The sequence below is a fragment of the Ptychodera flava genome, chromosome 21 (genome assembly GCF_041260155.1).
Source record: "Ptychodera flava strain L36383 chromosome 21, AS_Pfla_20210202, whole genome shotgun sequence".
Lineage (NCBI taxonomy): Eukaryota > Metazoa > Hemichordata > Enteropneusta > Ptychoderidae > Ptychodera > Ptychodera flava.
In genome coordinates, this window is record NC_091948.1 from 33,261,384 (window position 1) to 33,536,790 (window position 275,407).

The 275,407-nt window shown below is 37.9% G+C and overlaps 7 protein-coding genes across 8 annotated transcripts; 5 read left to right on the forward strand and 2 right to left on the reverse strand.

The window, feature by feature from the left end:
• Positions 1-39,648: 39,648 nt before the first annotated feature.
• LOC139120967 (uncharacterized) lies at positions 39,649-40,650 on the reverse strand. The gene has a single exon (XM_070685555.1). The coding sequence runs from the start codon at positions 40,648-40,650 to the stop codon at positions 39,649-39,651; it is 1,002 nt and encodes a 333-aa protein (XP_070541656.1).
• A 1,435-nt stretch (positions 40,651-42,085) lies between these two features.
• Positions 42,086-42,970, reverse strand: LOC139120968 (uncharacterized). The gene has a single exon (XM_070685556.1). The coding sequence runs from the start codon at positions 42,968-42,970 to the stop codon at positions 42,086-42,088; it is 885 nt and encodes a 294-aa protein (XP_070541657.1).
• A 6,012-nt stretch (positions 42,971-48,982) lies between these two features.
• LOC139120969 (plasminogen-like) lies at positions 48,983-53,174 on the forward strand. Its single transcript, XM_070685557.1, has 2 exons — positions 48,983-49,190; positions 52,909-53,174. The coding sequence occupies exons 1-2, from the start codon at positions 48,983-48,985 to the stop codon at positions 53,172-53,174; spliced, it is 474 nt and encodes a 157-aa protein (XP_070541658.1).
• An 8,927-nt stretch (positions 53,175-62,101) lies between these two features.
• LOC139122059 (apolipoprotein(a)-like) lies at positions 62,102-88,849 on the forward strand. The gene is made up of 19 exons (XM_070687437.1): positions 62,102-62,312; positions 64,815-65,075; positions 68,468-68,734; positions 69,266-69,325; positions 70,023-70,289; positions 70,822-70,881; positions 71,581-71,847; positions 73,931-73,990; positions 74,690-74,956; positions 75,487-75,546; positions 76,245-76,511; positions 77,044-77,103; positions 77,801-78,067; positions 78,599-78,658; positions 79,356-79,621; positions 80,154-80,213; positions 83,496-83,552; positions 86,612-86,863; positions 88,412-88,849. The coding sequence occupies exons 3-16, from the start codon at positions 68,527-68,529 to the stop codon at positions 80,157-80,159; spliced, it is 2,175 nt and encodes a 724-aa protein (XP_070543538.1). The 5' UTR covers positions 62,102-62,312; positions 64,815-65,075; positions 68,468-68,526; the 3' UTR covers positions 80,160-80,213; positions 83,496-83,552; positions 86,612-86,863; positions 88,412-88,849.
• Positions 88,850-114,855: 26,006 nt separating this feature from the next.
• Positions 114,856-212,772, forward strand: LOC139122061 (apolipoprotein(a)-like). 2 transcript variants are annotated; one of them, XM_070687439.1, is made up of 9 exons: positions 114,856-114,976; positions 148,795-149,055; positions 152,507-152,557; positions 154,250-154,510; positions 155,055-155,315; positions 156,597-156,863; positions 209,999-210,022; positions 210,730-210,981; positions 212,335-212,772. In XM_070687439.1, the coding sequence occupies exons 1-9, from the start codon at positions 114,916-114,918 to the stop codon at positions 212,553-212,555; spliced, it is 1,659 nt and encodes a 552-aa protein (XP_070543540.1). In that variant the 5' UTR covers positions 114,856-114,915; the 3' UTR covers positions 212,556-212,772. The 2 variants fall into 2 exon arrangements, with proteins under 2 accessions (XP_070543540.1, XP_070543541.1); XM_070687440.1 differs by lacking the exons at positions 209,999-210,022; positions 210,730-210,981; positions 212,335-212,772 and adding exons at positions 165,519-165,770; positions 167,263-167,697.
• On the forward strand, positions 198,465-205,454 carry LOC139122160 (apolipoprotein(a)-like). Its single transcript, XM_070687578.1, has 8 exons — positions 198,465-198,672; positions 199,996-200,262; positions 200,857-201,054; positions 201,596-201,862; positions 202,392-202,661; positions 203,601-203,867; positions 204,489-204,548; positions 205,384-205,454. Exons 1-8 carry the CDS (start codon positions 198,465-198,467, stop codon positions 205,437-205,439), a joined length of 1,593 nt encoding a protein of 530 aa, XP_070543679.1. The 3' UTR covers positions 205,440-205,454.
• Positions 212,773-264,291: 51,519 nt separating the features above from the next.
• Positions 264,292-272,520, forward strand: LOC139122062 (apolipoprotein(a)-like). The gene is made up of 6 exons (XM_070687441.1): positions 264,292-264,385; positions 264,868-265,128; positions 266,982-267,242; positions 267,614-267,880; positions 270,396-270,662; positions 272,295-272,520. The coding sequence occupies exons 1-6, from the start codon at positions 264,331-264,333 to the stop codon at positions 272,309-272,311; spliced, it is 1,128 nt and encodes a 375-aa protein (XP_070543542.1). The 5' UTR covers positions 264,292-264,330; the 3' UTR covers positions 272,312-272,520.
• Positions 272,521-275,407: the final 2,887 nt, after the last annotated feature.

Sequence of the window (275,407 nt, forward strand, 5' to 3'; positions counted from 1 at the left end):
TTCAAAGTAAGCATTTGTATGTGTTCACAAGTATGTGAATGTTGTCACCCTTGCGATGGGCAGGCGTGACATGTCACACAGTGTGTTTATTAATTCTCGAAGCACTATCGCCAGTACACTACTTTGTCCCTGTATGCTTAAGTGGCCAGAAATATTCATACTCTTATCACATGAACTGGCCCGAATTCCCACCTGTGTGACGTAGAACAGGACAGATAAGAAATCCGAATTACCCCTGTTGTACGTCATCAACCGGAACTTTTTTCGTGCATGGTACCGTTCACACATGCAGGCGTCGCGACGTGAGCATAGGCCGATTTGTCGTGATCGATGCCGTGCTCTCATGACACTTTTTTTCAAAAAAGGTGACCCGATAAATCCACACATGGAAACATAGAAGGCATGTCCAGCGAAATTTCGAGTCGCTTAAACTATAGCTGTTCCCGAGAATCGAATGGGGATACCGCCGATCCAGTCGAGTCGCTTCGTAAGGCTCAATGTGGACGTCGTACCTGGCGATCCCGGTTTGGCGATAAACCTGAAATCTTCACCTCAACGGAAGTTCAACTGAATAAATGAGTACAGTATAGTCTTCGGGAAAGCAACATACAAGCACAAGCATAAAGTCATTCGACTAAAAATGATAAATTTCCTTCATCATACAAAAAAATTCGTAAATTCTTGCTCGGAAACAAACCTGTATAGCGGCGTAAGGCTGTAGCGCTAGCGAAGACATCAGCTGTTGAGCTTTATATGCATTGCAGCGCTGTGGAATCCGATGTACTTCGAAAGTTGACTCAGACAACACTCAAAACAGAGTTTACGAAAGTAAAATTAGGATGTATCTACGGGTGAGATATATGTCACTGCAAACACCAAAGCCTCTAAGATGAAAACATTGACGACCGAGATCGGGACTAACGAGTTTGACACCGGCATGGCAGAGACCGGTGACGGCAGCGTTATGGGCATAAACAACATGCAATAAGGTACACCCTGTGTGTCATCGAACGGAATCTTTCGCGCTCGCCACGGTCGTAAACTTGTGTGATATTTTGAAAAGCCACGGAATCTCTGAGAATGAGAATTACTATTTCGATCGTGTCGTTGCATTTACTTCATAAATCTATTTTTCAATATTCTGAATAACTCTGAATACTATGGCTATCCGTCGCTAGCACGATGAAAGTTATGTCCACCGTACCTATGGCCGACTTGCCTTGGCATCGGTACAGCGCGAGACAATGATTGACACGTTCACGTGACAGAATCCGTATGTCTGGTTGGTGGAGATACCATTTGATGTAGCAAATTCCAGCTTGATGGGATTTATGAATGAAAGTATCTCCTGGGTGACGGGCCGCTTTACTCTTTAAATGAAAGTAATCCGCGTAAGTAAAACACAAATCGCGACGAAATTCATGCAATTTATTACGATAATTTTGATCCATTCACATCAAAAGAAAAATAAGAAGACTGTTCATGTGATAAATACTGTTCATGTGATAAACTCGTGTTTTTCGCGGAGCCGCACAACTTCTCGCCTTCGGCTCGAAGTTGTACGGCTCCGCGAAAAACACTCGTATACGATGACGTCAAACAGAGAAAATATCATGGGATTATATATAATTATTAATGTTTTGTAAAGATTTTTTCGTGTATAATTTTCCCTTTAGTCTGTCTACTTTTCGGAGCGTTCAAATTTCTCGACATACGACTTGATACCGAATTCTAAAAATATAAAAAACAAAAATCATTGAATTTATGGCTACCTTTTCTATCTTCCTAAACAATGAAATGTGCAATGCACTATAATCTCCGTTTTCCTGTAACTGTGCAGCCTAACGCGTCTGGTGTTTAACAAAGAAACAAAAAAGAGCATGCTTTTCAGTCATCACTTACGAATGCCAGACAACAGTGTACGTTTAGAATTTACGTGTAGGCCGCAGTTTTCTCAGGAATACGACCAGGAGGCTCTGTTCGGGATGATTTTGTATTGACGATCGCCAAAGTGCAGGATGAAAATTTGCAATATACGATTAAAATTTATTGCACGTTGACGCACGTAATACACGTGTAACTGTTAGAAGAATTGGTTTCCGGTAAAACACAATTCTTTCCAATGAGAAGAAAATCAAGGCACTGTTGATTTGAAATTAAAAAGGTTTCATACAAAAATTCAAAATGTATACGCCTCGAAAGGAATGCTTGCTCACAGTCACGAGAAAATGCCTTGGGTTATTTTTTAAAACTTAAATATATTCGTTTTTAGACCAATAGAATTATTGGATGCAAGATCATATGCCAGCTACCAATACGGACAAAAAGAAAGACATGGCATAGCACATGGGCCAAATGTATTTTTACAGAGACAAATATTTTAATAATATTTCTAAATTGTTTTAACAGAGACAAATCGTTGAAAAACTACTTCCTAAACATAGCGTTTACTATTCTCTCTGTTGCTCCAGTACTTTGTTGGAAAGCAAATATACTTTGCTGGTCTGCTCCGTTTAAATTTAAAATAACCCTCTTACATGTTTGTGCCGGTAGCACAACACCCCAATTTGCATTTAATGAGATGGAAACACCGTAGAATCAACAGTAATGGTTGGTATAGATTTACCCGTAGGAGTTAAAGGTCCCATTTCTGCCTTATCCTCCCCGGTATCTCTCTCTCTCTCTCTCTCTCTCTCTCTCTCTCTCTCTCTCTCTCTCTCTCTCTCTCTCTCTCTTTCTCTCTCTCTCTCTCTCTCTCTCCTCTCTCTCTCTCTCTCTCTCACCTGTCGGTCACGTGATTTCTTGGGAGACTTTAAGGTGGCTGGAAAGGCTATTTTTGCACGATCGCCAAAGTGCAGGATGAAAATTTGCAATATACGATTAAAATTTATTGCACGTTGACGCACGTAATACACGTGTAACTGTTAGAAGAATTGGTTTCCGGTAAAACACAATTCTTTCCAATGAGAAGAAAATCAAGGCACTGTTGATTTGAAATTAAAAAGGTTTCATACAAAAATTCAAAATGTATACGCCTCTTGACAACGAAACATGGCGTTCATTCTATTGTATGTCACTGTAGTGCTATATTTGGAAGTGGGTGGTGTGTTGTTCATCATTCAGCAATCTCTCTGTTTGAAGGTTCTGCAGGTAGGATAAATCATCAATATAATTTTTTGACAATGAAAGCTACACAAATGTTCGGCTCGGGACAACAGTCAAAGGGTCAACTTACACCTAAATACGAAAAATAAAATGTTCATCTTACACGCTGAAATCTTGTCGCGACGTCCTATTATTCATACCTGTATTTCTACATTTCCCCACAATATATCGGGTCACACTTGAGTTTTCACGATATTGGTCGACATGATTTAATATCGATAGTACAAAGATTTTAATCTTATGTAGTACGTTTTTGTACGCTAGGAAAAGTGCAAATGATCACGTTATAAGTTAGTATATATTAAGTATTTCCATAATGAATAATGGTGTCGATCGATTGAAAAAGAAGACTCTCCTGAAGCTAAAAATGTCGCCAATACATCCATGCGATTGCAGCTGCCTATACTGAGTACGTGCTTGTTTTAACTTTAGCGCCAGGCATTGTAAGTCACATAATGTTTGGTTAAACATGTCATTGACAATGGCATAGTCCCCGTTGTAATTGGGAATTTGTTATTGGAAGTAACTAAATATAGTCGATATGATGCGCATGAAAACAGAAATGAGGTTGCCAAGGATCTGTCTGTCACTGATGCCAATATTTGATTGGATTGTAAACAAGTAGACATAAGCATGAATGGCATAGAGTGATGTCCTTTTACCAAGTTAAAGAGAACTAGGTATGTCATGAACTGGCTCTTGAAAGGTCAAAATGGAACTAATCTGCAAGTAAACTGGTAGTAAGTATTTCACCTTACGCCTAGCGCTCTTGTATATAATGTATTGGCTTTAGATGTTCTATTGGTGCAATCGAAAGAAATGCTTGCTCACAGTCACGAGAAAATGCCTTGGGTTATTTTTTAAAACTTAACTATATTCGTTTTAGACCAATAGAATTATTGGATGCAAGATCATATGCCAGCTACCAATACGGACAAAAAGAAAGACATGGCATAGCACATGGGCCAAATGTATTTTTACAAAGACAAATATTTTAATAATATTTCTAAATTGTTTTAACAGAGACAAATCGTTGAAAAACTACTTCCTAAACATAGCGTTTACTATTCTCTCTGTTGCTCCAGTACTTTGTTGGAAAGCAAATATACTTTGCTGGTCTGCTCCGTTTAAATTTAAAATAACCCTCTTACATGTTTGTGCCGGTAGCACAACACCCCAATTTCCATTTAATGAGATGGAAACACGTTAGAATCAACAGTAATGGTTGGTATAAGATTTACCCGTAGGAGTTAAAGGTCCCATTTCTGCCTTATCCTCCCCGGTATCTCTCTCTCTCTCTCTCTCTCTCTCTCTCTCTCTCTCTCTCTCTCTCTCTCTCTCTCTCTCTCTCTCTCTCTCTCTCTCTCACCTGTCGGTCACGTGATTTTCTTGGGAGACTTTAAGGTGGCTGGAAAGGCTATTTTTGCACCCATTCTTTTCTCAGAGTTAATGTCAAGTTTCAGGTGTTAGAATCAAGATATTTAGTTCAAATTTTCAGGATAACTCTCTTAGTTAATACTTTCTCCAAAGAATATAAAATTGTATATTTGCAGCCATGATTTTGAAATATGACACCAGTAAATATTAAAATTTAATTTTTCATATTTTGTTTACATATTTGAATTTAATAATAATTGGATAGTTTTAATATTACCAAATTAGTTATAAATATGTTGACACTATTATTTGTAAGATTTGTATGGCAGGATTTGTAAATAAAATTTGTTTTTATGATTTAACATGGGTTTACATATCAAAAAATTATTAAAAAATTTTCAAATTTCAAAATATGATTTTTCTAAAAGGACTTCAAATACAGGAAAATTGTGCCGTACATATTTTATCTGTAACCTTGTTAATAGGCAGTAAAAAATCCATGTCCATATCTCATTTCAAAGGTTGGATTAAATTGGTATTTAATTATGTAGGAAAACTGTTATTCTGTCAAAAATCTTGAAAACAAGCCATATTTGCACCCCTCTTTTGAAGTCACAGAGCAGTCTTTTTGGTAAATCTCACTTTTGACACCTCTTTGACACTCAAATAATCTAAAAATGCATTTACAATTGCAGTCACTCCCTCTGAATGCAAGCACCGCCTTGTCAAACTTTCCTGAAAAACAGCAAATAATGACTTTCCTTTTTTTAAACATTTATTAAAAGCTAGGGGACCTCTACCATAGTTAATACACTAATGACTCCCCAACTTCTTCTTATTTGGTCAGTTTTTCAGAAGTTTCAACAGGCTGTAACTCTGCAATGCCTTTGTGCCCAAATGTCTAGTTTTTTTATTCCACAGATAATGTTGACTACTTTTATATCTTAATAGTTTTGTTGAAGTTTATAACTGACGCTCTAGCCTTTCCAACCACCTTAATGCAAGTCTATCAGGACCACGTCGACAAGTAAATCCTGTCATCACCAGAAAGAATTCTCTTCAGCAGTTTGCCGATTCTTACAACCTTCAACAAGTCAATCTATTAAACGTTTGCAATGGTCCAGTCGAAACTTTTTGCTCCTCAGATGGTTTGCATCGATCGTCAATTGACTATATATTGATACCAGAGAGTATAGTTGACAATGTTACCAAGTGTCAAATACTAGATGTTGATACACTGAATTTATCAGACCACTACCCAGTTGTGTTCAATTTAAGACTCGACTCCCAGTCATTATTTTTCATTTGTTGCTTGATCGATCACGCCTAGCATGGTTTAAAGTTAATGATCGTGTCATCAGACAAACATACAGTCACTCTCTCTCTCTCACACAAACTAAAGTCATTTTCTCTTAAAAGAAAACCATTAGTTTGTCAAGCTGACATTAAACAAATCACGAATTCCCTTATTAATGTTCTACGTGAAACTGCCTGTGAACATATTCCCTCATCTCGTTTCAAACCTTTCCTAAATCCATACTGGTCAGAACTTTAAGATTTTCATCGTAAAACATGGGAATGCCTCAAGAAGTGGATTGAAGCTGGTAGACCAATAGGACACCAGCATGATACATATCGTCTATAGAAGGAATCACAACGAGTTTTCCGAAACCAGCTGCAGCTACGTAAAAAACAAAGGGAAGAGGAAAGGAAACAGTATGATTTCATTGAAACTGCAATGGAACTTGACCTAAGCAAGTTTCTGGCGATGTATTAACACTCGACGGAAAAACAAAGGTGATACCTTTCCTGTTTTAAAAGTAGATAATCTGAAAATTTGTGATGGCCTTTCTCTGTCAGTCTGTCTGTCTGTCTGTCTGTCTGTCTGTCTGTCTGTCTCTCTCTCTCTCTCTCTCTCTCTCTCTCTCTCTCTCTCTCTCTCTCTCCCTCCCCCCCATAAATAAGGACGATGAGTTTTCAGCCTGTGACATATGAACATATTCTCTTTCGTATTTAGGTGTAAGTGAACCCCTTGACTGTTGTCCCTTACCAAGAATTCTGTGTAGCTCTCATTTCAAAAAATCTATATTAACGGTTAGTCCTACCTGCAGAACTTTCAAACAGAGAGATTGTTTAACAGACAAACAACACACCACCAACTTCCAAATATAGCACTACAGTGACACACAGTAGAATAAGTGCCATGTTACGTTGTTAAGAGGCGTATAAATCTTGACTTTTTATATTAAACCATTTTTCTTTTTAATCATCAGTGTCTTGGTTTCCTTCTTAATAGAAGGAATTATGTTTTGGTGGAAACAAATGCTTCTAGCGGTAAAATGTGTATTTCATGTGTCCACAAGCAATAAATTTAATTGTCTGTAACCGAAAGAGTATTCGAGTGTATATTGCAAATTTTCATCCTGCAGTTTGGCGATCGATGATGCAAAATCATCCTGAACAGAGCCTCGTTAATACTATATACTCGTATTCCAAACAGAATTGAAGCCTTTAAATTCAATTCTAAATGTATGCTGTTGTCTTGCATTCTCATGCAGGATTGATGATGACAGATAAGCATGCTGACTTTACATCTTCCTTAATGCTAGCCATTACATGAAATCAACTGGTGAGAATGCATTAGGCCAACGTTAAAAAGTGCTTTTGTTTTTTTTTGTTTCTCTGTAAAATACCTCACACGTTATACTGCACTGTTACTGGAAAACGGAGGTTACAGTGCATTGCGTTATTTCATTTTACAGGAAGATAGAAAATGTAGCCATAATGGCATAAATTCATTTACTTTTGTTTTTTTATAATTACGATATTCAGAAGGTCTTACAATTTTTCAATGTCTATCATCGAAACACTTGTGATTATTATTTTGTGTAACTTTCAAACACAGAAAGAAATATTTGAACTTTACACAACACATTTAAATAAGGCGTTGCTCTAGATTTTACATATTGACTCAAAGTTACTTGCATACGAGATGATAAGACGTCGATGCAAGTAAAAAGGTAAAATGATTAACCATTAATGTGTCATTCATCGAGATCATTACACTGGCAGCTTACCGATTAGCTGTATTTTTATAATTACATATATAAGTATTATTTCTTTGTCAACACGAAGTGTGGGAGAAGAAATATATATATCCCAAATTTCTTTCACATTCATTTTTGGTATACTGACAGTCATCTCTAATCTATAGTTGGTAAGATTGAAATATAAATTTGCACAGGTAGACTTCAACTTGAAATCATATAAATGCAAACCTTATCGAATCTCTCTATTCGGAAAAATTAAAGTGTAATTTCAAGTGTAATATCATATGTTTGATTAAAAGCAGAAGTCAAATATTTTGTAAGTCGGCCTGTTATCCTCAACCAGAAGTCTTTAGTTTGTTAATTAATTCCAATAGCGTTAAGACCATAGAGTGCGGAAGGTTAAGTAAAACTTTCAGTACATTAGATCTGGCAGGTCAACTGGTGGATCTATTTAGAGGACACAAATGTACAGAGAAAGATCTACCTGCTGTTTTAACATAGGTTTTTCTTTGCACTTCATACTACTAGCATTTGGTAAAGAGGAGATATGTTGTCGTTTGCTATTCTGAAAAGTTTTATTCCCCGTATTCTACCCGTATTTTCAAAATGATGTAACCTGGTACTGTATAAACGAGCGGTGACCTCAGAATGCAACTGATATAGCAAAATGGCCACCTGATGAGATTCATGGTTGACCACACAGTAAAGTGCACATAGACCCTCATTTGTATTCGAGATTTTATTATTTACAATTTAGTACATTATCCATGTTAACACTTTAAATATTTCAACTTAAGCAAAGCAGAAAAATGGTTCCAACGTGACAAAGCTAACTCATAATAACGGCCGTTATAAAATAATGCAAATCACTGAAAGTACAACGTAATAAAATCTGTTACTCAAATTTCATGCATCTCGCAATTTTCGGACTGACTTTCCCAAACGTCTTTAATTTCATTTATATATGGATGGAACGTACCATTATATTGTGGTCTAAGGTGGTATCAAATTCGAGATATAATGTTTGTTGTGGAAAGCTGTAGGCTCATGCACAGACATCAAATATTAGCCTGACAAAAAGCTATCTCATCATTTTGTGAAATATTGTATCAATCAATCAGAGTGATTACGGAGATTTTTCTGCTGCTCTACATTTGCAAGGAGAGGGAGGGATTTCTAGGTTATTGCTGGATTTTAGCCATACCAATCACTAATACGTTAATTCAAAACTCATCATAAATTATTTGCTGGGATTTATTATAGATCACACTTATTTGATGTATCAAATTCGCAATAAATGCCAAAGTTCTTTTTCTTATAACAATAAAATACAAACCTTCCGCACTCTCCAGCCCAAAACTTGTAAACAGACACAATTGAATTACGACCAATGAACCGTAACGATATAGTAATCCAATATCGCTGGTAGTAAGCTCCACTTGTTTGATAAAACCATGAATGCTATTTAGAGAAAAACAACATTTTATTGAAATTTGAAGAGTCGAATTTGGTGAAATAAGTTGCAGCTTTGACGCTAAGCGTTACTTTTTGTGTGTTTATCTTATGTAGAGTACTTTTCGTCGCCCTCCATGCTTTATTCCTCTCCTCCGGAACATGTTTGGTCAGTCATTTGGTCTGAGGCGGTAAGAAACCTTGCAGGTTTCCATAGTGAGCTTAAAGGCAGTCAGATTGACAACACTGACTACCTGGCTCTCTTTGATATCAAGTGACTCCAAGATGTAATTTGAATGTCTGTGAGGAAAATTACATACAATCGTAAAATTAAGCCTTACAAAGCTAGATCGACGTGCCATGATTTAAGGTAAGTTTCACTTATATAAATATCCGTAAATTACCTTTCCTTGTTCGTAGGAAATTATACTCTAAGTAGTCAAACTATATGACAGAACCCCATCGCCTGTGAGTGCATGCGCGCCGTACTAGCGGTATTGCATGAGTGCTGCGGTGTATTCGGCGGCAGTCCTTTCACGAGCGAAGCGAGTGAAAGGACAGCCGAATACACCGCATTTAGTTCTACCTGCAGAACTTTAAAACAGAGAGATTGTTAACAGAAAAACAACACACCAGCAACTTCCAAATATAGTACTACAGTGACACACAGTAGAATAAGTGCCATGTTAAATTGTTAAGTCTTGACATTTTATATTCAACCTTTTTTTCTTTCTAATCATCAGTGTCTTGGTTTCCTTCCTAATAGAAGGAACTATGGTTTTGTGGAAACAAATGCTTCTAGCGGTAAAATGTGTATTTCATGTGTCCACAAGCAATAAATTTAATTGTCTGTAACCGAAAGAGTATTCGAGTGTATATTGCAAATTTTCATCCTGCAGTTTGGCGATCGATGATGCAAAATCATCCTGAACAATAATAATAATAATAATAATAATAATAATAATAATAACTTTATTGACGTTATTCCCTCAAAGGTGAACATAGTCAAGAACTAATACTACAAAAATAAGAAAAGGATACTTATCAAAAAAATAATATATATATATATATATATATATATATAATATATATATATATATATATATATATATATATATATATATATATATATATATATATATATATAAATATAAGATATAACTTTATGCAGAATATGAAATGTTGGGTAATCTTAAAAAATATGTGTTTCTTGGATAAATGTTGTGAGGTCAACAGAGCCTCGTTGATACTATATACTCGTATTCCCAAAAGAATTGCAGCCTTTATATTCAATTCTAGATGTGTGCTGTTGTCTTGCATTCGCACGCAGGCTTGATGATGACAGATAAGCATGCTGACTTTACATGTTCCTTAATGCTCGCCATTCCATGAAATCAACTGGCAAGAATGCATTAAGCTAACGTTAAAATATGCTTTTGTTCGTTTTTCTTATTCTTTGTAAAACACCTGACACGTTATACTGCACTGTGACTGGAAAACGGAGGTTACAGAGCATTGCGTATTTCATTATTCAGAAAGATAGAAAATGTAGCCATAAGGGCATAAATTCATTTACTTTTGCTTTTTAAATATATACAGTAGTCTTACAATTTTTCAATGTGTATCATCGCAACACTTGTGATTATCATTATGTGTAACTTTCAAACACAGAAAGAAATATTTGAACTTTACACAACACATTTAAATAAGGCGTTGCTCTAGATATTTCATATTGACTCAAAGTAACTTGCATACGAGATGATAAGACGTCGATGCAAGTAAAATAGGTAAAATGATTAACCATTAATGTGTCATTTATCGAGATCATTACACTGGCAGCTTACCGATCAGCTGTATTTATATAATTACATATATAAGTATTATTTCTTTGTCAACACGAAGTGTGAAAATACAAATATATATCCCAAATTTATTATACAAATTTATGTATTTTTTACGGAAATTGGAATCCTTTTCAGTGAACAAGACAATTTTATCTCTCTTTTACAAGTCTTTTATCGAAAGCATCATAACTTTCTCATTTATCTGCTGGTTCCAGAATTTAAGTTTAAAACACAAGAATTCCATAGAAAATATTGTCACTTTAAGTTCAAAGATTATTGGCGCACCACAGAGGAGCATTTTGTCATTTTACAAGCAACAGTGTCTGAGGAAAGCACGTTCCATTTTAAATTCATCAGAGCATATTTTAAATTCAGAATTCCAACTGCTTCCTTCGGGAAGACGTTTTAAGTGTCCAGTTTGCAAGACAAACCGGCTCAAGAATTCCTTTATTCCTACCGCTGTGCGGTTTTTAAATGATGTATCTTAACGGTCGTTGTGTGTTGTCACTTTTTTTAGTTTTAGTCTTGTTTTGTTGTTTATTGTGATATTTTGTGTGTTGTCCGCCAATTTGAATTGCCCTTAAGGGATGAATAAAGTTGAATTGATTGATTGATACGCCGGTCGCACTCAGGATTTCCGACCAGCGTTAAAAGTGCCGTCCAGCACTTGCTGTTACTTTGAGGTCATCATATTAGTTCATAAAATTGCATGAAGAGTTTACAAAAACAATGGTACTATAGAAACCTGTCAATAAAATGCTGTTTAAATAATACCAGCAGTTAACTAATGTACGCTGATTTTGCATACGAAAGGCTATTTAAGCTGGTTGAGGGTACGTTCAGAAAGATCATTGCCCTTTGAACTAAAATTTTCCTGTCACACAATATCTCTGTACGATAGAAAGGAGACAAACTGAAGATCTTTTGCTTTGTATGAATGTTTCTATCCCTATAAAAGAAAGTATGGTAGCGAAAAGCAGCACAACAAAACAGGACGTTTATTAAAAGTACTCTTTCAATTTTAAGTTCAGACTCAATGAGTAGCATTGCGGAAAGGTGCATGCAATTCAATTAAAGTCACGAGCAAACTTTGGTGTCAACGGATCCAGTCTTTGAATTATCAATGAACACTCACTTATTTTTCTGGTCAAAAAGCCAAAGGCTACTTGTCCATCGCAACAGGCCTCTCTGTTTGCAGCGTGTTCATTTTTAGCCGGATGCCGGCCAAATTGACCGGCTACTTCCGTATTTTGGCCAGCTACTTTTCAGCAATGTTTCGCTCTCTGGCCCCGAAATTCTGTTTTTGATTATAATATTTTGATAGTTTTGTTGTCTTGCAAGCCGGAGATAATATTTCAGAAGTGCCGATGTGGCTATATGTAGTCTAGCAATTTACGCGGTGAACTTGTTGCTATCTATAGTGTCAGCCTGTAGTACCGCGATCTGCGAACGAGTTGTACTGTACTCGGAATCGCTCTCGAGGTCAACCTTGCTTTCCCGACTACAGCCCAAATTATCCCGACGTTCATATCGGGTATAGCTTACCATTGGACTGACGTTACGCCTACGAATAGCCGACCATTTCCGAATTAAGCCGACGTTTGTTTCTCTCAAACACCAAAGTGAAGAAAGGGTCTCAAACGCGGAAGAGAAAGTCGACGCTTGAGAGCTTGGTTTTCCGCGAGCGAGTAGGGCCTTGTCTGATGGGTTTGGTAGGTTTTTGATCAAATGTAAAGCGACCAAAAGTTACTGAGTCTCATTTTTCATACTTTTCAAACGCCACGTCAATCCATCCATGGTCGATCATGGTGTCAATATTCAAGTCGATCGACATCGCGTTTTGTGGAGGGGCCGTGGTTGTGTGCATAGTGGAAGAGAAAGTCGACGCTTGAAAACTTTTATTTTCTGCGTAAGAATTGGACTTTGTCTGTTGGTTGCCGGAGGTTTTAGATCAAATCTAAATAAACAAACAATTACTTGGTCTCATTTTTCGTACTTTTGAAACGCTACGGAAAGTCATGAAATTTTTTTCCTATCTTGTTCTGTGTCAATTACTCTTGCGACCGTCTACCGACCGACCTCGTCAACTGCCTCTACCATTTCTCCCTTCTTACATGTAAGAGTGGCCAAACTGTATACAATAGGTTTCTGGCTAGCAATTCATTCGTGCGGAGATGTCACAGGATATACGCGCAGCTTTTGGAGTAAAAACTTAGGACACGTTACGTTGCTAGCATGTGCATGAAAAAGCTGTACACGTGGAAAGAACCTTCCGTGCTGTTCTGGTCACATATGCAAATATGATCAATGCGCGTTACTGAAGTGAAGCGTCCGAAAATAGGAAACTTGAATGAAAATGAACGAAGAACGATATTCTGTTTCACCATATTTCTAAAACTTAGTTTAGAGCCTAAATTAAAGAAGAAACTAGATTATTGGAAATAACAGACTCCTCGTTGACCATTAAAGGGCCTATGACATGCCCCATACAACCAAACGTAAAATCACTGTTTGGGTCTTGAAGTTAGCCTACGTCACTGTCTTGCATTGCGTATCGTCCCCCTTGTCCAGATAAAACGCAAGTAAAAGTTACGGGTGGGCGTGTACCCCTAGCCCAATTCGTTCGACTTTTTTCGGCTTTTCGAAGTTGAGCCGACGACTTATCTTAATACGGGCAAACAGTCTTTCACACCTTCGCAATCTCATGTCGTATGAGGAAGGGCTTCCTTTGCTCAGAACTGGTACACCCAGCTCGCAACGCACGAGAGAACATTGTAAGCATGGTCTTTCAGGAAATCACCAACGGTCACATGTGCGCGCCTACGGCAGATCGCCTCGCCGATCGAGTAAATTAAAATGACAGAAATTAAAATGACTTGTAAGGCTATTTGATTATGTGTACTATGCTTTCGTGCCAAATATACGAAATAAACATTACAAGAAGGATGACAGTCGATGTCTCATTGTCATTCATCGGGAAACATCTGTGCGGCAGGGAAGCTTCCCGTCTCTACACAATCGTGAACGGTGAAGACGGCGATTCAAAATGGCGACCCGACAATGCGGCGACAAGCTTTCTTTGTTTTTCTTCATCAAAACATGTACAAACTTGGCCTAACACGTCACTTTTTTCAGGATTCATTTGCTCTGAAAATGGACGGGAACATGGGTCGATTGCACCATTTGTCTCGTGCTCCAAGGAAATGATAGTTCTGTCATAGCCCTGCGTACAGGTCTGTGTGTTCCCGGCGTGATACGGCCTGTGGTGGAGGCCGTATCACGCCGGGAACACATAGACCTGGACGCAGGGCTAGTTCTGTCAAAGGTCGACGTCCAACACAGCTACGCTCAGAGTGATATTTTTCGGAAAGGGTACATGTGAATTTCGCCCAAAGCCGTTTTCATAAATGACGAGCACTACGAATTCTTATTACCATACCATTTGAACCTTTTTGTATTTATCCTCAAACTGTTAACGCAACAGAAGTGGTATTTAGGGGGTCAAGTTGCAAATTTTTTGACCCCGTGTTGAGTGCGTAGTAATCGGACTGCTATCGCAGTGATCGGACGTCATATTTGGAAAGTGATTAGCGGCAAAATTTTGATAGTTTGAAACTTCAAAACCCCAATTTTCATTTTTGATGTGTTAAAAAAACTGAATGTAAATATTTCCTGATAATTAGTTACGTTTAGTAGACGACATAACCATACTTCGACGTGTTTGGCGTTTACCTACCGGACATATGTTGCTTTCGGCACCTTTTATCGTATGGTCTAGCTAACTTCGCCAAATTTGTATAGCCCAAAATAGCTTCTACTAAACAAACTATCCAAAACAGGACAGCAGCATCACTTGACTTAATATGAGGTCATACAACTTGTAAAACGCTATCATTACGGAGCGAAGTGAGTCGGACGAACAGCATGTGATTGAATGTCCGAAACTGAGGTCGTCGGGAAAACTGTCACAGTGCACCGAGAGTATACTGTATAGTACTGCAGCTACAATATGCAATGCATTGAATCGAAAGACTCAGGCGCGGTATTGCTCTACTTTATAAAACAAATCAAACCGTGAAAAGCTTAAACTAAGACTGATACTGTCTACTTCATACAAAGAAATGAAACGTAGCCTCATCGTACTTTCAATTCTGTCCCGAGCATTCTTATTGCTTTGTCCGCTCACGCTTTGTTCTTCAGAGTCAGAATCTGACTCTGATTTGGAACCACTCGTCCCGGATGCCTGGGGTTGCCTATGCGCCTTCAAGCTAATTCCCCTCGAAATCACTTTCTGAATTCTGGTCAAAACTGTCCTCGCTGGAAGCAACTTGATATTATGCAGCTGGACCGCCGGTGTGGCTTCCTTGCCAGTGTTTACTGGGCGTCTGTGAGCACAGTTTATACTGATATAGCTGACTTTATTTGTGGTCTAATTTATGCAAGAACCGCTAAATACACTTTAGTGACAATAGCGTGCCACAAATGACGTCAATTGTACATGTTGGTCAATATGCTAATGCCGCTGCCTGGCTCGGGTAGGAAGAGGCCCCCTGATCACCAGGCATGAAAAAGGAGTCAAATTTCGCCCTTCTCGCACGTCTTTCAGAACTGACACAATATGCAATCCATAGACAGGTCCCCTAGCTGAGTTTTTGAAGGGAAAAATAAAAACTTTGGAAATCATGTCATAGGCCCTTTAACGTTTATTTGTGGGCGACAGGAAAGCCAAATTAATGGGTTCGGCAAGCCTCGCCCGTTAATTTTTGGCTTTCCTCCCGCCCTTGCCCATAAATAAATGTTAATGGTCAGCGCGACGTCCGTTATTTCTACAATATCCACTTGAATACCCCTTCTGTTAAAGACGATTAATATTTATTGCTTGTTGACGCACAAAATACATACTTTATCGTATTGATTTCCGTCAAACATAACTCCTGCCAGTGAGACGAAAACAAAGACAGTGTTGATAAGAAAGTATAAACGTTTACTATAAAAATTCAAAATTTTATACGCCTCCTGACAACGTAACATGGTATTCATTCTATTGTATGTCATTGCAGCGCTATATTTATTGGTTGGTTGTGTGTTGTTCGTCCTTAAACATTCTCTCTTTTTGAGTGTTCTGCAGGTAGGATAAACCATCAATACAGATATTTTTACATGAAAGTTACACAGAATGTTTGACCAGGGACAACAAAGTGTTAAACCTAAATACGATAGAGAATATGTCCGTCCACACGCTGAAAACTTGTCTTCCTTTTATTAATATTTATATTTTTAGATTGTCCCTAAATACATCATGTCACACTTAAGTTATTACGATATTAGTCAACACTATTGGTATCGACAGTACGACGATTTGAACCGTATGTAATACGTTCTTGTACCCGAGGAGGGGTAAAAATGATTACGTGATAAGTAAGTATGTATTAAATATTTCCATACTAAATGATGGTGTTGATCGATTGAAACTGAAGACTATCCTGACGCTAAAAATGCGTCAAATGTTGCGAATGCTTAACGGCCTGTTTCTTAATACATTATAATGATAGTCAATGCACTAATGCGACTGCGGCTGCTAATACTGAATACAAGCTTTTTTTCCATTTTGGCATCATGCATTGCATGACCAATATTTTTTGGCTAAACAAGTCATTTTAATGACGAAGTGCCCGCTTGTAATTTGGAATTTGTTAGCGGTAGTAACTAAATTAAAGTCTATATGATACGCATATACAAAGACATAAAGGTGCCAAGGACCTGTCGATTACTGATGCCCCTGTGGATGGTATTGTAAAAAGTAGACTTTAGCATAGGGTAATATCGTTTTACCTAGTTGAACATGCACTGGCTCTTGAAAGTTCAAAATTTAACTAATCTGCAAGAAACTGCTCCAGGCATGTCTGAGTAATTGCTCTTCACATAAAATATCAGACGGCAAGAAAAGAGATATAGAATGCCCATGTGCTCTCTAAAGGCGAAACTTACAATAATTAGCTATTGATACTGCTACCGGCACATACCTTTCTTGACTGTAAAACGTTTGTATGATAAACATCTGCAAAAAGTTTAATCAGATTAGCATTCGGGAGATAGCTCTCTAATAACCGACATTCTTTCCCTGTTTTACGGGCCCAAATTTACTACAGAAAACAAAGGGATTGGTCCATACCATGGTGGGGAAAATGCAAAGCCAATCTGGGCTGCCATCCTCATTACAAAAGGTCGTTAAATAAGTACAATTAGTCTTTAATCGACAGGATGTTGCTAAACATTTTTTTCACCTTATTACAACTGACAGATTATCACCTGTTCCAAGTTTCATCAAGTTTGATGCTGTATTTCTGGACATATAAAACTAATTAGGAAAATTCAATAAATATGCAAATTAAAAATTAATAACATGACGCTAATAAAAATAAAGGTCTGTATTCACTGTTAGAACAACATGAGCGCAACATCTGTACCAAACTTCATGAAATTTAATGAAGTATTTCTTGACATATCAGCCTTATTATGAAAATTCATTAAATATGCAAATCAACAATTAATTATCATTATACTGATACATACTTTTGCACGTCATCACCCTACTGTAATATCAAGATCTGTATCACGTTTAATCTAATTTTATGTAGTTTTTCTATACAAATCAAACTAATTACGTAAGTTATTTAAATATGCAGATGAGCAATTAATTAACATGGCACTGATGAGTGTTTTTACTTCCTGTTACAGCAATGCATGCTTAACGTCCGTACTTTGTTTCATGAAATTTGATGAAGTATTTCTTGACATATCGGTCTAATTATGAAAATTCGTCAAATATGCAACTCAGCACTTAATTGACATGGTATTGCTTCATGTCTTTGCATGTTTTTAAAACATTGTGAGATCAACGTTGATACTTTCATCAAATTGGATGCAGCATTTCTGGTCAAAACAAGTAATTATTAAAGTTCATGGAAATTATAAATTAATTTTCCTGATAAAGTTTAATGTCTTCACAGAGTATTAAAGTACTGACAAATAAAAATATGTACCATGTTTTATAAAATAATTACAGTATTTCATGATTTAGCACACCAATTAGAAAAATTCATTAAATATCTAAAGTAGCAATTAATTAACATGATACTGCTAAATAATTTTGTGCACTATTATAGGACTGTTTGCTAAAGATTTGTATTAAGTTTCATCAAATTTGCTGCAGTGTTTCAAGACATATCAACTTAATTACACAATCGCATCAAATATGCAAAATAGCAATTAATTTACCTAATCCTGCTAAATGTCTTTGCAAACACTTACAGCTCCGGTATATGAATTTCTTTATCAATTTTCATTAAATTTCAGACCGCATTTCTTGAAATTCTACCAGAATTACAAAATTCATAAAATATGCTTATAAGCATTTCATGAACACAATGTTGACATATGCTATTGTTTATTTCTAGAAATCACTCTCACAAACATCTGTAGAAAGTTTTCATTAAATTTGACGCAGACTCTCCGGACACAGTGCTCTTTTCAACAATTACTAATTAAGCAAATTACCACAAATTATGCACACCACACCCAAAGCACTGGATATTCATATGTATGCCATAGTGTATCATCTTTATACAAAGTTTAAAAGGAAATGGCTCAGGCATGTCTGAGACACCTGCGTGGACGAACGGACGGAACCAAAACCATAAGTCCCCAGGACTTCGTCTACGGAGACTAATTAGCGACGTAGCCTGGCTCCAAGCTGTGGTTGTTATATGCGCGATCGAATGTATTCGCGACATTGTGTGCATGCGATCACAAAATCACAATATATGGTCACAATTTCCCGGAACTTGAAATATGAATTTGGGTAGAAAACTTAAGTTGTATGACTTGGTTAATAACTTTCACTGGTATCTATTCAAAGATCGATAGGTATTGAACAAAAAACGGAAAGTTTGCACCACTATTGAACGAACTCATGGTGATAAAAATTTAATAAAAAGCAATAGTGTTGTGACGGTTGTTTTCAAGGACATCAAAGTGATACATAAATATTCATGTTCAAGGGACTTTATCTTCAATTAATCAATCAATGTAACATAGCAACCCGCAGATCACGTACTCAGTGATAATACTCTGTGAAGACATTAAACTTTATCAGGAAAATTAATTTATAATTTCCATGAACTTTAATATTACTTGTTTTGACCAGAAATGCTGCATCCAATTTGATGAAAGTATCAACGTTGATCTCACAATGTTTTAAAAACATGCAAAGACATGAAGCAATACCATGTCAATTAAGTGCTGAGTTGCATATTTGACGAATTTTCATAATTAGACCGATATGTCAAGAAATACTTCATCAAATTTCATGAAACAAAGTACGGACGTTAAGCATGCATTGCTGTAACAGGAAGTAAAAACACTCATCAGTGCCATGTTAATTAATTGCTCATCTGCATATTTAAATAACTTACGTAATTAGTTTGATTTGTATAGAAAAACTACATAAAATTAGATTAAACGTGATACAGATCTTGATATTACAGTAGGGTGATGACGTGCAAAAGTATGTATCAGTATAATGATAATTAATTGTTGATTTGCATATTTAATGAATTTTCATAATAAGGCTGATATGTCAAGAAATACTTCATTAAATTTCATGAAGTTTGGTACAGATGTTGCGTCATGTTGTTCTAACAGTGAATACAGACCTTTATTTTTATTAGCGTCATGTTATTAATTTTTAATTTGCATATTTATTGAATTTTCCTAATTAGTTTTATATGTCCAGAAATACAGCATCAAACTTGATGAAACTTGGAACAGGTGATAATCTGTAAGGTAATAAGGTGAAAAAATGTTTAGCAACATCCTGTCGATTAAAGACTAATTGTACTTATTTAACGACCTTTTGTAATGAGGATGGCAGCCCAGATTGGCTTTGCATTTTCCCCACCATGGTATGGACCAATCCCTTTGTTTTCTGTAGTAAATTTGGGCCCGTAAAACAGGGAAAGAATGTCGGTTATTAGAGAGCTATCTCCCGAATGCTAATCTGATTAAACTTTTTGCAGATGTTTATCATACAAACGTTTTACAGTCAAGAAAGATATGTGCCGGTAGCAGTATCAATAGCTAATTATTGTAAGTTTCGCCTTTAGAGAGCACATGGGCATTCTATATCTCTTTTCTTGCCGTCTGATATTTTATGTGAAGAGCAATTACTCAGACATGCCTGGAGCAGTTTCTTGCAGATTAGTTAAATTTTGAACTTTCAAGAGCCAGTGCATGTTCAACTAGGTAAAACGATATTACCCTATGCTAAAGTCTACTTTTTACAATACCATCCACAGGGGCATCAGTAATCGACAGGTCCTTGGCACCCTCATGTCTTTGTATATGCGTATCATATAGACTTTAATTTAGTTACTACCGCTAACAAATTCCAAATTACAAGCGGGCACTTCGTCATTAAAATGACTTGTTTAGCCAAAATATATTGGTCATGCAATGCATGATGCCAAAATGGAAAAAAAAAGCTTGTATTCAGTATTAGCAGCCGCAGTCGCATTAGTGCATTGACTATCATTATAATGTATTAAGAAACAGGCCGTTAAGCATTCGCAACATTTGACGCATTTTTAGCGTCAGGATAGTCTTCAGTTTCAATCGATCAACACCATCATTTAGTATGGAAATATTTAATACATACTTACTTATCACGTAATCATTTTTACCCCTCCTCGGGTACAAGAACGTATTACATACGGTTCAAATCGTCGTACTGTCGATACCAAATAGTGTTGACTAATATCGTAATAACTTAAGTGTGACATGATGTATTTAGGGAAAATCTAAAAATCTAAATATTAATAAAAGGACGACAAGTTTTCAGCGTGTGGACGGACATATTCTCTATCGTATTTAGGTTTAACACTTTGTTGTCCCTGGTCAAACATTCTGTGTAACTTTCATGTAAAAATATCTGTATTGATGGTTTATCCTACCTGCAGAACACTCAAAAAGAGAGAATGTTTAAGGACGAACAACACACAACCAACCAATAAATATAGCGCTGCAATGACATACAATAGAATGAATACCATGTTACGTTGTCAGGAGGCGTATAAAATTTTGAATTTTTATAGTAAACGTTTATACTTTCTTATCAACACTGTCTTTGTTTTCGTCTCACTGGCAGGAGTTATGTTTGACGGAAATCAATACGATAAAGTATGTATTTTGTGCGTCAACAAGCAATAAATATTAATCGTCTTTAACAGAAGGGGTATTCAAGTGGATATTGTAGAAATAACGGACGTCGCGCTGACCATTAACATTTATTTATGGGCAAGGACGGGAGGAAAGCCAAAAATTAACGGGCGAGGCTTGCCGAACCCGTTAATTTGGCTTTCCTGTCGCCCACAAATAATGACTTTAAAGGGCCTATGACATGATTTCCAAAGTTTTTATTTTTTCCCTTCAAAAACTCAGCTAGGGGACCTGTCTATGGATTGCATATTGTGTCAGTTCTGAAAGACGTGCGAGAAGGGCGAAATTTGACTCCTTTTTCATGCCTGGTGATCAGGGGGCCTCTTCCTACCCGAGCCAGGCAGCGGCATTAGCATATTGACCAACATGTACAATTGACGTCATTTGTGGCACGCTATTGTCACTAAAGTGTATTTAGCGGTTCTTGCATAAATTAGACCACAAATAAAGTCAGCTATATCAGTATAAACTGTGCTCACAGACGCCCAGTAAACACTGGCAAGGAAGCCACACCGGCGGTCCAGCTGCATAATATCAAGTTGCTTCCAGCGAGGACAGTTTTGACCAGAATTCAGAAAGTGATTTCGAGGGGAATTAGCTTGAAGGCGCATAGGCAACCCCAGGCATCCGGGACGAGTGGTTCCAAATCAGAGTCAGATTCTGACTCTGAAGAACAAAGCGTGAGCGGACAAAGCAATAAGAATGCTCGGGACAGAATTGAAAGTACGATGAGGCTACGTTTCATTTCTTTGTATGAAGTAGACAGTATCAGTCTTAGTTTAAGCTTTTCACGGTTTGATTTGTTTTATAAAAGTAGAGCAATCCCGCGCCTGAGTCTTTCGATTCAATGCATTGCATATTGTAGCTGCAGTACTATACAGTATACTCTCGGTGCACTGTGACAGTTTTCCCGACGACCTCAGTTTCGGACATTCAATCACATGCTGTTCGTCCGACTCACTTCGCTCCGTAATGATAGCGTTTTACAAGTTGTATGACCTCATATTAAGTCAAGTGATGCTGCTGTCCTGTTTTGGATAGTTTGTTTAGTAGAAGCTATTTGGGCTATACAAATTTGGCGAAGTTAGCTAGACCATACGATAACAGGTGCCGAAAGCAACATATGTCCGGTAGGTAAACGCCAAACACGTCGAAGTATGGTTATGTCGTCTACTAAACGTAACTAATTATCAGGAAATATTTACATTCAGTTTTTTTAACACATCAAAATGAAAATTGGGGTTTTGAAGTTTCAAACTATCAAAATTTTGCCGCTAATCACTTTCCAAATATGACGTCCGATCACTGCGATAGCAGTCCGATTACTACGCACTCAACACGGGGTCAAGAAATTTGCAACTTGACCCCCTAAATACCACTTCTGTTGCGTTAACAGTTTGAGGATAAATACAAAAAGGTTCAAATGGTATGGTAATAAGAATTCGTAGTGCTCGTCATTTATGAAAACGGCTTTGGGCGAAATTCACATACCCTTTCGAAAAATATCACTCTGAGCGTAGCTGTGTTGGACGTCGACCTTGACAGAACTAGCCCTGCGTCCAGGTCTATGTGTTCCCGGCGTGATACGGCCTCCACCACAGGCCGTATCACGCCGGGAACACACAGACCTGTACGCAGGGCTATGACAGAACTATCATTTCCTTGGAGCACGAGACAAATGGTGCAATTGACCCATGTTCCCGTCCATTTTCAGAGCAAATGAATCCTGAAAAAAGTGACGTGTTTGGCCTATTTTGTACATGTTTTGATGAAGAAAAACAAAGAAAGCTTGTCGCCGCATTGTCGGGTCGCCATTTTGAATCGCCGTCTTCACCGTTCACGATTGTGTAGAGACGGGAAGCTTCCTGCCGCACAGATGTTTCCCGATGAATGACAATGAGACATCGACTGTCATCCTTCTTGTAATGTTTATTTCGTATATTTGGCACGAAAGCATAGTACACATAATCACATAGCCTTACAAGTTATTTTAATTTCTGTCATTTTAATTTACTCGATCGGCGAGGCGATCTGCCGTAGGCGCGCACATGTGACCGTTGGTGATTTCCTGAAAGACCATGCTTACAATGTTCTCTCGTGCGTTGCGAGCTGGGTGTACCAGTTCTGAGCAAAGGAAGCCCTTGCCTCATACGGACATGAGATTGCGAAGGTGTGAAAGACTGTTTGCCCGTATTAAGATAAGTCGTCGGCTCAACTTCGAAAAGCCGAAAAAAGTCGAACGAATTGGGCTAGGGGTACACGCCCACCCGTAACTTTTACTTGCGTTTTATCTGGACAAGGGGGACGATACGCAATGCAAGACAGTGACGTAGGCTAACTTCAAGACCCAAACAGTGATTTTACGTTTGGTTGTATGGGGCATGTCATAGGCCCTTTAATGGTCAACGAGGAGTCTGTTATTTCCAATAATCTAGTTTCTTCTTTAATTTAGGCTCTAAACTAAGTTTTAGAAATATGGTGAAACAAAATATCGTTCTTCGTTCATTTTCATTCAAGTTTCCTATTTTCGGACGCTTCACTTCAGTAACGCGCATTGATCATATATGCAAATGTGATCAAAACAGCATGGAACGTTCTTTCCACGTGTTCAGCTTTTTCATGCACATGCTAACAACGTAACGTGTCCTAAGTTTTTACTCCAAAAGCTAAAAGGAAATTGCTACTATGCTTCCCTCCCAATAATCAATCAAACAAATCTTGAATATCATTCAAGCTGCAAAAAAACGTAAAAAGATTCACTTTGTTCGTTTTTCACATTTCCGCAGCATATTCAATAGCATTTTTCAAATGTGTATTTTGCTATTTAAGCTGATGTGTTCACATGAGTGAGCTATTGTCCTCTGCCTTCGTGCGTGTTTGAATGTCTGTTGTTGCAATATTCGAAGAACGACTTATCAATTGACATTGAATCGGAAACATTGATACTCTTTAGACATGGCTAGAACTGATAAGTGTTTGTTTGGTGTGCCTTGCACAATTAATTTGTAATAAAGGTGGCAGCCCAGATTGGCTTTACATTTTCACCTCCATGGTATGGACCAATGACCTGTTTAGAGGCCCGACTTTACTTCAGAAAACAATGGGATCGGTTTATCATGTTAGGTTTTACAGTCAAGAAAGGCAAGTAGCAGTATCAAATTATGGCTAATTTTAGTAAGTTTCCTCTGTACTATTCACAGGGGCATTTATGGCTCATGGAAAAGTAAATTATATGTTTGGGAAGAAGGCGTTCAACATTTTATCTTTGTAAAAGTATATTTTGCCTTTGTGAAAATACATTCTCTCTTTATTTTTGTCCGTAATGGTAGTTTCCATTTGATCTTGCATCCAATAATTATATTGGCCTCAAGCAAAATATGTAACTTAGCTTTAAACAAAGAACCCAGGCACTTACTCGCGACGTGAGGAATCTTTTCTATTGATTACATCATAGAACGTGTAAAGCCTTAACATAATATGACAGAACCCCATGACCTGTGAGTGCCAGCGCACAGGTACCGTACTAGCGGTATTTGCACAAGTGTTGCAGTGTATTTGGCGGCATATACAAGAGAGAGAGAGAGAGAGAGAGAGAGAGAGAGAGAGAGAGAGAGAGAGAGAGAGGAGAGAGAGAGAGAGAGAGAGAGAGAGAGAGGAGAGAGAGAGAGGAGAGAGAGAGAGAGAGAGAGAGAGAGAGAGAGAGAGAGAGAGAGAGAGAGAGAGATTGTCTGTAAGGGTGACCCTTTTATTTTTTTGTTTCTCATCTCCAGAGGAATACTCGGGCAGGGTGGGCGGTCGAAATAAAAACAAACAAGAACCAAAACAAAAAACTGTATTTGTTTCAGTGTAATGTTCTGTCCATTCAGTAACTGCAATTCTTGTCTTTCAGTTCAGTGCTCTGTACTCTCTGTCCTTTCATTCTGAGTCGCTGCAATCTCACAATTTTAATGACGGTGGTGCTGTTGCTAGGATGATCGCCTCAGAGCCGGCGCAAATAAGAAAGTTTTTTTTGTCGAAGCTGAAATTTACGGTCGGTCGGGAGATGAAAAAACAGTTAACTTTTACGAAAGTTTAAAGGATTGCTATAGGCAAGAGTGGTCAGCTGCATTAACAGACTCCCAACGATTGCGAAGCTATGCTCAATTTAAAAGCATGCTTGAACCTGAAACCTGTCTGTCAAGTATTAATATCACGAAATTCAAATATCACTTGGCGAAGCTTAGGTGTTCAAGCCATTCATAAGCAATTGAAAATGGACGTCATTGTAATCCACCTGTGCCTGTCAATATGATAATTTTCACGTATCGTAAAAGTCAAGGTGTTTCGATTGTAGAGAATGAGTGCCATTTTCTATTGTTTTGCCAAATATACAAAAATGACAGGTCTCAATTGATCACTCAGAGATACCGATTTTACCCTACACGTGATAAATGTTTTGCCTTATTAGCATGTAAGGATCAACAAGTACAATATAAGTTGTCAGTTTTTGTTCACGAGTCATTTAAGTAAAGAGATTTCTTTGTACAGAAGACACAGTAACAGAGTTGTATTTAAATGTGCGGCTTATAATTTCGGCATTATTATGCTTAAAATAATGATCTTTGTAATATTTTTTTCTCTCTGAAAAAAATGTATTTTTTGTGTCTGTGATGGGCAGAGGCCCTACCACAGGAAATAAAAGTATTAAAGACTTACATGAATTTTAAGGATTTCAAGCAGACATGTACATGGAACTCAAAGAGTTGTTCATATAGTATCATGTCGTTTCTATAGTATTTCAACAGCCATGTTTATGAAGCAGCGATATCGTAGGTTAAGTATGCATGTGTGAGTTGGTGTCTATCTGTTTGTATGTGAGCCACAGGCGTGTGTAGAAAGTTTGTGTGTCATGCATGTTGAAAGTACTTGCATATTTGAAACGAAATTATAGACTCATAACTATGTGTGATCCTTTGTCTTTCCTTAGACTGTCCACACAGCCGCTTGTGCTATTTTGCTGGGCACGAATGGATAATATGTCCCACAGTACAATAAATTACCCACAATTCAGTTTGGTTTGTACACACGACATCGATTTTTTAATAACTTTTTCAGTACTGCCTGAAATCGATATTATAAAACCTCTAGATACTTGATTAATTATATCTATTAAAAGGACGATTAGATATTTTAGATATTATTTTAGATATTTTTTAGATATTATTTTCAGTACTGTTGTCCCAAAGTGACGCGGTCGGGGAGAATTTTCTTCTTCTATACTAATATACAAGGATCTTGCTTTGATTATCGTTATGAGACTTAGCTTGTTGACAGCTCAACAGCTCCGTTATTTCCATAGTAGTTTTCATTTCCTTTAAATGTCTGTTTTCATTTCTTACGCCTTTTGCATTTGGAATTTTCCGTCACATTTCATTCATTCAGTTCTCATTGTACGCCGTGTATGAGAATCAGAATGTGCAATTTAAGAGAGAGAGAGAGAGAGAGGAGAGAGAGAGAGAGGAGAGAGAGAGAGAGAGAGAGAGAGAGAGAGGAGAGGCATACAGACAGACAGACAGACAGACAATCAGACAGACAGACAGGCAGACAGACAGACAGGTAGAGAGAAAGACAGAAAGACAGGGAGATACAAACAGAGAGGGAGAGAAAGGGACAAACACACAGACACACAAACTATCTGTGCTGCAAAGCATATTGATAAAAGCCGACAGTCTGATAGCAAGGATGAGGCAGTGGTGAGATCTTTAACTTCTAACGCGTGAAATTATACCAAACATATCTGCTGATTCTGTGTTGTGTATCCTATCTTGGTAAAGGCAAATTGGGTGTTTGTGCTACCGGCACCAATATCTGACTCGTAGAGGAGTATTTTTATAATATTTTAAAAATAAACCGAGCAGACCAGCAAAGTCTATCTGCTTTCCGACAAAGTACCGGCGCATTAAAAAGAATAGTAAATGTTATGTTTCGGACGTAGGCGTTCAACGCTTTGTCTTGCCTTTATAAAAATACATTTGACTAATATACTATGTCTTTTTACTTGTCTGTATTGCCAGTTTCCATTTCATACTGCATCCAATGCAATAATTTTATTAGCCACAAAAATATATGAAAATCCAGGGCATTATGTCATCACTGTGAACTATCTTTTATCTTGATTACATCATAGAACGTGTAAAGCCGTGACATAATATACAAGAGCGCTGGGCGTGAGCAAAATTACGTAATACCACTCGGAAATACTTGTCCAATAGAGTGTTAAACACAGAAAATTGTATGACTGACACAGCTTGACTTTTAGACGATAGAAACACAACAAAATATTGAAACAGCTGAATTATAAAGTACATTCTGTACGACTCTTCCTGTGCGAGAGTATTTTTGCTGATTTAACAGCCAATCCTTATCCCTTATTATATAGCAAGGCTATAGGGATGAGAATTGTTATTTGTTTTGATTCATGATAGGTAGTAATAAAGGATAAAATATAATTAATTGTTACTGAACTTCCTATATACGTTTCTACAACAACTATGCCCAGTTTGCCCTCTGATGAAAACAACTCACGTGCACGATGTCAGATGTTGAACAAACATTAGCGATTTTTACCATGATAACTACCTTTTTGTTTAACAAGGGGTGTATTGTGCCATCATTATAGTTGCAATAGTAACTGCAATGTCCAACTTGCACTTGCAAGCTGAAAACTAGCATTCCGTTAAAAAAACTGGCAATTTTGGCGACGCTTCTCAAAAATTCCATCCCAGCATTCTTTGCGCATGTCCCCGTTCATAAGCACGGCAGTTTCTCTCTTTTCCTATTTTTAGACGTGATAGTAACGATATTATGTATCAGTGACAAGGTGCTTGATATCCTTTTTTAAGCGACTTAAGCTTACATGTTCACATGAGTTAGCTTATTGTCGTCTATGGAAAACCATGACTGACTTGATTGGTCTAATATCATGTTGTGCTGGGCAGTTGATATGTTGTGCCGGGCATTCATGTTGTCCTGGGCATTCAATATACTGGACTAGGCATCGGAGGGACTGTGTTTCAACAAACATTATTGTTACAGTTTATTGTCGGGACTGTGCTTCAACAAACATTATTGTTAAGTTTTATTGTTGACAAGTGGGAGAAATCTGGTTTTTGGAGAAGCCCAACAACTTCACTATGTAAATTACGCAACATTGTGTCACTCAAGATGGATTATGTAAATAGCGATGCAAATGTGTCCACGATGTTTACAAAAGCCTCCCGATCTGACGTGGGACAGCAACGTGCATTTGTTTTGATTTTTAAAAATCGTAAATTACATGAAAACCATTACTTATCTTGAACTAGCGACACATCTCAATGATAGGCCTTACCTTAAGGCGTATTCTCAGAAAATTTAGAAAATCCGACAGAAAAATGACCGATATGGTTTTTATCATCCTTAATAAAATAAAATAAAATAAATCGTCGCACAAAGAACCCCACCCTCCCCAATCCCTGGGAGGTTTGTATGTGTTTGTTATGTGGTGTGTGTCTGTTGCATAGTTTGTGCGGAAAATTTATCTTGTATATATATTTCAAAAGATCTTTGGCGTTTTTGGAGCAAATTTGATACAAAAATTGGTTTATTCATTATCAATAACAAATATATATATTTATGATGAGTTTATGAAGCAGGTATTGATATTTAGTATCACTTAAATCTAGCAATAAGCTAAAAAACCCCTATCTTGCAATTTGCGTTCAATATCGTTACACATGTAAACACAGCGTATTGGCATTGTTACACGGACTTAACATAATAGTTTTGTTCAGTCATTTTAAATAACATACCAGTCGCATGTTGTGAATGGTTATAATATATATAATATGCTAAAATTTTCAAAAATTCAAACCAGGTGCATGACTTGAGTTCAAGCTTAACGTCCAAGAAAATTGGTTAGTGATTCATGACATATAATACTGTCATGCTAAGAATGTGGTTTCTGTAAAAACATTATGCATATTTAATTAATTGTGCAAGTCACACCCATCAAAAACTAATCAGTTCTAGCCATTTCCAAACAGTATCTATGTACCCGATTCGATTTCGATTTGATAAGCAGTTCTTGATATAATTTAACAAAAGAAAGACAAACACGCACAAAGGGAGACGACAATAGCTCAGTTTGATGTAAACATGTAAGCTTCAAATGCGAAACTTTTAGAATGAGGATGGAAAGTAGTTGCAAAACAACTAATTGAGTCAACTTCCATGTGCATACTTATTTGAAATCCTTAAAATTCATGCACCTGGTTTGAATTTTTGAAAATTTTAGCATATTATATATATTATAACCATTCACAACATGCGACTGGTATGTTACTTAAAATGACCGAATAAAACTATTATGTTAAGTCCGTGTAATAATGCCAATACGCTTTGTTTACATGTGTAACGATATTGAACGCAAATTGCAAGATAGGGGTTTTCTAGCTTATTGCTAGATTTAAGTGATACTAAATATCAATACCTCCTTCAAAAACTCATCATAAATATATATATTTGTTATTGATAATGAATAAACCAATTTTTGTATCAAATTTGCTCCAAAAACGCCAAAGATCTTTTGAAATATATATACAAGATAAATTTTCCGCACAAACTATGCAACAGACACACACCACATAACAAACACATACAAACCTCCCAGGGATTGGGGAGGGGTGGGGTTCTTTGTGCAACGATTTATTTTATTTTATTTTATTAAGGATGATAAAAACCATATCGGTCATTTTTCTGTCGGATTTTCTAAATTTTCTGAGAATACGCCTTAAGGTAAGGCCTATCATTGAGATGTGTCGCTAGTTCAAGATAAGTAATGGTTTTCATGTAATTTACGATTTTTAAAAATCAAAACAAATGCACGTTGCTGTCCCACGTCAGATCGGGAGGCTTTTGTAAACATCGTGGACACATTTGCATCGCTATTTACATAATCCATCTTGAGTGACACAATGTTGCGTAATTTACATAGTGAAGTTGTTGGGCTTCTCCAAAAACCAGGATTCTCCCACTTGTCAACAATAAAACTTAACAATAATGTTTGTTGAAGCACAGTCCCGACAATAAACTGTAACAATAATGTTTGTTGAAACACAGTCCCTCCGATGCCTAGTCCAGTATATTGAATGCCCAGGACAACATGAATGCCCGGCACAACATATCAAATGCCAAGGACAACATGATATTAGACCAATCAAGTCAGTCATGGTTTTCCATAGACGACAATAAGCTAACTCATGTGATCATGTAAGCTTAAATCGCTTTAAAAAGGATATCAAGCACCTTGTCACTGATGCATAATATCGTTACTATCACGTCTAAAAAATAGGAAAAGAGAGAAAACTGCCGTGCTTATGAACGGGGACATGCGCAAAGAATGCTGTGATGGAATTTTTGAGAAGTGTCCTCTGTGTCAATAACTAGATGCCAAATTGAACGGAATGCTAGTTTTCAGCTTGCAAGTGCAAGTTGGACATTGCAATTACTATTGCAACTATAATGATGGCACAATACACCCCTTGTTAAACAAAATAGGTAGTTATCATGGTAAAAATCGCTAATATTTGTTCAACATCTGACATCGTGCACGTGAACTGTTTTCATCAGAGGGCAAACTGGGCATAGTTGTTGTACAAACGTATATAGGAAGTTCAGTAACAATTTATTATATTTTATCCTTTATTACTACCTATCATGAATCAAAACAAATAACAATTCTCATCCCTATAGCCTTGCTATATAATAAGGGATAAGGATTGGCTGTTAAATCAGCAAAAATACTCTCGCACAGGAAGAGTCGTACAGAATGTACTTTATAATTCAGCTGTTTCAATATTTTGTTGTGTTTCTATCGTCTAAAAGTCAAGCTGTGTCAGTCATACAATTTTCTGTGTTTAACACTCTATTGGACAAGTATTTCCGAGTGGTATTACGTAATTTTGCTCACGCCCAGCGCTCTTGTATATTATGTCACGGCTTTACACGTTCTATGATGTAATCAAGATAAAAGATAGTTCACAGTGATGAGATAATGGCTTGATTTTCATATATTTTTGTGGCTAATAAAATTATTGCATTGGATGCAGTATGAAATGGAAACTGGCAATACAGACAAGTAAAAAGACATAGTATATTAGTCAAATGTATTTTTATAAAGGCAAATACATTCTTACAAAGACAAAGCGTTGAACGCCTACGTCCGAAACATAACATTTACTATTCTTTTTGATGCGCCGGTACTTTGTCGGAAAGCGGATAGACTTTGCTGGTCTGCTCGGTTTATTTTTAAAATATTAAAAAAATTACTCCTCTACGAGTCAGTAATCGGTGCCGGTAGCACAAACACCCAAATTTGCCTGTACCAAGATAGGATACACAACACAGAATCAGCAGATATGTTTGGTATAATTTCACGCGTTAGAAGTTAAAGATCTCACCACTGCCTCATCCTTGCTATCAGACTGTCGGCTTTTATCAATATGCTTTGCAGCACAGATAGTTTGTGTGTCTGTGTGTTTGTCCCTTTCTCTCCCTCTCTGTTTGTATCTCCCTGTCTTTCTGTCTTTCTCTCTGCCTGTCTGTCTGCCTCTGTCTGTCTTCTGACTGTCTGATTGTCTGTCTGTCTGTCTGTCTGTCTGTCTGTCTGTATGCCTCTCTCTCTCTCTCTCTCTCTCTCTCTCTCTCTCTCTCTCTCTCTCTCTCTTTTTCTTAACTTGCACATTCTGTTTCTCATACACGGCGTACAATGAGAACTGAATGAATGAAATGTGACGGAAAATTCCAAATGCAAAAGGCGTAAGAAATGAAAACAGACATTTAAAGGAAATGAAAACTACTATGGAAATAACGGAGCTGTTGAGCTGTCAACAAGCTAAGTCTCATAACGATAATCAAAGCAAGATCCTTGTATATTAGTATAGAAGAAGAAAAATCTCCCGACCGCGTCACTTTGGGACACACAGTACTGAAAATAACATCTAAAAAATATCTAAAATAATATCTAAAATATCTAATCGTCCTTTTAATAGATATAATTAATCAAGTATCTAGAGGTTTTATAATATCGATTTCAGGCAGTACTGAAAAAGTTATTAAAAAATCGATGTCGTGTGTACAAACCAAACTGAATTGTGGGTAATTTATTGTACTGTGGGACATATTATCCATTCGTGCCCAGCAAAATAGCACAAGCGCCTGTGTGGACAGTCTAAGGGATAGACAAAGGATCACACATAGTTATGAGTCTATACTTTCGTTTCAAATATGCAAGTACTTTCAACATGCATGACACACAAACTTTCTACACACGCCTGTGGCTCACATACAAACAGATAGACACCAACTCACACATGCTTACTTAACCTACGATATCGCTGCTTCATAAACATGGCTGTTGAAATACTATTGAAACGACATGATACTATATGAAACAACTCTTTGAGTCAACTTCCATGTACATGTCTGCTTGAAATCCTTAAAATTCATGTAAGTCTTTAATACTTTTATTTCCAGTGGTAGGGCCTCTGCCCATTACTGACACAAAAAATACATTTTTTTCAGAGAGAAAAAAAATATTACAATGATCATTATTTTAAGCATAATAATGCCGAAATTATAAGCCGCACATTTAAATACAACTCTGTTACTGTGTCTTCTGTACAAAGAAATCTCTTTACTTAAATGACTCGTGAACAAAAACTGACAACTTATATTGTACTTGTTGATCCTTACATGCTAATAAGGCAAAACATTTATCACGTGTAGGGTAAAATCGGTATCTCTGAGTGATCAATTGAGACCTGTCATTTTCGTATATTTGGCAAAACAATAGAAAATGGCACTCATTCTCTACAATCGAAACACCTTGACTTTTACGATACGTGAAAATTCTCATATTGACAGGCACAGGTGGATTACAATGACGTCCCTTTTCAATTGCTTATGAATGGCTTGAACACCTATAAGCTTCGCCAAGTGATATTTGAATTTCGTGATATTAATACTTGACAGACTGGTTTCAGGTTCAAGCATGCTTTTAAATTGAGCATAGCTTCGCAATCGTTGGGAGTTTGTTAATGCAGCTGACCACTCTTGCCTATAGCAATCCTTTAAACTTTCGTAAAAGTTAACTGTTTTTTCATCTCCCGACCGACCGTAAATTTCAGCTTCGACAAAAAAAACTTTCTTATTTGCGCCGGCTCTGAGGCGATCATCCTAGCAACAGCACCACCGTCATTAAAATTGTGAGATTGCAGCGACTCAGAATGAAAGGACAGAGAGTACAGAGCACTGAACTGAAAGACAAGAAATTGCAATTACTGAATGGACAGAACATTACACTGAAACAAATACAGTTTTTTGTTTTGGTTCTTGTTTGTTTTTATTTCGACCGCCCACCCTGCCCGAGTATTCCTCTGGAGATGAGAAACAAAAAAATAAAAGGGTCACCCTTACAGACAATCTCTCTCTCTCTCTCTCTCTCTCTCTCTCTCTCTCTCTCTCTCTCTCTCTCTTGTATATGCCGCCAAATACACTGCAACACTTGTGCAAATACCGCTAGTACGGTACCTGTGCGCTGGCACTCACAGGTCATGGGGTTCTGTCATATTATGTTAAAGCTTTACACGTTCTATGATGTAATCAATAGAAAAGATACTCACGTCGCGAGAAACTGCCTGGGTTCTTTGTTTAAAGCTAAGTTACATATTTTGCTTGAGGCCAATATAATTATTGGATGCAAGATCAAATGGAAACTACCATTACGGACAAAAATAAAGAGAGAATGTATTTTCACAAAGGCAAAATATACTTTTACAAAGATAAAATGTTGAACGCCTTCTTCCCAAACATATAATTTACTTTTCCATGAGCCATAAATGCCAGTGTGAATAGTACAGAGGAAACTTACTAAAATGAGCCATAATTTTGATACTGCTACTTGCCTTTCTTGACTGTAAAACCTAACATGATAAACCGATCCCATTGTTTTCTGAAGTAAAGTCGGGCCTCTAAACAGGTCATTGGTCCATACCATGGAGGTGAAAATGTAAAGCCAATCTGGGCTGCCACCTTTATTACAAATTAATTGTGCAAGGCACACCAAACAAACACTTATCAGTTCTAGCCATGTCTAAAGAGTATCAATGTTTCCGATTCAATGTCAATTGATAAGTCGTTCTTCGAATATTGCAACAACAGACATTCAAACACGCACGAAGGCAGAGGACAATAGCTCACTCATGTGAACACATCAGCTTAAATAGCAAAATACACATTTGAAAAATGCTATTGAATATGCTGCGGAAATGTGAAAAACGAACAAAGTGAATCTTTTTACGTTTTTTGCAGCTTGAATGATATTCAAGATTTGTTTGATTGATTATTGGGAGGGAAGCAATATACGGAATACATGTAGTCAAACATAGTTAAATGTTTTTTGTGTGCGGGAGGGAGTGAATATCTCTTATCGTATTATTGTTAATGTCATCACTATTCTCTTGTAAAAAGTTGTGTCGGGCTTTACGACATATTTGGGGTCAGGATGGAATCCAATTCCCTTGCCTGAGAGGAAAGGGTGGAGGAAGGGTGGAGGTGGGCTTGAAGACAGTCTCTACACAGCTAACAATGACAACTGAATGAATAAAACATGACAAAAGCAAAGGCTGGTTGAGGCTGTGTGCCATGTGCAAAGAAGGAGCAGGCAGGCAGAGATAAAAAAATTGTCTCAATGGGCATGATACGTCTGACGGTGTCTGGAGGCCGGAAGGAACAGTGTAGCGAGTTCGCAAAACATATTTGTGTCAAAAATACGGATTACACTTAAAATTGTGACTTAGAGCTCTCACTTGTAGTTTTTCTGTATTTTTAAGCACACTTATCTTCTCTGAATGGACAGACTTTGGCTTAAAACAACAAGAAAAACCTTGCAACTCACAGCTAAATTAACGTTGACCAAAAACACAACGTGTACAAGAGACCTAGTAGCATAGCTCCTAAACCACTATTTCCCTTCGTGAATATACTTCCGTACATGTTACTTGGTGTAAGTTGCACTAAGCACAAGGGCTGTAGGTTTTATTGGAGTCACTTATGTATTTTATAGCCTAAATTAATAACTAGCTTCGAGATATTAAGCTGAATCATATGCGAGTGCAAATAGTGAAGTTTCAATACTTCCCCTCCCAAAAGTCTGTGTACTAAGTGCTGCATGGAAAGATTGCACATTTTAAGCCCTTTTTTCTTAAAGTAGAAGCCATGAATTGCTTTGAAATTGCTACTATGATACTACATAATATTATCAACCAATTGGATTTCTTTGGCAACTTTAAAAGGTATTGAGCTACACATGTCAAGTATACGGATATGCTCAATCTGATATTTTCAGTCATCATATTTTCTCGTTTCCCGGAAAGAGTTAAGTGATACGACTTTCCTAGTAGTCTGCGACTAGTGAATTTCAAATCGCTAATACGTGATGCCATAAAAGTACCTGGTAAATTGATTGCTGCATGACAGTGAGCATATTCGGTGTTCAGCTGGTAATCATTTTCATATATTATGATTATTGTATGTGAAGTGACCAATAGTGGGGGCAATCTCATTTATTCTTGTACGAACCAATGGCTGCATGTCAACGTGTCTTTTACGGTAACAACCACAAAATATAAAGAGAATAGTGAGTTGTTTCTTGTACAGTGCTTCGTTGGAAGTTGAGCATTACCATGATCGCGATACTATTGACAACTTTATTCATCGTGGTTGATTTTTCGGAATCAGGTAAGATATTTATCATCATTATAAAGCTTTTCTTTTCGCATTTGACTCTGAATCGACGATAGTAATTCATGCCGTTATTGCTCTGTGCGCAAGCACATATTGTTATGTATATTTGATAAAATCATGCAGACTTTTGTACCTACACGTTAAAGTTATGTATATTCCGCCATATGGTGAAATCTCTCTCTCTCTCTCTCTCTCTCTCTCTCTCTCTCTCTCTCTCTCTCTCTCTCTCTTTCTCTGTACATATAACTTTTTATCTATTAGTATTAAATCAGTAAAATGTCTGTAGGTTCCAATCTATTATTTTTGGTTGATATTATTATTCCCAAGCAAGTTAAGTATATATGTTTTACATTGAAATGGGCGATCTTGTGACTAGACAACTTTGAAATGGTATGGTTCCAGGCCCTTCTTGTTTTTTCCACATACTGCTAAAATGATTGCTTAACCTTGACATCAACATGAATATTTTATGTTCATAATACATTTACTGAGAAACAAACGGATTTTTTTCGATTCAGCAAATGGGTTTTGACATATCAGCAATACATGGGAAAATGAACTAGTCTTATCACACAATGGCTGTTTTGGGAATCATCGAGCTTGAAAAATAAGGCACAGTAAGCATACAGACTAACATATGCAACATTTCGGACAATTTTAAACACCTTGGGGAACAAGAGTATCAACCGGAAACAAGAGAAAAATTTTTAGACATTCAGCATAAGGGAGCATTCTTTTATTATCGCCGGTGCTGCGCTGGCATACTCCATTGGGTATCATCGGACATTGAAACAAATGCAAATAGGGTTGTACTTTCTTTCAAATTAAACATTAGAGAAGTGGTTACTTGATTGAAAAACATTCCTGAGAAATAAAGCTGATTCTCCATGTCGTTTCATTCACAAAATTGAGTACATTATGGTCGAAATACATGTATTATGTGCTTTCTGCCTTTAATTAGTCTCCGGGGGGACTTATAGGTTTGGTCGTGTCAATGCGTCCGTCCGTCCGTCCGTCCGTCCGTTCACGCAGATATCTCAGAGATGCCCTAACGCAATTTCATTCAAACTTGGAACAAGGATTACTCCTTATGTTATACATATGCATTTTGTGATAAGATCCAATATGGCCGCCATGCGGCCATTTTGTTACGATTTTTTCATGAACAGAGCCATACCTCAGGCACATCTCAACCGATTTTATTGTAAGTTGGTACAAGGACATCAATCTTTGTCATACATATGCACGCCAATTTGTTTTTACGATACGATTCAATACGGTCGCATGGCGGCCATTTTGTTACGATTTTTGTACGATTTTTCATGTACAGAGCCATAACTCAGGCACATCTCAACCGATTGTATTATAAGTTGGTACAAGGAGATTAACTTTTGTCATACATATGCACTCCCATTTGTTTCACGATACGATTCAATATGGCAGCATAGCGGCCATTTTGTTACGATTTTGGTACGATTGTTTATGTACGGAGGCATAACTCAGGCACATCTCAACCGATTGTATTGTAAGTTGGTACAAGGACATCAACCTTTGTAATACATATGCACGCCAATTTGTTTCACGATACGATTCAATATGGCCGCATGACGGCCATTTTGTTACGATTTTGGTACGATTTTTCATGTACGGAGCCATAACTCAGGCACATCTCAACCGATTGTATTATAAGTTGGTACAAGGAGATCAACCTTTGTCATACATATGCACACCAATTTGTCTCACGATACGATTCAATATTGTTATGATTTTTTCATGTACTGAGCCATAACTCAGGCACATCTCAACCAATTATATTGTTACTTGGTACAAGGACATCCATCTATGGCACACATGTGCACATCAATTTGTTTTGCGATATGATCAAATATGGCCACATGGCGGCGACCGATTTTAATCAGAGTTGGTACAAGGAATTCACCTATGTTATAAATATGCACGTGGATTTATTTTACGATGCGATTCAATATGGCTGCTTGGCGCCCATTTTGTTACGATTTTTTCATGTGTGATCTCGCCAAGTGCGCTAAAATGAACCCCATCGTCGCAGACAATCTGTGCACACTTGCTAAAAACACGCTTGTGTTTCAAGAAATGCCCAAAGGCCAAGCCTTCTAACTCGGCCTCTAAGTAAGTGTTCAACTGTGAGACACGCTCGTTAAATCTGGCAAACAAAAATAACCTTGACGTCCATGTAATCGTGCAAATGCTGCATAAAATGTACCAGACTTGAGCCGACAGTAGCTGCTGAAAGTGCGGACAAATCATTAGCACCTAGCTGTAAAATAACTACATCTAGGTTAAAACGCTGGACGATATGTAAATCAAAACGCCGTACTTTTTCTACCGTACGGCCTCCGATGCCGTGTAGTTGTATTTCTGCAGAACTGCTCATGTTGAATGACTGCCGCATAGCACGTGCGTTACGCGGTAATGACATAGACGCCTTTAACCTCGCCACGAAAGAATGACTTAAAATTATCAACTTTGGCTTCATATTGATTGCCAAAAACCTGTGCCTGAATGCCAGGAACTTATATAAGGATAGAACGCCTAAGACAAAAGAAAGCCTGCCTGAGAAATGTAGAAACGAGGATAAAATTGATGGAAAAACCAAACTGCCAGCTGCTTGTTTGGCGGTGTTATCCAAAAGAGGCAGAGTAATGTGATTGCCAAAGCCTTATCGAATAAAACAAGTCTGAGACGAGTTCTTGTATACTGATCTGATGTCACTTCTGGTTTATTGCGATGACAAACACTAAGTTGTACATAGACGATTGTACCGTTGAAAGTGATGTCTACACGTTTCGAAGTACCAGAAATATAAGACCATAAAAGACCATAAAGACCGTAAAAACTGGAATACAATGCGAAAATACAATGTGTCAAAAACATACTAATTAAAGTACAATCAAAGGAAAGCGAAGATGATTTCGTTGAAAACTGATTTGCAAACGAAGTCTTGTAATTTGATCAGACAAAGGATCGAACAGTCAAGTGTATGGATCATATACGCTGCACTTGTCTAGCTAATTCACGATGAAGTCAAGACTCAAATCAGTAAATTCTGAGCGAAAATACACTGCAGGTAAAATTCTATTCATGAAAATACCACATGAAATGTATATTTACCTCGCTGGCGACCTGTAAGGCCTTGGAATCAGGACAATTCTGATACGAGGAGAAAGTTTGACGAGTACAAAGTTTCTTCAGCTTTTTCTGTCCCGTAGTGGCAAAAGCGTAGCAATACAGTACAAATCTGAAGTAAACCATGTGTATCATCTTTGACACGGATTAAGTTACGAAGTACGACAATCTGTTTCGGACAAATTCTTATTCAAGTTCAAGCGTCAATCTCTGAGTAAAAATGAGAATCTGACACATCGAAACCCATATCGAAAATAGAACTAATTTCTTAGAGGCGGCTTTGTCCGCAAGGAAAGAGGTGAAATGGTGCTTGCCTGTGCAGCGCCCTCAACATGACTGCCCTGTTTTCTTCTTTTTATTGATGGCAGTCACACTCCCCCCTTGAAAATCACTTTGATTTTCCAACACAAATTTTCAAACTACATGACAGTGAATTTTTTCAAACTTGATGCAGCCAGAGATCTGTCTGGCTCCCACTCACTGTGAGTTAACTTACCTTAAAATTCATCCTGGTCACCGTTCTCAATGAGTAAAACAAGCTTGTGTATGGGTCTTTCTAAAATTACCTCTTTGTTCAATCTCTTACCTTGTTTCGATAGGTGACGATCACCCATGAGAATTTTCACGCGACGGATCAAACCGTCATCATCACATAGAGTTTCAATCACTCTTGCTAACTTCCACTGATTTCTGAAAGCATCATCCTCCCTAAGGAGCACTACATCTCCTACCTTAAGATTTCTTTTCGTGTCTTGCCACTTCTTTTTGGCTTGAAGGTTCAACAAATATTCCTTCCGCCATCTTGACCAAAATACATTAGCGAGATACTGAACTACGCGCCATCTCTTCTTGGCATATAAATCTTCTTTGACGAAATTCCCTGGAGGTGGTAGAATCACATCCGATTTCATGGTCAAGAGTTGGTTTGGGGTGAGAGGTGTAGGTCCAGTAGGATCGTTCAAGTTCTCCACAGTCAATGGCCGACTGTTTACAATTGCCATGGCTTCGTACAGGAATGTGCAAAGAGCCGAGGTGTTTAGTCTTGTTCCATTTTGGTCCAAGATTCCTGCTAACACGCTTCTGACTGATTTTATCTGGCGTTCCCAGACACCACCCATATGGCTAGCATGTGGGGAATTGAAGATGAAATCACACTGACGTCTGGATAACTCATCCTTAATCTTTCCTTCATCCATGGACTGTAATCCAACTTGAAGCTCATTTTTGGCTCCCACAAAGTTTGATCCTCGATCACAACGTATGTGTCTCACAGGACCTCTGATTGCGATAAAGATACGAAGACAATTCAGAAATGCATCTGTTGTCATTTCTTCCAAGATTTCGGTGTGTATGGCTCTCAGTGATAAACAGGTAAAAATTATACCATATCGTTTTACCTCACTACGACGTTCCTTGACGATGAAAGGACCAAAGCAATCCATACCACAGTATGTGAATGGAGGTGAAGGTTCAAGACGATCCTTTGGCAAATCTGCCATTCTTTGAGTGTTGGCCTTTCCTCTGAACTTTCTACATTGAACACATTTGTAGATAAATGATTCGACTGCAGAACTACAACTTACTATCCAGAATCCACTTGATCGATTTGTTTACTGTCATGCCGCGACCCTGGTGGGCTACTTGTTCATGACACCATTTGATGATCAGTGTTGTAACATGACTCCTACGAGGAAGGATGACAGGATGCTTGACGTGGTCAGGCATCGGAGACCTGTCAAGTCTCCCTCCAACTCTGAGTATCTGCTTGTCGTCTAAATATGGGCTCAACGGGAGCAATGACTATTCCTCTTCACTATCTTGGTCTCTTTGCCTTCTAGGGTAGGCTTCTTCAAAGCATGTATTTCTTCAACAAACACTTCTTGTTGAGTCCACTTGACTATTGCCATGGTTGCTTTCTGTTTAGCTTCTCCTGGCGTAGCACTTTCTTGGTTTCTTTTCTTGGCAATGTATCTGTACAATATTGCAACCGCAGTTATTGCTCTATTCCAATTTGAAAATCTTTCTATACGCTCTATCAATGATGAAAATGTTTGCTGTGTAGTCGCTAACGTTCTCGTAGTCTTTAACTCTGGATCGTCTGCAGGAATATCCCTACTAGTGTGGCTGGGTGCGGGAAATTCCTTGTCCCATAAAAAGGTTGGTCCCTTGAACCAATTCGAATGTATCATGTCGTTTACACCAAGTCCACGAGATGCATGGTCTGCTGGGTTTTCCTTGGTGCTGATATAATGCCATTGCTCTGGCTGAGATGATTCTTTGATTCTTTGTATGCGATTGGCCACAAATATGTGGAAGCGACGTGCATCATTATTCAGATAGTCGAGAACTATCTTCGAGTCTGTCCAGAAGAAGTTCTCAATGGTTTCGTAGTCTAATTCCTTTTTCAAGAAGTTACTGACTTGAACTCAGACGAGCGCTGTTTGAAGCTCTAATCTCGGAATGGTTACAGGTTTTAAGGGAGCAACTCTCGACTTCCCCATCACGAGTGAACAATGAATGTTGTCCTTACAATCGACAAGCCTTAAATAGGAGCTTTGTCCATAGCCTGTCAGGCTTGCATCCGAAAAATGGTGGAGTTCAATCTTCTTAACAGTTCCAAAACTGTCTGGTTTGAAACATCTTCTTATCTGAAGTTCATCTAATTCTCGAAGTTCAGAAAGCCATGATTCCCACTTCGGTCGTAAGTCATCTGGTAAGGGGTCATCCCATTCTGTTCCCTTCTTACACATTTCTTGTAGGATTCGTTTTCCTCGAAGTACGAAAGGGGCGAGAAAACCTAGTGGGTCGAATACTGAGGCTACTGCAGATAATATTCCGCGTCGAGTAGAAGTATGCTCCTTAACAACAGGCGAGAAGTGGAATGTGTCTGACTCCGCACACCACTCAATTCCCAGAGCTCTCTCTATGGAAAGTTCATTGAAGGACAAGTCTAGATCCTTGACATTCTTGGCACGTTCTGATATGGGTACAGATTCCATTGTGTTCTGTCATTCGATATGAATTTGTGTAATCGAAGGTTTCCTTCTGCACACAGGTTGCAACATTGTTAATTAGTTGAATGGCTTCTTGTGAGGACTCTAAACTTTCGAGTCCATCGTCTACATAGAAATTTCTGGAGATAAAGTTGACTGCTTTCTCTCCGTATTGAGGATTATCCTTTGCCACTTGTTTAAGTCCATAGTTTGCGCATCCTGGCGAGGATACAGCGCCGAAAAGGTGAACTTTCATCCTGTATGTTGCTGGTTTAGAGTCGAAATCACTATCTTTCCACCAAAGGAATCGAAGATAGTCTCTATCATCTTCATTTACTCTAAATCTGTGGAACATCCATTCAATGTCACACATAATAGCCACGTTTTCCTTTCGAAATCGGCAAAGTACACCAATCAGGGGGTTCATCTGATCTGGTCCCTGCAGTAAGTGGTCATTAAGGCTGGTTCCTCTAAATCGTGCACTGCAGTCAAATACGACGCGAATCTTGCCAGGTTTTTTGGGGTGGTACACACCATGATGGGGTATGTACCATGTTGATCCATCCTCCTGCTCTTGTTCATTAACTAACTCTGCATCTCCCGCTGTGATGATATCTTGCATGAATTGCATGTAGTCATTTCGGTATTTAGGATTCGACTTGAATCGACGTCTAAGGTACTGCAGTCGTTGTTCTGCCATAGATTTATTGTTCGGAAGTGGTGGTTTGTCTTGTTTAAATGGAAGTGGCATGGTATAGAAACCATCCGTCTCCTTGGAGATGCTATTTTCAATGATCCTCATGAAACGAATGTCTTCCTGTGACATGGTAACATTTCAGCTCGGGTTTCGTTAAAGTCTGATTCAAGTATTTCACAATGTCCGAAGGTTCAATGAATTGTTCCTTTGCTGAAGTCTTAAAGGCATAGCAGACGTCCTGCGGAAGATGCCTGTCCGTGTTGACACTGGGTTGTATGTTATCTGGTATTGTCTTCGTAAGTATTCGATGAGTTACACTGAAAACATCTTTATCATCCTCAGACTGTGTTAGTTGTCCAACGATGCTCCATCCGAGGTCCGTTTCTACTGCGAATGGCTGATTGCCCTCCCCGGTAATGCAACGGCGAGGTGCCAGGGCCTGTGGGCAATCATAACCGATCAGTAGACCTACTTCGCATTTCTTCAAAGGCTGTACGAGATGAGCGATTTGTCTGAGATGAGGCCTTCGTTGGCAATATCAGGAGTGGGTATGTGTGATTCCTCTACGGGAATATAATCAAGTGAATATGTTGTAGGTAGTGATATCACTGTGTGTGAATCGAATCCACGAACTCTGAGGTACGAATATCGTCGACAAGTTACTGCTCTGTTGCTTGTCGTCATAGTGGTTAATCTGAGATTAGTCGGTTCTGATGCTGTGTTCAGCTGTTGTCCAACGTGATTGAGTACGAATGGAGTATCTGACTGGGTATCCAACAGTGCATATACTAATATTTCTTTATTTGGTTCCTCATGGCTTGATATCCACACAGGAACAATCATTGACGAAATGGGTTTGCCTTGAGGACGAGTGACGCCATAGCAACCGGCTTTCTTTGTTTCACCATTATCCTCTTTTTCAGGATCTTGCACTTGAGCAACATCATCTGCTTCGTTCGTGCGGGGCTTCGTCTTTGGAATGGACATTTTCTCTTCACTGTGCAAGCTGGTTGGATGCTTCTTACCGCATTTCTTACACTTGCAGCGAGCAGGGCAGTTCCTTGATATGTGACCTTTACCCAAGCAACCAAAACAATAGCCGCCTTTCTTTACAAATCTTGCCTTTCTGTCATTGGCTTTGCCTTGAATGCTTCACATTCTTGGATGGGGTGTCCATCTTTCTTACAGAACTGACATGATTCAGTATCTGTTGTCGGCTTTGATGAAGTGGATAAAGTGTGTCCACCTGGTTTTCGCTTTCTGGTCGTGCCATTTGAAGTTCCTTGTTGATCCTTGTCCGTTGATGGTCTCAGAGATCCAAGTGATGTTAATGGATCACATGCAATATCTGCCTCTTCCTGTATGAACCCAACAAAGTTCTCAAATGGCGGGTACGTATTTGTAAGCTTCTTTACCCTTGCGACCACTCGACTCCATCGAGTAACAACCCAATCAGGTAGTTTTTGGAGCATTTTTCTGTTTTCTCTCACATCATTCAAGACTGCTACGTCTGGTATATCTTTCATGGCTACTTGACACTGCTTGAGAAAGTCTGAAAATTTTCGCAATGCCATGCTGTCCTTGCCTGAAATTCTTGGCCAGGTTTCTATTTTGTTTCTGAAAGCTTCTGTTACTGTGAATGGGTTTCCATACCTTTCGTTGAGAATAGCCTTAGCTTCTTCGTATGCCTGTTCACTTCTTAGGAGAAAACATCCTCCTACGGCTTCTTTGGCTGGGCCTCCTAGATATTTTTTCAAGTAGTGGATTCTTTCAAGAGGTGGTACGCCGCGTAATTCAACTAAGGTGGTAAAGGATGATAACCAATCTGGATAGGCTAACGGGTCTCCTGTGAATATTGGTGGTTCAGGTGTTGGCAGTCGGCTCAATGATACAGATGACGCCAAATTCTCAGCCAATACTTGTAGGCTGTCCTTGTTTAGCGTTGTATGTTGTTGTTTCCCTGTTTGATGGAATAAATTGTCCTTACATTTGTCTGAATCAGCAAATGCTGGTTTGGCTGGTTCTGTCTTTATAACTGGTGGAGGTTCTGTCTTTATAACTGGTGGAGGTGCTGTGTAAGTTTTTGCTGGTGGGCTCACCGGTTCAGTTTTCACAATGGATGTTGGAATTGTAGCTGCTGGCTGTGGTGGTGGTGGTACCGATGAAATTGGTGGGACTGTCTCCATCACTGGGGTGATATCAAGCAATTCTTCTCTCTCACAGGCTGCTACTTTGGCTTGCTCGACACGAAGTTCTCTCGCTATCTTCTGTCGCTCTAATTCTCGTGTTTTGCGCTTTATTTCTGCTTCTGCTTCAGCCTGTCGTCTTTCCTCTTCGGCCTGATATGTCTTCTCCCTGAGTTTCATCTCAGCTTGACGGGCCTTCTCTCTGAGCTCTAGTTGTTGTAACTCTTCTTCTCTGGCAGCTTCCTCTTCTCTCCCTCTCAGTTCTGCTTCAAGAGCAGCTGCTCTGATGGCAGCAGCCTTTCGGATCGATGATGTACTCGATCGGTTTGATGACCTTGAGTGGGAAGACATGTTTGACTCCGTATCGTGACAAAATATTTGGCCGATAGAGAGAACACTCTGAGTTTCTGTGCGTTCAAAAAGACGTCTTGCATGAACAAGGACTTTATCAACACTTGAAGTCATGCGGTCAACAGCTTTCAAAATATCTTCGGCTGGTGTTTCTGATATAGCCCGGATCTGATCGTACTTTTCCAGCATTTTAGTGTGACTTGCCTTAATTTCTTTCAAAAAATGCATTGAGGGATTCCACAGACTTCTTATTTAATAGCTCTGGATGAGTAACATGTGGTAACAATTGGTCATGTGATTTCCAGAAACCTCTTGTGAGAACGAGCAACTTACCTTCTTTTGCTTTCATTGAAAGTATAGGCACCCGTTTTGATCTACGTAATCCAGGATCGCTTGCCGTATCTAATTTTGCAAGTTTAGAATCCATCTCTGGAACCTCTGATAATAAAGAAGTCTGAATAGTTTCAGTGTGCTTACCTTCATCGCCTGTAGGTGGCGCTGTTCCATTATTCTCTGCCATGATTGTATCCAGTTAATGAGCAAAGAGCCCGATTAAGATCAATGGCTGGAGTGAAATTTGATATACGTTTGTTGCCAAAATCCCAGGGGTATGTGCACGCAGGCAGTGATAAATTTTGACAGTGGCCAAATATCAATTTACAGAAAGGGTAAAATCAGAAAATATGGGTTTCAATGAATGAGACACTCAGTAATACAGAAAGATTTGATACAATTGTAAAATCCTGAGAATGTTTGTCTAATGTCTCAAACGTAAATTTATGTACTGTTTAGTATATCCACTTAAAGGGGCATCATATGGAATGCAACAGAAAATATTTAAAGTTTGCAGTGTCTTAATGTTATCAGTCTTAATGTGCAGAAAAGTTACACTTGTAACTGTGTAAAGCAATAGAGTTCTATGTTACTTTGATGTCAGAGTTCCGAGGTGATCAAATGTCAGTTCACTGGAATGCTTCAGCTGTTAGCTGGTCCTCAACTTCACGGCTGAATGTTCATTTCTTATAAACAATGGATGACTTGTGCAGCCAAAGTGTCCATGGCTACTACCGTAGAATACACAGTCGTCTGGTACAGCGGATGTAAAACCACTCAGCAATTTAAGGAATCCACTGGCCGTCTTCGGTTTCATATGGATCCAAGTTTACACACAATCCCACGACGAGTTGCATGTTTTCGAGTTGATTCTTAGGTCCGAGTTTTTACTGTGATTGCCAAAGCCTTATCGAATAAAGCAAGTCTGAGACGAGTTCTTGTATACTGATCTGATGTCACTTCTGGTTTATTGCGATGACAAACACTAAGTTGTACATAGACGATTGTACCGTTGAAAGTGATGTCTACACGTTTCGAAGTACCAGAAATATAAGACCGTAAAAGACCATTAAAGACCGTAAAAACTGGAATACAATGCGAAAAATACAATGTGTCAAAAACATACTAATTAAAGTACAATCACAAGAAAGCGAAGATGATTTCGTTGAAAACTGATTTGCAAACGAAGTCTTGTAATTTGATCAGACAAAGGATCGAACAGTCAAGTGTATGGATCATATACGCTGCACTTGTCTGGCTAATTCACGATGAAGTCAAGACTCAAATTAGTAAATTCTGAGCGAAATACACTGCAGGTAAATTTTATTCATGACAAATACCACATGAAATGTATATTTACCTCGCTGGCGACCTGTAAGGCCTTGGAATCAGGAAAATTCCGATACGAGGACAAAGTTTGACGAGTACGAAGTTTCTTTAGCTTTCTCTGTCCCGTGGCGGCAAAAGCGTAGCAATACAGTACAAATCTGAAGTAAACCATGTGTATCATCTTTGACACAGATTAAGTTACGAAGTACGACAATCCGTTTCTTAAAAATTCTTATTCAAGTTCAAGCATCAATCTCTGAGTAAAAATGAGAATCTAACACATCGAAACCCATATAGAAAATAGAACTAATTTATGAGAGGCGGCTTTGTCCGCAAGGAAAGAGGTGAAATGGTGCTTGCCTGTGCAGCGCCCTCAACATGACTGCCCTCTTTTCTTTCTTTTTTATTGATGGCAGTCACAAGTAATGTTGTGACCCCCTCTAAGGCACTAATGAATAGAGCTCTATTCGCCGTAGAGGGCGGACTTCACCTCAAAATATGAAAACTCAATTGCATGTATATAAATCCGATCATCTGTCTATAATCGTTGTTTTAAATATCAAATATCGCTATTTCCTTTGGAAATAGCGGGGATCGTCACAATTTTTATTATCTTCTAAAGGTTATCAAATGTTTGTCGAGTGGTTAGTTCCATTGGCTTTCGTTGTGTTGACAAAGAGGCAAGAGGACTTTGCCGGCCAACCCCATCTATAATGATTGAATACTCCTTTACATTGTTTGGATCTCGTTAAACAATCAACACTAAACTGCATTAGGCATTTATCATGGAGATTACTATCAAGCTCACCAAAGCGTTTGATTGATAGCTATTTCTAGATCACAAAAAGTCGTTTCTCGATCATTTTTCCCAACATAATCGTATTAAAACTACCCCAAAGTGTGTCTGATTTCAAAACTAAGGGTTCTCATCGATCATCGATATATTTACACACACGACGATTTTAATGTGCCAAGCTTTCCCATTAAAAACATCTCAAAATATACATTTCCCATACGTTTTCTCTCCGAGTCGGAGGGGTATCAAGAAGATATGGCATCTTCATGACGCCTAATCTTTATAACCCCACAGAACTTCTTTCCAGTTATATTCCTGAACTATACTATTAGCAGTCATCAGATTAATTTTAAGTGTGCCGAATTCAAACGCGCACGTGCAAGTAACAGTGATGGAATTGAGGGGAGGGTCTCATCTGGTGGTATCCAGCGTCAATTGACATGATTAAAGCTTTATGTGGACACTTCAATTCGGTGTCTGTTTGAAGGCGTCCAGTCACTGACATGACCCCCAAGGTTATTCATTTTATTTAATACGGGCAAATACGGCAAATAATTAATCGAGATATATTTTGAAAGTAAACCTACTGACACCTTATTTTAATTTTGCTAAATAATAAGCGCATAGTTATGTTTAAATTTACGAGTTTTTTTACGAATTTTACATGAGTAGAATTTGTAGGGTGGTAAGAATGCTTTACTTCCCGATCATACTGACATCCAGTTATCACATCATTTTTTCAATGTTGATGGCTGTGATATATCTAAAAAAACATTATTAAAACATGAAATGGAATTGATCGAAATAGCCATTAGTCACAAAAGACTGCCCATGCTTAAAATGTTAAAATCAACTGTATTTTCAAATTGACATTTTTCCATGTATTAGGAGCCCTATTCAGATCCAATTTCCACGGAAACGGATATGGTGACATCCAATTTTATTTCATTTTTAACATGATATATTAAAGAAAGTACTTGCTAAATTTCAGGAAAATGACATTACTTTTAATTTTAGCATGCTTTTTTCGTACTTCACCTTCATTACTTTTTCATTTATAAATTAATACTGTTAATATTTGTGATTTTACCAGCCAGTGAATGCTATCATGCTGTCGACGGGTACGATTATCGTGGCACTGTTTCTATGACTGTTAATGGGAATACATGTCAACAATGGACAGAACAGAGTCCGCATTCGCATTCAAGGACCCCAGAGAAGTATCCAAACGCCGGCCTTGGAGAACACAACTACTGTCGTAACCCAGACGGCTGGTCTGCTGCTTGGTGCTACACGATAGATGCTTCTGTTCGTTGGGAACTGTGTGATATTGGACAACCGGAAGAAAATTGTGGTAAGCACTTCGAAACGTCATTTGTTTCTAGAAACGAATTTATTACATTAAGTGAAATATCTTGTTCGTCAGTCTCTATTCTCAACAATTTAGTAGCAATTTGGGTTTTTTGACATTGACGTGGCTTAGGATATTCTTGAAACCTGCCCTTCATTCGAAGTTGCCCGATCTAGTCAATGCATAAATTACATGTATCCAACGTTTGCAATAGTAACGTGAGCAATGGTTGTGCAAGCTTAACTAGTGCAACCATAACTCCAGTTGCCTTATCCAGCGTAATTTTCTGTGAACATCGTCCAAACAGACAAAAAGCAGGGGAAACACACTCATGATTAGAATGCAAGTTTATTGGAAATGCGTCAATGTGAAAAGAATCAAGGTCAGATCTCCACGAGACAGAAGTAGAAATTTGACAATCTCGCCTGGAATCAAATTATCAATACTTTAAAATACGCGTAAAGGCATTATGGTCTGATATTTGGAATCAACTCTGTTTGCTCATCAAAATGCCTCGGCTCGAAATCTACGTCTATGTTTGATGACCAAAGCAAATTGGCAAAACGTTCCCTTCTTTACACCACAGCGATATGGAACTTGAGGAATTATTACTGTCATGAGAACGCAAAGCACTCATACTGTTATACAGGCAAATGCGGAGTAGACCGTGGCGTTTGAAGGGCAGAATGTTTGCTAGAGCGTTTATCGTGCATATATCGACGTTTACAGTAACATATCCTGGCTGATATATTATGGTAAACGTCGCAAGGGTCGAGCGATTTGGGCATGGGCATATGACAAAATAGAAAACCACTGTAGCGAAAAATCAGCAGAAGTTCCCTGCATGAGGAAGCTAAACTTACCCAGTGTTATTTTATGTAATTCCTTAAGTGAAATGACGTAATGGAATTGCATGAGTGCTGACTACAAACTTAATGTTCCTTATCGTCTGTCATAAACACACTGGGGTACAAGAGTAAATAGTCATTGCCATCTTTTAGTAACGGAATAAAGTTGAACTTTTCCATCATATCACGGGTTCGGCGTCAATGCCAATAACTAATTGTGTTTATTTTCTAAAGATTCAAATAGTGAATGCTATCATGAAACTGACGGCAACGATTATCGTGGAACTGTTTCGAGAACTGAAAATGGTAGAACATGTCAAGAATGGACAGAGCAGAGTCCGCATTCCCATACTAGGACTCCAGAGAATTATCCAAACGCAGGACTTGGGGAACATAACTACTGTCGTAACCCAGATAGCTGGTCTGCTGCTTGGTGCTACACGACAGATGCTTCTGTTCGTTGGGAACTGTGTGATATTGGACAACCAGAAGAAAATTGCTGTTAGTACCTGCAGAATACTCTCGCATAAAAGCAGTTTATTTTATATGATTACAAATGGGGAAATGTCAACATTCAAAATTGTTCTAAATAAAAATCGTTCCATTATTTCAAATGCACTGATTTTCATTGACAACGTCATTTTGCAGTAGTTGGAAATTTATGTTAACATTTAAAGTGGCACTCCCACTTGTTAACATTTTAAAAGGCATTTTTAATACCAAAGGTCGATATTTGACGTAGCGACTGCGCGCGGATCGCGAGATATCGATAAAAACGTGTCATTTCCTGAGCGTATTTTTCACATCCCGAAGTTTTACGATCGTTTTTGTTTATGACCTAAAATTCCCCCGAAGGTTTGTTGTTGTGCAGATTGACGATATTATAGGGAGTCCATAATAAAATTAAGTTCGAACATCACAATAAATTTACCTCCCACTGTGAAGACTTTATATATACAGCATTATGCCTTTACCTCAGGTAAGTTTTTTTAAAACTTCTCCTTAGTTTTTGTCGATTTTATTATTCTCAATCAGTTGTATAATATTTTTTTACCAATACCACATAGATATAAGTTTTATGTGTAAAATATTAGCCGTCTCTGATGACTACATTTTGTCGTCTGCCAGTGCTGAGACAGCCTGTTGGCCGAAACTAAGTTCTGTTTCGTAAAAAATGTTTCCTATTTGAATATGCAAGAAAATGTACAGTTGAAATTTATATCACTGATAGCATCTCCTACCGCGTCAACGTAGTTTTTGCCATATTCAGTTTCAAAATGTTGAAATCCTGTCAATTTCCATTGTATTGCTTGGCGACAGTTTCGAGACAGTTTTCCTGTGGAAAGGGTTAATGTATGTGCGACCAGAATTCAGTCGGGTAAGAATGCTGAGGCGCTCCCGATAGTTTTCCCAGCGGCTATACTGCTCACCTATGCAAATACTGGTAGAATCAGCAAACTTTCTTTTGCATTTTTTGCCGAGTCAGTAAGACTCAGCTTTCTCCCACGGGGCATGACCGATCAACGACACGAGTGGAACTATGGGTACAGCAGCGTCAGCGTACACTCGTACTCCCTAGCTTACTTGACAATGGCCCCAGTGCCGAACGTTCGATGTTCGGAAGCTGAATTTCGGTGGGCCACGGAATTCAAGTTTGTACTTTTTTGAGGACATGTTTTTATCGATATCTCGTGATCCGCGCATAGTCGTGACGTCAAATATCGACCGTTGGCTTTAAAAAGTGTGTTTTAAAAATGTTACCAAGTGGGAGTGCCACTTTAATACATAGAAGGAAGAAACCAGAATGAAGCCCACTCTTCGTATTTGTCCTTATAAGAAATATTTTAGACAGCAATTGAAAGCATAAATTGCATGCCTTTCGAAAACAGTTACTTTGAGAATTATCCCATGACTATGTTTGCGTTATATTCGAGAAACATCAATATTGTCACTTTCTGTAATCTTTCTCCAAAGGGTATCAGACTGAGTTAACACGCACTTTACCAAGTCGCCTGATACAAAATTGCCCGAAACCAATTTGCATTTTATATGAGTACCTCGTCCTGACAAATCATCGACTCCAAATAACGTCCGACCAAAGTCTCCATGTAGTCTGTCAGACGCTATATTCACGATGCAAGATACTTGAAATCGACAATGACAATACACTTGCAGAACATGTAGGGGACCGTGGCTAATGCTATTGCTTGCGTGTCACGGTACTACGTATGACGGCTTTCACTACTGCAAACAAAATATTGAATTTGTTACGTATTGGAAGTTATTCTGCAATTTTAACATGGCAAAACAATTTGTTCTTCATTGAAATGGAAGAAGACAGTTTATTTCGCTAAAATGTGGTGAATTTCGGCGAAATAACCTCCGTGTCAATAGCCGATTTTGTCTGTTGACAGGCGCCTGTCAATGGCTGGATTCTGTCTATATTGACAGGCGCCTGTCATTAGGCAGCCCGTAAAAATTTACGACTCAAAGTAAGTGGAATATGTTACACAGATATATTATTACTACATGTCTATCTCAAACAACGGGCAAGGTTGGTATTGGGCGAGTTAGTATTGGGCGAGTTGGTATAGGATAAGTTTGAATCAGACGAGTTGGTTCTTGGTGGGTTGGAAAAGGTGTGAGTTAACCGTCACTTCCACTGTAAAGTAGTGATTTAGAGTATGTAAATCACTTCAGGACTGCGAGAACGAGAACTCAGTTTTAAAACAGTGCCCGTCCCTGTAAAGTACACATTTAGAGTATGTAAATCAACTTCAGGTCACATATCATCACAAAATCAATTGGAATACTTGCCATTTTTAATTCTACATTCGACATTGCTTACTTGCATTTTGTGTCTTTTAAAACAGCCAATGAATGTTATCGTGCAGTCGATGCGCACGATTACCGTGGAACTGTTTCGAGAACTGAAAACGGTAGGACATGTCAAGACTGGACACAACAGAGTCCGCATTCGCACAGCAGGACTCCAGAGAATTATCCGAACGGAGGCCTCGGGGAACACAACTACTGCCGTAACCCTGACGACTGGTCTGGTGCTTGGTGTTATACGACAGATCCATATAATCGCTGGGAATTGTGTGATGTTGGACAACCGGATGAAAATTGTGGTTAGCAAGTCTACCGTCATTCGTTTGTAGCAATCTGTTTTGGCGAATATAACATAAAATATCTTGTTCGTCATTTCCTATGGTCAACAATTAAGTTGCGATTTGAGTATCCCTTCCATAATGAATTTACGCCCCTTGATTCTCATGCATATATCATTCAATCAAAGTATCTGAAATTTCAGAAAGAGAAATGTTAAACATCAAAGTATAGAGTTAATCTTCCTTAATTGACCGTGGAAATAAATACAAGGGATATATCAAAATGCAGTGGTTTCAATCGGGTTCGAACTCACAACGTACGGAACCCAGTCACTTAGCGGAGAAGCCATAGACAAAACCACTCGGCCAAATCCCCAATTTCAAAAAGATTGGTTCAATAACCGACCTAGGTTGTTACAATTTTTCTGACTGCGACCCCTCCACACGCTGCAGTGTTAGTGAAGCACTCACGCTAGTACGCTCACTGTCACACAACGCACTCAAACTTTATCGAAGGGAAGCAATGAATGCATCGCTTAAACTGGGCGAAAGACGGCCTTCGGGACAATTCTGTCAACCAGCAGAGCTATCAACCCAAAGTAGAAAATACGGTGGTTTCAATCGGGTTCGAATTCACAACATACGGTATCCAGTCACCTAGCGGAGAAATCACAGAAAGTATCAAAATACGTAGAATTCGAAATTACTTCTTAAGTGACTAGGCTATATGTGTAAATTGTATGGTAGCGAAAAAAAGTCCCTTTCGTTATTTCTGTAGCAAACACAAGACAAGGCTCAAGCATTAATATTAGTTCTTAAGGTAGTGTGCGGCTTCGAAAATAAAAGACTTAAACTTTTGCTCAAATCTACTCAACAGAACTTTCAACCATTCTCTTACCCAATCAACAATAAAAATCGTGGGTCAGCGGCGCAAACTTTGGAACTAGTAAAACAAATCATCGAACATTTTGCGTTATTTGAAATTCAAAATGGCCGCTATTCTCGTGTGAGACAAAATGCTTAAAATTTCTCTAATTGATGACTTTTGAGTCAGGGCACTTTTGAAATATAATGCCCCTGACTTTGTCGTGAATTTAAGGCTTCATAAACATTAAATTGAGTCAGGGCACATTTTTAATGACACTGACTGACTTAACTGTAAATCAATCAAAAAGCGTCATTTTCGTCGAGGAAAAGTGACAAACTGAGAATATTGCTTGTGTTTCAGTAATGAAGAAACTACAGACAAACTCACATATTTCATTCAAATATGAATATTGTTCATATATTTTGAACAATATTGCATTAGATACTATCATGCACTGATTCTTACTCAAAACATTTCACAACTTCGTAAACTTTGAATAACATTTTAAAGATGGTGAGCAATATGGTGTAATATTAGACAAATTTCTAAAATTCTTGAGAAATTTTGCCAATGCAATTATCCCAATTTAGCTGCAATCGTGTTGTAGAAAAAGTTACTTAGATAGATAATGGTACTGCATTTCAAACATGTACACACTCTAAATGATAGTGTCGATTTCATCCCCTAAGGACCTCCGCGTGAGTGTTATCACGAAACTGACGGCAGCGATTATCGGGGAACTGTTTCGATGACTGTAAATGGAAATACATGTCAAGAATGGACAGAACAGAGTCCGCATTCGCACAGCAGGACTCCAGAGAATTATCCAAACGCAGGACTTGGAGAACACAACTACTGTCGTAACCCGGACGGCTGGTCTGCTGCTTGGTGCTACACGACAGATGCTTCTGTTCGTTGGGAATTGTGTGATATTGGACAACCGGATGAAAAATGCGGTATGTATGAGTCAGTTGCAATGCCTGTACGTATAGGGTACCGCTTACGGGTGTCATGCACGTTCAATCGCTCAAGTTCTCATGACATATATATTTTCATTATATATAGTGCGAGTTACTGCAAGTTATAGCAACGACGCAACTGGTATGAATGGTTCCTTGTCAATTAAGACTTCATCGGCGCCTGTTCTTTTTGCCGATATAAATAAGTATATTTTAGATGAATATTGATCTTCAGAACCAAATACATTTTTCACTTCAAGAAGTATGCTAAAGGTGCTTGAAGGGGAAAAAATGATTTTCCATTTTGAACTTAAAGTTATCAATTACCTCAAGCCGCAGTTGTTTACCGATCGACGAATTTCGTACATTATCTCTAAATATTTGTACAACTAACGCTCTGGCATGTTAATAGGTCAAACTTCACTCCTCACAACATTTGCGTACATGTTAGCGTCTCATTTATTAAGTTTATTCTGCTATCGCTTTAGTTGTGGCATATATACTGTAATGTTTGTATCAGCACAGTATTCTTACTGCGTAACTTTGGTTTTCCATCAGAAGTGACGCCATCACCTGTAACGAAATCCCACTACCTACAACAGTAGCACCTGTAGTAAGTAAGTGCTCACAGCTTAATCGTTTATAAAACATAATAATTGACTATTGGGAATCCTATTACTAATGTCTTTCATGCAACCGTATCACTTTGCAGTCAGGGACTGATAAGAACTAGCTTAAACAATGCTACCTTTATCTGTTCTTTTTGCTGTTCGTACTGGCAATAACCCGTGAGATGACTTTGCTAGTTGGCAAGTGTGATTGACCAATAACAGACTACAGAGTTTCTTCGGCCGGGGGCTGTGGGGCTAGGATTATTATTTTTCGGACATCAAAAAGTGGCAAGCTCCCCTCCTTGGGAAGTAGGCTCAAGTGTAAATATAGTATTTTGAATAATCTCTTGATGTATTTCACACTCCTGTGCATAAGCGGAGCTCTAGAACTGCTCCTTGCTATAAATAAAGCGGTATCAATAACTTACATCAAAGAGAACTGCAGTAAATCTAAAACGTCATCGGGTAATTAGATTATAACCGGCCATCACATTAAGTGTTAATGAGCCCATGCTTTGCTAATGAAATTCTGATTTCGTCATTTGTGCGTAGAGCTAAACATATTTAATTGACAGTAACTGTATCTTGCAACAATGTGTCATCATTTCATCCTGTATGCAAAAACTTCAGTTTGACACCATAGCATTCATATTTAGAAAGTATTGTGTTATTGCAACTATACCGTTAACTCTTTCACCATCATGATGGACCTCTACAGAGAAAAATGTGAGTGAAAAAGTTCAGAGAATACAAGACACTGTGGTTTATATTGCAGACCAAAGTAACAAAAAAGTTGCATTTTCATAAATAACAATGAATTATTTCAGTTCTCTGTTTTCAGTGACACATATCTCCCCGTAGATGCATCCAAATTTTGTTACCAGACGGAAACTGTTCTGTTGCCTGAGTCAACTTTCGATAATACATCTGATTCCATAGCGCTGCACGACAGAGTTCTGGCTCGACCGCTTATATCTTCGCTACAGCCTTACACTGCAGGTTCGATTCCGATCGCGAATATACGGAATTTTTTGTGTGATGAAATTTATCGTTGTTCGTCAAATGACTTGATGCTTGTGCCTTCTATTCCGCTTTCCCCAAGATTATACGGCATTCATTAATTTACTTGAAACTACGTTGAGGACGGTGTATGTATTTATTTATTTATTCAATTACCTTTGAAACGGTTTAAAAAGCAAAAAACACAGAAAAAGCAGTGTCATTAAGTACAAAACAAACACACACAAACAAGAAGACGCAAAGGAAAAGAGTCCATCTTTAAACACAAATCAATGTTGAGTCTTTAAGGGCAGATTCCTCATATTCCAGAGAGTTTTTATGTATGTCTTGGTCAATTTTGAGACATTTTCTCCCAAGTTGTGGTTTATCTCCCACAAGGTATTGCTAAATAAAATATTGAACCTAAAATTCAAGCTCCCAGAGTGGAACTTATTTATAACAGTGCTGTTACCAAATTCTGAAAACACCTCATTTAAATGCAGGTAAAAAGAATTTCTCTTATCAGTGAAGTAATTACATGTAAAAAGAAAGTGGTAAGTGTCTTCTATTTCATCACAACAAAGTTTACATTTTCCATTACCTTTATAATTTGCCCAGTTGAGTTTATATCCCTCAAGGTCGATAGAGTTTGTTCTAATTTTAAAAAATAAAGAAACACCATGATGATCTTGAGGATCATTCACATAATTTTCTCGGGTATTATCTTTTTAACCCAGGAATAGTCTTGCAAGGATTTCATATTCTCAATGGTTTGTTTGAACGAAACCAAAACATTATGGTTATTGATTGTTCTGAAACTAGTCAGCCATCTTGCATTCATTGGAGGTCTGATTGATAGAGATGATCTAATCCATTGTCAATGAGAGTATCATGTACATACTTTGGCCAATTCCATACCAACTTAGCATTACTTTGATATGATTTATTGAGAGCAATAAAGACTACTTTGGTCCACCTATCATTGTCCATTTTTTTGTAATCTATCTAGGTAATTTACTAGTGATCTACCAAGCAAATTGTGAAGATCCATCCAGGCCAGATCACCTAAAACTGCAGAGCTGGCAACGTTTTTATTTTCTTTAAACAGAAATTTTCCAAATTGGTATTGTAAACTCCTCAATTTCCTAATGTCTTCCGTACTTTTTAACAACCATACACTGCTTCCATAGCTGATTGATGGTAAAAACAATATTGGTCCATAGAACATCACCATATTGAATACGGTTAAAACTATTATGTGATTAATGAGTGATTTACAGGATGCAATCAATTTCATTCCTTTTTTGTAAATCATATTAAAATGTTCATGATCTTTTAATGATCCTGTGATAGTCACGCCTAAATAATTATATGAATTGGTTTCTTTCAATATTAAATCACCTAATTTCCAAACTGTATCTTTAGTATGCAATTTCCTTCCAAAGTACATAATTTCTGACTTCTGTTGATTTAATTTTAATTTCCATTTTTCGGCAAAGTTATTAGCGATGTTTAAAAGAGTTTGTAAATCTTTGTGATTATTTGCTATCAAGGCAACATCATCAGCCCAAAAAAGCCCTGGTATCAACTGCTTATCAATGTGAACACCTAGATTTGAATCATTAAGCATTTTTGCAAATTCATTAATATAAATGAAAAAAGCAAAGGGCTGAGAACACACCCTTGTTTTACTCCTTCATTAGTTTCAAAATAATCTGTTTCAATGTCATTAAAGTTAACTTTAGTAAGCACCCTATCATACATGTCATCAATAATTTCCCAGAGATTCCCTCTTATACCTTCTTTCCATAAAATCACTCTCAAACCATCACGCCATACCCGGTCGAACGCTTTAGAGAAGTCTAAAAAGCTACATATGTTGACTTATTCATTGACTTCCTCAAGGCAGCTATACCCTTCAAAGTAAAAATGTTGTCCTCACATCGTCTATTACTTCGAAAACCTCCCTGGATTTCTCCGAATATATTATTTTCAATAAAGCCTCTTAATTTTGTTTCAATAATTTTTTAATATAGTTTTGAAACACAAGAATTTAAAGTTATGCCACGATAGTTGTTCAAATCTTTCAAATCTCCCTTTTTGTGTATTGGTATAACTGTTCCTTGCTTCCATTCATCAGGAATTTTTCTCAAGTTTTTAGAGCATTAAACAGGTAGGTCAACGACTTAGCCAAACTTTTGCCACCCTTTTTCAAGAACTCATTAGGTATGTCATCTGGCCCATAAGATTTGCCATTCTTGCATTGAGCAATGCTTGTTCTAGCTTTTGGGTTTATCGTCAGCCGGATCGCTAGGTACGACGTCCACATTGAGCCTTACGACTGGCGCCGTGACGTTACTCAGCCATTAAAACAATCAACGGTATCCCAATTCGATTCTTGGGAATAGCTAGAGCTTTAGGGACACGAAATTTCATTGGACATGCCTTATATGTTTCCTTCTCTGAATTTATCGGTTCTCCTTTCTGTAAAAATGTAATGAGCGCACGGCATCGATCACGACATATCGGCCTTTTGTTGACAAAGAGGCAAAAGGACTTTACTCCTTTACATTGTTGGATCTCGTTAAACAATCAACAGTAAACTGCATTCGGCATTTGTCATGGAGATTACTATCAAGCTTACCATTGTTTGGATCTCGTTAAACAATCAACACTAAACTGCATTAGGCATTTGTCATGGAGATTACTATCAAGCTTACCATTGTTTGGATCTCGTTAAACAATCAACACTAAACTGCATTAGGCATTTATCATGGAGATTACTATCAAGCTTACCAAAGCGTTTGATTGATAGCTATTTCTAGATCACAAAAAGTCATTCTCGATCATCTTTCCCAACATAATCGTATTAAAACTACCCCAAAGTGTGTCTGATTTCAAAACTAAGGGTTCTCATCGATCATCGATATATTTCCACACACGACGATTTTGATGTGCCAAGCTTTCCCATTAAAAACATCCCAAAATATAAATTTTCCATTACGTTTTCTCTCCGAGTCGGAGGGGTATCAAGAAGATATGGCATCTTCATGACGCCTAATCTTTATAACCCCACAGAACTTCTTTCCAGTTATATTCCTGAACTATACTATTAGCAGTCATCAGATTAATTTTAAGTGTGCCGAATTCAAACGCGCACGTGCAAGTAACAGTGATGGAATTGAGGGGAGGGTCTCATCTGGTGGTATCCAGCGTCAATTGACATGATTAAAGCTTTATGTGGACACTTCAATTCGGTGTCTGTTTGAAGGCGTCCAGTCACTGACATGACCCCCAAGGTTATTCATTTTATTAATACGGGCAGTTACGGCAAATAATTAATCGAGATATATTTTGAAAGTTAACCTACTGACACCTTATTTTAATTTTGCTAAATAATAAGCGCATAGTTATGTTAAATTTACGAGTTTTTTACGAACTTGACATGAGTAGAATTTATAGGGTGGTAAGAATCCTTTACTTCCCGATCATATTGACATCCAGTTATTATATCATTTTTTCAATGTTGATGGCTGTGATATATCAAAAAATGCATTATTTAAAACATGAAATGGAATTGATCGAAATAGCCATTAGTCACAAAAGATTTCCCATGCTTAAAATGTTAAAATCAACTGTATTTTGAAATTGACATTTTTTCATATCTTAGGGAGCCCTACTTAGATCCAATTTCCATGGAAACGGATATGATGACACCCAATTTTATTTCATTTTTAACATGATATGTTAAAAATGTACTTGCTAAATTTCAGGAAAATGACATTACTTTTAATTTTAGCATGCTTTTTTCGTACTTCACCTTCATTACTTTAAATTTTCATTTATAAATAAATACTGTTAATGTTTGTGTTTTTACCAGCCAGTGAATGCTATCATGCTGTCGACGGGTACGATTATCGTGGCACTGTTTCGATGACTGTTAATGGGAATACATGTCAACAATGGACAGAACAGAGTCCGCATTCGCATTCAAGGACCCCAGAGAAGTATCCAAACGCCGACCTTGGAGAACACAACTACTGTCGTAACCCAGACGGCTGGTCTGCTGCTTGGTGCTACACGACAGATGCTTCTGTTCGTTGGGAACTGTGTGATATTGGACAACCGGAAGAAAATTGTGGTGAGCACTTCGAAACGTCATTTGTTTCTAGAAACGAATTTATTACATTAAATGAAATGTCTTCTTCGTCAGTCTCTCAGTCTCTATTCTCTACAATGAAGTCGCAATTTGGGTTTTTTGACATTGACGTTATGTGGCTTAGCATATTCTTGCAAACTGTCCATCATTCGAAGTTGCCCGATCTAGTCAAAGCATGAATTACATGTATCCAACGTTTGCAATAGTAACGTGAGCCATGGTTGTGCAGGCTTAACTAGTGCAACCATAACTCCAGTTGCCTTATCCAGCGTAATTTTCTGTGAACATCGTCCAAACAGACAAAAAGCAGGGGAAACACACTCATGATTAGAATGCAAGTTCATGGGAAATGAGTCAATGTGAAAAGAATCAGGGTCAGATCTCCGCGTGACAGAAGTAGAAATTTGACAATTTCGTCTAGAAGCAAATTATCAATACTTTAAAATACGCGTAAAGGCATTATGGTCTGATATTTGGAATCAACTCTGTTTGCTCATCAAAATGCCTCGGCTCGAAATCTACGTCTATGTTTGATGACCAAAGCAAATTGGCAAAACGTTCCCTTCTTTACACCACAGCGATATGGAACTTGAGGAATTATTACTGTCATGAGAACGCAAAGCACTCATACTGTTATACAGGCAAATGCATAGTGAACCGTGGCGTTTGAAGGGCAGAATGTTTGCTACAGATTGTCTAAAACATAACAAGAGCTTTAAAGGAATATCTATGGGAAAACATTTACAAGATTAAAAATGTTATTCCCCTATTTAGCTATCCGAAGTATCCGAGATCATCAAAGTCCGTCGGCAAAATCGCATCTTAAGCGGAGAGCGACAGTCATTTCGTTAATTTATTTTGTTTACTATCAAAGTGCAAATGTAGTTCGGGAACACATAAACTGGTCACGTTTATCGTGCATATATCGACGTTTACAGTAACATATCCTGGCTGATATATTATGGTAAACGTCGCAAGGGTCGAGCGATTTGGGCATGGGCATATGACAAAATAGAAAACCACTGTAGCGAAAAATCAGCAGAAGTTCCCTGCATGAGGAAGCTAAACTTACCCAGTGTTATTTTATGTAATTCCTTAAGTGAAATGACGTAATGGAATTGTGTGAGTGCTGACTACAAACTTAATATTCCTTATCGTCTGTCACAAACACACTGGGGTACAAGAGTAAATAGTCATTGTTATCTTTTAGTAACGGAATAAATTTGAACTTTTCCAACATATCACGGGTTCGGCGTCAATGCCAATAACTAATGTGTTTATTTTCTAAAGATTCAAATAGTGAATGCTATCATGAAACTGACGGCAACGATTATCGTGGAACTGTTTCGAGACTGTTTCGAGAACTGAAAATGGTAGAACATGTCAAGAATGGACAGAGCAGAGTCCGCATTCCCATACCAGAACTCCAGAGAATTATCCAAACGCAGGACTTGGGGAACATAACTACTGTCGTAACCCAGATAGCTGGTCTGCTGCTTGGTGCTACACGACAGATGCTTCTGTTCGTTGGGAACTGTGTGATATTGGACAACCAGAAGAAAATTGCTGTTAGTACCTGCAGAATACTCTCGCATAAAAGCAAAGTTTATTTTATATGATTACAAATGGGAAAATGTCAACATTCAAAATTGTTCTAAATAAAAATCGTTCCATTATTTCAAATGCACTGATTTCCATTGACAACGTCATTTGCAGTAGTTGGAAATTTATGTTAACATTTAAAGTGGCACTGTCACTTGTTATAATTTTAAAAGGATTTTTAATACCAACGGTCGATATTTGACGTAGCGACTGCGCGCGGATCGCGAGATATCGATAAAAACGTGTCATTTCCTGAGCGTATTTTTCACATCCCGAAGTTTTACGATAGTTTTTGTTTATGACCCGACATCCCCCCGAAGGTTTGTTGTTGTGCAGATTGACAATATTCTAGGGAGTCCATTATAAGTTTGAACATCACAATAAATTTACCTCCCACTGCGACGACTTTATATATACAGCATTATGCCTTTACCTCAGGTAAGTTTTTTTTTAAACTTCTCCTTAGTTTTTGTCGATTTTATTATTCTCAATCAGTTGTATAATATTTTTTTACCAATACCACATAGATATAAGTTTTATGTGTAAAATATTAGCCGTCTCTGATGACTACATTTTGTCGTCTGCCAGTGCTGAGACAGCCTGTTGGCCGAAACTAAGTTCTGTTTCGTAAAAAATGTTTCCTATTTGAATATGCAAGAAAATGTACAGTTGAAATTTATATCACTGATAGCATCTCCTACCGCGTCAACGTAGTTTTTGCCATATTCAGTTTCAAAATGATGAAATCTTGTCAATTTCAATTGTATTGCTTGGCGACTCGAGTCAGCTATCCGTGCAGTGTGCTGTTAGCAAGGCGAAGATGTGTTAAACTTAGGTGTGCCGACCGCGATAATCTAGGGTGTTTCTGTGATGAAATGTTGTTTTTCTTCAAATAAAATGTACTCTAAATTTTTAGACAGTTTTCCTGTGGAAAGGGTTAATGTATGTGCGACCAGAATTCAGTCGGGTAAGAATGCTGAGGTGCTCCCGATAGTTTTCCCAGCGGCTATACTGCTCACCTATGCAAATACTGGTAGAATCAGCAAACTTTCTTTTGCATTTTTTGCCGAGTCAGTAAGACTCAGCTTTCTCCCACGGGGCATGACCGATCAACGACACGAGTGGAACTATGGGGTACAGCAGCGTCAGCGTACACTCGTACTCCCTAGCTTACTTGACAATGGCCCCAGTGCCGAACGTTCGATGTTCGGAAGCTGAATTTCGGTGGGCCACCGGAATTCAAATTTTTACTTTTTTGAGGACATGTTTTTATCGATATCTCGTGATCCGCGCATAGTCGTGACGTCAAATATCGACCGTTGGCTTTAAAAAGTGTGTTTTAAAAATGTTACCAAGTGGGAGTGCCACTTTAATACATAGAAGGAAGAAACCAGAATGAAGCCCACTCTTCGTATTTGTCCTTATAAGAAATATTTTAGACAGCAATTGAAAGCATAAATTGCATGCCTTTCGAAAACAGTTACTTTGAGAATTATCCCATGACCATGTTTGCGTTATATTCGAGAAATATTAATATTGTTACTTTCTGTAATCTTTCTCCAAAGGGTATCAGACTGAGTTAACACGCACTTTACCAAGTCGCCTGATACAAATTTGCCCGAAACCAATTTGTATTTCATATGAGTACCTCGTCCTGACAAATCATCGACTCAAAAATAACGTCCGACCAAAGTCTCCATGTAGTCTGTCAGACGCTATATTCACGATGCAAGATACTTGAAATCGACAATGACAATACACTTGCAGAACATGTAGGGGACCGTGGCTAATGCTATTGCTTGCGTGTCACGGTACTACGTATGACGGCTTTCACTACTGCAAACAAAATATTGAATTTGTTACGTATTGGAAGTTATTCTGCAATTTTAACATGGCAAAACAATTTGTTCTTCATTGAAATGGAAGAAGGACAGTTTATTTCGCTAAAATGTGATGAATTTCGGCAAAAAAACCTCCCGTGTCAATAGCCGATTTTTGTCTGTTGACAGGCGCCTGTCAATGGTTGGATTCTGTCTATATTGACAGGCGCCTGTCATTAGGCAGCCCGTAAAAATTTACGACTCAAAGTAAGTGGAATATGTTACACAGATATATTATTACTACATGTATATATCAAACAACGGGCAAGTTGGTATTGGGCGAGTTAGTATTGGGCGAGTTGGTATAGGATAAGTTTGAATCAGACGAGTTGGTTCTTGGTAGGTTGGAAAAGGTGTGAGTTAACCGTCACTTCCACTGTAAAGTAATGATTTAGAGTATGTAAATCAACTTCAGGACTGCGTGAACGAGAACTCAGTTTTAAAACATTGCCCGTCCCTGTAAAGTACAAATTTAGAGTATGTAAATCAACTTCAGGTCATATGCCATCACAAAATCAATTGGAATACTTGCCATTTTTAATTCTACAATCGACATTGCTTACTTGCATTTTGTGTCTTTTAAAACAGCCAATGAATGTTATCATGCAGTCGATGCGCACGATTACCGTGGAACTGTTTCGAGAACTGAAAACGGTAGGACATGTCAAGACTGGACACAACAGAGTCCGCATTCGCACAGCAGAACTCCAGAGAATTATCCGAACGGAGGCCTCGGGGAACACAACTACTGCCGTAACCCTGACGACTGGTCTGGTGCTTGGTGTTATACGACAGATCCATATAATCGCTGGGAATTGTGTGATGTTGGACAACCGGATGAAAATTGTGGTTAGCAAGTCTACCGTCATTCGTTTGTAGCAATCTGTTTTGGCGAATATAACATAAAATATCTTGTTCGTCATTTCCTATGGTCAACAATTAAGTTGCGATTTTGAGTATCCCTTCCATAATGAATTTTACGCCCTTGATTCTCATGCATATATCATTCAACCAAAGTATCTGAAATTTCAGAAAGAGAAATGTTAAACATCAAAGTATAGAGTTAATCTTCCTTAATTGACCGTGGAAATAAATACAAGGGATATATCAAAATGCGGTGGTTTCAATCGGGTTCGAACTCACAACGTACGGTACCCAGTCACCTAGCGGAGAAGCCATAGACAAAACCACTCGGCCAAATCCCCAATTTCAAAAAGATTGGTTCAATAACCGACCTAGGTTGTTACAATTTTTCTGACTGCGACCCCTCCACACGCTGCAGTGTTAGTGAAGCACTCACGCTAGTACGCTCACTGTCACACAACGCACTCAAACTTTATCGAAGGGAAGCAATGAATGCATCGCTTAAACTGGGCGAAAGACGGCCTTCGGGACAATTCTGTCAACCAGCAGAGCTATCAACCCAAAGTAGAACAATATGGTGGTTTCAATCGGGTTCGAATTCATAACATACGGTACCCAGCCACCTAGCGGAGAAATCACAGAAAGTATCAAAATACGTAGAATTCGAAATTACTTCTTAAGTGACTAGGCTATATGTGTTAATTGTATGCTAGCGAAAAAAGTCCCTTTCGTGATTTCTGTAGCAAACACAAGACAAGGCTCAAGCATTAATATTAGTTTCTTAAGGTAGTATGCGGCTTCGAAAATTAAACTTTTGCTCAAATCTACTGAACAGAACTTTCAACCATTCTCTTACCCGATCAACAATAAAAATCGTGGGTCAGCGTGCAAACTTTTGAACTAGCAAAACAAATCATCGAACATTTTGCGTTATTTCAAATTCAAAATGGCCGCTATTCTCGTGTTAACTCCCTGGAGAAAATGAATTTTTGATTTTCGAAAAACTAAGCCGGTGAATTTTTTTTCAGACAGCTTTAAAAAGAGACCCTCCAAGTGCTAGATCAGAAACACGATTGGAACTGATTTGGGAAAATTGGATGAGAGTAATTATTAAGAAAATGTAACGAAATCGAAATTTTTACAGCCGAAATTTTACTAAATGATAGAATAGTGTACAATTTGAAGAAAAACACAACGATTATTTCATATCTCTTTCATCAGATTCATTTTCATGAAAAAAGTCCATTTTTGTGTATTTTTACTAAAGAAATGAGACAAAATGCTTAAAATTTCTCTAATTGATGACTTTTGAGTCAGGGCACTTTTGAAATATAATGCCCCTGACTTTGTCGTGAATTTAAGGCTTCATAAACATTAAATTGAGTCAGGGCACATTTTTAATGACACTGACTGACTTAACTGTAAATCAATCAAAAAGCGTCATTTTCGTCGAGGAAAAGTGACAAACTGAGATTATTGCTTGTGTTTCAGTAATGAAGAAACTACAGACAAACTCACATATTTTCATTCAAATATGAATATTGTTCATATATTTTGAACAATATTGCATCAGATAATATCATGCACTGATTCTTACTCAAAACATTTCAACAACTTCGTAATTTTGAATAAAATTTTAAAGATGGTAAGCAATATGGTGTAATATTAGACAAATTTCTAAAATTCTGGAGAAATTTTGCCAATGCAATTATCCCGATTTAGTTGCAATCATGTTGTAGAAAAAGTTACTTAGATAGATAATGGTACTGCATTTCAAACATGTACACACTCTAAATGATAGTGTCGATTTCATCCCCTAAGGACCTCCGCGTGAGTGTTATCACGAAACTGACGGCAGCGATTATCGGGGAACTGTTTCGATGACTGTAAATGGAAATACATGTCAAGAATGGACAGAACAGAGTCCGCATTCGCACAGCAGGACTCCAGAGAATTATCCAAACGCAGGACTTGGAGAACACAACTACTGTCGTAACCCGGACGGCTGGTCTGCTGCTTGGTGCTACACGACAGATGCTTCTGTTCGTTGGGAATTGTGTGATATTGGACAACCGGATGAAAAATGCGGTATGTATGAGTCAGTTGCAATGCCTGTACGTATAGGGTACCGCTTACGGGTGTCATGCACGTTCAATCGCTCAAGTTCTCATGACAGTGATATTTTCATTATATATAGTGCGAGTTACTGAATGGTTCCTTGTCAATTAAGACTTCATCGGCGCCTGTTCTCTTTGCCGATTTAAATAAGTATATTTTAGATGAATATAGATCTTCAGAACCAAGTACATTTTTCACTTCAAGACGTATGCTAAAGGCGCTTGAAGGGGAAAAAGTGATTTTCCATTTTGAACTTAAAGTTATCAATTACCTCAAGCCGCAGTTGTTTACCGATCGACGAATTTCGTACATTATCTCTAAATATTTGTACAACTAACGCTGTGGCATATTATTAGGTCAACCTTAACTCCTCACAACATTTGTGTACATGTTAGCGTCTCATTATTAAGTTTATTCTGCTATCGCTTTAGTTGTGGCATATATACTGTAATGTTTGTATCAGCACAGTATTCTTACTGCGTAACTTTGATTTTCCATCAGAAGTGACGTCATCACCTGCATCGAAAGCCCCACTACCTACAACGGTAGCACCTGTAGTAAGTAAGTGCTCACAGCTTAATCGTTTATAAAACATAATAATTGACTATGGGGAATCCTATTACTAATGTCTTCATGCAACCGTATCACTTTGCAGTCAGGGACTGATAAGAACTAGCTTAAACAATGCTACCTTTATCTGTTCTTTTTGCTGTACGTACTGGCAAATGCCCGTGAGATGACTTTGCTAGTTGGCAAGTGTGATTGACCAATAACAGACTACAGAGTTTCTTCGGCCGGGGGCTGTGGGGCTAGGATTATTATTTTTCGGACATCAAAAAGTGGCAAGCTCCCCTCCTTGGGAAGTAGGCTCAATGTGTAAAAATAGTATTTTGAATAAGCTCTTGATGTATTTCACACTTCTGTGCATAAGCGGATCTCTAGAACTGCTGCTTGCTATAGATAAAGCAGTATCAATAACTTACATCAAAGAGACTTGCAGTAAATCTAAAACTTCATCGGGTAATTAGATTATTACCGGCCATCACATTAAGTGTTCATGAGCCCATGCTTTGCTAAATGAAATTCTGATTTCGTCATTTGTGCGTAGAGCTTAAGGTAGAACGCACCTCGGGGACAGAAATTCAGGCCTTCAAATTTTATCAATTTTCTTCTGACCTACCACTTGTGGGAGCTCATTTTGAAGCTCTTGGCGAAAGAAAAGTTTTCATCTTCTTAGTTTTTCGATTGTCATCCCTAAGGACCTCCGCGTGAGTGTTATCACGAAACTGACGGCAGTGATTATCGGGGAACTATTTCGATGACTGTAAATGGAAATACATGTCAAGAATGGACAGAACAGAGTCCGCATTCGCACAGCAGGACTCCAGAGAATTATCCAAACGCAGGACTTGGAGAACACAACTACTGTCGTAACCCGGACGGCTGGTCTGCTGCTTGGTGCTACACGACAGATGCCTCTGTTCGTTGGGAATTGTGTGATATTGGACAACCGGATGAAAAATGCGGTATGTATGAGTCAGTTGCAATGCCTGTACGTAAGGGTACCGCTTACGGGTGTCATGCACGTTCAATCGCTCAAGTTCTCATGACAGTGATATTTTCATTATATATAGTGCGAGTTACTGAATGGTTCCTTGTCAATTAAGACTTCATCGGCGCCTGTTCTCTTTGCCGATTTAAATAAGTATATTTTAGATGAATATATATCTTCAGAACCAAGTACATTTTTCACTTCAAGACGTATGCTAAAGGTGCTTGAAGGGGAAAAAGTGATTTTCCATTTTGAACTTAAAGTTATCAATTACCTCAAGCTGCATTTGTTTGCCGATCGACGAATTTCGTAAATTTTCTCTAAATATTTGTACAACTAACCCTGTGGCATATTATTAGGTCAACCTTAACTCCTCACAACATTTGTGTACATGTTAGCGTCTCATTTTTTAAGTTTATTCTGCTATCGCTTTAGTTCTGGCATATATACTGTAATGTTTGTATCAGCACAGTATTCTTACTGCGTAACTTTGATTTTCCATCAGAAGTGACGTCATCACCTGCATCGAAAGCCCCACTACCTACAACGGTAGCACCTGTAGTAAGTAAGTGCTCACAGCTTAATCGTTTATAAAACATAATAATTGACTATGGGGAATCCTATTACTAATGTCTTTCATGCAACCGTATCACTTTGCAGTCAGGGACTGATAAGAACTAGCTTAAACAATGCTACCTTTATCTGTTCTTTTTGCTGTACGTACTGGCAAATGCCGTGAGATGACTTTGCTAGTTGGCAAGTGTGATTGACCAATAACAGACTACAGAGTTTCTTCGGCCGGGGGCTGTGGGGCTAGGATTATTATTTTTCGGACATCAAAAAGTGGCAAGCTCCCCTCCTTGGGAGTAGGCTCAAGTGTAAAAATAGTATTTTGAATAAGCTCTTGATGTATTTCACACTTCTGTGCATAAGCGGATCTCTAGAACTGCTGCTTGCTATAGATAAAGCAGTATCAATAACTTACATCAAAGAGACTTGCAGTAAATCTAAAACTTCATCGGGTAATTAGATTATTACCGGCCATCACATTAAGTGTTCATGAGCCCATGCTTTGCTAAATGAAATTCTGATTTCGTCATTTGTGCGTAGAGCTTAAGGTAGAACGCACCTCGGGGACAGAAATTCAGGCCTTCAAATTTTATCAATTTTCTTCTGACCTACCACTTGTGGGAGCTCATTTTGAAGCTCTTGGCGAAAGAAAAGTTTTCATCTTCTTAGTTTTTCGATTGTCATCCCCTAAGGACCTCCGCGTGAGTGTTATCACGAAACTGACGGCAGTGATTATCGGGGAACTATTTCGATGACTGTAAATGGAAATACATGTCAAGAATGGACAGAACAGAGTCCGCATTCGCACAGCAGGACTCCAGAGAATTATCCAAACGCAGGACTTGGAGAACACAACTACTGTCGTAACCCGGACGGCTGGTCTGCTGCTTGGTGCTACACGACAGATGCCTCTGTTCGTTGGGAATTGTGTGATATTGGACAACCGGATGAAAAATGCGGTATGTATGAGTCAGTTGCAATGCCTGTACGTAAAGGGTACCGCTTACGGGTGTCATGCACGTTCAATCGCTCAAGTTCTCATGACAGTGATATTTTCATTATATATAGTGCGAGTTACTGAATGGTTCCTTGTCAATTAAGACTTCATCGGCGCCTGTTCTCTTTGCCGATTTAAATAAGTATATTTTAGATGAATATATATCTTCAGAACCAAGTACATTTTTCACTTCAAGACGTATGCTAAAGGTGCTTGAAGGGGAAAAAGTGATTTTCCATTTTGAACTTAAAGTTATCAATTACCTCAAGCTGCATTTGTTTGCCGATCGACGAATTTCGTAAATTTTCTCTAAATATTTGTACAACTAACCCTGTGGCATATTATTAGGTCAACCTTAACTCCTCACAACATTTGTGTACATGTTAGCGTCTCATTTTTTAAGTTTATTCTGCTATCGCTTTAGTTCTGGCATATATACTGTAATGTTTGTATCAGCACAGTATTCTTACTGCGTAACTTTGATTTTCCATCAGAAGTGACGTCATCACCTGCATCGAAAGCCCCACTACCTACAACGGTAGCACCTGTAGTAAGTAAGTGCTCACAGCTTAATCGTTTATAAAACATAATAATTGACTATGGGGAATCCTATTACTAATGTCTTTCATGCAACCGTATCACTTTGCAGTCAGGGACTGATAAGAACTAGCTTAAACAATGCTTCCTTTATCTGTTCTTTTTGCTGTACGTACTGGCAAATGCCCGTGAGATGACTTTGCTAGTTGGCAAGTGTGATTGACCAATAACAGACTACAGAGTTTCTTCGGCCGGGGGCTGTGGGGCTAGGATTATTATTTTTCGGACATCAAAAAGTGGCAAGCTCCCCTCCTTGGGAAGTAGGCTCAAGTGTAAATATAGTATTTTGAATAAGCTCTTGATGTATTTCACACTTCTGTGCATAAGCGGATCTCTAGAACTGCTGCTTGCTATAGATAAAGCAGTATCAATAACTTACATCAAAGAGACTTGCAGTAAATCTAAAACTTCATCGGGTAATTAGATTATTACCGGCCATCACATTAAGTGTTCATGAGCCCATGCTTTGCTAAATGAAATTCTGATTTCGTCATTTGTGCGTAGAGCTTAAGGTAGAACGCACCTCGGGGACAGAAATTCAGGCCTTCAAATTTTATCAATTTTCTTCTGACCTACCACTTGTGGGAGCTCATTTTGAAGCTCTTGGCGAAAGAAAAGTTTTCATCTTCTTAGTTTTTCGATTGTCATCCCCTAAGGACCTCCGCGTGAGTGTTATCACGAAACTGACGGCAGTGATTATCGGGGAACTATTTCGATGACTGTAAATGGAAATACATGTCAAGAATGGACAGAACAGAGTCCGCATTCGCACAGCAGGACTCCAGAGAATTATCCAAACGCAGGACTTGGAGAACACAACTACTGTCGTAACCCGGACGGCTGGTCTGCTGCTTGGTGCTACACGACAGATGCCTCTGTTCGTTGGGAATTGTGTGATATTGGACAACCGGATGAAAAATGCGGTATGTATGAGTCAGTTGCAATGCCTGTACGTAAAGGGTACCGCTTACGGGTGTCATGCACGTTCAATCGCTCAAGTTCTCATGACAGTGATATTTTCATTATATATAGTGCGAGTTACTGAATGGTTCCTTGTCAATTAAGACTTCATCGGCGCCTGTCTCTTTGCCGATTTAAATAAGTATATTTTAGATGAATATATATCTTCAGAACCAAGTACATTTTTCACTTCAAGACGTATGCTAAAGGTGCTTGAAGGGGAAAAAGTGATTTTCCATTTTGAACTTAAAGTTATCAATTACCTCAAGCTGCATTTGTTTGCCGATCGACGAATTTCGTAAATTTTCTCTAATATTTGTACAACTAACCCTGTGGCATATTATTAGGTCAACCTTAACTCCTCACAACATTTGTGTACATGTTAGCGTCTCATTTTTTAAGTTTATTCTGCTATCGCTTTAGTTCTGGCATATATACTGTAATGTTTGTATCAGCACAGTATTCTTACTGCGTAACTTTGATTTTCCATCAGAAGTGACGTCATCACCTGCATCGAAAGCCCCACTACCTACAACGTAGCACCTGTAGTAAGTAAGTGCTCACAGCTTAATCGTTTATAAAACATAATAATTGACTATGGGGAATCCTATTACTAATGTCTTTCATGCAACCGTATCACTTTGCAGTCAGGGACTGATAAGAACTAGCTTAAACAATGCTACCTTTATCTGTTCTTTTTGCTGTACGTACTGGCAAATGCCCGTGAGATGACTTTGCTAGTTGGCAAGTGTGATTGACCAATAACAGACTACAGAGTTTCTTCGGCCGGGGGCTGTGGGGCTAGGATTATTATTTTTCGGACATCAAAAAGTGGCAAGCTCCCCTCCTTGGGAAGTAGGCTCAAGTGTAAAATAGTATTTTGAATAAGCTCTTGATGTATTTCACACTTCTGTGCATAAGCGGATCTCTAGAACTGCTGCTTGCTATAGATAAAGCAGTATCAATAACTTACATCAAAGAGACTTGCAGTAAATCTAAAACTTCATCGGGTAATTAGATTATTACCGGCCATCACATTAAGTGTTCATGAGCCCATGCTTTGCTAAATGAAATTCTGATTTCGTCATTTGTGCGTAGAGCTTAAGGTAGAACGCACCTCGGGACAGAAATTCAGGCCTTCAAATTTTATCAATTTTCTTCTGACCTACCACTTGTGGGAGCTCATTTTGAAGCTCTTGGCGAAAGAAAAGTTTTCATCTTCTTAGTTTTTCGATTGTCATCCCTAAGGACCTCCGCGTGAGTGTTATCACGAAACTGACGGCAGTGATTATCGGGGAACTATTTCGATGACTGTAAATGGAAATACATGTCAAGAATGGACAGAACAGAGTCCGCATTCGCACAGCAGGACTCCAGAGAATTATCCAAACGCAGGACTTGGAGAACACAACTACTGTCGTAACCCGGACGGCTGGTCTGCTGCTTGGTGCTACACGACAGATGCCTCTGTTCGTTGGGAATTGTGTGATATTGGACACCGGATGAAAAATGCGGTATGTATGAGTCAGTTGCAATGCCTGTACGTAAAGGGTACCGCTTACGGGTGTCATGCACGTTCAATCGCTCAAGTTCTCATGACAGTGATATTTTCATTATATATAGTGCGAGTTACTGAATGGTTCCTTGTCAATTAAGACTTCATCGGCGCCTGTTCTCTTTGCCGATTTAAATAAGTATATTTTAGATGAATATATATCTTCAGAACCAAGTACATTTTTCACTTCAAGACGTATGCTAAAGGTGCTTGAAGGGGAAAAAGTGATTTTCCATTTTGAACTTAAAGTTATCAATTACCTCAAGCTGCATTTGTTTGCCGATCGACGAATTTCGTAAATTTTCTCTAAATATTTGTACAACTAACCCTGTGGCATATTATTAGGTCAACCTTAACTCCTCACAACATTTGTGTACATGTTAGCGTCTCATTTTTTAAGTTTATTCTGCTATCGCTTTAGTTCTGGCATATATACTGTAATGTTTGTATCAGCACAGTATTCTTACTGCGTAACTTTGATTTTCCATCAGAAGTGACGTCATCACCTGCATCGAAAGCCCCACTACCTACAACGGTAGCACCTGTAGTAAGTAAGTGCTCACAGCTTAATCGTTTATAAAACATAATAATTGACTATGGGGAATCCTATTACTAATGTCTTTCATGCAACCGTATCACTTTGCAGTCAGGGACTGATAAGAACTAGCTTAAACAATGCTTCCTTTATCTGTTCTTTTTGCTGTACGTACTGGCAAATGCCCGTGAGATGACTTTGCTAGTTGGCAAGTGTGATTGACCAATAACAGACTACAGAGTTTCTTCGGCCGGGGGCTGTGGGGCTAGGATTATTATTTTTCGGACATCAAAAAGTGGCAAGCTCCCCTCCTTGGGAAGTAGGCTCAAGTGTAAAAATAGTATTTTGAATAAGCTCTTGATGTATTTCACACTTCTGTGCATAAGCGGATCTCTAGAACTGCTGCTTGCTATAGATAAAGCAGTATCAATAACTTACATCAAAGAGACTTGCAGTAAATCTAAAACTTCATCGGGTAATTAGATTATTACCGGCCATCACATTAAGTGTTCATGAGCCCATGCTTTGCTAAATGAAATTCTGATTTCGTCATTTGTGCGTAGAGCTTAAGGTAGAACGCACCTCGGGGACAGAAATTCAGGCCTTCAAATTTTATCAATTTTCTTCTGACCTACCACTTGTGGGAGCTCATTTTGAAGCTCTTGGCGAAAGAAAAGTTTTCATCTTCTTAGTTTTTCGATTGTCATCCCCTAAGGACCTCCGCGTGAGTGTTATCACGAAACTGACGGCAGTGATTATCGGGGAACTATTTCGATGACTGTAAATGGAAATACATGTCAAGAATGGACAGAACAGAGTCCGCATTCGCACAGCAGGACTCCAGAGAATTATCCAAACGCAGGACTTGGAGAACACAACTACTGTCGTAACCCGGACGGCTGGTCTGCTGCTTGGTGCTACACGACAGATGCCTCTGTTCGTTGGGAATTGTGTGATATTGGACAACCGGATGAAAAATGCGGTATGTATGAGTCAGTTGCAATGCCTGTACGTAAAGGGTACCGCTTACGGGTGTCATGCACGTTCAATCGCTCAAGTTCTCATGACAGTGATATTTTCATTATATATAGTGCGAGTTACTGAATGGTTCCTTGTCAATTAAGACTTCATCGGCGCCTGTTCTCTTTGCCGATTAAATAAGTATATTTTAGATGAATATATATCTTCAGAACCAAGTACATTTTTCACTTCAAGACGTATGCTAAAGGTGCTTGAAGGGGAAAAAGTGATTTTCCATTTTGAACTTAAAGTTATCAATTACCTCAAGCTGCATTTGTTTGCCGATCGACGAATTTCGTAAATTTTCTCTAAATATTTGTACAACTAACCCTGTGGCATATTATTAGGTCAACCTTAACTCCTCACAACATTTGTGTACATGTTAGCGTCTCATTTTTTAAGTTATTCTGCTATCGCTTTAGTTCTGGCATATATACTGTAATGTTTGTATCAGCACAGTATTCTTACTGCGTAACTTTGATTTTCCATCAGAAGTGACGTCATCACCTGCATCGAAAGCCCCACTACCTACAACGGTAGCACCTGTAGTAAGTAAGTGCTCACAGCTTAATCGTTTATAAAACATAATAATTGACTATGGGGAATCCTATTACTAATGTCTTTCATGCAACCGTATCACTTTGCAGTCAGGGACTGATAAGAACTAGCTTAAACAATGCTTCCTTTATCTGTTCTTTTTGCTGTACGTACTGGCAAATGCCCGTGAGATGACTTTGCTAGTTGGCAAGTGTGATTGACCAATAACAGACTACAGAGTTTCTTCGGCCGGGGGCTGTGGGGCTAGGATTATTATTTTCGGACATCAAAAAGTGGCAAGCTCCCCTCCTTGGGAAGTAGGCTCAAGTGTAAATATAGTATTTTGAATAAGCTCTTGATGTATTTCACACTTCTGTGCATAAGCGGATCTCTAGAACTGCTGCTTGCTATAGATAAAGCAGTATCAATAACTTACATCAAAGAGACTTGCAGTAAATCTAAAACTTCATCGGGTAATTAGATTATTACCGGCCATCACATTAAGTGTTCATGAGCCCATGCTTTGCTAAATGAAATTCTGATTTCGTCATTTGTGCGTAGAGCTTAAGGTAGAACGCACCTCGGGGACAGAAATTCAGGCCTTCAAATTTTATCAATTTTCTTCTGACCTACCACTTGTGGGAGCTCATTTTGAAGCTCTTGGCGAAAGAAAAGTTTTCATCTTCTTAGTTTTTCGATTGTCATCCCCTAAGGACCTCCGCGTGAGTGTTATCACGAAACTGACGGCAGTGATTATCGGGGAACTATTTCGATGACTGTAAATGGAAATACATGTCAAGAATGGACAGAACAGAGTCCGCATTCGCACAGCAGGACTCCAGAGAATTATCCAAACGCAGGACTTGGAGAACACAACTACTGTCGTAACCCGGACGGCTGGTCTGCTGCTTGGTGCTACACGACAGATGCCTCTGTTCGTTGGGAATTGTGTGATATTGGACAACCGGATGAAAAATGCGGTATGTATGAGTCAGTTGCAATGCCTGTACGTAAAGGGTACCGCTTACGGGTGTCATGCACGTTCAATCGCTCAAGTTCTCATGACAGTGATATTTTCATTATATATAGTGCGAGTTACTGAATGGTTCCTTGTCAATTAAGACTTCATCGGCGCCTGTTCTCTTTGCCGATTTAAATAAGTATATTTTAGATGAATATATATCTTCAGAACCAAGTACATTTTTCACTTCAAGACGTATGCTAAAGGTGCTTGAAGGGGAAAAAGTGATTTTCCATTTTGAACTTAAAGTTATCAATTACCTCAAGCTGCATTTGTTTGCCGATCGACGAATTTCGTAAATTTTCTCTAAATATTTGTACAACTAACGCTGTGGCATATTATTAGGTCAACCTTAACTCCTCACAACATTTGTGTACATGTTAGCGTCTCATTTTTTAAGTTTATTCTGCTATCGCTTTAGTTGTGGCATATATACTGTAATGTTTGTATCAGCACAGTATTCTTACTGCGTAACTTTGATTTTCCATCAGAAGTGACGTCATCACCTGCATCGAAAGCCCCACTACCTACAACGGTAGCACCTGTAGTAAGTAAGTGCTCACAGCTTAAACGTTTATAAAACATAATAATTGACCATGGGGAATCCTATTACTAATGTCTTTCATGCAACCGTATCACTTTGCAGTCAGGGACTGATAAGAACTAGCTTAAACAATGCTACCTTTATCTGTTCTTTTTGCTGTACGTACTGGCAAATGCCCGTGAGATGACTTTGCTAGTTGGCAAGTGTGATTGACCAATAACAGACTACAGAGTTTCTTCGGCCGGGGGCTGTGGGGCTAGGATTATTATTTTTCGGACATCAAAAGTGGCAAGCTCCCCTCCTTGGGAAGTAGGCTCAAGTGTAAAAATAGTATTTTGAATAAGCTCTTGATGTATTTCACACTTCTGTGCATAAGCGGATCTCTAGAACTGCTGCTTGCTATAGATAAAGCAGTATCAATAACTTACATCAAAGAGACTTGCAGTAAATCTAAAACTTCATCGGGTAATTAGATTATTACCGGCCATCACATTAAGTGTTCATGAGCCCATGCTTTGCTAAATGAAATTCTGATTTCGTCATTTGTGCGTAGAGCTTAAGGTAGAACGCACCTCGGGGACAGAAATTCAGGCCTTCAAATTTTATCAATTTTCTTCTGACCTACCACTTGTGGGAGCTCATTTGAAGCTCTTGGCGAAAGAAAAGTTTTCATCTTCTTAGTTTTTCGATTGTCATCCCCTAAGGACCTCCGCGTGAGTGTTATCACGAAACTGACGGCAGTGATTATCGGGGAACTATTTCGATGACTGTAAATGGAAATACATGTCAAGAATGGACAGAACAGAGTCCGCATTCGCACAGCAGGACTCCAGAGAATTATCCAAACGCAGGACTTGGAGAACACAACTACTGTCGTAACCCGGACGGCTGGTCTGCTGCTTGGTGCTACACGACAGATGCCTCTGTTCGTTGGGAATTGTGTGATATTGGACAACCGGATGAAAAATGCGGTATGTATGAGTCAGTTGCAATGCCTGTACGTAAAGGGTACCGCTTACGGGTGTCATGCACGTTCAATCGCTCAAGTTCTCATGACAGTGATATTTCATTATATATAGTGCGAGTTACTGAATGGTTCCTTGTCAATTAAGACTTCATCGGCGCCTGTTCTCTTTGCCGATTTAAATAAGTATATTTTAGATGAATATATATCTTCAGAACCAAGTACATTTTTCACTTCAAGACGTATGCTAAAGGTGCTTGAAGGGGAAAAAGTGATTTTCCATTTTGAACTTAAAGTTATCAATTACCTCAAGCTGCATTTGTTTGCCGATCGACGAATTTCGTAAATTTTCTCTAAATATTTGTACAACTAACCCTGTGGCATATTATTAGGTCAACCTTAACTCCTCACAACATTTGTGTACATGTTAGCGTCTCATTTTTTAAGTTTATTCTGCTATCGCTTTAGTTCTGGCATATATACTGTAATGTTTGTATCAGCACAGTATTCTTACTGCGTAACTTTGATTTTCCATCAGAAGTGACGTCATCACCTGCATCGAAAGCCCCACTACCTACAACGGTAGCACCTGTAGTAAGTAAGTGCTCACAGCTTAATCGTTTATAAAACATAATAATTGACTATGGGGAATCCTATTACTAATGTCTTTCATGCAACCGTATCACTTTGCAGTCAGGGACTGATAAGAACTAGCTTAAACAATGCTTCCTTTATCTGTTCTTTTGCTGTACGTACTGGCAAATGCCCGTGAGATGACTTTGCTAGTTGGCAAGTGTGATTGACCAATAACAGACTACAGAGTTTCTTCGGCCGGGGGCTGTGGGGCTAGGATTATTATTTTTCGGACATCAAAAAGTGGCAAGCTCCCCTCCTTGGGAAGTAGGCTCAAGTGTAAATATAGTATTTTGAATAAGCTCTTGATGTATTTCACACTTCTGTGCATAAGCGGATCTCTAGAACTGCTGCTTGCTATAGATAAAGCAGTATCAATAACTTACATCAAAGAGACTTGCAGTAAATCTAAAACTTCATCGGGTAATTAGATTATTACCGGCCATCACATTAAGTGTTCATGAGCCCATGCTTTGCTAAATGAAATTCTGATTTCGTCATTTGTGCGTAGAGCTTAAGGTAGAACGCACCTCGGGGACAGAAATTCAGGCCTTCAAATTTATCAATTTTCTTCTGACCTACCACTTGTGGAGCTCATTTTGAAGCTCTTGGCGAAAAGAAAAGTTTTCATCTTCTTAGTTTTTCGATTGTCATCCCCTAAGGACCTCCGCGTGAGTGTTATCACGAAACTGACGGCAGTGATTATCGGGGAACTATTTCGATGACTGTAAATGGAAATACATGTCAGAATGGACAGAACAGAGTCCGCATTCGCACAGCAGGACTCCAGAGAATTATCCAAACGCAGGACTTGGAGAACACAACTACTGTCGTAACCCGGACGGCTGGTCTGCTGCTTGGTGCTACACGACAGATGCCTCTGTTCGTTGGGAATTGTGTGATATTGGACAACCGGATGAAAAATGCGGTATGTATGAGTCAGTTGCAATGCCTGTACGTATAGGGTACCGCTTACGGGTGTCATGCACGTTCAATCGCTCAAGTTCTCATGACAGTGATATTTTCATTATATATAGTGCGAGTTACTGAATGGTTCCTTGTCAATTAAGACTTCATCGGCGCCTGTTCTCTTTGCCGATTTAAATAAGTATATTTTAGATGAATATAGATCTTCAGAACCAAGTACATTTTTCACTTCAAGACGTATGCTAAAGGCGCTTGAAGGGGAAAAAGTGATTTTCCATTTTGAACTTAAAGTTATCAATTACCTCAAGCTGCATTTGTTTGCCGATCGACGAATTTCGTAAATTTTCTCTAAATATTTGTACAACTAACCCTGTGGCATATTATTAGGTCAACCTTAACTCCTCACAACATTTGTGTACATGTTAGCGTCTCATTTTTTAAGTTTATTCTGCTATCGCTTTAGTTCTGGCATATATACTGTAATGTTTGTATCAGCACAGTATTCTTACTGCGTAACTTTGATTTTCCATCAGAAGTGACGTCATCACCTGCATCGAAAGCCCCACTACCTACAACGGTAGCACCTGTAGTAAGTAAGTGCTCACAGCTTAATCGTTTATAAAACATAATAATTGACTATGGGGAATCCTATTACTAATGTCTTCATGCAACCGTATCACTTTGCAGTCAGGGACTGATAAGAACTAGCTTAAACAATGCTTCCTTTATCTGTTCTTTTTGCTGTACGTACTGGCAAATGCCCGTGAGATGACTTTGCTAGTTGGCAAGTGTGATTGACCAATAACAGACTACAGAGTTTCTTCGGCCGGGGGCTGTGGGGCTAGGATTATTATTTTTCGGACATCAAAAAGTGGCAAGCTCCCCTCCTTGGGAAGTAGGCTCAAGTGTAAATATAGTATTTTGAATAAGCTCTTGATGTATTTCACACTTCTGTGCATAAGCGGATCTCTAGAACTGCTGCTTGCTATAGATAAAGCAGTATCAATAACTTACATCAAAGAGACTTGCAGTAAATCTAAAACTTCATCGGGTAATTAGATTATACCGGCCATCACATTAAGTGTTCATGAGCCCATGCTTTGCTAAATGAAATTCTGATTTCGTCATTTGTGCGTATGCAAAAACTTCAGTTTGACACCATAGCATTCATATTTAGAAAGTATTGTGTTATTGCAACTATACCGTTAACTCTTTCACCATCATGATGGACCTCTACAGAGAAAAATGTGAGTGAAAAAGTTCAGAGAATACAAGACACTGTGGTTTATATTGCAGAACAAAGTAACAAAAAAGTAGCATTTTCATAAATAACAGCTATATCAATGAATTATTTCAGTTTTCTGAACCCCAACTTTCAAACAAATCAAGTTTGCTCGGTAAAGTAATGACAACTTTCATTATGATAGGAAGGCTTTACAAGATACTCTTTCAATATGCAAACATCCAGATATCTTTTATATCTTTAAATTTTTTAACACTCGTATACGATGACGTCAAACAAAGCGAAATTCCATTGGATTATATATTTATCACATGAACAGTGTTGTCATTTTTTTTGGGGGTGTGGGAGGATCAAAACTTTTGTCCCAAGTTGCATAATTTGTGTCGCCATTTGAATTTCATTTACCCGGATTACTCTCATTTACTGAGTAAAGCGGCCCGTAATCCTGGAGATATGCAAATGATTTACAGGTACTATCATTCATGAATCTGATCAAGTTCAAATTTTGATTCAACGAATGGTATCTCTACCGAACAGACATACGGATTCGGTTACGTGAACGTGTCCCGACGCCAAGACAAGTCGGCCATGCTTAACTTGCCTGCATAACTTGTTGGCACAACGCAGCCGTCACTGGTCTCCACAGTGTCAATTTGTCATTTCTGGTCTCGGTCGTCAATGTTTTCGTCTTGCTGACTTTCATGTTTTCAGTGACACATATCTCCCCGTAGATGCATCCAAATTTTGTTACCAGACGGAAACTCTGTTCTGTTGTCTGAGTCAACTTTCGATAATACATCTGATTCCATATCGCTGCACGACAGAGTTCTGGCTCGACCGCTTATATCTTCGATTCAGCCTTACACTGCAGGTTCGATTCCGTTCGAGAATATACGGAATTTTTTGTATGATGAAATTTATCGTTGTTCGTCAAATGACTTGATGCTTGTGCCTTTTATGCCGCTTTCACCAAGATTATACGGCATTCATTTATTTACTTGAACCTACGTTGAGGACGGTGTATGTAGCTTTTGGGTTTATCGTCAGTCGGGATCGCTAGGTACGACGTCCACATTGAGCCTTACGACTGGAGCCGTGACGTTACTCACCCATTAAAACAATCAACGGTATCCCAATTCGATTCTTGGGAATAGCTAGAGCTTAAGGGACACGAAATTTCATTGGACATGCCGTATATGTTTCCTTCTCTGAATTTATCGGTTCTCCTTTCTGTAAAAATGTAATGAGAGCACGGCATCGATCACGACATATCAGCCTATGTCGCGGAGCGCATCTATGAATGGTACCAGTGCAACATTAATGTTTTATCCGCACTGCACTACGTCACACAGTTATATAATATATATCGTATATATATATTTATATATATATATATATATATATATATATATATATAATATTATATATATATATATATATGATATTTAAACTTACGGGCTAGAAGGTCGAGCTGAAAATTGTAACTGAATTATATAATTTGTGGCTAGTATGATGCATTTTATGCAATTTTGAGCTCGTGCCCTAAATGTATTTAGTAGCACACTGACCCCGCCCGGTTTTAGCGTTTTAGAGACCATGATAATCCCCTCCCATCCCCAAAGTCAAAACAGGATAACCCACATCGACCCACCTTTCCTCCTAACCTGTCGACAAGAAAATTCGAATGTATTTACGACACTGTCCAAATGTTACGATATTCATGCATTTTCAAGGTGTGTAAAATTGGTTTCATTCCATCTGATAATTACTTGGGAATCATAAAAAGACTTTCGTTTGAGAAGGGGACGTAATGTATAACGTATTAATATTTCTTCTCGATCAATATACCATAAAATACTGATATATACCGGTCGTTGCCTATTGCATTGAAAAAGAAGATTTAAAGTCAGTAAATTTAGTGTAAAAATGATTCTTTATCTGAAAACTTGAAAACCGTTTTCTATAGTTCTGCAATGTGAAATTAATCGTTTCTAGCAAAAATACAAATATTTATGCCTCAAAAAATTTTTAAATTAGGTTATAAATATTTATTTATCATTAATTAATTTGCATTATGCCAAACTTCTACTTGGGCCATTTGTTTAAAAAAATATCAATTTTGTTATCTTCAAAGAAATCTGCATTATGATAAGACGCGTTAATATTTTAACCAAGCTTCATTTATCGTCTCTTTACTTTTAGTAATTCGTCGCATGGTATGTGTCATTTGAAAGTATACGTGCAACTGGTCATTTACTAGTAAAAGTTCGTAAAACCGTTATCATGGTTATTGTGGAAGCTGAATGTAGGTGTGCGCCCTTTTTCGAAAACGTAAAGGGAAGATCATGATGGCAGTATCGTCTGTCGAATATTGATAGCGGACAAGGTTTTGATTATTAATAGAGTAGTATTGATATACTTACGTTTAATATTGACTGGTTTTATTCCTCTTATAAAATTAAATTGCTTGCCTTTGGACGTTCTGTTTTCCTAACCTGTCAACCTCTGGAAAAGAGATATTCAAGCGCGACTCACAATCCCTTGGAAAAAACGCAGGCTGTTACCCTCATCTCATGTCGATAGGGACTGTAATATCTAACAAATAATCCCTACGCTTTTTTTGCAAATACAGCTACGCATATTCCAACTCATATACGTAAGTATTCCTATCATATCTATATCATATGAAGTGTATGGATGTATTAGGTCAGCAAATAAAGCTTACCTATCTCGATAACATATTTGAATATGAGCAAAGACCTCAGTTTCTTCTCATAGCCATCTTACTGTGATGGTTTAATGAAAAATTAAAATGTAAATATACTTGTAGCCACAGTCAAACAATTTTTTCCAACTTTTGTGAGACGTCAGCTTTACAACTTTCATTTAATCGCATTTTTATTAATATATTTATATTTTGAATTGGTTGATGTAATCGGCAAGATATGAACGGCTTGGCATGGTAAGCGAGGTACAACTACCAAGAACAATATAAATATGTGATTTAATAAAATGTACAGTCCATGTTTTTATTTTAAAGAGTGTAAAAATCGGTATTATTCCGTCTGCTGTAGATTACTTTGAGCCTTGCCGACACTTGCATTGATGAAGTGAAGGAAAAGTTTCAATATATGAAATCAATATCTTCTATCAATCAATATTCTATGGATCGAAATATTAATCTCTTTAAATTCTCCTTTTCTCTTCTCCCTATGGTATTTAAAGTGCAAAGTAAGTAAATTTAAAATAATCACTTTTGCAAAGGTTCTTATCGTAAAATCTTGATATTTTTTTCTATAGTTGTAACCTCCCCATTACATATGCAATATATGACGTTTCTGACAAAATTACAAATGTTTCTCCCTCGAATGACCTTTTCATCAGGGCAGAAATTGTTTTATCCACCATTGATTAAATTGCACGGTGCTGATCTCCTACTAAAAAGATGTATTAGAAATGTTTCAAGTTTGTTTTCGAAGAAATCTTAAAAATGAGTGACAATAGCTCTATATGTGAAGAAAAGTTATTCGATTGATTTATAACACTTTTCATTTATAATCTATGTAGTCGTTCGTCGCAGATGATGCGCATTTTTAAAGTGATAAAGGCAAAGGCTTATTTACCGATATATTCTTCCGGGACTAATAGTCTACTTGGTGAAAGTTGGGACAGCTCTTATGCAATTTTCGCATGTGCTCCTTCTGGAAAACATAAATGAAAGCGGCACAGTCGTCTGTAACCCAGACTAATGATATCGTAGACTGAAAAAATTATGTATAGGGTGACAGTTATGTCGACCGGGTATATTCGCCTATTAATGTACATTTGCTTCCATTTGGGCTCAGTGTGACAGCCAAGCATTCCGTTTCCCTTGGCCATCAGCCTCCGGAGACAGACTGTCATGCGCTGACTCACATTCCCTTGGGAGAGCGAACGTAGGCTGCTCGCCTCAATGTTCATTAATGGGAACAATAATTCCGATAAAAAAAAGTCTTATTGTTTTTCCTCTAAATGCAGCTACCAATATTCCAACACTACCACGTAAGTACTTATACCATACATATATTATATAAAGTGAGGCGAAACAAATTAAGCTCAGTCATATTGATATGATATTTTAACAAACTGAGAACCTTATAGTGAATGTACTGCTGGTCGTTACTATTAAAAGTGAGTTTTCATAATCATCTAATGTTAATGAGTAATAAAAAATTCAAATGTAGGCGATATTTCGCACTAGCTTCAGTAATACGGCATGTTTATAACTGTCTTATCTTACCATACTTTATAATTTTCGTCCTGATGTTTCGAGGTGTTGTATTTAGCAGGATGTGGAATGATTGAACTGTCTATTTAAGCGGGCAATGTCACTGTCATTACGTTGTGATGCTAGTACCCTTTCGGGTGTTTTTCTTTAATAGTATCAGCTGTATTTCTTTACCTGCCTCGGTAGAGCCGCTGTTGTCGTAGAGGGGTGTCCCATAAAATTGCGCATAATCGATCGTAACAAATGCCCTCATCTGAGGACAAAGCATGGAGCATTAGCGATAACGTTTAAATGTAGTATAATCCTCTGCCTGACATTCGCATTCTGTCTTTTGCACTTGTTGACATCGTTGTTGTTGTTGTGGACTTTCGAGGACCCCTTTTTCGCTTTCTTCCTTTAATGATGCCTTTTCTGTCTCTTCCTGGAATGCTAAACATGTACGGGTCTGTCGTGGTATTCAGGTATTCACTATCACTGAGGCCTCTAGTGGAACGTGCCATTCATATATACGGGACGGCTTCTCCAAAAGTTGTTTGACAATACGAAACTAATCTACTGCCCCGGACGTTTTCTCAAATGCGCAAAAATTGGAAATATTCGGTATGTGGCAAAAGCAAGCACAAATACACGACTCGTCTGACTCGGATTGAGCTGACAAATGTAGCCTTTTGGCTTCTGATTAAGTCCTGTCTAGGGATCATTGAAATGAACAAAACATGAGCAATCTCAGAAAAGCAAACTTGACCGTAACTATTTTATCAGCTTTATTTGATAATAACTACAAGTCCTGTCGTTACTCATGCTGTAGATTTTAACACTCTATATATGCTGTTATTTGTGTTTTAACTAACCTGAAATTGGATCATTAATTTTTTTACAAGTCTTTCCTTGTTCGCCTGTGTCGCTTATACTTATTAGTTGTCATATTATCAAAGCGACCCCCTCAACGAGAAAAACGGTACAATTCCACTTTTGCACGCCTTATCGCTACGCACACATGATCGTGACAGACGCGGTGAACGGAAGGTGTCAATGAGATTGTCACAGCGGATGTTGTCCAAGTGCATACGACAATACTGTGACACTTTCGCTTAGCTTAATCCATTGTCAATCAATAATTAACGGTATTCTCGAAAGTTGACCTATTCTTCTAGTAAATTGTCATCACAAAATTGGGGCAAGAAAAAGAAACTCAAAGATCGAGATATTCTTAACACCGGACGATCCATATTACAGGAATACATTTCAGCGATAAACAAATTTTCCTGTTTTCAACACAAAATATCCCGATAAGGGCAAAAAGTTGCCTTAATGAAAGCCAGGGGTTAACAGGCCTGCATTAACTTCTCACAAATGAAAAAGGTGTGCTATTTCCATCGAAGAAATACATTTTTGCTTTGAGGTAGCATCTTGATGAAATGACACTCTAAATGACTTTGTAATACCATGCGTATTGTTCGTTCTCTTTTACAACACCACAGCCTGTGAATTCCCGGATAATATTCACAATGTAGCCATAGGAAAATCATCAACACAGAGCTCCATAAGGTCAGGGAAACTGGGCCCGGATGTAGGACCAGAAAAAGCTGTAGACGGGGACTACAATCCGGACGCAAAATCTGGATTGTCATGCTCTTGGACAAATAAAGAAAAACAACCATGGTGGAAAGTTGACCTGGGTCAAATTTTCTCTATCTACGAAGTTGTCATAACCAACAGAGAAGATTGCTGCCGTGAGTAGAAACTATCTGATTGTGAAAATAAAGAAATTTGTTCGTTCTTCTGTTAGGTATTAGTTGACAAATGGCCTTGCTCATGTCGTCAACAATATGTTTGTATAAATTCAGGGATGGATTTGACGAATATTGTATACTACTTTAAATTTGATAAAGTATATTTCGTTCTAATGCATATCACACGACACAAACGAACATGGAAATGTGTGATATAAGCTTATCACGTCGGGAAGGTATATCAGAAACAACCTCATTTTGCTATATTTTAATGCGTTGGTAGTTTCTCTTTTCTTGGAATTCGCTAACGCATGGAAAGGTTATTAGCGTTGGTAGATCTAAATAAGACTAGATTATGGTGCCAGAAAGCTGTACTTGTTGCTACCTTTTCCTGCGACGTTCACTGAGTCATCAATAATTGTGCTCCTCATTAGATGGTTCATAAACTAGTGAATGTGCCTGAAATATTTCCTCAAGTTCGAAAAAGTACTGCAACAACGATGTTCAACTTGTTAATCTTTGTTAAGGATGTAAAATAAATATTTGTGCAACAAGTAAAATTTTAATGCACGAATCAACAATAAACTTATCGGCGTATAAACCTCTTGGGTGCTACAAGTGAATTTACTTGAACGATGCGAATGAACACATGATTTGAAAGGTAACTAATTTTTCAATAGGTATCCCTTCTGTCGTGCGGATGATAAGCAAATTAAGAAAGAGTTGTATCAATATGGTTTAATATTTCTTTACGGCTTGTTAAATGTGGCAAGGTAGGGCTATTAATATAGATCAGTGAGACTCATTGATATATCGATGTGTTTTGATATAATATAATTTTTATGTAAATAAGGCTACATGTAAATACATACATACATACAGAAAGACAGACAGACAGACTGACAGACACACAGAGACAGACAAAGAGAAAGGAAGACATATAGACATACAGACACACAGATAGACACACGGACAGACAGAGGGGGTTTAGGGCAATGCTTTGAAACCACAGACATGTGCAGGAACATGTGAACACTCGCCTTCTCACTTACCTAGACAGACAGATAGACGGACAGCCAGCCAGATAGACAGAAAGACAGACAGACAGACAGACCGACAGAAGGGGTTTAGGGTAATTCTTAGAAACCACAGACCTGTGCAGAAACATGTGAACACTTCCATCTCACTTACTTAACCACGTTACGTACGATGTTTTGTAGATGTTCTGTGTTGTACATCTCGTTTAAATCTTGTTGAAGAAGATTTCGTTAATGACTCCTATGTGCACGTGTCGCATGCCAGTAGGCATCACTTTCTTTGTATCCGCCACTTGTTCTTGTAATTTACTTTGTACACAAACACGTGAAATTTACCGAACACGTTCATGGAATACATGCACACATGTATGTGATGCATGTGTTCGTTTATTGGTATACCACATAGCGTGAATTAGCCTTTCTTTCATACATGTCTTAACATACAGTCGGCCCAAAACCGACAAGCATATAAACAAAGACATCTTCTCACTAAATTTCTTTGACTTTGCAGCTTTCCGCATTAAGAACGCCGAGGTCCGTGTTGGTAACAGCGAAAACTTCGAAAAAAATCCTGTTTGTGGAATGATGATACTCGGCAGGATGGCCAAAGAGAATCCTATTCACGTCAGATGTGGCTGTGAGTCTCCAATGCAGGGACGCTTTGTTAGTATTCAGCTGATTGACAGAGAAAATATGTTAACACTATGCGAAGTTGAAGTGATGGCAACTTAAACAAACAAAAGAGCAATGTGAATTTTTGTGCATGCCTTTCTGCGTTTAGGATTATAGATGGTTATCTTATAAAATTCGTACAATACCATATCTTATCCCAAGGTTAACATGGTATTTAGAACACCTTAAATAATATTATGATAACATTTGTTTAATTTGTTTGCCGGGAATAGGGTTTAGGTTTAATTACGGGAATAAAGGAGCAATTGCAAAATTATTTTAGCGCTGTTTGTTTCTTCTGCATTAATATGATAGAAGCCGCAAAATATGTTGAATATGATAATCGTTGACATTGTTTATGGCGGGAATAACAAATCTACGTCATGCTGAAATATCGTACCACCTTATTTGTATATAAATCATGAGACGCTATTTTAATTACGGAAATGCTGTGTAAGAAGGTAATGTATATCACAGAAGTCAAAACAGAAGGATCTACAGCGTATTAGCTTATGACACGTTTATTCTGCAACGGAAATCCAAATATTTGCCAGGGGAAAACATAGCAAGTCCCCTTCGTATCACATCATACTTAAAAGATCTACCTCATGAACAAAACAGTTATTATATCTCGCAACTTCGTGAAAGGAAATTGAAAAATACTGACCAACTCTCTGTTGGTAATGACAAACAGTATTCAAACGGCTTTTGAATTGTAAAGCTGCTTCCATTTTCTCTCTGTCGCATTTCAAGACCTTGTACTTTTAAGATATTGGGATAATTTATAAGGTCAAGTTAAAGTCGGGGACCTCTTGGTCTCGCTCAAAGGTCAATGTTCTGACGTAGTTCTGTCTGGATACGGCAACGGTATTTGAGTCTTAGTGCGGATAGTGAGCATACAGTTCAACGACCAAACACTTGAACAAACAGGACGAAGGTTAGACACAGAGATAGCAAATAGTCCTGTTTCAAAATGACCTACATTACACGTCCTACACACATGTACTGCATGCTCTGATTGGTTAATCCGCTTATCTAAGGTCCACTTTCGGAGCAGTCATTGGAGGGACCTCATGTGTAAGGTCTCATTATTATGTATTATTCAATTTACAGCTTCCTGATTGGTTAAAGTGTAGGCCCGGTCCTCCAGTGTCCACTGCCTCATTATGCAATCTCATGTACTTTTGGATGATGCCTGCACGTGGTCGCAGCTCGATCCCAGTATATGAAGAAAAGTACTCATGCCGAGTATTTGTCAAAATATCTAGTTAGATTTGACCTTGTTCGAGAGTTTCTTCACTATTCATGGCATTTTATGTGATACTGTGAACTATACATGAATTAAATATTGCCAGGATAAATTTTGTCCTTTTTCCTGCGGTTGTTGGTTGAAATGGTTGATCAAGTCAATTTTGCATTTCTCCAAGAGTTTGCGAGAAAGATATTCATACATGTCTGTCCAAAGATCGGTATATGTAGGTTACGACCAGTACGACTGACCCACAAGAATCTATGACGGCTGGCACAAGCTGTATTCAGTTGACTGCGAACAACTGTTCTCACACGGTCACAATTTTCGATCTTTGGAACATGGTAAACGGCTTACTGAATTATATAATGAACCCCATGTGTTTCCCTTGAAGCTCTATTGTTTCCTCTTGTCATTCACAGGCCTCACTGTTGTCGATGCGGCCAATGCCCCCGTCAAATCAAAATGAAAATGAAAAACGTGAACTTTGTACGTAACCAACAATTGGAAAACAACGAGCCAACATGCCTGTAATGCATACAGTGACAGGGATAAGTAAAAACATGGAAATTTAACGCATGAAGGTTTGTCGGGCATTTTTCGTTGTAACTTTCGGCCGATCCGTGAAAATCACGAATAACGTATTACTTCAGCGGTAGCCAGGAAGCACGTGGGACATTGCATAATGAGGCAGTGAACACTGGAGGACCGGACCTACACATTAACCAATCAGGGAGCTGTAAAGTGAATAATACATAGTAATGAGACCTAACGCATGAGGTCCCACCAATCAGCGTAACGCAAATGGACCTTAAATTACAAGATGAACCAATCACTGATGTTGGTACATATGTCATGGACCTGACTTATGAAACAGGACCAATAATACACTTAGTGTCGCAAACGGATAGCGACAAAGTAGGCTCCTCCATCGTGTAAAGCTCTGAGCAAGCCAAGTAATCCTTTAGACGTTCACTTTTTTAGTACCTGGCTACGGTGTGTGTTGTCAGAATGCAATTATAACTGATGTAAAATTCACGAATACACAATTAATCTTTTCGTAGAAAATTATAAGGATATCAAACCAATCGTACATTTTGATTTAGAATGACGTGTGTTCGATTCAATCATGTCTTTCTAATTTTTAAAAACTATCTACTGTTGATTGACCAATTAGAGTGCTCAATTCAGGGTGTTTTATTTACTCGTAAAGCCTTGGTCACCAAATTCCAGAAACGAATGACAGAGCCGTAGTAAAGTACTGTCCAATCAAAAGTGAACATGTGATATTCTGTAGACATCTGGTACGTTTTTTCCCTAATATTCAAATTTGGTAACACAGCGGAAACCAGCTGCAACACAAAATCTGCAGTGGTACAAACTTAAGCTAATGTGCCCTAGGGCATTTATAGGATGTTCCATTACATTGGACGGCTAGTTCACAAATAAAAGTTTTAATTTATATCCTAAACATGTTACATTGACAAAGGGGACGGTTGACGTAAACACAATTGAAAACGAAAATATATCAGTTAGGGGCGATAGTTTTTAAGTCGGATAAAACCCTCGTACTCGGGTTCTTCTGGTATATAAAGTCCAACCCTACGATAAAATGTCTTGGCCTGCGGCCTCGACATTTTATCGTTGGGTTGGACTTTTTATACCAGAAGAGCCCTCGTACTCGGGCTTTATCCTATACGAATTGCTATGTGATTCTCATTTTATAAGTAGTTTTTAAATCTAGAGAACGTTTGTATCATACTTTGAGTAAAGAATTGGAGAAACGATATAAAGATTCTTAGGTTGCATTGTGATGTGTACAGGACTTTATAATTTTTAATGCTGTTAATTCCTGGGTACTGTGAACAACGTCCGCAGCGAACGCCAATCTATATGCTACAAGTTGTACAGACATCTGTAACTAGGATATTAGGATGCGATAGTATCTGGTGGTTAAGTAAAGTATTATTGTCACGTATCGGTCTCCGGACAGGAAGCTAAAAATGTTGTGACCATTGCGCAACCAAACGACAGAAAAACACTATGTCACCGGACTTCACACAACATTTTTACGAAATATATACACAGCCGGCCATTTCTTCGCTAGATAATCAGATTGTCTAACTGGCACAGTACATACAGTGTACACTTACATACACTTGTTTGTGTTTAGCAAGAAGATTACCCTCAGAGAGACAGTTGTGCAAATAAAGATCAAAGCAGTTTAGCAGCTCTTCCATACTTTAGAGCTTTATAACAATATGGCAACGGGACGTTTCACGTGTCAAATCTAGCCGTCAGTGTACGTTCTCTTTAAGTTATATATTTTTCTTAACTCTCATAACTACAAAATTATCATTGTACAATGTTCATCACGTGCCGTCAGTCTTTGATTGTTTCTTGAGATTACAAAGAGATCACACCATGGAATATACCTTTCTCGATTGTTCTCATTCAACTTTTTACCAATAATTAATTAAAAGTACGACGACGCTATCTCCTAGTATCTCCTTCTCGTATGATCTTCAACCCACCTTCACACGACTTGAATTGCCACGTAAGGGACGCTTCGAGATAAAATGTTTACAAGAGAGGGCGTTACACAAGCACGCGTTGAAAATTAATTGAATTTAAGCAGAGAGGAAAGACACATTGTTTACACAGGAAAAAAATAATTTAATTTAGAATTTATTCATATTCATCAACAAAAATAACCTCCATCCTTATACCCTTTCTGAAATTTCCCGCATTGACTACGTGACAGGGATTGTTATGCAAGCCTTAGCTGGACCGAGCTACTTCCATCTCCTTACTGTACTTAACCTGGATTTGAGTATAATATATTTTTTTCAATTTGATGATGTTGCCTACTTTGTGCAAACAAAGTTCAATAAGTTCACTACTGAGAAATCTCACATCGAAGAGACCTGAACACTTCGATCTAGGGAACTAGTCTCGCTTTTACGACCCTGGTGTAGCATGCAGTACGGCACGTGTGACGACGTAATTGTGACACAACTGACAATTCAAGTTCGTTTAAAAAATTGGCGACGCCGTGCTTCAAATAATCAGATAACGTAAAATTCCTAATGTCAAAACGCTATCGCTTGCCAATTAACTGGACATAGTTTCGACAACGCTGCACGAACGCAACGTTTTCACCGCAAAATTTCTTTTCCATACGGTTACCACGCAGCCTTGCTATACCTGACATGTTATAACGTTACTAGGTTGATCTTCAGTATTGTTCGGTAACAGTCGGTTATCCATCCGCCATCTGCATGCTCCGATACACATGTTCCATACGTTGGGGAAAGTCAGACAGTTGTTCAGTTAAAATTTCGCTGGAAACGACGTGTGGTTCCATTAGGTGCTGGTTCGGATTGTCACTTTGGAAGATTTATCGATTCACAAAAGGTGAAGCAGCCCTGACAAACTGCCATACCGATAAATTTTACTTGTGGTTAAAACTAAGCCTTCCACCCCGGAAAGCGCTATCAGTAGGCTACCGATGTTTTGCTCCACGTCGTATAGTTTGCTTCAAAAAACTGACTTATGGACAAAGAATCAAAGGCAGACGCGAAAAACTTCAGTAAGGGAGGGCAGAGGTTCATTTTCAGAGAAGCTTGGATAGGTTACCTGGCTGATTGATAAGATATCACCAAGACTAAAAGGATATCGACCCCTGCTTCACTAAAACTCTCTAGTGAGAACAAAATCGCCATTTTCATGTTTTTTAACTCCCGATGCATTTTTATTGCAAAACAAGGCCGAACTGCGCGTCATTTTTTTTCACTGGCTTCAGAAGGTTTAATCAGGAAGCTTCCAAAAGTTTTTTGGTAGCTCCATGGCATGCACATAATGAAAACATCTTTGGATCCATGATACGCATGCTCGCAGAGCACAAGGGCACCAATACAACATTCAGTCATGTTCAAACCGTGAGTGTTGTGTATGCTGTTACTACGGAGGCTTAATGAGGCCACAGGTGTAATTTTTTATTTCATACCTGTAATTTTTTTTTATTTAATACCTGTAATTTTTATTTCATGCCTGTAATTTTTATTTCATGCCTGTAATTTTTATTTCATGCCTAGTATTTTTTTTTCATAGGACCTGTATTTTTTTTTTATTTTATGCCTGTAATTATTTTTTTCATACCTGTAATTTTTATTTCATGCTTGTAATTTTTTTTCATACCTGTAATTTTTTTTCATGCCTGTAATTTTTATTTCATAGCTGTATTTTTTTTTCATGCCTGTATTTTTTTAGTTTTGTGACCGGTAGGTTTAAAGGCCACAAAAGTAAACAAATTACTGGTATGATGTACGAAATTTAAAACATGCCTGTAATTGCCGCGTTCATCCTGGCTCAAAAGCTGACCTTTCGCCCAAAATTTAGCATTCTTGAATCCAACAAGTATCTCATTCTACATGCACAACCCAAACACACTTGGAATCAACTCACTTCACGCCTGCAACGGAAAAGTTGCCGAAAAGGGGTAATGACAACAGCTCATGATATAGATCTTGTGGCGGCCATCGACTATGTAGCACGATGCGGAAAGCAAGCGCAGAGCTAGCGTTCTTTTGTTAGCAAGGCTGGTTTTCGCCCGAGTGCTCATGGGTTGAATGAGGTTAACAATGGCGGCTGATACGAACGCTTCCCTCGCATAGAGAGAGAAAAGTAGGCTTTGCGTAAGTTTACAAGTGCAGCTGAGCACATCGTGTACCTAGGCGAGGTGGGTGTGCTCGAAAACGAAGATTAATGCAAGTTTTGGATTCAAGATTGGCGTATTTCTGAGGCACTACCAGCGCTTTTGTCTATGGCAGTCAGCAGGGCTGTTGTGGGAGGCCGTATAACGCTGGTATAGCCCTGCCACGCAGAGCTAGCGTTGTCAGCGTGAAGCGAATAACGTCGATTCTGAGGGCAACTGAGAAGAGCATGTAAATAGGGATATTTGTTGGGTTCAACAATGCCATATTTAAGGCGAAAGTAGGCTTTTAAACAGGCATGAAAAAAAAATTACAGGCATGAAAAAAAATTACAGGCATGAAATAAAATTAATGGGTATGAAAAAAAATTACAGGCATGAAAAAAAAATTACATGTGTGAAAAAAAATGACAGGCATGAAATAAAAATTACAGGCATGAAATAAAATTGCAGGCATGAAATAAAAATTACATGTGTGAAATAAAAATTACAGGCATGAAAAAAAAATTACAGGTATGATATAAAAAATTACAGGCATGAAAAATAAATTACAGGTATGAATTAAAATAATTACAGGTATGAAATTAAAAATTACACCTGTGGCCTCATTAAGCCTCCGCATGTTACACCTATTGTAGCTAGCTTGGATGGATTTTAATTGCAGTTTTTACCACCAAATCATGTCTGAGGCAGTAAGAAAAACCTTTCGGGTTTACACTGTCAGTAAACTGCTCTCAGATTGAAGTACATTTATAACTTCGAAGCTCTTTGCTCAGAGGAACTTTGATAGGTTATGTGGCTGATTGATAAAATATTACCAAAAATAAAAGGATATCGACCCCTGCTTCACTAAAACAAAATCGCTTTTTTCATGTTTTTAATTTCCGATGCATTTTTTTTCCTAAACCAGGCCGAGCTGCTCGTCATTTTTTTCACTGGCTTTAGAGATGTAATGCAAGATGTAATTTAAATCTCTGTGTAAAAAATTACATATAATCGCAACGTTAAGCACGCCCGTCCTTCTCAACACAGATCGACGTTTCGCTATTAGAGGTAAGGGACACGTCTATAAATATCACGTTGACGAAGAGCTGTAAATCATTCTATAGATTGTCTTTTACCTTAGTTCAGCGAGAGCTTCACAAGAACAGTTTAGTAGAATATACTTTACTTCTAAGTTGTTTCCATGTTTATAGGATATTATTCCTTTGAAAAGTCAAACCATGACACTTTTACGATTTTCTAATACCACCGTGGAAAAGCATTGCCGCGCGTCATTTAGTATTTTAGCCTTAGCCTAGTGCTCAAGTATACCATGTTATGACTTTATAGTATACAAGTACTACATATATGTATAAATTATATATATATATATATATATATATATATATATATATATATATATATATATATAAACATATTACTTCAAGTACAAAGTAATGAAATCTATTACTTAAGTTTCATGCATCTTGCAATCCTCAGATAGAATGAAAGGATTGCTAGCTCGACACTCTTACATATATGATTTGGACGAACCATTCTATTTGTAGGTGGTGTTAAAATTTGATAAATAATATTTGTTTTTGTGACGACATTTTGAAACCAACTCAGAGCGTTTGTTCAACAAGTGTAGATTTGTCAGCATTGATAATGTGCAGCTTTTCTGATATACAAAGATTACATCGCTTGTTCATGTTAGAGTAGGTCAATACTTTATCTAATCTTTGTATATCAGAAAAGCTGCACATTATCAATGCTGACAAATCTACACTGTTAAACAAACGCTCTGAGCTGGTTTCAAAATGTCGCCACCAAAAAAAATATTATTTATCGAATTTTAACACCACCTACAAATAGAATGGTTCGTCCCAATCATATATGTAAGAGTGTCGAGCTAGTAATCCTTTCACTCTATCTGATGATTGCAAGATGCATGAAACTTAAGTAATAGATTTCATTACTTTGTACTTGAAGTAATCCGTTTATTTATAACGCTCTGCTTTTGCATTGAGCACTGTAATATATATATATATATATATATATATATATATATATATATATATATATATAATGTACAGAAAGGCTTGCTCACAGTGACGGGTCTATTCATTGGTTTCTTATTCGTTTATTATTCGTTCAAAAGTTAAAACTTGTATTTTAGAGGAGACCATTGCCCTTAGATGAAGGATACAGTTTAAAATACATACTGTCAATGAAGATGAAATCAAGATAACAAAAGTAAATCCTGTAACGCCTGCTTCCAACAGCACAGAATTGCATTCACTAGTTTGCCCGTTGCTGCGGTACTATTTTGGAAAGCCGCCGGGGTTGCTGGTTTGCTCTGTTTTAAAATAATTTCTCCTCGCGTTTGAAATTTGTGCTGGTAGCACAAAATATCAAAACTTAACACCCTTTCAGAATATTGTGAGGTTGCCAATTCGGCATCTCCTATTTTTTATTGCAATTTTCAGCGCATTTTCATCGTATTTGGTCACGTTCCTCCAGTTATCACTAATTTTAAATTGAAAGTTCATTCAAATAAACACATTTTCTATCAGCTGAAATATCAACTTTCATCAGCTTTGGTCAAGTCCTCTGAGGTCAATCTGCCTAATTGGAAAGTTCGGTACAATGCAAATTGTCAATGAACTGTTTTGAAAAAGATTGCCTTACTGTATGTCCGTTTTATGTAATATTATTAATCATGCAAATAACATAAAATATGCCACCCATATCCCCAAACAACTAAACCGTTCTTGCTAATCCCAAAAGGAATTGATTTACCAAATTTCATTTCAATCATGAGCTATTCTTGAGATGGGGTGCTAGGAGACTAAGAGACAGGCAAACACACACACACACAGATCTACAGACAAACAGACATCGATGTATTTAGCGCACGTGTGCCAACACGTTAGCTAATTATAAGATAACTAGATATAATATTCCCTAATTATTTTCTTCGTTCACTGAAGTTAAGGAAAATACGAGGGACGTAATGACCATGTCACCACAAGTCGAAGACGAGTGGTGACACTGTCAATACGTCACGAGTATTTTCCGAGCTGAACGAAGAAAAATATTAGGAATAATATACTTATCACATGCACATGTCAAGAATTCGTTATTTTTGCAAAGTAAAAGAAGTTTTCCATAAAGATTCCGCTTTTAAACGTGAAGATATATGTAAGTAAAATCCCAAAAGGCCCTGGTTACTGGAAGCTAAACACATCATTGCTAAAAGAAGAGCAGTACTACTCTCTTATAAAACTAGTCATCGAGAAAACAAAAAAAAATGTGAAAATAAGTGGAACTGTGCCACAACTCTAGATCTAATTAAAATACGAGTGCGAGAAAAGTCAATTGCTTACTCGAAGGAAAAAAATAGCAAACAAAAAAGAGAGAAACTATAATACAGGGAGAGATAGTAGATTTAGAGGAAAAATTGAATAGTTTCCAAAACAGAATTAAAGAACGAAATGAATAAAATATATATTAATAAACTAAGAGGCATTCAAATTAGAGCAAGAGTAAAGCATTATGAAGAAGGTGAACAAAACACCGGTTACCTTTTGGCTCTAGAGAGAAAAAATTTTAGAAAGAAACAAATCAACAAATTATTGGTCGATGGGCGAATGATTACAAGCTTAGATGAAATCATACGAGCTGAAAAACATTTTTATCAAACGCTACATAAAGCACCAGAAATAGGTTCTGAGGAAAACGTTTTGCGGTGATATTTACAATCTGTGAAACTAAAAAGAGTTCTGACAAACGAAGAAGCTGAAAAGTGTGAAGGATTAATCACAGAAAATGAATGCCAACAAGTGATATTCAAAATGAAAACCAACAAAACACCAGGGGATGACGGTTTACCGATCGAATTTTACCGCAGATTCTGGGAAGACTTAAGTGAAATTATGGTAAAAGCATATAACGAAAGCTACGTAAACAAATATTTGACTGAATCTCAGAAAAGAAGTATTATAAGCCTGATTCATAAAAATGGATCCGTTTAGATTTACTAAACTGGCGTCCTATCTCGCTCTTAAATCACGATTACAAAAATTTTATCTATGGTCCTCGCTGAAAGAATGAAGAAAGTAATTTCAATGATAATTGATCAAGATCAGGTTGGCTATATAAAAGGAAGGTATATTGGTCAAAATGTGCGAACAATTGAAGATGTAATTACTTACTTAGAGACCAACAACCGAGGTGGCGCAATCGTTTTTCTAGATTTCTTTAAAGCTTTCGATTCTGTTGATCATTGTTTTCTCTTAGCAGTTTTACAAAAATTTGGTTTTGGTCCCCAGTTCATAAACTGGATCAAATGTATTTACAAAGATTCAAAAAGTTTTGTGGCAAATAATGGTTGGCTGTCAAGTAGCATTAAAATTGAAAGAGGAGTAAGACAAGGGTGTCCACTCTCTGCGCTTTTATTTTTATTAGTTGTCGAAATTTTAGCAACAAAAATAAGACATGATAAAGACATACACGGGGTGAAAGTTAAAGATGCATCAGAACAGAAGGAAATCAAAATAACACAGATGGCAGATGACATGCAACTTTACATTACAAAATTTAAATCCCTAACAAGAGTCTTAAATTTAATAGATGAGTACGGGAAGTTTTCGGGACTGAGATTAAATAGAAGTAAAACAGAAGGTCTTAAATTGGGAAAGTGGAAAAACAAAATGAATTTAGAATATATTTCATGGCCTGACAAACCAATTAAAGCGCTAGGAATATACTTTGGGCATTGTAAAAGTGAAATCGACTGAACCTCGACGGCGCGAACACTGTGTAACATTTCACCTGACCCTGGTTGCAATGCTTACTGAACCCACGGTAACGCAACCAGCTTTGAGTTTCCTCAAATAATTCACGTAATTCCTAAGGAACATACGCGCGGTATACTCTTGTGTTTACATTGTTCGGATTATTATTGTCATAGTCTATGAAAATATCGACTTCATTACATGACTTTCGGAGGCCTGCACACCGCACTTGACCCCTTGTTGCAGTGGAAACCGCGTGTCTACCGCATGAAAGCACACTTTGCGTCGAAAGTCTACGCGTCGGCGGGGTCTATACGAACCCTCAGATTGACGACAAAACTAAAAGTACAAGGGCTCAAAAATTTGCCAAGTGGATGTTTATTGTCAGACTCTAATAATCATGACTAATTTTAACGATATTTTCACGTCAGACACATTTTTTGATCGTGGGAGAAATACCAGCCACCATGCTGTTTACATTGACAGGCACACCGGAGATCGACGCAAAAAAGGTCCGACACACCAAAATTGATGACATAGACACGGGTTGTCGTGACGTAGAACGACCAGAGAATAAATCCCGTATTTTTTGTTCGGAGACGACAAACTTGGCTTGTGCATGTAATAAGGCGTGTATATTTTTCCTCCATTGTCTTCATTGTTCAGTAAAGATACCTCTAGCAATATTCACTGAACGCAAGTCCTTTAAAATAATTTGTTTCTGTCTATATAGAAAAGTTACTTCTGAAACTCGCACATTAAAACAAGTATAAGTTAATACAGTTATAAGAAATACGATATATTTTCGTGTGCCAATCATGTTATTTGTTCAGCCAGTTACAGTGCGCCACTCAAAACTGGTGGCGAAAATGGCGTTGTTATGATTGTTAATGAAGTGAATGTGAAACAACTCACTTCATCGAAATATCTCCCCACGTGGGGAAATGGCTGGTACTACATCGCTCGATACTGTATCTGAAAAGAGTCTATGTCATGCCCCGAACAACAACTTTTAAAATGACTAAGTATGCTCTTGGGGTCAAGTTCTACCATGATCTCACATAGGAAACACAGTTAGATAGTTATCAGCAAGTAAAAGTTGCAAGTGGCGATGTCCCAGAGACCCCAGTCAGCCAACAGTTTTCATCTTTCCGAAGTTCATATGAAAGTTTATCTAATTTTTTCACACAGTTTAGCGAACTGTAATCATACCTAATTGGTATCCCCCTAAAATTGAGAAATTGCTGCACGTCTGTTAAGACCTTTTAGGTGTCCCTAACAAATGACTGTTCATTATGCAGACCACATTCACGAAAAATCTAATCAAATCTTGATCTTCCAATGATTATGCTATGTACTAAATTGCATGACCTCTGACTTTAGGCAGTGACAGGAACAAAATCTTTCGGACAGACGGACGGGCACACACACGGACAGATATTTTGGCGACATTTGAGTCTGGACAATGTTAGGTCTTCAGCCCAGGCAGTCTAAAATTTGAAGCCTACACAACGATTTCGGATTTCCGAGGTCATTCCTCGACCCTCAGTCCGTAAATAATAACAGCTCCCTTGCTACAATGTTACCTTCCTACGACGTACACCCCTTCAGCTTGGTGGGGGCCGGATATTTGCCTAGATTACAGTTTTCATGGTCATCATAAAGTCCTGAGAGATAATCCTCTGCCTCCAAAAACTATTTCGGAAGAGAGGAATAAAGGTGAAGGACGACGAAAAGGACTACACATATTAAGATAAACATGCCAAAAGCAACGCTTAGTGGCAAACCTGCAACTTATGTCACCATTTTTATTTCTTCAGTTTTTAACAGTGTTAAACTGTATCTCTTTGGCGTTCATGGTTTGTATCAAACAAGTGGAGCTAGCTACCAGCGATATCGTTCTTCGGTTTATAAGTTATGTGACAAGTAGCCGTGTTGATCTAAGTAGTATTAATCACAATACGGGTTTAGGTAGCACACTGAGATCAAATGTAGTTGAATTTAGCATGAACTTTTGAAGACAACAGTCTCCTTCATCAGCCGCAGAGGTGGAATGAATGAGAAAGCAGAAAAGCCAAGTATACTCATGCGAAAATATGCCAAACAGAAGAATGGCAAAAATATTGTCGCAACATTTCAAAGCTTGTTTGGTGGCCATATTGTTACAACATTGTGAGTCTGAAGCCACCGATCGGTCATTCGATAGGTCAAAATTAATGTCAGGATTATGAAAATATTGTCGCAGTGTTTCAAAACTTGCTTGGTGGCTGATTCCAAAACCAGTTTTTTCAAACTTGTCAAATACGTTATGTTATATTTAGGGTTATGTGAGTTAGTATTGCCTGAGCGAATGCTGCACCGTTCTCAATACTCTTGGGAGTTTATACAGTTAACATCTGCTAAATAAATGCCGAAAATTTATGCATTTCTGACTTGAATGACACTTAGCATGCGGTACAAGGGTACATCATGTTAAAAGTACGGGTAGAATGTGGTAAATGAAATCGTTAAGAATAGCAAACAGCAACATATTTCATCTTTACCTTGGGCTAGGAGTACAATGTACAAAACAACCGATATTAAAAATGCAGGTTTATCCTTGATGTGCACATCTGTGTCCTCTGAAATATCTACCAATTGACCTGCCAGATATAATGCACTGAGGTTTACAAACTTTCCGCTCTCTTTGATCTTTATGCTACTTGAATTCATTGAAAACCTAAAGACCTTTGGTTGAAGATAACAGGCCGACTTACAATTTTCTAATGATGCGTTCAATCAAGCATTGTATATTACACTTGAAATTACACTTTAATATTTCCGAATAGAGCGATTCGATGAGGCACAATCGTTCTTTGCATTTACATGATTTCAAGCTGGTTTACCAGTGAAAATTTAAATTTTAAACCTCAACAAATATGGAATAGACATGGTTGTTAGTATACAAAAATGAACGTCAAAGGGATTTGGGATATATTTTCCTGTTCTCACATTTCGTTTTCACAAATGTAAATACAGTTTATTTGCAAACTGTCAGTGTGATGATACGTTTAACGGTTAATCGTGTTACCTGTTTACTTTGAAAGTCACACACGATGCTAGACATGGCCTACAAGTGTTGCGGTCCCATTTGAAAATTGTAGGACTAACTTCCGAAACATGTTCTGTTTTTAATCTGTTTCATCATACATCATTTGAAGTTTGCGCTCATAATATATAAATGTTGGCACCCTTAATATGTTCACACATGACATGACATGACATGTCACGTCACGTCGAGAATAATGTGTATATCAATACTAGGAGCACTATCGTCAGTAGATTACTTTTTCCTATACGCTTAAGTGACCAGTAATATCTCTGTAATGCTAATTAATTTTATCGTAACTATTTTTTTCAAGTCTAAAGTTTTCCTTGTCGGTCTAATTTTCAGAGCGTTCAAAATTGCTTAGTGAATTTATAGCTACCCTTTATCTTCCTGAACAATAAAAGCGCAATACACTGTAATCTCTGTAGTCCAGTAACAGTGCAGCAGAACGCGTCAGATGTTTTACAAAGAAACAAAAAACTAAAAGCATTTTGAATTTTGCACAGAAGTACTCTTACGGTTATAAACGATTGAAATTTATTGCTTGTTCACGCACGAAATAGACATGCAACAACAGAGGCATTGGTTTCCGGAAAAAATACTTCCTTGCAATAAGCAAAGACTAGAAAAATGTTGACTAGAAAGTAAAATTATAAAAATAAATATAAAAATTCAAAATTTCTATGCCTCTTGACATCGTAACATTTCATTTATTTTGTTGTATGTCATTGTTGACATTGTAGCGCTATATTTAGAAGTTGGTCGTCTTTTGTTTGTCCTTCAACAATATCTGTGTTTGAACGTTCTGCAGGTAGAATAAACCATCAAAATAGATTTACTTTGATGAATGATACACAGAATGTTTGGCCAGGGACAACAGTCGAAGGGTTCACGTACGCCTATCACATATACTGAAAACTTGTGGTCCCTTTATTCAGGCTTATAACTCTACATTTCCGTATCGTGTCACACTTGAGTTGTCACGATATTAGACAACATGATGTGATATCGACATTACGGCAAATTGAAATCTTATCTTTTAATATACGAGGAAAGCTATTAATGATAATGTGATAAGTACGTATTAAATATTTCGCTTATAAACAAAGATGTCGATGGATTGAAATTGAAAACTCTCCCGAGGCTAAAAAACTCATCAAACGTTTCTGATGCGACAATACCTGTTCCTTAAACTATGATAGTAAATGCACTCATGTTCATGCAGGTATATATGTATACTGAATGCATGTTTGTTTCCATTTTGGCGTTAGGCATCGCAAGTCACCTAAAATTTGCTTAAAATTAGCTATGGTGTAGCCTGGCTCCGAGCTGTGCTTGTCAGACGCGCGATCGAATGTGTTCGCGATACTATGTACACGCTATAAAAAAATTACAATATGGTCTCTTCCGGACAAATATCAGGTTCCGAATTTTCTCGGACTCGGCCTATGATATTGTGTTGAAAACGTTAGTTGTATGACTGGATTATAACTTTCAATTGTGTCTTTTCAATAATCGATATTGAATAAAACTTTAAAACATTGCACTGTAAAGGTGCAGCGGTTCTTATCTAACAAATTCATTGTATTAAAAATTTGATCAATCACATAGTTGTGACGGTTGTTTTCAAGGACGTCAATGCTTTACATAATATTGTGGTCAAGCGTCTTTATCTTCACTTGATAAGTCTGGGCTACTAGCAATCCGCAGATCAGGTACACAGAGACTTGAGTTGAAGCTTAACCAAGCAAATACAAGAACTCACAAGACCTCCAAATGACCTTGAAATTTGTTATTTGGGACCGTAATTGACATCTTTAGGAAGATTCATGACATTTATTACCTTTATTCTGAGAAGGTGGTTTCTGAACAATCAATCATATACATTTGAATTCATTATGCAAGTCAAACCCATTAAAACCTGATCAGCTCTTGCTATATATGTCCAAACAATACCTATGCACCCAATTCAATTTCGATCAGATAAGCCGTCGTTGATTATTGATATGGAGACCTAGGCAGACAGGCAGACGACAATATCTCACTTGTGCGAACACATAAGCTTACCAGATATGAAATGAAAATGCTCAAGTGTCACATTATATATTGCAGTTATCTGTAAAATGAAACTTTTGCCATAAGTTAGGAGCTCCATTCGTATTGCTATGATCAATATCATGAAAATATTCACCACATATAATGCCGAAGGTCATTACATGTACAAATTTGTAATTAGCTGAAATAAGACCGCTAAATATCTTTTACTGCTGGCATTTTATCGCCACTTTATATAGCAACTATAATTGCCTTTTGTCAAGCCCTTCCAACATTATATATGCCAAACTGTGAAATCTCCTTCGATAAGCGAATGTTTATTAGCTGACAGGAAAATTCAAAATATCTTTCACTAATACAATGTATTTGTCTCATCAACATGCATAGTAAGTTTCATAGACTTTTGTAGCGTCTTTTCAATTAATGTCCCTAGTTTTGAAAGTTAGATCAATATGCAAATTGGTAACGTGTTTGTCTAAAAATGTGTAGGGACTTTAAGTAATATTTCATAATTGTATCTTCAATGACCATGACACGTTTTGTTAACTTTGTCTTGTCCATTGAGATATACATCCCTAATATTATGAAAGTTCATATACTAGTTTATCACAAACATGCTAAAAAATTTTCAAAAATATTATACCATGGTATCTCCAATATGTACATGGCAAGTTTCATCAATTGTTGGATCGCGTTAATAAAGATATATATGTCAATATATATATATATATATATATATATATATATATATATATATATATATATATATATATATATATATATATATATATAAGTATATATATATATATACTAGTGTATATATACTAGTATTTATATATATATATATATATATATATATATATATATCTTTGTGTGTGAGTGAATCCTGATGTATATCTCGACATAGAAAAAATTGTTAAATGTGCAAATTAGTAATTAGCTGATCTTAAAATGATGAACAACTTTTATGAATGTTATATTGTAGTATGTTCAGTGTACATAGCAATATGACGTCAAAACAAATTCAATTATCCAAATCATACAAGATAATAAATTACCAGGTACTCACCTATCAAATATCAAAATAAAATATTTACAAGGTAATAAAGGACCATCTTGAACCACAATTACAATCATAAGTGGTGGTGCAATCCGTGACATTATTCTGCCAACCATTTTTTCACCTTGAAATCTGAGAATGAAAGTCGAAATATGGGCAAATTTTATGATTTTATCGGTTCCCTTGACCATGCATCCGTACATTAAAATTGGACCAAATGTCGATCATCCAACTGACATCCAATTACCGCCATCCGACATTCAAATACCTGGTACAGGACAATCAGTTACGCTGGTCCCACCGCTGACATTCTTAATCACGCAGCACTTATGTACGTAAAATTGTCTGTTCTTTATCGGATACACGTGTCGCCGATTCCCGCCGCCAGATTTCATAGCCCTCGGCAATTTTAGTGGTCGGTACTGCTAAATCTTTACCAAGCTCATTAGTCGCCTAATTGCCGAAACTTGACAACATACATCCGTTGGCATACATGTCAAGACTTGGTTTGACCACTCAGCAGCAGTACGAGACTTTCTTAAGCTTCTATCAGCACGGCCGTCTACTGCTTTGGGAAGATATTAAAATTCCCGTAGAACTGTGCCAGTCCCACATATCAAAAGGCATTTCCGCCATTCAATTTTTGATGACTCATTGAAAGGCAAATTTCGTTTAAAAGAGAAAGTCAAGCTAAATTGATGTTTAGCAGGTATTGATATTAACATCTGCGTCAAATGTAGACGCAGAATAAAATTTGTATGTTTTTTGCCTTTCCGACGGGAGGTTGGTTGTATACTGCAGCGGCAGAATTGCGGGTTTCTACCCGTTAGCGACCATTGGAATTCCCGCACTTCAGGTGCGAAAAAGAGTCAGTTATTTATCAGGCACATGTCGCAAGCTGCCCCGCTCAGAGTCATTCCATTTAACGGACCTCATGTTCGGCAGATCTTCAGTCCTTTCTAATTTCTAATTTCGATTTGCTGTTAACATTGCAAAACTAGCGGTTTCGTCTCCAAAAGTCGCTATTCGTACTCGGGAAAACCAACTACAATTTAGCATTTTACCCCATTCGTAATATCTATTTGTAGTTATTGGTTAAAAATAAGGTTGGCCGCAAGAGATACCGCGCTGAACGTGTCATTCTTAATTGAGAAATAGAATGCTAACAGAGCAAATTCAAGATCGAAATTTGTTCCAATTTTAATGTAAAAGGTCAAGTGAACCGATGAATCATGGAATTTGCCCATATTTCGACTTTCATTCTCTAAATCCCAGGGTGAAAAAATGGTTAGCCGAATAATGTCACGGATTTCTAAATAAGACAGTGTAAGTCTTAGTTTGAACGTGTCACGGTTGATTTTATTTTATAAAAAGTACAGTAGCTGTGTTGGACGTCGACCATTGACAGAACTATCATTTTCTTTTCTTGAAGTACGAGACAAATTGTGTTATCGACACATATTCCCGTGCATTTTCAGAGCAAACGAATCCTGCAAAAAGTGACGTGTTAGGCCTATTTTGTACATGTTTAGAATGAAGAAAAACAAAGAAATCTTATCGCGCGCGCCGCATTGTCGAGTCGACATTTTGAATCGCCGTCTTCATGATTGTGTAGATACGGGAAGCCTCCTTCCGCACAAATGTTTACCGGTGAATGAGGATGTGACATCGACTGTCATCCGTCTTGTAAGGGACCGTTAAGTTTTTACGGCCGGGGAGGCCGGCAAAATCCAGGCGGGGGTCATCATAATTTTGGAATCCGCGAAGGGGGGTCATCGCTTTTTCACTGGTAGGAAAGGGGGGGGTCACCACATTTTCAAAAACATAATACCTCCAATAAAGTTCACTTTATGCCATGGCCATGATCGACCCTCTTTACCGGCGGGCCGCCTTCGGCTGCCCACTACAATAAATATACTTTATGTATTACCTATGACCCTCTTAACGGGCAGACGCCTTTGGCGGCCCACTCCAATTAGGTTTACTTCATGCAATGGCCATGATCGACCCTCTTTACAATAAATTGACTTTATTGTAATACCCCATGACCATCTTAACGGCCGGACGCCTTCAGCGGCCCTGTCAGTAAAGTTTACTTTGTGCAATGGCCATGATCGACCCTCTTTACCAGCGGGCCACCTTTGGTGGCCCACTAGAATAAAGTTGACTTTACGTAATGGCCCATGACCCTCTTAGGGACTGGACGTAAATTAGCAGGGGGGGGATTTGGGGGAGGGTCACAAATTTTTGAGCCTCTGTTTTGGGGGGTCACAATTTTTTGAGCTCCTCTAAGGGGGAGGGTCACAAATTTTTGGGCTTGTTGTCGGTGCACTAAAGGTAGAAAGCAAATTGTTTGTATAGACAATTATGCTCACATGACATCACTCGCACACTGCCTCTTACTTTCTATTAAGTGCTCATTCCCAACTCTCTGTGCATCTCTTCCCCACCATTATCTTAAATAGGATTGTCTCTCTTGTTGCTATATTTATCGCCATTAAGTTTGCCGGATATTACCACAATATCTTACATTGTTCCATGATGTAGTCAATCTTGAACCTATAACTATTTGACAATATTATTTCTCATTCCATTTTTTGTTGATCAACAAAAGTTCCCTCTCTTTCATAAGCCACTTCCCTTTAAAGTTTAAGGCCAAGCTCCACCCTGCATCAGTCACTTTATAGGTACATGTACATGAATTTTTAGTTTTTAGAGATACTATGGTTTGAAATCAAGAGTAAGCTTTGGTGTGATAATTAATAATTTTGATTCCAGAAAAGTGATTTTAGTATACTTAAATATTTAGGTACAGTCATCTGATTGGTATGGCTACATGTGGCATTTTTCAAGTTTATATTGGCTTTACTACGTGGGTACTATCTTTGGAATGGATAGTGTTCATTTGTGTTGTGAAGGCAGGATATATGACATTTGTTAAAATTTAATGTGGGTAATTTACACAGTGAATCAGCCATGTTGATCACGTATTCTGATTGAACTTGATTAAATATCATAATGTCATTTCAGAATATGTAGACTTGATTGGTCATGAAATAGTGTTTGCCACTTCTGTGTCAAATCAGGATCAGTCTATCCTCTATTATCTAGGCTGCTTTCTGTGATATGTTTAAAATGCAAAGAAACGGGGCAAAAAAATTGACAAAGTATTGTCAATGTTAAAACACCATAATATCACACTATGGCATTCAATCCATGACCATACTTTGAATTATTTGCTTAAATTATTGCTTGAATAGGCATAGCCTTTCTGTTGACCTTTCCCAACAAACAGGGCAACATGACCAAAACTTCTCATTGTCTACTGGAACACAATAGTACATTTTGTAAAACTGGATTTGATATGAGTGCAATGAGCACATGTACAGGTATTTTCAGTTCTCTAACTACACAGGTCTATCAGGAATATTATAAATCCAGTGAATGATGGGGTCATGCACACATGTAGTTCTATATCTGTACCAGGAACACATTTTAAACATACATTGTACTTTCCCATATTTCCTCCCCGTGTAGAGATTGAACTGCTCAATACATTGTACATGACCATATATCATTGTTATGGAGATCAGTGTCACATTGTGTTTCCAGTATTCCCTCAATTGTCAATGTGATATATTCCAAAATTATGAATTTCACTGATATTTTGATAAATATTAAATTGTAATTCCTTAGAAAAAATGGCAGGCACATGCATGTGCATTGATATAAAAGAAAACATTTGAAGAGCATTACTTATCACAATCACTCTTAATGGAGTATAAGTGTGCTCTATTCCATTATAAGCCAATTTGGGCATTCATTATTGGAATTATTGGACAGTCTGTTGAATCATAACATATTCCACATCTGCAGTTCAAAGCCAAAGTGAAAGGGTACATATTCACTGCCTACTTTACATGATATATGCCATTGACTTGGTGTAGCAGTCTAAGCCCTACGAGAATGGTAAGAGTATTCAGCTATTGGCTGCTTTGATTGCCTCCAACAACGGCATACTCATCACTCAGGTGCAACCACAGTCGCAACGCCAAGGCCTATGCACCCGGTAGAGAAAGCTCTTTGGGGTAAGTAGTCTTTGCATAGCGACGGTGGTACACATATCCTCCTAGCGTAACGGCAATATTGCCGTTGTACCTCAATATTTGGACTGCTGTTTAGGTAGGACGTCAACTTGATCAAACCCTAAAAACTAAAAGCTTAAACTCGAAAAAAGGCAAACCCTTCAGTTTCGGAACTGCAGCTACATAAAGCAATATTACGGTACTACCAAAAGAGTGTGGTACTGCTCCTAGCTTTGCATGGCAGGGCTGTGTGTTACCAGCGTTATACGGCCTGTGGTAGGAGGCCGTATAACGCGCGCTGGTAACACACAGCCCTGCCATGCAGAGCTAGGTCCGTGGTGATACTGATACGCTCCTGCTTGGAAAAAAAAAACACCGAGACTTGTGAATTGCAACATCAACATCCTTCTGATCCTTTATATATTTTTCATAAGCCAATAAGTCAATTATTTAAACATACATTTTATTTTTATTTATTTTTATTTATTTATTTGCACAAAATGATACATAAAACACCACAAAATGAACAAAATTGTGCATGGATTACACAGAAAAGTCGAAAGACTTATTTCCACTGTGGTCCATATTAACAAAAGACTAACAAAAAAAAAGGAAAAAGTACAAAGTGAGAAATCCGACAACAGGGAGTAAAACAAGCACTTCCAAAAATAAGTTAAACGGACTAAAACCCTATGAAAATCACACCAAAGATTAAATCAAATCTCTCCTGACACGTTCGACATAAGAATCTTGCAAATGATGTTTTAACTTTTTTTTTAAATTGTAATTGGAATCAATATTCCTTATACTACGTGGAAGGCAATTCCATAACTGCGAAGCTGAGTACTGAAAACTTGTTTGAAATAATTTAGCTCCTCCTGGGATAAAACTGAGTTATTGCCAGAACGTGTATTATAATTGTGTACATTCTGTCTGGTAATAAAATTTGACGCTAGGTAGGATGGAGCTTGACCCCTTAATATTTTATGCATGACATTCAGTTTCAGATACGACACTCTTTGCTCTACACAAAGCCACCCAAGTTTTTCAAAGTCAGCTGGCCCAATATGTTCCCTTGGGTGCATATCTAGAACAAACCTTATTATTTTATTTTGTGTTGTTTGTAGTCTATGTTTACTGACAACCTTCAAACCTTGATACCAGTAGGCACAGGCATAATCAACAAGACAATTAATGAGACTGTTGGCAAGAAGTATACGTGTTTTCCTGTCCAAAAAGTGAAGTTTGCGAAACAAAAACTTAAGACAGACCTTTATTTCCTGAAAATGATAGGCTAAAATGTACAGTGTACGTCCAGAGAACTTCTAAGGTACAGCGCGAAACTTGCAAACAAACTTGCATGCGTTGAAGGTATTTGAATATTTTTAGAATGATGTTCATAGTCACACTTGGAAATAGTGACAATTTAGTCAAGTTGTAAATGAAACATATTTGTGAAAATCATCATTAAATTAAGTACTTTCAATACTTATACCTCAATCAATTTTGACAGTCAGGAAGAACGGACAGAAATAATTGAGTGAAATTAATGACTTACATGACGAATCTCTGACTTAAAATGACGTTGAAATTACTGTCAGTTTCCAGAATACATGTACGTGCCGAGCTTGCAGGTCAAGTGCAGAGGGTCAAGTATGATGTGAAATAGGCCCAGAAGAAAGTTTTTAAATAGCTTTGAAACAAGCAGACTGCCAATCTTGTTTAGTGGTCATCTAGTACCAAGACTTTAACTTTTTCACATAATGCTATGCTTGGTGTCTACTTCCATGGTGTACAACATACCGGTACATGATTCAACACTCAGCAGAGGACTGCACTTTCATATTGGAAATATTTGTGAGTTCACACGGTGGTGTAATCTTACATCCCTGTTCAGAAGATACTTTGGACAAAGCTATTTTTGGCAACATTTTACAGTACTATCTTGGCAATGCACCAATTATAAAAATATTCATTGCCACCATTTTAATACTTCAACAGTGCAATGGTCATGCTGCTTGACACTTAAATTAAAAGAATCTCTACAAGATATGTACCAAGTTAAAGGGACAAAGTTGCTCATTATTGACATTATTTTGCCATTAAAATTTCTTTTGATAGATTTTTCTCACTGAAATATGCTCATTCTCTGGTTATTGCAATTCAATTCTCACTTTTTATAAGGCACATTAACATGTGAAATTTACTGTGACAATTTTTGGTACATACCTTAAATTAAATTATTAAGTGACCACATGTTACATCCATGCATGCATATGAGTTGAGCTGTGACAACCAGAAATTGCAATTTAGCCCATTTCAGTGAGCAGCAGAAAGCATATATATTCAACGGAAATTAAAATGACCAAAATTTTGTCAAAAATGAGTGACTTTGTCCCTTTAATGGCCAATGAAAATGGCTAAATTCCATGTTTGCTGTTTTGTTAGTTTTGCCTGTCAGTCACTGTAATTTGAAACAATGGTGTATGGACAAGATGTTGGTTTTGTTGTTTACTTTGCAGGTCAGAGTTATATAAATTCATAAGATTTCAGAATTTTTCAGTATTAGCTGCTGTATTTTAGCATGATATGCTCTGTATTGATTCAGTTTGTCAGCCTAGCTTGATGACACTTGAGCAGTGGTGTCATTTTTTTGTGTCCAGTGAAGTCTTAAACTGTTTTTTGTGGTTTGTTCCACATTTACAAGTGTGCTGACAAAGTGGAAAATAGAGCATTTCATCAAACTTGTGCAGAAAATCAAACAATGAATTAATTTAATCATACAGTTTATCCTATGGTGTTCCCCAGAACAATCCACCCATACCACACTGGAAACAAGAATACCAGTACTCTTTTATCTGGTGAATGGTTTACTAAGTTAAACAGTGTAAGAGTTAAACAGTATATTAAACCATTATCATAACAATCAAAATGCATATTGTGTAGGCAGAGAAATCAGGGGTTTCCCTTTTATTAAAAGTACTGAAAAATCTGCAGCATAGAATTATCGAGATTTTTTCTACAAGATTAGTTTTTACCCATGCTGGTCAAATGGGACTGAAACCCTGTCATTGAAAGTATTCTTAGGTATGGCTGACATCCATATCTAGACTTGTTCTTGTCACAAGCAGAAGCAAATAAAAAATTTGCAGACATCCCTTGCTGGTATCCATCTATATTGCCCTGTGTTGTAAATCCCCACCTAAATTTTTGATCATTGAAGAGTCGATCAATTTGTAATATTCTATTTTTTTGAAACTGGGGGAGGGTCACAAATTTTTCAGCCTTGCTTTGGGGGAGGGTCATAAATTATTGGTCACTCTCTTACGAAATCCCCCCGGCCCTCACCCACTGCTAATTTACGTCCAGTCCCTTAACCAGAGGGCTGCCTTTGGCGAACCACTCCAATAAAGTTTACTTTATACATTGTCCATGGACATAAGTTGTCTATGGAAATGAAGTTGAAAATTGCCTTACAGTCGTCCTAATTAACAGACGTTTGCATGGATGTGGCTGAGAAGTTTGTGCACTGGCATCTCTGCTACACGAATAAAGTGCGCCGCTACTGGAGTTCAAATCCAAACCGTGCGGGTAAATTTGACATATGGGTTTTGGTTATTTTTCAGCGGGGGGGGGGGTCATCAATTTTTTGTCTGACAAAGGGGGGGGTCATCTTTTTTCACGAAAAATGCAGGGGGGTCTATATTTTTTGAACACCGGCGACAAGATTTTGCCGCCCCCCCCCCAGGCCGTAAAAACTGAACGTTCCCTAATGTTTATTTTCCATATTTGGCACGAAAGCATAGTACACCTAATCAGATAGCCTGACAAATTATTTTAATTTACTCGATCGACGCGACGATCGGCCGTACGCGACATGTAACGCCGCGACACCGGCGTTGGTGATCTCGTGAAAAGACCATGTCACTATAAGCAAACTAAAACGTTTAGGCACTACTGTAACAATGTTCTCTCGTGGCAGCTCGCTGGGTGTACGTTCTGAGAAAAGGAAGCCCTTGCCTCACAGCCGTACGGCATGATATATGCCCACCCGTAACTTTTACTTGCCTTTTATCTGGACAAAGGGGGCGATACGCAATGCAAGGTTTTGACGTATGCTAACTTCAAGACCCAAAGAGTGATTTCACGTTTGGTTGTATGGGCATGTCATAGGCCCTCTAATGTATGCTAAACTAGGCACAAGTGCTGTTAGATTTACGGGAGTCAACTATGTATTTTTTTATCTTATTTGACTATCTTTTTTAGCTTCAAGATGTTAATCTGATTCATAGATAAGTACGTATCATGAGAGGTGACCGGTTGTAATTTGTAAAATTCAAGATCTGCAACTCCCAAAAGTCGGTGTACCAGTGTTGAACAGAACGATTTCACATTGTTAATCCCGTTTCCCTTTAGGTCATTAATTGCTTCAAGGCAATTATTCTCATAACACTTCATAATATTGTACAATAATTGGATTGCTATAGATACCTTAAAATGTATTGGGCCATCTCTCTTACAAACTGTTAAATCAAGGTTACACCAGAGCAAGACTTGTCTCTATATCCAAACGTTTTTTTGGCAGGTATCGCAAGCTGGCAGATAAATACAATATCTCTCTTCGACAAATGATCACTGATGGCATCGGTGACATGGGGCCTTCGTTAGTGACCACTACCTATCTGACTTACAGATTGATATATGGCGGGTGCCACATGTGGGGCAGGATGCACTTACTATTTTCGAAACACCTGACATCACTTCTTGTCCTTTTGGCCAGAGGTCCATATATCTTTCTGTCATGAATTTGACTTTGTTTGTGTACCGTCTATTTACTGTCTGTTCTGTGCTGTTTTGTGTCGATGTTTACAACTATGATTGTCTTACAAATTCTGACCTAGTGTTATTGGATTATGGATTGGTATAATTGCGATTATTCTATCAATGATACGGATATGTTCATTCTGATATCTTCAGTGATCATAGTTTCTCGTTTCCTTGGCAAAGTTAACTGATACGATTTTCCCAGTAGTCTGCGACGATTGAATTTCAATTGGCATAAACGCGATGTCATGTAATAGTACCTGGTAAACATAAGGTCGCATGTATGTTAGCAAAATCGGTACTCTGTTACTCCTCATTTCCATATATTATAATTGTGTTTTTGTGAAGTGACCAATAGTGGGAGGCCGCCTTATTTATTCTTATACTAACCAATGGCTGTACGTTACTGGGTCTTTTCGGTTACGATCATCAAATATAAAGAGAATTATGAGCTGTTTCTTGTACAGTGCTTCATTGGAAGTTGTGCATGACTATGATTGCGATACTATTGACAACTATATTCATCGTAGTTGATTTTTCGGAATCAGGTAAGATATTCATCACTATGATAAACCTTTCATTTCACATTTCGCACTTTCTTGACTATAATTATTTATGCTGTTATTGTTCTGTGCGCAAGCAAATATTGTGATATCTTTGGTAAATCATACAAACTTTTGTATCTTCATGCAAGAGAAAACGTTTAAAGGTAGGGGACCCGATCCCAGGGATGGAGTTTGTTCTACTCAGTAAAAGGATTATGAAGGTGTCATAGCCTTTTGTTTCCATTGAAATTGTAATCTAGTAAGTACATTTCCTGGCAAGACAATCTTGAGCCTGAACCATACCTTTAAACTGGTCCATATGGTGATTGTTTATAAACTCTATGCCTCTGCCCCCCTGCCCCCCCCCCTCTCTCTCTCTCTCTCTCTCTCTCTCTCTCTCTCTCTCTCTCTCTCTCTCTCTCTCTCTCTCTCTCTCTCTCTCTCTCTCTCTGTTTAAATGCGTGTACACATGACAGGTTCCCTAGTGTTGTGAAGCGTGAAAATTTATTGTATAAACTGTTGACAAAAATAAACAATTTCATCCGATTGCCTCTCGCTGCAAATTTTGAGGCTTGTAAAAATTGACTCATGTATAGCATTTTAATTCATTTATCTATTATTCAGACTACTTGAATGATTTTCTCATTCGTTTATACAATAAATTTCTCCTCTACACAACAATGACGAATCTGTCATATTGAAACGATTATAGGTATATAATTACGGTTCCTTAAAACAAATCCTATGGGAGAGTAACCATGTTAAATCCGAGGTATCTTTCGTGTAAGAAAAAAACGGACAGAGTATAGTGTACGTCGAAACGAACTTGAACTGATCCGTTAGCTCAGTTGATAGAGGTTCCGAACTGAATTTGAGCACGTAGCTATTATTACCGATATAGCTTGATTGCCTCATCTGGCTCTGTCCACTTTTGGGACTTCTGTGGTGCTCTAGTATTTTTGGTCGATGTCATTGTTGCCGATGGTGTTGAATATTTAAAATATTTTACGCGTTGGTCTTCAGTCTTACACTGCCATATCTTTTCAAGTCCGACTTATATTGAAATGAGCTATCGTGTGATTAGACTACTGTGACGGAAATGGTATGGTGCCGGGCCCTCTTTGTTTTTTCCCACTTATTGCTAAACTGTAAAGTTAGGTGTTCAAGGATAGAACACCAATTAAACGCCTTTTTGTAACACTTTTTGAACGCGTCTAGACGTTCAGAAATTTAACACTACGTGTTCAACCAACGTTCAGTTTTTGAACACACGTTTGCAGATTTTGAACACTACGTGTTCACCAGACATTATGTTGAACACAATAGTGTTCCATATCTGAACCCACGTTGCACATGAAATGTGTTCAAAAAAGTTGAACGCATTTATACGTTCAAAGGACTGTAACACTTTTAAACGCATGGACCCCGTTCAACGATAAGTGTGTTAAAGGCTAGAACACATGATGCGCGCTTGTTGAACACCTTTAATTTTGGGCGTTCAGGGGGTGTTCAAGCCTTGAAATAACATTACAGACCACTGATATTCAGTAAAATTATTTTATTCTAAAAATACACAAAACATTTCTAAAGTAAAATACAATAATTTACTGTAAAATGGGCAAATAAACATTGCCACTTTGTATGTAAAGTTTGTCAGAGGAAAATACCAACGGTGTTAACACCCTCCTATCAAAAACATAAGCAATTAAAACGCCTATTAACACTGTAGATCGTTTTAAAAATATTAACATAGTAATGACAAAACAGGTTTTACTTAAATATTGTGGATTTTATGTTCATACGTGTTTATAACGTACAAAATATCATCTGAAAAAGCTCAAAATTTGGCTTACTTTATATATCGTGTTGAAACACGTACATGTATGAAATGCATACTCTATTTTTGTAAGATGGTTTTTAAAGACATTTCCTCTTGTATAGACAATTGTACATTTTGAAAAAAAAAATAGTCAGGCTTCTATGGTGCACATGGTTTATAGTTGTCCACACTAAAGTAAACATATGCCAAGATGTCAAAGTGTCACAGTAAGGCACAACATGCAGAAAGTTGGTCCTTGGCAGGATAAAACCTATTTCCTTTTCCAACCAAGTCCTTCATAGGAAAAAGGTTTGTTTGTTTGTAATATCTTAAAATAAACACTGAAATAAATCGGTGTCATCTCAAAAATCTACTTATCAGAAATTAAAAACATATTCGTAAAAACCTTTCAAATTCTGGTGTACCCTGCTATTAATTTTTATACCAATTTTTTTACCTAATACGGTAAAAATCACCCTTAAAAATAAAAAATGTAGATTTCATCATAGCTTGAATATCTCATATCATGGTAATCCTAATATCTTAAAAATGTCTGAAATGTCCTTAATGTCTTAAAAATGTAAAATTGCACATTTTTGCAATCTGAAAGAGGCTATCAGTAGAGATCTATGTCCTAAATATCAAAACTGTTCAATAAGCAGTTTTGAAGAAGATTTTGAAAGATTTTTTGACCAAAAATGACAAAAAATAAAATTTGAATATCACAACTAGCACAAATTTGAGTAAGGTCATTCTTAGGGACATGTTTACCAAATATTGAAGACGTCAGTAAAAGAGAAGAAGATTTTTGCCAAAAGATAGCAAAATAGGCCTCAAAAATATAAATTTGCATATTTTATCATAATTTGAACATATCTGATTTGGGTAATCCCTGGGGACCTGTAATCCAAATATTAAAGGATTCGTACAGGCTGTTATGAAGAAAAACCTTGGGATGTACAAATTTGAGGACGATGCTACACATCCACCTATTTAGCTGACAGCAAAGCTAAAACCAAGTTGCTAAGAACAAGAGACGTGTTGAGCTACAATACAAAATAATAGGTTTGGTAACAGGCTATGATCAACTAAATGTTACAGGGCCATTGGCTTTCAATGACGTGAAGTCTCCTTCATTAGATGCAAGAGGGAATAAAAAAATTTGAAGCAGAAAGTGACAGAAAATTCAGAGTGAAAATTCAGAAAATTATGTAATTCAGATTGAACATATTTACTCTGAATTTTCTGTCGCCTTCAGCTTTAATTTTTCATTCCACCCTTGCATCTGATAAGGGAGACTACTAGCTTATTCTCCGGCAGCATTTAGTTGATCATAGCATGCTACCGAAGTTTAGATTAATTCAGAAAAAAATACAGAAACTTAGCAAATTCAGTTACTGACCCTTGGAAGTTCAAATCTACATCAGAGATGAACTGAGGTTCTCAAGCTTGTTTCCAGACAGCTACCTGTACACTCGTCTTCTTCATTATCTGTACCACCAGGTTCTGTAACAACTTCGATTTTCAGTTAAATCCAACTTTTTACATCCTGAAAATAATGCAATTATAGGTAATATGGCGAGATGAGAATTTAAATGAATGACAAAGGGCTGATTAGGGGAAAGGGGAGACTTTCATATACAGTGCCTCTTTCAATACTGTCACAAAATATTGGCTTCTTCCCGTCATCAAGTGATTAAAATAAAAAAGCCAAACTCTCATATGCTGAAACGATACATTGTATACTCTGCGATGTTTAATTGATGTTTATATGCGATTGTCTCTACCAAAAGCCTTGTGTTAGCTGTGATTACGCAGCGGTACTATGCAAGGATTATCGATCGCGCTCAGGCCAAGGGTTATCGCTACAGTTTTGTTGCGATGACCCTTGACCCGAGTGAGATCGATCAATAGGCCATGGCCAAAAATACCACTGCGTACTCACAGCTAGTTGTTGGTATAGAGGCCACTGAAAAAAGGGTTCTTCACGTAGTTAGGCTATTTCAAAGTACAATGCAATTAATTTCGAAGAATAATAATATAGATGCTTCAAAATCTAATACCTTTAACTATTTTGGAGAAAAAACTTACCCTTTCTGGTCTGGAATCCGCACGATCACGACTTCAGGGTGCGCTTACAAGAAAAATGTCGCAACTTCAGTTTTGATGCATCATGGGATAGGGAAAGGCACCAAACTTGAACACCAAGTGTTAAGAAGTAGAACGCCTCTTGCACCCCGATGTTAAAATTTAAACGTTCATGGTGGTTTACTGATTCTTTTCAAAATTTCAAAATTTCAACCCGTAATACATTGTAAAATTAATTTGTATTCTTCCTTTTTTAGAAAAAACATGCTTTCAGCAATTGTAGACCGGAAATATTTTTCACTTAGTGTGAAATTCGTTACACCAAAATCCGTGTACGTTTGCCGGACAGCGAGGCAGTAGTAAATTTAATATAGCCATTGTAAAGTAAAAAACACAAAAGATTGTTAATTGTTTCACAGTATTGTAAAATTTCTGTGATGCTGAGTTTTTGAACACTTGAAGGAGATGGTTGTTAACACTACGTGTTCAGGTTTAGAACACCATTGTTAATAATATGAACACTAGTGTTAACAATATGAACACTAGTGTTAACAATATGAACACAAATGAACACAAGCCGTTCAAATTTGAACACCGACATGCACATTTTGAACACGTAAAGACTCGTCTAGCGTCCACTATTTTTACGGAGTGTGATTGTTCATCCTTTACACCAAAACGAATACTGTATGTTCATGCTGTTCGCAATAATTCACTTGGAAACGTTGGAACATTTTTTTGCTCAAGTAAGTGATTTTTTCGACAACCATATGTCAGCAATACACGGACAAAAATTAAGAAAGTGGGCCTAGTGCCAAAATTTCAGCTGGTCTTAATATACTATACGTACTGATTTCAAAATCGTCGGGCTTGAAAGCCAAGGCACGGTAAGACACAAGACTATTATGTGCAACATTTCGGGAAAATTTCAACACCCTCGGAAGTTAGAGTATCGAACGGAAACGAATAACAAGTTTGAGACGCATTCAGCATTACGGAGCACTCCGATAATATCATATCCATTTGGGATATCATCTTAAGTTGTAAAAACTGCAAAGAGAGTCATACTTTCTTTCAAAAAGCGAAAATGAAGTAACTTAATTGAAAAACATTCCCGAAAATAAAGATGATTTCTGTTTTCATTGGTTCGCCAAAGTCAGACATAATCGGAATACAAGTAAATGTTTCTTTCTGTCTTATTCTTGTCTTGTACATGTCTGATTTACTTTTCTTTGAAAACCTTTACAAGTTTGTCTTATGATACACTGTAAAGTTAGGTGTTCAAGGATAGAACACCAATTAAACGCCTTTTTGTAACACTTTTTGAACGCGTCCAGACGTTCAGAAATTTAACACTACGTGTTCAACCAACGTTCAGTTTTTGAACACACGTTTGCAGATTTTGAACACTACGTGTTCACCAGACATTATGTTGAACACAATAGTGTTCCATATCTGAACCCACGTTGCACATGAAATGTGTTCAAAAAATTCAACGCATTTACGCGTTCAAAGGACTGTAACACTTTTTGAACGCATGGACGCCGTTCAACGATGTGTTAAAGGCTAGAACACATGATGCGCACTTGTTGAACACCTTTAATTTTAGCTTTCAGGGGATGTTCAAACCTTGAAATCACAATACAGACAACTGATATTCAGTAAAATTATTTTATTCTAAAAATACACAAAAATTACTTGAGTAAAATACAATCATTTAGTGTAAAATGGGCAAATAAACATAGTCACTTTGTAAAGTTTGTAAGACGAAAATACCAACGGTGTTATCACCTTCCTATCAAAAACTTAAACAAAAGAAAAAATCCCCATAAACACTGTTGATCGTTTGGAAAAATATGAACAAAGTTATGACAAAACAGGTTTTTCATTAAATATTGTGGATTACGTTTTATGTTCATACTTGTTAAAAACGTACAAAAAATCTTTTGAAAAAGTTCAAAATTTGGCCTACTTATTGTGTTGAAAACACGAATATGTATAAAATGCATACTCCATTTTTGTTTTTCTTAATGATATTTCCTCTTGTATAAAAATTGTAAATTTTGAAAAAAGTTAGTGAAGGCTTCTCTAATGCATATGGTACCTATAATTGTCCACACAAAAGTAAACATCACATGTCAAGTTGTCAAAGTGTCACAGTAAGGCACAACATGCAGAAAGTTGGTAAAGTGGGTCCTTGGCAGTGTAAAACCTATTTCCTTGTCCAACAAAGTCCTTCATAAACAAAAGGGTATGTTTGTTTGTAATATCTTCAAATAAACCCTGAAATAGATCAGCGACATTCCCAAAATCTACTTATCAGAAATTAAAAACACATTAAAGCCCGGCTCGAAATGGACCGGGATCAGGATTAGTGCCAAGTTTGGGTGGGCGTTTTGGGGCATGGTTCTGCATAATGAGTCTGTTGGCAACGGTTGCGATCGTTCGCATTATCTGCGTAATCTGTTTGCTCTCAAATCACACTCAGGCTTGGGTACGTACACTGCAGCTTCGTTTCCCGGTTAGTAGTAAAGAAAGCGTGGACAACTGGGATGAAGTAAGATTTTACACCCCATTTTATTCATTTATCTACATGAAGCGAAGGAAAATTTAACCATCCATGTAACTAAAGTATAACCCTGACCTATATACGAACTCACGCGCAGCAGCTTGCGCAGCAGTGCATTGTCCTGAACTAAGCGGGCCTGCTGAGCATGTTTATACACGTTCCGAAGGTGGGAAGGTGGGAAATTCCGTGTGAGTCATCACCATCAAACTAGCCTATATAAAGGAGCCCCGTTGTCAGTCCGGCCGGCCGGTCGCGGAGTCTAGCTGATGTTGAACACGAAGTTCCTATCGGTACGAACTTGTTCACCTGATAGATAAAATTTTAGTAATTTCCTCTGAACTTAAAATGTGACGGAAGACCATTACTTCAAACAAAATGAGACGTTTCAGATGAATGGTACTGATATCTAAAGTGTTCACTCTTTTATCTCTACGTACAAATGTAGTTCCTAAGTCGTTCTCTATTCTATTCCCACCAACAAAACATTCAATACTCATTTCCCCTCCCCGATCTTTATCAATACTTATGATAATATCACAAGTTGTTCTGTTATCTGTTTTCATAGCATAATATCCAACCAAATCGTCAAATTCATCTCCAGTAGCTAACTTTACACATCTAATGAGAACTGTACCATGTTGAAGTATTTTCATATTATCAGTCATCTGTTGATTTACTGTCTGTAAAGTTAATTCAGCTGCCTCATCACCAACACTTTTAAGACCCAGTTTCTTTAAAGTTGTGTCCCAAAATAATCTAACTGGAACTCCGCTAGCTGTATACGAGCAATAATTCTCCCCCTCGTTTATCCACCTTCTTAGTGTATTATCTGCCTTCATTATTGTATTAAGAGGACTAATTTTAAGGTGAATCGGTATACCAAGAAGTGCAATGTATGGATTCGTAGGAGTAAGCCAATACGAAAATCTAACAATTTATATTTGTTTACATTGCTATCAAAATAAATCACATTCGGAGTTCCTGGTGGTTCAGCAACACCTCCTGCAATTTCACTATCCAATATATCTAAGATGTTACGCGGCACATTATAAGGCATGAATTTCTGACTATCCCCATCCCATGTCAGAGCAAAAGGAGTAGGATCATTCGAAGCCTTTGTGGCGTCAATTACAGTTTCATCAATGTCTTTAAGTTCGGAAAATTCTACAGCATGTTCGTGGGATTGCACCGCGGCATTGGCTAAAACGAAATATTTTTCGCGGTCTTTATAACGAAGGACGTAATCCTTATTATGATTAGCAGCCATCTTAGTATTATTGTTAACTTTAACATCACTCAGATCTTCAAGCTCAAGATTTTGCATACGAATTGTACCTAGACCGAAGCCACTTGGATCAGACATACTCCGTAGGGACCTATATACAGTGAAAATTAAAATAATACCTTGTAATATACAATACACAACCATGGCTTCAGCTATAGGAATGACAGTTCTCGGTGCTGTATTAAATGCAACGGCATTCACAGGAGGAAATATTATCGGACAAAAGCTTTCTGGTAATGGTGAGGCTCTTATTGAAGAGAAAGTTCGACATGATAAAGCATTAGAAAAATTTGAACATGATCGCAACGTCTGGTCAGAAAAAGATTACTACAGGCTGACTGGGAAAGAGAAAATCAAGCAAAGGATGCGCATGCTGCGGCAGAATTAAGAGATACAGATGCAGAAATCCTGGAAGAAGCAGAAGCGGTGCAAAGCAACTCTACGTCAGGCCCCTTTCGGAACGGTTCCGAAGGAGCAGTTCAATTCTCAGATTATTATCAACCCAGCCCTGAGCAAAAGAAATATGAGATGATCTATATTGCTGGAGGATTAGTCGTGGGATGGTTTATCTTCCGATAGGGTTCCTTCGGAACGCACCGGCCCCGCTTCGGGACTACTACAGCAATTCAATACAAAAGCTAATTGGCCAGTTATTGAAATCGATCATGTTCCCATCCTGATCTGTTATCCAGATACGCATTGAATTCATGTAATCTCCCCCTTTTCTCAATGGCATAGAAATTGCTCCGTTTTTAAAATCGTAAGTAACCTTTTCACTTATTTCTCTCGTATCCCGGATGGGAAGTATTTGTAAACAGTTCGATACTTTCCCCTGTATGTATCCTCCGGATTCGGAGTCACTTCCCTGAACTCTAAGTTCCGGAGGCACCGAACCAATGAAACATAATTTCCAGTAACATCGACTACATCTGAATGAACTATATATTTAGTGACTGTTAAGAAATCCACTTTCTTCGGACTAATAGTACTTTTTATAACTGGGTTGTCCTCAGGTTATCTGAAAAACCAACTACGTTGGCAAAGCTACCTGTAGCATTGAAATAACTTTAACATCTTTAGCCAAAGTTAGAAGAACGTGGTTGTCGGCAGATGTTTTTCAAAATTAATTTTTTGCTTCAACCCGATTGCTTTGTTTAACGTATCGATATTGTAGTTACCTGGACGTATTGATTTAGTCTTCTTCGGTTGGTCACCTTCTTGATATTTTATTACATTATTCGTCGATGTTATGTTATGCCATGAATTATATAGTCCGCACTCTAGCAGTCTTATCTTCGTAAACTGTGTCGTGTCAATGCAAGGGTAAAAATTAACAGTGACTGTTCACCTGTTTGGCTTTCAATCCAAATGATCATTGTTGTGCGCTGTATATATTACTAAGTATAAATGTTCGATGAATATTATTATTACGAAGTATAAGGTTCTGCAGGAATAATATTTTTCTGTTCAAGGAGATCTTTGGTTGCTACCGCGGCAGCAGTCGCACCGCCTAATTTTGCCAATCGAGTCAAATTTGGACGACTTGGATCGCCCATATCAATTTTCAGAAATTTGCTGGAGATCATAAGATATCCCATCGCAAGTCCTGCGATTACAATACCATCGTACATTGTGTTTACAACTGTTTTAATATCCATGATTGCTGACTAGTATATAAAATAAAAAATAAAAATAAAAATATGGGGAGTTAATCCATCTCATACAATGTAGAGGAGCTGGGTACACCCCCCTCCCCCTCCCCCTCCCCTCCCGTCGGAACTGTTCTGGATGGAGCTGCTACGTGCTCTGTTTTTTTCGCTTTCTGTGGAGGATCTTTCCGATCTGGACTCGATCGATTAACGGGACAGGGGGTATGCCGAGCACGCCCCCAATATAGCCTAATGCAGTCAATGAAACTCCCACAATTCCTAAAACAAGATAACATTTATTATACCAGCGTGAGCTATCGCGTGAGCTATCACACTGTTCTTTCATTGTAGGCGGTAGGCTTATACAGTTTGTCGCTACCGCATCACTCCCCTCCCCTCCCTCCCCCTTCATTGCTTGGCGTTTCTTCTCCTTGTTTTGCCTGTTCCATTCCGCTAGTCGCTTGCCCGCAGCAACTCTCCCTGGATGCTTCGGCGGTAACGTCACTTTCTCTATGTTGCGCTGTGTCGGAGTCGGGAAGGTCGTCCCTGACGGAGTCGTTTCCGGTGTGGGCTCCGTCGGCGGGGATTCTGACGGAGTCCCTGGCGGAAGCGTTTGCTGAGTCGGCGAAGTTGAATCCATTTATTTCAGGTACTATATTAAACCCGATTTTTTAAAATTTAAATGTTTACCCGTAATTAAACCGGTGGAAATTAGAGCAATCAGGGGCCCCCACGTGTACGCTATCCGTCCTGATAATCGTTTTATTTCACTGTTTAGAATAAAATCCTTTTTAAGATCAGTGGCATAGTTATCTCGGTCATCGATTGGAACTACCTGACTTATTGCACGGGCTCCTAGATCTATGAAACTTTGAGTGATGGTATCACTTATAAGAGAACTGTATTTCGCTTCATAGACTTTAAAGGCTCGTGTTATGAATTCATCGTTCCACCTTTCCACTTCTCTAACTGTAATCTCCTTACCAAAAAATAACTTACTTTGACCACTTGCGATGACACAGAGTATTTTTTCACGTTTTGTCTCTATTATGGATCGAGCGTCTGAAGGCACCGAAGACCCTTCGGAACGCGTATTTGCCGCTGCCGATGACTTTATTAAATTCTCCATTGTTTGCAGTATGTTATCTATTCTTAGTAAAAAATAAAAAATTCGTTTAAACCTGAATCCGAAATAAATATTAACATGGTCTGGAATGTTAGAATGATTCCGACAGGGATTCCGGAAAATTCTCCTCCATTTAAATCTATCTGTATATAGAAACAGAATAATGAGTACAGACCTATTCCCAGTTGCTTTTCAATTGAATAAGACGAGCGTACCGACAGTACAGCATGCTGATATTCCTTCCAAACCGAATGGGGAATAAAACCTATTCTCATGGACTTAGAAATATATGTAACGCCGACAGATAAATTTACTTTTCATCCACGGGATATATTTAAAGATAACGTAATCACTCATCGAACAGCTAAAGAAAGTAATGTCTGGTTGGGCAGTCCAAACATGAAATACTGGGACCAGCAATTAAATTTCGCCGTATGGTGCAGCACTACTGGTTGCGGTATATCATTCGCCCATCTCTTTGATAAGAAATTTCCCCGCAAATACGATCATTCTGCCGTTTCCATGTATACTTTACAATACGTCGTATCCTTCACGAAATGGGCGTTGCACTTCCAGACGATACCCCCACCTTCAAAGCGGGCGACAATCCGTACAATCTCGTCCAATATGAACTTCTCTGTACAGAATTTGGAATATAAGTCCAACGAAGTCCGACTTTCGATATCGAAAAGGTCAAAATAAAGGTCTTGGTTATGGATATGAATATTACACTAATCGTGGGCCTGTTCGACAGCCAAAAGCGATATACAACGGTCGGGACTTTTTCCTCTCCGCCGACGGAGGCGTTTTCTATACACATACCATTTTTGGAAAGAAAAAACATGTACTGTCCCGACAAAGACGACCGCACTATATTTCTTCCGAAATGATGGATCGGAGGGACAATACAATAGTTTCATTCCTCTGAAGGGAGACTCGGGACTAACAAAGGCCGGTCTCGCTCGCCTCAACGAAGTCTTGAAGCCTACGTATATTGCATACTTGGCGCACAAGCAAATATTCGTAGTACCATAGTGGGCGATACTGGCAGTGCACAGCAAGTCCGAAAAGAATCGGCGTTCTCCTCGAAGATGAAATTCGTAATACCGACAAAGTAATCAGTTATCGGCGATATCAAGACACAATAATGAATACTGGTGTCAAACTTGATATGGCAGTCTCACCCAATTTACTTCTCTTACCGTCTGAGATGGTCATTCTTTCGGGCCCGGCAATCTCGGTTATAATAATGAATTGCAATACGCAACAGAATCTATGTCCTTCGGGTGAACGGTGATATAAACACGGAAGTTCGAGAAAGTGCTATACATGAGATGGAAGGAGGGGGTCCGGATCCTGTGAAGTGGCAGGACGAGCCCGGAGGACCACCACCTCACAATGACACGACTCGGTCCCCGAAGGCCTTCGGAACGCTTCGGAACGGGCAGCAGCAGTGACCGGCGCAGACCCTATTCATGAATATGGTAAAATTGGTTTGTTATCTTTAGCAATATTCATTACATTAATGTACAGTATATAGATCCGATGTATGCAACTGTACCATTCAACATGATTGTAACTGGACCGACAAATTCTGGCAAAACGGAATATGTAATGGATCTCCTCACCGGTCCGTACCTAGGAAAATTCGAATATATAGTTTTCATTTGTCCGACATTCATGAACAATAAAACGTATAATAAAAGATTCATTTTCACCGATGACAACGTGTTTGTGTTTCCGGTCGGACTCGATGCTGTGATGATACACTAGCCTTCGTGCATAACGAATGGGCTGGCACGAACACTTTAATAATCCTCGACGACTGCGCTGCGTCCAAAGATATGAAGAAGCGCAGTGACGTTTTAGTCAAACTTGGTTCAGCGCAAGACACGACGGACTATCTGTCTGGGTTCTGACTCAGCAATATACTAGTATTAGTAAACCATTTAGGGAAAACATACAGATGTTAGTACTTTTTTTTACACACCGAGCAAGACAGACAACAAAACTATTATTAAAGAATATGGAATGGAGGTGTCAGAACGGGAAGCCGTGGGCCTGGTCAGCAATTGAAAAGTAGCCATTCAGTAAACTAGTATTTCATTTACGGCATCCGTACGACATAAAATTTTTCGTATAATATAGCAATTATGGAAGCTGAAGCGAAGGCCTCGCTGAAGGCACTCTTAGAGAATTATATTACAACCCGAAAACTGGTTTTGGAGGTGTACAAAAATTGTATGACGCAGCACGGGCCAGCGGACTCCACGTCACTAAGAAAGAGGTGCAGGACTGGTTAAAAACTCAGCTAACTTATAATCTACATAAACCGGTACCTCGTACTCGTGGCGCGTTCCGAAGGGGCCGGCGCGTTTTTGTAACATCGGTGGAGAGTTTTTGGCAGGCTGACCTCGTGGAATTCCCTCCCCCATTCGCAAAAGAGAACCGTAACATTCGATACATGCTAACAGTAATCGATGTACTCAGTAAATACGCATGGGCCAGGCCGATACAGTCAAAAACAGCTGATGATACGTTACAGGCGCTACAAGACGTGATTAAGAAATCCGGGAGAAGGCCCGACAAACTTCAGACAGATGAGGGGCGGGAATTTACTAATCGAAAAATGCAGGGGTGGCTCCAGGAGGCGGGAATTCATTGGTTTCACACCTACAGTGACAAAAAAGCTAGCGTCGTTGAACGTTTTAATCGGACTCTTAAGACGATGATGTGGAAATACTTTACATACAGACAGACACGAGAATGGCTTTCTATTCTACCAGAACTTCTTGAGAATTACAATAACACCGTTCACGGAAGTATCAAAATGAAACCCAGGGACGTAACAGAGGAGAACGATTGGCAGGCATTTTATACACTATTCGGTCCTGAGTTGGCAGCCGGGGGAGCCAACCCTGAATTCAAGCCGGGAGAACGTGTCCGAATTACAAAATACAAGACCACTTTAAGAAAGGATATTTGCCAAATTGGACAGAGGAGATTTTCGTAGTTTCAAAAGTTGTGTACGCAGCTGGCTTGGGAACACCACCAGTTTACAAAATAAAAGATCTGAATGGAGAGGAAATACTCGGCACTTTCTATTCTGATGAACTTCAGAGCGCACCTTCAGAACGCGACGAGCTGTACAGAGTAGAACGAATTTTGAAGACGAAAAAAATTAGAGGAAAGAAATATTATCTGATAAAATGGCGCGGTTATCCAGAAAGTTTCAATAGTTGGGAGCCGGAGGAAAATGTTATTAGAACTTCGTAAGTACTTCGTAAGTTCCTGTGCTGGTACTTGTCAAGTACTACGTAAGTACTAACGTAAGTATTTACGAAAGTTATTCAGTAAGTACCATGGAAAAAGTCTTAATTTCTTGAAAGCTGAAAGTGACAGCTTACCATTATTCTTCCAACCACCTGGCCAAGTATTTATCATGTACTGTCGTAAGTAATGTTCACTTATTGCATCTTTTTCGGCAGTATGTGGATGAGGTGGTACCCTCAGTTCCTGAACATATTAAGTTTGCAAGATCTTCAAAGCGACTTCTCATGTTGCCACGGTCCGTTCTTTCGATCCCCCTTGTTCAGCTTTATCAATAAGTTCTGGCTGAAGTATAATGTACACAACTGACATGAACCATAGACAAGTAACTCCAAAGTCCACCCTTTTCATCATATCAAGTGCTCGTAAGTCAAACGGAGCATTATAAGCACACACTGTTTCACAAGCATTAAGAAGTTTGTGTAGGTTCTCGAGTGAGACTCGAGGTTGTTCTAGTTGTTCTTGACCAGGTGGAAAGTAAGCTTTTTCAAGTTCCTCCTCCTCGAAACCGTCTATTAAAAATCCCTGGCTGCCGCCGGTCCATGCAATTCCAAAGTCAAAAGCTTGTGGAAAATCTACTGGTCCGACTGTCTCGGTATCAATTGTTGGATTAAGTATATTCTTGAGAACTTCAGGCGTAAGAGATTGATGAATTACCAAACATGGAAGCCTGTAGTCGTGGCAAATTTCTAAGAAAACTTTTTGAACTTATTGTGAATCTCTTCTAATTCTTCTAAGGCGGTACCGGTTATTTCGTACGACCTGGCTCGAGTCAACACATTCCGCCTGCAATAATCCCAAGGCATATCTTTGAATATGATAATGAAACTATGTAAATGGTCAAATGCTCTAGAAACAATCTTTTTTTCTTCCGACTCCGTGGAAACACCCCGGATTCTAGAAAAAGTTAGATGTTGAATTATGGAAGAGTCACAAATAATGTAGCGTTCGAAGGAGAGGCCCTCCCAGCCTGACATTGTAAACTAAGAGTATGTTCTATAAACTGATTCTGAAAATCAGCAATCGAAACGGGGGTGACACGCCCATTATAAAAGTCGGCAATGTTGCTGGAAAAACTAGTGTCAAATTCTGGTACGTGATACACCTCCGGTCCCTCCGCCAAATTTACTGCATCGTAACTCTTACCACTTCCAGTTGGTCCATTTATGAATATGTATGACATTTTGGGGATACTATATCATAGAAATTTTTTAAAAATTTTTTTTTATTAAGATATATACGATAAGACAATGACAATCCTTTCTATTTCAGATGCAATAAAAATACTTGAAACCGGAGAAAACATCAAAATTGATGATGGAGGCAAATTAGTATTTGGTGAATATGTAGATCCTTTCATATACGTAGACAGTGAGCTAGAAGTAGTTTTCAACATCGGACCTAAGTACGGTTCTAGAGATCCAGCTACATGTGATGGGGTGTGTGTCAGTTGGCAACCGAGTCTTCAAAAGTTTACTGATTTAATAATATTCCGTACCCTAGGTGAAAGTTTCGATGCATCTACTGCTAAAAGTTATGCTCTAAGCCTGGCCGCTCACTCCAAGAATACTATCGGAACCGTCACCGAAGGGAATCCTATCGGAACGACCTGCGGATTTTACAATCCATCTAAAGTGTATCAGAAGCGAGGGAGCGAGGCACAGCCGGGCATGAGGTATTTTAAATTTCAGTTTAAAAGAGGGAGAGGGAGAGGGAGAGGGGTTCACGATTTCGCTACATGTATTGATATGGTTCAAGAAATTGACTGCGGTTTTAAAACAGTGAGTCCGTTACTACCAGTCCGAGAAAATCCTGCTATTGTACCTCGTAATATCCGAAAAGGTAGTAAGATAGAATTCTTAGCATTTAAACCGCGATTAAGTAAGCGTGGCCTTTCTTTCACTGTTGAGAGATTAATATTTTGTGCTGCGCCTAATAAACCAGAAATTCAAGATGTGGAAGAACTAGTCGACTTAGAAAGATTAGGTGAGATATATAAACAAATAAATGCTGACAAAAATATTATAGTGGATTTTGATGACCTATCATAGAATAATTATTTTTCATTTTAAAAATTTTTAGGATAGTATATATCATAAAGATTATTATGTCCCGTCAATTACATACAGCATTCAAGGGAGCAGTTTTACGAAAAGAATTTCCTGAAGTCAAGCGAGTCAAGGATATCGGGGAGCTGGTGGATATTGAAGGTATGGTCAAAGGGCCAAAGGGCGGAACGAAAGATGTACTCTGTTTATACCGAAATGGAAGTCAAATTATCGGATCCGAAAACTGGTAATACACAATCGCGTTCATTGTATGTTAAATTAAATGATACATACACAAAAGATGTAAGAGGATCGGGATTGGATGTGGGGCAACAATTAATAGATCGCTACGATCGTATGCTTGATACAATTGAAAATGTTGAGGGTTCTGGTCTCGTTCTCGAGGAGATACTTAATTTTGAAGTAATTCTAGTAGAAGTTTTACTCGGGGCTGGGGCTCCTACGGGAACGGAACGAGTCCAACTTCCTGGATGGTTAAAAAATAAGCATTGTGTGAGCGATCTGGTGCTACCTTCGGGCAGCGAGAACTGTTTTCAATACGCCATCGTAGCAAGTTTAAAGTTGGCCGACCCCGAGTTTCGTGAAAAGAAATGTGGTCAGGTAAGGAGAAAATGGAATACGTACGCCCCATTTATGGCTGACTACTGTTGGGAAGGTATTCCCTTTCCTACGCCCGCCGATCTGACTGTATTCAGGCGCTTCGAGCAGCAAAATCCAGGCATCAAACTTCAAGTATTTCAGATCTACGAAAATGATCCCGCTCCCCCGTCCGACATAACTGTGTTATATAGTGCCCCTGGCGGAGCCCCTGACGGAACCGTTCCGATAAGGGAAGGTGAAGCCCGTTCCGAAGGCGGAGCCGATAGGAATCAAATAGCAAATATCTTACTGATAGTTGGCGAAGACGGCGGCCGTTCTCACTTCGTACCAATTACTGCGGAAAATCGCCTTCGTAATTCTCGTACTAATCGAAAGAATGAGCGCAGACGGAAGTGTATTTGTATGGTTTGTAAAAGAGGTTTTAAGTCAACAGAAGAATTAGAAAAACATCAGGTATACTGTGGAACAGACACTGCCCAGCCAGATTTTCCTAAGGAAGTGTGTCAATTTGAAGGACATCGGAAGAAGGTTCCTTCTCCCTACGTCGTCTATGCAGATACTGAGGCAATTATTGAGAAGGGGACCGGCCGACACATTCCAATTTGTCTTTCGTATGTTATGGTGGAACGGGGGTGGGAGGATCGCGGACCCCTTCGGAACGAGGCCCGGGCCGACCCACTGTTTATGGTAAAAGAACATTCACAGGTCTCTCCTGTGTTACAGACTTTCTAAAGGATATGAAAGAACGGGCCGAGTATTATTCTAAATCGTATTATTGGAAAATAATACCGATGAGGGATCCTTCTAATTACCGGCGCGACGGATGTGATCCAGTCTGTATTGCATGTGGAGAGCCGGCAGGATACCGAGTAGTGAAGGAGGAGGCGACCTTCTATTGCGAAGGATGCCGGCCGTCGAGAACCATTCCTATCTACTTTCACAACCTCAAGGGATACGATGGTTCTTTTATTTTGAAAGAATTACATGAAATCGACGCCGGAGGGGGACCAGAGCCTAAAATTATAGCTAAGCGAGCAATGGAGGAATTATGGGTCTCTCGAAAACATTTATTTTTCACGCCTCAATTGTTGTTCCGAGGGAAGAGGGAGATAAAGAGACGTTTCTTTTCTATAAAGTTTATGGACAGTGCTCAGCTGATGATGGGGTCATTGGCGAAGTTGGCAAAAACTGTGCCGGACCACGGATGGACGGCAGTACCACTTACGTACCCGGACATTCAAAGGGCGAAAGGTTTCTTCCCCTACGAATATTTAGACTCGGTTGACAGACTGGGAGAGGAGGAGCTCCCGGAGAGGGGGGAATTTTATAGCGAATTGACGGAAGAGGGGATTTCTGAGTCCGATTACGAACATGCTTTGCGAGTATGGGACGAAGTTGGATGTAAGACGATTCGTGATTATATGGAATTCTATTGTGAGACTGACGTTCTACTTCTTGCAAATATATTCGAAAATTTCCGTGACACATGTTTAGAAGCGTACAAGTTAGATCCAGCCCACTATATGTCGGCGCCCGGCTTGACATGGGATGCTATGTTACTTTACACGGGTAATAAGTTTAAACTCATTCAAGATGCTGAGCAGATGACTTTCGTACAACGGGGAATTCGAGGCGGCATCAGCCAGTGTAATATTCATTATTTACAGACAATCATCCTGCTTACGCTGGCCCCGCCGGCGGGAATACTTACGTTAGTTACGATCCAGAGAAGCCGGTGACCGAAATAAAATATCTCGATGCAAACAATCTCTACGGCTGGGCAATGAGTCAGGCAATGCCTACGGGCGGACTTCATTGGATGACGATGGAAGAGTGGGAGGAATGGGAAGAAGGGGCCCGAGGCGGAGCGGGGGGCGGAGCCGGCGGAGCGTGGGGACCTGGTTCCACCTTTCCACCAAGTTTTCTAGAAGTAGACTTAGAATACCCAGCCGAATTACATGAAGAACACAGCGATTTGCCATTAGCGCCGCATCACTATGAATTTCCGAGGCAGGGCGGTCGACTGATTACAAGTGTGATGGATAGAGAGTCCTATGTCTTACACTACAAGTTGCTGGAATTCTATCTTCGGATGGGAATGAGATTGAAAAAGATTTATCGGGTGCTTGCTTTCGATGAAGCTCCATGTCTCGCGAAATATATTGACTTTAACACTAAAATGAGGACAAAGGGGAGGACAGATTTCGAAAAGAATTTCTATAAGCTGATGAATAATGCAATGTTCGGTAAGACAATAGAAGATGTTCGAAAGTACAGAGACTTTAAATTTGTTTCGGACTGGAACGGCACGGATAGTGGACGTAAAAAGATTCAGAAGTATAATCCAAAGATGAAACATATAACTTTCATAACTTCCGAAGAGGATGGTGATTCCTGCGACAGTGCCCTACTGGAACTGAAAACGGATGAGCATAGATATGTAAAACCAGTTTTCATCGGCGCCGCAGTACTGGAACTTTCTAAGCTGCTTATGTATGAGACGCATTACAATTACTTTCGGGTCCAGTTCCCTGGAATACGATTAGCCTACATGGATACTGACAGTTTTGTTTACAGTGTGCCGATCCCGAACGCCTCCCGGACGGCTCACGCGTCAGCACTTTCAATGATATAGTCCGAGAAGATGTTGAAAAGAATGGTGAGAAGTCTATATATGATACTAGTGGGATGAGCTCCGCCCCCAACTTTCCGAAGATTAATAAAAAAGTGATAGGTAAATTTAAAGATGAGTTGAATGGTGAACCTATTCTTGATTTTGTCGGCATACGCTCGAAAGTGTATGCTTTTCGAACTCCAACTTCGGAGACGAAAAAAAATAAAGGGGTGAAAGATGTTTGTGTTAGAAAACATTTGAACTTTGAAGATTATAAAGATCTATTTGAAACTGGGAAGAAGCCCGAGCCGGCACAGTTTGTACAGTTTGTACGGAAAAAGGCTGGAGAAATCCGTAGTGAAAAGCGTAGTAAAATCATGATGGCGCCAAATGATATCAAACGTGTGCAGTTATATAATCCAGACACGGGCGAATGGCTGGCAGAAACATGGCCGATAGGAAGGACGACGGGTTTAAAATTGTAAAGACTTTAATCTACTATTTTCAATAGAGACCAGGGCATCACTGATAACATAAATGTGGGCAAATATATGACATCGTGAGCGTCATCGCCAACCTAATTGAGGTGTCTTTCTTCAGAATTTCAAGTTGAATTCCGTCCTTTGTGTTCATTACTTTTAAACCATTTCCATGAAACTCAATATCTTTAAAACTACGCAGATCGATAAACAGACAGAATTTATTCTTCAAATAATCGACCTCATCTATATCAATTTCACACCATCTTTATCTTCAGCAAAATACCGTCGCACCTCTCGCCAAAATTGTCTTGGTATCATCTTCTGAGCGTACACTTTGTTTGCAATGCCTTCGATTGATACAGACACAGATTCAATGGAGGGGTTAAAGAAAAATTCACTGTTCAGTTCTGCATGATACTGATTTTTAGTGAAGAGTATAGCGATACCTCTAATGCTACGTCGTGGTACTTTATATTTTCATTGATAACCGTGTCCGATTCTTTGAATGGGATTGTTCTAAAATAATGTATATGCTCGTAAAGGTAACTTTTTCCACCGTTGTAATAACCAGCAGTTGACCTCGCGAGATCGAGGTCAGAAATTGTCTCGTATTCCATTTGAATGTTTTTTAATTTATAATTGGCTGTAAAAATATTATTAATAAGCGATAAGTAATTGTAAGATGGGTGCAAGCGTAATTTCCCATTCAATATGACTCCCTAACGCTGATGGATATGCAACTCCATGGCCTGTTATGAGGGGGTGAGTGAGACGAATAGCATATTTTGTTTTATATGTGTCGAAAAGTAACTTATCGCCCACGACGGTGGCATCTGCATCGTTCGAACCGCTTCTTAATTTTCTTAGATTTTCGTTCTGAATTCCGTACAGTGTCATGTTCGATCTCTCCTTTTTATGTTTGAAGAGATCGCGATAACATTCAATAAGGTTATATTTATTCAAATCGAAAGTGTCTGACCCTCAAATGTGAGTTTCATACGCTCCACCAAATTTTTTGCAACATTTTGTACTACTCGGTTATTTTCATCTCCCATTACTTCGAGATCAAAAACCAGGTCGAAAGTATCTGGAACTAAGAGTACTCCGCTTTCTAACTTCGGACATCGTATGATAAGTGTCTGGCCTGGATCTGCCTCACTTGGATTATGAGCAATCACGTGATGAGTTCTTTCTGACTTCGTTCCATTCGGTATTCGGTTGGTGAAAGTCGGTGATAATGTTCTATCGTACCCCATTTTTCGTGTAATGTATATAGTAGAAGAAAAAAGAAATACATAAAAAAAATTTAAGTTTCACTTTGTGTATATAATGACTTAGAAGAAAAAATCACATCTTTACATAAATATTTCCAGTCTGCCTGAAAGATAAATCGATTACCTGTGTCGCGAATCAATCGAAGAACCCAATATTCTTGTAGATGATGAGCCTCTTGGTCATCCTCAGTATCCTGGAATACAGCTATGAATTCTAGTCGCTTAAAGAAGTTAGTCTTCTGACATTCCTTCACGAAAGCTAATATGTTATGATATAGATTATCATCTTTGAGTCGGACACCTGGATTTGCTCGAAGGATATGTCGATTTACTCGTCGAAGTTTGCACCATTCCAATTCGACAGAGAAAACCAACAGGTCTTTATTTTTAGAAAGAAACTTTGCAATATTCTTTTCACCAAACATGTCGATTCCGTAGGGGGGTGATATATTAATACATAATTTTATTTATAATTACTAATGTTAAACCAGTTAAAAATATCCATAGCTGTTCTCCAACAAATCCGACACCGATCCTGCTGTTTTTAATAGAAAACTGACAAGGGAGCCGATTAAACCTGGTATTGCAGCAGCACTTTTTTGCGGCCAAGGTTTTTAACCATTCGCCAAATTGCTTTACAATTTCTTTCGCTTTTGTATATACTTTGGGCGGACCTGAACTCCTGCATTTGCGCCAGTTCCTGCTCCTGCTCCCCCTGCTCCCCCTCCTCCTCTAGTTACAGCCAGGGCAATTGTTGATATTGTCATTCCAAGGGCAGTCAGTATTGCAGCGATTGTAATACCATTTCGTTTAAATAACTCTGTCAGCTTCAACCTAAGTGACAAATCTGGATCAGAAATTACATCACGAAGAGACCTAGTCGTAGCCAGTCTTTCACGTGCCCCACTGATCATATCAAGTTGTACTTCAATTCGATCATCATTTTAGCTAGTCTTGTTCTGAGTTCGGGTGTAAGTTCTGTCTGCTCTAACAGATTTTCTCTTTCACTGTAAAGCTCATCAAGACGCATATTTGCTATCTTTAATTCATCAACAAAAGCTCTATATTCTGGGTTTAGATTGTTCCATTGGTCGATTTTATTTTCAAAAGCTTGTATTTTATCTGCATTACCAGAAGCATCTTGCCGTAACTCTGTCAGTTTATCTTTGTATATACCCATGTCTTCTGGCGACATCTTCTCAGCCGGTATTTTATCGGTTATCACATCTTCAGAATGCAATTCACGACTCACATTTTCGGGCTCTGCGCTAGAGCGACCTCCTAATACTTCTCTAATAAATGCATGTCCTCCTTTTTTACTCCTTAATGTGACTAGCTTATAAAATCCACCTCCTCTGTCTTTAGACAGCTTGAGGTCTTTATAATACAGCTTTCCATCCCTAACCTCAGATTCCATAGTCAATACATTTAGTGCATCCGGATTAGTAATTTTATTCTCATCTAAGAATTTATTAACCATTCTTAATTTTTCATTTGCTCTAAGTTCAGTCAAACGATCGACCTGCGGGCTCCGCGCGCTTGAGCTAGCAAGGAAAGGATCAGCTTCTGCAAGGGCATTATCATCGTCTATGAAGTATGTTTCAGCAGTAGCGTCATCATCATCATTTAAATTTGCATCATCGAAATCCTGGAGTGGTATATCTTCTCCTCCTTCTGCCATATTGTATTTCTATATTACTACAATTATTTTTTATCCCCCTTACATATACAGTAAAAATGCACATCTCAGTTGTTGAAAGCGTTGAACAATTGGCTGATTACATAGAAAGAACAAGTGCTGCATATCGACGAAGTTATAAATTAATGGGTCGAATTGATATGGCTCTTAATATTACTAAGGGAATTCTTGTAAGCTCTGCTGTAATAGCAGCAATTCCAACAGTTCCGGTACTGTTAGCCTTAACTCCTATACCAGGTGTTGTTATTGATGTAATACAAGGGAAAACGGGTGTAGCAAAGAGGCGAGAGAAATATAAACATTATTACGTTCAATATAAACAGCTGCTTACACAAATACAAGAAAAAGCTGCAACCCTTCGGAACGAGGAGGCTCCGGGGTCAGAACTTATTCAGAACATATTTCATCAGGCGCTAGAAATTCAAAAACAAGAAGGATTTAGTCCACCTCTGGAAAGATATTTAAGACATTATGGATTGAATGGATATGAAATTTAGTTCGTACCGATAGGAACTTCGTGTTCAACATCAGCTAGACTCCGCGACCGGCCGGACTGACAACGGGCCTTTATATAGGCTAGTTTGATGGTGATGACTCACACGGAATTTCCCGTACATGTTTATACATGTTGTGTATTTAGGTCAGACAGAACAAGTTTCTACATGTCCACTAGTGGTCCGTTCTAATACCCAGTGAGTCATAGCTACTGTATTGCGCAAGTCCAGGATCTGACTCAGCAGGGAATTTCCCCGCTTAGTTCAGAACAATGCACTGTTGCGCGTGCGTGAGTTCGTATATAGGTCAGGGTCATACTTTAGTTACATGGATGGTTAAATTTTCCTTCGCTTCATGTAGATAAATGAATAAAATGGGGTGTAAAATTCTTACTTCATCCCAGTTGTCCACGTTTACTTTACTACTCGGTTCGTTTCAGTTATGCCATGGCAATACTCGAAAGAAAAAAGAAAGAAAGAAAAACTAGGAAGGAAAAGGAACACGTCAGGAAAATGGTAGGAAATAAGTAAACGCGACGTCATGACCGATCGCAAAAACTAAAGGAAATTCACGGAAGGGTCGAGACTTCCTTGAATCTCGTGTATCACGATATTTGTAATAGCGATCGCGGTCAGTTGCTCGGTTGCTTGGCGGCGGGGTGATATCGAAAAATTATCACGAGTTATGTTTATTTTCGGAGCAATTGCAAGTTTTGCTCGAAACGTTTGTTAACCTTCAACTGGAATCAATGACAGACTGGGTTCCTCTCCGTCTTTCTTTCTACCTCCATGGTTATTGAAGGAATTAAAGTCCAGCTTTTGACGAAATATTATTACGATGTAGCGCGGAATCAATGAGCTGTCCTCAGACACGCGTATTCTAAAGCGTTCACAAGATTGGGTGATGGCGCTTACTTGCTCATCTTGAACTGAAAGCCTTTCGGATTGAATGTTTCAACTGTTCAAATATCTTACAATTTTTGTTAAATTCTCATCACAGAAGTCCAAATGTAACTGGGATAATCGGTATGTCAAAACCTTACTAGTACCAGCCCTCCGAACACGACATGTCATTTCCACGTGTAAAAACACGTGTACATACGGCCGTTTTCGGGGCCAGCATATATATCACAAACAACTGTTCAGTACCGTCAAGTTCGGCCGTAGATTTGGAAGGGGGGAGTTAAAAACGTGGATCTCTTCGACTGACAATAATTAAATTGATCATGGAGGCTACCGCCATGTTTTGATGGTTATTTTTGATGCCATTCTCAGTGCAAACAACGGACTCTGCTTACGCGCTTTTCGCTAGAAAACATCGTACTACGGGTAAGCTTACGGACTAGTCCTCTTGCTAAGTCACGTCTGAAAATGGTTCACTTTCGTGATGTCATTGCACCATAAACGCTAGCAAAAGAGTTGATGGCAACACAAAGTTTTCATCCTTCGCCGGCTGATATAAGTCTAAGTTTACAATAGTTTGTTTACATCGTAATATGCACAGCAAATGTTTGACCAGTTTACGCCTCTGCGCGTCACCGAATGATTGACAATTGTTTGAATCATGGAACGACTGTCTCCTGAGGGCCATTCCCTTTGTTCAGAAAGCGATTTTTCCCCTAATCGTCGTAGTTTTAAAAAACTTTGTGAAACTTTGCAGATACCTGTATGGCCTAGGTGTTTATGAAACAGTCTATGTTCATGGTATGCCAATAATATATGTTTGAGAATCGTTTAGGCCGATTTTCACGGAGCGGTCTACCTAGCTATTGCCAGTTGTCACTCAAGCGCCATTATGAATTTTCAATAAGTTAGGGGCCTTTTATACCCCGCACACCGGTTTAAGTAATTTTGTCTTCAGTTCATAAGTTTTGTTCTGTGTGTCAATAAGCATTAGCTGTGAACCTGGAAATTTAGTCCTTACTAAAATTCACTTGTAAAAGGAAACTGCAGTCTGAAACCAATGACAACAACCTAAATGCTAGCTATTTCAACACCAATATAGCAATACAACAAGCGAGTTATACGTCAAAAGAGCTCGCAGTGTTATGTTTAGGATCTCTGACAGCTCACTTTAGGATGGCCTCACCAAAAATTGGGAAAAACTGCAAAATACACAATTTAAGATTTCACCATGATTTGGACATATTAAATTAAGATCATCCCATAGAACATGTGTAGCAAATATCAAAGCTATCAGACTGGTAATTTTTAATATACACATTTTTTGACAAAAATTGGTAAAAACTGCCCTAAAATAAAAAATTGCAGATTTCATCATAACTTGAATATATCACATTCTGATAATTCTGTATGTCTTAAAATGTCTGGAATGTCTTTCATGTCTCAAAAATACAAATTTGTATATTTCTGCATAATTTGAACAATCTGAAAAAGCTATCCGCAGAGACTTATGTCCTAAATATCAATTCTGTTCAATTAGCAGTTTTGAAGAAGATTTTGAAAGATTTTTTGACCGAAAACGACAGAAATTGCCATGAAAAATAAAAAAAAATTGACTAGCACAAATTTGACAAAGGTCATTCTTAGGGACATGTTTACCAAATATTGAAGACGTCCAACCACAAGTAAAGGAGAAGAAGATTTTTGCAAAAAATAGCAAAATTAGCCTCAAAAATACAAATTTGCGTATTTCATCATAACTTGAACATATATGTACTCCAAATATTAAAGGAAGAAAAGGCTTGGGATGTAAACATTTGAGGACGATGCCACACATTCACCTATTTGATAAGCTCTGCGTCGCTAACAGCAAAGCTAAAAAACAGTCACAAATCGAGAACAAAAGACGTGTTGATCTACAATACAAATTAATCTAATCTGGTAGTAGGCTATGATCAACTAAATGTTACTGGAGCATAAGCCTTCAAAGATGTGAAGTGTCCTTCATCAGATGCAAGGGAGAAATGATGAATTGAAGCAGAAAGCAGAAATTCAGAGTGTACATTTTTCACTCAGAATTTTCTGTCGCTTTCTGCTTTAATTCTTTATTCCACCCTTCCATCTGAGAAGGGAGACGACACGTATTTGAAAGCTTATTCTCTAGTAACATTTAGTTGATCATAGCATTCTACCAAAGCTTAGATAAATTCAGAACAAATAGACAGAAACTTAGCAAAATTCAGTTACTGACTCTCGAAAGTTTAAATATACATTAGCGATGAACTGAGATTCTCAAGCTTTTTTCCAGACAGCTACCTGTACACTCATCTTTTTCAATTTCTGCACCATCAGCTTCTGTAATAACTCTTCGATTACCAGGTAAATCCAACTTTTCACATCCTGAAAATAATGCAACAATAGGTAATATGGCGACATGAGACTTTAAATGAAAGACAAGGCGGCCTTATTAGGTAAAGGAAAAGGGGTGACTTTGACATACAGTACCTCAGTCTTTTCGATACTGTTACAAAATATTGGCTTCTTCTTCATCAACTGATGAAAAGTAAAAAGAAACCGCTTTCACATGCTGAAACAATAGAGTGTACACTCTGCGATGTTTTACTAATGCTTTACATGCGATTATGCCTACTAAAAGACTTGTGTTAGCTGTGATTACGCAGCGGTTATGTGGTATATCGATCGCGCTCGGGTCAAGGGTCGTCTCTATAGTTCTGTAGTGATCACCCTTGACCCGAGTGCGATCGATACGCCATCGCCCAAAACACCGCTGCGTATTCACAGTTAGTGTACGGTATACCAGTCACTGAAAGAAAAAAAGGTTTCTGCACGTATTTTAGCTATTCCAAAGTACTATAGAAAGGATAATGATACAAGTACTTCAAAACTTAACACCTTTTACTATTTTGGAGAGAAAACTTACCCTTTTTGGTCTTGCTTCCGTACGATCACGACTTCAGCGTGCGTTTACAGGAAAAATGTGGCAACTTCCGTTTTGATGCATGACGGGATGAGAAAAGGCACCAAGCTTGAACACCAAGTGTTAAGAGTAGAACGCCTCTTGCACGCCGATGTTAAAATTAAAACGTTCATTGTGGTTATCTGATTTTCTTTTCAAAATTTCAAAATTGGAACCCGTAACAAACATGTAAAATTATTTTGTATACTTTATACTTTTTTAGAAAAAACATGCTTTCAGCAATTTTAGCCCTGCGTACGATGCTGTGTGTTCACGGCGTTGTACGAGTTGTGGGAGCCTTTACAACGCCGTACGCTGGACTAAGTGCAGTCACTGTGGTAACGCTGACCATAGCCCTGCCGTTGTACGACTTCCCACCATAGCCCTGCTGAGTGCCATAGACAGATCCGACGACCGCTGTCCAAATTCAGACTTTTGCCGATGTATGTTGCTGACAGGGAAGCACGAAGTAACTCGGAAACTTATACGTGCATAACGCTAGCGAGTACGGAAACCACTATGCATCATAAAACTGCATGGTTAGGATTGGTACGGTTACGCAAAGTGATTGTTAATATGTTAGCACAAACATTTGCCACTTCAAGTCGTACTAATTACAAAGACGTCGTTGCCATTTGAAATTCAGCTTCCTGCTTTCTCAGACAAACTCTTACATGTAACAGATAAGACGCTCGTGGTGTGTTCTCCGAGGTCACTCATAGACGCCGCGTCGTCATTGGAGCTGAAGAACATGTACTAAAAGCGATTACTTGTCAGGCTATTCACTGGATGTGGGTCCATAGTTGTCGTGTTTTCTGACGGGATTTCTGCCTTAAACGGGCTGGTTTTGACTCTCATATTTTCAACCCATGGTGAGAGGGCTAAAAGCGTGAAAGTTAAAACCAACCCGTACAAGGCAGAAATCTTGTTCGAAAACACCACAACTATGGACCCACAGCTAGATATCCACATGTCACATACAACCGCGTGGCGGCGCTGTTAATCAGACGATCTAACAACTCGTTTGGCCAAGGTCTGATTTCAAGGAGCATCCAGCTGCCCGGACCAGAGACCTTGGCAAGTGGAGATGGATAATTGACAGAGCTTTAGTTGTTTTTACTCTATGGTTGATCTTCATCAAAGAAATGTTTATTAAGGATAAATAATGCAGTACACAATATTTTAATTCAAGTTTCGATAGTTACCGCCTTCTCATAAAAATTTGGGAAGTGTTTACCTGTGATACACGATTAAGACTCTACCTATACAGGAAATACCTATGCAGGAAATGTGCTATACCTGTGCTGTAACTTATGTGATTAATGTGCCATAACTTATACTTAATCTATGATAGATCTTAATTAAAGAAAGACGTTATTAGAATAACAAATTTATTGCACGATATTTATAGGAAATTCCAATTTCAACAGCCTTCAAACAAAATTTAGAACTTGTTTACTTACGAGACATGGCTTATCCTATACGTTATGCGCTATATGACACAAAACATAAGCTGGTAGACACAGATTATTTTTACTCTATGATGGATATTTATCAAACTATAAGGTCTATTTTGGATAATACATTACAAGTTTCATTGATGTTTCAGTATCAAAGGCCTTCTAATATAATGTCGGGACATGTTTCCACTATGAGATATAAATCTATACCTTATGCATTCTGGCCATATGACACAAAAATAAGTTGACACAGAGTTTATTTACCCAATGCATGATGGATACGTGTCAAAGTAAGATCTGTTTTGGTTGTTTTATTTATTACACTATCTTCATTTGAAGTTTCAGTATTATCACCTTTCTAATGAAAAATTGCAAAGCACTCACTTGCAGGGCTTGTAATTAAGGGCCCGGTAACTGTAACTTTCACAACTGTTTTTCAGAGTTTTTTTTTTACATATGTCAGCAACAGTATCTATGTGTACATCCCACGGAAAACTGAAATACCAAATTATCAGCTTGAATGTTGACATTGACTGTATATCTTATTATGTTAGTACTGATAATCACCTTCAGGTCCAGATTTCAATTATTGTTTTCTACAAACAACAAAAGTTAGTGCATATGACAAAGTGACAAGTTGCATTTCCGATACTTTGTATTAAAACGGAGAAGGAAGTAGATCAATAAGTAGATCTATTGGAATACATTACCTAAACAAATTAAAACAAAAACTAGTAGAAGTTCGTTCAGACACTCTCTTTCAAGTCTCCTCATACACGGTTAGTGTTTTACATGACGAAGAGATATATTAAACTTTACAAATATGTATATCATATATAAATATATATATTTCTCTATACATTTTGTTTTTTGTTTTATTTTACATATTTTCTACTTACTCGTAATGTATTTATTTAGTTATATATTTATTTATTTATGTAGTTGTTCTTATTCACTTAGTTAGTTACTTAGCACTTTCAAGTCTACGCTTACACGATTAGTTTTTTTTAAGTGATGAAGAGTTATATTCAACTTTACATATATGTATATCATATTTAAATATATATATATATTTTATATACTTTTTTTCTTATCGTTTTCTTTTTTACGTTTTTCTACTGACTCGTAATGTATCTATTTAGTTATATACTTATTTATGTAGTTGTTCTTTTATTCACTTAGTTACTTTGTTATAATTAGGTTACTTTGCAATCCCACTACTTTCGTGTACACTACCCTCGATATACTTCAGTTTTCTTTTTTCTTCTTCTTTTTCTTGCTTTAACATCAAATGGCTTTGGGAACGGACTAGACTAGCATTTGCTATTTTCCGTTTCCGTTTACCCTTTGTCACAGCACAACTCAGATGTACATTCATTATTGAATTGTAATATTAATATGATTAAGGGTAATAAAGATTATTATTATTATTATTAAACTGTACGTTGTTGATAAAAACACCTAAAGTACAAAACACTGTCAAAAGTTATAGCAGATTTTATATAAAATGTTATCTTGCAATAGCAGGGGTCATCAATTTTTTATCATATTTCCAAGGGGGTCATCAAATGTCATGGTTAGAGTTGGTCAATATTATTTTGATGAAGGCCAAACCTCGTCTATAATAAATGCGATTAACTGATATAGGGACCCACAGCTAGCTAGTGTGCAATTGACTGATGTATAGATCACAAAGATTCGTTTCTTCAACGCCTTTCCACACATAAGAGTATTACAAGATGTCTACTGAATGTGCTAACGTGGTTTACAACAGGTTCATTACATCCTAGTACGCTTCACAGAACAATCAGATATCTATCAGATCATTATATGTAGTGGGTTCCATCAACTTTTGCACAGTACTCTCGGAGTTAAATCAAAAATTACAAAACTTCATTTAATATGAAAAAGAGTTGTTTAATAACTTGACAGTGCACTTCTCAATGCTTCATTGGACAATTAGATATCTATCAGATCAACATCTGTACCACGTTTCATCACATTTAATTATATTTATATTACATTTAGTTATATGACTAGTTACAAATCTTTATTGAACATGCAAATGAGCTATTTATTAACTTGACACTGCTCAGTGCTTCATGTGACAATTAGATTTTTATCAGATCGATATCTGTAGCAGGTTTCACCAAATTTGTAATTATACATAATTTAAGAGTTGTATCACTAATTACAAGCTTAATTTACTATGCAAATGAACCCTCAGTTAACTTCATACTGCTCAATGCTTCTTAAGACAGTCAGATATCTGTCGAAGCAGTATCTGCAGCAGATTTCATCAAATTTGGTGCAGATATATATTATTGAATAAATACAAAAAGGGTAAATCACATGATTTATATAAACGTTGGAGAAACAAAGTCACATATTTAATTAGAACGGCGAAAAAGGAGTTTTACAACAGTATGCTTGACAAGTGTATTCGAATGATTTCTGGAAGTTTTTTAAATATTTTTCTCCGAAATCAAATTCAAAGAATCCCACTTTTCTTACCAGTGAGGACATTGAAATATCGGAACATAAAGACATGGCAAATGCTTTCAATAATTTTTAACAAATATAGCGTCCAAGTATATAAAACAAATCAATTACGATTGTGATAGTTTTATGCAAAAATTAAAATATTTTATATCAAAGAACCTGCCAAAGAATACAGAGTTCAACATTCCTGTGTTGGATGAATCAGAAGTTTTGAAATTTGTTACTGGTATAAATTGCAAGAAATCCACTGGTTTAGACGGTATAAGTGCACGCTTTTTAAAGATTGGAGCCAATCAGATTACTTCAAGCCTCACAGTACTTTTTAACTATGCAATTACATCAAGTTCCTTTCCACAACAATGGAAATCTGCCAAATTTACACCTTTATTCAAAAAAGGTGCAATCGATAATGTGTCAAACTACAGACCGATTTCAGTTTTACCTGTTCTTTCTAAGCTATTGGAAAGATATGTTCACACCCATTTTTATGATTTTCTGTCTTGTCACAACTAATTGTCCAACAATCAATCGGGTTTTTGAAAGCTTCATCATTTTCAAACAGCTATTACTTACCTTACAAATTTATGGTATAAAGAAATTGACAAAGGCAACCTTATTGGGCTTTTGTTGATAGACTTAAGGAAAGCATTTGACCTTGTTAATCACAATATATTGCTGCGAAAACTGAAACTTTACGGATGTTCTGACAAAACTCTTCTTTTCCTTACATCATATTTAACAAATAGATCCCAGTCAGTTAGCTTCAATGAGACCTTGAGTGACGCTCTTCCAATTAGTGTTGGTGTTCCTCAGGGCTCCATTCTCGGTCCTCTTTTCGTCCTGCTTTTTATTAATGATCTCCCCCTAGCTTTAGACAATCCAGAAATCAATATGTATGCTGACGACACAGCGGCACAGGCGTTTTGGTCACAATATCCAAGAACTTGAAACTAAGCTCAATGGTGACATGGCATTCATTTTGAGCTGGTGTTGTTATAATAACATGTGTATAAATATTGAAAAGACCATGGTCATTGGAACCTCCCAGAAAAAACTAGAACAGACGAATGTATAAACGTTGTTTGTAATGACGAGCAGCTTGAATGTGTTAAGCAAGAAAACCTTTTAGGTCTGTCAATTGATGATACTTTGACCTGGGATAAACATGTCAGTAAAGTTTATGGTAAAGTTGCTTTTAAGCTTTTACAGTTAAAGCGTATACAATCATTCTTAACTAGAAAAGCAAAATTATGTTGACATTTTATAATTGTTTCATTTTACCTCATTTTGATTATTGTTCGAACATATGGGGTCATTGTTCAACCACTATTTTATCTCGTATAGAAAGACAGCAGAAAACTTTTGCTAGAGTGATTTTAGATCACGATTTTAATACTCCAAGTTATGTTTTATTTAAATCCTTAAGGTGGTTGCCAATTCGTGAAAGAGTTTCATACAATGAATCAGTTTTAATGTACAAAGCTCTGAATAACCTTGCTCCTGATTATCTTAACGTTTTTAGAGGTGTAAAGCAGATCCACAGACGTAACACAAGGTCTGCAAACAGAGAAGATCTGTATATTCCAGGGCATAGAACCCACTTTTTCAAAAGAAGTTTTATGTACAACGGGGTTAAAATATGGAATACTTTGCCTGGAGAAATCAAATCTAGTTCTTCACTTCTATCATTCAGAAGAAATTGCAAGTGCCATTTTTTTAAAAAGATGGGTTAATCTTTTCTTTTATGTAATTTTTAAATTTTTTTTTAGATTGTTTTTACTTGTAGCGTTCTTACATTTTTTTCAGCATCAATTTTTCTTCCTGATTTTTTTTAATGTAAATATTGTAAATGTTGTTATACTCGACTCTGTGTGAGAAGGGCCTCAGGCTCAACAGTTTATCGAGTTTAAATAAAGTCTAATAATAATAATAATTATAATAATAATAATAATAATAATAATAATAATAATAATAATAATAATAATAATATTGAGAAGTTGTATGACTAATTTAAAAACTTTATTAAATATGCAAATGAGCTATTTATTTACTTGGTACAGCCTAATGCTTCTCAGTACAATGAGATATATCAGATCAATATTTGTTACAGGTATCATCAAATTTGGTGTAAGAAGTTTAGAGTGATATCTCTAATTACAAAAGGTATATATGCATATATAATATTATCATATTATATGTGCAAATGAACGGACAATTGACATGACACTCGCAGTATCATCATAATGTTGTGATATTGTCGTCTGTTAAACGTTTCATGAAATTTTGTGCAGTATTTGTTGATATATGTCGACACTGTCACTACTGTCACCATAAGAAACATTATATGAACAAAAATTCATTTCATAACTTCATAAATCAAGCCACAACCAACTTACGAAAATTTGGTAAGTTCTTGCAATCAGCATATTGTGTCTATCTACTAAAATCTGACTTGAATCCGTTCAGGCGTTCTTGAGTTATCGTGTAAATAGACACACACACACTAACACACACAAACACACACACGGAAAGACAGACAGACATCGTAGGACATTAGCTCAGGTATGTGGTCACGTGAGCTAAAATTACGCTGAAGCGCGTCAGATTTCAAAACTAAGCGTTATCCTTGATCATCGATATTCGAAATTAAGATTCTGATGTGTCATACTTCTTTCCAATTTAAAACATCTCAAAAATATTAAATTTTCATGCTTTTACCCCAAGTCGAAGGGGTTTAAAGAATGTATGGCATCTTCATGATGCATAATCTTTATACCCCGACGCGACTTTTTCAGTCACTTTGCTGAACTTTATTAGCAGTCATGAGATTAATTGCATTTTATTTCAAAATTCCCATTGTTAATATTTGTGTTTTTACCAGCCAGTGAATGTTATCATGCTGTCGACGGATACGATTATCGTGGAACAGTGTCGATGACTGTTAATGGGTACACATGTCAAAAATGGACAGAACAGAGTCCACATTCGCATACAAGGACCCCAGAGAATTATCCGAACGGAGGCCTTGGAGAACATAACTACTGTCGTAACCAGGCCGGCTGGTCTGGTGTTTGGTGCTATACGACAGATTCGTCGGTTCGTTGGGAATTGTGTGATATTGGACAACCGGATGAAAATTGTGGTGAGCAAGTCTAAACATTATTTTTTTGTTTCCGTAAAATAGTTAATAAGGCAAAAAAGGAATCGATTTTTTTTTCTGGTCAGCGCGCTTCAATTTAGGAGGTGCGCGTCATGTCTTTTTTTCTCGAAAAAATTCTGGGCGATTCAAAATTTCGTGTGGTGGCCGGCCTCAATACAAAGTTTTTATGATGCATGTCCAAAACTGCTAAAAAACGAAATAATTTTTCAGCTGATAATGAAAGACAATAATCGCGAAAATCGCGTCATCGCATCACCTTCTGCTGAATGCTTAGGACAAGAAACAAAGCTTATTATTTTTTTGCCTTACATTCAATAAAATATCTTATTTGTCAGTCTCTATGCTAAACAATTTAGTTGCGATTTGGTTTGTTTTACATAGACGTTATGTGGCTTACGATATTCCTGTAACCTATCTTTTATTCCAAGTTGCCTTATCTATGTATGAATTACATGTATCCAACATTTTCAACTGTAACGTGAGCCATGGTTGTGGCAGCTAAACTGGTGCAAACCACAATGCAATACCAGTTGCAATATCCATTGAGATTGTATGTGTACATCGTTCGAGAGACTTAAAGCAGAGAAAACACACACATGACGAGAATGCAGCTTTATTTGATATGCGTCATTTTGAAAAGAGTTAAGGTCAGATCTCCACGCCGAGCCAAAGGTAGAAATTTGACGATTTACTACCCGTAACACAAAAGGGAAGCGTTTCGACTGTTTGCAATAGTCGTTTCTTGTGTACGCAGTGAGTGCAAAAGTATCAACCTTTGGTTGTTTTGACGTTAGTGCAAAGCCATTGATACACATATTGTAACATTTATATCCGTGCGTTGCTGTCAATCAAGTCGTGTCGCGCAAACAAAAAATTGTCACTATCGCCTTTTACCACACGCGGGAAAACACTTCCGACCCACTGTCCAATGAAAATTCAGTCATTCTATTTGACCGCCCTACATATTGTCATAGTCTTGGCGACTGTTGGTTAAAACTTCTCTAGCTGCTGTTTCTTGGCTTCGTACGTGATTGACGGGTATTGCGTTTTAGATTTTCCAGGAAAGCGATGTCATTTTCCAGTTCCCGATGTCGTATGACTTGTTTCTTCACGGCAGTGCAAGTTCCATTTTCTATATAGCAGTCCCAGATCCCTTTTACACTGTACCTAAAAACTTGAATTTTTTGGCGGTATCCTGAATCAGCCTCTCGGCACGTGCACGGTACCAGTAAATTTATCGCCACCATTTTGTCTGATGTGGTTCACAAAGAGGTTAGCTACTAGCTGGATCTTTACTGACAGGTTTCCCTGGGCGGTATTCCGTATCAAATAATTTACCTGCAACATTTTGTCGGAGTCTGTGCAAACGCGTTTGTTTGAACTCGTGTGAGGGGCCTGGGTATTGTGAACAGCGTTTTGATAGAAACTGTCATTGTAGCAACTTTTGTCGCCACTCACTGCGCGAACCGTCAAAACAGCTAAAACGTTGATACTTTTACACTAACAGCGACTACAATTCATGATTGTTGCAAACAGTCGAAACGCTCCGCTTTCGTGTTACGGGTAGTAATTTAAAGGCAAATGATCAATTATACCGGGTGAATTTGAAGTACACGTCAAACATTATGGTCTGACATCTGGAATTAATTATGTTTGCACATCAAAATGACCCTGCTCATAATCTGCATCTTTGTTTGATAACCGAGGCAAATGGACACAAACGTCATATGGACCTTGCAGTATTATTTCTGTCTTGAGAACGAAAAGTACTATGTTTTTACATAGGGAATTGCGGTAGTTGAGTGCAAAAATTAATGTCAATAACTGATATGACGACTAGAACCATCAGCTCGCCTTAACTACCACCTTTTCCCCTTGACGCACTACTTCCCAGCCGGAAGTTGGGGTATACACATGAACATTTTCCATGCGTTACATTTTTAATCAATCATTCAAGTCTGTTTTTATTTCTGAGATAATGGCCATTTTGACATCAAGAATTGCTTTTATTACTCTTTAAAGCATTGACTTTTGTCATTATAAGGGTCACATTGATAATCCAAATTAAACCACTTGAAAACTTAAAATCGAGAGGCCAATTTTTAGCAACTAATCGAATAGGTGTAAAATCAGTCTATGAAAGCTTAAAGCTCCATAAGGTGTATCTTTCGGCTATTTTTCAGAACTTATTTGTTTTGTGGTTTCCCTACACTTTCTGCTTTGAATCCCAAAACTGTAATTTAATGCCAAGTATCGAGCATATCAACACAACCTATATGAGTATAATCTCCATTGTTATTGTTGAAAATTGTATTCAAGTCCAGACGATAATTCATTTGTAAACAATTAACAATGGTCACTACACACATACAATATATGTTGACAAAACAGTACTCGAAATTTCAGCATGACAAACGGATTAGGGTCAGACACGGTAATTGATATACAGAAGCAGAATACTAAAAAACGCATTCTTGAATCAGCTTGAATCAGTCATTTCGAGATGGTAGTCATTTTATTTGTAAACACTAACAGTTGCCATGGTAACAGTTGTCGAGCGCGCGACATCGTTGTCACACCACGCGCTCGCTACCTGTCCTGAGATACATCGTGCTGTGCGAGCGGTAGAATGTTTGCGAAGCCTTGTTTCAAAATCATGAGAACGTTAATAAAAAATCCATGGGGAAAACATTACAACATGCAAATGCTATTCCCCTATTTAGCTATACGAAATGTCCTCACTCCCCAAAGCCCTTCGAATTTTTATATCGAAGGTTGGGAGCGGCAATAATTTCGTTTGTTTACGATCAAATTGCAAATGCAATTCGACAACACATAAAAGATAATCAAGTTTATGGTGCATATCTCGACGTTTACAGTAACATATTCCCGCTGATATTTTATGGTAAACGTTACCAGGATGGAGCGATATGGGGATGATGAAAAAAACCACGCGATTGGAACTAATTTGGGATAATTGGATGGTGAAGTAATGTCGATTTAATTTACAAATGTAGTCTCATCTGCTTCTCTTTTCACATTGCACACTTTTTTAATGAGTGATTTGCAATATTGCAACATTCAACTATACGGCACCTAACATTTTTGAGAAATTTGAAAAAAAAAAAAATCCAATTATCCCACATTAGTTCCAATCATGTTAATAGAAAATCTGAGGCAAAGACTAAACGGAAGTTCCCTGTATTAGAAAGCTACACATACCCGGTGTTATCTTCTGTAATTCATTGAGTGTAATGACGTAATGGCGTTTTATGGTATTGACTATACTTGTCATTTTTCGTACACAATAGGGTACAAGAGTTGATTATGAGTTAGTTATTGTAATTTTCAAGTAAGGGGATATACTTTAAATTGTTTAACATATCTCAGATTCGGCGTCGATGCCAATAACTGATATTTTTATTCCTCAAAGTGCCAGATAGTGAATGCTATAATGGAAGTGACGGCAACGAAGAAAATTGTGGTTAGTACCAGCTAAATATTATTTATTTTTAGCTCACGTGAGCTAATGTTATAGCGATGTCTGTCTGCCTGTCCGTCCCTGTGTGGTAGTCTCTCTCTCTCTCTCTCTCTCTCTCTCTCTCTCTCTCTCTCTCTCTCTCTCTCTCTCTACACGATAACTCAAGAACGCCTGAACACATTCAAGGCAGATTTGGTAGACAGGTACCATACGCTACTTGCAAGAACTGATGAGATTTTGGTTAGTGTGGCTTGCATATTAATAGAGTCAAGACATATTATTTATTTTCATATAACAGATATTATGGTTTCCCTATGGAGACAGTAATGACATTGTCGACATATTTAAAGAAATACTGCACAAAATTTCATGAGACTTTTCACAGATGACAATCTCAGAACATTATGATTATACTTTTAGTGTCATGTCAATTATCTGCTCATTTGCATATTTAATGAACTTTTGTAATTAGTAAAATAACTCTTAAATTCCTGCACCATATTTGATGAAACCTGCAACAAATATTAATCTGATATTTCTAATTTTACTTCGAAGCATTGGGCAGTATCAAATCAATAAATCCCTAAATAGCTCATTTGCATATTCTATGAAGTTTTGTAATTACTTATATAACTCCAAAATAACTACACCCAATTTGATGAAATCTGCTGCAGTTAATGATCCGACAGACATCTAGCTGTGGTGTAAAGCATTTAATAGTGTGAAGATAATTAGGGGTTCCTTAGCATATTTAGTGAAGTTTGTAATTAGGTATTATACCTCTGAAATTACGGTACCAAATTTGGTGAAACCTGCTGCAGATATTCATCTGATAAATATCTAACTGTGTCTTGAAACATTGAGCATTGTCAAGTTAATCAAGGGTTCATTTGCATATCTAATGAACTTTGTTATTGGTGAAATTACTTCAAAATTACTGCATTAAATTTGATGAAACGTGCTACATATGTTGATCTGATAAATATCTAATTGACCCATGAAGCATTGAGCAGTGTCAATTTAATAAACAGCTCATTTGCATAACAAATAAAAAAATTAATTAGTGAGACAACTCTGAGAGTACTGTCCGAAAGTTGATGAAACCTGCTACATATAATGATAAAACAGATATTTGATTGTTCTGTGAAGCGTACTACTATTAACGAACCTGTTGTAAAACACTTGAGCACATTTAGTTCACATCTGGTTATATAATTACAAACGGGAAATGTCAACATTCCCAATTGTTCTGAATAAAAATCGTTTCATCATTCAGAATACACGGATATTCATTGACAACTCGGTTTCGACGTCATTTATTGGTAGCTGGACAATTTTCTACCCCATTTGCAAAGAGAAAGAGGAAACCAAAAGATAGCTCACTCTTCACATTATCCTCAGAAATATTTTAGATAACAATTTAAAGCGCATATTGCATGTCTTTTGAAAATATCTAGCCTACTGCGAGAACTATCCGACGACCAAGTTTGCTTTATAGTCGAGAAACATCAATATCAATTTGCCCCTTTTCTATGTCTGACTTAAGACGCACTGTGTTAAAACAGTAGTAATCTAGATTATGAAAATCAACTTCACGATACTCTCAGCAAATCAGTTGGAATACTTAGCCTTCCATTTGGAATTTTACATTCGATTCGACATTGCTAACTGGTATTTTGTGTGTTTTCGTGGCAGCCAATGAATGTTATCATGCAGTCGATGCGTACGATTATCGCGGAACTGTATCGAGAACTGAAAACGGCAGGACATGTCAAAAATGGACAGAACAGAGTCCACATTCGCATACCAGGACACCAGAGAACTATCCGAACGGAGGCCTTGGGGAACATAACTACTGCCGTAACCCGGCCGGCTGGTCTGGTGTTTGGTGCTATACGACAGATCCATATAATCGCTGGGAATTGTGTGATATTGGACAACCAGATGAACACTGTGGTGAGCAAGTCTACCATAATTCGTTTTTAAAAATCTGTTTGGCGCGCATAATATAAACAATCTTGTTCGTCGATACCTATGATATACAATCAAGTTGCGAGTTATATCATATTTTTTCATAATGAATTTACGTCTCTTCAGATATTCACATGCATATATCTTTTAACAAAACGACCACAGATTATAAAAAAAAATCAGAAAGAGAGATGTTAAAGATGAAACTACAGAGTTAATCTTCCTTAATTGACCGAGGGAATAAATACAAAGGAAATATCATGAGGCTCGAAAAACGTAGAATTTGAAATTATTTCTAAAGAAACTAGGCTACCTGTAGTAATCGTGCGCTAGTGAAAATAAATGTCCCTTTCGTAGCTACTGTCGAAAACACAAACTGGTTCAAGCATTAATATTATTTTCCAACAGTGTTGTTATAATCTTCTACCATTTCATTAATTGACCGTATAATTTTGAAAATTGAAACGTGTCATAGGATCGATTTTGGCACAAATCTTAATAACTGATGTTTTATTCCCTAAAATGCCAGCTAATGAATGCTATCATGAAAGTGACGGCAACGATTACCGTGGAACTGTTTCGATGACTGTAAATTGGAATACGTGTCAAGAATGGACAGAACAGAGTCCGCATTCGCACAGCAAAACTCCAGAGAATTATCCGAACGCAGGACTTGGAGAACACAACTACTGTCGTAACCCCGACGGTGGGGACGGTGCTTGGTGCTACACGACAGATTCTTCTGTTCGTTTGGAACTGTGTGATATTGGACAACCAGAAGAAAATTGTGGTAGGTACCAGCAAAATATTCGCGTGTACCTTAAATTGTATAATTAATCACAAACGCAACTGAAATAAACCAATTTTGTCAATAATTACGTTGTACATCGATAAATTAAAACACATTTCTTTTTAAACAAATTTATCAACTGCACTGATTAGTTTTTAATATTATTGGACATTTTATGAGATTTTTGTTTAAATCTTGTTTTACATTGTTACTGAATGCATACCTTTTATTGTTTTACTTGATGTAAAGCGCTTTTGTATATATTGTAGAAAAAGCGCTATAGAAATATATTAAACATTAAATACAAAACGGCAGTTGCAAGCCGAATATTTGAATAAATCGTGCTTAATAACATTTCGTTCATTATTTCAATGTCACTGTTATTTACCATTTCACTGACAATTTCGTTTTAACATAGTTTAATTGTAGCTAGACATTTCGTTGTAATATTTCATATATAGAAAGAGAAAATAGATGCTTAATCGTATACTTTTTGAACTCCCCTTTGACTTTCCATCATAGGATTTATTTTCATCTCTGAATGTTATGTCAGTTAGACAGCGTATTTTTTACTTTACTGCAATTTTAATATTTAAATGTATGAATGGTGTCTGTCCACAATATTTATCAAGCTTATTTACTCTCAACTGCAATGTTCATGACCATAATACGCGGTCTGCATATCACCAGGACTGTTATGTGCCAAGGTGTATTTCAAAATCTGGTCAACGTAGGTTTCATTTCCGAGGATCTAAAGTATGGAATGCTTTACCTACAGATATTAGACAGAGTACTCCTCTTTATACTTTCAAACGTAACTTGAAAGACTAAATAAGAAGGAATGTTTCCCTGTAGTTCGGTCTCTTGTACGCATGTCTGTGATATGTAGTTTTTTTGGGTTTTTTTCCGAAAGAGCCCCGATGAAAATTACTGTACAGTAATTCGGCCGCTCAATAAAGTGTAAATAAATAAAATAAAAAATAAATCGTTCTTCAAATTGTTCTTTGAAATATGTTAGATAGCAAAGCACATGTGGCGTGTCTTTTTGAAATTGTTACTCTCCGAGCTATCTCATGACCAAGTTTGCGTCATATTTGAGAAATATGAAAACTGTCAATTTCTCTTATTCTGTCAAAATGAACTGTATTAAAACATAGAGTTCAGAGTATGGAAATAAGCTTTAGAATACATACATTAACGAATCATTTTGAATGCTGAGTCTTAGATTATCTTATTGAATTCAACGTTGACATTGGTAATTTATGTTCTGTGTTTATTAAGAACCAGCGAATGAATGCTACCATGAAAGTGACGGCAGCGATTACCGTGGCACTGTTTCGAGAACTATAGACGGCAGAACCTGTCAAAAATGGACAGAGCAGAGTCCGCATTCGCACACCAGGACTCCAGAGAATTATCCGGACGGAGGCCTTGGGGAACATAACTACTGTCGTAACCCGGCCGGCTGGTCCGGTGTTTGGTGCTATACAACAGATCCATATAATCGCTGGGAATTGTGTGATATTGGACAACCAGATGAAAATTGTGGTGAGCAAGTCTGAACGTTACTTACTGCTAGACGTGTGTTTTGTACATTCGATATAAGATCTTGTTCGCAATCTTTTTTACACGTGATGAAGTAGCATCTTTGCTTACATTTTTCGATAATTAATTTATACGGCGTCAGAATAAGTTCTCTTTCACTGCCAATGACAAATATTGCGCGATTTAGTTTGCCAAATAGACTATTCACTTTCACCTCAAGGGTTTTGAAAAACAATAAGATTTATAGATAATAAAGAACATGTATATCAATACGCAACGAGATACGGCCATCGCTTTTTCAAAAAAATTACAAAAGTGTCGATAAATGTTTGACATTGCATGAATTTCTATCTCAAAATCTTTATTGTACTATATGTTTATCCACATATTTGGCATTCCATAAATTACGGCCCTGATACGATTTTTGCGAACCTCGATCGTGCGACGTACGGGCCCTCGCACGCTCGGGCCCTTCCTCCGTACAATTAAACTCTGTCCGGAAAAAAAAACCGTATCAGGGACGTAAAGATTAGTATCTTATCTTCTGAAATAACCAGTCATCTACAAACATGTTATAAGACGGAGCTAATTAATGGCCATGGGAGGGATCGTAGCACTAGCAAATAACTATCCTACAACGAACACGTTCTGCTAGTTTGTACATATTTTCTAAAGCTAAGGCGGAAATCAACAAAATGGGGGATATAAGGTCAAATGCTTCATTTATTACATGCTTTGATGTGAGTAATGTGCCTTGATTTGAAAAGGAACGTCCGGGGATTAGTGGGCCGTGTAAACGATGTACGAACCTGTTCCATTATTACCAGTCTGGTGAAGCCCATCGACGTGAATATAGATACCTATGAACAAAGACTTTCTTCACTTCAAGAAGCGTGCTAAAGTTGCTTTTAGGAAAGAGAGGATTTTCCGTTTCAACTTGAAGTTTTACCTACCTTAAGCTGTATTTTTTGCCGATCGATAAATTTCCGAAATTATCTGTAAATATTTAACTTACGCGTATTTTTCAGGTCAATCTGAACTCGTCACAATATTCGTGGACATGTTGCGTATTGTTTCGTAAAGTGTTTCCGTTATCATTTTCATTCTGGAAAAAATTTTCTTTGAGTGTTTGTATCTGCACAGTATGCTTACTGCGTAACTTTGATTTTCCATCAGAAGTTACGTCATCACCTGTAACGAAAGACCCGGGGGAATCCTATGTTTAATGTCTTTCATGCAACCATATTACTTTGCAGTCGGGTACTGACAAGAACCAACTTATACAATCATAACTTTACTTGTCCTTTTTTATGTACGTACTGGCAAATTTGTGAGATGAGTATTGCTGGTTGCAAGTCTGATAGACCAGTAAGAGACTACACAGTTTCTTCGGCAGGGGGCTGGAGGACTGGGATTATTATTTTTGTGGACATCAAAAAGTGGCTAATCCCCCTCATTGCAAAACGGGTTGAAGTGTGAATGTAGTATTTTGAATCAGCTGTGGATGTATTTCACACATTCTATGCATAATCAGATGCCGACTGCTGTACATAAAGTGGTGTCAATAACTTGTATGAGTTGAAATGTGTAGTTTAAGCAAATTTTCTAACAATCATGCATATATTTCAAGGTGTGTAAAATTGGTTTCATTCCATCTGACAATTACTTGGGAATCATAAAAAGAATTTCGTCTGAGAAGGAGAAGTAATATATGACGTCTCAATGTTTTCTATCAATCATTATATCATACCAGTATATTGATGGCGCAAACGCAGCGATCTGATTGGTGGAAACGTGAAAGGAACAATGGCCTATACGCGATATACCATGGTTTGCACGAACTCTCGGCAATTGCGAAACTACCTTTTTGACGTTTCATTAAGGAATTTCAATATACTGTTATGGTGTAATAGCGATATAGCACTCCCAGCGACGATATACCACGGAATTTTGACCAGCCTTGAAACCATTTTCTATTATTTGGTATGCAAAATGCGACGTTTCCTGGCAAAAAATCCTTTTTTTGCCTCGAATAATTTTTTAACTACGGCAAAAATATTTATTCATCACTGATTACATTGCATGATACAAACTTCTAATGGGTTGTTTTACGAAATGTGTCAATTGTGTTTTTAAAGAAATCTTTATTATGGAAAGCCGCGTTATCATATTGATTTATACTACGCTTCATTCATGGTTTCGTTTAGTTTTAGTGACTCGTCACATGGGATGTATTATTTTGACGTTGATGCATGAACCAAGTCATTAACCGGTGAACAAACCCGAGGTTAATACCTAACAGGTTGAAAGTTCGCAGAACTGTTACAATGGTTATTTGGAAGCGTAATTCATGCACGAGGCCTTTTTCGAGAGCGTAAACGGAAGATGGTAGTGTTGTGTATCGACTATTGATAGCGGATAAAGTTTTGATTATTAATAGAGGAACATTGATATCCTTAAGTTATATTGACTGGTTTTATTCTTCTGATAATATAAAATTGCTTCCGCTTTCCTGACCCCTCAACTTCTAGATTTTCAAGCGCTAATCACAGTCCCTTGGAAAACAAACGGAGGCTTTTACCCTCATTGCTAACAATGAGAAAGAGATAATCTGATAAATAATCTCTCCGCTTTTTTTTCAAAAATACAGCTACACACATTCCAACTCCACTACGTAAGTACTCCTATCATATCTATGTTATATGAATGGTATTGAAGCACTGTGTCGAGAAATTAAGCTTAGCTCTGTCGATATCTTATTTGAATAATATGAGCCAATACATTCCCTTACATACTGTTCGGTGTTACTACAATAATTGACTAGTCATAGTCATTTTTAATGCTGTAATGGAAAATTAAAATGTGAACTATACTTGTAGCCAGAATTAAGCAATTTTTTAACTTTCAGTGCGACGTAACATTTTCAACTGTCGTATATTTTGGATTGGTGTAGTTGGCAGAACGGCTTGACACAGCAAGCAAAGTACAACTACAAAGAATAATATAAATATGTCATTTAATAAAGTGTACAATCCATGTTTGTATTTTAAAGAGTGTAAAATTCGGTATTATTCCATCTGCTATGGATTACTTTCAGTGTTGCAGGCACTTGCGTTGGTGAAGTGGTGATGGAAAAGTTGTAATATTTGAAAATCTATATCTTCTATCAATCAATATACTATGAAAGTATTAACATCTCTTCTTATTTTATTTTCCCTCTATTGTATTCAAAGTGCAAAGTAAGTAAATTTAAAGTAACCACTTTTGCAAAGGTTGTTATCGTAAAATCTATAATCTTGTTTCTATAGTTTTAGTCTTCCTTCACATACGCAATATATGAAGCTTCCGGTAAAAATTACAAATTTTTCCCTCGAATAACCTTTCAATCAGGGTATAGCACGTTTTGCCCACCATTGATTTTATTTTACTGTGCAGATCTCCTTCTGAAAAGATGTTTCAAGGAATGTGTCAAACTTGTTTTCTTCGCAGAAATCTTGAAAATGAGTGACAATAGCTCTATATGCGAAGAAAGGTTATTCGATTGATTTATAACACTTTTCGTTCATAATCTACATAGTCATTTGTCACATGACATGCGCCATTTTGAAATTGATAAAGGCAAAGGCTTAATCGGTATATTCTTCCGGAACTAATAGTCTACTTGGTGAAAGTTGGGACAGCTGTTATGCAATCTTCGCATGTGGTCCTTCTGGAAAACATAAATGAAAGCGGCACTGTTGTCTGTAACCCAGACTAACGGTAGCACAGAAAGGTTTGAAATTTTAAGAGTGAAAAAAATGATGTATGAAGTTCTGATGTTAACCTGGTATATTCGGCTATTAACATTCATTTGCTTCCATTTTGGCCTATGGGTCCCATCAATAAACTCCGTTTCCCTTAGCTGTCAGCCTCCGTATAGTAGACAGACTGCCATGCACAACTCATAGTTCCTTTGGGGAGCTAACGTAGGCTGTTACCTTTAATGTTCATTAATAGGAACAATAATTCCGATAAATAATGTATATGATTGTTTTTCCCAAAAATGCAGCTACCAATATTCCAACACTACCACGTAAGTACTTATACCCTACATATATTATATGAAGGGAGGCCAAGCAAATTAATGTTAGTCATGATAATATGATGTTTTGAGAATATAGACCACCAGACCTTAAAGTGAAAAGCTGTGTAACCTCCACAAATGTAATTATCTCCACAAATGTAATATCAACCACAATTGTAATAAAATCAATCACAAAGGTAATAAAACAGTCAACCATAAATGTAACAACCCGCAACCACAAATGTAATAAACAAATTAACCATAAATATGTAATAAACTTGAACTTGCATATGTGATCATTTGTTTATCAATGCCCTGAGTAAATAATAACTTTAATAAGACCAGTGTAATGTTATTGCATACTTTGCTGAAACTAGGTTTCCTTTCCGAAACACAGAATAGAATACTTTGAGAACGCTATCAGAAAACGGCGAGGTACTGATCAAACCGTTAGATAATGGAAGCGGAACAGCAGTTCTAGACACTGATAATTACATAATAAGGAAGCGTCAAAATAACTCGTCAACCAGTGATACCACACAAAGTTTATGACAGATGACTCAGAACAAATAACAGAGAAATATAAAACCTTATAACAGAAACTTACGACACAAAACATGTTGATGAGAACATATATTTCAATCTAGTAAAAAACAATACGAACACTACCCTGAACACAGTAGAACAAAATTAGACATCCTGGCATCCCTAGTGAAGGAACAAACTTCAAGTGGGACAACATAGGAATACAGACAATCTATCGATTATTCCACACAATTTATCCACTGAAGACGAATTTGAGGCAATTGATTAAGAAAGTACGGCAATTTTCGAAAACACGGTGTTAAAGGATCGTAGTGTTATACAGTCTTCCCCACTCTGGAGTAGAGACTGCACTGACATTCAGATTACAGCTGTGTCTCGCCATGACCATCAGTTCTGTACACAAAACAGGGAAACGTAAAATACACTTTCAAATATGCAAAACACACTAAACGCAAACAATTAAGAAATGAATAATGTGTGGAGTTGCTTTCCTTATTACATAGATAAATATTTAAGGGCTAATTCCTCAATTGCAACGACAAAATAGATTTATTACATTTATGGTTGACAAGTATTACATTTATGGGTGATTTTTTATTACATTTATGGTTACCATTTATTACATTTGTGGTTGGTGTTTTTATTACATTTATGGTTGATTTTTGTTACATTTATGGGCGATATTACATTTATGGGTGCATTTTATTACAATTGTGGTTGATATTACATTTGTGGAGATTATTACATTTGTGGAGGTTACAAGCTGCTGGGTGTTATTATTAAACGTTATTTGTCATAGTAATCTAATGTTAATAATGTAATGAATATTCAAATGTAAGCGATACCTCGTACGAGCTTCAGTAATAGGGCATGTTTATACCTGCTTTATTTTACCATACTTTATTTATCGTCCTAATGTTTCGATCGGGATGTGGAATGCTTGAACTGTCTTGTTAAGTGGGCAATGTCACTGTCATTACCTTGTGATACCAGTACCCTTCCTGGTGTTTAGTTGTTCTTTGGTGTTATCAGCTTAATGTCTTCACTTGCCTTGGCAGAGCCGCTGTTGTCGTCGAGGGGTGTCCCAAAAAATTGCGCATAATCGGTATCAAAACAAATGCCCTCATCGGAAGACAAATCATGGAGCATTAGCATTAACGTGTAAATGTAGTATAATCCTTTGCCTGACATTCACATTCTGTCTTTTGCACTTTTTGACGTCGGTGTTGTTGTTGTGGACTTTCGAGGACCCCTTTTTTGCCTTCTACCTGTCACGATGCCGTTTCTGTCTCTTTCTTGAATGCTAAACATGTTCGGGTCTGTTGCAGTATTCAAGTATTCACTATCACTAAGGTATCTCGTGGAACGTACCATTCATGTATACGGGACGGACTCTCCAAAAGTTTATTGAACAACTATGTGCAACGAATCCACTGCTCCGGGTATTTTTCTCAAATGCGCCAAAATCGGAAATATTCGGTATGCGGCAAAAGCAAGTACAAATACACGACTCCTCTGACTCGGATTTAGCTGACAAATGTAGCCCTTTGGCTTATGACAACTACTGTTAGGAGATCATTGAAATGAACAAAACAAGGGCAATCTCAGAAAAGCAAGCTTGACCATAACATTTTTGTCAGTTGTATTTGATAATAACTACAAGTCCTGCCATTACTCATGCTGTATATTGTAACATTCGATATATGCTGCTATTTGACAAGTGTTCCGAACTAAATTGAAATTGGATCGTTAAACTTTTCATAAGTCTTGCCTTGTTTGCTTGTGTCGCAAATACTTATAAGTTGTCGTACTTTCGAAGCGACCCCCTCTCCGAGAAAAACGGTACGATCCAAATCGCCTGATCGATACGCACAAATGATCTTGACAGACGTGGTGAACGGAAGGTGATAATGAGATTTTCACGTTACGTGAGGTCGACTTGTCGATTTGATGTTGGGTTCCCTTGTTTTTATCCCTATAAACATCCGGTCATTGTTCAAATCTGCAGCGGCAAGAACACAACACTTTCAAATTTCAGTCTAGAAATTTGTGGCCGCTCGGCTACCTTGCACACATTATACTGGAGTGTTAAAGTTAAAGTAAACCTTAGCAGCCAAAGCTGTGCACTGGGCACTACTCACTGTATGTCTCAAAAGTAGCCCTGCGTACCATTGCTGTGTTCCCAGCGTATACTATCCCGGCTCCCGGGCCCACCACAGCCCAGCTGACCTCATAGGAAAACACAGCGATTGCGGTCCCGATTTGGACCAATAATCCAACCGCTCACAGACTCCAAAAATGCTCCTGACGTCCCAAATCGTTAGTTTGCAGGCGATGCTCGGTCATAGGCCCAGTATTATTAGATATGTCCATGCAAGATATGCATGATACTGATGTTATGGCCGGCCATTGGACCCTTGACCGTGAATCGCTGGTAAATTAACGGTTTGAGACGTCACAAGAGCATTTGTTGTAGTCTGCGGGCGATTGAGTGATTCGGGTACGCATATATCGGAATGAACTTGATTTCAGCCGAAAGAAGTTTAAGGTAGCTTTTCGTGCGCAGTCCAAATCGGGATCGCGGCCACCGTGTATTCCTATGAGAGTCATCAGGGCTGTGGTGTGAGGCTTCGGCTGTATAATTAGATATTATTCCCTAATATTTTTCTTCGTTCAACTCGGAAAATACTCGTGACGTAATAGCCTTGTCACCACGAGTCGGCGTCGGCTGGGTCTATACAAATATGACCCCCATTTTGGCGAAAAATCTAGAACACACGATATTTTCACGTCAGAAACATTTTGGTCGCCGGAGAAATACCGACCGCCATGCTTTTTGTTTACATTGACGAGCACACGAAGATCGACGCAAAAACAGGTCCGACGCACCGAAACTGATGACATAGACGTTGGCTGGTCCCCGCCTCAGTGACAAGCACAAAGAGGCAGGTAACGGGAAACCGCCATGTATCGAGTTACGAAATCTGATTGGTTGAATCATGGGGCGCTGTCATTGGCTGTTCAATTTTACTTTGAAGTAAAGCTAAAATTATCACAGCGAACGTGGCTAGAATTTAATCGAGGATTTAATTAACATTCTTACAAGTTTTGAAATATTGGCAGGTACCAGACTAGACTAAAAAGCACGCGATAAAAAATGATGCACTATGTGCGGGCATGCGCAAAATGGCGGTTTGCCGGTATCTGCGTCTTACTACGTGCTGCGTCTAGTCAAGTCACGTGAGACGCAGTGATCAGCGAAACATAGACGCGGGTTATCGTCACGTAGAACGACCAGAGAATAAATCCCGTATTTTTCGTTCGAAGACGACAAACTTGGCTTGTGCATGTGATAATGCCAGGAAAACACATCATCGTACGTATACGCAAGGCTAGTCTCAAAAGCTGCCTGCATGATTCCCGTTTGCACAGTTGTTAATAAAATGCATGTTTCAACATTAAAATTACAGACAAGTGATTTTAAAATTAGCCGTACACCTGTGTTTACGACTGATTGGATGGCTCGGTTACACATTTGATGCAATTTTGATTTTAGCTGAAGAGTGCATATATACAGATGAATACAGTCAAGAATCCATTTTTTGTATTCAGCAAGCCTGTATTCATGTGGATTCATGTGAATTCACGTGTATTATACTATAATACAGACAACTCATTAATGTGAATTTATCTGAATTATTGGTTTTCATGCAGTCATCGTGCGTCTTCTTGGCGCATATGTATACTCGCGAGTCATACCTATTGTTCTCTGTAAGGCGCCTTGTGATAGGTCGGCTGTTCGACAGCAAAAGAACATCGCGTACGTATAGACGTCGCTGTACTGTACATCTAATTTTAATCAAATTTAGGGGATGAAGGTTGCCTTATGAAAGTCGTTGGGTTGACAAGCCTGCACTGACTTCTCACATATGAAAAATGCGTGCTACTGCGAAGAACTAACTTTTTCCTTTGTGGTATGGATGAAATGACAGTCTAAATGACCTTGTAATACCATTGCGTATTTTTCATTTTCTTTTACAACACCACAGCATGTGAATTTCCGGACAATATGCGCAATGTAGCTCAAGGAAAGTCATCAACGCAGAGCTCACTTAAGTCCGGGAAACTGGGCCCGGATGTAGGACCAGAAAAGGCTGTAGACGGGGACTACAATCCGGACGCAAAGTCGGGATTGTCATGTTCTTGGACAAATAAAGAAATGCAACCATGGTGGAAAGTTGACCTAGGTCAAATTTTCTCCATCTACGAAGTTGTCATAACCAACAGAGAAGACTGCTGCTGTGAGTAGAAACTATCTGATTGTGAAAATTCAGTCATAAAGTAAGAAATTGAAGAATTTTTTTGTTCTTTCCTAAGATTTTAGTGGACAAATGGCCTTGCTCACCTCTTAATGTTTTTGTAATATCGTCACAATATGTGTGTATATATATATTTGTCCGTCTCATAAAATCTGTGAACAGTGTACCTGTATATTTCGTTGCAATGCACATCACATGACGCAATCTAACATGGAAATGTGTAATATATCACGTCGGGAAGGTATATCAGAAACAAAGTCATTTTGCTATATTTTAATGCGTTGGTAGTTTCTCTTTTCTTGGAATTTGCTAACGTATGGGAAGGTAATTAGCGTTGGTAGATCTAAATAGGAGTAGATTATGGTGCTGGAAAGCTGTACTTGTTGCTACCTTTTCCTGCTACGTTCACTGATTCAACAATAATAATGCTCGCCATTAGATGATTCATAATTCAGTAAATGTGCCTGAAGTATTTCCTTTCGTTCATACATAAATGTGCGAGAAGTAAAATTTGAATGCACGCATCGACCATAAACTTATCGGCGTATAAACCTCTGGGGTGCCACATGCAAACTTACTTGAACGATGCGAATGAACACAGGATTTGAAAGGTAACTACCATTTCAATGGGGGTCCCTTTCTGTCGTACGGATCATAAGCAAATTCAGAAAGAGTAGTATCAAAATGGTTACATATACGGCTTGTTAAATGTGGCAAGGTAGGGCTATTCATTAGATAAGTGAGACTCATTGATATATCGATGTGCTTGATATAATATAATTTTTATGCAAATAAGGCTACATTTTGACGGACATACACTGGCACATACATACATACATACATACATACATACATACAGACAGACAGACAGACAGACAGACAGACAGACAGACAGAGACAGACAGACAGATACTCAGACAGAGGAGTTTGGGGCAATCCTAAAAAAGCCACAGACCTGTGCAGGAACATGTGAACACCCACCTTCTTACCAACACAGACAGACAGACAGACAGATAGACGGACAGACAGACGGACAGATAAACAGAGGGGAGTTTGGGTAATCCTTCGAAACCACAGTCCTGTGCAGGGACATGTGAACAACCGCCTTCTCACTTACCTAACCACATTACGTACGATGTTTTGTAGATGTAATGTGTTGTACATCTCGTTTAACTCTTGTTGAAGAAGATTTCGTTAATGACTCCTATGTGCACGTGTCGCATGCCAGTAGGCATCAATTTCTTTGCATCCGCCACTTGTTTTTGTAATTTACTTTGTACACAAACACGTGAAATTTACCGAACACGTTCATGGAATACATGCACATATGTATGTGATGCATGTGCTCGTTTATTGGTATACCACATAGCGTGAATTAGCCTTTCTTTCATACATGTCTTAACATACAGTCGGCCCAAAACCGACAAGCATATAAACAAAGACATCCTCTCACTAAATTTCTTTGACTTTGCAGCTTTCCGCATTAAGAACGCCGAGGTCCGTGTTGGTAACAGCGAAAACTTCGAAGACAATCCTGTTTGTGGAATGATGATAATCGGCAGAATGACCAAAGAGAACCCCATTCACGTCAGATGTGGCTGTGAGACCCCGATGGAGGGACGCTTTGTTAGTATTCAGCTGATTGACAGAGAAAATATGTTAACACTTTGCGAAGTTGAAGTGATGGCAACTTAAACAGAAGAGCAATGAGAATTTTTGTGCATGCTTATTCGCGTTTTGGATTATAGAGGGTTATCTTATGAAATTCACATACTACAATGTCTTATCACAAGGTAGACATGGTATTTAGGACACCTAAAATAATATTATGATAACATTTGTTTATTATGTTTGCTGGGAATAGGGTTTAGGTTTAATCATGGGAAATAAAGGAGATATTGGAAACTTATTTTTGCGCTGTTTGTTTCTTCCTCATTATTATGATAGAAGCCGCAAATATATTGATAATGATAAACGTTGACATTTTGAAAATGACAATCGTTGACATTATTCAAATCTACGTCATGCTGAAATATCGTACCACTTCATTGCATATAAATCATGATAGGCTATTTTAACTGACGGAAATACTGTATAAGGACTCGCGAGGTAATGTATATCACAGAAGTCTAAATAGAAGGATCTACAGTATATATGCCATATTTTTCCTTCAAGTGAAATTCAAATATTTGCCAAGGGGGACATCTCCATAGCGCCCCCCTTTCGCTTCAAATCATACTTTAAAAATCTGCGTCACAAACATAACAGTTATATCTGGCAACTTCATCATTTGAGATTTCATATAATACTGACCAACTTTCTGTTGGTAATGAAGTATTCAATCGGCTTTTGAATTGTAAGCTGCTTCAATTTCCACTCCGTCGCATTTCAACACCTCGTAATTTATAAGATCAAGCTAAAGTCGGGGAGCTCTTGGTCTCGCTCAAAGGTCGATGTTCTAACGTAATTTGGTTTGGATACGGCAATCTCAGACGACTTTTAAGTCTGGGTGCGGATTGTGAGCATGAGTTCTGCGACCAAAAATTCGATCACAAAAGACAAAGTTCAGCTACAGAAAAAGCAATTAGGACTTTAAAGGCATCCAAGTTTGACAGACATTTTTACAGCATGGCATAAAAAGGCAAAAACGAACGCCAGAAGAGGGTGGTCTTGCGATTTTAAAGTAGCTTCGGCGGTTGATTTGTTCAAATACTGAGGATATCACTTTTCCTGCCGCCTTTACTACGCGTACAAAGAAGTTAGCCCGAATATGAAGCATAAAAGTTATGATTTTAGTTGTTTTCCAATGGTGTCTACGCATGCTTTGAGAAAAGCTAGTTTGTTCAAATCACACCATCTTGCGATATTAATATTAAATTCTTTCCATCGCCTATCCTTGCGTTACAGAAACACAAAGAAGGATTGGCGTAAAGTCATTTAAGTGATACAAGTATTGACGAGAAACAACTCTTTCTTTAAGCTCAATTCTTAAGTGACTTATTGGCGATGTTACGCATAACACTCAAATGTAGTCAACATGACATGAAAAGTGTGAAAGCATAAAGAGTAAATGATAAATTTTGGTCCATGAAAACGTATATACCTGTATTTCCATGTCCCAAAATGGTAACATCTGTTGCGAGATTGGCGGATATTCTTGTTAGTATATGGCACATGCATTTCAAGTCCAAGTGAAATGTCGCAACAAGACGAGACAGATATATCTGAGAGGTATAGTATCGTATTCAGAATTTTGCAAAGTCATCACAAAGCAGATTCCGTCAATTGAATTGTCCGAATTCCAGATTACGTACGAAAACGAAGATGGCATCATCGTTAATATGTCGGACAACGAGGTGGACATTTGTGATTTGTTCAGATGTACCGTTCCGGTAAAAATGCCGATTATCGTCCCATACGAGTAAGCTTAGTTAAAGGATGCTCACCCGCATCAACAATAATGAAAAAGAATCCAAATCCGGAGAAAGATAAACCACTTGGTCCACAAACCAAGAAATGCTCTTTGATACATCCTGTGAGACGGAGTAAATGGTTGATTATGAATACAAGTCGCCATTGCAGTTAAATTTAGAAAGCCGAGAACCCGCACTTTCAGATCTAAGAGTGGAGTTGAAATCTGTCGAAGGTGAAATTTCAGCGATGAATGAAAAGTTTTCTGCTGACTTTGTGCAAGATGGAACAAAGAATAGATGTGGCTGCTGTCACCTCCGTGAAGGACATAACAAATCCCAGTGTCCCCATGAAGCCAGTAAATCAGCCCAAATGTGTGGCGATATCAACCACCTTGCCAATGCTGAAGAAAAGTAGTGTTGAGCACGCTCGCAATACGAAGGTGTGATTTAGAGAAAGATATCAAGAAAGGAGAAACCGAGCTAGTTCAAAACCGAGAACAGAATGATGCCCTGCTGACATCATTCGAAAGGAAAATAGAAAGTACCTTGATAAATAGCAGGTGCAGCCAACGAACAATGCACTTTTAAAGGGGTCTTTACCACGACAAGATATATTGTGCATGACAAGTAATGTGAACTGGCTAATTTTAAGTCATGAGGGTAATTAATTAGCTGTTTATAATTGACCTTCCCACTGAAAACTTTTCGACTTGCCCGCCCGCACTCAAACTTCATTTTTACCCACTCCCCACTTATTTTTGCCTATTTCCCCTCCCCACTGTCAATTGTTGAAGCACCCCTACCTGTGGCCGGAAAACTTGCCGATTTCCCCTGCCCTGCAAAATATTCCTCCAAAATGTCGTCATTCCATTTCCCCTGCAGACATGGAGCTACCCTTCCCTGTGATAAAAAATCTGTTGAACTTCCCCTGCCCTGTGAAAAAATTTCCCCTGAAAACATCATGGCTCAACTTCCCCTGACCCGTTTTAAAAGTAGCTCCCCCTCCTCGTTTTTCGCAGAGCCTTGTGCCCGGGACAACCAACCGATATCTCCCCTGCGCAACAAAAAACTAAAATTTGCTCTCCTGCCACCTAAAAATATGTCCCCTGCTAAAGCAAAATTATAATTTCCCCTGCCCTCAAATATTGCCCCTGGAATAGCTTTTTCGATGAATAGGTCCTTTTGTTGCATCTTTAGTGAAATAGCGATAAGGAGCGATACCTTTTAGAAACTCAAAGTGGGGTGCAACCAAAGCGGTATTTGTTGAACCATGACATAACCGGTTTAATATTCTCCCTGAGGCAGTTTATGGCCGAACTGATATAAACTTAATAAAGTCTCTTACTGCTCCGAAGTGGTGAAACAAAGTCATTACATAACGGATGTAGTCCTATGTAGCCATGTTTCAGGAATAAAGCGAGCAATATGCTCGGTAATGTTTGGCAATGCCGACCACTAAATGTGGCGAAGACCAGAAAGTCGGAAGTGAAATTGACTGACTCTGAGTTGGGAGCTTGTGACAAGTGCCCAATAAAAAGCTGACTATTTTAAGTACCTAAAGTCCGACAATTTCAATGGTTATATACAGGCAGAAGCCTTCGAGTATGCCACTACAGTACTACCGATCTCCTGTCAGAAAAGTAAATAAAGACAAAAATGTACAAATTTTATTCTGCGTCTACATTTACCGCAGATGGAACAATCTATTTCCGGCAAACATGAATTTAGATTGATTTTCTTTTTTATACAAAATTTACCATTCAATGACTCAGCATAAATGTAATGGGGGAAATGCCTTGTGATGTTTTGGACGGGCAAGGTTCAATGGGGATTTTAGTATACTCCTCTAGGGAGTTTACGGCCGAGCTGATAGAAGCTTAATAAAGTCTCGTACTGCTCCTGAGTGGTTAAACAAAGTCATGGCAGAACGGATGGAGGCTTATGTTGTCGAGTATCAGGAATTATACGACTAATATGCTCGGTAATGTTTGGCAATGCCGACCACTAAATGTGGCGAAGACCAGAAAGTCGGAAGTGAAATTGACTGACTCTGAGTTGGGAGCTTGTGACAAGTGCCCAATAAAAAGCTGACTATTTTAAGTACCTAAAGTCCGACAATTTCAATGGTCATATACAGGCAGAAACCGTCAAGTATGCCGCTGCAGTACTACCAATCTCCCGTCAGAAAAGTAAATAAAGACAAAAATGTACAAATTTTATTCTGTGTCTACATTTACCGCATATGGAGCAATCTATATCCGGCAAACATGAATTTATATTGAGTTTCTTTTTTATACGACATTTACCATTCAATGACTCAGCATAAATGTAATGGGGGAAATGCCTTGTGATGTGTTGGACTGGCAGGTTTCTTCGGGGATTTTAAAGTCTCATCAAAATGGCAAAGTACCCAGTATCTTGGAACACGAGAAAGCCAAATTTCAACGAATAATTCTTCATATAAAAGAGAAAGCGGAGTAGTGTCGAAACCGAAAAATCGTCAAATGCTCGAAAATAAATCCAAATAGCGAACTTGCTAAATGCATGGACGAAACGAAACGAAAGGAACGATACAGGCCCTATGATTGGCTAGACGCTGCAATGTTCGTTCTTTTCGTATGCAATCCTTTGTTCTGATTGGCTGAACGAAAACGACGACAGAGTTTTCGTTCCTTTCGTTCACATTCTTTTTCTTGATTGGCTGAACGAAAGTGACGAAAGATTTGCATATTCATTTTGTCTGCATGGAAGGGCGAGCTGTTGTTAACCAAAATGCTGGCGCCTCGCTCTCATTATATATTCACCATGTAATTCCGCCCGTCTTTGAAATACAAGGAATAAAACTGAGCTCAGATTGAAATACTTTCATGACACGAGTTGAATGGAGGTCACGGTGAATGAACTCTGTTCAATCTGTGTTCACTGTTATTCCTTGTATTTCAAAGACGGGAGTTATTACATGGTGAATATATAATGAGAGCGAGGCGCCAACATTTTGAGGAACGACAAAGCTCGTTCTTTCCATGCAGTCGATCAGAAAAATGAATATGCAAATATTTCGTTCATTTCGTTCAGCCAATCAAGAAAAAGAATGTGAACGAAAGGAACAAAAGCTCTGTCGTCGTTTTCGTTCAGCAAATCACAACAAAGGATTGGATACGAAAAGAACGAACATTGCAGCGTCTAGCCAATCATAGGGCCTGTATCGTTCCTTTCGGTTCGTTTTGTCCATGCATTTTAGCAAGTTCGCCAGTACAACGTTACAATTCCATCGGAATCGTCCGCTAACCGTACCTTGCAGTCCGCTTAAGAACAGTATCATGCAACAATGGATAGGGAGATTTCTAGTCAGTTGTGTGAAGGTACAACGCCAACGACAGAGATTGCTTCAAGTTCATACCCTCTAGAAGGCCACAATTCTGCATCTCACTGTGGAACCGGGATATATTCGTATCCCACTTCGTATGTGTATCGATATCCATAACTCCCGATTTACAGCCCATACGGCGGCTACCAAGGTTTTTGATACTCACCCGCCATATCTGTACAACCTAATCTGAGTGGTTACACACACGTCAACTTGCCGGTCGACAAGTTTTCTCAGCTCCGCCATTGTCAACCCACACGTCTACCGCTCATAACACACAGGTTGGCATACTGTATTCTTTCCTGCCACCACCACTGCCGCAAGATGTCGTGTTTCCGACCGGTCAGCTGCCTACCTCTCCAGAAACTAAGGAATAGATTTTCCTACTTTTTCTCGTGATAATGAACAGACTGACTGCCATGTACATGAATCACAGAATATTATGAAGTAATCATTACAGTAGTTTGTTCAACACGCCTCAGTAATTTCCAAACGTTTGTTTTCAGGTTGTAGCTAGAGGAAATACGTTGTTCATGACTTGAGTACTTTTGTACATTTGTAATATTTGTCTTTTTACTCTTCACTGAAAACTGTAACTGGTGAGGCAGTCTCATTCACAGCAACTATGCTTTGATAATTTTAAATACAATTTTTCCCATCAGTTATTTACGACATAACATTAGTTATTTTTACAGTTTCCGTGATAATTCATGTTGTTTGATTTTTGTTTTCGTCAACGACGAATGAGTGAGGGAATTTCCCATTTTCTGTCCACACAAATTAGTAAGAAAAACATTTAAGTATATTATGATGAAGCAAGTTCTGAACGACCATGTCCCGTGTGCGTACTTCCTTACTACATCGAATCCAGCGACACATTTAGTGCGTTATAAGAAAAGAAAAAACAACACTTGATTTATTTCTCAAATCGATGTACTCCATAAATCGGAACATACGTGTGAACTCTGAAAAAAATTGATTGCTATGATCTACAAAAAAACGAAAACAGGTAGGAATTTATACGAATTTATCATCATAGTGGTCCCAAGTTGGGTAGAAAACTACATCGCGGCATGACGCGAACCATACACGACAAAACAATCAAAGGATGGGGCCACGAAAGTGCGTTGCAATTTCCCGATATTCCAGAGAAATTGAATGGAAAAATGAATCAGAAAGCAGACGCAATGCATATGTATCAGTCATATGTTTAGGCATTAGACCCTTGCCGGTAAAACCCGCGCATATCAGCTGGCCTGATATTGTCGAGTGCAGAAAAGATCGCCAATGGAATGTTACGATAAGTAAGCCGTGACAGTCTTGGGTCGTGCTCTACGTAGTGCTCGGCTTTCCCAAAACAGTTGCCAGTAGGATTAAATTTTCGTGTGTAAATCACTTCGATTCCTTGTATAGCTACCAAGCATTTAAGACCTGGACGACTTCTCTGTGATGAGTTTGACAATTAGCTGCGATACGGGACTGGTCAGTTTTTTTCGGCCTGGGGGCGGTGGTTTCATGGGGGGTGTCATACTGTTTTTGACTTTGGTGATAGGTGGGTCACCATGTTTTTGAAATGCCCAATAGGGGTCAGTGTGTTTTTGAATTTTGACAGGCTCATCATTGCCTAAAATGCATCATTTCAGCCACATATTTCATCAGTTGCATTTTTCGGCGCGCCCATCGGGCGCGTAGCTTTAATAATCAGACATATTTTTCAGCACGCCTGACTTAAACATATCAGGCATATATATATATATATATTATATATATATATATATATATATATATATATATATATATATATATATATATATATATATATATATACATATCAGAGATATCTGAATGTTCAACACTTTTCAGCGTGCTCTTCGAGCGCATTACTTTAATATATCAGACATTTTTCAGCACGCCCTTCCGGTGCATGACTTATGATATACAAGACATATATATCAGAGATATCAGGATGTTTCACATTTTTGGGCGCGCCCTTCGGGTGCCATACTTTAATAAATTTGAGATACATGTCAGAAATATCTTATGTTTGCTAAGTGAAAGTGTACCATTATGAAATCTGCAGTTCATATGAAAAGCATGGCAAATTCCTGATACTTTTGTTTTCTCTATGAGAATTCAGTATGAGAAAGCAACACGCACAAATATTTCACAATATATTTGATACAGTGACATATTTCGGAGATATAAAAATTACAAGATATGTTTCGTTCTCATTGACGCAACTATTTTCCTTTCCGTCTCGGGTTTTCTGTAAAGAGATGCTTTTTATGACTAAAATAACAGTTAAAAGAAGGCAATTTTCGTCATTATATGGTTTCATTGTTAAAAGATAAGGTCCTCTCAGACACTGCACATATCAGATTTGGCTAAAATACCAATCTATGGCTTCTCCGGAGGTTTAATTGGATGGCTGGCAAGTCTTAACACCCATCAAAGTTTTTGATTTACTGCTTTTTTCTCTTTGATATTAATGATAACATCCATTTCTGTACAACAGTTCAGGACATCTGGTTAAGCATAGAAAGTGTGAAATACATTCACAGCTCATTCAAAATGTACTGTATTCAAACTTTAAAATTGGCACTTTGAAATTCCTATGTTACAACTTACATGTCAACAATGTCATTAAAACACAGGATGACTGTTTAAAATATAAATATATATAAAATGTAATATTATATATATATAGATATATAGTATATATATATATATAAATACATATATATAATCACCCTGTTACCGAAATTTGGAATAGGGGTCACCCTGTTTTCAAAATTTGGAATGGGGGGGGTCAGCCACTTTTGACGTCGGCAAAAACTAATCCACCCCCAGGCAGAAGAAACTGACCAGTCCCTAAGAACATCTCCGGTTTGAAGCGCTGGCTGACCCATCTCGTTCACTGAGTCCACGCATTGCGTAATAAAATCAAAGAACTTAGTAGAATGACAAGCGTAGTCAATGGTCTGAGCATGCATTATTCGATCGTAAATTGGCTTCTGTAAACCTTTCGTCAGTGACAGTTTTATTCCTCTTGTAGGTCCAAAATCCACCGGTAAAGTAATTACGAACAGCGCGTCTAATTGTTCTCTCACTTACATCACACGCTGAAACTTTAGCTAACTTCGCCTTCATTGCTCTCGATGTAATTCCGGATCTTTGAATCTTCGGCCCTTCCAAATATGCTGTCTCATTGTGCTCCATGTCGCATGAAGAGAACCTGTCCAGATATATCTTTCCCAAATGGTAGCTTGCCAGATGCTGTACCACAATCTCTTATATTTTGAACAATAAAGCTTCCTACGTCCTCACTGAAGGATTTGCCCTTATGATATTCGCGGCCGTTGTTATTGATGTACATTGTACCGTCGGAGTTCAGACCTACAGTGTCTCTACAGTGCAGTGTTGTGACCGACTTAAATTGGGCAGGCGAGACATTTTAGTAGAACGTTATCTCAATCCTAACAGTGGTGTGCCTATGGTGAACCTTACATTTATTGCATCGACCGCCACTTAGTTTCTTTTAGGGACTGGACACAAATTACAGGGGTGGGCCGGTGTTTTTTGGGGGCGGGTCGCCATTTTTCGCGCAAGCATTTTTGAAGGGTCATAAAATTTTGTGCAAGCCTATGGGGAGGGTCATCAAAGCTGAAATTGCATGTGCACGTATTAAAGAATATGGAATACTGAAAAAAGAAAAAATGCCTCCTGCCACTTTCAGTTTCTGTCGTTTCCATTTTCGGCGCGCCCTTCGGGTTTAAGTTTAAGGGTATAATAAACAATGTATTGATGATCCAAGCAGCCACATTGATTAAAGTTGTCATGATTTCTACTTATCCAACTCCTCTATTATACATATAAACTGTCCCCTATAGTGACTCTTTCAATAACAATTTGGGAGATCACTTATTTGATATCATTCTCCCATTGACAATACATTGGGTATAGGTCTGTGTCAAATGTTCATGAAGCTGTATGTGCATTTTTCATTTTTTGAGGAAATTGACAGAATACAGACTATTCAGAATAGTGCAAAATGTCATCAATAACAATTGGAAGCTTCAGGTCGAACAACTTTTGAATAACAATTTAGGATCAGATAATCTATGAGTTATTTGTAGTTTCCTAATAGCCTACAATGTATAGTGAATCAACATTTCAGTGAAATTTCAAAATCAAATTTCTTGCACAACCATAGACTTGAAACCACTCTAGTCTAATCATGAACATTAATACTAATAATTAGGTGTACATAAATGCACAGATTTATCTAGTTTTGTATTGGGAAAAAATATTCATAGTTTCATCATAGGCTGCCATGCATAGTGAATGGACATTTCAGTGAAATTCCAAAATCAAATTTCTTGCACAACCATTGACTTGAAACCACTCTAGTCTAATCATGAACATTAATACTAATAATTAGGTGTACATAAATGCACAGATTTACCTAGTTTTGTATTGGAAAAAATATTCATAGTTTCATCATAGGCTGCCATGCATAGTGAATGGACATTTCAGTGAAATTCCAAAATCAAATTTCTTGCACAACCATTGACTTGAAACCACTCTAGTCTAATCATGAACATTAATACTAATAATTAGGTGTACATAAATGCACAGATTTACCTAGTTTTGTATTGGAAAAAAATATTCATAGTTTCATCATAGGCTGCCATGCATAGTGAATGGACATTTCAGTGAAATTCGAAAATCAAATTTCTTGCACAACCATTGACTTGAAACCACTGTAGTCTAATCATGAACATAAATACTAATAATTAGGTGTACATAAATGCACAGATTTACCTAGTTTTGTATTGGGAAAAAATATTCATAGTTTCATCATAGGCTACCATGCATAGTGAATGGACATTTCAGTGAAATTCCAAAATCAAATTTCTTGCACAACCATAGACTTGAAACCACTATAGTCTAGTCATGAACATTAATACTAATAATTAGGTGTACATAAACTCACAGGTTTACCTAGTTTTGTATCGGGAAAAATATTCATAGTTTCATCATAGGCTGCCATGCATAGTGAATCGACATTATTGATGAAATCTAAAAATTACTTTTTTTGTACCTGCATGCACTTTTTACCTGTCACTTCAAGCAAAGTACATTTACATTAATTATCACACACATATGATTTGATATTTTTTGGACAAAGCGTTATATCGGCTGCATTTTTCCTTCCTTTTGGGAGGGGACTTAAAAAGTATAGCAAGTCAGAAGGAGGTCTTGAACACATTGCGGGGTTGTTGGGGGGGGGGGTTATATTTTCTTTATCGTTCAGAATGGTATACAATGGTATGTATGTATGTATGTATGTATGTATGTATGTATGTATGTATGTATGTATGTATGTATGTATGCATGCATGCATGCATGCATGCATGCATGCATGCATGCATGTATGTATGTATGTATGTATGTATGTATGTATGTATGTATGTATGTATGTATGTATGTATGTATGTATGTATGTATGTATGTATGTATGTGTGTATGTATGTATGTATGTGTGTATGTATGTATGTATGTATGTATGTATGTGTGTATATGGTATGTATGTTTGTATTGTATGTATATGTGTACGTGTTATGTATGTATATATGTTTAAGTGTGTGTGTACGTAGCCATGCAGAGACTATGATCTACGTGTCTACGTGTAAATATGTGCGCTTATACGTTTAAAATGTGTAATCTAATTTTCTTACTTTCGGCGCCTCATATTGTTAATTTATGTACTTTATTTACTGTGTTTTACAGCATATTTTTGAGAGGAGGTTTGAAATTTCATGTATGTACATGAAGTTTTCCGCAGGTTTCTTTTCATTTGCAATAAACACTGTTGGTTTTATCACAATGCAGTTGTTGCGTGTTTCAAAAATTTTAATCTGTGTTTTTGACACATATGTGTTTTGTGTACTAGGACTCGCCAAACTGCTCCTGCCAGCGCCCAGAAACTATTAGACATAGCATGTCTCTTGAGATATTTTTCTCTCTGTCTTTCAGCTCCTTCTCTGCACACGGCACACAGCCTCAGTCAGTCTTTGTTCTTGCCACGTTTCACTCATTCAGTTTTCATTGTTCGCTGAGTGCCCGGGCTTAGTTCTTACACTTTTCTGACTGCGACCGCTCCACACGTTGTAGAGTTCATGAAGATATAACTCTCGCTCGTACGCTCACTATCACACATCGTACAGACTAAATTATCGAAGGAATGAATACAACTATGTGGCTGGAGAGTGCGGAAGGTTTGTGTCTCATATTTATCTTAACAGAACTTTGGCGTTTCTTGCAAATTTGACACCAATTGGTGTGATGTGTAATAAATCCTAGGAAATTATTTATGAGTTTTTAATTTAAGAATAACTGATTGGTATGTCAAAATTCCAGCCATAACCTAAAAGACCTTAAGTTTGAAAAATATAGAGTAGCAGCAGAAAACCTCCGTACTCAATGTATCACTCTGACTGATTGATCGACTACTTTACAAAATGACGACGCCATTCGTTTGTCAGAGTGATGTTTGACGTCAGTCGGCCCTGGACGCTGTACATTGCGAACAGAAATTCAACTAATAAAACTATAATATATATTTTATGTAAGGAATGTATGAAAACTACTCACACTCCTATCGCCACAATATGATTAGTATCTTTCGGGTTTAGGCAAGTAAATATCATGCGCTCTTCAAATAGTTTATTTTGATCAGAAAAGGAAAATCCGCATATTGGCCTTTAGAGATTACGATACAAAAACAGCATTATGTTTTCGTAGATTTGCTATTCTTTAGAAAAAGGTCAAAATCACACGTACACATTTGGATGAAATCACTTTCCTCTCAAGCGTGGAGCAGAGGAGCTAGCATTTATCAAAACAATGGTCACTTCAAATTTAAAGTGAAAGCAGCATCTAGCATCGCAACAAGTACGATGTTCGACGGCCAGTAGCTTTTTGTCAGGCTAGGCTAATGCCTTTTAAATGTCTATGCGTGAGTCTACAGCTTCCCAATACACCATTTCTCGAATTTCAACACCACCTTAGACCACAGCATAATAGTAAGTCCCATCTATATAAATGAGAGTAATGACCTATGGAAACGTTAGTCTGAAGATTGCGAGATGCATGAAATAACAGATATCATTACTTTGTACTTTAAGGTGGAGCTGCATGTTGCCAACACAGTTTTTTCAAAGCAATGTTTCTCATCGAAAATGACAAAGAAACCACCTTATAGTATATGTTTTCAAAAAGCAGAGACTCTAAAGATTAGTATGGTAACAGTACTTTACTCAAAGGATGAATTGGTTGTATATTTGGGGTAAAAAACCTCAATTTTGGTATTAATGATAAATATTAATTTAAGTCAAAAACTTGACGTTATTTTGTAAAATGTAATATTTCACTTGAAAGAAGAGTATATGTTGAAAAAAAGACTATTTTCTTAGGCATTATCTATCCTCATTCGAAAATGGCAAGGGTTTAAAGACTGACACTCAAAAAAATGATTAACATCATGATTAGCAAAATTAAAATGCCTATTATTCAAAATGTAAGAACTTTATTGCCAAACAAAATAGTCGTTTTGTTAAATAGCATTTAAAGAACATAATGTGAAAATTTCAGAAAATTTGACCAAGCGATTGTGGAGTTAAATTCTTTCGGAATTTCAAAATTGGGAGGAAATAGAAGCCAGGAAATTTGGTAATTTGCATACATTTGAATAAATTTACTCTTCTTCATCGTGCAACTTTTAACTGCTTGACAAGCTAGAAGGGGAACCCAACCAATATTTTAATCTTGGGTCAACAAATTAATTAAAATTGAATAAATATTTGCAAAAGAGTGATTTTGAGCAAAATATGCTGTGTTGGGTGCAGCGCCCCCTTAAGTAATTTGCGTTATTTTATAATTTTATAACATCCTGCTTGTAGTTTTTGGAACCTAGCAATGTAATTTTCGACGAGGACATCTTTGTACTTTAGTATAATTTGTACATATTATACTAAAGTACATAGATGTCCTCGTCGGAAATTACATTGCTTGGTTCCAAAAACTATAAGCAGGGTGTTATAAAATTATAAAATAACGCAAATATATACATATTATACTAATTATAAACTATATATATATTGTACTAAACTATACAGATGGCCTCGTCGGAAATTACATTGCTCGGTTCCAAACCTTCAAGCAGGGTGTTATAAAAAATCGTTATTTGATAGGATCGAATATAGTCGCCGATTGCAATTGCTTTTTCAGCGTTGTTTCAGACTTTGTACACGAACAAAACTGTGTGTCATACGTATTCACATAAGTAACAATGCGATCAAATGTTGCTGTCAGGTCGTCATTGTGAGTCAACTTAGTGACGTTTCAAACCAATTCTCGAAAGCATAAATCAAATGTTCAAAAAACGAACATAGTTTACAAAAATAAAATTAATAGAAACGCTAATACAATTGAGGGTCCTATATGCACTTCACTACCATATGGTCAGCCATGGATCTTGTTAACATCAGGTTCTTTACAAATTATTTTTCAGCACTTCAGCTGGCTTAGGCTAAAATACTTTATGCCGTGCGGTAATGCTTCTCCATGAGAGTGTAGAATTTTCTTGGGAAATTGTGAAACTGTCGCAGATTGTCTACAAGAGAGACAATTTGTTAAAACATGGAAACAGCTCTATAGTAAAGTATATTCTATACAACTTTTTATGTGTAGCTCTTGATGTAACAGTCGATCCATAGATTTACAATTCATAGAGCACAAATTTAAAATTTTGCAAAGTGTGAACATGGACAGTGTACAAAAATGTAAATGATAGAAACGCGAACACAAATGAGGGTCTATGTGTCCTTTTCTGCCATATGGTCAACCATTCCACTTATTAATATCCTATTCTTTACAATGGTCGCTAGGTTGCCATTTTGTTACACCATTTCATGTCTGAGGCCACCACTTGTTTATACAAATAACACTTTTTACACACTTGTCAAAAAACATTACGTGGACATACGTATTTTTGGTAATATGAGTTAGTATGTTTATGACCAAATGTTGCACCCTTCTCCATACACATATGAGTATATGCAATTCGCATCTGGTAAATAAATGCCAACAATTTGTGAATTCCTCATTGGAATGACACTTAGAATACGGTACCAGGCTTCATCGTTTTAAAAAATACGGGTAGTATGTGGGTAAATTAGGCCGTTAAGAATAGTAAACAGAAACATATCTAATCTTCACCGAAGGCTAGTAAACTGAGTATAAAGTACCAAAAAAACTATGTTAAAAGAGCAGGCTGATCCTTCCTATGTATATCTGTGTCCTCTAAAATATCTACCAGTTGACCTACAAGGTATAATGTACTGAAAGTTTCAGTAAACTCCGCACTGTATGGCTTAGTTCTATTTGATTAATTGACAACCTGAAGACTTCTGGTTGAAGATAACAGGCCGACTTACAAATTACTTTATCCATGCTTTCAATCAAGCATTACGATTGAAATAGCACTGTTTCCGTAAAGAAAGATTCCATAACGAAAAATCGTTAAGTTTTAATTTATATGATTTCAAATTGAACATTAAAAGTGCAAATTTAAATTTAAATCCTTACCAATATAGAATAGACATGATTGTTAGTATACCAAAATTGAATGAAATAGAATGAATGAAATAGAAGTTTCTTCTCTCACATTACATGTTCACAAAGTAATAATACTTATATATGTAATACATATAAATATTGTTTATCTGTAAGCTGTCATTGTAATGATATCGATAAATCGCTCATTAATGCTTAATATCATTTTACCTATTTACCTGGCTCGACGTTTTATTGTCTCTTAGGCAAGTTACTTTCAGTCAAATCGTAAAGTCTAAAGCAACGCCGTAATTTATTGTCTTGTGTAAAGTTTAAGCATTCTTTCCTTGTTTGAAAATTACACATAATGGTAATTACATGTACAAGTGTTGCGGTTACAGTTGAACATTTGAAGACTCACTTCTGCGACATGTTCGCTTCTTAATCTGTTTGATCATACATCATTCAAAGTAAACATTTGCTTGTGTTCACAAGTATGTAAATGTTGTCACCCTTACGATGGGTAGGCATGACACGTGACAGAGTGTTTATTAATTTTCGGAGAACTATCGCAAGGACACCATTTTTACGCTTAAGTGGCCAGTAATATTTATACTCTCATTAATTTTATTGTAAATATTTTTCATGTACAAACTTCACCTTGTCTCTCTACTTTTCAGATCGTTCAAAGTTCTCGGCACATAACCTGATAACGAGTTCCATAAATATAAAAAAAAGTCGCTGAATTTATGACTCTTTTTTCTATCTTCCTGAAAAATTGAATGCGCAATGCACTGTAGTCTCCGTTTTCCTGTAATAGAGTAGTATAAGGCGTCAGGATTTTTCCAAGGAAAAAACCCAAAGCGTTTGTTAACGTTTGCTCAAAGCTTTCTTGCCAATTAATTTCATGTAACGGCAAGCATTAACGAATATGTAAGGTTAGAATGCTTATCTGTGATTAGTTAAGCTAAAATGCAAATACCATTCAACAGAGTACGTTTAGAATTCAACATGTAGGCCGCAACTGTTTGAGATTACAAGCAAGGGAAGCTCTCTTCAGGATAATTTTGTGTTGACGATCGCCAAATTGCAGGATGAAAATTTGCAATATACACTAAAATATTCCTTCGATAGCAGACGATTAAAATGTATTGCTCGTTCATGCACAAAATACACATGCGACCGCTAGAAGCATTGGTATCTGGTAAAAACATTTCCATCCAATAAGAAGAAAACCGAAAACCAAGACACTGTTGGTGATAAAGAAAACAGGTTTAATATAAAAATTCAAAATTTGTATGTGCCTCTTGACAACGTAACACTGCATTCATTCTATTTTATGTCAGAGTAGCGATATATTTGGAAGTGGGTCGTGTTGTTTTAGTCATTCAACATTCTCTCTGTTTGAAATTTATGCAGGTAGAGTCATCAAGATCGGTTTTCAAAAATGAAAGATACACAGAACGTTTCACCAGGGACAACAGTCGAAGAGTCCACATTCTGAGAATGTGGTTTTTTTAACAAACAATTTATACTAATTATGCAAGTCGGGTCCATCAAAATCTGATCAGTTCTTTCAATTTCCAATCCAATGTCGATCAGATAAGCCGTTCTTGATATAATTCAACAAAAGAAAGACAAACACGCACAAAAGCAGACGACAATAGCTCAGTTTTATGTGAACACGTAAGCTTTAAATGCAAAACGTTTGAAAAATCCTTAAAATTCACGTACTTGTTTTGAATATTTTAAAGTAGAGCATATAATATATGTCATAAATTTCCATTTGTCATAATATTTATATATGCGACTGGTATGTTACTGGAAATGACTGGACAAAATGATAGTAAGTCAATGTAAGAATGCCAATACTCTATGTATATATGTGTAACAATATTGAATGTAAAATGCTAGGTAGGTATTTTCTAGGTTATTGCTAAATTTTAGCTATACCAATCACCGATACCTTCATTATTAACTCATTATAAAAATTGCTTGGATAAATAACGGATCAAACCAATCTGTGTATCAAATTTGCAAGAATCGCCAAAACTCTTTTAAACTATGACACATTTTCCACATAAACTTAGCAACAGACACACATCAAATGACGAAGACATACAAACATAATGATATCGCTGTTAGCTAGCTACTCTAAACATCACAGTTAAAATGTGGGGGAAAACAAAAATGGTGAAAAGTTTGTCGTTTTTGACGCTTCAAATTGCTTTTTGTGTGTTTACCTTATCCTATGTATAGTCGTATTTGCCGCTCTCAATGTTTTCGTTCCTCTCTTCCCCTCTTCTCCGAGTTTCCGCGTCAAAAACTTTAATCTTTTAAAGAACATCGACTACTTGACATATATTTTTGTTAAATAACACAAAAATATAATTTAAAGTCCTGTGCTTACAATTGCAAACTTAAACATGCCAGCCCTTCCCTACATAGATCGGCTAGGCAAGATCCATGCTGGGAGCCACGGCTATAAATATTCGTTAATTAAATTTCAAACATAACGCTGGCGACGAGAAATTAATGATGCTCCCTCCACATGTTTGAAATTTGTGCTGGTTGCACGAAATATCCAAATTAGTCTTTACTAAGATAGGATACACACTTCAGAATCAGCAGTTATGGTTGGTTTAATTTCATGCGACAGAAGTCAAACGTCTCACCCCTGCCTCATCCTCCTTGTCAAATTGTCTTGCATCGCAGAGATTTTCTTTACCTATCTATCTATCAATTAATATATCAATATATATATATATATATATATATATATATATATATATATATATATATATATATATATATATATATATATATATATATATAAGTATACAAATGTCCTCGTTGGATATTACAGTGCTCGATAAAGAAAGCAGAGCCTTATAAAAATAACATAAATTACTTTAAGTACAAAGTAATCAAAGTAATAATAAATGTTACTTACGTTTCATGCATCCTGCAATCATCAGACAGAATCCCGAAAATTGCAGGATGCATGAAACTTAAGTAACAGTTATTATTACTTTGCTTTGTACCGGAAGTAATTTATATCATGTATATATATATATATATATATATATATATATATATATATATATATATATATATATATATATATATATATATATATATATATATATATAATATATATATATATATATATATATATATATATATATATATATATATATATAATATAAATATATATATATTACACATGTTTCTGATACACAGCTAACACAGGACTCAATGCGTGAAATGTGACAGAAAAAAAAATCGTGCAAGGGATACAAGAGGAAAACAGATGCTCAAAGCAAAGGAAAAACCTATGAAAACAGCGGAGCCTATATTTTGCCGACAGGCTAAGTCCAAAAACGATAGAAGTTACGAGATTCTTGCTTATTAGCACAGGAGAAGAAAAATAATCCCCCTTTCAACGTTACTCCGGAACATCCTTACCACTTATGCCCAATACAACGTTCAATCTATAGACAACTATGGCACAAGCCCCTGCCCGGACAGTCTAAGGGATTGATAAAGGATCACATATAGTTTGTGTACAAAATTACGTTAAAATCGAACGTACTGTCAAGATCCATAAAAGACGCCTGTGGGCACACATACAAACGGGTAGACACCAACTCACACATGTTTACGTACCCTGAAGATATCAGTGTTACGTAAACATGGCTGTTGAAATTTGTTTTATTGACTTTCAGAGGAAAACAACACGGTACATGATAATTTTCGTCATTCTTATGCAAAGAAACATAAGGGTAGGAGAAATGAAGTCAGACATGTTTTAACTCGTGCCCTTGGCTCTCAAGCTGGTCGGCAAGAATAAAATGTTTTGGTATGAGGGACAGAGTGTATATCTCATTTGTCCTCAGCTTATACTTCCAAATTGATAACATTGACTTATTGACTCTCTTTGGTGAAAAACGACACTATGACCTATTGGAATGCTTTTTAATACATTGAAGGATAATTTTTAATTGTATACATGAGAGCCGTTTTATACACGGGTCCAGAGAGGATCAACAAGTGCAGGGGGCCACGTTTACATGTATTTATACAGAAATGTACTCTTCTTTGGGTCACGCTAACAACAAGTGATAAACATATGATTTGGCTGTTTGGCAGTTGGACAACACTTATGCATGTCCTTGAATAGTAATGCAGATTCAACTTTGAATGGGGCTCCCATAATTACACTATTTTTGTCAAGAAATAACTTTCAAACTCGGCTAAGTTTCACAAATTTCCAAAACAAACAGCAAGAAAAACCCTGCAGCTCATTACAGTAAAATTAAGGGTGCCTGAAAACAAAACCTTGACAAGACGCCTTATAGCCAAGTTCGTAAACCACTCTTTCTATACATGAATATACTCGAGAACATATTACTAAGTGTAATTGCACTTTACACAGGTGCTGTAGATGTTACGGGGATATATTATGTATTTTCTAACATTATCCCTAACTATCGGTTTTAGCTTCGAGAAACGGTGGTTCAATCGGATTCAAACTCACATAGTAAGGCACCCAGTCACCTAGTGGAGAATAAAGCCACAGATAAAAACCGTTCCGCCTAATCCCCATCTCAAGAAGATTGCAGGGATCAAATTTTGCGGTAGTCCCGCGTCCACAGACTACAAACTTTTTCCTTGGGCTACCAAAATCCATGAAATGGTAGCCCACACGGACTCCCAAAGCCTGGGACATAAAATAAATTTTCGAACTGGAATTTGGCATGCCGATGTCCGTCACTTGGGGACGAGCTGAATGCAGTCAAACCCAGTTAGCTAGCTGGACAAAGAAAGGGTCAGACTATGACTTTGTTATGCAAATTGCAAAGACGACTGTGCAGTGGAATTTTGCAACAAAGTTTCAATATCTGAACTGAGGTACTTGGTTGACAGACACAGGAAATGATGGCCAATGAAATGCCTTTTCACTGCATTTAGATCACAATGTATCAATCACACTTATACGGAAATTATTGTCTCCTCACCTGCACAGAAAGCCCATGCTTTATTTTAACTCTGCTGCAAAATGTCTCACCGGCTGAGAAAAAGTCGTTGTCATGGCGACTATCAAAATTTGCATACAACTCTGAGTATGAAACGGCTTGTCAATAGGTCACCAAAACTTTTGAATGTCACTGCTGTCAAATTCGTACCGTATTGCTGTTTTCTTCTGGGTGTTAAAGGTGTGTAAGTATTCACGTCAAATGAACAGAAAATTCCCTTCATGGTCAGAATCTTGAGAAAATAGGTCTTTTCTTGCCTGGTTACGCGGAAAATATCACCAAACTACAAAATGTATGGGCTACCAGCCATTATCACTGGGCTACTAAATTCAGAAAATGGTAGGCCAAGTGGACTACCAGGGAATAACGTAAATTTCGAGCCCTGGATTGGTTCAATAACCGAATTAAGTTGTTACATTTTTCTGACTGCGACCCTCCAGACGCTGTACAGTTCATGAAGCACTCATGCTATCACACATCACGCTATCACATCGCGTACAAACTTAATCGAAACGAAGCAATGAATACATCGCTTAAATTGGGCGAAAGACTGCCTCGGGAACAATTCTGTCCGCCAGCAGAGCCATCAACCCAGGGTAGAAAATACGGTGCTTTCAATCAGTTTCGAACTCACAACGTACGGATATTAAGCTGAATTATATGTGAGTACGAATCAAGAGAGGTTACCGATTGTAAATAGTTAACTTTAAATTCTGTCCTCCCAAAAGTCTGTGTACTAGTGCTGAACAGAAAGGTTGCACATTTTTAGGTCGAAGTCATTAATTGCTTGGTAATTATTATTACGATACTTCATAACATTATCAACCAATTGGAATGATATGGCCACTTTAAAAGGCATTGGGCTACATCTACCTATGATACGGATATGTTCATTCTGATATCTTTAGTGATCATAGTTTCTCGTTTCCTTGGCAAAGTTAACTGATACGATTTTCCGAGTAGTCTGCGACGACTGAATTTCAATTCGCATAAACGCGATGTCACGAAATAGTACCTGGTAAACATAAGGTCGCATGTATGACAGCAAAATCGGTACTCCGTTACTCTGCATTTCCATATATTATAATTATGTTTTTGTGAAGTGACCAATAGTTGGAGGCCGCCTTATTTATTCTTGTACGAACCAATGGCTGTACGTTACTGGGTCTTTTCGGTTACAATCATCAAATATAAAGAGAGTGGTGAGTTGTTTCTTGTACAGTGCTTTGTTGGAAATTGAGCATTACCATGATCGCGATACTATTGACAACTTTATTCATCGCGGTTGATTTTTCTGAATCAGGTAAGATATTTATCATCACGATAAAGTTTTCCATTTTTCACGATTGATTCTTAGTGGAAGACAATAATTTTATGCAGTTATTGTTCTATGCACTAGCAAATAGTATATAAAACTGGTAAGTATTCCGCCATATGGTGAAAGGTTTATAAACTCTCTCTCTCTCTCTCTCTCTCTCTCTCTCTCTCTCTCTCTCTCTCTCTCTCGTAAATAAGAAAATAAAGCAAATGTACTTCCATTGCCTAAGTTTGCATTCCCGAATGTGTTGCGTATTTAAAATGTTTTACCCGTTAGTCTTTAGTCTTACATTGCCAAATCTTTTCGGGTCCGACATTTATATTAATATTGGCGATTGCGTGATTAGACAAATTTGAATGGTGTGGTGTCGGCGCCTTCTTGTCTTTCTACTAATTGCTGAAATGTCTTTGTTCATCCTTTACACCAACACGAATACTTTATGTTCAGACTATTCGCAATACATTTATTTACCGGGAAACATTGAAATATTCTGTCGCTTCAGTAAATCGCTTTTTGACAATCACATGTCAGCAACACACGGAAAAATCAACTGGTCTTATCACACAACAGCTGATTTCAAAATCATCGGGCTCGAAAAGTAAGGCACGCTAAGACATGTAGACTAGCATGTGCAACATTTCGGGAAAATTTCAACACCTCGAACAAGGGTATCAATCAGAAACAAGAGAACAATTTCGAGACATTCAGCATTTTGGAGCATTCCGTTATAATGTGTCCGTATCTTGACGAGGTTAGTGGTTGATTTGCATCAAAGTAATATATTTTTAGGATGAATAATGCGGTAGTAAACACCTATTGCCTGGTCATGAGGGCTATAGCGCCCGTCTATTACCCCGAGGGACCGTGTGTTACCAGAAACACATCGCTATTCCCCGAGGCCGTAGGCCGAGGGGTATAGCGATGTGTTTCTGGTAACACACGGCCACGAGGGGTTATAGACGAGCGCTATAGCCCGAGTAAAGACCAGGCGATAGGTGTTTTATACCACACCACATGCTCATGTTGTATTGTTATATAGTTTTTGTTGTGTTTTGATATTTTGCACCACAACAATCCATCGTAACAAGTTTACTGGGCGATGTTTCCACAGCGGTTTCAGTTGTACGTGGTAGTACGACTTTCTTTCAAAAAGTATTCTAAGCATACCTAGCGACATCCTTAGTTGCACTTTAATCTTTTCCGTCTATGAGCTGTTCAAGTTCCTACGCTGTTGGACTGTTGGAAAATGTTGGAAAATCTGTTTTAGAGAATGTGTCGTCACGTATCCCGGACGCACATCACGTTCCAGTCACCCGCCATTGTTGCAAAGCTGCAGACGACACTACGGTCACCTGACCAGACGCTTTTACCAAATTTGGTCAGCACTATTTCCCTAGGGAAATAGCTTTTCAAAAAATAACCTCTGACGTCACTTTTTTCGATCTGATAGGGACTAGACGTATCTATTTTCTCGTCACGTGACGTATTCTAGCGAATCGCGACACGGAATGAGCATGTGGCGTGTTTATAATACACAATATTTAATTCAAGGTTTACTAGCATGGTCCTTATAATAAAAATTTGGGAAGTGCTCACCTGTGATACATGGTTTAGCCTCTACTTATATATTGGGGTAACATAACAGGAAATATGCCATACTTGACACACATTGTTTTTCCTCAATAATACATCTTAATTATAGAAACACGTGTTTGGGATGAAAAATTTACTGCACAATATTTATAGGAAGTTTCAATTTCAACAGTATTCGAATAAAAATTAGAAAGTGTTTACTTACGAGAGATGACTTTGCCTTAACCTTATGGGCCACAGGACACAAAATATAAGATGGTCGAAACAGAATTTGTTTACTCTCTGATAGATCCTCATCAAAGTAAGTTGTACTGAGGATAATACATTTACTGTACAAGTTTCATTAATGTTTTAATATTAAAGGCCTTCTAATAAAATGTATGGAAATGTTCCACAATGAGACATGACATACAAATCTAAAGTTTATTATGTGTTTAGGCTATATGACACCAAACATACAATATTTGACATACATGTTGCGAAGAAGAACAACTGTCCAACCAATTCTCCAATAATACGAATTTATTTCAATGTAACTGCCATATACTGGCGAAGAGAAGCTGTTTACACTAATAGTTGTTGATACATATATCTAGTCTGACAAAACTTTCACTGTGGTTTCATCTCTGTATGCAAATTTAGAGTGACATTGAAATGTAAAGTCAGATATGCAAATATAGAGTGAAGTATGCAAATGAGAATAGAAAGGAGAATACAATTGTCCTTTTCTCCATTCTCCCCCTCAATCAGTATGTATAACATATTGATTCTCTAATAGATACTGTACTTTTTTTACTTTAAGGAAATTACATTTCGAGTCAAAATATCCAATAGTAAAGACAATTGACACTGAATCGCGTATACTGCAAAGTAGAAATTTCATTCTGCAATGTCCAAATTTCAAATGTCTATTTTAGTGTCTTAAATTCAAAATTCGAGAGGGCACACTTTTGTTACAGGGCGCAGAAATTTACTCTTTCAAACTTTCACTGTAACCACACGCACATGTCCGTCACGACCAGGGTGTACTTCGGTGACTCTTCCCAAGGGCCAATGTCCACGCTGTGTATCTGGAGAAATCACCAGGACAATGTCATCTACTTGTAGGTCTCTCTGTGGTGTGAACCATTTTTTCCGGATATTAAGTGGGTAGCCATTCTCGCAGCCAACGTTTCCAAAAGTGTCGCATTAATTCTTGAACTCTCCTCCACCTTTTTCTGGGACTATAGTCAGTGGTGTCGACAGACGCTGGGGCAAATTCTCCACCAATTTGTCCATGAAGAAAATGGTTTGGTGTCAGAGGAGTTACATCATCTGGATTTGCAGACTGGTAGGTGATAGGCCGTGAATTGATAAGTGCTTCTGCGCCTGTCACAGCCGTTAGAAGTTCCTCGTCCGTTATATCAGCATTTTTCAGTATGGCGTAGATCGCTCTTTTAGCTGCCTTGATCATAGATTCATGAACTCCACCAAAGTGAGCAGCTAAGGGAGGGTTAAAATGCCACTTTATTCCTTGATTTGCAGTGGACCCCTTGAGTTGATCCTTGTCCAGTTGTTTGACCAATTCTCTGAGTTCCTTGTAAGCTGCTACGAAATTGCTACCATTGTCGGAAAGAACTTGCTTTGGAAGACCTCGACGGTTGACCATTCTGTAAAAAGCATTCAAGAATGAGTCTGTGTCAAGCCCATATGCAACTTCCAGATGAACAGCTCTGGTGGCCATGCAAGTGAACAGACACAAGTAGCGCTTTGTTCTTTGTTTACCTCTGCCTTGGATGGTGATGAATGGGCCTGCATAATCAACTGCTACATCAGCAAATGCACGCAGTGGTATCTTCAGTCGAATGTTAGGCAGTGGAGCCATTACCTGACTTGCAGATTTCGCTTTTTGTCATCTGCATTCAGCACAATCTTTCTCCCACTGGCGGATTTCCTCTCGTCCTGCTATGATCCAAAATCGTGTTGACAAAGCAGACAGAGTGTGATTTGTCCCAGCTACATGTTTTCCCTGTTCATGATAGTGTTTGACTATTAGTTTGGTGACCCAGTTCCTCCGTGGTAGAATGACTGGATAGCGGACATCATATGGTAGGTAATCTGCATATCTTAGCCGCCCATCACATCTCATTAAACCATCTTCATCAAGTCTTGGTCGTAATCTTAGCAACTTGCTCTTCTTTGGCAATTCCTTTTTACCAACAAGTGCTGAATACTCCTCGGGAAATGATTCAGCCTGCATGGTCTTGATTATCATAATCTCTGCTTCTTCTATTTCTTCTGGAAGTAATTCTCCCTTTGTTCTCTCTTCTTTTGGCAATTTACAATTGTCCAAAAATCGACAGACCCAGGCTTGAACTCTCTTCAGTGTTGTCCAACTTGAAAAACGCACAGGATTCAAGCAATATGATGTAGACTCTGTTTGGGTTGTAACCATTAATGTTTGTACTTGCTGCTCAGGTTCTCTTGGTATGGAACAATGGCTGATTCTTGGGTCTTTCTTTGAATTGAAAGTCACTTGTCGATTACTACTGTCTCTCTTCATTTCAATATCTATAAACTCGTTGCCCTTTGTTATAGGGTTTTGTGGCCAATCAGATGTTGGTTTTGCAAGAAATTCCGGACCATTCCACCAGAGATCTTCATCAGCCAAATCGACAGCAGTCACCCCTCTACTATATGAATCTGCCCGGTTTTCTTTTGTGGGTACATATCTCCACTGTTCTGGATTGGTAGAGGTTTGGATTTCACAAACTCTGTTAGCTACAAAGGGCTTGAACTTCCGGCTTCGGTTCCTTATCCACCACAGAACATTCATACTGTCTGACCAGAATACTACTTGATTCAGCATTATTCCAAGCACTTCTGAAATGGTCTCTGTCAATCGTAGTCCCACAATGGCACCCATTAATTCCAGGCGAGGAATACTTGTACTTGTGAGTGGTGCTACTCGAGATTTTGCTGCCACCATACGACAGGAAACCAGATTATTTGCATATGTAGATCTCGCATAAGTTACTGCACCATATGCATCTTGGGAGGCATCAACAAATGTGTGTAGATCCACTGACACAACTTCCTGTGGCAATTGTAGGCATCTTGGAACTCTGATCTTCTCCAAGTCAGTTAATTCAGCAAACCATCTCTGGGCTTTGATCATTAAGTCAATGTCAAGGTCATCATCCCATTCTAGTCCGGCAGCCCAGATCTCTTGTAGGAGTACTTTAGCTTGGATCGTGAATGGCGATAAGAATCCCATTGGGTCGAAGAGAGTGGAAATTCTGCTTAGGAAACTACGTTTTGTGATTGTGTAGTTTTCCGCTGGAGGGTTCACTTTAAATGTGAAGACATCTTCTTCAGCTAGCCACCACACTCCTAGTGTCTTCATAGAAGGTAAACCATCTTTGTCTAGGTCAACCTCGCATGCTCTGTCCTTGGTCGGTATCTTCGCCAAAACATCAGCCGAGTTCGACAGCCATTTTCGGGCATGCATCCCTGCCGTAGACCACAGTTCAGATAGTTCTCCATATAGTCTTATACCATCACTGACAGTTTTAACAGAGTCCATACTATCATCCATGTAAGTTGATTTTAATACTGTCTCTGCTGCCATAGGTAGTTCGCTTGTGTGGGCTTTGGCGTGTGTCTGCGTTACGAATTGCGCCAAAAATGGAGAACAATTGACTCCAAATACAACTCTTGTGAATTCGTATTCATCTGGAGCTTTATCTTCCTCTAGATCCCTCCACAGAAATCGATGACAGGGTCGATCGTCTGGTGGGATTTCTATCCTTAAATACATTTCTGCTATGTCCGAAAACCAAGGCTACTGGATTTCTTCGGAAACGAAGTAATACTTCAAACAGATCATGCTGTAATTTGGGTCCTTGATATATAACATCATTTAAGGAGATACCATGATGTCTTGCAGATGCATCAAATACGATTCTGGTCTTTGTTGTGGCCTTGTCAGGTCGTACAACAGGAAAATGTGGCAAATACCAAATTTTCTTGGGTTTCTCTTCAGTCGGATCGATTTTGCGGATGTATCCCTTGTCAACATATTGACGTAGATTTTCCGAATAGGCTGCTGCAATCTGTTGATTCTTTTTCAGTCTCTGTTCTGTGTTCCGCAACCGATGCAGTGCCATGTCATAATTGTCGAGCAGTTCAGGTGCATTTTCTTTCCATGGAATACCAACTTGGTAGCGACCATTCTCCAACTTTAATGACCTCTCAGCCATTCTGAGTGCAGCTTGATCATCGATGGACATAGTCCGAGTTTCTGTCAGACTTGGGAGATTCTCAACTTCCCAGAACTTTCGAAGTGTCACATTTATGTCCTTCAAAGTTGATTCACCATGGGTGAAATATGTGCGTACAAAGTTTGTCTGAATAGTACGCCCTTGATTACCATTTGGATTTCCGATGCAGGTCCAGCCCAATGGAGTTAATCTGGCAATAGGTTCTCCAGCTTGTCCTCTCACATCTCTATACGAATAATGCAAATCTGCATAATCAAGGCCAATAAGAACATCTACTATAGGTCTGCGTCCAAGGCAAGGAAAGTCTATACCTTTAAGATGTGTCCATTTTCCCGCCGTCTTGTTCCAATCTATGACCTGCATGTCACCTGTTACTCTATTTGTTGTCAGTGCACTTATCTTGGTATTCACTCGTCCATCAATACTCTCAAGTCCCACTTCTACAGTAGTTGACTGGAATGTTTTCATTTGTCCATTGAGAACATTGACAGATATATTGCGAGGGTCTCCTTGTAATCCCAACTCGTCAGCAACATCAGCATTTATGTATGTTCCTGTGCTAGCATCATCAAGCAAAGCGTTCGCCTTGAGTTTACGATTTCCATGTTTTAATACTATTGGTACAGTCCGCAAGGTGATGTGTTCTACATCAGGCGAATCTGAAATCATTGTCGTGGCTGTGTGCGATTTCACTGCATAACCTCGTTGCTCCCCCTCAGTGGAACATGCAGATAGATCTCTGACACTATCAGCAATGTCACTGTTATTGTCATGCACTTTGGGCTGTGATTGTGAAGCAATGCCCTTGTTTATTGACTTTTGATTACCTGGATTCCACCTTCTGTGTAGCAACCTGTTATGAGTGTCTTGGCAACCATAAGTTCCACATATCCTCGTTCTGGTGCAATGTTGACCTCGGTGATCATCTCCAAGACAGCGATAACATAACTTGAATTGTTTTGCAGCATCCCATCTTTGGGATACGCCCATTTTCTTGAAAAGATCACAACTCCATACTCCATGCTTACCACCACATACTTTGCAGGAACGATAGCTACCACTCAGAACAGGTTTCCGGTTTTCAGAACTTCCAAAATATGTTCGTGGATTGGTTGACCTGGCCCTTCTATCTATTTTCGTATTTGTGCTTGTAAGTCCTTGAACAGTTTCACTTGCAATAGTTTGGAATTCTGCTTCCTGTATGATCCAATCTCTGAGTGTTTCAACTGATTCAACCTTGTTTTTCTCAAAGATCCAGCGATGATACTGTGTCAGCATCGATTCAGTCATTTTCTTTTGTAGCTTTGTATACAGGGAGCCATTTCCCAGTTCGTCATTTCGTCCAGATTCCTTGAGGTTGACTACAGCAATATCCATGAGCCAGTCCGCAAAATGTTCAATATCTCTGCTATATCCAGTTCTGATAGGTTTGAAATTTTCAACTTCTTCTAAGTACAGCGCTATTTGACGACGCTTTCCACCATATTTCCGTTCAAGTCTCTCTTTAGCTGCTTCATAGGCAATTGCTGAATGACCCAAATTTTCAATTACTTTGAGAGCTTCTCCGGACAAGTATTGACGCAGCTGAAGAAGTTTATATTCTGGAGTTGCAGGGGACTGGTCTATACATGCATTAAAGGCTGCTTTCCAACTTTCGTAAAGTCTCTTGTCACCCGAGAATGTTGGAATTGAAACTCTTTTCAACTGTTTCCACAAATCTTGACCAATGGCGACAGAGTTTGATACTTGATTTGTATTGGCATTCAAAGTGGTTAACATACCTTGTCCTGACCTTGTGTCTTCAACTGTACCCTCTTGTGGTATAGTGTCTGGCGTGGTAATTGCATGGACATCAGGTGCACTGCAAGGATCAATCTGTGATTGTGGCAATGCTTGTTGTCTCAGTCCAAGTTCCATATCAACTTCATTCTCAAGTTCTTGAAATCGTTTCTGTAAATTCCGTTCAGCTGCTTGAAGACGCTCATGTTCATGTTGCATCTGTTTATCCCATTCATATTGTCGACGTTCATTTTCCTCTTCCAAGTCCTTTTTCATAGTTATTATCTCTCTTTCCTTTTTATTCACTTCTTCTAGGATCTTTTCAACCTCGTGGCGTGCTTCTCTTTCTTTCTGTTGACGGAGTCTAATATTAGTAGGCACTCCTGACCCTGCACTTGACATTTCATCTTTTTTCGCATGTATATAATCTTGTGCCTGATTCTGTGCTTCTGTATACTCATTTTCTAGTTTGTCCATTTCTTGACTGACCTTCTGTATATTCTGCTTGGCTTTTCGTCGCGAATACAAGTCCGATAATTTTGCCATAATGTCCATAGCACTTTCTTGAGCCAAGTCCAACTTTCTACACAGATCTCTCACCTGTCTTCGGCTTGGTAATTCTTCCTCCTCATCTTCTTCCAGGAGACGTAGTAGCTGGTGTCTGAGCCTGGTAAACGCTGCCTTGCTCTTCGCCTTGGCTTGCTTCAGCTCCTCCAACTGTTCTTCCAGACCTTCAGCATCTTCAGACTGCTCCACTTCTTCCGCTTCAGACTGATGGCCAACTTCTTGTTCTTCGTCCATAACTCTACTTTCTTCAAACCATGCTCTGCTACCAAAATATGTTGCGAAGAAGAACAACTGTCCAACCAATTCTCCAATAATACGAATTTATTTCAATGTAACTGCCATATACTGGCGGAGAGAAGATGTTTACACTAATAGTTGTTGATACATATATCTAGTCTGACAAAACTTTCACTGTGGTTTCATCTCTGTATGCAAATTTAGAGTGACATTGAAATGTAAAGTCAGATATGCAAATATAGAGTGAAGTATGCAAATGAGAATGGAAAGGAGAATACAATTGTCCTTTTCTCCAATACATTATACTTATCCATGCATTATGGATATGTATTAAAGCAAAATCTACTTGCATGATGCATTTAGTACACTATGTTTACTTGAAGTTTCAATCTGATCATCTTTCTAATGAAAAATTGGAAAGTGTCTACCTACAGAGCTTGGCATAAAATACACATTATAGCTGGGTAAACATTGCGCAAAACATTTTAAAGTTGAATCAAATTATGTTTACTCCATAGTGGACATTTACTAAAATACATTGAAGTTTCAAAATAACTTGAAACAGCCTCACAATAAATGTTTGAGAACAAATATTCATGCAGGCTTGCTGATAAATTTGCAAATTTTGCAAATTTTAGTTTTCAACAATAAAGTTTAGTGCATATGACAGAGTGACAAGTTGCATTAACAATACTTGGTATTTCAAAATGCTGTAGGAAGTAGATAAAGAAACTGTAATTGATACAAACAAAAAAAACTTTCAAAGTCAGAGGTACTGCAGCTGCATTTTATACACATAGAGTATAACTATTTAAATATTCAAATATCAAAATTTCCTCTGGCAATAGCGGGGTTCGTGATTTTTTTATCATCTTCTAAGGGGTCATCAAATGCTGTTAGAGTGGTTAGGGCTCCTGGGTTTTGTTATTTTACCGGAACAATGTCATCTTTAATAACTGAAGGCTCCTTTACAGTGTTTGGATCTAGTTAAAGAATCAACACTAAATTGCATTAGATATTTATCACGGAGATAACTATCAGGGTCGCCAAAGTGTTTGATTGATGGCTATTTCTAGATCGCAAACTGTCGTTTCTCGATTAACTTTCTCAACAACATCGTATAAAAATTACCCTAAGGCGTGTTATATTGGAAAATCCAGCGCTCTTACCGATCATCGCTATATTTACACCAACGACGATTTTGATGTGCTAAACTTTCCAATCGAAAATATCTCAAAACTATCTACATTTTCATAAGTTCTCTCCCCGAGTTAGAGGGGTTTCAAGAATATAATGGCATGGTCTTGACGCCCAATCTTATACCCGACAGGATTTTTTTACAGTTAAATTGCTGAAGTATACTATAAGCAGTCATCAGATTAGTTACATTATCATTTATAAAATATATTGGTACCTTTTGTGTTTACCAGCCAGTGAATGTTATTATGCTGTTGATGGGTACGATTATCGTGGCACTGTTTCGATGACTGTAAGTGGGTATACATGTCAAAAATGGACAGAACAGAGTCCAGAATCGCATGACAGGACTCCAGAGAATTATCCAAAGGCCGGCCTTGGAGAACATAACTACTGTCGTCACCCTGACGGCACGTCCGGTGCTTGGTGCTACACGACAGATCCAAATAATCGCTGGGAATTGTGTGATATTGGAGAACCAGGTGAAAATTGTGGTGAGCAAGTCGAAACGTTATTTGTTTATAGAAAATATTTTCTTATGTACATTAAATAAAATCTTTTGTTCGTCAGTCTCTTCGCTAAACAATTTAGTAGCGAATCGGTGTTATTTGACATTGCAGTTATCTGGCTTAAGATATTCTTGCAACCAGCCCTTAATTCCAAGTTGTCAATCTAGTCTATGCATGAATTCCACCTTACTTTTGAAATAGTAGCATGAGCCATGCTTGTGCTTGCTAAACTGGTGCAACCACAATACTAGTTGCTAATCCCTCGCTATTTTTTGAGTACATTGTCCCAAGAGACTAAAAGAAGGGAAAATACACATGATTAGCGTGCAATTAATCTGAAATATGTCAATATGAAAAGAATCAGGGTCAGATCTCCACGGGACAAAAGTAGAAATTTGACAATTTAAAATGGAAGAAAATGATATATAGCGGATAAGCCTCATGAATTCGAAATATGCATAAAGACTTCATGGTCTGACATATGGAATCAACTCTGTTTGCTCATCAAAATAGCTCAACTCGGAATCTGCCTCTCTGTTTTATGACCAGGGCAAATGAGAAAAACGTTCCTTTTCTAGACCACAGCCATATGGATCTTGCAGAATTATTACCGTCTTGAGAACGCAAAGAACCCATATTGTTATATAGGTAACTGCAGAGTACACCGTGGCGCGTGAACGGCAGCATATTTGCTGGAGCTTCTCTAAAAATTACATGAACTTTAATGGAATATCCATGGGAAAGCATTACAAGATTCAACATGTTATTTCCGTATTTAGCTATCCGAAATATCCTTGATCCTCAAAGCCCTTCGAATTTTTATATCAGCCTAGTCGTATCGTGTGTGGAGAGCGGCAATCATTTCGTTGTTTACTTTGTTTACTATCAAATTTCAAATGTAGTTCGGGAACATTCAAAAAGTGATGACGTTCATCGTTTATCGATATTTACCGTAAAACAATATCGCGGCTGATATTTTATGGTAAATGTTACATCATGTGGAAGGAGCGATATTGGCATGGGTATATGATAATAGAAATCACTGGAGCGAAAATACGCAGAAATTCGCAGCACACGGAAGCTACACATAAGCTTACCCAATATTATCTCATGTGATTCTTTAAGTGTGGTGACGTAATAGAACTGTATAGGCAGTGACTATAAATGTCATGTGTAACAAACACACTAATGTACAGAAGCTGGTACTCATTGTTGTTATCTTCAAGTAACGGCATAAATTTGAAATTTTTCAACATATCAGAGATTCGGAGTCGGTGCCAATAACTAATTTTTTATTCCCCCTGAAAGAGGAAACCAGTGAATGCTATCATGAAGCTGACGGCAACGACTATCGTGGAACTGTTTCGAGAACTGAAAACGGCATAACTTGTCAAGAATGGACAGAGCAGAGTCCGCATTCGCATGACAGGACTCCAGAGAATTATCCTGATGAAGGACTTGGAGAACACAACTACTGTCGTAACCCGGATGGTACGTCCGGTGCTTGGTGCTACACGACTGATGATTCTGTTCGTTGGGAATTGTGTGATATTGGACAACCAGAAGAAAATTGTGGTTAGTATCGGCTAAATATTCTCGTGTAAAACAAAAAAATATGTTATATAACTACAAATGGGGCATTGTCAGCATTTAAAATTGTTGGAAATAAAAATCGTTTCATTGTTTCGAGTACACGGATATTCATTGACAACTCGGTTTTAACATTATTCATTGGTAACTGGAAATTTTTGTATTACATTTGACACATACACGACTCTTCGTATCGTCCTTAGAAATATTTTAGATAGCAATTTAAAGGACATATCAATTTAAAGGACATATCGTATGTCTGTCGTAAATAGGTTTTGCGAGAACAATCCCATGACCAAGTTTGCGATATATTCGAGAAACATCAATGTTGTATCTTTTGGTAGTCTTGTACTTACGACTTACTGTGTTAAAACAGAGCCCAGTAAAGAGGTGATTTACAGTAGGTAGATCAACGAAAGGACATATACTCTGACCAAATTATTTGGAATAGCTTGTCATACTGAATTCTACATCGATATTGCTAAATTGTATTCTTGTCTTTAAGAGGAGGCCAATGAATGCTATCATGCAGTGGATGCATACGATTACCGTGCAGCTGTTTCGAGAACTGAATTTGTAATGGTAGAACATGTCAAAAATGGACAGAACAGAGTCCACAATCGCATGACAGGACTCCTGAGAAGTATCCGAACGCAGGACTTGGAGATCACAACTACTGTCGTAACCCTGACGGCACGTCCGGTGCTTGGTGCTACACGACAGATCCAAATAATCGCTGGGAATTATGTGATGTTGGACAACCGGATGAAAATTGTGGTGAGCGGGTCGAAACGTCATTCGTTTCTAGAAATATGCTAGGGCATACATATAATATCTTATCTTGTTCGTCATCAATCCCTACGGTCAACAATTAAGTTGCGAGTTTTGATTATTCCTTTTCATGATGAATGCATATAGTATTTAACCAAACAACATTCACAGATTGTGAAAAAAATTCAGAAAGATAGAGGGATGTTAAAGATGAAAATATTGAGTTAATCACCCTTAATTTACTCAGCGAATAGATACAAAGGAGAAATGACCGAGGGAATAAATAGGAATAAGATATCATGCGTCTCACAAAAAGTAGAATTGAAATTTATTTTTTAATTAACTAGGCAAAATTATATGTTCAGTGAATCAAATGTTTACGTACCTTCTATCGCAAACACAAGTAGGTTCAAGAATCAATATTACTATCTCAATAGTATTGTTAACATCTTCTACCATTCCATTGGAGGGTATAATTTTTAAAATTGTAAACATATTTCGGATTCGGCGTCGATGCCAATAACTGACATATTTTTATTCCCTAAAGTTTCAGCTAGTGAATGCTATCATGAGGCTGACGGCAACGATTATCGTGGAACTGTTTCGAGAACGGAAAACGGCATAACTTGTCAAGAATGGACAGAGCAGAGTCCGCATTCGCATGACAGGACACCAGAGAATTATCCTGATGAAGGACTTGGAGAACATAACTACTGTCGTAACCCGGATGACACGTCTGGTGCTTGGTGCTACACGACTGATGATTCTGTTCGTTGGGAACTGTGTGATATTGGAGAACCAGAAGAAAATTGTGGTCAGTATCGGCTGAATAATCTTGTATACAAAATCAATGTACTTTTGTATGATTAACACGACTGAAATTAACCCACATTCCCAACAGTAATATTTTCTTCATTGGGAATTACTAAACAGCAGTTGAAAGCTGGACATTTCATAATTCAAAATCGTGCTTAATAACAATCTCTTTATTCTTTCGATGTCACAGTTATTTACCTGTTCACGGACGATTAGGTTTTATCATCCTTTATCTGTAGCTAGAAATTTCGTTGTAATAATTAATTAATTAAAAGAGGAAATACTTGGCGAATTATTCTTAATAATGTACAAAACACATCTAATATGTCCCTTTGAAGTAGTTACTGCACGAACTATCTCTTGACCAAATTTTCGACAGACTCTATGTTAGCCACTTTAACGTAACTGTTCAGAGCATGGAAACTAGATTTAAATACACACATCACCGAATCATTTGAAATGCTGAGTCTCAGATTATGCTGTTGTTCTACATCCACATAGCTAATTTATGTTCTGTGTCTTTTAAGAACCGACGGCGAATGAATGCTACTATGAATTTGATGGCAACGATTACCGTGGAGCTGTTTCGAGAACTGAAAATGGTAGAACATGTCAAAAATGGACAGAGCAGAGTCCACAATCGCATGAAAGAACTCCTGAGAATTATCCAGATGAAGGACTTGGAAATCACAACTACTGTCGTAACCCAGACGGCACGTCTGGTGCTTGGTGCTACACCACAGATCCAAATATTCGCTGGGAATTGTGTGATATTGGTCAACCTTATGAAAATTGTGGTGAGAAAGTGGAAACGTTATTTATTGCTAGAAATCTGCTTTGTACACACGATATAAGACCTTGTTCACAATCTCTTTTGCACACCATTTAGTTGCATCATTGCTACCTTGTTCGATACTCAATTCATGAGACTTCATAACAAGTTCTTCCTTACTGCCAATGACAAAAATTGCCCAAGCTAGCTTGCCAAATACATTATTTGGTTTGACAATGTCTAGAACGGATAGGCGAAATTTACTGGTGAATTTGTCATTATGAGTCTTTTAAATTATAGCAAAGAAAATGTTGTGAATGTCGACAAACTATAAAATTTGTAGGTTTTTTTCTGCTGCAAGTTCAAAGCCAGCCATGTGTGTAGTAAGGGCGTTTTCAGTTATTTTCTGGAGTGGGTAAGGATACATCTTTTTTGGTGGGCTGTCATGCTAGGATCAACCTGCCTCCTACAAATTGACTCTCCCTTTATCAAATTTGTAAAACATGATCCTTTCCTGCTCCAAATTTGAAAGTTGCACAGTGTTGGTGTCCCTGGTAAATGTTGACTTTGTTTATCGTGGTATGTTTAAGTTGCCGATTTGCTCAAATATTTTTTGGGAAATCAAAGTGAGCTGTATGATTATCAACTGCAAATTAACATGCCTACATATGCAAAATGTTAGAATATATTAGGCATTGAATCGACATTTATTATTCATGAATCTGGAAAAATGACTTCTTGGAAACTTGATATTAACAAACGGGTATTGACCTTAACTATACTTATGAAATGACCTGTCATCTACAACAATGTCATAGAGAAGCACTCGTTGAATAGATGGATACTTTAATGTGTGAAACTTTGGAAATCACAAAATGCAATCAATGTTGCTTCGATTGATAATGGTACTGGGATTTGTAACATATACACATTCTAAATGATCGTTTCAATTTGTTCCCGAAAGGACCACCAAATGAATGTTATCACGAGACTGACGGCAGCGATTATCGGGGAACTGTTTCGATGACTGTAAATGGTAGAACATGTCAAGAATGGACAGAACAGAGTCCAGAATCGCATGACAGGACTCCAGAGAATTATCCAAACGGCGGCCTTGGAGAACACAACTACTGTCGTAACCCTGATGGCACGTCCGGTGCTTGGTGCTACACGACAGATCCTTCGGTTCGTTGGGAATTGTGTGATATTGGACAACCAGATGAAAATTGCGGTATGTATGAGTCAGTTCAAGTGTCTGTGCGTATAGGGTACTGCTAACGGGTCTCATGCACGTTCAATCTTCGAAATTCTTCATGACGGCGATATGATTATTTTATTAATATTATATATATAAATGTATATATAGAGAGAGAGACAGAGAGATATAGACAGAGACAGAGACATGGCGGAGCGATAGAGGGTGAAAACTGATAACAAGCAGAAAACAGGGCTTAGGCGTTACTCAGAGTTCCAAGCTAAATGTGTCCTCCGTAATTATATATATATATATATATATATATATATATATATTATATATATATATATATATATATATATATATATATATATTATATATATACATATATATATATATATATATATATATATATATATATATATATATATATATATATATATATATATATATATATATATATATATATATATATATATATAGTTTTCAATCGAGCTCGAACCCACAACATACTGAAACTTACGCATATTGATAAGTCAAACTTAACTCTTCACGACATTTGTGGACAATGTTAGTGTCTGGGTTCGTAAATTGCTTCTGGTATTTGGGTGCTTGTGTCAGCACAGTATTCTTATAGTGTAACTGATTTTCCATCAGTGGTGACATCAGCACCTATAACGAAAGGCCCACCACCTACACCGGAAGCTCCTGTAGTAGGTAAGTGTTCACACCTGACTTGTTTATAAAAATAACATATAATTGCCTCTGGGTAATCATATTTAATGTCTTTCATGCAACCACATCACATCGCTTTGCAGTCCGGGACTCACAAGAATAAACTTATACTGCAACAATTATAATAGTTAGTGTCCTTTTCTCTATACGTATTGGCAAATGTCCTGACATTGTGTTTTGCTGGTTGCAAGTCTGAAACCAGTAAGAAATTACTCAGTAGACGTTTGCATGGTGCCAAACTTCTACTGGAGTGATTTGTTTTAAGAAATGTATCAACTTTGTTTTCTTCAAAGAAATCTTTATCATGAGAAGACGCGTTATTATATTAATTTATACCACGCTTCATTCATGGTCTCTTTAGTGATTCGTCGCATTGCATGCATCATTGGGAATTAGATACATGCAACGGGTCATTTACTAGTGAACAAACAGAGACTAATACCCTGCAGGATAAAAGTTCGCAAAATTGTTACAAAGGTTATTTTGGAATCGTAATTTATGCATGCAGCCTTTTTCCGAAAAAGTAAACGCTAGACGACAGTGTCTGTAACCAAGACTATTGATATCAGGCAAGTTTTTGATTATTCAGAGAGGAACATTGAATTTGGTTTGATATTGACTGACTTTATTCCTCTGACGATATGCAATTGCTTCCCTTTGAACACTCCGTTTTTCCTAACTCGTCAACCTCAGGAAATCAGTTTTTTAAGCGCGACTCACAATCCCTTGGAAACCAAAAGCACGCTGTTACCCTCATTGCACGTCAGTGGGGAACAATAATATCCGATAAATAACCTCTATTTTTTTCAAAATACAGCTCCACATATTCCAACTCAGCCACGTAAGTATCCGTATCATACATATATTACATGAAGAGTATTTACACTAGTACAGAAATTTGCGAGAAATTTGCGAGAAATGGACACTTTCTCGCTTTTTGCGAGAAGTAAGCGAGAATACATAACTTTCTCGCAATAACTTAGCGAGAATTTAATTTTCTCGCAATCAGCTGGCGAGAACTGTGTTTTCTCGCTCAGCATCTGCGAGAAACTGAATTCTCGCAATCAGTCGGCGAGAAATTTGTTTTCTCGCTTTGCATCTGCGAGAAATTGTATTCTTCTGTGTAAGCATTTCACAAAAATGTCACAATTTCTCGCAGATGCATGCGAGAAAGCACAGTTCTCGCAGCTTGATTGCAAGAAAGTATGTTTTCTCGCTTACTTCTCGCAATACAGCGAGAAAGTGTCCATTTCTCGCAAATTTCTGTACTAGTGTTAAGCATTAGGTCTGCATATTAAACTAAGCCATGTCGATAACATACTTGAATGATATGAGCAAATAGACAGTCTCATAGTAACTGTTCGGTGTTACCACTATAAGTGACTCTTCATAGTCATCTAATTTTAGCTAGAATTAAGCAATTTTACCAACCATATATAGTGAGACGTCAGCTTTTCACTATATTTTATAGCTAGAATTAAGCAATTTACCAACCATAGTGAGACGTCAGCTTTTCACTGAGCTATCGTATTTAATCGTATTTTAATTATTGTCTTAGCATTTGGCGTCGATGTAGACGGCAGGATATGGACGGCTTGAACCGCATTATGACGCTGGTACCCTGCTGTTGAAATGTGTTTACTATTAAATGGTATCTGCCCGCTTACAATCCTTCTTTTGAAGTGTTTACTATTGGAAAATGGTATTCGCTATCTTGTCATATAATTTTTATCAAATGTGTAAGACTCTATGTGGCCTGTCTTCACCTTAACTCTGGAACATCGTAACAGTGTACCTTCTTCAGAGATCATTAACCACAGTTACTTGCAATTTTATACAAGTACCACTCGTTTAAATTGGAAACAGTATTTAGCAGTAACTGCTTCTTGCCAGTAAGATGAGCTACTTATTCTAATGAGCAGTTGTAGAAGTTTCAGAGGTTCAGAATATGTTCGAAAAAACGTTACTTCAAAGGTTTACGGATAATTCTTATATGACTATCTAATAGTGTTTGTGATTTTATCGTTCTTCTGTTGGTTTTTCAGTTACTTTGTAAATCAGTATTTATTTATATTCGACCCTTTAAATAATGACGTATACATATCAAGGCTATAGAGCCAAAATAAACATGACGGCGATGACGACGACGATAATGACGATGATGATTGTACTTTGGTCCTCATACCAGAGTGGTACTGTTTAAATTGAATAGTGAGTAAACACTCATACGGGTATTGAGAGCAGGGGCAAAACATTTTAGTAACGTTCTCGTTTACATCGAAATCTCTCCTAATAATTGCAAGAGGGCAACAGTTCCATATGAATAGATCTTAACGATTGTAGTTTGAGTATATTAGTATCTATCCTAGGCCATGTATCACCCCTATTTGTAACAATCACCCCTATTTGTAACAAAATTTAATTTTCAAAAAAACTTTGCCGTATATGTTGAAATATTAATAAAATGTGCATATTTGTATGTTTGAGGGCATTTTCTTTTTTTTCCTTGTCAAAACTCATTTTTCCGAAACTGCTTTTGTTACAAATTGGGTTGATTGTTACAAATAGGGGTGACATGTCAACCCTATTTGTAACAATCAACCCTATTAGTAACAAAACCTAATTTTCAAAGAAACTTGTGCGTATTTGATGAAATCTTGATGAAATATACATATTTATATCTTTGGCGCAATTTTCTTTTTTTTTCCTTGTCGAAACTCACTTTTTTGCGAAAGTGCTTGTTAGATTAAATTTCGTTGTGCAGGTTCCCAGGGATAAGAGGTATACTTGCAAGATATAATTAAGTCGTGCAGATACATGCCAAAAGTTTGTTTCGGGCAATTTCACCAATTTTGGTCAAAAATGTTAAAAATCTGTTTTCTGACCGAAATCATACTAAACCTATATGGGGTTAACTTTTGTTACAAATAGGGTTGGTTGTTACAAATAGGGTTGACACGTCAACTCTATTTGTAACAACCAACCCAATTTGTAACAATCAACCCTATTTGTAACAAAATTTAACCAATTTGTAACAAAACCTAATTTTCAAAAAAACTTGGCCGTATTTGATGAAATCTTGAAGAATTATACCTATTAGTATGTTTTGGGGCAATTTTTATTTTTCCTTGTCGTAACTCATTTTTTCCGAAAATGCTCGTTAGATTAACTTTCGTTGTGCAGGTCGCCTGGGATAAGAGGCCTACTCGTAAGATATAATCAAGTTGTGCAGATACATACCAAAAGTTTTGTTTTGGGGCAATTTTACCAATTTCGGTCAAAAATGTTTAAAATCTTGTTTTCTGACCAAAATCTTACTAAGCCTATATGGGGTTAACTTTTGTTACAAATTGGGTTGATTGTTACAAATAGGGTTGACGTGTCAACCCTATTTGTAACAATCAACCCAATTTGTAACAAAAGCAGAATCGGAAAAATGAATTTTGGCAAGGAAAAAAAAAGAAAATTGCCCCCAAACATACAAATATGCATATTTTATTAATATTTCAACAAATACGGCAAAGTTTTTTTGAAAATTAAGTTTTGTTACAAATAGGGTTGATTGTTACAAATAGGGGTGATCCTAGGCCAGTTCTTGGACAAATTGTCTTGGTATTATACTCAAAAATTGTCAAAACCTAGAATGATGAATCAATCCTCCGATCTTTCTTCTGGCGTCAGCCTAACCTCAATGTGCATGTCCAAGGATTAATCGACATTATAATAAGATATTTTTGTTTGGGTGATCAAATGTTATAATTTGGATAATGCGAAAATGAGAATCAAAAAGCAAACTCAGGGAGTGTTTACTAAGCTGCAGGATGCTCACTGATGTTAGTAACAAAGAGAAACAATAGCTAAAACATTGTGCCCATTTAATCACAACAATGCCCAAACTACTCTAGAAAAGTGACATATTCCGCCCTTCCAGAAATACACCAGTTAACTGCCCTATACAAGATGTAATCGTTAAATTAAGCAGGGTGCCAAGTTTGAAGGTTTGTCAAGCTTGTCCATGTAAGACATAAATTCTGACGTGTGTATGAATTTCTCGAACACATACTTAATGTTGAATATGTTTTATATTTTTCTTTGCCAATGGGAGTCAATGAAAAATTGTAAAAATGAACACATGCGGCTGATAATGGTCCCCGATTTGAAAAATACAATGTACCGCCATGCACCGGTCATCCATATGAGAGCGTCGGTCATTATGACTGATGCATAAAAGATATACTTCAACTCAAAACCACAGTGATGGATTTATATGTTCCTCGTCGCTGGGATTATATCCTGACTACTTTTACATATTTTGGTTATTTAGTGGCGGAAAATAACAAACCCATGGTGCGAAGACTGATTGTAGGAAATCAGTTACCTCCTTGCATGCCAGGCGAGGTACAACTACCAATAGCAATGTTGAAATGTGTGATTTAAACAAAGTGTACAGTCCATAACTTGTATTTTACAGTGTGAAAAATCGGTATTATTCCATCTACTATGATTGTTGGACAAGGGTTCCGGAAAGTTGCAAAATGTGAAAGTCAATATTTTCTATCAATCAAAGTATATAAATACTAATCTCTCTTCTTGTTTTATCTTCTCCCTGTTGTATTTAAAGCTGGTGAAAGTAAGTAAATTTAAAGTAACCACTTTTGCAAAGATTCCTTATCGCAAAATCTTGAAACTCTTTTTTTTTACAGTTGTGACCTTCCCTTCAATTACACAATATTCGACGTTTCTGGCAAAATTACAAATGTGTTTTCCCCCTTAAATAATTTTTTAATCAGTGTATAAAATGTTCTGTCCACCATTGATTTAATTGTACGGCTCCGATCTCCTACAGAGAAGATTTTTTAAAGAAATGTATCAAGTTAGTTCTCTTCCAGGAAATATTAATAATAAAGTGACAATAGCTCAACATTTGAAGAAAAGTTATTAGATTGATTTAGGACACTTTTCACCACAATGTTTATAGTCATTCGTTGCAAGAGTTGCGTCCTTGTGAAATTGATACACAAGTAAAGGATTATTTACCGATGTACACTTCCGGGACTAATACCCCACTGGGTAACATACAATTGTTACAAAGATTAGTTAAGGAGTGCAAACTGCTCATGCGGTCCTTCAGGAAAACAAACGGAAGCGGCACTGTCGTCAGTAGCCCATGATTAATGATAGCGGGGAAAGTTTTCGATTCTCAGAGTGAAAAAATGATGTCTTAAGATGTGATGTTGACGGGTTATATTCAGCTGTTAACATACACTTGCTTTTCTTTGGGCCTATGTGTCCCATCCATACACTCTGTTTCCTCAGCCGGGGACAGACTGTCATGCGCGGGAAAGCTAACGTAGGCTGTTCACCCTCATTATAAATCAATGGGAGCAATAATATCTGATAATCATGCCTATGATTTTTATTCCAAAATGCAGCTACACATATTCCAACACTGCCACGTAAGTACATTTTACCATACATATATTACGTGAAGTGCGAAGCATTACATTGACAAATTAAGCTAGCCATGACGATAAGATATTTTAAGAACATAAGCCACTTGACCTAATAGGGAAAACTGGCTGGGCAATACTATTATAAGTGATTTGTCACAGTCATCTAATGTGAAAAATGGAAACGTAAGCGGCATCTCGTACCAGCTTCAGTGACACGTCATCATTCTAACTGCTTTATTTTACCGCATTTTGATTATCCTCTTAATGTTTGGGGTTGTTGTCATCAGTAGCATGTCTTTTTAAAGTGGGCAATGTCACTACCATTACGTTGTGACGCTGGTACCCTTTCTTGTGTTTTTCCTTGATAGTGTCAGTTTAATAATAGCCGGAAGTTAACAGGCCTGCATTAAAGGTATACAGTCACCGGTAATCTAAATATGCCCATATATGGTCAAAGGGGCGTTCCTTTGTATTCCAAATGCCCGTGTGAGGGCGCTGTTTTAAAAAGCAACCACCCGCTTAAAATCCGCGATTGGTTAGATTTTCTCTTTCCATGGTAACTGTGGCACAATTGGAACAGGTGACAGTATACCTATAATGTCTCACAAGACCTTTTGCTTTCAATGAAGAAAATCTTGTGAAATCGCACTCGAAATGACTTTGTGATATCATTTTGTTTGTCATTTCTCATTCTTTTTTCAACATAACAGCATGTGAATTTCCGGACAATATGCGCAATGTAGCTCAAGGAAAGTCATCAACGCAGAGTTCAGTTAAGTCAGGGAAACTGGGCCCGGATGTAGGACCGGAAAAAGCAGTAGACGGGGATTACAATACGCACGCAAAGTCTGGATTGTCATGTTCTTGGACCAATAAAGAAATACAACCATGGTGGAAAGTTGATTTGGGTCAGATTTTCTCCATTTACGAAATTATCATAACCAACAGGGAAGACTGCTGCCGTGAGTAGTAACTATCTATTTGTGAAAATTCAGTCATAATATACGAAATTTTGTTTTGTCGTTTGATATTAGTGGACAAATGGCCTTGCTCATCGATTAATTTTCTTGTGTGAATAATGTACACAATAAGGGTGTATATTTCGGATTTGATTGCATATTTCTTCTAATGCAAAACAAACTTAAGGCTTCGTTGACCAATTGGAAAGAAACAGAAATTTATCTTCACGCGTGGAAAGATAATTAGGATAGACAGATCTCAAAACAGTAGACTGTGATGCCGGAAGTCTGTACTTGTTGTTACCTTTTCCGGCCACTTAGATTCGATAAATGATGCTCGTCGTTAGATGATTCATGAATCAGTAACAGTCCCTAAAGTAATCCTGTCTTTCGAAATAGTACCGTAACAACACTGGTTAATGAGTGTATCTTTGCTAAAGCTGAAGAATACGTAATTGTGCGACGAGTTCGATTTGAATTTATGCAAGAAGAGCCACAAACTTATCCTCGATGTATAAACGTATTGGCCCTAAAATGTAAAGTTATACGAAAAATAAGAATGAGCATAGAAATTTTAAAGTAACACCCTTTTTAAGGGATGTCTTTTGCTGTCGTGCGGTGAATAGCAAATTCAGAAAGAGTACCATTATGGTCTCATATTTCTTGATGACATGATAAATGTGGCAAAGGGAGGGCTTATGGTATAGACAGGTGAAACGCATCGTTATATATCAATGTGTTTTAAAATATATTTTATGTAAGTAAATGTCAATAAATAAAGGCATCATACATACATACATACATGCATGCATGCATGCATGCATGCATGCATGCATACCTACATACATACATACATACATACATATTTGGAGAGAGAGAGAGAGAGAGAGAGAGAGAGAGAGAGAGAGAGAGAGAGGCAATCCCACAAACAAGGGTCCTATGCACTATACACTAACATATGCATCCTTACATTCGCACTTACCTAACCACAATGTTTTGTTTCCTTTACGTTCAGTGTTTTGAAATCTTGTTTAATTCTTGTTGAAGAAGATCTCATTGGTGACGTCTTTGTGTCGCATGTCCTCCATCACTTCTAGTTGTTCTTATCATTAACTTTGTACACAAACACATGCAAATAGCCAATCCAGTAATTACTATAAATCACCTAAACCTTCAAGGTTATGCCATTCATGCACGTTCTTAAGTGATGCATGTGCCCGTGTGTGAGCATACATCCTAGCGTGAAATAGCAGTTCTTTCATGCATTTCTTAACATACACTGTCACTCCAACACCGACTTGCAAAAAAAGCAAGCAAAAAAAGACATCTACTCACTCAATTGTCTTGACCTTGCAGCTTTCCGCATTAAGAACGCCGAGGTCCGTGTTGGTAACAGCGAAAACTTCGAGGACAATCCTGTTTGTGGAATGATGATACTCGGCAGGATGGCCAAAGAGAATCCTATTCACGTCAGATGTGGCTGTGAGTCTCCAATGGAGGGACGCTTTGTTAGTATTCAACTGATTGACAGAGAGAATATGTTAACACTTTGCGAAGTTGAAGTGATGGCAACCTAACAAAAAGACAAAGGAGCAATGGAAATATTTTTGCATGCTTGTTTTCTCGGTCTTGATTAGATTATGATCATCAACACCAAAATTCACATATAAACGCATCTTATCAAAGGGTAAACATGGATTGAGAACACTAAATCAATATTATGATAACTGTAGTCTATTATGTTTGCTGGGAGTAAAGTTTAGGTTTAATTATGGGAAATAAAGGAGCAATTGCAAAATTACTTTAGCAATGTTTAAATTTGTTTCTTAGTATTATGACAGAAGACGCGGAACATGTTGTACATGATGGTCGTTGACATTATTTATGGCGGGAATAACAAATCTAACGTCATTCTTAAATATCATACTACAAATCGTAATATGCTTTTTAATTGATGGATATGTTGTGCAAGGAGGTAATTTACAACACCGAATCAGCGGGATGTACAGTGTATATGCCATGCTTCTTCTGCAACTGGATATCACATTTTTGCCAGGAAGAACATATTAGCATGGTGTCTCCCTTTCGTTTCAAATAATACTTTAAAAATCTACCTCACAAACAAAGTTGAAAAAGCCATATGTCGCAACTTTAAATTTGAAATTTCATAATACTATGACCAACTTTCTGTGGTATTCAAAAACAGTATTCAATCAACTTTTCAATCGTAAAGCTATTTCCGTTTCCTTTCTGTCGCATTTGAACACCTCATACTTTTTAGATATGAGAATTTTTCTTACTGTCAAGCCTTTGACGGGGAGCTATTGGGTCTCGCTCAAGGGTCAATGTTGTAACATACAATTTCTTGCCAATACGACAACCTTAGACGGTCTTTGAGTCTTGGTGCTAGGATCGTGAGCATGACTTCAGTCACTTAACACTCGAACATACAGGACAAAGTCTAGCCACAGAGATAGCAATGGGGATTTTGAATGCATGCGAGTTTGATTGACAAATTTCATAGCAATGTATGCTCATTGCATGGCATTAAAAGAGCAAACCAAACGCCATGGGAGGATCTTACCATTTGACGGTAACTTTGTTAGCTCCGCTGTCAGCGACGCGGAGCTTATCAAATAGGTTGATTTTCCGTCGTCGTCCGTCGTCGTCCGTCGTCGTCGTCCGTCGTCGTCGTCTGTCGTCATCCGTCAACAATTGCCTTCTCCTCTGAAACCGCAAGTCCGATTGCTTTGAAATTTTATATGCAGTTCACTTGGGGTGACTTCACTTAAGTTTGTTCAAATCGTGGTGAAATTTGCATATTTGTATTTTTGGGGCATTTTTTGGTGTTTTTGGTAAAAAAATCTTCTTCTCTGAAACCGCTGGTCAGATTGCTTTGAAATTTAATATGCAGTTTACTTAGGGTGACTTCAGTCAGATTTGTTCAAATTGTGGTGAAATTTGCATATTTGTATTTTTAAGGCAATTTTTTTGTCATTTTTGGTAAAAAAATCTTTAAAAATCTTCTCCTTCAAAACTAACAGTTAGATAGCTTTGATATTTGGTACATATGTCCCTAGGGATAATCTATTTCAGATTTGTTCAAATTGTGCAGAAATATGCAAATTTGCATTTTTAAGGCAATTTTTGCCATTTTTGGTCAAAAAATGTATTTCTCAAAAGTACTCAACTGATAGTTTTGAAATTTGGTATACAGGTTTGTATTGATTAATTAAGTAATATATATTGAATTTCTGATGAAATCTGTAATGTTGTATTTTTTGGGCAATTTTTGCCAATTTTGGTCAAAAAATGTGTATTTCCAAAACTGCTCATCTGATATCTTTGCAATTTGGTATACAGGTTCCTACAGATTATTTAATTGATATTTATTGAAATTATGATGAAATCTGCAATTTTGTATTTTTGGGGCAATTTTTGCCATTTTTGGTCAAAAAATATGTATTTCCAAAACTACTCATCTGATAGCTTTGAAATTTGGTATACAGGTTCCTAAAGATCACCTTAATTATATTTATTGAAATTATGATGACAATTGCAATTTTGTAATTTTGGGGCGATTTTTGCAATTTTTGGTCAAAAAATGTATTTCCCAAAAAGTACTGGTCTGATAGCTTTGAAAATTGGTATAAAGGTTTCTACAGATGAGCTAAGTAATATGTATTGAATTTCTGATAAAATCTGTAATTTTGTATTTTTGGGGCAATTTTTGCCATTTTTGGTCAAAAAATGTGTATTTCCAAAACTACTCATCTGATAGCTTTGAAATTTGGTATACAGGTTTCTATAGATGAACTAAATTTGATCTTTTTTTACCCGTCAGTCACGAAGAGAATTGGGCAAAAAAAATTGTTTCTGCTCATGATTTCTTTGAAAAAATTGGACGAAGACGCATATTGATTTAATTTGTACTTTTTTCGTTCCTGACTGTCAGTCTTCTTTGAAACTCAGCGATAACTGTAAATTTTCTTACATTGTTCTGATTTTTTTAACAAATTACACTATCTCGCGACTTCAATATTTGATTCTTTCCACTGTCTATCTCTACTTCATAGAAAGGTTGGCGCTAAGGCTTTGAATGTGCAGATGCTGACAAGAAACACATCTTTCTTTAAACTCGACTCTTAGGTGAGCTATTAAGGCTGTAACGCAGAACACTTCTCAGTAAAGAACACATGGTCAACCAGATCAGGGGCTTTACCGAATAGTATGAACATTAAGTAATCGTAACTCCCATGATATATGTTCCTCAAAACTCTCTGAAACTAAACGACAGATAAACCTTAAAGATTATATAAATACAATTAGCCTGAGATTAACGTTAGCGAGTAAACAATGCCATACACGTTGAGAACTGTCCATGCCATATAACATGATGAAAGCGCCAACATTGACCCTCTTTTCCCAGATGTATTTTTCTACGTATACTTTGCCACTTTTTAAGGAAACGCCCGAGTTATAAAAGGTGAAAAAAACAATTCTTTCTTTATAACCAGACCTAAAGCTAGCACATACTAAAATCACTTAGGGTGAACTTTCCCTTTAACCATTAGACTATTATAACCATGCTGCACAAGTGACTTTGATGAATTCTAGAACGGAAGAAGCAAATCGATCTTTCCGATCGTTTGGACAACTCATACGCATAAGCATTTTCAAAGACAGTTCATTAAAATCATCAGCCTAAAGATCAAAGTACCCAGATAACTCACCACAACATAAAAAATAGGAAGTGCACAACCTTTTCTATGTTTTCCTAACCAAAAAGTGATCTGTCTTCATACATAAGAATAATTTACGCTAGATAGTAAGGTTTCGATGTGACTCGCACATCATTATCAAGCAAAGGGCTAAAATGGTCAGCCATGCGCAAAGTGACACATGTGGATCCCATTAAAACGGCGAGGAGGGATCTTCCCAAAAGAATTGGCAACTAAACATGTACTAACGTTGATTCACATTCATTTAGACTTTTTAGAATATGTTGTATCGGCTCTATGTATCCAAATACTTAAGAGCTTTTCATACAAATTGGTATTTGGAACACAAAAATTGTCAACTGTGGCTACATCTGGCCATAGGCATATCTGTGTTTATTGGTTTATAGGTTTGCAAATTCGTGTCAACATCTTGTCATTTTCTTTTACTACAACATGTCAATCTATGGAATGGATTGTGAAATATTGGTACATGTTGCTTTCTCAATTTGAGTTCTCAAAGAGGAAACTCCTAAAGATCAAGTATTTGTCATGTCATCTTCTACATTAAAGGTATGCGCCCAAACGACGCGTCAACAATTTTAATAATAATAATAATGTTTATTGCGCAACAACACACTTAAGAAGAGTGGAAAGGCAAAAATACCATTACAGTTCAACATTACAAGGATAATAGAGTGTAATTAATAGAGTGTAAAACTTTCGTGAGATGCAATTCATGGCTGGTATGATGCTTTGTAAAACAGACTGTCAATTTGCAAAATATCCAGGTATCTCTGATGTATCCCTCTAATATATAAAAGTTACGTGCCTTCGCCGAAAACCGCGATTGAAAGATGCAATTCGTGGCTGGTACTATGCATTGTATGCAAGTATGACTCCGTATCTTAATTCAAAAAACACTTACCCCACATTGGGCATTTCAAAAACATGGTGACCCCAAAAATCGCCAAGTAAAAAGACAGGGTGACATCGCCCACGGATCCTCCGATCTACGAAGAAACTAGTCTGGTATCGTACCCCGTTTCTCCACCGCTGGCTACGCTGCTCACGAAAATAGGGTCAGATATGGAATGCCATCGACTGCATATACATCGAACACAGTCACCTGACAAGATGATCAGTACAACTGTACTGCTTATTATATATGCAGCTGGCTTGAAAGGTCATATCTGACTGGTCGATTGTCACTATTCACAGCAACGTAAGGATTCTATTGTATATAATTTAATAGTGATGGTATAGTTCAGCGAAACGATGGGGTGACAGCTTCCGAGATGCTGTAGGGTGGCAAGCTTTGAAATTGAACGACGAAACGTCGAACGTTCAAGTTATTTGCACGGCTTCACTGTATGTCTCCGACTCTGTACTTCTCTGATGTCATTTAGTTGTGAAATTACGATATCGTCTATGTTTTTTTTTCTCGGACGTGACTGTGACTCAAAAATAAGCATTTTTTTCGATTTTTATTTAATGTCGACATAGGATGCGTGGCAAGATGAGTTGGTCGGAAAGCCATGGAGGTATAACTACTCCATGGACAAACAAAATCTATTAATTCGAAGGTAGTTCAAAGTTGGAAATAAATTCAATGCAATCACTGCACTCATACTATTGACTATTGACTAATGACAGCCATGCTTACAAGGCCCATACCTTACCCAATTTTCGTGAGCCGCGCAGCTAGCAGTAGAAATGGGGCAGGAGACCAGACTTCGAAGAAACTGATTCAGAACTTTGCCTTACGTTGTGAAATTGACAGATTTCTATTATCATATTGCACTGTATGGCTCTGAACTGTACAACACATATTCTTATGGTAATTTTAGATAGTCTGTTACGATTGTATGTAAATGTACATGTAAAGTGATTGAGGAAGAGTCGGCAGTTCACTTTCTGTCTTATCCTGACTCTTATGCAAATAAGAAACAACAAACAACAAACATACCAATCAATCAATCAATCAATCAATCAGCAAGAGTTTATAAAGCGCCAAAATCCAAAACAGAAGTTTTGCTCAGTGACGCTCAATGGTTAAGCCACACTGTATGCTCTGGTGAACATGTGAGTTTTCAGCTTTCTTTTGAAAGTTTCTAGGTTTGTAGATTCTCTGATGTCAAGTGGTAGTGCATTCCATAGTTTAGGGCCAGCGTGAGAGAAGGCACGGCCACCATAGGTTATGTTTTTGTAAGTTGTGCAAGTTAAAAGTTTCTTGGCAGAAGAGCGCAGTGTGCGTGTGGGAATATAAGGCTGGAGTGTAACATATAAAGGGTGAAGCCTAATCTTTCGCTTAACATTTTTATTCAAAATCGACAATAAAGTTCAGGCGTCACTTGTCAAATTTTGGCACTAGAGCAACAAATCCTCTTTAGTTTAGCCATATTAGAAATTCAAAAATGGCTGCCATCCCTGAATTAACACAATGGTACGAAAAAGAAATGTTCCAGTTTCACTAAAATAAAAGATGATTATTTTATTTCCTACGAGAGCTTCGAAATTAGCCTCAACAAGTGTCAGATGACAATGGTAATGTGAACTTTGAAAGGCCGAATATCTGCCCATGAGGTGCGGTCTATCTAAAAACAATAAGAATGGCTCAAGTAGTAGACAGGATACTTTTAAAATTCAGATTCGATTCGTTTAAGGGCTTTTTCAGTTATTATGGGGAGGATGGAATTTCGGACAAGGGCCACATTTTACGAACTTAGCCTTGCGGAGGGTCAAAGTTAACATTGCTATGTTAACATTGCTAAGTTTATGATTAATGTAAAGTCTGAATGAGTTGTATACAGGAACTTTTGATACAATCTATGAAAAGTGCCATTGCGGTCACTGCAATTCACATAGTGTCGATAAACTGCACAAGTTGAATGCATAACTCTTTTAACCGTGAATGATGTATTAATAGCAGCAAACAAAGGACACACATAGCACCTATTTATGCTGTTATAGCCATTTTAATAACAGAATAACAGATGTCTCTCTTGTGAGAATTAATTCCACCTTTTACGTGAAAAATAATACTTGTTTTATTGTAGTTTAAATGGGCCGGGTTCGAGGCTTTGAGTGGGACGGCCACCCAACACAAGCCTAAATTGCATGTCACGCGTCGCATGCTGTTAGATATGTCAACTTTTCTCAATTTCGCATCACCTATAAAGATAACATGGTTTTAGGCGGCTATTATAGTCGGGTTTTTCTCCTATTGCCGGAAGTCAAACCTGGTGCAAAAAATTCCCCTACTATGTTTGACCCGGAAAACATTTGTCTTGGGGTAAGACAGTATGCACAGATCCTGGCTTGCTGGTGGGCGCAACATGGTCAAAACAATATCAGTTTAGAGAGAATTGTTCAATCACCTCCCTTGCCAAAATTTCCAACTCTCCACGCTGCCCTTTAAAAGCGTGCAGGCACATGTGTTCTCTCATTCCTGCTTCCCCATCTAGCCCTGTCTTCATTTTTCCAGTTGACAGAAGTGTGTCATGCTTGACTCATTCAGTATTAGTTTCTGCTCTCAAAGAGCTCCTCCTAAAAGCAGGTTATCGACTTTGTCTGTATTCTGGCCATAGTTTGCGCAGAGGCGGAACATCGTTTGCTTTCAGTTGCAATGTACCAGGAGAACTAATAATCCTTCAGAGAGATTGGTAGTCCAGTGCTTATCTCAGGTACTTAAATATTCCCTTCCACACACGCTACCAAGTCACCTGGGCAATGCGCACACACATTCCGAAGCTCCATCGATGTTCCAGGTTTAGTATGTTTATCACTATTGGTGGGTTGGACACTTTGTAGGCAGCGGTTGGGCCTGCAAGAGCCTCTATTTCCAGTTACATTCGATAAGACATTATAGGCTCTTGCCCACTGACTGCCAAACTCGTGTCCTTGTCAGTTATTTCACTTCATAATTTAGGCAACATTTCAAAGGGCCACAGTACTGGAGTAATATTGCATAGTTATCCTACACTGACAGCGTGGGAGACAGAGCCCTCTACTGGTCATGTTTACTTGCGCCACACTAACATTTGAGGCCAGAAGTCGTGGTCAGCTGTCTCCGTTTCTTTCCAGCCTGCCCTTCCTTAGTTAAAAGTACGGGTGCATCATGTATGTGTTATTAATTCAACAACTAAGTTAGACCTATGCATTTGTTTTAAGCATACAAGGTCATCTTTTTCTCATGTCTCAGGTTTAGTATGTTTATCACTATTGGTGGGTTAGACACTTTGTAGGCAGCGGTTGGGCCTGCAAGAGCCTCTATTTCCAGTTACATTCGATAAGACATTATAGGCTCTTGCCTACTGACTGCCAAACTCGTGTCCTTGTCAGTTATTTCACTTCATAATTTAGGAAACATTTCAAAGGGCCACAGTACTGGAGTAATATTGCATAGTTATCCTGCACTGACAGCGTGGGAGACAGAGCCCTCTACTGGTCATGTTTACTTGCGCCACACTAACATTTGAGGCCAGAAGTCGTGGTCAGCTGTCTCCGTTTCTTTCCAGCCTGCCCTTCCTTAGTTAAAAGTACGGGTGCATCATGTATGTGTTATTAATTCAACAACTAAGTTAGACCTATGCATTTGTTTTAAGCATACAAGGTCATCTTTTTCTCATGTCTCAGGTTTAGTATGTTTATCACTATTGGTGGGTTGGACACTTTGTAGGCAGCGGTTGGGCCTGCAAGAGCCTCTATTTCCAGTTACATTCGATAAGACATTATAGGCTCTTGCCCACTGACTGCCAAACTCGTGTTCTTGTCATTATTTCACTTCATAATTTAGGCAACATTTCAAAGGGCCACAGTACTGGAGTAATATTGCATAGTTATCCTACACTGACAGCGTGGGAGACAGAGCCCTCTACTGGTCATGTTTACTTGCGCCACACTAACATTTGAGGCCAGAAGTCGTGGTCAGCTGTCTCCGTTTCTTTCCAGCCTGCCCTTCCTTAGTTAAAAGTACGGGTGCATCATGTATGTGTTATTAATTCAACAACTAAGTTAGACCTATGCATTTGTTTTAAGCATACAAGGTCATCTTTTTCTCATGTCAAATAAAAATACACAGTTCTATAACTTAAAAAGCATTTGCGAGACTTCTCTTCTTTGTATGTTATGTTTTCTACAGTGTCAATCATTGCCTTGCAAGCTAGGGCCCGCAAGAGTCTCTCCTTCAAATTACCTTCATTAATTACTGCATAAAAACCCTATAATACTTACTGTAGTCACATGGATTATTGCCTGTATTTTAGCTGAAGAGTGCATATACAGATGAATACAGTCAAGAATATAGCTAGGCTCTTGCCTCCTTACTGTCAAACTCTTGTCCTTCTCAGTTATTTCACTTCATAAGGGACTGGTCAGTTTCTTCGGTCGGGAGGCGGTGGATTAGTTTTTTGCGACGTCAAAAAGTGGCTGACCCCCTCACCCCTACTCCAACTTTCAAAAACAGGGTGATCCCCCCCCCCTGCGCGCAACAAAGGTAAACTAAAAGTGGAATACAAATTGAATAATTCAGTGTGTTTATATATATATATATATATATATATATATATATATATATATATATATATATATATATATATATATATTATATATATATTATATATATATATATATATAATATATATATATATATATATATATAATTTTGGGGTTTATTTTAAACATTTAGTCATTCTGTGTTTAATGAAATCGTTGTCGTGTCAGTTGTAAGATAGGAACTTAAAAGTGTCAATTCTAAAGTTTGAACACTGTATTTTGAATGAGCTGTGAATGTACTCATCTCTTTTAATGCATAACCAGATGTCCAGAACTGTTGTAAGAAAAATGTGATGGTGAAATATCAGTGCATGTTGCTTTTTAATACTGAATTCTCACAGAGGAAACAGAAAAGTATCAGGAACTTGTCATGCTTTTCATATGAACTACAGATTTCAAAATGATTAGTACACTTTGCAAAGCAGACTTTCAATTTACAGACATCAAGATATTTCTGACATATATCTCTGATATATTAATTTATTGCACCCGAAGGGAGCGCTTAAAAATATTGAACATCCAGATATCTCTGATATATATATATATATATATATATATATATATATATATATATATATATATATATATATATATATATATATATATATATATATATATATATATATATATATATATATATATATATACGGTAAAAAGTGATAACAAGTAGAACACAGGACTTAGGCGTTACTCAGAGTTTCACGCTACACACGCGATTGTGCAATACCTTAGTCCAAGCTTAGTCAAAGCTTATATGAAGCTTGGCGCCAAAGCTTAGAACAATGGTTTGCGTGCCAACCTTAAATTAAGACTGGGACGCCCAAGATTAGCTGAAGCTTATCCTTGCACACCTTTGTTGAAGCTTAGGGCAAATTAACCTTTATAAAAGCTTAAACTTCCAAATCTTGTTCCAAGCTTGGGCAGTAAACCTTGGGCCGAACTTCACGGATAAGCTTTTTATCATCCTCGTTTCCACTGTATTAGCTTTTGGGTCCCTTGCCCCAAGCATTTGACCTAAAGGGTTATTTTTTTGCTCAGTTTAGGGAGCCGATTTTGCTGCCGAGTCTTGGTAAATTATTGGTTTGAAAGTTATGATCCACAATCCACATTTAAGTAAAAGTATAGACCAGTAAGCGGGCTTTTGATAAAATAACCACGAACGCGTTGAAATATGTTTGCGTTGAGACCGACATCGCGACAGGAACACCTCTTGTCATCAAGGTCCAGTACGCCCGGTGCTCATGTCGTCTGCACAGGTGAAGAGTGCGGCTTGATCGACTGCATCACGACTTTTATGAATTAACCGCTATATGACAAGTTTCTTGTGGACAAGGTTTAATACCGATGTACTGAAATCGAGTATAGCCATAAATGAGCCACAAAAATCCGACTACACTTCTGAAAAAACACGACAGCGAAGAGATGCACACACCACACTTTACGATTTGTAGTGACTCAGAAAGTTCGTGATCCTGTTCCTTGTAAGTTTTTGACACAAATCATATCACTAGTAAAGATACTCCCACGAAAGACAAACTTTAATGTAAGTTGCTTAAACAAGTTTAGTCATATTTAGGCAAGCCAGAGACAAAAATATACGATCAGATACCTTTGAAATGGTTTATTCGTATATTGCAACAAAATGTACAGTAATCAGTATACAAGCTGTACTCACTTCAAGTATTCCCTAATCCGCTCACAAATTCCTTTCTAAGATGATAAATTTGGCATATTGGGTGTGTAAGGAAGGGCATGGATAATTCTTGAAGATGAACTGACTGGCACAACTATACTATTAAACCACAGGGTCCGGCGAGCAATATTCGTCTAGAAATTATGAATATGATCAATAAATGTCTTGTATTAAACTTTTTTTTCATTATACAAGCCTTACCTGTGTCTAGTGTGTGCCTATTACTTTACCCTAGCTATCTGTGGATAGTATTTCAAAGAAAACAGTCTATATCTGTTAATTGCCCTCCCTAATCCCCTTCATTAATTTGTTCTGCCGATCGCCAACGCGGGGGCTTATCGCCCTGACCAAATACCTCGTTAGCAGCTCATAAGGTAGTAGACGTCTACTACCTTATGAGACTAGACACTAGACACAGGTAAGGCTTGTATAATAAAAAAAAAGTTTAATACAAGACATTTATTGATCATATTCATAATTTCTAGACGAATATTGCTCGCCGGATCCTGTGATTAAACGTACATCAACGTTGCATTCGTACAACAGGCGAGGCCGTACATATATCTGTAGGTTTTCCTCCGGGAGCTGCGCGAGGTCGATTTTGACCGGATTTTTGGTGGGCCTCGTAACTTTCATGAAGGGCTTTGAATATTTTTCAGAGCTGAAAAATTACTTACTTTACAGACTCCAGCCTATGTTTCACATTTAATGCGGTAGCTCACATAAATATTAACATCCCTCAAATTATGGAAACCCGGATTGACATCTTAATAATTAAATTGTTTAATTTGAAATTTTACCAAAACCACCCAGTGAAGTGGAATGGCCCAAAAGCGGAATAATATCAACAAGTGAAACGGTTGCCATCACTCCTTCGCAACCAACTTTCTATATGAGTACAGCGCGAATAATGAATAAACAAGGGCCTATTTCTGTCGATTTCGTATCAAGTATCGGAATACCGCCAGGGAAATGATCATAATCAATCTATGCATGTATGATAAAGGGGTTATTACACATAATGCGTTTGCATTTTGGACACATCACTCGAATACAATACGATATCGACCAAACTGCGTATCTGCGTTTTCCGCCGTACGTAACAGCTCCGTTGTTTGTCCTTAGGTGAAGGTTAAATGCCAAGCTTCACTGAAGCTTAATCCCAGCTAGGCTTTATTTAAGATTTGGCAATAACCCTGTTCCAAGCTTTAGACACAATCCTTATCTCAAGATTTGCAAACAAGCTTGGATTAATCTTTATCGACGACACGCTTTGCCGAAGAGCATTGGCAAACCTTCACCCAAGCTTAGAGTACCGCCAAGCCTGGACTAAGGTTACCGTACTACACAATCGCGTGTGTACATGTGCTCTCTGTAGCGATCTAAGGTATATTTATGATATATTAAAGTTTTTCACTGAGACGGGGCTCTGAAGAGTATGTCTTATCATTATTAAAGGTACGCATCTGAAGGGCGCACCGAAAAATGCAACTGAATGATGAAATATGTGGCTGGCACAATGCATTTAAGCAAGTATGAGCGGTGTCGATATTCAAAAGCACACTGACTCTCCCTATTTGGCATTTCGAAAACATGGTGACTCCCTATCACCAAAGTTAAAAACAAAGTGACACCCCCCCCCCCCCCCCATGAATCCACCCCCCGGCTGAAGAAACTGACCAGTCCCTTATTGAAAACAAAAGGCCGTGTCACTTCCACAATCTTCTCACAGACTGGAACAAACTTGATCCCTGGGAACAAGTACACTTCCTTTAACGATCAAGTCATTAGCAAAGAAAAAGTAAATAGTAATATCGTTGGTAGTTAGCTCCACTTGTTTGATACAAACTATGAATTCTAAAAAGAGAAACATCACGCTGTTGAAACGTGAAAAATATACAGTGGTGAAATAAATCGCAGGTTTGACACTTAACGTTGCTCTTTAAGTGCTCATCTTATTTTGAGTGCATTTCGTCTCTCTGTATGTTTCATTCCTTTCTTCCGAGTCATGTTTGGTAAGTTATAACGTCTGAGGCCGTAAGGAATATATCCGGTTTCCACAGTGAGCAAAACTTTCGTAAGATTGAAGTACAATCGCTACTTGACGCTCTTTCATATTAGATAAATTACTATATAAAAGAATTTCCTTTGAAAAGTGAAAGTGTGATAATTTCAGTTTCCTAAAACAATTTTAGACTCTCGTATGAAAAGCATGATTGCTGCGCGACATTTAGTATATTAGCCTAAAGAGCTACGTCTATTTTGTGCGGGCAAAATGTAAAAACATGAAAATGCAAAAATATCATGTAGGCCTAATGGCGATGCCTTTCGGGAATATTTCATCGAAAACAGAAAATCGACCGGTGCATAAAGAACGTAACCCATGATGAGTTATGTCCATTTGTCTCAAAACGCTAGTGCAAGATGGACGAAACTCCATATTTTGTTGTCAGTTTACATCAAGATAGCATTCATTTATGAAATTTTATATTTTAGACATCCTTGACTAATAGAACCATTAACAAGGGGTTTCACTTAGTGAAAGTCACGTCACGAGTGTGGGGGAAAATGACCTAGATAACAATATATATATATATATATATATATATATATATATATATATATATATATATATATATATATATATATATATATATATATATATATATATATTATTTATGTATTTTTTTAATCAGGCTCTAGGCCCATAGAGAAATAAAAAACATACATAGCATAGATATAAAAATAACCTACCAGTAAAAAATTCAGTATAAAATATTCCTCCAGTGCCTACAGTGGAACCTAATGATTGAAATGTAGACAAAAAGTGTCACAACTAGAGATGTATATACCAGTTTACTGTTCTCGTTCGTTTTAAAACTGTTGTTCTATTCATCGAATGTTCGTAAACTGCTACAGTTGTATTGTTGAAGAAACCCGCTACAGTTATTATCGGTTGGACATCCTGACAATTGTATCAATACAGAGATTGTAAACTATTAAGGTTATACTCATATCGAATGTACAACGATTCATGGTTGTGTATTTAAGCAATAAACCACACCCCGCGATAGTATACCACGATTTTGTCCAGTTCGCGACATATATGCACACGAGCGATAGCAAGTGCCTATATGAAGTGAAATGGTCAAAATAGAGTGGTATACCTTGACTGGGTGTGATTTATTGCTATTTTATCATAACACTATATTGAAATTCTGGCGTGGAAAGTCAGAAACGGATTTTTGCTCAAACTGAGAGCTCGCACGCATGCCAGCCGTGGCATGTCGCCAATATACCACGGTTCTTTTCGCGTCTCGACCAATCAGATCGCTTTATTTGCACCATCAATATACTGGTATGATATAATGCGTATCATTCAATTTTGTTGATGTTTCCACAGTGAAACAAACAGCTTTTGTGAAATGCAACTCCCCAAAGTGTCTGTTCAATGTCTGACCCCCGAACAGTGTTGTAAAACTAAATCCCTGCTATCTACCGACCGACCACCCCCCGGTCAAAAATAAAAAGTTTCCTCAGTTGGAATCACGTGGTGCAAATTTCTAATTTCTAATTTCGATATGCTGTTAACATGGTACAAGTAGAGGTTTCGTCTGTAAAGTCGCTATTCGTACTCGGCGAAAGAAATTACAATTTAGCATTCTACCCAATTCGTAATTTGTATTTGCATTTTTATTGGTTACAATTACTATTGGCCGATAAAGATACCGCGCTGAACGTGAAATTCGTAATTCAGAAATAGAATGTTAACAGAGCAAATTCAAGATCAAAATTTGGTCCAATTTTAATGTAAATGGTCAATTGAAGCGATGAAATCTTGAAATTTGTCCATATTTCGACTTCCATTCTTTGATTTCAGGCTGAAAAAATGGTTGGCCGAATAATGTCACGGATTATATATATATATATATATATATATATATATATATATATATATATATATATATATATATATATATATATATATATATATATATATATATATATATATATATATATATATATAGCGGATGAATAAAATTGCACACGTCTACTGATCTGCTTGTATATTTTCTGTTTATTCTGTTGGTAATTTTGATACAACGTTTCGTCCTAAAAGTAGGACTTCATCAGGTTGAAGATGTCTACAAGGGAGAATACAGACAAATACAGAACAGTGTAAGGATAGTGTTGATCCTAATTAAATGCTAAACGGACTTTATAGGCTGAGTAATTTTGAAAGTTACAAAGGATATAGAATATGACAATTCTTACCGTTTATGTGTGGCGCAGATGGAAAGTGGCGATTCAAAATTGGCGGTAATGGTTATTTATAGTGCCTGTCCGAGGGCGCTGTGAGCAATTGTTATTTAAATTGCTTTTAGCTAAGAATGTTGAGGCCGTTTGGTGACAATGTATCCAGTTTGGAAATCCAGATGGATTCTATTTTCTTGCGAAGCGTGTCATCTTGTTTATTTATTTTGATAATCCCTATTATTGAAACGTCGTTAATGGTGTGTTGATTTTCGTTGAAATGAATCGCGACGGGAGTGTTAGCTTTGAGTCTTATGGTTGATAGATGGTTATTGAACCTGAGGCGAAATTCTGTTTTAGTTTCTCCAACATACTGTTTATTGCATCTGTTACATGTGATTAGATAAACCAGGTTTTTGGATTTGCAAGTAATGTTATGTTTGATGGTGTAAACGGAGTTTGTTACGTGACTTTGAAATTGCGTGGCATTAGTGGAGTACTTGCAGATGTTGCAACCTCTGTTAGAACCGCATTTGTAGAAACCTGTTGGAAGTTTTGACTGTTGTATGTCGCTATGGACCAAGAGGTCTCGTAGATTATGACTTCGTCTATGAGCTATTATTGGTGGATTTGGAATGGCAGTTTGCAGCGAGTTGATTTGTGTAAGATATCGAAGTGGGAATTGACAATTTGTTTGATGTTGGGGTGGTGTGGGTTAAACGTTGTTACTAATGGTATGCGTGACTGGTCTTGTTTTGATTTATATTGTAGTAGGGCGTCTCGGGATATTTGTTTGGCGCGATGTATTTGATCATCTACGAGATTTTCTGGATAGCCACGTTGAACGAGTGATGCTTTCAGTTCATTTAAACGAACATCCCGCCAGTCATTTTTGGAGCAGATGCGGCAGATACGCAACGCCAGGCCGTATGGAATGCCTGTTTTTGTATGTCTAGGGTGAGAAGAAGTAAATAGCAAATATTGATTGGTGTCGGTCGGCTTTTTGTAAAGGTCTGTTTCTATGTTTCCATCTTGGTCCACGTGCTGTGTAACATCAAGAAAGGGGACAGAAGTGTTAGAGACGGTCATAGTGAATTTGATTGTAGGGTGAATGTCGTTGATAAATGTGAAGAACGCGGTAATTATTGATCGGTCACATGACCAGATGGAATTGACATCATCAATAAATCTAGCCAGTCAAGTGGTTTGTGAGGTGTTTGTGCTAAGATTTTTGATTCCAGTTGGCCCATGAAAATATTTGCATAACTTGGGGCCATCTTTTGACCCATCGCTGTGCCGAATATTTGTAAATAATGTTGACCATTGAAGCTGAAATTATTGTTATGCAAAATGAGGGTGAGGAATTTGATTATGGTTTTTGTTGGCGGGTTCTTTTCTTTGCGGTTTTCCAGGCAATTTCACATGCTTTGATTCAAAGCACGTGGACCAAGATGGAAACATAGAAACAGACCTTTACAAAAAGCCGACCGACACCAATCATATTTGCTATTTACTTCTTCTCACCCTAGACATACAAAAACAGGCATTCCATACGGCCTGGCGTTGCGTATCTGCCGCATCTGCTCCAAAAATGACTGGCGGGATGTTCGTTTAAATGAACTGAAAGCATCACTCGTTCAACGTGGCTATCCAGAAAATCTCGTAGATGATCAAATACATCGCGCCAAACAAATATCCCGAGACGCCCTACTACAATATAAATCAAAACAAGACCAGTCACGCATACCATTAGTAACAACGTTTAACCCACACCACCCCAACATCAAACAAATTGTCAATTCCCACTTCGATATCTTACACAAATCAACTCGCTGCAAAACTGCCATTCCAAATCCACCAATAATAGCTCATAGACGAAGTCATAATCTACGAGACCTCTTGGTCCATAGCGACATACAACAGTCAAAAACTTCCAACAGGTTTCTACAAATGCGGTTCAAACAGGGGTTGCAACATCTGCAAGTACTCCACTAATGCCACGCAATTTCAAAGTCACGTAACAAACTCCGTTTACACCATCAAACATAACATTACTTGCAAATCCAAAAACCTGGTTTATCTAATCACATGTAACAGATGCAATAAACAGTATGTTGGAGAAACTAAAACAGAATTTCGCCTCAGGTTCAATAACCATCTATCAACCATAAGACTCAAAGCTAACACTCCCGTCGCGATTCATTTCAACGAAAATCAACACACCATTAACGACGTTTCAATAATAGGGATTATCAAAATAAATAAACAAGATGACACGCTTCGCAAGAAAATAGAATCCATCTGGATTTCCAAACTGGATACATTGTCACCAAACGGCCTCAACATTCTTAGCTAAAAGCAATTTAAATAACAATTGCTCACAGCGCCCTCGACAGGCACTATAAATAACCATTACCGCCAATTTTGAATCGCCACTTTCCATCTGCGCCACACATAAACGGTAAGAATTGTCATATTCTATATCCTTTGTAACTTTCAAAATTACTCACCTATAAAGTCCGTTTAGCATTTAATTAGGATCAACACTATCCTTACACTGTTCTGTATTTGTCTGTATTCTCCCTTGTAGACATCTTCAACCTGATGAAGTCCTACTTTTAGGACGAAACGTTGTATCAAAATTACCAACAGAATAAACAGAAAATATACAAGCAGATCAGTAGACGTGTGCAATTTTATTCATCCGCTATTACCTAACCACGCTACGAACAACACTGGGAGCTATCTGTACATCTCAAGTATACGTATATATATATATATATATATATATATATATATATATATATATATATATATATATATATATATATATATATATATATATATATATATATATTCCGTGAAGTATTCGGCCAACAATTTTTTCACCCTGAAATCAAAGAATGGAAGTCGAAATATGGATATATATATATATATATATATATATATATATATATATATATATATATATATATATATATATATATATATATATATATATATATATATATATATATATATATATATCACAGGAACTGGCCCGAATTCCCACCTGTGTGACGTAGAACAGGACGGATAAGAAATCCGAATTACCCCTGTTGTACGTCATCAACCGGATTTTTTTTTCTTGCATTGTACCGTTCATACATGCGGGTCGCGACGTGAACATAGACCGATTTGTCGTGATCGATGCCGTGCTCTCATGACACTTTTTCAAAAAAGGTGACCCGATAAATCCAAACAAAGCTTGATGGGATTTATGAATGAAAGTATCTCCTGGGTGACGGGCCGCTTTACTCTTTAAATGAAAGTAATAAGCGTAAGTAAAACACAAATCGCGACGAAATTCATGCAATTTGTTAGGATAATTTTGATCCATTCACGTCAAAAGAAAAATAAGAAGACTGTTCATGTGATAAATATATAATCCCATGGTATTTTTCTCTTTTTGACGTCATCGTATACGAGTGTTTTTCGCGGAGCCGCAACCCTTCTTGCCTTCGGCTCCAAACAGAGAAAAATACCATGGGATTATATATTAATATTATATATATATATATATATATATATATATATATATATATATATATATATATAATATATATATATATATATATATATATATATATATATATATATATATATATATATATATATATATATACTGCGATCGTCTTACGAGGAGGATACCAGAGATCGACCGGAGTAGTGACTCGTGGGTGACAGTTATGAATCTTTATTTCGTTGATAAAGATGCTTACAGAAGGGCCGCTGATGATAAAAGGCTGCTCTATTAACTTAACACCTAACTATAAAATTCTTTTATTCAATTATAAATGGAAATTCGATTCGATCCATTACCATAATTCAAGGTAAAACTTAATTAAACAAACAACTCTAAAAAAGATCAGCGGGTAATGAATTACACAAATCTTAATTAGTGAAACTGTTTTATAAGTTACGCTTCCGGAGAAACTCTCGTAAATTAATTACCACACTGGCGCAAAAAACATATATTTTTAGAAACGTCTACCCTTAAACTTCCAACTTGTTCATGCAAACGTCCGTTTATGCTGACATCAGCTTGTGCTGACATCTGCTCAATAACTGGATGGTTGTTCTGAAAATTAAGAGTATGTGTAAATTAGATGGCACTTATGTGCTGAGTTACCATCAACTTTGAATTGTGTTGTTTGTCACAGTGTCCAATTAACATATAACTGTCCGAATTAATGAAGTAAGGTTACGTAAAATTCACAAAGTCGGTTTACTGTGACGTAAACTGTAAAGCATACTGAACTTTGTACCCCACTGAAAGTTTTCTGAGAAGCAAATGTCCTCCGTAACAATATAAATATTACATATATATGTGTTCTTCACCATTCTTAATATAATTCAAATGTATTCTTGTTTTCATCCAGACTTCGAAAACATCCTTCGTAATATACGTAAAATATTCGTAATATGACGAGTGTCTGTTTCAAATTCTGTGGTTGGAGAGTGGAGAGTGCCCTTTTTATCTTGAAAGAACTATGGCGTTTCAAGAAAATTTGATATACATTTGGTATAATTAATCTGTTACAAATCCTTGCAAATAATTTGTGATGAGTTTGTAATCGACCTATTGACGTATTGATGAGTGGTATCACTAAAATCCAGCCATACCTAGAAAAACCAACTTTGTAAATATAGAGAAGCAGTCTGAAGATTTGGAGATGCATGAAATTTAAGTAACAAATTATTACTTTATACTTGAAGTTGTGTTATTTTTGCAAGCCTCTGCTTTTTGTGTCTTGTTCTTTAAAGTTTGGAAGATAACATGACAGTGTTCCGTACATATTCACATAAGTGATAGTGCGATCAAATATGAATCGACTTTTTCAGGTTGAAACCATTTTCCTTATATCATGTCGTAAATTTTATGCATTGAAGTATATTTATATATAATCCCCCCGTATTCCGAACAAGTGTTGCTGTGTCGCGGACGAGTGATTCCCCATGTAGCGGTCGTATCCCTCCAAGCCGCAGGCGACGCAAACACACGAATGAGGAATACGGGGGGATTATATATTTATCACATGCATAGACCCAGTTTTCCGTGAATAACCCTTCCAAGAATGATAATTACTGGAAAAGAACGAGAGGGGGCATTTTACAAGAATTCTTACGCTTGTCATCTGTTATGCGTTCGTGGCTGGGTCATAGCTGACTTGACTGCACTCAGCTGTACATGTCGAGGATAACTTGGAGCACGCCGATAATGTTCCTATGGATAATTAGCGTTTCTCGTATATACGTAGGGCTTTTTCTGTGCAAATCAAGCGGAAATAGGAAAGACTATGGATTTTTAATGCAAGGTATTTATTTGGTACTTATATTACTATAACATCAATTTCAGTGAAAATTCATTCATAAAATTTATCGGACGTGCAAGCGGGACGTCGCGACACTCGGCCGCGGCTACCGAGAATGGGTTATTTTTGTCAATATTCGAACATCATTCAAAGAATTCTGCTTTGCAAAGTTTGTATGAAATTTTTCAAAATTACCAATTATTATGTTTTACGAAATTATCAATTATATGTTTAACTTTTACGAATAAAATGAGCTTTTTCAAATGTAATGAAGAACAGAGTTTGGCTGTGACCCTATCGGTGAGACTACAAGCAACGACTCTTTCGTAGCTAAGATGCGAGACGACGGAAGTTCAAAAACAAGGTACAATGCAGGAGACGATCGTGATGCACAATATGCGTGTACAAAACAATAGCTTGCACCTTTAAATGTCCTAATAACCTTGTGAACTCGTCTTGTTGACTGCAACGGCAGCATTGATCGTGATGTTGAACTTGAAACAGGTCAATGTTGCTTAAGAAAACATTCTTACTGCTGCAGGGATGATTGGTACGTGTCTTGGGTTATCGGCTATGTTTATTATGTTATTTGATAGACATCGACAGGGGCTCTTTTGACGAGGTAGACCACATGAACACGACGAGATTCGCCCCAGCGCCCTGTCGTCTGCTGTCCCGGCCTCAGGAACATAAGATAAATATCTTATCCATGTTCTGTATTCACTGCATGAACTTGAAATGAATGGTTTTATATATGTATTTTAAGTTGTTTTAGAAAAACTTTGACTTTTCATCGTACGTTTGTATAAGATCAAGCATGGTGACCCCATCCTTTTTCTCTAATATTTAATTGTTCTCATATGCCAGTCTGAGAATTCAAAAATCTACGGTAAGTGTTAGTCCCCTATAGTCTTTTCTGTGTTGCTGTCCGGCGGATCTTGTGTTCATGTATGTTTCACAGTTAATTGAGTGTCCTATGACCGAAACTCTTCTTAAACTACATCAGAGACAGAGCTTTCACTGTGACTGCCAGTATGCAGTAGTAGGGCAGTAGCTGTATTAACCTTGTATTTTGAATATATTTTTGTTCACTTTGTATAATTGTGGTCTTATTCTACTCCCAATAGCATGTTGAGCTGTCCAGTATTCAGCTTGCCAACACAGCCTAGCTGTAGTGTGCATTTGTATCATTGACAAATAACTTTCATTCTGAACTTGAATTCAATTATCACCAATATTTCGACAAGCGGGCTTTGTTGACAACTGAATATTGTGTTTTTCTGCATACTGTGGAGAGAAACCGAGAAACTGTGTTTGAAAGATTGCATAGAAATATTGGAAAAATTATCAACAGTTGCAGCTCCTGCCCCATTACAAGGCCAACTTCTTGTTTTATGAAAATTTACTGGCATTCATACATTTTTAGATTTTTTCGAGATACGTCATAAAACGCGACAAACGGTTCTAGATATTGTTACATTATTACTAACATTATTTAACCATTGGACGACATCAAAATGCTGGGAGCCGAAATATTTTCAGGTCCCGGCCCCCTATAGGCAGAGCAAAACTTTCGAGTCCCTCTCGACTACCCCTAAATTTTCAAATCCCCTGAATTCCTCCACCAGTTCTGTGGTTTGACTTTTATTTCAGCAATCACAGTTATGACAGGGTAATATAACAGTGACAACTGTGTACATTTCTGAATGGAATGTTAGTGTCAGTTTTTTTCTTTGCAGTTCTGTTCGATACAGTACTGTGTTATGCACTATCGTCGCGTATTTTGCAGGTTTTTAAATTTTATTTCCTGATAAGCAGAAAAAAGGTTGATGCGATAGGTCTATTGAGGATGAAAACAAACTATTGATTTTTCTTGGACTAAGCATGGAATAATATTCAAAAATTTTCTTCTCCAAAAGCGATGCATAATTTTAACTGAAAGTTTACTTATATTATCATTTGTGAGTGTGCGTTTGTATATCCCAATCACAACTTAGTGCTTTGGCCCCGGTAACGTTGCTTTCATGTTTTTACTAGAGTTTAATATTCTTGTTCTACCTCTTCAACAATTTCTTCTTATTCTTCCACAACATTTTTGTCAACCTACAACAGTTACTCAGAAACTGTTCTACGTAAGTTTCTCAAACTTGCAGAGCTAATAGGTACTCATACCAGTATTCCTGCACATGAACCTATAAATTTCGATGGTCACATGACTTGGCAACCATATTTCATTATCAGAAAACTTAAAAATGTCTTCTCCTAATGACTAAGGGTCTGATAAATTTGAAATTTTGTGTATAGCAAACATGACTTCTGCTCTTTCAAAATTGCAAATGAGGTCACCTGGCCTTTGCCACTTTAGAATTTAACATTCTTCTCCAGAACCAACACACTGACTGAAGTGAGGTTTACTTGTATCATCCTTAGTTATGAGCGCTGTGAAGTTTGTGAAACATTTGGATCGGTCATTTGGTTTGGCCATTAAATTGGATTTTGCGAAAATCCCCATTTAAATTTTAAAAACTTCTTCTCCAGAAACAACGCACCATTTATTTAAAACCTTACTAGTATCATCCTAATGTTATTACTACCAACGATTGCTACAAATGATTGTATTTATTTTTCCATGTACATGCTTGTTTGAATTCCTTAAAGGGGCATTAGCTGTAACTTTTGACTAATTCTTCACTACTCTCTTTGAATGTATCAACTACAGAATTTTACTATTATCCGATCATCATGACCAGTGCCCGGTGTCCTGCTTGCCAACACAGCCTGTATATGTGAAATGACCATTGTTATTGTTGATAAATGTATTCTAGTCCAGACCTGAATACAAAATTTAAACAATAACAATGCAGATTATACTCATATAGGGTATATTTATGAGCTAAATATCAGGAACTTCTCCGTGGTTCAGGGATTCAAACCAGAAACTGCAGATGATACACAGAAACAAACAAAATAAAAAATTGACCGAAGTTACAGCTAATGGATCTTTAAAATTCATTGTTATTTTTTAATACACGCCATTCGTTATTTGTAATATCTGACGGGTATTTTACTAGAAAAGACTAAACAAAATTTTAATGAGCCATGTTTCGATTTGATTTAAATAGTGCATGCAAATTGCAAGCAACATCTGCTGGTCTGTCAGTGTCTAATTTACTAAAACATCCACATTCAAAGTGCAGATCACAATTGCACATCCGGCTGTCCAGACAGTCTGAGGATTGAAATTCAAACCGAGCAAATACTTTAAAGTTGCATAAGACACAAATTTCATGTACACATCAATGGCACATTATTAAACAGACAATTAATTTGCTTTATTTTTATATACATAGATCCTTTCTCAATTGGCAGACTGTAGCTTTACGAACGATAAACATGCTACCCCCCCAAAAAAAAACCAAACAAACAAACAAGAAGAACAAGAAGAAAAAATACTTTGTACTGCACCGGAGAATTATTTCTCTAGCCAGAGCTTTCGACAACTATCCAGCCGTCTTTATTAATGGTGTTGATTAGCACCACTGCAGCGGATAGAGAAATAGCTGTGGATAGAGAAATAATTCTCAGGTGCAATGCAAAGTATTTAGCTATAAGAATATGGTATGTCTGCACAGATGAGTCTGCATCATTGTAAAGGAGCCGTCATTATTTATTGCCTAAGGGTCGGAGGAATCTGAGGGGTCACTCCAAAAATCGAAAGCTACAAGGGGGGTTGCTCAAAAGTTGAGAACAAGAGGGGGGGGCTACTCAATTTTGTTGATATGTAATGAAGCATTTAGTGGAGTTATGAATTAATACAACAATAATAGTAATAATAATAATATTCTTCCAACAAGGATATATATATATATATATATATATATATATATATATATATATATATATATATATATATATATATATATATATATATATATATATAATCCCATGGTATTTTTCACTGTCTGATGTCATCGTATACGAGTGTTTTGCGCGGAGTCGTACAACTTTGGTCCAATTTTAATGTAAATGGTCAGTTGAAGCGATGAAATCTTGAAATTTGTCCATATTTCGACTTCCATTCTTTGATTTCAGGCTGAAAAAATGGTTGGCCAAATAATGTCACGGATATTATATATATATATATATATATATATATATATATATATATATATATATATATATATATATATATATATATATATATATATATATATATCATAGGAACTGGCCCGAATTCCCACCTGTGTGACGTAGAACAGGACGGATAAGAAATCCGAATTACCCCTGTTGTACGTCATCAACCGGATTTTTTTTTTTTTTTTTTCTTGCATTGTCAGTACTGTTCATACATGCGGGTCGCGACGTGAACATAGACCGATTTGTCGTGATCGATGCCGTGCTCTCATGACACTTTTTCAAAAAAGGTGACCCGATAAATCCAAACAAAGCTTGATGGGATTTATGAATGAAAGTATCTCCTGGGTGAAGGGCCGCTTTACTCTTTAAATTAAAGTAATAAGCGTAAGTAAAACACAAATCGCGACGAAATTCATGCAATTTGTTACGATAATTTTGATCCATTCACGTCAAAAGAAAAATAAGAAGGCTGTTCATGTGATAAATATATAATCCCATGGTATTTTTCTCTTTTTGACGTCATCGTATACGAGTGTTTTTCGCGGAGCCGCACAACTTCTTGCCTTCGGCTCCAAACAGAGAAAAATACCATGGGATTATGTATAGGATAAAGCCCGAGTACGAGGGCTCTTCTGGTATATAAAGTCCAACCCAACGATAAAATGTCGAGGCCGCATTTTATCGTAGGGTTGGACTTTATATACCAGAAGAGCCTGAGTACGAGGGTTTTATCCGACTTAAAAACTATCGCCCCTAACTGATATAGTTTCGTTTTCAATGTGTTTACGTCAACCGTCCCCTTTGTCAATGTAACATGTTTAGGATATGAATTAAAACTTTTATTTGTGAAATAGCCTTCCAATGTAATGGAACATCCTATAAATGCCCTAGGGCACATTATATAAATGCCCTAGGGCACAGCAGATTTTGTGTTGCAGCTGGTTTCCGCTGTGTTACCAAATCTGAATATTAAAACGTACCAGATGTCTACAGAATATGACATGTTCACTTTTGATTGGACAGTACTTTACTACGGCGCTGTCATTCGTTTCTGGAATTTGTTGACCAAGGCTTTACGAGTAAATAAAACACCCTGAATTGAGCACTCTGATTGGTCAATCAACAGTAGATAGTTTTTAAATATTAATATTATATATATATATATATATATATATATATATATATATATATATATATATATATATATATATATATATATACTGCGATCGTCTTACGAGGAGGATACCAGAGATCGACCGGAGTAACTGGGTGACAGTTATGAATCTTTATTTCGTTGATAAAGATGCTTACAGAAGGGCCGCTGATGATAAAAGGCTGCTCTATTAACTTAACACCTAACTATAAAATTCTTTTATTCAATTATAAATGGAAATTCGATTCGATCCATTACCATAATTCAAGGTAAAACTTAATTAAACAAACAACTCTAAAAAAGATCAGCGGGTAATGAATTACACAAATCTTAATTAGTGAAACTGTTTTATAAGTTACGCTTCCGGAGAAACTCTCGTAAATTAATTACCACACTGGCGCAAAAAACATATATTTTTAGAAACGTCTACCCTTAAACTTCCACTTGTTCATGCAAACGTCCGTTTATGCTAGTAGTAAAGAAAGGGTGGACAACTGGGATTAATAAGAATTTTACACCCCATTTTATTCATTTATCTACATGAAGCGAAGGAAAATTAACCATCCATGTAACTAAAGTATGACCCTGACCTATATACGAACTCACGCATGCGCAGCAGTGCATTGTCCTGAACTAAGCGGGCCTGCTGAGCATGTTTATACACGTTCCGAAGGTGTACGGGAAATTCCGTGTGAGTCATCACCATCAAACTAGCCTATATAAAGGACCCCGTTGTCAGTCCGGCCGGTCGCGGAGTCTAGCTGATGTTGAACACGAAGTTCCTATCGGTGCGAACTAAATTTCATATCCATTCAATCCATAATGTCTTAAGTATCTTTCCAGAGGTGGACTAAATCCTTCTTGTTTTTGAATTTCTAGCGCCTGATGAAATATGTCCTGAATAAGTTCTGACCCCGGAGCCTCCTCGTTCCGAAGGGTTGCGCCTTTTTCTTGTATTTGTGTAAGCAGCTGTTTATATTGAACATAATAATGTTTATATTTCTCTCGTCTCTTTGCTACACCAGTTTTCCCTTGTATTATATCAATAACAACACCAGGTATAGGAGTTAAGGCTAACAGTACCGGAACTGTTGGAATTGCCGCTATTACAGCAGAACTTACAAGAATTCCCTTAGTAATATTAAGAGCCATATCAATTCGACCCATTAATTTATAACTTCGTCGATATGCAGCACTTGTTTTTTCGATATAATCAGCCAATTGTTCAACGCTTTCAACAACTGAAATGTGCATTTTTTTACTGTATATGTAAGGGGGATAAAAAATAATTGTAGTAATATAGAAAGACAATATGGCAGAAGGAGGAGAAGATATACCACTCCAGGATTTCGATGATGCAAATTTAAATGATGATGACGCTACTGCTGAAACATTCTTTATAGACGATGATAATGCCCTTGCAGAAGCCGATCCTTTCCTTGCTAGCCCACAGGAGGATATTTTAATTAAACAGAGAAGAGAACTTACAAAAGATATGGCTGAAGGACTCTTAGACAAATATAGGATTACTAATAAGGATGCACGAACCGAATTGATTTTAAATGCTGAGATTATTGGTAATGATCTGTATTATAAAAAAATCAGAGTTACAACAGATAAAGGAAGTAGATTTTTAGAGAAATCCACATTAAAAAAGAAGGCAGGAGGTTCTGAATTTGTAAACAAAGTATATGAATATAGAGAGCCCGAATTTGTGGGACGTACATTGCATTCTAAAGATGTGGAAAATGATAAAATACCAGCTGAGAAGATGACGCCAGAAGACATGGGTGTATACAAAGATGAACTGACAGAGTTACGGCAAGATGCTTCTGGTAATGCAGATAAAATACAAGCTTTTGAAAATAAAATCGAACAATGGAACAATCTAAACCCTGAATATAGAGCTATTAATGATGAATTAAAGATTGCGAATATGCATCTTGGCGAGCTTAACAACGAAAAAGTTAAAATAAGGCTAGAGAAAAGAGAAGTTGAAAAACAGTTAAAGGATCCTGAAACGAGCACCCAAGGAAAAAGAAAAGCCGAAAACTACTAGCTGAAATTATAACAAGAGAAGCTAAAGTTGACAATCGAATTGAATACGAACATGGTAAGATCAGTGAGGCACGTGAAAGTCTGGCTACGACTAGGTCTCTTCGTGATGTAATTTCCGATCCAGATTTGTCACTTAGGCTGAAGCTGACAGAGTTATTTAAACGAAATGGTATAACAATCGCTGCAATACTGACTGCCCTTGGAATGACAATATCAACAATTGCCCTGGCTGTAACTAAAGGAGGAGGAGGAGGAGGGGGAGCAGGGGGAGGAGGAGCAGGAACTGGCGGGTCTGGTTCAGGTCCGCCCAAAGTATATACAAAAGCGAAAGAAATTGTAAAGCAATTTGGTGAATGGTTAAAAACATTGGCCCTAAAAAGTGCTGCTGCAATACCAGGTTTAATCGGCTCCCTCGTCAGTTTTCTATTAAAAACAGCAGGATCGGTGGTCGGATTTGTTGGAGAACAGCTATGGATATTTTTAACAGGTTTAACATTAGTCATTATAAATAAAATTATGTACTAATATATGGCCGCGCATGTTTGGTGAAAAGAATATTGCAAAGTTTCTTTCTAAAAATAAAGACCTGTTTGGTTTCTCTGTCGAATTGGAATGGTGCAAACTTCGGCGGGTAAATCGACATATCCTTCGAGCAAATCCAGGTGTCCGACTCAAAGATGATAATCTATATCATAACATTTAGCTTTCGTGAAGGAATGTCAGAAGACTAACTTCTTTAAGCGACTAGAATTCATAGCTGTATTCCAGGATACTGAGGATGACCAAGAGGCTCATCATCTCCAAGAATATTGGGTCCTTCGATTGATTCGCGACACAGGCAATCGATTTATCTTTCAGGCAGACGGAAATATTTACGTAAAGATGTGATTTATTTTCTTTTTTTTCTTCACTACTATATACATTACACGAAAAATGGGGTACGATAGAACATTATCACCGACTTTCACCAACCGAATACCGAATGGAACAAAGTCAGAAAGAACTCATCACGTGATTGCTCATAATCCAAGTGAGGCAGATCCAGGCCAGACACTTATCATACGATGTCCAAAGTTAGAAAGCGGAGTACTCTTAGTTCCAGATACTTTCGACCTGGTTTTTGATCTCGAAGTAACGGGAGGTGGAACTACCCGTGTAGTACAAAATGTTGCAAAAATTTTGGTGGAGCGTATGAAACTCACATTTGAGGGCCAGACACTTTTCGATTTGAATAAATATAACCTTATTGAATGTTATCGCGATCTCTTCAAACATAAAAAGGAGAGAACGAACATGACACTGTACGGAATTCAGAACGAAAATCTAAGAAAATTAAGAAGCGGTTCGACCGATGCAGATGCCGCCGTCGTGGGCGATAACTTACTTTTCGACACATATAAAACAAAATATGCTATTCGTCTCACTCACCCCCTCGTGACAGGTCATGGAGTTGCATATCCAAAAGCGTTAGGGAGTCATATTGAATGGGAAATTACGTTGGCACCCGCCCCCCAATTACTTGTCAGTAATCAGTTTATTACAACCAATTATAAATAAAAAACATTCAAATGGAATACGAGACAATTTCTGACCTCAATCTCGCGAGGTCAACTGCTGGTTATTACAACGGTGGAAAAAGTTACCTTTACGAGCATATACATTATTTTAGAACAATCCCATTCAAAGAATCGGACACGGTTATCAATGAAAATATAAATGTACCACGACGTAGCATTAGAGGTATCGCTATACTCTTCACTAAAAATCAGAATCAGACAGAACTGAACAGTGAACTTTTCTTTAACCCATCCATTGAATCTGTGTCTGTATCAATCGAAGGTATTGCAAATAAAGTATACGCTCAGAAGATGATACCAAGACAATTTTGGCGAGAGGTGCGACGGTATTTTGCTGAAGATAAAGATTGGTGTGAAATTGATATAGATGAGGTCGATTATTTGAAGAATAAATTCTGTCTGTTTATCGATCTGCGTAGTTTTAAAGATATTGAGTTTCATGGAAATGGTTTAAAAGTAATGAACACAAAGGACGGAATTCAACTTGAGATCCTGAAGAAAGATACCGCGTGGGTTGGCGATGACGCTCACAATGATAATATATTTGCCCACATTTATGTTATCAGTGATGCCCAGGTCACTGTTGAAAATAGTAGATTAATGTCTTTACAATATTAACCATGACCCGTCGTCCGTCCTATCGGCCATGTTTCTGCCAGCCATTCGCCCGTGTCTGGATTGTATAGCTGCACACGTTTGATATCATTTGGCGCCATCATGATTTTACTGCGCTTTTCACTACGGATTTCTCCAGCCTTTTTCCGTACAAACTGTACAAATTGTGCCGGCTCCGGCTTCTTCCCAGTTTCAAATAGATCTTTATAATCTTCAAAGTTTAAATGTTTTCTAACACAAACATCTTTCACCCCTTTATTTTTTTTCGTCTCCGAAGTTGGAGTTCGAAAAGCATACACTTTCGAGCGTATGCCAACAAAATCAAGAATAGGTTCACCATTCAACTCATCTTTAAATTTACCTATCACTTTTTTATTATCTTCGGAAAGTTGGGGCCGCTCATCCCACTAGTATCATATATAGACTTCTCACCATTCTTTTCAACATCTTCTCGGACTATATCATTGAAAGTTACGTCCGGATCCGGGGAGGGTATTGGTACACTGTAAACAAAACTGTCAGTATCCATGTAGGCTAATCGTATTCCAGGGAACTGGGCCCGAAAGTAATTGTAATGCGTCTCATACATAAGCAGCTTAGAAAGTTCCAGTACTGCGGCGCCGATGAAAACTGGTTTTACATATTTATGCTCATCCGTTTTCAGTTCCAGTAGGGCACTGTCGCAGGAATCGCCATCCTCTTCGGAAGTTATGAAAGTTATATTTTCATCTTTGGATTATACTTCTGAATCTTTTTACGTCCACTATCCGTGCCGTTCCAGTCCGAAACAAATTTAAAGTCTCTGTACTTTCGAACATCTTCTATTGTCTTACCGAACATTGCATTATTCATCAGCTTATAGAAATTCTTTTCGAAATCTGTCCTCCCCTTTGCCCTCATTTTAGTGTTAAAGTCAATATATTTCGCGAGACATGGAGCTTCATCGAAAGCAAGCACCCGATAAATCTTTTTCAGTCGCATTCCCATCCGAAGATAGAATTCCAGCAACTTGTAGTGTAAGACATAGGACTCTCTATCCATCACACTTGTAATCAGTCGACCGCCCTGCCTCGGAAATTCATAGTGATGCGGTGCTAATGGCAAATCGCTGTGTTCTTCATGTAATTCGGCTGGGTATTCTAAGTCTACTTCTAGAAAACTTGGTGGAAAGGTGGAACCAGGTCCCCACGCTCCGCCAGCTCGGGCCCCCGCTCCCCCCTCGGCGGCCCATTCCTCCCACTCTTCCATCGTCATCCAATGAAGTCCGCCCGTAGGCATTGCCTGACTCATTGCCCAGCCGTAGAGATTGTTTGCATCGAGATATTTTATTTCGGTCACCGGCTTCTCTGGATCGTAATTCCCGTAAGCAGGATGATTTGTCTGTAAATAATGAATATTACACTGGCTGATGCCGCCTCGAATTCCCCGTTGTACGAAAGTCATCTGCTCAGCATCTTGAATGAGTTTAAACTTATTACCCGTGTAAAGTAACATAGCATCCCATGTCAAGCCAGGCGCTGACATATAGTGGGCTGGATCTAACTTATATGCTTCTAAACATGTGTCACGGAAATTTTCAAATATATTTGCAAGAAGTAGAACGTCAGTCTCACAATAGAATTCCATATAATCACGAATCGTCTTACATCCAACTTCGTCCCATACTCTTAATGCATGTTCGTAATCAGACTCCGAAATCCCCTCTTCCGTCAATTCGCTATAAATTCCCCTCTCTCCGGGAGCTCCTCCTCTTCTAGTCTGTCAACCGAGTCTAAATATTCGTAGGGGAAGAAACCTTTCGCCCTTTGAATGTCCGGGTACGAAAGTGGGGCCGCCGTCCACCCCTGGGTCTCCGGCACAGTTTTTGCCAACTTCGCCAATGACCCCATCATCAGCTGAGCACTGTCCATAACTTTATAGAAAAGAAACGTCTCTTTATCTCCCTCTTCCCTCCGGCAACAACAATTGAGGCGTGAAAAATAAATGTTTTCGAGAGACCCATAATTCCTCCATTGCTCGTCTTAGCTATAATTTTAGGCTCTGGTCCGGAACCCCCATCATCTCCTTCGGTAACGATTTCATGTAATTCTTTCAAATAAAAGAACCATCGTATCCCTTGAGGTTGTGAAAGTAGATAGGAATGGTTCTCGACGGCCGGCATCCTTCGCAATAGAAGGTCGCCTCCTCCTTCACTACTCGGTATCCTGCCGGCTCTCCACATGCAATACAGACTGGATCACATCCGTCGCGCCGGTAATTAGAAGGATCCCTCATCGGTATTATTTTCCAATAATACGATTTAGAATAATACTCGGCCCGTTCTTTCATATCCTTCAGAAAGTCTGTAACACAGGAGAGACCTGTGAATGTTCTTTTACCATAAACAGTGGGTCGGCCCGGCCTCGTTCCGAAGGTCCCCACCCCCGTTCCACCATAACATACGAAAGACAAATTGGAATGTGCCGGCCGGTCCCCTTCTCAATAATTGCCTCAGTATCTGCATAGACGACGTAGGGGGCGGGGACCTTCTTCCGATGTCCTTCAAATTGACACACTTCCTTAGGAAAATCTGGCTGGGCAGTGTCTGTTCCACAGTATACCTGATGTTTTTCTAATTCTTCTGTTGACTTAAAACATCTTTTACAAACCATACAAATACACTTCCGTCTGCGCTCATTCTTTCGATTAGTACGAGAATTACGAAGGCGATTTTCCGCAGTAATTGGTACGAAGTGAGAACGGCCGCCGTCTTCGCCAACTATCAGTAAGATATTTGCTATTTGATTCCTATCGGCTTCACCTTCGGCTCCGCCAGGGGCACTATATAACACAGTTATGTCGGACGGGGGAGTGGGATCATTTTCGTAGATCTGAAATACTTGAAGTTTGACCCCTGGATTTTGCTGCTCGAAGCGCCTGAATACAGTCAGATCGGCGGGCGTAGGAAAGGGAATACCTTCCCAACAGTAGTCAGCCATAAATGGGGCGTACGTATTCCATTTTCTCCTTACCTGACCACATTTCTTTTCACGAAACTCCGGATCGCTCAACTTTAAACTTGCTACGATGGCGTATTGAAAACAGTTCTCGCTGCCCGAAGGTAGCACCAGATCGCTCACACAATGCTTATTTTTTAACCATCCGGGAAGTTGGACTGCGCCAGCCCCCGGGCCAGCCCCGAGTAAAACTTCTACTAGAATTACTTCAAAATTAAGTATCTCCTCGAGAACAAGACCAGAACCCTCAACATTTTCAATTGTATCAAGCATAAGGTCGTAGCGATCTATTAATTGTTGCCCCACATCCGCCCCTCTTACATCTTTTGTGTATGTATCTTTTAATTTAACATACAATGTACGCGGTTGTGTATTACCAGTTTTCGGATCCGATAATTTGACTTCCATTTCGGTATAAACAGAGTACATCTTTCGTTCCGAATGGCTTTCTTTGACCATACCTTCAATATCCACCAGCTCCCCGATATCCTTGACTCGCTTGACTTCAGGAAATTTTTTTTGTAAAACTGCTCCCTTGAATGCTGTATGTAATTGACTGGCCATCTTTATGATATATACTATCCTAAAAATTTTTTAAAATGAAAAAATAATTATTCTATGATAGGTCATCAAAATCCACTATAATATTTTTGTCAGCATTTATTTGTTTATATATCTCACCTAATCTTTCTAAGTCGACTAGTTCTTCCACATCTTGAATTTCTGGTTTATTAGGCGCAGCACAAAATAACCTCTCAACAGTGAAAGAAAGGCCACGCTTACTTAAGCGCGGTTTAAATGCTAAGAATTCTATCTTACTACCTTTCCTGATATTACGAGGTACAATAGCAGGATTTTCTCGGACTGGTAGTAACGGACTCACTGTTTTAAAACCGCAGTCAATTTCTTGAACCATATCAATACATGTAGCGAAATCGTGAGCCCCTCTCCCTCTTTTAAACAGAAATTTAAAATACCTCATGCCCGGCTGCGCCCCGCTCCCTCGCTTCTGATACACTTTAGATGGATTGTAAAATCCAGTCTTGGAGTGAGCGGCTAGGCTTGAAGCATAACTTTTAGCCCCGCTTGCATCGAAACTTTCACCTAGGGTACGGAATATTATTAAATCGGTAAACTTTTGAAGACTCGGTTGCCAACGGACACACACCCCATCACATGTAGCTGGATCTCCTCCCGAACCATATTTAGGTCCGATGTTGAAAACTACTTCTAGCTCACTGTCTACGTATATGAAAGGATCTACATATTCACCAAATACTAATTTGCCTCCATCATCAATTTTGATGTTTTCTCCGGTTTCAAGTATTTTTATTGCATCTGAAATAGAAAGGATTGTCATTGTCTTATCGTATATATCTTAATAAAAAAAAAATTTAAAAAAAATTTCTATGATATAGTATCCTAAAATGTCATACATATTCATAAATGGACCAACTGGAAGTGGTAAGAGTTACGATGCAGTAAATTTGGATCCGTATCACGTACCAGAATTTGACACTAGTTTTTCCAGCAACATTGCCGACTTTTATAATGGGCGCTCCCCCGTTTCGATTGCCGATTTTCAGAACCAGTTTATAGAACATACGCTTAGTTTACAATGTCAGGCTGGGAGGAGGAGGGAGGAGGAAACCTCCTCCCCCCTCCCTTCAGAACAATACATTATTTGTGACTCTTCCATAATTCAACATCTGACTTTTTCTCGAATCCGGGGCGTGGCAACGGAAGAAAAAAAGATTGTTTCTAGAGCATTTGACCATTTACCCAGTTTCATTATCATATTCAAAGATATGCCTTGGGATTATTGCAGGCGGAATGTGTTGACTCGAGCCAGGTCGTACGAAATAGCCGCCTTAGAAGAACTAGAAGAGATTCACAACAAGTTCAAACAGACTTCTTAGAAATTTGCCACGACTACAGACTTCCATGTTTGGTAATTCGGAACGATCTTACCCCCCTCGTTCTCAAGAATATACTTAATCCAACAATTGATACCGAGACAGTCGGACCAATAGAATATCCACGAGCTTTTGACTTTGGAATTGCATGGAGCGGCGGCAGCCAGGATTTTTAATAGACAGTTTCAAGGAGGAGGAACTTGAAAAGCGTACTTCCCACCTGGTCAAGAACAACTAGAACAACCTCGAGTCTCACTAAAGAACCTACACAAACTTCTTAACGCTTGTGAATCTGTGTGTGCTTATAATGCTTCGTTTGACCTACGAGCACTTGACATTATGAACCCTACGGTTCTGTAACACCGGACTTTGAAGTTACTTGTCTATGGCTTATGTCAGTTGTGTACATTATACTTCAACCAGAACTTATCGATAAAGCTGAACAAGGGGACTCGAAAGAACGGACTGTGGTAACATGAGAAGTCGTTTTGAAGATCTTGCAAACTTAATATGTTCAGGAACTGAGGGGGTACCACCTCATCCACATACGGCCGAAAAAGATGCAGTAAGTGAACATTACTTACGACAGTACATGATAAATACTTGGCCAGGTGGGGGGTGGAAGTGGGGTGGTAAACTGACACTTTCGGCTTTCAAGAAATTAAGACTTTTTCCATGGTACTTATTGAATAACTTTCGTAAATACTTACGTTAGTACTTACGTAGTACTTGACAAGTACCATGGACAGGAACTTACGAAGTACTTACGTAGTACCAGCACAGGAACTTACGAAGTTCTAATAACATTTTCCTCCGGCTCCCAACTATTGAAACTTTCTGGATAACCTTTCCATTTTATCAGATAATATTTCTTTCCTCTAATTTTTTTTCGTCTTCAAAATTCGTTCTACTCTGTACAGCTCGTCAGCACCACGTTCTGAAGGTGCGCTCTGAAGTTCATCGGAATAGAAAGTGCCGAGTATTTCCTCTCCATTCAGATCTTTTATTTTGTAAACTGGTGGTGTTCCCAGTCCAGCTGCGTACACAACTTTTGAAACCACGAAATCTCCTCTGTCCAATTTGGTAATATCCTTTCTTAAAAGTGGTCTTGTATTTTGTAATTCGGACACGTTCTCCCGGCTTGAATTCAGGGTTGGCTCCCCCGGCTGCCAACTCAGGACCGAATAGTGTATAAAATGCCTGCCAATCGTTCTCCTCTGTTACGTCCCTGGGTTTCATTTTGATACTTCCGTGTACGGTGTTATTGTAATTCTCAAGAAGTTCTGGTAGAATGGGGAGCCAGGAACGTGTCTGTTTATATGTAAAGTATTTCCACATCATCGTCTTAAGAGTCCGATTAAAACGTTCAACGACGCTAGCTTTTTTGTCACTGTAGGTGTGAAACCAGTGAATTCCCACCTCCTCCAACCACCCCTGCATTTTTCGGTTCGTAAATTCCCGCCCCTCATCTGTCTGAAGTTTGTCGGGCCTTCTCCCGGATTTCTTAATCACGTCTTGTAGCGCCTGTAACGTATCATCAGCCGTTTTTGACTGTATCGGCCTGGCCCATGCGTATTTGCTTAGCACATCGATTACTGTTAGCATGTATCGAATGTTACGGTTCTCTTTTGCGAATGGGGGAGGGAATTCCACGAGATCCGCTTGCCATTGAGAGTCTATCGATGTTACAAAAACAGGCCGGCCGCCACGAGTACGAGGTACCGGTTTATGTAGATTATAAGTTAGCTGAGTTTTTAACCACTCCTGCACCTCTTTCTTGGTCACTTTCAGTCCGCTGGCCCGTGCTGCGTCATACAATTTTTGTACACCTCCAAAACCAGTTTTTGGGTTGTAATATAATTCTCTAAGAGTACCTTCGGGGGTGCCTTCGGCTTCAGCTTCCATAATTGCTATATTATACGAATAATTTTATGTCGTACGGATTCCGTAAACGAAATACTAGTTTACTGAATGGCCTACTTTTCAATTGCTTGATTAGGCCCACGGCTTCCCGTTCTGACACCTCCATTCCATATTCTTTTATAATACTTTTGTTGTCTATCTTGTTCGGTGTGTAAAATAGTACTAACATCTGTATGTTTTCCCTAAATGGTTTACTAATACTAGTATATTGTTGAGTCAGAACCCAGACAGATAATCCGTCGTGCCTTGCGCTGAAACCAAGTTGGACTAAAACGTTACTGCGCTTCTTCATATCTTGGACGAGGCGCAGTCGTCGAGGATTATTAAAGTGTTCGTGCCGGCCCATTCTTTATGCACGTAGGTTAATGTATCATCCACTGCATCGAGTCCGACTGGAAATATAAACACATTATCATCGGTGAAAATGAATCTTCTATTATACGCTTTATTATTCATGAATGTTGGGCAAATGAATATCACATATTCGAATTTCCTTAAGTACGGACCGGTGAGGAGGTCCAACATAAATTCTGTTTTGCCAGAATATGTCGGTCCAGTTATAATCATGTTGAATGGTGGGGTTACGTATATTGACATTTCCTCTGGATCTATATATTTAGTGACTTTATTCCAGTACCTACAATAGTAATGAATATTGCTAAAGATAACAAACCAATTTTACCATATTCGTGAATAGGGTCTGCAGATGCTGCCCGTTCCGGGGAGGGGAGGGGAGGGGACCGAATCCGAGTCGTGTCATTGTGAGGTGACTCTCCGGGCTCGTCCTGCCACTTCACAGGATCCCCCCCTTCCATCTCGTGTACAGCACTTTCTCGAACTTCCGTGTTTATATCACCATTCACCCCGAAGACCATAGATTCAGTTGCGTATTGCAATTCATTATTATAACCTGAGATCGCCGGGCCCGAAAGAATGACCATCTCAGACGGTAAGAGAAGTAAATTGGGCGAAACTGCCATATCAAGTTTGACACCAGTATTCATTATTGTGTCTTGATATCGCCGATAACTGATTACTTTGTCGGTATTACGAATTTCATCTTCGAGGAGAACGCCGAATTCTTTTCGGACTTGCTCTGCACTGCCAGTATCGCCCACAATGGTACTGCGAATATTTGCTTGTGCGCCGAGTATGCAATATACGTAGGCTTCAAGACTTTCGTTGAGGCGAGCGAGACCGGCCTTTGTTAGTCCCGAGTCTCCTGTCAGAGGAATGAAACTATTGTATTGTCCCTCCGATCCATCATTTCGGAAGAAATAGTAGTGCGGTCGTTCTTTGGCGGGCAGTACATGTTTTTTTCTTTCCAAAAATGGTATGTGTATAGAAAACGCCTCCGTCAGCGGAGAGGAAAAAGTCCCGACCGTTGTATATTGCTTTTGGCTGTCGAACAGGCCCACGATTAGTGTATATTCATATCCATAACCAAGACCTTTATTTTGGCCTTTTCGATATCGAAAGTCGGACTTCGTTGGGCTTATATTTCCAAATTCTGTACAGAGAAGTTCATATTGGACGAGATTGTACGGATTGTCGCCCGCTTTGAAGGTGGGGTATCGTCTGGAAGTGCAACGCCCATTTCGTGAAGGATACGACGTATTGTAAAATATACATGGAAACGGCAGAATGATCGTATTTGGGGCGGAAATTTCTTATCAAAGAGATGGGCGAATGATATACCGCAACCAGTCGTGCTGCACCATACAGCGAAATTCAGTTGCTGGTCCCAGTATTTCATCTTTGGACTGCCCAGCCAGACATTACTTTCTTTCGCTGATCGATGAGTGATTACGTTATCTTTGAACACATCCCGTGGATGGAAAGTAAATTTATCTGTCGGCGTTACATATATTTCTAAGTCCATGAGAATAGGTTTTATTCCCCCGTCCGGTTTGGAAGGGGGGGTATCAGCATGCTGTACTGTCGGTACGCTCGTCTTATTCAATTGAAAAGCAACTGGGAATAAGTCTGTACTCATTATTCGTGTTTCTATATACAGATAGATTTAAATGGAGGAGAATTTTCTCGGAATCCCTGTCGGAACGTTAGGGGTACTAACATTCCAGACTATGTTAATACTTTATTTCGGATTCAGGTTTAAACGAATTTTTTATTTTTTACTAAGAATAGATAACATACTGCAAACAATGGAGAATTTAATAAAGTCATCGGCAGCGGCAAATATGGCAGCGCCCTACGGAACGGTTCCGAAGGGGCTTCGGCGCCTTCGGCGCCTTCGGACGCTCAATCCATAATAGAGACAAAACGTGAAAAAATACTCTGTGTCATCGCAAGTGGTCAAAGCAAGTTATTTTTTGGTAAGGAGATTACAGTTGCTGACGTAGAAAAATGGAAAGATGAAACGGTGGTTAAAGCCTTCAAAATGTACGAAGCGAAATACAGTTCTCTTATAAGTGATACCATCACTCAAAGTTTCATAGATCTAGGAGCCCGTGCAATAAGTCAGGTAGTTCCAATCGATGATCGAGATAACTATGCCACTGATCTTAAAAAGGATTTTATTCTAAACAGTGAAATAAAACGATTATCAGGACGGATAGCGTACACGTGGGGGCCCGTGATTGCTCTAATTTCCACCGGTTAATTACGGGTAAACATTTAAATTTTAAAAAAATCGGGTTTAATATAGTACCTGAAATAAATGGATTCAACTTCGCCGACTCAGCAAACGGCTCCGCCAGGGACTCCGTCAGAAGCCCCGCCGACGACCCCCACACCGCAAACGGCTCCGCCGACTCCGACACAGCGCAACATAGAGAAAGTGACGTTACCGCCGAAGCATCCAGGGAGAGTTGCTGCGGGCAAGAAATTAGCGGAATGGAACAGGCAAAACAGGGAGAAACTAAAAGCAATGGAGGGGGAGGGAGGGGAGGGGGGGACTGATGCGGTAGCAGACCTACCGCCTACAATGAAAGAACAGTGTGATAATAATTCACGCTGGTATAATAAATGTTATCTTGTTTTAGGAATTGTGGGAGTTTCATTGACTGCATTAGGGTTATATTGGGGGCGTGCTCGACATACCCCCTGTCCCGTCCGGAAAGATCCTCCACAGAAAGCGAAAAAAACAGAGCACGTAGCAGCTCCATCCGGAACAGTTCCGACAGGGGTTCCGAGAGGAGGGGAGGGGGAGGGGGAGGGGGAGGGAGAGGGGGGTGTTCCCAGCTCCTCTACATTGTATGAGATGGATTAACTCCCCATATTTTTTATTTTTATTTTTTATTTTATATACTAGTCAGCAATCATGGATATTAAAACAGTTGTAAACACAATGTACGATGGTATTGTAATCGCAGGACTTGCGATGGGATATCTTATGATCTCCAGCAAATTTCTGAAATAGAGGTTGGCGATCCAAGTCGTCCAAATTTGACTCGATTGGCAAAATTAGGCGGTGCGACTGCTGCCGCGGTAGCAACCAAAGATCTCCTTGAACAGAAAAATATTATTCCTGCAGAACCTTATACTTCGTAATGGGCACCTTCAGAATAATAATAATATTCATCGAACATTTATACTTAGTAATATATACATACAACGTACAAACGATGATCATTTGGATTGAAAGCAAAACAGGTGAACCTGTTACTGTTAATTTTTACCCTTGTATTGACACGACACAGTTTACGAAGATAAGACTGCTAGAGTGCGGACTATATAATTCATGGCATAACATAACATCGACGAATAATGTAATAAAATATCAAGAAGGTGACCAACCGAAGAAGACTAAATCAATACGTCCAGGTAACTACAATATCGATACGTTAAACAAAGCAATCGGGTTGAAGCAAAAAATTAATTTTGAAAAACATCTGCCGACAAACCATGTTTATCTAACTTTGGCTAAAGATATTAAAGTCTATTTCAATGCCACAGGTAGCTTCGCCAACGTCGTCGGCTTTTCAGATAAACCTGAGAACAACCCAGTATAAAAAGTACTATGAGTCCGAAGAAAGTGGATTTCTTAACAGTCACTAAATATATAGTTCATTCAGATGTAGTCGATGTTACTGGAATTATGTTTCATTTGGTTCGGGTGCCTCCGGAGGATACATACAGGGGAAAGTATCGAACTGTTTACAAATACTTCCCATCCGGGATACGAGAGAAATAAGTGAAAAGGTTACTTACGATTTTAAAAACGGAGCAATTTCTATGCCATTGAGAAAAGGGGGAGATTACATGAATTCAATGCGTATCTGGATAACAGATCAGGATGGGAACATGATCGATTTCAATAACTGGCCAATTAGCTTTTGTATTGAATTGCTGTAGTCGTTCTGAAGCGTTCCGAAGGAGCCCCCTACCGGTGTAACATAAACCATCCCACGACTAATCCTCCAGCAATATAGATCATCTCATATTTCTTTTGCTCAGGGCTGGGTTGATAATAATCTGAGAATTGAACTGGACTTGACGTAGAGTTGCTTTGCACCGCTTCTGCTTCTTCCAGGATTTCTGCATCTGTATCTCTTAATTCTGCGCGCAGCATGCGCATCCTTTGCTTGATTTTCTCTTTCCCAGTCAGCCTGTAGTAATCTTTTTTCTGACCAGACGTTGCGATCATGTTCAAATTTTTCTAATGCTTTATCATGTCGAACTTTCTCTTCAATAAGAGCCTCACCATTCCCAGAAAGCTTTTGTCCGATAATATTTCCTCCTGTGAATGCCGTTGCATTTAATACAGCACCGAGAACTGTCATTCCTATTGCTGAAGCCATGACTGTGTATTGTATATTACAAGGTATTATTTTAATTTTCACTGTATATAGGTCCTACGGAGTATGTCTGATCCAAGTGGCTTCGGTCTAGGTACAATTCGTATGCAAAATCTTGAGCTTGAAGATCTGAGTGATGTTAAAGTTAACAATAATACTAAGATGGCTGCTAATCATAATAAGGATTACGTCCTTCGTTACAAGGACCGCGAAAAATATTTCGTTTTAGCCAATGCCGCGGCGCCACCCCACGAGCATGCTGTAGAATTTTCCGAACTTAAAGACATTGATGAAACTGTAATTGACGCCACAAAGGCTTCGAATGATTCTACTCCTTTTGCTCTGACATGGGATTCGGCTAGTCAGAAATTCATGCCTTATAATGTGCCGCGTAACATCTTAGATATATTGGATAGTGAAATTGCAGGAGGTGTTGCTGAACCACCAGGAACTCCAAATGTTATTTTTTTGATAGCAATGTAAACAAATATAAATTGTTAGATTTTCGTAGTTGGCTTACTCCTACAAATCCATACATTGCACTTCTTGGTATACCGATTCACCTTAAAATTAGTCCTCTTAATACAATAATGAAGGCAGATAATACACTAAGAAGGTGGATAAACGAGGGGGAGAATTATTGCTCGTATACAGCTAGCGGAGTTCCAGTTAGATTATTTTGGGACACAACTTTAAAGAAACTGGGTCTGAAAAGTGTCGGTGATGAGGCAGCTGTTCTCACTTTACAGACTGTAAATCAACAGATGACAGATAATATGAAAATACTTCAACATGGTACAGTTCTCATTAGGTGTGTAAAGTTAGCTACTGGAGATGAATTTGACGATTTGGTTGGATATTATGCTATGAAAACAGATAACAGAACAACTTGTGATATTATCATAAGTATCGATAAAGATCGGGGAGGGAAATGAGTATTGAATGTTTTGTTGGTGGGAATAGAATAGAGAACGACTTAGGAACTACATTTGTACGTAGAGATAAAAGAGTGAACACTTTAGATATCAGTACCATTCATCTGAAACGTCTCATATTATTTGAAGTAATGGTCTTCCGTCACATTTTAAGTTCGGAGGAAATTACTAAAATTTTATCTATCGGGTGAACAAGTTCGCACCGATAGGAACTTCGTGTTCAACATCAGCTAGACTCCGCGACCGGCCGGACTGACAACGGGGTCCTTTATATAGGCTAGTTTGATGGTGATGACTCACACGGAATTTCCCGTACACCTTCGGAACGTGTATAAACATGCTCAGCAGCCCGCTTAGTTCAGGACAATGCACTGCTGCGCATGCGTGAGTTCGTATATAGGTCAGGGTCATACTTTAGTTACATGGATGGTTAATTTTTCCTTCGCTTCATGTAGATAAATGAATAAAATGGGGTGTAAAATTCTTATTAATCCCAGTTGTCCACCCTTTCTTTACTACTTATGCTGACATCAACTTGTGCTGACATCTGCTCAATAACTGGATGGTTGTTCTGAAAATTAAGAGTATGTGTAAATTAGATGGCACTTATGTGCTGAGTTACCATCAACTTTGAATTGTGTTGTTTGTCACAGTGTCCAATTAACATATAACTGTCCGAATTAATGAAGTAAGGTTACGTAAAATTCACAAAGTCGGTTCACTGTGACGTAAACTGTAAAGCATACTGAACTTTGTACCCCACTGAAAGTTTTCTGAGAAGCAAATTTCCTCCGTAACAATATAAATATTACATATATATGTGTTCTTCACTATTCTTAATATAATTCAAATGTATTCTTGTTTTCATCCAGACTTCGAAAACATCCTTGTAAATTGTAATTAGCGTCTTTGTACCTTTGCTGCTAATAAAATTAGATATGTCTGGATTGTATGTAAATCAGGTTATAATTGCGATCTTGTCGTTCACTCAATAATTTAACTGGCACCCTACGAACATCTGGTTCATTAACGTTTATTTGAGATATACTACCGTCAAAATTGTTACGGTTCATAATTCGTAATATGACGAGTGTCTGTTTCAAATTCTGTGGTTGGAGAGTGGAGAGTGCCTTTTTTATCTTGAAAGAACTTTGGCGTTTCAAGAAAATTTGATATACATTTGGTATAATTAATCTGTTACAAATCCTTGCAAATAATTTGTGATGAGTTTGTAATCGACGTATTGACGTATTGATGAGTGGTATCACTAAAATCCAGCCATACCTAGAAAAACCAACTTTGTAAATATAGAGAAGCAGTCTGAAGATTTGGAGATGCATGAAATTTAAGTAACAAATTATTACTTTATACTTGAAGTTGTGTTATTTTTGCAAGCCTCTGCATTTTGTGTCTTGTTCTTTAAAGTTTGTAAGAGAACATGAGAGTGTTCCGTACATATTCACATAAGTGATAGTGCGATCAAATATGAATCGACTTTTTCAGGTTGAAACCATTTTCCTTATATCATGTCGTAAATTTTATGCGTTGAAGTATATTTATATATAATCCCCCCGTATTCCGAACAGGTGTTGCTGTGTCGCGGACGAGTGATTCCCCATGTAGCGGTCGTATCCCTCCAAGCCGCAGGCGACGCAAACACGCGAATGAGGAATACGGGCCGGGGGATTATATATTTATCACATGCATAGACCCAGTTTTCCGTGAATAACCCTTCCAAGAATGATAATTACTGGAAAAGAACGAGAGGGGGCATTTTACAAGAATTCTTACGCTTGTCATCTGTTATGCGTTTGTGGCTGGGTCATAGCTGACTTGACTGCACTCAGCTGTACATGTCGAGGATAACTTGGAGCACGCCGATAATGTTCCTATGGATAATTAGCGTTTCTCGTATATACGTAGGGCTTTTTCTGTGCAAATCAAGCGGAAATAGGAAAGACTATGGATTTTTAATGCAAGGTATTTATTTGGTACTTATATTACTATAACATCAATTTCAGTGAAAATTCATTCATAAAATTTATCGGACGTGCAAGCGGGACGTCGCGACACTCGGCCGCGGCTACCGAGAATGGGTTATTTTTGTCAATATTCGAACATCATTCAAAGAATTCTGCTTTGCAAAGTTTGTATGAAATTTTTCAAAATTACCAATTATTATGTTTTACGAAATTATCAATTATATGTTTAACTTTTACGAATAAAATGAGCTTTTTCAAATGTAATGAAGAACAGAGTTTGGCTGTGACCCTATCGGTGAGACTACAAGCAACGACTCTTTCGTAGCTAAGATGCGAGACGACGGAAGTTCAAAAACAAGGTACAATGCAGGAGACGATCGTGATGCACAATATGCGTGTACAAAACAATAGCTTGCACCTTTAAATGTCCTAATAACCTTGTGAACTCGTCTTGTTGACTGCAACGGCAGCATTGATCGTGATGTTGAACTTGAAACAGGTCAATGTTGCTTAAGAAAACATTCTTACTGCTGCAGGGATGATTGGTACGTGTCTTGGGTTATCGGCTATGTTTATTATGTTATTTGATAGACATCGACAGGGGCTCTTTTGACGAGGTAGACCACATGAACACGACGAGATTCGCCCCAGCGCCCTGTCGTCTGCTGTCCCGGCCTCAGGAACATAAGATAAATATCTTATCCATGTTCTGTATTCACTGCATGAACTTGAAATGAATGGTTTTATATATGTATTTTAAGTTGTTTTAGAAAAACTTTGACTTTTCATCGTACGTTTGTATAAGATCAAGCATGGTGACCCCATCCTTTTTCTCTAATATTTAATTGTTCTCATATGCCAGTCTGAGAATTCAAAAATCTACGGTAAGTGTTAGTCCCCTATAGTCTTTTCTGTGTTGCTGTCCGGCCGGATCTTGTGTTCATGTATGTTTCACAGTTAATTGAGTGTCCTATGACCGAAACTCTTCTTAAACTACATCAGAGACAGAGCTTTCACTGTGACTGCCAGTATGCAGTAGTAGGGCAGTAGCTGTATTAACCTTGTATTTTGAATATATTTTTGTTCACTTTGTATAATTGTGGTCTTATTCTACTCCCAATAGCATGTTGAGCTGTCCAGTATTCAGCTTGCCAACACAGCCTAGCTGTAGTGTGCATTTGTATCATTGACAAATAACTTTCATTCTGAACTTGAATTCAATTATCACCAATATTTCGACAAGCGGGCTTTGTTGACAACTGAATATTGTGTTTTTCTGCATACTGTGGAGAGAAACCGAGAAACTGTGTTTGAAAGATTGCATAGAAATATTGGAAAAATTATCAACAGTTGCAGCTCCTGCCCCATTACAAGGCCAACTTCTTGTTTTATGAAATTTACTGGCATTCATACATTTTTAGATTTTTTCGAGATACGTCATAAAACGCGACAAACGGTTCTAGATATTGTTACATTATTACTAACATTATTTAACCATTGGACGACATCAAAATGCTGGGAGCCGAAATATTTTCAGGTCCCGGCCCCCTATAGGCAGAGCAAAACTTTCGAGTCCCTCTCGACTACCCCTAAATTTTCAAATCCCCTGAATTCCTCCACCAGTTCTGTGGTTTGACTTTTATTTCAGCAATCACAGTTATGACAGAGTAATATAACAGTGACAACTGTGTACATTTCTGAACGGAATGTTAGTGTCAGTTTTTTTCTTTGCAGTTCTGTTCGATACAGTACTGTGTTATGCACTATCGTCGCGTATTTTTGCAGGTTTTTTAATTTTATTTCCTGATAAGCAGAAAAAAGGTTGATGCGATAGGTCTATTGAGGATGAAAACAAACTATTGATTTTTCTTGGACTAAGCATGGAATAATATTCAAAAATTTTCTTCTCCAAAAGCGATGCATAATTTTAACTGAAAGTTTACTTATATTATCATTTGTGAGTGTGCGTTTGTATATCTCAATCACAACTTAGTGCTTTGGCCCCGGTAACGTTGCTTTCATGTTTTTACTAGAGTTTAATATTCTTCTTCTTCCTCTTCAACAATTTCTTCTTATTCTTCCACAACATTTTTGTCAACCTACAACAGTTACTCAGAAACTGTTCTACGTAAGTTTCTCAAACTTGCAGAGCTAATAGGTACTCATACCAGTATTCCTGCACATGAACCTATAAATTTCGATGGTCACATGACCTGGCAACCATATTTCATTATCAGAAAACTTAAAAATGTCTTCTCCTAATGACTAAGGGTCTGATAAATTTGAAATTTTGTGTATAGCAAACATGACTTCTGCTCTTTCAAAATTGCAAATGAGGTCACCTGGCCTTTGCCACTTTAGAATTTAACATTCTTCTCCAGAACCAACACACTGACTGAAGTGAGGTTTACTTGTATCATCCTTAGTTATGAGCGCTGTGAAGTTTGTGAAACATTTGGATCGGTCATTTGGTTTGGCCATTAAATTGGATTTTGCGAAAATCCCCATTTAAATTTTAAAAACTTCTTCTCCAGAAACAACGCACCATTTTATTTAAAACCTTACTAGTATCATCCTAATGTTATTACTACCAAGATTGCTACAAATGATTGTATTTATTTTTCCATGTACATGCTTGTTTGAATTCCTTAAAGGGGCATTAGCTGTAACTTTTGACTAATTCTTCACTACTCTCTTTGAATGTATCAACTACAGAATTTTACTATAATCCGATCATCATGACCAGTGCCCGGTGTCCTGCTTGCCAACACAGCCTGTATATGTGAAATGACCATTGTTATTGTTGATAAATGTATTCTAGTCCAGACCTGAATACAAAATTTAAACAATAACAATGCAGATTATACTCATATAGGGTATATTTATGAGCTAAATATTAGGAACTTCTCCATGGTTCAGGGATTCAAACCAGAAACTGCAGATGATACACAGAAACAAACAAAATAAAAAATTGACCGAAGTTACAGCTAATGGATCTTTAAAATTCATTGTTATTTTTTAATACACGCCATTCGTTATTTGTAATATCTGACGGGTATTTTACTAGAAAAGACTAAACAAAATTTTAATGAGCCATGTTTCGATTTGATTTAAATAGTGCATGCAAATTGTAAGCAACATCTGCTGGTCTGTCATTGTCTAATTTACTAAAACATCCACATTCAAAGTGCAGATCACAATTGCACATCCGGCTGTCCAGACAGTCTGAGGATTGAAATTCAAACCGAGCAAATACTTTAAAGTTGCATAAGACACAAATTTCATGTACACATCAATGGCACATTAATAAACAGACAATTAATTTGCTTTATTTTTATATACATAGATCCTTTCTCAATTGGCAGACTGTAGCTTTACGAACGATAAACATGCTACCCCCCCAAAAAAAAACCAAACAAACAAACAAGAAGAACAAGAAGAAAAAATACTTTGAACTGCACCGGAGAATTATTTCTCTAGCCAGAGCTTTCGACAACTATCCAGCCATCTTTATTAATGGTGTTGATTAGCACCACTGCAGTGGATAGAGAAATAGCTGTGGATAGAGAAATAATTCTCAGGTGCAATACAAAGTATTTAGCTATAAGAATATGGTATGTCTGCACAGATGAGTCTGCATCATTGTAAAGGAGCCGTCATTATTTATTGCCTAAGGGTCGGAGGAATCTGAGGGGTCACTCAAAAAATCGAAAGCTACAAGGGGGGTTGCTCAAAAGTTGAGAACAAGAAGAGGGGAGGGCTACTCAATTTTGTTGATATGTAATGAAGCATATAGTGGAGTTATGAATTCATACAACAATAATAGTAATAATAATAATATTCTTCTAACAAGGATATATATATATATATATATATATATATATATATATATATATATATATATATATATATATATATATATATATATATATATATATATATATATATATATATATATATATATATATATATATATATATATATATATATATATATATATATATAAGAAACTTGGGTTGAAACACACTACCACACCTGGTTGTTAGGTTCCAAACGTATTTATTATACCTCAAACACAACGTTTCGCTCTAAATTTAGAGCTTATTCAGGTGTTTTCTACAATAAAAAGTACGAATATGAAAATTAAAATGGTTGAATTGTGTAGGAAAACGAGCAATGTAGAGTTATAAGTCTGTGAAAATCTGGAAATGTACATGACAGGAGAGAGACTAAAAAATTACAATGGTTGAATTGTATAGAAAAACGAGCAATGTGGAGTTACAAGTATCTGAAAGTCTGTAAATGTACATTTACAGACTTTCAGATACTTGTAACTCCACATTGCTCGTTTTTCTATACAATTCAACCATTGTAATTTTTTAGTCTCTCTCCTGTCATGTACATTTCCAGATTTTCACAGACTTATAACTCTACATTGCTCGTTTTCCTACACAATTCAACCATTGTAATTTTCATGTTCGTACTTTTTATTGTAGAAAACACCTGAAGAAGCTCTAAATTTAGAGCGAAACGTTGTGTTTGAGGTATAATAAATACGTTTGGAACCTAACAACCAGGTGTGGTAGTGTGTTTCAACCCAAGTTTCTTCTATCTTCACCCCACTCCACGCTCCACTGGGGATCACCTGAATTCCTACAGTTTCTTATATATATATATATATATATATATATATATATATATATATATATATATATATATATATATATATATATATATATATATATATATATATATATATATAAATATATATAATCCCATGGTATTTTTCTCTGTCTGATGTCATCGTATACGAGTGTTTTGCGCGGAGCCGTACAACTTCGAGCCGAAGGCGAAAGTTTCAGATCGATGACACACACAGTGTACTGTACGCTTGTAGTGGGCACTGTGCGTCACCGGTCTCCGCCGGTGGCCATCTCAGTCGTCAATGTTTTCGTCATACGGACTAAGATATTTTCTGTGACACATATATCCCCCGTAGGAACTTTTCAAATTTGTTACTTGACGGGAACTCTGTTCTGTTGTGAGTGTTGTCCGAGTCAACTTTCGAAATGCATCGGATTCTACAGCGCTGCACTGCAGAGTTTACGCTACAGGTCGACAGCTTAGGTTTGATTCCGATCGAGAAACAACGGAATAATTTGTGTGATGAAGGAATTTTATCGCTGTTCGTCGACTTTTGTGCCTTCTATGTCGCTTTCCCGACGTTTATACGGTATTCATTTATTAAGTTGAACTTTCGTTGAGGTGTATCTTTCGCGTTTATCGCCAACTGGGATCGCCAGGTACGACGGCGTCGCTTGGCGATCGCCAGGTATACGACGACGTCCATATTGAGCCTTGCGACCACAGGCGCTCCTTAGCTGGTTAATAGTCTGCTAAGTAGATCGATTTTCGGTTCGATTTATCGATCCCGTAGTCGATATGCCCGCCACTGCAACCTAACTAGAGTATGTATTTAGGTTGCAGTGGCGGGCATATCGACTACGGGATCGATAAGGGGCAACATCAAAAGTTCAACATAATAAATCTAACTTAATTGCTTAAGTTTTGCCTCAGACCCCCCCACCCCCCTTCTAACTTAACTGACCTAAAATTGAAAAACATTGCGGACTCATATCCTGTACTAATTCTTTCAAACGACGTACCAATGTACCATTGAATTAAATAAAAATTGAAAACCATTATAAAGTAACAAAATACGGGTGACTCGATCGGTTTTAGCGTACAAAAAACAGCCTTGAAATCGTAAAATTTGCCTAAAAGACGTTAAATCGTTTTTGATTGCACAGAAATTAATTTGGCCAAAAACCCCCCACCCCCAAACTTAAGCAATTAAGTTTTTTTCAAACATCGATCTTTTGACGTCGCCCCTAAATCGAACCGAAATCGATCTACTTAGCAGACTAACCAGCTAGGGAGCGCCTGTGCTTGCGACTGGAGCCGTGACGTTACAGAGCCAAACGATCGACGGTATCCTCATTCGATTCTTTGGAATAGCTAAAGCTTTAGCGACTCGAAATTTCGTTGGGCATGCCTTCTATGTTTCCGGATCTGGATTTATCGGGTCACCTTTTTGTCAAAATGCCACGAGAGCACGGTATCCATCACGACAAATCGGTCTGTGTCGCGAAGTGCACGTACGAACGGTACCATTGCAGGAAAAAAGTTCCGGTTGATGACGTACAACAGCGGTAATATGGATTTCTTATCCGTGCTGGTGTACGTCACACAGGTGGAGATACGGGCCAGTTCATGTGATAAATATATATATATCATAATACAGGTAGTTTCACGGAGAAACTAAAATCTCATTACACTATGTGTTTCACGTTATTGTGATATTCAATTTATTTATAATTTATTTATATGAAAGAAATCTGAAAAAATACTCCCAAAGTGCCACCAAATAACACCATTTTAATCTCTATTTTTCAAAAGCTCCCTCCTGACCTCCCCCACCCCCGCGACCGCTCAAGCGGTCGCTTGTGGTGCTTCCGCAGCATATCTTCGCCCTCTTGTAAAAAAATACTACAGAGAACACTGCATGTCATCAAAGCACTGGATACAGACCTGTACATCAGCCCCTGTCAAAGCAATGGAACCTCTTTCCGATACAGACCTGTACCACAGCGTTTAATCAGGGTCTGTACAGGGGCCTGTCGCAGCAGCAATCCATTTTACTGTATAGATATTTATATTGACCCCAGGCTTTATTTAACTTTTTTTGGGGGGTCACTCAAAATTTCTGTAGCAGAGAGGGGGGTTACTGAAACACGTCATATTTGGCAGGGGGTACTCGAAATTTTGGAGTTTCTAAAACAATTCCTACGCCCCCCCCCCCCGACCGTAAATAATCACGGGTCCCTATTAAGAAGATAAAACCCTCAGTTCACTGTTAAATTACATATGGCCGATAAAAAAACCTTGAAAAGAGGTTTACAAGCCAAGTTCACATACCACTCTTTCTTTCCATGAATATACTACAGTATGTGTCACTTAATAGGCCTATGTGTTTCAAAGCACAAGTGCTGTCGATTTTAAAGCCTTGGGTCAATTATTTATTTTCAAACCTAAACTATCGATTCAATTTCCTAGACATGAAGCTGAATCATATGATAGTACGCGACTAGAGGTGGTTGATCGTTAATTGTAAAGTTGCATATCTGCCGCTCAAAAAAGTCTGCGTATCAGTGCTGCGCATAATTATTTCACATGGTTAAACCCGTTTTTTCTTTAAGTCGAAGTCATCAATTGCTTGGCAATTATTATTATTATAATTATTACATTTGATAATATTTTCCACTATATATTGATATAGCGATTTTAAAGGTATTGACCTACGCCTATCAATGATACGGATATATTCATTGTGATACCTTCAGTAATTTCTCATTTCCTAATACGATATTACGATCGTCGTAGTGGTCTGCGATGACTGAATTTCAGTTCGCGCAAAAGCGACGTCAGTAAACGGTACACGGTACAGTGAAGGATGTATTTTTGTGAATCAAATCGGTGATCACTTACTGATCATTTGCATATAGTATAATTATTGCATGTGAAGTGTCCAATAGTGGGAGGCCGTCTCATTTTATTCATATTCGATTAAATGGTTAAATGTCTGTATTTTTGTCAAACGATCAAATATAAAAGAAAAAGTGAGCGTTTTCTTGTACAGTGTTTTGTTTGCAGTTGTGCATTAATATGATCGCGATATTACTGACAACGTTATTCATCGTGGTTGATTTTTCGGAATCCGGTAAGATATTTATCACCCTGATAAACCTATATTTTCTCAATAGACTCTCCATCAACGATAGTTTGTGCTACTATTGTTCTGTGCGCAAACAATATTTGTTATACTTTTATTAAAACCATACGGACTTTGATATCTACAGGACAGGGAGAAGTGTACGTTGAACTAGTGCGTATTCCGTCATGATGATATTGCGATCTCTCTCTCTCTCTCTCTCTCGTCTCTCTCTCTCTCTCTCTCTCTCTCTCTCTCTCTCCTCTCTCTCTCTCTCTCTCTCTCTCTCCACATATAAGAATAAAATGAGACGGCCTCCCACTATACCCCATAGTATTTGTTAATATTCGTAAATCAGACGTTTCTTGGCTTATTCGAGGCAGGAATGTTTTCAAATTTATTGATTAACTTTACTATAGGCAGTAGTCATCAGGTAAAGTGCATGTTCGTTTAAAAAATTAATATTGGTATTTTTTGTGTTTTTTTACCAGCCAGTGAATGCTATCATGCTGTTGACGGGTACGATTATCGTGGCACTGTTTCGATGACTGCAAATGGGAATACGTGTCAAGAATGGACAGAACAGAGTCCGCATTCTCATACCAGGACTCCAGAGAATTATCCAAACTCAGGACTTGGAGCACATAACTACTGTCGTAACCCTGATGGTGGGGACGGTGCTTGGTGCTATACGACCGATTCTTCGGTTCGTTGGGAATTTTGTGATGTTGGTCAACCAGAGGAAAATTGTGGTAATATTCTCGTGTAAAACAACATTTTCTTTTTATATAATTTCAAATGCGAAAATGTCAATATTCAAAATTGTTCTAAATAATAATCGTTTGATTATTTAGAGTACACGAATATTCATTGACAACTCGGTTTCGACATCATTTATTGGTAGCTGGGAATTTTTCTAGACCGTTTACACACAGAAAGAGGAAACCAGAAGGTAGCTCACTATTCAATATGGTAGAGTAGTGATATGGTAGAGTAGTAACTTTGACTATAGAAATCAGCTTCAGGACATAAACCCTGACCAAATTATTTTGAAATTTTAGCTTGCCGTTTTGAATTCTACATCGACATTGCTACCTTGTATTTTGTATGATGTGTGTTTTAGAGGCAACCAATGAATGTTATCATGCAGTCGATGCGAAGGATTATCGTGGAGCTGTTTCGAGAACTGAAAATGGTAGAACATGTCAAGAATGGACAGAACAGAGTCCACATTCGCACAGCAGGACTCCAGAGAATTATCCAAACTCAGTTCACTGTTAAATTACATATGGCCGATAAAAAACCTTGAAAAGAGGTTTACAAGCCAAGTTCACATACCACTCTTTCTTTCCATGAATATACTACAGTATGTGTTACTTAATAGGCCTATGTGTTTCAAAGCACAAGTGCTGTCGATTTTAAAGCCTTGGGTCAATTATTTATTTTCAAACCTAAACTATCGATTCAATTTCCTAGACATGAAGCTGAATCATATGATAGTACGCGACTAGAGGTGGTTGATCGTTGATTGTAAAGTTGCATATCTGCCGCTCAAAAAAGTCTGCGTATCAGTGCTGCGCATAATTATTTCACATGGTTAAACCCTTTTTTTCTTTAAGTCGAAGTCATCAATTGCTTGGCAATTATTATTATTATTATAATTATTACATTTGATAATATTTTCCACTATATATTGATATAGCGATTTTAAAGGTATTGACCTACGCCTATCAATGATACGGATATATTCATTGTGATACCTTCAGTAATTTCTCATTTCCTCATACGATATTACGATCGTCGTAGTGGTCTGCGATGACTGAATTTCAGTTCGCGCAAAAGCGACGTCAGTAAACGGTACCCGGTACAGTGAAGGATGTATTTTTGTGAATCAAATCGGTGATCACTTACTGATCATTTGCATATAGTATAATTATTGCATGTGAAGTGTCCAATAGTGGGAGGCCGTCTCATTTTATTCATATTCGATTAAATGGTTAAATGTCTGTATTTTTGTCAAACGATCAAATATAAAGAGAAAAGTGAGCGTTTTCTTGTACAGTGTTTTGTTTTCAGTTGTGCACTAATATGATCGCGATATTACTGACAACGTTATTCATCGTGGTTGATTTTTCGGAATCCGGTAAGATATTTATCACCCTGATAAACCTATATTTTCTCAATAGACTCTCCATCAACGATAGTTTGTGCTACTATTGTTCTGTGCGCAAACAATTTTTGTTATACTTTTATTAAAACCATACGGACTTTGATATCTACAGGACAGGGAGAAGTGTACGTTGAACTAGTGCGTATTCCGTCATGATGATATTGCGATCTCTCTCTCTCTCTCTCTCTCTCTCTCTCTCTCTCTCTCTCTCTCTCTCTCTCTCTCTCTCTCTCCACATATAAGAATAAAATGAGACGGCCTCCCACTATACCCCATAGTATTTGTTAATATTCGTAAATCAGACGTTTCTTGGCTTATTCGAGGCAGGAATGTTTTCAAATTTATTGATTAACTTTACTATAGGCAGTAGTCATCAGGTAAAGTGCATGTTCGTTTAAAAAATTAATATTGGTATTTTTTGTGTTTTTTTACCAGCCAGTGAATGCTATCATGCTGTTGACGGGTACGATTATCGTGGCACTGTTTCGATGACTGCAAATGGGAATACGTGTCAAGAATGGACAGAACAGAGTCCGCATTCTCATACCAGGACTCCAGAGAATTATCCAAACTCAGGACTTGGAGCACATAACTACTGTCGTAACCCTGATGGTGGGGACGGTGCTTGGTGCTATACGACCGATTCTTCGGTTCGTTGGGAATATTGTGATGTTGGTCAACCAGAGGAAAATTGTGGTAATATTCTCGTGTAAAACAACATTTTCTTTTTATATAATTTCAAATGCGAAAATGTCAATATTCAAAATTGTTCTAAATAATAATCGTTTCATTATTTAGAGTACACGAATATTCATTGACAACTCGGTTTCGACATCATTTATTGGTAGCTGGGAATTTTTCTAGACCGTTTACACACAGAAAGAGGAAACCAGAAGGTAGCTCACTATTCAATATGGTAGAGTAGTGATATGGTAGAGTAGTAACTTTGACTATGGAAATCAGCTTCAGGACATAAACCCTGACCAAATTATTTTGAAATTTTAGCTTGCCGTTTTGAATTCTACATCGACATTGCTACCTTGTATTTTGTATGATGTATGTTTTAGAGGCAACCAATGAATGTTATCATGCAGTCGATGCGAAGGATTATCGTGGAGCTGTTTCGAGAACTGAAAATGGTAGAACATGTCAAGAATGGACAGAACAGAGTCCGCATTCGCACAGCAGGACTCCAGAGAATTATCCAAACTCAGGTCTTGGACAACACAACTACTGTCGTAATCCTGACGACGGAGACAGTGCTTGGTGTTATACGACAGATCCAAATTATCGCTGGGAATATTGTGATATTGGACAACCGGATGAAAATTGTGGTTAGTAACTGTAGAATATTCTCGTATACGTAAACAGTGTATTGTTTGAATAATGAACCCCTTTCTCGAGGGTTAAGTTTTCTTTACTGGTAAACACTCAACGGTAGTTGCAAGGCGAAGAATTCATCATTCAAACTCGAGCTTGTTCATTGTAAAATGTCACAGTTAACGTTATTTACCAGTGTCCTGACAATTCGGTTTTAACACCATTTATCTCTAGATAGAAATTCCGTTGCAATTTTATTACATTGAACGGGGAAAAAATGGTTAATCATTCTTCTTATCACATGAACTGGCCCGTATCACCACCTGTGTGACGTACACCAGCACAGATAAGAAATCCATATTACCCCTGTTGTACGTCATCAATCGGAACTTTTTCTATACACGTCGCGACACAGACCGAGTCGTGATCGATGCCGCGCTCTCATGACATTTTAACAAAAAGGTGACCCGATAAATCCAGACATGGAAACTGACATAGAAGCCATGTCCAACGAAATTTCGAGTCGCTAAAACTATAGCTATTCCCGAGAATCGAATGGGGGAAACCCGGCGATCACGATGGGCGATAAACCTGAAATCTACACCTCAACTAAGTTCACCTGAATAAATGAGCACCGTATAATCTTCAGCAAAGCGCCATAGGAGGCAAAGCATAAAGTCATTCGACTAACAACGATAAATTTCCTTCACCACGCAAAAAGTTCGTAAATTCTCGTTCGGAATCAAACCTAAGACATATGCTGTCGAGCTGTACTGCAGCGCTGTGGAATCCGATACGAAGGTTGACTCAGACAACACTCGCAACGGAACAGAGTTTCCGTCAAGTAACAAAATTAGGATGTATCTACGGGCGAATTATGTGTCTCTACAAACATCAAAATCCGTTAGACGGAAACATTGAGGGCCGAGATCGGGATTTACGAGTTGACACGGGAGGATACTGGTTCACGGCAGCGTTGTGGCCACAAACATGCAATGTGGTACCGTGCTTTCGCGCTTGCCAAGGTCGTAAACTTGTGTGATATTTTCGAAAGCCACGGCATCTCTAAGAATGACAAGATTTATCAAGTAAATGCAACGACATGATCGAAACAGTAATTCTTATTCTCAGAAATGCCGTGGCTTTTGTAAATATCACACAAGTTTACGACCTTGGGGAGCGCGAAAGGTTCCGTTTGATGACACAGAGAATTTACGGAATTGTTTGTGTGATGAAGGAAATTTATCGTTGTTAGTCGAATGACTTTATGCTTGTGCCTTCTTTGTCGCTTTTCCGAAGCTTACTTACTTATTGATTCAGTTGAACTTACGTTGAGATGTAGGTTTCGGGTTTATCGCTAACCGGGATCGCCAGGTATACAACATCGACACTGAATCTTACGACTCGACTGGAGCCGCGACTTTACTGAGCCAAAATAAAACGATCGACGGTATCCCCATTCGATTCTCGGGAAAAGCTCTAGTTTTAGGGACTCGAAATTTCGTTGGAAAAATATGCCTTCTGTGTTTCCATATCCAGATTTATCGGGTCACCTTTCTACAAAAATGTCATGAGAGCTAGCATCGATCACGACAAATCGGTCCGTGTCGCGACCTGCAGGCATGAACGGTACCATGCAGGAAAAAAGTTTTGGTTGATGTCGTAGAACAGGGGTAATTCGGATTTCTTATCCGTCCTGTTCTACGTCACACAGGTGGCGATTCGGGCCAGTTCATGTGATAATACATAATTATTACATGCCTTGTATATCGAACATCACGCGATCCACATAGGATTCAATGGTAACTAGTTAATAACGTCGAGTCCCGCATAGTCATCACTTGACTGAGATTGAACTGAAACTATTTTCACCTTGACATCTTCGGAATTAAAAAAATGATAAAATTACATGCTTTACATAGGAAATACTGTTTTTTACAAAATTATGTGAAAAAATTGATAAACCACTCATTTAAATATATCAATGCGCCGTTCGATAATGATAATTATTCTATTTTTTCAACACATTTCGTCTTACATTGAAATAACATAAACCCCAAAAAAATTAGAGTAAAAATTATGTAACCGAGGCATGCAATAAAAATATTATAGCCCAAACATGGGACTATGAACCCTTAAAAGAGGAGACTATTTGCCCTCCTTGAGCCGGGCAAATGGCCACCTACCCTCGGGCACATAGTCATATGTTTTGGCAATAATATAATATATTGTCCCTAGCAATATTTTAGATGTTAAAGCACATATCGCATGTCTTTTGGATTTAGTTTCTGCACGAACTATCTCAGAAGTACATATGCGTCATAAGCGAGAAAAGAATGAAAAATGTCACTGTCTTTAAGCTCTGTCACAAAGTACTGTGAAAAAACATAACCCCTTTAACGTGGCTATTTAGAGTATACAGATTAGCTTTGAATACATACATCACCAAATCTTTCGGAATACCGAGTCTTAGATTTCCTTATTTAATTCAACATCGACGTTGCTAACTTGTTTTCTTTGTCTTTCAAGAACTGGCGAATGAATGTTATCATAAAAGCGACGGCAAGGATTATCGTGGAACTGTTTCGAGAACTGAAAATGGTAGAACATGTCAAGAATGGACAGATCAGAGCCCGCATTCGCATACCAGGACTCCAGAGAATTATCCAAACTCGGGACTTGGACAACACAACTACTGTCGTAACCCTGACGACGGAGACGGTGCTTGGTGCTATACGACAGATGCGAATAATCGCTGGGAATATTGTGATATTGGACAACCGGATGAAAATTGTGGTGAGCATTTCGTAACGTAACTTGCTGCTAGAAATCTGTACATACGATGTAATATATATTGTTCACAATCTCTTTTGCACACAATTAAGTCACATTTTGTCTACCTTTTTCAATACTCTATTGATGCAGCTTCATAACATGTTCTTCCTCAATGCCTATGACAAACGTTGCGCGTTCGGTCTTGCCAAATACAATATTGAGAGTGACAACAATAAAAAGGTTTTGAAAACATTCATAAGATGTATAGATTTGAAAGACGAAATGTACTGGTGAACCTGTCCACATGTGCCTTCTAAATAATTGCAAAGGAAATATTATGCATGTCTACAAGATGTAAAATTTGGAGGCTTTTTCTGAGTCAAGTTCGATGCTTGCTATGTGTTATCAGTTATTTTGATTGAGTTGGTAAGGATACATCTCGGGAGGTCTATCATGGCAGGTGCGACCCCGCCCCTTATACCCCTTTCTACAATGTGACTCTCCCTTTATTATTTAGTAGCCTGGAAAATTAACTACTCGGAAGCATGATATTAACAAACTCGGATGTTGACCTTACCTATACTTATGAAATTGCCTGTCATCTACAAATATATTATACAATGGAACTTCTTTATGACCATGAAAGGGATCATAGCGCTAGCACATAATAAATCTCATCCTTAAAGGAAAGCATACTGCAACGATGTATATATTTCCTAGAGCTATTGCAAAGATCAACACGATTGGGATATTAAGTCAAATGTTACATGTATTTTGCACGAAGATCCGACAAGACCATTGGTAGGCTCACCAGAAATTACCATCACGTGGCCATCGAGTATTTAGAGAACCATTCCGTAATACTACAGCGGACCCTTCCCACTAACAAAACACCATTTCATTTGTCCGATCTTTTATGATAACAAAGTATATGTTGAAACATGTCTACAGGGATCCTTGTTTCATTTATTTCACCGGATGCCAATCAAAGGGGGAACACTTTAAATTTTGTACAAAAAGGGTTTTAAAGGTCCACATTGACTACATCTGTACTTATTTGCTAATGTCTGTAAGATGAGTTTTGCTGTTTGAAGTCTGATAGACCAGCTAGATACTGCTAACTTTGTTGGGTGGGGGGAGGGGGCTAGAATTCTTATTTTTGTGGACATCAAAAAGTAGCTGATCCCCCTCCTGGCTAAATTGGTTGAAATGTGCTTATAGTATTTTGAATGAGCTGTTAATACGTTTGAATGAGCTGTTAATACGTTTCACATTTTCTGTGCATAACCAGATGTACAGAAGTAATGTGTTTAAAGTGGTGTCAAGACTAAAATCAAAGAGAAAGCCGCAGGAAATTAGAAACTTCATTTAATTGGTAATTAGATTGTTAAAAGCCATCACATTAAGTGTTAATGAATCAATGATTTGCTCACTGAAAGTCAGCTTTTCCTCATTTGTATGTACGACTTTTATGGACAGTACCTGCATCTTTTGAACAGAATACATGCAACGGGTCATTACCAGTGAACAAACCCGTGACTAATACCCTACAGGGTAAAGTTCGTAAAACTGTTACAAAGATAATTTTGAATGCGTAATGTGGTATAAGATATTTAGTTTTGTATGGCTGTCACGGCCATTACTACTTCATAGGTCATAGGTGTGGGTAACAGCGAAAACTTCGAAGACAATTCTGTTTGTGGAATGATGATACTCGGCAGGATGACCAAAGAGAACCCCATTCACGTCAGATGTGGCTGTGAGTCTCCAATGGATTGACGCTAACACTTTGCGAAGTTGAAGTTATGGCAACCTAAAAACGACAAAGGGAGCAATGGAAATATTTCTGCATGCTTTTTTTCTCGGTCTTGATTAGATTATGATCCGCATCTTATCAAAGGGTAAACGTGGATTGAGAACACTAAATCAATATTACGATAACAGTAGTCTATTATATTTGCTGGGAGTAAGGTTTAGGTTTAATTATGGGAAATAAAGGAGCAATTGCAAAATTATTTTAGCATTGTTTGTTTCTTTACATTATGACAGAAGCCGCAGAACATGTTGTACATGATGGTCGTTCACATTGTTTATGGCGGAAATAACAAATCTAACGTCATCCTTAAATGTCATACTACAAATCGTAATATGCGTTTTAATTGATGGGAATGTTGTGCAAGGATGCAATTTACATCACAGAAAAACGGAATGTACAGTGTATATGCCATGCTTATTCTGCAACTGGATTTCAAAATTTTGCCAGGAAGAACATATTAGCATGGTGTCTCCCTTTCATTTTAAATTATACTTTAAAAATCTACCTCACAAATGAAGTTGAAATAGCCATTTCTCGCAACTTTAAATTTGAAATTTTATAATACTGTGACCAACTTCCTGTGATATTCAAAAACAGTATTCAGTCAACTTTTCAATCGTAAAGCTACTACCGCTTCCTCTCTGTCGGATTTCAACACCTCGTACTTTTTAGATATGAGAATTTTTCTTACGTTCAAGCCTTTGACGGGGAGCTATTGGGTCTCGCTCAAGGGTCAATGTTGTAACATACAATTTCTTGCCAATACGACAACCTTAGACGGTCTTTGAGTCTCGGTGCTAGAATCGTGAGCATGACTTCAGTCGCTTAACAATCGAACATACAGGACAAAGTCTAGCAACAGAGATAGCTATGGGGATTTTGAATGCATGCGAGTTTGATTGACAAATTTCATAGCAATGTATGCTCACTGTATGGCATTAAAAGAGCAAACCAAACGCCATAGGAGGATCTTACCATTTGACGGTAACTTTGTCTAGGAAACTTGACAAGAATATCGTGAACAGGCAATGCATTAACGGAACACGGATGTATAGAAATGTATTCCGATATAAATGCTTTTACCTGTTGGACGAAGAGAATTGGGCAAAAAGCAGACTGTTTCTGGTCATGGTTTCTTTGAAAAAATTGGGCGAAGACGCATATTGTTTTAATTTCGACTTTTTTCATTCCTGTCAGTCAGTCTTCTTTGAAACACGGCGATAACTGTTAATATTTTTACATTGTTTTGATATTTCTTTTTGAATGCTTGGAGAAGAGCTAGTTTGTACAAATTACACTATCTCGCGACTTCAACATTTGATTCTTTCCACCGTCTATCTCTACTTCACAGAAAAGTTGGCGCCAAGGCTTTGAATGTGCGGATGCTGACAAGAAACAAATCATTCTTTAAACTCGACTCTTAAGTGAGCTATTAAGGCTGTAACGCAGAACACTTCTCAGTAAAGAACACGTGGTCTGTAACCCCCACAAATGTAATAATCTCCACAAATGTAACATCAACCACAATTGTAATAAAATGCACCATTAAATGTAATATCGCCCATAAATGTAACAAAAATCAACCATAAATGTAATAAAAACACCAACGACAAATGTAATAAATGGTAACCATAAATGTAATAAAAAAACACCCATAAATGTAATACTTATCAACCATAAATGTAATAAATCTATTTTGTCGTTGCAATTGAGGAATTAGCCCTTAAATAGTTATCTATGTAACTTAGGAAAGCAACTCCACACATTATTCATTTCTTAATTGTTTGTGTTTAGTGTGTTTTGCATATTTGAAAGTGTATTTTACGTTTCCCTGTTTTGTGTACAGAACTGATTGGCCATGGCTAGACACAGCTGTAATCTGAACGTCAGTGCAGTCTCTACTCCAGAGTGGGGAAGACTGTATAACACTACGATCCTTTAACGCCGTTTTTTCGAACGTTGCCGTACTTTCTTAATCGATCGCCTCAAATTTGTCTTCAGTGGATAAATTGTGTGGAATAATCGATAGATTTCTGTCCCACTTGAAGTTTGTTCCTTCACTAGGGATGCCAGGATGTCTAGTTTTGTTCTACTGTGTTCAAGGTAGTGTTGGTATTGTTTTTACTAGATTTAAATATTGATATATGTTCTCGTCAACATGTTTTGTGTCGTAAGTTTCTGTTATAAGGTTTTATATTTCTCTGTTATTTGTTCTGAGTCATCTGTCATAAACTTTGTGTGGTATCACTGGTTGACGAGTTATTTTGACGCTTCCTTATTATGTAATTGTCAGTGTCTAGAACTGCTGTTCCACTTCCATTATCTAACGGTTTGATCGGTACCTCGCCGTTTTCTGATAGTGTTCTCAAAGCATTCTATTCTGTGTTTCGGAAAGGAAACCTAGTTTCAGGAAAGTATGCAATAACATTTTACTAGTCTTGTTAAAGTTATTATTTACTCAGGGCATTGATAAACAAATGATCTCATATGCAAGTTCAAGTTTATTACATTTATGGTTGAGTTTTATTACATTTATGGTTAATTTGTTTATTACATTTGTGGTTGCGGGTTGTTACATTAATGGTTGACTATTTTATTACATTTGTGGTTGATTTTATTACAATTGTGGTTGATATTACATTTGTGGAGATTATTACATTTGTGGAGGTTACATGGTCAACCGGATCAGGGGTTTTACCGAATAGTATGAAAATTAAGCAATCATAACTCCTATGATATCTGTTCCTCAAAACTCTCTGAAACTAAACGATAGATACAACCTTAAAAGTTATGCAAATATGAAAGCACCAATATTGGCCCTGTTTTCCCGGATGTATTTTTTCTACTTATATTTTGCCCCTTTTTAAGGAACGCGCGAGTTATAAATGGTGAAAACAATATGTCTATATAACCAGACCTAAAGCCAGCGCACACAAAAAATTCACTTAGG

What these genes read in the sequence shown, in the direction of transcription:
- LOC139122062 (XM_070687441.1), top strand. Translation starts at nt 264,331, where the DNA reads ATGATCGCGATATTACTGACAACGTTATTCATCGTGGTTGATTTTTCG. An exon ending in TCAACCAGAGGAAAATTGTG is followed by an intron (nt 265,129 to 266,981) that starts GTAATATTCTCG and finishes TTTTTTTACCAG; the next exon opens with CCAGTGAATGCTATCATGCT. An exon ending in TCAACCAGAGGAAAATTGTG is followed by an intron (nt 267,243 to 267,613) that starts GTAATATTCTCG and finishes TGTATGTTTTAG; the next exon opens with AGGCAACCAATGAATGTTAT.
- LOC139120968 (XM_070685556.1), bottom strand. Translation starts at nt 42,970, where the DNA reads ATGTCACAGGAAGACATTCGTTTCATGAGGATCATTGAAAATAGCATC.
- LOC139122059 (XM_070687437.1), top strand. Translation starts at nt 68,527, where the DNA reads ATGACTGTAAATGGAAATACATGTCAAGAATGGACAGAACAGAGTCCG. An exon ending in AACGGTAGCACCTGTAGTAA is followed by an intron (nt 75,547 to 76,244) that starts GTAAGTGCTCAC and finishes TCATCCCCTAAG; the next exon opens with GACCTCCGCGTGAGTGTTAT. An exon ending in ACAACCGGATGAAAAATGCG is followed by an intron (nt 78,068 to 78,598) that starts GTATGTATGAGT and finishes ATTTTCCATCAG; the next exon opens with AAGTGACGTCATCACCTGCA.
- LOC139122061 (XM_070687439.1), top strand. Translation starts at nt 114,916, where the DNA reads ATGACTATGATTGCGATACTATTGACAACTATATTCATCGTAGTTGAT. An exon ending in ACAACCAGATGAAAATTGTG is followed by an intron (nt 156,864 to 209,998) that starts GTGAGCAAGTCT and finishes TCCAAAATGCAG; the next exon opens with CTACACATATTCCAACACTG. An exon ending in ACATATTCCAACACTGCCAC is followed by an intron (nt 210,023 to 210,729) that starts GTAAGTACATTT and finishes TCAACATAACAG; the next exon opens with CATGTGAATTTCCGGACAAT.
- LOC139120967 (XM_070685555.1), bottom strand. Translation starts at nt 40,650, where the DNA reads ATGGCAGATTTGCCAAAGGATCGTCTTGAACCTTCACCTCCATTCACA.
- LOC139122160 (XM_070687578.1), top strand. Translation starts at nt 198,465, where the DNA reads ATGACTGTAAGTGGGTATACATGTCAAAAATGGACAGAACAGAGTCCA. An exon ending in ACAACCAGAAGAAAATTGTG is followed by an intron (nt 200,263 to 200,856) that starts GTTAGTATCGGC and finishes ACTGAATTTGTA; the next exon opens with ATGGTAGAACATGTCAAAAA. An exon ending in ACCGGAAGCTCCTGTAGTAG is followed by an intron (nt 204,549 to 205,383) that starts GTAAGTGTTCAC and finishes TTCAAAATACAG; the next exon opens with CTCCACATATTCCAACTCAG.
- LOC139120969 (XM_070685557.1), top strand. Translation starts at nt 48,983, where the DNA reads ATGACTGTTAATGGGAATACATGTCAACAATGGACAGAACAGAGTCCG. An exon ending in ACAACCGGAAGAAAATTGTG is followed by an intron (nt 49,191 to 52,908) that starts GTAAGCACTTCG and finishes CTTTTAAAACAG; the next exon opens with CCAATGAATGTTATCGTGCA.